The 270,941-nt window shown below is 40.9% G+C and overlaps 8 protein-coding genes across 9 annotated transcripts; 4 read left to right on the top strand and 4 right to left on the bottom strand.

The window, feature by feature from the left end:
• The first annotated feature begins 14,841 nt into the window (after positions 1 to 14,841).
• Positions 14,842 to 51,283, top strand: LOC104577099 (ATP-dependent translocase ABCB1-like). Its single transcript, XM_088533540.1, has 29 exons — positions 14,842 to 15,015; positions 15,164 to 15,370; positions 15,775 to 15,905; positions 16,572 to 16,626; positions 18,770 to 18,917; positions 20,916 to 20,979; positions 25,006 to 25,197; positions 25,863 to 26,034; positions 26,984 to 27,108; positions 27,912 to 28,083; positions 29,643 to 29,756; positions 31,050 to 31,160; positions 33,931 to 34,056; positions 34,237 to 34,440; positions 34,841 to 35,011; positions 35,596 to 35,757; positions 37,026 to 37,211; positions 38,013 to 38,159; positions 38,471 to 38,575; positions 40,241 to 40,318; positions 41,402 to 41,485; positions 41,835 to 42,038; positions 43,467 to 43,567; positions 45,356 to 45,496; positions 46,977 to 47,133; positions 47,432 to 47,629; positions 48,311 to 48,517; positions 50,122 to 50,268; positions 51,052 to 51,283. The coding sequence occupies exons 3-29, from the start codon at positions 15,814 to 15,816 to the stop codon at positions 51,256 to 51,258; spliced, it is 3,870 nt and encodes a 1,289-aa protein (XP_088389666.1). The 5' UTR covers positions 14,842 to 15,015; positions 15,164 to 15,370; positions 15,775 to 15,813; the 3' UTR covers positions 51,259 to 51,283.
• Positions 51,284 to 59,473: 8,190 nt separating this feature from the next.
• LOC104577100 (phosphatidylcholine translocator ABCB4) lies at positions 59,474 to 100,388 on the top strand. Its single transcript, XM_088533560.1, has 28 exons — positions 59,474 to 59,495; positions 59,868 to 59,965; positions 62,784 to 62,838; positions 65,464 to 65,611; positions 67,226 to 67,319; positions 69,502 to 69,693; positions 70,019 to 70,190; positions 71,463 to 71,587; positions 74,819 to 74,990; positions 75,730 to 75,843; positions 76,883 to 76,993; positions 78,976 to 79,101; positions 79,275 to 79,478; positions 79,879 to 80,049; positions 82,447 to 82,608; positions 83,780 to 83,947; positions 84,803 to 84,949; positions 86,951 to 87,055; positions 88,590 to 88,667; positions 89,476 to 89,559; positions 90,349 to 90,552; positions 93,124 to 93,224; positions 94,148 to 94,288; positions 95,632 to 95,788; positions 96,889 to 97,086; positions 97,304 to 97,510; positions 99,047 to 99,193; positions 100,023 to 100,388. The coding sequence occupies exons 1-28, from the start codon at positions 59,493 to 59,495 to the stop codon at positions 100,227 to 100,229; spliced, it is 3,891 nt and encodes a 1,296-aa protein (XP_088389686.1). The 5' UTR covers positions 59,474 to 59,492; the 3' UTR covers positions 100,230 to 100,388.
• A 731-nt stretch (positions 100,389 to 101,119) lies between these two features.
• On the bottom strand, positions 101,120 to 118,895 carry CROT (carnitine O-octanoyltransferase). Its single transcript, XM_088533574.1, has 16 exons — positions 118,776 to 118,895; positions 114,625 to 114,749; positions 113,582 to 113,763; positions 113,290 to 113,414; positions 111,099 to 111,207; positions 109,272 to 109,365; positions 109,054 to 109,179; positions 108,553 to 108,654; positions 107,937 to 108,020; positions 107,734 to 107,841; positions 107,304 to 107,434; positions 105,902 to 106,025; positions 103,901 to 103,979; positions 103,048 to 103,141; positions 102,754 to 102,873; positions 101,120 to 101,708 (listed from the first exon to the last, which is right to left on the bottom strand). Exons 1-16 carry the CDS (start codon positions 118,888 to 118,890, stop codon positions 101,588 to 101,590), a joined length of 1,839 nt encoding a protein of 612 aa, XP_088389700.1. The 5' UTR covers positions 118,891 to 118,895; the 3' UTR covers positions 101,120 to 101,587.
• Positions 118,896 to 136,383: 17,488 nt separating this feature from the next.
• Positions 136,384 to 141,269, top strand: OLAH (oleoyl-ACP hydrolase). Its single transcript, XM_010228452.2, has 6 exons — positions 136,384 to 136,513; positions 138,124 to 138,262; positions 138,872 to 138,971; positions 140,019 to 140,188; positions 140,765 to 140,850; positions 141,100 to 141,269. Exons 1-6 carry the CDS (start codon positions 136,384 to 136,386, stop codon positions 141,231 to 141,233), a joined length of 759 nt encoding a protein of 252 aa, XP_010226754.2. The 3' UTR covers positions 141,234 to 141,269.
• A 383-nt stretch (positions 141,270 to 141,652) lies between these two features.
• ACBD7 (acyl-CoA binding domain containing 7) lies at positions 141,653 to 146,967 on the bottom strand. Its single transcript, XM_088533573.1, has 5 exons — positions 146,956 to 146,967; positions 145,094 to 145,148; positions 142,161 to 142,322; positions 141,983 to 142,045; positions 141,653 to 141,891 (listed from the first exon to the last, which is right to left on the bottom strand). Exons 1-5 carry the CDS (start codon positions 146,965 to 146,967, stop codon positions 141,818 to 141,820), a joined length of 366 nt encoding a protein of 121 aa, XP_088389699.1. The 3' UTR covers positions 141,653 to 141,817.
• Positions 146,968 to 151,551: 4,584 nt separating this feature from the next.
• Positions 151,552 to 152,444, top strand: RPP38 (ribonuclease P/MRP subunit p38). Its single transcript, XM_010227042.2, has one exon. The coding sequence runs from the start codon at positions 151,579 to 151,581 to the stop codon at positions 152,431 to 152,433; it is 855 nt and encodes a 284-aa protein (XP_010225344.2). The 5' UTR covers positions 151,552 to 151,578; the 3' UTR covers positions 152,434 to 152,444.
• A 3,055-nt stretch (positions 152,445 to 155,499) lies between these two features.
• NMT2 (N-myristoyltransferase 2) lies at positions 155,500 to 181,967 on the bottom strand. 2 transcript variants are annotated; one of them, XM_088533549.1, is made up of 13 exons: positions 181,831 to 181,967; positions 174,907 to 175,042; positions 174,064 to 174,115; positions 167,302 to 167,446; positions 164,687 to 164,805; positions 164,496 to 164,587; positions 164,274 to 164,390; positions 163,451 to 163,621; positions 162,328 to 162,436; positions 159,644 to 159,814; positions 157,942 to 158,109; positions 157,217 to 157,354; positions 155,500 to 156,976 (listed from the first exon to the last, which is right to left on the bottom strand). In XM_088533549.1, the coding sequence occupies exons 1-13, from the start codon at positions 181,889 to 181,891 to the stop codon at positions 156,956 to 156,958; spliced, it is 1,500 nt and encodes a 499-aa protein (XP_088389675.1). In that variant the 5' UTR covers positions 181,892 to 181,967; the 3' UTR covers positions 155,500 to 156,955. The 2 variants fall into 2 exon arrangements, with proteins under 2 accessions (XP_088389675.1, XP_088389674.1); XM_088533548.1 differs by lacking the exon at positions 174,064 to 174,115.
• Positions 181,968 to 192,653: 10,686 nt separating this feature from the next.
• FAM171A1 (family with sequence similarity 171 member A1) lies at positions 192,654 to 270,316 on the bottom strand. The gene is made up of 8 exons (XM_088533541.1): positions 269,811 to 270,316; positions 225,016 to 225,243; positions 220,788 to 220,880; positions 215,145 to 215,303; positions 210,593 to 210,769; positions 198,455 to 198,571; positions 195,972 to 196,086; positions 192,654 to 195,357 (listed from the first exon to the last, which is right to left on the bottom strand). Exons 1-8 carry the CDS (start codon positions 269,902 to 269,904, stop codon positions 193,650 to 193,652), a joined length of 2,691 nt encoding a protein of 896 aa, XP_088389667.1. The 5' UTR covers positions 269,905 to 270,316; the 3' UTR covers positions 192,654 to 193,649.
• Between the last annotated feature and the right edge of the window lie 625 nt (positions 270,317 to 270,941).

Raw genomic sequence — 270,941 nt, 5'->3', positions numbered from 1 at the left:
GTTTATAGAAGCTGATATCCATCCAGAAAACCTAGGTCTTGTTACATACTCAAAGCAAAAGCAACCTCTGATAAATTGCTCCATATCCTCAGGTTCCTGTGCCGATGTTTCGCCTGCAGAGCTCTGGGGCACTGAGCTCAAGACTCGCAAAGCCCAGGCGGTCGCTTGCTGCCAGTTCCTGCGCTCTGGATGGTGCTGAGGGCTGGATGGGGTAGCAGCCGGCTAAATGGGAAGCAGCTTATAAGAATCTGGATGTGTCAGGGTCTGAGCTAGGGAAGTTTTACTTTTACCAAGACTTCTTTCTGTTCTTCCCATTCCTGCTAGTGACATTTCTTCACCAGCTCCACTGGTGATTTACTGATATCTGCAAATGTGAGGATAATCTCACAAAGACTTAAGTGACTCCAGAAGTGAGTGTAAGTGAACTTCTACCCTTCAGTGGTCCCAGTGTTGCTCTTCCTGACCTACTAGCATTCCTAAATATTTCAATTCAGATTATACAAACTGAGTTTTATCACAATTCACTTTCAAACCTGTGTTTTGAATAATGCTGAATTTGGCTGTATTCCTGTATTTTCACTTCAGTTTTTCTGTGTACCAGCCCATTATCCATGTTTGATATGACCCAGCGCTTTCTTGGTGGTAATTTCACTGACACTTGATACATGAGTGGCAGATGGCAAGAGCATAATGACAATCTTGAAGTATTTTATTAAAATAATTTTGCTTAGCCTTGTAGGTAAAGGCACATTCTTGCCAGCTTTTCTCTGCTAGTGGAACTGCAAATAAATCATAGCCTTAATCAATAACCAAAACCAAACAAACAAACAAAAAAAAACCCAAACATTGGTGATCTACTTAGTGCTACTAGAATTTCAGACCTTTTTAACATCGCAGACAACATGACTGCTGGCCGCCTTAATTAAGCATTAAACATCAACTGTTGCACTTTAATATGCTTTTAACGCAGAACAAAAATGAGCAGTAAAATCATAGGGTTTTTATTCTTATTATTAGGACCTTGTGTTCCAGTAAGCTGTTGGCAGCAGGTCAGTCCTTCCTCTGCTTTCTGTGGGTGTTTATATTGTTTTGGGGAAGGTGGATCTGGACCTTCAATTAATAACGCAGACTTTCTATTTTTTCTGCCTTTTAACTTTCAGGCACACTAGACTCGAGGAAATTCTCCTACCTAAGTATCTCCTGTTTCTATTTCCTCCGGATTCTTGCTAACAAAACATCAATGTCTTGCAGGAATCGCTCCACCCTGGCCTCCCGCTGCTCAGCCCCAGCTCCTCGGAGCCCACAGCAAAACCTGCAGCTCTCCCCTTGTGTTGCAGCCAGGGTGTGGTAGCCATATCCCGCGTGTACCCAAGGGAGCCTCCTGCTCCCACTTCCAAGGGGCTTTTGTGCTCCTGAGCTGAGGAGCTCTTTAACAGAACAGGCAGCAGTTTTAGCATGGGCACGTGCTATATGCACATGAAACACACTTTTTTTTTCCCCACTTTGAGTTCCATCTGGAACTCGTTTTATATTGACACAACTGTATCTATTATACATAATCGATTCTATCATGTTATATATTTTTTTTTCCCTGGCCACCCAGCACTAATGCAATCATTGTACTTGCTTATATTTGTAAGACTGTAACTACATCTGGGAGCAGCTAGGAGGCAGAACCTTCCTAGTGTTGGTAGCTGAGATGATGATGGTGCCTGTGGGTTTCATCTCTCAGATGGCATGGGCCTGTTATGTTCTGTAGTTTTTGTTCCTCCTCATCTTTCTTATTTAACTTTACTAAACAAGGCTGCAAATCTCATGTATTATCCCTTTTATTTTTTCATATATTTAACTCTCTCCCCACCCCAAATTTTGCCATGTTATTCTCCTACAGTCTCCTTGGTGTTCTCTAAATGAAGTTTTTAATTGTATTCTCCAAGGACTCTTACAGTTACTGCTATCACCTCTTTTTATACAGAAAGCCAAGTTTGCACTAAGAATTGTTTTCTGTTTATTTTCTGTTAGGCTGTGGGTGTGTATTTCTGAAAATTACAGTATGTACAAGTTTTCAGTCATCCTTGCATTTCTTCTTTCTTTCATTAATCTGCCTCTTTACTGAAGCCTGATTTGCAGTTCTTCCTGTTCTATCTTTGCAGGATTCACAGGTCCCAGAATCATTTTTGCCAGCTTAACCACCGGTTTTGGGGTTTCTACACACTCCATCAGACCCTTCCTCAGATGCCAATCCCAACAACTTTCTCCAGGCAGGGTGTGATTCTCATGTTATCCTGAGATTGCCGAATCTCCTTGCAGTGCTCTCAATTCCTCTTAGTTATCTGCCTGCTAGCTTTTTTACAGGAGGTTCTTCCTGCAATGTAGCAGACAATTATACAGTTTAGGTAAGGTGGCTAATCCACGTGGCCTACAAGCTGAAGTTCCTGAATTCAGGGACCCCAGGATTTAAGCAATTACTCTTGCTCTTCAGTCAGGCTGATTAATAACATTATAATTTTCCAAGTTTTAGGAGCAACCTGACCAGCAAGAGCAGCCAGTGCTAGGCTTTCTCTTTTTACTGCTATTTTGATTGTGTTTGGGTCAGCTGGGTGACTCGGTTCACAGGAGTCAGTTTTGCTCTCCCAGTGACCTGAGTTAACTTGTTAACTTTAGACCGCAGCTGTCAAAACTGAGGACCTGCTCTTAAACACCATTAGACTATTATTATGTATCCAGGTCCATGGAGAGAAGGGAGAGGAAATGCTGAATTGCATTTTTATTGCCGTCTAGATCAAGGTTGATACACAATGGAGAGTTTTGAGTCTTGTGGATTTTTTTTTTTTTTTTTTGGTGGGAGGAGGGTTGCTATTACTATGGGCTACATACATTTTATGGGTAGACAAGGTATTTATAAAGAAAGGGCATTTCCAAGATGATCAGTGCTATTGCTTTCCTCTGTCTCTTACCCAGCCTTAACACTAGTGTATGACTCATCCAGAACAATATCAGCCCCTTATCTGCATCCGCATGATGCAGTGGGAGGAGGTCAGTTCACCACTATTGAATTAAGCAACTGCTGCTAGTATCCTGCTAGGGATCAAAACATCCTTTGTGCTGCTATAGTTGTGGCTTGTCTAAGGAAATATGATAATAACTTCTAGCCTTTCTTGGGGCTAAAATGCCTATAGGGAATATGTTACTAGGAACTCCCAAAGAGCACTTAAATTCTGTGTTTTTTTGTCATCTTACTTGTAAAACAGAATTCTTGGTGAGTTCAGTCTGCTGGGCCTAAGAAAGTAAGGGGTAATCAATTAGGAAAAACTGGCAATTCCTTCATTTGAAGGAGCCCATCAAAACGGTATTCAGGAAGAGATATGTTTGGGATAAGATGGAGTACCTCAGTGACCATTTTAAATTAAGATTTTCATTTTTCTTCTCACATGCACATTATATTTGGATATTCAAAATACTACATGAGAATCACAAGCTCTCAGGAGAGCTGAGGTTAGAAGGGACCTCTAGGTATCTAGTCCAACTGCCCCCTGCTCAAGCAGGGTCACCTACAGCACATGGCAGAGGGTCACATCCTGCTGGATTTTAAACATCTCCAGCAAAGGAGACTCCACAACCTTTCTGGGCAGCCTGTTCAAGTGCTTTGTCACTCTCAGTGAAGATTTTTTTTTTTTTCCATATTCAGATGGAACTTCCACGTTTCAGTTTGTGCTCGTTGCCTCTTGTCCTGTTGCTGGGTGCCACAGAAAAGAGTCTGGCCCCATCCTTTTGACACCCTCATTTAAGGTATATGCATCCAATTATAAGATTCTCCTCTCAGCTTTCTGCAGACTGAACAGTTCCAGCTCCCTCAGCCTTTTGTCGTAAGAGAGATGCCACAGTCCCCTAATAATCTTCATAGCCGTGTGCTGGACTCTCCAGTAGCTCCATGGCTCTCTTATACTGGGGAGTCCAGGATTGGACACAATACTCCAGGTGTGGCCTCACCAGGGCTAAGTGGAAGGGGAGGGTCACTTCCCTCAGCTTGCTGGCAGTGCTCTTCCTAACGCAGGCCAGATCCCACTGGCCTGCTTGGCCACAAGGGCATCTTGCTGGCTCATGTTCAACTTCTAGGTCCTTCTCTGTAGAGCTGCTCTCCAGCAGGTCACCCCTGGCCTGTACTGGTGCATGGGGCTATTCCTCCCTATATTCCTCCCCTGCACTTCCCTTTCTTGAACTTCGTGAAGTTCTTCTCCGTCCATGTCTGTCCAGGTCCCTGTGAAGGGCAGCAAGACCTTCTGGTGCTCCAGTCACTCCTCCCAGTTTCATATCATCAGCAAACTTTTTGAAGTGCACTCTGTCCCTTCATCCAGGTCACTGATGAACAAGTTGAACAAGACCCCAGTTAGACCCTGCACTGCTGATCAGAACCCTAGGAACTCTGCTATTCTGCCTGTTCTCAGTCTACTTCACTCTCCACTCATCTAACCCACATTTCCTGAGTTTTCCTATGAGGATGTTAATGGGATACAGTGTTGAAAACCTTGTTGAAGTCAAAAGAAAGAACATCCACTGCTCTCCACTTATCTATGATAGAATGACTGGCTGGGTAGAAGCCTGGCAGATTGTTTAAGCATGATTTTGCCTTGGTCAGTCCATGCAGATGACTGCTGATCACCTTCTTGTCCTTCGTATGCTTGAAGATTGCATCCAGGATGAGCTGTTCCATCATGAGCTTCCAAGGATGGAGGTGGAAGCTGACTGGCCTCTAGTTTCCTGGGTCTTCCTTCTTGCCTTTTTGAAGACTGGAGTGATGTTGGCTTTTTTTCCCATTCTTCAGGTACCTCTCCTATTTTCCAAGAGCTTTCAAAGATGATGGAAAGTAGCCTAGCAATATCTGTTAGCTCCCTCAGAAGTCATGAATGCAGCAGGACCATTCTTTTGTGGGTATCAAATTTGCCTAAATGATCTCTAACCCAATCTTCCTCAACCAGGAGCATGTCTTACTTTCTCCATACTTTCTTTTTTTTTTTCTCCAGGGTCTGAGATTCCTGAGAGCTGGCCTTAGCAGTAAAGACTGAAGCACAGGAGGCATTCAGTAACTCTGCTTTCTCTGTATGCTTTGTCACCAGGGCACTGACTCTGTTCAGCAGAGGGTCCATGTTTTTGCTTGGTCTTCCTTTTGCTACTGCTGTGTTTGAAGAAGCCCTTCATGTCCTTGGCATCCTTTGCCAGATTTAATTCCAAATGAGCCTTGGCCTTCCTCTTTGCACACCTTCATACCCTAGCAACATTCCTATATTCCTCTCAAGTGACATGTCTTTTTGTTCTGCATTCCGTATGATTCCTTCTTCAGTTTTGCCAGTCGCATTTTGCTCATCCATGAAGGTCTCCTGCCCACTTTGCTTGACTTACTGCTCATAGGGATGCCCTGATGTTGAGCTTGGAAAAAGGGATGCTTGAATATTAACCAGCTCTCTAGGATCCTAGATTCCTCCAAGAAGGTCCCTGAAGAGGCCAAAATTTTCTCTCCTGAAGTCTAGAATTGCAATGTTATTTATTGACCTGCTTCTTCCTTTCAGGATCATGACTTCTACCAACTCATGGTTACCACTGCCAAGGCCTCCCCCAAGCTTTACAACTCCAACCGGTCCTTCTTTGTTTCCCAGCAGCACACCTCTCCTCGATGGCTCCACCACCACCTGTGTTAGCGTGAATGCTCTGCAGGAACGTCCGGGCTGTTTGTGCCTGCCTGTGTTGTCTTTCCAGCAGCTATCAGGGTAGTTGAAGTCCCCCATGAGAGCAAGGGCCTGCAACATGGAACCACTACCAGATTGTTCTCAGCAGTGGTTACATAAAAGGCTTTATCTGCATGGTAGTTCATGCTCAGATTCATTCTCTTACATTTCTAAGGCCAATACAGTTCTGCTTCATAGTGCTAACTCTACAAGACCCCCAGAGGATGCTCTAAATGCCCTGCAGCATTCGAGGGGAGAAAACCCTTATTTGCCTTTGGATTTCTGATCTCTCTTGGAAGAGCATTCAGCGTGTGCCAGGAGCAGACAGAGAAGACAGGGGATATAGGCCTCTTCTTACAGCAGAAGATACCTCAGACAGTCTGACACAGTGCTCAGATGGTCTGAGAATTGTTGGCTTGTGCTTTTCTACTTACTGACCAAATTATTTACTGTCTGTGAGCAGTGACAGAGAAAACAGTTGCTCTTAAAGCTTTATTCAGTAAGAAGAGCTGTTAATCATTCATTACTTCCTGATGAATATAAAGATAAGTCAGAGAATTATACTTAATGTCATGACCCTTACCCAGCAATCCTCTTTTGTCCTCCCTTGCTCTTCCAAGTGTTTATGCGCAAATGGAATGAGAACTGGGCAGAGGTGAGTGACTCAGGGCTGAGTCAGAATGCAGGAACTCTAGAGAACAGGAGGTGAAGGGACAGGAAGATGAGCAAGAGTTGCCCTTCAGGCACCTCTGATGGTGCAGGAATACTGTCCTACACCTCACGGTTCAAGGTCGCCTCTGGTCACTGACTATATATGGAGCTGTCTCCTAGCTTTTCTGGCTCTCTCCAGTAGCCTCCGTCTCCCATTCTGTCTGAGAAGCAGACAAGAAGTCAGCTTTCCATTTCACAGTCGAGACAGGAAAGGGGAAGAAAGCATTGTGGAAGATCCCAGAGGCGTTTTTTATCTAATTGATCATGTGATCGTGTTGCTGTTTAATAGGGTATTTTACTTTTATATAAAAGTTCTGCTCAGAGATGAGTAAGAAATGAAGAAAGATAAAATTAAAATTTGCAAGGCAGATACCTAATGAATCAAAGTTTTCATGGGGTTTATATGGGAAAAGAGTAGTTGGTCCTTGATATGGGTAGTATGTGAGAGTAGAGCAATAAGCCTTTTTAGGGTAGGGATACTTTTTAATGAGCTTGTGATGTGCGAGATCACAGAATCATTATGGTTGGAAAAGACCTTCAAGATCTTTGAGTCCAACCAGAAGCCCCTCAACACCCTGCCTGCTAAACCATGTCCCCAGGTGCCTCATCTACACATTTCTTGAACACTGCCAGGGTGGTGACTGCACCACTTCCCTAGGCAGCCTATTCCAACGCTTCACCACTCTTCCCATACAGGATTTTTTCCTGATATCTAACCTGAACTTCCCCTGCTGACTTCACCCTCCAGGCTTGACCTGGACATTTCACTTCACCCGGGCCCCTCTCTGTATCTTACCAGGCTGCTTGACCTGTCAATAGGTTAGTTTCCTCAGTTATGATAAATGATTTACCACTGTACGGGGCAAAATATTATTTGAAATGAATACTCAGCATTATTCTGAAAAAAAAATCATTCTCCTCTTTTGAAAATGGAAAACTGTTCATGTCAGACCAGGATGAATTCTGATCGAAAAGACAGGACAGAGAAGAATAATATTTTCAATAAATAAGCTATTATGGGAAATTAGTTCAGTTTAGAACACTGGTACAAGATTAAGTAAATTAATAATGATATTTTAGTAGAGGTATTAATCAGATTATCTTAAGCATTGTAAAATTGTACCCTAATGTGACTGGTAATATATAAACAAGTTGCAGTGAAGATCACGATTAGGAAATTTTTTTTTAGGAATTTTTCTAGAGTTGATACTCATTTTGTTTTGACATAGCAGGATTGTGAATAAGAGAGAATGTTTTAGTGATTTGGGAAGACAACTTTTCTATACTTTAAAACAGACAAACTGTATAGAATAAAGCTGATGAGCTATCAAAACCTGATATCTGAGTGGTAGGTATCAGTTTCTTCTCACCTGATAGCTGGCCCATTGCAGGATTGTGTAACTTGAGAAACTGATCTGTAAAAGAGATGAGCTATCTGCTAGTGTGAGAATAGATTTCTCATAATTCATACAGTCTAGAAACCGGGAATGAGGTGTGAGCCTTAGGGCTTTTTCATGCTCTGGTAAAGAACAAGCCACACTCTGTTCCCCATCCCCTTTTCTTTTTTGAAGATCAATCAAACAAATCATCCTAACAAAAGGAAAAATCCCTGTATGCTTAAGAGCTGTTAGCCATAACTATTAGTATATTTATTCATAGCTGATCGACAGTTTGTAAAAGCATTTCTTGTACTCAGGAACTGGAAGCAGAACATGATAATGAAAAGGATTCTTGGTAAACGGCCACTCTACAGAGACTAACAATTTTACCAAGTAAGCCTAGATAAACATCTTTTGCTTAGAATCAGTGTCACTGTACTTGCTTTTTCCTGATGTCCTTTTCTATCCTTTCTGCTGCCAGCTTCAGCTGTTGACAGAAGCTTGACTAAAGATAGCCTAGCGCTGTAAGCAAACCTGGAGCTTGTCCCTGGAAGTGTGAGGAAAGATATAAAGCTCTGTTTGGCATAAAATAGTGCTTTAGGAAATTAACTCATGTCAGTTAAGATTAATGAGCCCTTGTGGGATTAGGCAGGTAGGGAGCTAAGAGAAGATACAGATAAAATAACTGGACAGTAGAGCATCTAGTCTGTGTCAATAGAATGATTAGAAGTTAGTGATTATAGCCATAAGGTTGCTGGCCACAAGCATCTGTTCCATGTTAATGGCTCCAGATCTGCATGGCAGGATTACAGAGTTATCTCCACCAGCCTCCCTAGTTCTGTTTCCTGTGAGATGATCACATTCAGGCACACAATGAGATTGTAAAACGGGAATCTTCCTGGGAGATTTATCTGAACCATTGTCAGGGCTGTGTGGGCAAGTAAAGGAGAAAGTGCCATGTTCACTGTGCCATGAACAGTAGGTATTATGATTTTGGAAGCAGGAATATCTGTTAAGAGGAAGGATCATCCTCAGTGACGACGAGCATGGCTATTTAACAGCGTTGGAGCTTGTAAGCTAGTATGTATCTGCCCTGAATACAACTGCTTATAGAATCATGTTTACACTATATACACAATCACATGCTGTGCAGCATGTAGGAAAAAGGGGCAAAGCAATCTGAATCTGTGGCCAAAGCCCAACATACATCATGTAGTACTAGTGCCATAATAAATGACTGAATTCACTGACTATTATTAGTCTGTAGACTACAGTCACAAAAGTGAACCCACATTAAGATATATGTATGTAGCAGAAGAAAGTCAAATTAATATTAAAAATTAAAAATATTTGTCCAGGTTTGAAATAAACCACATAAAAGATTATATTTCAACATAAGCGAAGAAGGAAACTATGATGAAAGTTTGCAGAAGGGGAGTATCTATAAAAAATAACAGAATCTGATGCTTCTGATGCAGAGAATGCCTGCTTTTTATTGTCTTTTGATTAAGATTTAAATTAAGAAGACTCTGGTTTGGGGGACCTTACCCTTTAATTAAAAATGAAAAAAAAAATAAATGGCCTGCATCCAGCAATGTGAAGCATCAAGATCAAGAAAGGTTATGGAAAATATATATTTTACTCTAGGGAGGACAAGAGCGAAATTATAGTGGCAGTACTCACATATTGAGAGGTACCACAAAGTAGAATGGGTGAAATTATTCTTCATATTCTCTGCGGATAGAAGGGGGGTGTAACAGGCCTAAATAATCTCCCAGGCAATTCAGGTTAGACATCCGAGAAACATCCTAACAGGTAGGTAATGTGAAAGTCTGAACTTTTCGCTTTTAGGAACTTCCAGTTGAGTGACAGAACTAAAAATCTATCAAGATGGAATAGTTGATGTGATCTGCAAGGAGGAGGATGGACAATGTGACTTTTTAAGTTTTCTTCCAGTCTTCGTTTTTATGATTTTTGATACAATAAACTGTAGCTATAAACTAGACTTTGGGACAAGGGGAACATTGGGATTCAATATTAATATGCAGAGACTGAACAACAGTTTTTTTTTTTTAACTCTCATAATAGATTTTTCACAAATTGTATTTAATAAAATGCAAATATTTATAAAATGTCATTTTTAGTGCTTATTATTTTGGCTCATTATTTCTGGCTATTTTTTTGTGCACAGTAAATAATAACTAGTGTATACTTCTACATTGTATACATTCTGCTTACAGACTCTCTTTATGTATGGCAAAAGTGTCAAAGCAAATGATCAGTAGAGGGATGAATACAACTTCGAGAATGTTCCTTATTAAATTTCCTTCAGTAACAAAATGCAGAGGAGTACTTGTACTTTTACTGTGTTACCAGAAATAATATCGTTGCCTTGAAAAAATGTGAGGAAAAAAGTCAAATGTGTTTGTTTTATTCATCTGTAATAATATATATTTTGTCCTATTTCAATATGGAAAATATTTTCTAGCTATACTAAAAGTCATAATTAATGCTATTTTTCATCACTTTTCTATTAAAAACAGTCAGTAAATTGTGAACTCCTGAACAATTCAAAATAACAACATTATCATGCTATAATATATTTCTTTGGAAGATGTGTTTTGTTTTCTTGAATTGAAAAGGCATCTGTTTTTCCAGATATGCTGAGGATGCAAATTTGTATAATCTAGAAATGCGGAACTTTCTAATCCTGATCTAATTACTTTAAGAAATCTTTCTATGACATGTATGTAAATACAACTAAAAGTAAATGTATTTTCTATGTTATAGCAGTAGTATGAATTAAATTTTAAATGCAGCTATACTGTAAAAATGATTATGAAAAATGTTATCTTATATATTAATGCATCACTTATATTTTATAACATGAATGATAAATAAGCCAAGAAGGTTGTTTTCTATACATAGCAAATATCTAAGATACAGACTCATCTGGTCTTGCTAATGTTGATTGAGAATTAAATAGAAAAGCTTGAATTAAACATTCCAAGCTTTTAGAAGAAAGGCTGAGTTCACAGAGCTGAAAACAGACATTTCTAGTAAGAAGTTAGTGGCATTACTTTAGTTTTTATCAGTTCTCCTTGCTAGGATGAATAATTGACTCCAAATCAGAGCATAAGGCAATAAAATCAAGTTTTGGAATACCACAACAATATGCTTCGCAGAGCAGACTTTCATTTCAAACACAAATAGAAGCTTGATGAATCTTATCTGGGCTCGTGCTTCATCCAGGACAAATAATTTGCCTAGCAAATCCTATAGGAGATAAATTACTTTGAGCATATAACATTGTTCAAAGAACATGCTATTGTCATTTTCTGACCTGCTGATAAATCTCTCCATATAGGACAATTCTGGCTGATAGAATGGTGGTCAAGCGACAAATTACTGTGCAAAGTCCTGTAGCTTTTCAGTACTGATTAACGGGAGAGAGGCTGCTGAAATGGAAAAGAATTCCCTGGGAACTGGAAATTAGAGCTTGCTCTCAGTTATTCTAACCTGAGCTAGGCCTAAAAGTCAAGAGGAATCACTACAGGATTCCTAGAACTCTCTCCATTGTTTTACCTACTCTGAGCTCATTGTAAAAGACAACTTTCCATATTTAATGGAAACACAAGGAAAGATTTATTCATGTATTTTTTTTTTCTTTTATTACACTATATAAAGGCTTTTAGTTGTCTTTTTTAGTTTCCTATTTGCTAAAAATTAATTAATAACAATAATTAATAGCGAGTTGCCATACAAAGTGTGTTACTCAAGTAATAGCCAACAGTACAAAAATATGTCAGAATAATGCAAACTACAAGTTAAGTACTTTTGTAAAGAACAAGATATGTGAATGGTCTGGGAAAGCTATGACTTAATGAAGAATTCAAGGTTCATCATAGTTACAGTAGAATCTCTCGTTGCAGTGATGTACTCGAGAGCGATGGTTCAAGCCATAGATTTATATCAAATATGAGGCGGGAATTAATTGTGCCTCCCTCTACAGCATTACAATCTTGACAGAATATTTCAAGGTGTCTAAAGGTCATCTTTCAAAATTTAAAAAGTTCCTACTCAGAAAAGTCTAAAAATTCCATGAATATAGTTCAAGAGCTGTAAAACTGCCAAGCAAAGGAAATTGTCCACAATCTTACAGAAGGGGGGGTTGAGAAAGCCTTCTGAATATTTACCAGTATTTTCACATTGAATAGGTGTCTGATGCTAAAGTTCTTCAAAATAGTAATATCCAAGAGATACCTGCCTTGAAGTAAACAATTTCTATGAAGGGAAATAGAACATGGAAGCAACTAGCCTCTGGGTATGGTGAACTCCTAGAGAACTGCAATTTTTAAAGTGAGAATAGTTTTTTTTTCTGCCTTCTATGCTTTAATCTGGACAAGACTATGTTTCCAGAATCTCTATAAGCCACTTTCCACAATTTTCCTGTGATTAATACATTTACCACACAATTGAGGAGAGGTATTGCAGCAGAATTCTTGGTGAATCCAGCTGTGTGAACTTTGTCAGCCATTTTTTGCTTACTCCCTTGTACAATGAGGGATTTGAATTGTCCGAAAGTCCCCATATAAGCAGCCCCCTATTTCTTCTGATCATTCTGATCATATCAAACTCATTTAAGAACTAATTTAGAATAGTTTATGACCCTTACATATCTCAAAGACCATTGACTGGTCATCTTGCTTTCAAATCATCTTCTGCAAAATTTCTTATGACCTATAAATAGAAGGAGAAAAATGTTTTCTTTCTTCATGGACTTTCGAATGAACAGGATGTTCCACTTTTCTCTCAAGATGTTCAAAACATCTCTACTTTGCAATAAGACAATGTCTATGTGAGATTTCTTGCTTTGGGACTTCAACCTACAGGATTAAAAAGAAATATTCCTTGATGTCATCAGAGATTGATCAAAGCTGGAGGTGGGATGTTGAATTAGTGAAAGAGCACAGAAAATATTTCACAAATGTTTGGTTTAGCTATTCTACTCATATGTTAAAACAAAAATGATTGCTAGACTTTGGATGAAGAAGTGTTTCCCAACAGATTATATTGATAGGCACCTTCTCATTTTTTTTTTTTTTATGTCTTGGACTGTGAATCAGCTGCTGTGTTCCCCTAGACATTTTTTACTACTCATGTGTAGGTAATGTGGCTCAGATTCTTCTTTTGTTGGTCTGTGGTACAAACTTAATCTCTTCACGTTGAAATCATATAGTCTGACTCAAATTATGAAATTTAGTGTAGAAATATCTGAATATTTATAGCAAACTGTGCGATACAAGAAGAAAGATTCAGTGATCCTTTTCTGGACTGTGCAATTGTCCAGCTAAGTTATTGAAAGACAAAACACAGAACTTATGCAGAAACATTTAGTTCACTAAGTAGATGTAAGATACTCTACTGTCACAACTCTTTTCCTTTCTTTAATCTCATTTTAGGTGTGTTCACATTTTTGGATATAAAATGTCTCCCATTTTCATTATACTTCTTTATACAGACTTTATATTTGCACAGTAGAAACCTCTGTGCAAATGCTGTTCTGATTTATTTGTATTTCACTCTCTAATCATGACTGAGTCTTTTTGATAAGATAATGGAACATTATGATAGACATTGTTTTGTCCAATTTCCCTTTATGATTAAATAGTTGTGACTTGTTTCATTTGTTTAGATTAGTTGCCATTTCCCTAGAGTCTATCGTTTTAGCTTTACTCAGTTGCCACTGGAATAAAACGAAAGCGCAGTTAACTGACGCTCGACTGATTCTTAAGACCCAGTCCAGCAGTGCTGTTAGGCACACATGGTAAAACAGAGAAATATTCCCATTAGCTACCTTGGATAGAAGTCTATACAGATATCTAAAGATGAGTTTTCATAAAAGTGTAATAGTTATCTTTGCTAATCTGCTAATCTTTGACTAGTAAAGATAAATTATCCCCTTCTAAAGTAGATCTCAATAAGATACCACTCTGTATTCACAAACATTGTAAAAGTGTTTTGTTTTATTAATATTTTGGTGTTATGAATATACATGATTAAAGGGAACAAAAATGTTGCCTTCTCATTAATTGTCTAAGTTTTGTATGAATGATATGAGATTTGCAGAGAAATGCACGTGAATTATTTTCTAGGACAAGATTGCTTGCATTAGGAAGAGTGTGGCTAGCAGACTGAACGTGATTCTTCCCCTCTGCTCAGCACTGGGGAGCCCACACGGGATAGTGTGTCCAGTTCTAGGCTCCGCAGTCCGGGGGAGACATGGAGCCACTGGAGCAAGTCCAGCAAAGGGCCACTAAGATAATTAGGGAGAGAGCATCTCTCATATGCGGAGAGGCTGAGAGAGCTGGGACTGTTTAGCCTGGAAATGTGAAGCCTGAGGAGGGAAATTATCAATACGGATAAACACCTGAAGGGAGGATGTAAAGAGGATGAAGTCAGACTCTTTTTAGTGATGTCCAGTGAGCAGGTAGGAGGCAATGAGCACAAGCTAAAACAGGAAGTTCCACCTGAACACGAGGAAAACTTTTTTACTGTGATGGTAACTGAGCTCCTGAGGAGATAGCTTGTGCAGAGATTTAGTAAAGTCTCCATCCTTGGAGATATTCAGAAGCTGTCTGGACACAGTCCTGGACAGCCTGCTCTAGGTGGCATGATCTCCAGAAATCCCTTCCAACTTCAACCATTCTGTGTGTGTGATACTTAACTTTTCATAAATTTTGTTTATTCAACAGTGCTGAACATATGTGGTTTACTATGAACACTGAAATAATGACAGTTAAGAAGTACAATTATTTTTTTCAATTTTTAAATGTTTATTGTTTTCATTGAATATCAATAAGCACAATACATTCCACAATGAAATGAAACAAATGGTCTGTCTCAAACAGTTTAGAATCTGAACAAACATTCAAAGATCAGAAGGATACTAATTGAGAAACTTTCTACTGACCACAGCTATTCCAGAGTAGCATCTAAACTGAGTTTCTAACTCATCTTGTTGTTCTGCAGCTACTTAAATGAGAAAGGGTACTCACTATGGTAAAAGCCTTCTTTCCTTGCAGGCTACATGGGTCATGTTTTTCTGGATTAGGATTGGAAGAAGCACCTCTTTTGTGTTACATGGTTTCATTTTCACTGCACATTCAAGAATGTCTGGAGCATTCGATGCCATCTCTAATATGGTAAGGAGACATTCCTGGGTGTCTTAAGCGGCATAATTAAGCTGAGAGTAAAGGGAGGGGGGAAGAAAACCATATTTAGACCTATTTTCATGAATGACATTGACACAAGGGTTATTTAAGTCTTTTCTTTGCTGATTATTCCTTTCAGGAATGGAAAGCAGAGTCCAAAGTACATATGCTTTCCTCTCCAAAGTAGGCGAGGCAAAGTGAGTGGGAACAGAGAAGGCTGTTATCATTTCTGTTTTCCATCAAAGAGCAAAGTTCAATCATGCTGGGTGTCCCTGGTCGTATTAGTTCTGTTGATTGTTGAATAAACTTCCAGAAGGGGAGAAGCAAACGAAGAGCAATCGTCAAAGTAAGTCAATACTTTTATATTTAAATCAGAGATATTTTAGAGAATTTGCTGATAACTAAGGAAAATTACTGTATATTCTTTTAGATAGACACCTACTTTCTCATTCTTTTCCTGTATTTAGGCTGAATTACAGAAAAATATATACTCATAGCATTCAAATGAAATTAAATGAAAGAGACATTTGTACAATAGGTACAAATACAAAATGTGGATGTATGTAGGCAAATTCAAGAGATCTGGACTTGTTTCAAAATGTTTGCATTTGTCTATTAACAGGATTCACTTCCAACTTGTGACATGAAATATTTTTTTCGAGTTTAATAAGCATTGATGTTATTCCTTTCAAATAAATGGTCATTAAGATTACTGTTCTTGATTTAATACTTCTCTGTTTCTCACTCAAGTATTACTTTACAGAGAGAACTGTCTTAAATAAATTTAAAATGCATTCTGAAGATGAACAGAAGCCTACTGCAGATGGAAATAGCCATGAGACCACCGCATTCAGGGAAGAATTTGAATCAGAAGACAAATGGTAAATATTCTTAAACATTGTAAACATGTTTTATTTATGAAGCATATAGGATTAGATTTTATTTTACTTTTATAATTACCTGGAAAGCCTAGTAACAGAAGGCTTTACTTCAGCTTGTCGGGAGCACTGTTTGACAGGGCAGAGGATGGAGAGGGAAAGTACTCTTGTATCTTTTCCTTTAACTATATTTTGATGAAAAGCAAATCTAAAATCTAAGTTACAGAAATGATGTCAAAGGAGACATGTTGGTTACACTGACATTATCAGTTAACTATGTTAAATTTCTTACTATGTAGGGCACTCAAAATTTTACATATCCTGAATATCTTTGTTCTTGTTCCATTCATAGATTATGACAAAATATAATTCTGTAATTTTCTTCCTCTTTCCCATTTCAAAAGCTATATAGTGCTTTGTTTCACCACTAACCCGTGTTGGTTTGACTTTAATTTATAGCATTCAGGAACTGATGCAATTTATGTGCATGAAAGTTTCCTAAAAATAAACATTCAAAAAACGCTCAAGGAATTATCTTCGTTTTCCTCACCATTGTTTCCTGTAAAATTATTTCATAATAATATTTTATTTGATGTTAATTAATATGTTGACTATTTCTGTGAAATGTTCTCACTTTTCAAATGTACTAAAACTATGATACCTTTCAAGCAAGAAGAAAAAGAAGAAAGGAGAAAAGGCTAAGGTGGTCAGCCCTCTAGCGCTGGTAAGATGTGTGCTCTCTCTCTAATTTTCTATCCGTCCACTACCAATATGGATTGTTAGGAGTCTTGCCTTGATAAACCAGAATGCTGTACACACCTGTACTAGGAGATCTGTGTCTGTGGAAAGAAATAATTTCCATGTTCAATCACTTCTTGGAACAGAACAAAATGTGTGGCGGGAGGTTAAGATTATTATTGCCATTCAGTCATCTAAATTACCTAGGTCATGCTAGTCAGCCCCTTGCTTATTAATCAGTCACCAGAGTCAGCAGTAAAGTGAAGGGAACTAGAAAGTATTTGAAGTTCCATATAATTTTATTTTCTGTATATTTTAAAATAAAATAATCATAGAATCATAGAATGCTTAAGGTTGGAAGGGACCTCTAGAGGTCATCTAGTCCAACCCCCCTGCACATGCAGGGTCACCTAGAGCACGTGGCACAGGACTGCGTCCAAGCGAGTTCTGAAGATCTCCAGAGAAGGAGACTCCACAACCTCTCTGGGCAGCCTGTTCCAGTGCTCTGGCACCCTCACTGTTAAGAAATTTCTCCTTAAGTTCCTGTGGAACTTTTGATGCTTCAGTTTCCATCCGTTTCCTTTAGTTCTGTCAGTGGCCACCACTGAAAAGAAGCCAGCACCATCCTCCTCACTGTCTCCCTTGAGGTACTTATAGACAGTGATTAGATCCCCTCTCAGCCTTCTCTTCTCCAGGCTGAACAGGCCCAGCTCCCTCAACCTCTCCTCATAGGGCAGATGTTCCAGGCCCCTGATCATCCTTGTAGCCCTGTGCTGGACTCTCTCCAGCAGCTCCACATCCCTCTTGTACTGTGGAGCCCAGAACTGGACACAGTGCTCCAGATGTGGCCTCACCAGAGCTGAGTAGAGGGGCAGGATCACCTCCCTTGACCTGCTGGAGACGCTCTTCTTAATGCACCCTAGGATCCCACTGGCCTTCTTGGCCACGAGGGCACCCTGCTGCCTCATGGTCAGCTTGTCGTCCACCATGACACCCAGGTTTTCTCCGCAGAGCTGCTCTCCAGAAGGTCGGTTCCCAGCCTGGACTGGTGTCTGGGGTTATTCCTCCCCAGGTGCAGGACCTTGCACTTGCCCTTGTTGAATTGCATGAGGTTTTTCACCGCCCAGTTGTCCAGGTCCCTCTGGATGGCAGCGCAGCCCTCTGGGGTATTGGCTACTCCTCCCAGTTTGGTATCATCAGCAAACTTGCTGAGGGAGCACTCTGTGCCTTCATCCAGGTCATTGATGAATGAATTGAACAGGGCTGAACCGAGGACTGACCCTGGGGGACACTACTAGCTACAGGCCTCCAACTAGACTTGGCACCGCTGATCACCACCCTCTTATCTAAAATAATCCATTAATATTTAATCAAACTGAGTCATTGATATTGTTTTAGTAACACTGCAATGTTTCGTGTTATTGGCTTAGTGTGAATAATGGGCAGCAATAATGTTCTAAATAATAGTAATAAAAAAAATTGGCCAGTGATCCGAATTCTTACTTTGCTTTACTAGTGTTGCATCTGTACAGTTCCATTGCAAAAACAATGTATTTTACTCCACTAAAGCCAGTTCCTTACAGTGCAGAATCATACTAATGCTTTTGTCATAGGAAACCCTGAAGTTTACCGAAGTCAAGGGAAAGAGGCTTTTGGATTTTGATAGACTTTTATAATATATATAGTACATTTGATATGATTTTTCTAGCTGCACAATAATGAATTTACAGTAAAATTATTTTCTGTCCTAATTAGCACAATAATAATAATAAAATCTTATAATTGAAATTCAGACATCAAAATTAAAGAGGGCAAATTTTATATACCTTGTTTTTGTATGCCTTTCTTACACAGGTGTAGATATTAATGCATTAAAACAGTACAATTCTCTAGTTTGGAGACTTCACAGTATGAAATGTTTTTCACAGAATAATTGAATTCTCTACAGTTAAATTATTTCATAAATTTTATTTCTAATCAGATAAAGTTTTCTAATAAGGTGAAGTGGTTTTGTGATAATTAGCTATACAACTGATGGCTTTTTTTTTTTTTTTTACTTTGTAGCTTTTTTGATGTTGTGTTGGTGTTCTAATTCTGCAGTTAGAATGAATCTCTCTTCTCACTTGCAGTTTCGATACTCCAGTTGGACAGATAAATTACTAATGCTACTAGGCACTGTCCTGGCAATAGCCCATGGAACCAGCCTCCCTATTGTGATGATAATTTTTGGAGATATGACTGATAGTTTTGTTACTCCTGTAAACACATCTATTGCAGGTAAGAATATATCTTTTATATAGAAAACAGTCTCATATTTGGGAAATATCCAGGGAGATTAGAGCATTTTAATGTGAGATAATGATGTCAAACTCTTCAGTTTGCTACGATACCATGAACCAAAGTATTTATTGTTGTGTTTTCTCTAGTAGAGATTCCACTGTGGATTACTTTGTTTTGTCCCTAATTTTTAGTCTCTCTACTAATGCATTTTCTCAAATCATCTCCTATGGTGCAGCTACATATTCAAGCAAGCACGTTTATGGGATAAACAGAAAGTTTGTTTTTTCCCTCCTTTCCCCTCACTGTAAACCCCTGTCGCATAGCATTCAGAGAATCATAGAATCATAGAATGCTTAGGGTTGGAAGGGACCTCTAGAGATCATCTAGTCCAACCCCCCTGCACACGCAAGGTCACCTAGAGCACGTGGCACAGGACTGCGTCCAAGCGGGTTTTGAAGATCTCCAGAGAAGGAGACTCCACAACCTCTCTGGGCAGCCTGTTCCAGTGCTCTGTCACCCTCACTGTTAAGAAATTTTTCCTTAAGTTCCTATGGAATTTTTGGTGTTTCAGTTTCCGGCCATTTCCTCTAGTCCTATCAGTGGCCACCACTGAAAAGAGACCATCACCGTCCTCTGCACTCCCTCCCTTGAGGTACTTATATACACTGATTAGATCCCCTCTCAGCCTTCTCTTCTCCAGGCTGAACAGGCCCAGCTCCCTCAGCCTCTCCTGATAGGGCAGATGTTCCAGGCCCCTGATCATCCTTGTGGCCCTGCGCTGGACTCTCTCCAGCAGCTCCACATCCCTCTTGTACTGTGGAGCCCAGAACTGGACACAGTGCTCCAGATGTGGCCTCACCAGAGCTGAGTAGAGGGGCGGGATCACCTCCCTCGACCTGCTGGAGACGCTCTTCTTAATGCACCCCAGGATCCCATTGGCCTTCTTGGCCACAAGAGCACACTGCTGCCTCATGGTCAACTTATCATCCACCATGACACCCTGGTCTAGTAGACCTAACAATTCCACAGTCCACAGTGTGAACTGGATAAATAAGTGTAGCTAACAGAAGCCTCACTAACAAAAAGGAAAGTGCTTGTTTCCCCCTGGATCAGCTTGTCAATTAGATTAATCCTGCAAAATTAGAAGTGTAAAATCAAGCACAAAGGAGTGGCAGAGATGCACTGCTGAATAGGAGAGCTGATAGTGTCACTTTGGTGTCATCTCCCAGTTAGACCAGATTAGGTTGTACCTGTGATCAAATATGAGATGCTGAACTTGTGAAAAGACTTGTTGCCCTTCTTTAGAAAGTTTTTTATTAAACATTTAAAACATGTCTGTACTGATACAGAGAAATAAAAAGATTTGATTCTATCCTATCCTCTTCTCATTTATGCTCTTATTTTTCTAAGAGACAGTAAAACAAGTTACTGTCTTTATTGGAGAAAGTAATGCGTTTATTTATCATCTAATGGATTATCCATTCCCAAGCAGAATAAATCAATCAAGTGTTATAGTATAATTATGAAAGACTACTGCATAGCCTTCTCAGAACATTTGTCACTGAATGCTAGACGTGGTGGAATAAAATTTTAAAGTCAGTGCATACCTCATCGCCAGTGTTTTATTATATAGAGCTGAGTTATCCACAGTTACTGATTTGATGGTAATAACTGGACCTGTATTTTAAATAGGTTTTGGAACTAGACCTGTATTTTAAATGTACTATGTTTCTGGAAAAAAAAAAGTTTTAATTTTGAGTCATATCGATGTTATTTTGGAGTCATAATTAACTCTACATTGATAAATCTTTGGCTTTAGGGCTTAGAGTGTTGCACTCCTTCCCCTTTAAAATTAACTTGAACCAGTGGGAGGATAAGCAACTCAAAATTTGCTGAATAGCATGCAAGAAAGCAAACTTGTTAAAAACTGACATATTAAAATTACTAAAAGTACTTATTATTTTCTCTCTCTTCCTTCTCCCCTTCTTTTTTAAGAAAACGTTTCTGCAGAGAATATCACTTCAGAACTTCTTAGCAAGCTAGAAGAAGATATGACAAGGTAATTAGAAATTGATACTTGTTTTTCTTTTTATAATCTAGCCACACATTTCCAGTCAAACCATTCTTTTCCTGTTCATCTTTTTTACATACCTTAAACAATAGATAAAAATGGTTACTTGAATAATGTATGTAATCTGATTTGCATATCAGATTACTGCAGGCACTGGGAAAATTCTTGAACATCCCCAGGCATTCCCAACGATTTCTCTTTAATTTCAACTTTCACACATCCCATTCCCTTACTCTGAATGTTCTCTTTCCCCATGTCATCTGCATTTCTTTTCTTCCTCCTTCCCTTCCTATGAATTTATAAACAGTAAACGTTATGCTAAAAAATGCTAACTTCTTAAACTATGGCGATTCAGTGATAAAAAGTAGAATTAGAGTTGCCAGATACAATCTAATTCCTTGTCAAGCATCAAGTTCAGCTAGAATATCTGGACTAAAGAGTTAAATTCTGTGCAACCTTAAATCCTTGCATCCTTGAGCAGACAGTAGCAAAAGACAACAAGCAGTTTTTCTATGAAAAAGTAGTATTGCAGTGTAACAGAGAAAATGGCAAAGAAGTCAAAACATCAACAAGCAATAGACATGTTTTAAGTGCTTTGTTAGCCATCGTCCATGTACTTTTTTTTCTTGTATATTTTCCTGTGCCCCTTCCACTTTTGTTCTTCAGTTCAAAGTCTGTTCCTGATTAGGTACTGTGAAACATCTGACATCTTAGGAATATTTATATGGTTTTCAAGATTGTTGTCCTACCTAAAGAAAAACATGAGCATTTCCTGTAATACCTTTTGCTCTCACTTTTACTGAAGTGGGTACTCTTTGATGGCAGTGGACTGTAGACTTATGAATTATTTAAATCAAGTAGTTAAGTTTCAGGTAAAAAAAAAACCTGTTTATTCTGAAGGAATATCTTTGCTCTAAAAGAAATGAGCAACAGTTGGTCAGGAAAAGACTGTTACTTAGAAGTGGAGAACCTATGTGTGATAAGAAGGAACTGGCAGGGAATTCACTTTTTTTTTTTTGTAAGAGACTATGGAGCAGAGCATTTCTTGCTCCCTCTATGTTTCTTCATCTCTGACTTGAATGCAAGGAATGCATACACACCTTATGTAGAATATATACATACTCGGTCATTGAAGGCAAATGTTGGAATTGTCAGAAAAAGATGTGTTTTGTGTTTGGTGATTACTTGATGCCTAGTTGTACAGCGTTTTCACAGTCTGTTTTATGTTTCACAGAATCACAGAATGCTTAGGGTTGGAAGGGAGCTGTAGAGATCATCTAGGCCAACCCTCCTGCTCCAGCAGGGACAGTTTATTCTACAGGAACTTGGTTGCTTTTATAGAATGGTTGTTTTTGTAGAATACTTTTTTAAACTTATTAAGGTCTGACTTTGAATTGTCTTTTGACAAGCTCTGTAGCTTTGTAAATCATATAAACAGCATTTCATGTTACAATTTAGAATCAGATCCTTTTAATTTCACTGTGTTATTCCTGTAAATATTAAAACTGGGTTTGATATATTTTCTTTACTGCAGTTAATTATTCCCTGTTTATCCCTTTTACTTGTTGGTCATGTGGATGGATTGCCTTTAAAAATGTAGCACTTGTCATTATTAATCGCTCTTAATATTAAAGCTATGTGTATAACTGTTTTCATTTCCATTTGTAATGAAAGTAGTGATACATATAGCTTTAAAATTAACTTTTTTTTTTTTTTTACTCAAGCTTATTCAGCCTGTATTTCAGGACTTGCTCTCAGGATGTTCTATAATTACAGAAAATATAGCTGACACATGTAGTGTTAAAGTAGTGTGTAAATCAGTTTGTCATTTATAAAGATTTTTTTTTAGAATAATAAGCAGTCTGTGCTTTTTGATTAATGGTTTGGGAGGGTTGTTGTTGTTTACTTTGTTTTCTTTCTTACTCTGTGAGTTTGTATCATTTCCCAGGTTAAAAAAGAAAGAATCACCCCTTTTTCTCAGCAGACTGTGTTAGTAATTCAGAACTGCTTAAAGAGCAAAGAGTACAGGGAAGCAAACAGTCTGACATAAAGAAAGTGTAAATGTGAATATAAAGCATATTATCTAAATGTTGAGAACTATCTGTTCTCGTGTGTCTAGAAAAGATCTGTGTGAGGGAGATCTTATATTAGCATCACCCAAGTCATCTCAAGTTTTAGATATTAAATTTGGGAGTACAGATGTGAGTAAAAAGCAGCCTCACTTTCTCTTTGGAAACAATTTATCCTTAGCACTGAATGAGGGATGTACTGTTTATTAATGGCACAGGAATAGATTCTCTTTTCCAGCGTGTCTGGATAGAGCCTTGAGCTAATGTGTTTATCATTTTGAAGAAGCCTTAGCTATTTGTGCCCGCTCCTTGTGTCTCAGAGAACTGCTGCCAGAAGGACATGGTATTAAATATGGTAACAAAAACTATAAAGAAAAGGTTGAAGTAAATTCAAGAGCTCCAAATGTGAACTTAGCTGTGTTTGATACTCAGATAATAGTTTGCCTACACTCCAGTTGTTTCTAAAGAACAGGATAAAGAACAATTAATTTACAATGCAGTGAGCGTTTATTCTCTGTTAAGTTTCAGCAGTGAATTTATAGCATATACCTCATCAGCATGAAATCTGGCAAAGATATCCTTCACTTCTGTTGTTTTGCTCTCTCATGAAACAAAGTCCAAGCATAAAGTAATTCTTCAAAGTGGTATAACATCATAAAGTAATTGCCTGAAGTAATTTCTGCTGAGTTTTGGATCAGTGCTCAAATTAGTTTTGGTTTAGTATTTTTTTGCAGATTTTTAATGGAGCTGATCAAGATGATCAAGGTCAATATTCAGCTAATCATCAACCTTCAGTTATGCATTAACTCATTTTTAGTAATCAGTTTAGTTACAGTTCATTTTATAAAGAATATAGTTCCAAAGTCCCAGACAAAACACTACCTCATCTTAGCCATCAAGAGCTGGCATTAGTTGAAAAACAGTTCATCTGTAAAATCATTATCTCATTTTTTGAGTAGAGAATTTACATACAGATTTCCGCAACATATCCCTGCCAAGTTTCATGCTAATATTTAAAGGAACCAGTGTAGAGAATTTACTACTAGTGAAGGTGATAATTGTCTTGATTTTTTTTTCTTGTTGTTAACTTCTATATAATTACAACAGCCATACAGATACATCTAATATGCGCAGCAAACATTTGTCTATTATTTTTGATCATGTTTTGTGAAAAGGGAATCAATAATTTTAAATTTTCTGGTTTTGTTCTGGTTTAAGTTCACCTGTGACTGAAGTTATTTGATTCTTTTGAACATTTCAAAATAGTGGTCAAATTCACTTCTAGTTTGAGAATTGCAGTAGTTTACCTCCTGCTTGGTTTCAATTTGTGTCCCTGCTTGTGGCACAGAACTGAAGGCATTTAAAAGTAAAATATTGGTTATGAAAAAAATAGAGAGCAAAAAAATTTCTGATCTGATGGTATTTACTTGCAATAGATAGGCACTTGTGCCTATCACATGATATACTCAAATGCAGAAATATTTCTAACATGCATGAATTATATATATTTATATATATATACAGACAAGCATGTTGCATGATGTATGTAGATGTGTTTATAAACACATTTAACATCTGTTCATATGTATTAAAATAGAAATGTGATATTTATGGAATTACACATAAAGTGAAGAGGATATTTTATGTAAAACAGGGTTCTAAAATGATTTAGGAAAATGTATAAGATATTGATGAGAAGAAGTTGAGAAGAAAAAATAATTCTAGTCTAAGAATAGTTTAACTTATTGTATATCTAAAAGCAGAAATACTCAGAAAACTCAAAAGATTTATAGGGAAATTCATCTCTATTAGCTTAATTGGCATAGCTACAGGAAAAAGGCAGACTCTTGGGCAAATAAAGTCCAATTCAGTCTGAAAGGAAGCGGTGAGCATCAAGCTAAATAGAGATTAGGCAGAGAATATTGCAATTTTTTTTTTCTTTCAGGTATGCATATTACTATTCTGCAATAGCAGCTGCTGTTCTTCTTGCTGCTTATGTCCAGACTTCATTTTGGACCCTAGCAGCAGGCCGGCAAATAAAGAAAATTAGAAAAGAATTTTTTCATGCAATTATGAGACAGGAAATTGGATGGTTTGATGTAAATGATGTGGGAGAACTTAATACTCGTCTCATAGAGTAAGTATACTGTTATTTCCACAATGATATTTTATCTTAATGTGTATGAGCTATTTTTTTCTTTTAATTATTTCCTTGTAAATTTTATGAGGTTATCTCATTGAGAGTCTCAAGAGATAAAACTTCTAACACTTCTGATACTGGACTATCACAAAGAAAAGCATTTAGATAAGTGTCTGTGCACTCTGAGGATGGTTTAATCCCATGCTATAATGTTACCTCCAGGTAGAAAAATCGTTTTCATTTCTCTGCACACTAGGGCTCAACAAGGGGCTAACTGACCCTAAAAGTGTGAATAGTTCGAACTGCAAGACAAGCTATTCACTTCTTTTTCCCCACATGAAAGACTTGAGTTTTTCCTCCCAAAGATCCCCTGGTTTCCAAATAGGTCCATAATCTGGAATGAGAAGAGAGAACAATAGGAGCTACTGCTGTAGGCAGAATTTAGTCTTTTCAGAGGCAAACAGAAATTTATAACGTGGAATTTTCCCAAGATTTATGAAAAAATCCATGACTGCATTATATTGCTCTACTCTCAAACAAATTGTTGGCAGGCAATGAAATATGAAGTATTATCCTCTGTACAGATGCCCAAGTGGCAAAACTGAAAAGCTTGGTGTGATTTCTACATTTTCTTTCCTATCTGAATGTAATTTGTTTTTCAGTGATGTCACCAAGATTAATGAAGGAATAGGTGACAAAGTTGGATTGCTTGTTCAATCAGTCACAACATTTGTAACAGGATTTATTGTTGGTCTCACAAAAGGATGGAAATTAACTCTTGTAATACTAGCAGTCAGTCCTGTCCTGGGACTTTCAGCAGCTCTCTGGGCAAAGGTAAGTTAATCTACTTGGGTGTCATGCTTGATATCAGTGAGAGATAATGAGATAAATCTGTGTGACTGTAATTCCCAGTGTTGGAATGTATCATTCAGAATAATTACCATAGCTTTAAAGAACATTTAGGTGCATAAGATGTGTTGAATAAATTTTATGCAACTATTCTTATACAGTTTCAATATTAAAATTCCCATGCAATGGATTTGCTGTCAGTTTAACATTTTATGTGGAGAAGGGAACAAGAAATATCAGTAAAATATACACATTATTTACTGTTTAATTTCATCTACTTGTTCTGTTGACACAAATTGTACCTCTGAAAACTAAGTAAATAAGCAAGACCAAGCCTTGGTCTTAGTTGCAGAGTCTCTTCAGAGTTGTCACAGCTTTGGGAAGAAATTTTAGATAGACTTACATGAGTACTAAATTACCATGGGATAAGCGACTAGTTAATTTGCAGTTTGATAGCCTTGCAATTTTTACAGTATTTTGTTTCCAGTACATTTCAAGTGTTATATGAGGCTCTGCAATGTTGAGTGTGTTGAGGAAGAAGTAGGAGTATGTGCTGACAGTCCGCATGGACTGTGGCAGTGCACCCAAGCTGTGGAGCTCACCGAGGAGATCTGCCCCAGAACAGAGACCCTCAGCTAGCTCAGTGAGTGCTCGTGCCGCCTCCTGCACTGCGTGAAAGCAGAGCTGAAAATCCAGACTTCGCTTGTTGAGAATAGAGAATGTTGAATTATTAGACTGAATTTTGAATGTAATGAATAATTTAAATATTGAATATTCTGTCCTCTTTTGTGTAATATAATCAAATGTTTCATATTGTAAGATAATAATTGTGATAAAAGTAATTGGGAAATGCTTGTGTTCATTATGCTTTTCTTAAGTCAAAATAGTGCTCATTCTGTTTTTTTTTAAGTCAAAATATTTGATCCTTTATTAGGTTCTCTCTGCTTTTACTGACAAAGAACAAGCTGCATATGCGAAGGCAGGAGCTGTTGCAGAAGAAGTTTTGTCATCAATTCGGACTGTAATAGCTTTTGGAGGACAGGAAAAAGAGATTAAAAGGTAAGAGCATTGCTTAGGTAAAGCAATACTCACTTTCATCAGCTAATTTTAAAGTAATCACTTCAGATAGTTTGAAATTTTATTTAATCTTCAGTATGGAAGATCTGTCCAAACAAGTGAGCCTTGTGCTTATTGCATTTGTGGAAGCTGTCTATCTGTAATTCCCTTTTACAAGTTTTACTGTGTGTTAAATAACAATTATTTACTTTTCTAGAAACTCATGAAGTAAGTAGATACATTGCCTCTGCTCTAGGAAATATATAAACTACTCGAAGCATCACGCAGCATGTAAGAGCTTTGAACAAAAAAGGTCATGCCATGAGGAAAGAGGACAATATCCTTAATATGTGATTACTCAGTGCTTGTTGTGAGCGTTTCATTAAACAATGTGTCATTTCCACGGTGGAACATCATTCTTATGTTGCATTTTAACCTTTATCTAAAGCTAACAATCGTAATCTCAAAACCTGTTACGAATGGTTCACAGTCCACATTCATTAAACAGTGGGTAATTTAAGGAACTCGCATGACATTCACTCAACTGCAGTTCTGTTTGCCATTTTACCTCATGTTGACCTTTCTAGGGACTGCCTTATGTTTTCTCTGCCTGAGTACCAGCCTTATCTTAGTATCTTCTTAATCATAGATCTTCTTATATTAAGAAGATCTTAATCTAAGAATCTTAGAGATCGCATATGTCTAATAGTACCTCAACAGTGTTTTTTTTTTTTTTTATTTCATCCACAGACTTTGGATGTTTTGAGGCAAAACTGGATCATTTTGAACTTTTATCTTTCTTCCAGATACCATAAAAATTTAGAAGATGCTAAACGCATTGGAATAAGAAAGTCTATTACGGCAAATATTTCTATGGGTATTGCTTTCTTACTGATATATGCATCGTATGCATTGGCCTTCTGGTATGGAACTACCTTGATAATAGCTGACGATTATACTATTGGCAATGTTCTTACAGTAAGTATCAGTAACTGACCATTAATAAGAAAAAAATACCAATGACAAACAGTGAAGTCTATTTTGGGAACTCATTTAGATTTAACCAGAATTTTAGGCCAGAATCATCAAGCTTCCCTCCCTTCTTACCGCAAGAGTCTATGTATTATTTCTATAATATCTTAAAATCTGCCTCAAGCCAAATAAAACATCTATTATTTTCAGATGATTCTACACTTCTGACTTTAATAACATCACAACAGGCATGGAAAAAAACAGTTCAGTCAAAAACTGAACTGTCTTTCCGAATTACTCTTTGTTTGCAGATTTCTGAGTATATTTTCTTGATACAGAAGCAACAATTTTGCTCTAGCTGTTGGGAGATCTAAGTAGATCATTTTACTAATTCTTTTCTTAAATTTTGCTTCATAAGAGCCTGGAATCTCTTCTAAATATTTTTTTTAAAAGCTAGGGGAAGAAAAACTAAACTAAACTTCTAACTAGGAAATATGTCACCATAAAAATGAAAAAAATGCTCATCATAATTTCTATGAAAGTTTGAAACCCTTTTCCCAAAGCTTTAAATAGTGTATAAAGTATTTGAATCTATATTCTGTCAAAATATAGGAAATTTAGAATGTTGTAGGAAAATATTTCAGTTAAAAGATTTTTTTGAACGCGTATACTTAAATAAAAGATATATTTTTTTCATCCTGTTTGTTTAATCTGATTTCATTTCTTTGCATATAGTTAGAGTAGCAGGGAGAAATAAAACAACAGCTTGCTCTGTTCTTCTATGCTTTCCTAGGTGTATGTGTTGGACACCACTCTCAGAGAAAAGAGGGTGTGTGTGGTGAAACTTTTGTCCGATAACTTTTCGTCTGATTACCTGTCGCTTTTATTATGACCTCTGTTTGAGTAGACCCTTTTATTGCTTTTATTTTGGTACTATATGAAGGCAATGAGCTATGATTTTACTTGTTTATTTATTTGTCTTTTTCTCTTTGTCACTTTTTCTCGCACATGCTCGCTCTCTTCTGCTGCAGTTGAGGGAACCTGTGTTAGTTTTGTGTGGAGAAGATGGAATTACATACTTTATTCCTCTGTCATTTTGAAAGCAGAATTCTAGCAGTCTGCATATGCACTTTCGTGCCACTGAGGGGCACATAATGTTTTCTCAGCTTAATTCAGAAATATACCTCCTGGCCTTCAGATCATCTTTTGCCAAAGAATGAATTGAATATGAATACAATATGTCCTGAGAAATCAAGTGGAATGACACATTTCTGGGGAGAGGTTTTGGAGATTCCATTCTCAGTCACTTTTTCATTCTTAGCCATCCTGTAACATAAGCATGTGCAGTGATATTGTACAGAGACAGTTATCAGAGACTCTTAATAAGAGAGGCTCTTTTCTTCCTAATGTTATTCTTTATTTCATTTGTTCTTGAGGTCTACATTCCTTAAACTTCCATAAGAAGTGTGGAACGTCTTGATCCGAAGTTACCTATCATAAATAAATAAATGTAATTTTTTACTTAATTATGAACTAATAAATTTCATCTTAAAAATTTCTTTCAGGTTTTTTTCTCTGTGTTGATTGGAGCTTTCAGTATTGGACAGACAGCTCCAAGCATAGAAGCATTTGCTAATGCAAGGGGAGCTGCTTATGCAATATTTAATATCATAGACACTGTGAGTACCTTTGCTCTGTATCTTTTTTCAAAACTCAGAGACTCTTCTTTTTATAGCGCTGACAATATTTATGATGTGAAGTTAGCAAGAGTAATTAATGCTGAGTAAAATGAGATGTAATTCAAATTCCTATCTGATACATTTTAAAAATATCAACGTAGAAAAACATAAATGAATTTGTGCTGCCATTAATAGCAACCTCAATTTTGTATTTCCAAGGAGATCCATTTAAGGGTGAAAGGAAAACCACCATTCTTCAGATTTTATGGAACAAAGGAGGAAAATTGATCCAGTTATTGAGAATATTTCTGTTAAATTGTTAGTAATGTAAAATGATAGTTTTATTGCTATCACATTTGTAGCAATTTACTGCAATTTTTAACTTCTAATTTTATCTGATCTTGACCATGCTAAAACAATTCATTTGATTTCTTAAAGACAGATATATATTCATACAGGCAAATAAAATGTGTAATTATTCATCAACTCCTCTTGTCTCTTAGAGATACCAATTTTTGCTTCATCAAAGGTAATGGTACTAGAGCATTAGAATATTTAGTATTGGTGCTATCCTGTAAAGTTTTTCTTGCTACTGCGGTGCTGTGCTAGATAAAAATGTGATTACAGCAAAAATACTAGCATGGGTTTCAAGGATAGTAGCACCAGCAGCAGCATGAGCATCATCAAGTGTATAAAACCCAACCTGATATCCTGGATATGTACTTTAATTGCTAGGAGGTGCTGAAATCAGGGAGGCTGTGACTTAACTCACTAAAGAAACTAGCATGAATACATGAAACTGTATGAAATATAACTACACATTTTGCATTGTTGTTAAGACAGGCTTCAAGTTCTAGACCTACCCTGGATGGAAATAAGAATAGTCCTCATTAATAACTTTGATTCTGCTTCCTGGTCATTTGGTCAGCTCTTTCTCACAAAAATGGTTTCAACAAAAAGGGCAAAGTTATGAACTGAAAGACAATAACAACTCACTAGAGAAAGTACATTCAGGTTAATTATCAGGCAGTGGGATTAATCTCAAAATGCTGCTAGATGTGGGTACTGTCTTATTGTATTAAATTCACACAAAAGCTTAAATGGAAATTTATAAAAGTATTCTTTCATGTATAGTTAAGGAATGTAATAATAAAGCAGTAAAACATTGTGCAATTTGCATGTTTTAAAATCTCACTAAATGAGTTTAAAATATATTATTTCTACAGAATAATGGTGTACTCCAGGACTTCTCTGTGAAAAACATATTATCTCTGTGTATTTTATTTTGCACAGGAACCTCAAATTGACAGTTATTCAGAGGCAGGCCACAAACCAGACCATATTAAAGGAGATTTGGAGTTCCAAAATGTTCGCTTCAATTATCCAGCCAGACCAGATGTTAAGGTACTGTAAATGAAGATGATACTTACTACAGTTAAATATGTGAATCATTAAAAAAAAGCACATAAAATTGTCTTGAAAGTTTATCAATTTAAAGGTTGGTTCTCTAAATCATATAAAATACCTTGTCATCACAATGATTTTACCTAAATTTAATTTAAACACTAACTAGATAGGATAAATCATTTGAATGATTTGTCCCTTGTAATCAGTGTGGCTGTGCGGTAAAGATTTTTTATTGTTCCCATAATCTTTTGTTTTTATAGGTCTAATCCCCAGGTTTGTATACAAAAAAGAAAAATTAATGACATAGGGAATTTCAAAAGTACTGACAGGCGGCTCTGTTAACACTATATCAGTTAATAAAGCAGGTCCAGAAAGGACTTGTTATATATGGAATAGAGATTTTTGTCTGGATAGAGAAAATCTTTGCCTTGTCCAAGCACTTTCATAGAACCAGGACTTCCTAAAGTAATTGAGGTGGAAGAGACTTGCATGGTTTTAGAAAATATTTTAATGAAGAGTTTCTTCACAGTATGTAGCTATTTCCTTCCCTTCCTTGAAGGAAAATTGCTGATCTTGATAAAGAAGTGTTTCTTATTTTGATCGTCAGAAAGGAGAAAAGGAGTTTGCTTTTTAAAACATTTTAACCATTTTTAAAAACTTCATTTACCTTCTTGACAGAGGGATTAGCTGAAATGACTGTACTTGATTTTTGTCCCCATAAAAATAGAAGTAGAAATACATCTATTGATCTCAGTGAGTAATATTCTTTTCTAAATTTATACATATATGATATGAATAAAGAGATTTCTCCCCCCTGCTTTCAGAGATTATAATTTAGAAAGTAACAAAAAGATAGGAAGTATTTCATTGTAAAGATAAAAATAAGGAGAAGGTCAAATAACACATGGAATTTTATTTTTGCCCAAATTTAATCTACATGACGTTCAGATTAGCTCCTGTTTGGAACAGGATTAAGAAGTAGAGCAAAGTACATGACAGGCGTGGTGGAGACTGCATTTCCTACCTCATTACACAGGTTTATTTGCTCTAAGTTGTTAGAAACAGCTTACATGGATTTACGTTTGAATTTTGTTCATGTGGAGGAAAAAGGTTCTGATCGATAGCCCTTTGTAATCAGTGATAAGCCATAACCTTTTAGATCAACCTCTATTGCTAATTTATCTGCATTTAAGTATACTTGAGTTGCTACCTGTAAGGAATATAGACTAAATGTTTTACAGGACTGTGACACAAGGTTAAGTAAGGCTCAGTTGTTATTATTCATGTTAGGCTTTTTGTTTGAGGGAGGGAGTGCAGAGGACGGTGATGGTCTCTTTTCAGTGGTGGCCACTGATAGGACTAGAGGAAATGGCCGGAAACTGAAACATCAAAAATTCCATAGGAACTTAAGGAAAAATTTCTTAACAGTGAGGGTGACAGAGCACTGGAACAGGCTGCCCAGAGAGGTTGTGGAGTCTCCTTCTCTGGAGATCTTCAAAACCCGCTTGGACGCAGTCCTGCGCCACGTGCTTTAGGTGTCCCTGCGTATGCAGGGGGGTTGGACTAGATGATCTCTGGAGGTCCCTTCCAACCCTAAGCATTCTATGATTCTATGATTCTATGATTCTATAAATACTTTCACAAAATAAGATAAGCCTAGTTATTTGTCGGCGCCTTTAGTTCCTAAACAGTGAGATATACCTCACTAGAGAAGCACAGCAATATTAATGCTAAGGGTGGAGAGGCAATAGTAGTGCTGAGTGTAGAAACCTATGATGGAGAAGATGGTGACAAGGAGACAGTGTGGGCGATGCATTGGGAACTGCACTGGAAGTGTCTTGGCATGCGCTGCTACATTGCTGCACACTCAGCACAGAAAAGTTTAGCCCTGTTGCAGGTGTATTTGAGTCTGAGTAGTTTATTGTAGCTTAATCCTTCTGGAAGAGTGATTAGCAAAAAAAAAAAAAAAATCCATCTCAATATACGTTCTCCACTGCACTAGTTGTTCAAAGTAGTGAGTGCTATACAGTCTTGTGTTCACCTGTCACTCACATTGAGTAGAAATTCCTGTCCCTATGGTGATATATGGCAGAAAGGTGGGGATAGCTTAACATGGGGATGCTGATACTCTGTCTGTTTCCCAGCCTCATTACACAGCCAAACACAGGTTATTTTCTTGAAAACAAAAGGAATGAGGAATTGTACAGCACCAAAGACCTCTATCTTCCCTTTATAAGAGTCCTAAGGAAGGAAAAACTTCTATTTTCTATTGCTGTGAAATGCTGTATTTTACAGTTACTAGTGCCCAAAAATGTGCATTGTTCAATGCAGTTTCACAGCTGTAGAGAAGATCCACCAGCAATTTCAATCTGCAAGTGAAATATTTAGTGTTAGTATAGATTTCAAGCTTATCGAAAAGACCTCAGAACAATCTAGAGTATATTCTGACATTTCTGAGTTCTACTGCAAAATAATTCTCCTGTATTTTCTGTGGTCTGTTCCAGAAAATGGCTATTGTACAGAAATACTGCATCATAGTATAACTATAAAATTAAGGATATAGTTTTAATATGTTATTTTGTTGTATGAGCTGGTTCGCAGTATGGATAACTGTGAAATGTATTGTGTAATGTATTGCTATTAGACTAGTTCTGGTGTAAGGATGAAAAGAATTTCACTCTTCTCGTGAGAGTTTTCGTACATTTAAGCTCATATTTTTATACATCATGTTTTTTTCTAACATTCCATTCTCTAATATTCCTTGAAGGTACTGAAGGGCTTGAATCTCAAGGTTAACTGTGGCCAGACAGTAGCCCTGGTTGGTGGCAGTGGCTGTGGGAAAAGTACAACTGTTCAGCTCATCCAGAGATTTTATGACCCCAACGAAGGCACGGTAAGAGACCTCGTGTGATGACTGCTATGTTCAAACATATGCAGCAGTCATCAAATCCTCGTTTGAAGCCTAGCTCTGGTCTCATTGCCCTTGTTCAAACGAAACAAGAAAGTCTCCTGTAAAATGGTCTAGGCCGAGATGGTGTGAGCAAATGCTTGTCATCTGCATCCCTTTGTTTAGGTTATGATCGATGGGCAGGATATTAGGACCCTCAACGTCCGATATCTGCGGGAGATTATTGGCGTGGTGAATCAGGAGCCCGTGCTGTTTGCTACTACTATTGCAGAAAACATTCGTTATGGCCGTGAGAACGTCACCATGGAAGAGATTGAAAAAGCTACCAAGGAGGCAAATGCCTACGACTTCATCATGAAGCTGCCCAATGTAAGCAAGCCGGCCGTCTTGGTGAAGAGGTTTCTCTGAATAAGGCTGCTCATGCCTCAGAGTTCCTTAGCAGGGCTCTCCCTAACACAGCAGACAGATAGAGGAAGCTCTTCTTGGGGCTGTGACCACAAAGAGCTTTCTCCTCACTATTGTGAGAATAAAGTTGGTGTCAACTCTTTAAGCCATGGTTGGGTGACCATATCTGAAGACTGAGAAATACTAGAATTTGGGGACCGCAAGGAATGAGGAAGGCACATTCAAACGAGTGTTTAGCGTTTTAGAATGAGGCAAAAGTTCTGCTGGTGCTACTAATGCAGACGTGGCCTTTCTTTATGCTGCCTTTAATTGGTGAACGTATTGTGCTGCGGAGTGTCCTGAAAATGCGTGTTGTCCCTTGCAGAAGTTTGAAACCCTGGTTGGAGAGAGAGGGGCCCAGCTGAGCGGAGGCCAGAAGCAGAGAATAGCGATTGCCCGTGCTCTGGTTCGCAACCCTAAAATCCTCCTGCTTGATGAGGCCACCTCAGCTTTGGATACTGAAAGTGAATCCATTGTGCAGGCAGCGCTGGACAAGGTCAGTGTTGCTCTGGAATGAAGAAAGTGAGCAGGAGCCTTTGGTTCTCTTTTTTTCCTAATGTTCATTTAAAGAGATGCAACAAATAGAGACTCTAACAAAGCATAAAGTAAACGGAATTTGGCAAATATTTTCTGTTTGTACAGATATATGTGTTTTTCAGATCTTGGAGGTATTACAGGGAGGAATCTTTTTTCACGTTAGAATATATGTTTTCTGTGTTATTAATCTTACATCAAGTTGTTTAGCATAAATACTGTCCCCTACAATATACTCTTTTATATGTAGGTGTTCATATTCTTGTTACTCACTTAGCTGATTAACTTATGTTGCAATCTGACAGATAGGTTGCATGACTGCCATGACTACTCTCATTCATAAATGATTGTAGCAGGAGCCCGGTTCTTTATCTGCAGGAAACACTTTAAGGAAACATTTGCTTCTGTTAATATGAATATCTCTAGGTGCTCTTTTTCTTCTCAGTGTGAATTAATTCAAATCTGATTACTTTTTTTTTTTTGGGGGGGGGGAATGTATTGTTCCTCTGTAGACAATTTAATTAACATAAAGTTTGTTATTTTTAGGCAAGGGAAGGACGCACCACAATTGTCGTAGCTCATCGATTGTCAACAGTTCGAAATGCTGATCGTATAGCTGTGTTTGAAGGTGGAATTGTCACAGAACAAGGGAATCATGCTGAATTGATGGAAAGAAAGGGAATTTACTACAAATTTGTTAACATGCAGGTAGTTTTTTCTGCAAGCTGTCTGCTGATGTTCCCTATCATATTAAGTATCAGTAGTTATTGTATTCTCTCTGGTGTATTGGGAAATTCAGCAGCAAATTTTGTTACAAGTGAAAATTTTGTATTTAGAAAGGAGAAAAATAATTTGAGATAAAAGACTATGAAATTTCTTACCTATTTAACGTGGGAAAATACATTTTTAATCCTTTAGGGATTTAAATTTAGAGGATTATTTTATATTATCCAGATAATGTAGGGCAGTTAATGTAGGGCAGCTATTATGCAATGCCATGTTAGCATTGCATATTCTTAGCCTATGATAATTGCAAGATAAAATATGTTTGTTAATACTAGAAGAATAGGACAAGTATATTTACTTATTTGCTTTAAATTCTTCATGGTTTAAATTCTTCATAAGCTCTTTCTAAGAAAAAAATGTGGAGTGGAAGATTAAAAAAATCAATGCAGCTATGCTGAGTGTAAAAATATGTACATGTTTTAAGCTATGTGGCCAGAAACAGAGATTCTGTATGAGCATCAAAAGTATATTTGTATACTTTATACACTTTAGTACACCCCAGTGTCGCATGTGACAGTTTGAATTTCACTGCAGGCTTCTGTGTAATTGGTGTTTTACATCATGATCACCATGTCCGTTAAATAAATTGAAAGATATCTCAGTATGTTAGAATGAAAAGACTAAAATGAGACAATTTAAAATTTCTACATAAAATAACAGTGAGAACTGATTTAGTCACCTTCAAAGTAAACTTGTATTTGGATAAATATGATGGCTGGGGAAAAAAACAGGAAATGTAAAATAGAAAGAAAAAAAGAAAACTTTTTTTTCCTTTTTTTTTTTTTACCTGTTTCATCCTGAACTTCCTTGTTATATTTTATGTCAAAATTGTAAGAGAAATATCCCCTGAAAAGGGGAGTCATTTTTCTCAGTTCATGAGATCTCATTCCTAAAGATTTTGAGATGAGGGCAAATCATCCCTACTGAATTTATATCTCTGTAATAGTTAATTCACACAACAAAGCAGCAATTTCCATCCTGGCCCTGTAGTTTTCCTTGAGAAGATACTCCTGTATCTCAAGCAAACCTTGAAGATGTGAATCTAGACAATTCTCATTTTATAGTAACATATTCTGTTCTGCCTTTATTTCCACTGATTTGCATTTTTGGTTACTTTTATATTGATTTCCTTACAGTTTTGACCCCTCAACCTACCCATAATTTATCTTACCTGTTCTCCCCTACTTTAGACAATAGGGACTGATGTTGAATTATCAGAAAATGATGAAAATGTCCTTAGTGCCAAAAAAAGTGTCTCTGAATCAGAATTGGACGAATCCTTAATGAGAGGAGGATTGCGAAGACGATCAACTCGGAAAAGCTTCAGAAGGCCAGGAGAAAAGAATGATGATCCTGATGTGAAAGCAAAATTGCCTGTAAGTACTTTTGTGGCGTTCGTAGTGCATTTTGATACCTTTCAACAAAGTGCATTGAAATTCAATTCATGTTCCAGTTTTAAAATGTACAGGAAAAAGGAAATGTTTCGTATGTGGTAAAATTTGAAATTTTTCTGATTCTAATTGAATTGACCTTGACTTAATAATATTGATAAGTTGCTTCATCATCCTCAGCATGAACCCTCCTACAATTAAAATGGGATTTTTTTAAGCCTATAACTAGGATAAATTTATTTTAGAAAATAAGTTGTTTGTAATACTAATATACTTTATTATATTTGAATACCATACAGACATAATTTATATAAGTTAATCATTCATTTTTGAATCAGAAACAAAATTCATGGCCCAAAATAGAACTCTTGCAACAAACCTGGACTATCAGAGGGTGTGTATCCAATACTAAGCCATCTGCTGTTATTAATTGTTCAGTGAACAGTTACTTGAAATAATAACCTAGCTTTGGATTCCGCACAGCAATATCCTCAGAATGAATAGTTCAGTGACCACTAGACAATACCAAGAGTATTCATCAACCAAAATTATATGAAGTAAGCTAAAATCTCATGACAAGAATTATAGATATGTTCTAATAGAGTTTTTTTCTTGGATTAAAATTAATAAAAGAAATATGCAGTTAGGTTTTTTTATTATTATTATTAGAAAGTATATATTTGGGCTTTCCCTGAGTGGATCCTGGGAATATAAGATTGACTATTACTCTCTTTTTTCTCTATAGATTTATAATATATTTAACCTAACAAAATTCATCTTTTTTAGGACATTGAAGTACCTCCGGCTTCATTTCTGAAAATTATGAAATTGAACAAAACTGAATGGCCATATTTTGTAGCTGGCACTATATGTGCAATCATCAATGGGGCTTTACAACCTGCATTTTCAATCATATTTTCAGAAATTATTGGGGTAAGTTTGAATAAAGTATATAAAAAGGCATATAATCTCTGAAATTCTTTTACAATTAAACTGAATTTTAAACAGTTCCTGCATTAGAAAGGTGAGGAATGAACTAAATAAATCTGAAGAACTACAAGACCTACAAAAACCTTAAAAAAATCTCGTTGCAACCTGAAATTTGCTTTTTATATCTGTAATAACATACATTCTTTTTCTTTATGAATGAAAATGAGTGCCAAACATATCTATTGAGAAGTTTTGGACTACTTTTGTTTATTAGCTAATTTTAAAAAATGCATGTTTAAAATATTGTTTTGTAGATTTTTGTAGAAACTGACAAGACCGTTATAAGAGAAAAGAGCAACTTATATTCACTGCTGTTTTTAGCACTTGGGATCATTTCATTTTTCACTTTCTTTTTCCAGGTATGTTTTATTATTTTTGCTTTATTATAATTGTTTCATGTTCATGTTTTAGAAACTAGACCTCAGGTATACTAAAATTTTGCTTAATAAATGGCTCCTCAGAAAACTCAAAACCAGTATCCTCATTTATGGTGCTATGTGTGCTTCATGCTGAATTGTGATTTTTTTCTGACCTACAACTTGCACATTCCCAAGACCTTCTAACATTCTCCAGCCTCTTCACTTCTCAACTCTCCCTCTTAACCAAATACATCTCAGCACACCACACTGGAATCTCTCACTCTTCTTTCCCATTACCATCTAACCTCCAGCCGTTCCCACATGCTATACTACTCCTTCCCTTGCTTCCCATCATCCCATGTCCTCCTATGAACCTGTGAGCAAGTGCAAATTCACCAGTATCTTAGTCCTCCAATATTTTATTCCCCTATCCTAATCTGATCTTATATGAGACCCCAGAGTTTTCCAACTCTGTTTCACCAAGTGGTACCCGTCATGCTGATGTGTGGTTCTTCTGGCTTAGATGATAGATTTTGAATGCTAATATTGTGGCCCCTGCTCTCACTGATTTCTGCAGCCATCTGAACTTACCCTTTCACTCCACTACTTATTTCTAGCCAGTGAAAATAGTATTTTAACTCTTCTCTAATTGTTATATAGGTATCTAACTGCTACAACAGCATCACAGTGAAGAAAGTAGTAATTACACGGTGCAAAATAGTGTGTTGTTAAAATTTGGAATTTAAATATTTTTATGTAGTTTGATTTATAATCTCCAAACATTTTACAGCTTTATCCATCAAAAGACCTATATCATTCTAAGATGTTTGACTTATGATTATTTTTAACTCACATAGTTGTGGAAATTTATTGACAGTGTTTCAGCACAACAATGCCAGTTATTGAAGTTTACAGAAAAATATTTGTTCATTGAAATGTACCATAACAATTTTTGTTAATATCATATAGTACAGTTTCATCTGTATTCTGTATTTCAAGGGCATACAATTTCTCAAATGTACATTATCAATTATTAATGTCTGTATTCACAGAAAGATGGTAGTAAGATAAAGAAAGCTAATTCATGTTGTACCAAAAGTGTAGGAAGAATGCATCTTCTCAAAATTTTAATCAAGATACTCCTTTTTGCATATTTTAGAATTGTTTCATAAATCTAAAATATATCTTTGATTTATTATAAAACATTACTCTGTCTTGTTACTGATAGCTCTCTCAGGTTGTATTAAGATTCCAAGGAAGATATCATAATTCCATTGGAATCAACAGGAAATCTGCCTTTCACTTCAGTGAACTCAGATTTTCTCACAAAACTTTTAACCTAAAAAGCACCTGTTTAAACTTGACTTAGGCCAGCTCTGATTAAAAGTGCAGTCAAAGGCTTCATTAGTGATCCTTCTCTTGAAGCCTGCTGATAAAGTAGTGTTGGAAAATATTGTGATGTTGTATATATTTTATTCAGAAATGTAAAGATTCAGTGTCTATACTAGGAGTCTACTAGAATTTATGAATATTAAACCTGTTTTTACATTTGTTTTCTGTGATCATGATTATGATATTTTGTATTTTGACATTATAGAGATAGTACACCTAATTTACTAAATAGAAAACAACATAATGATAAGCACTATACTTCTTCTCAAATAGGGTTTTACATTTGGCAAAGCTGGAGAAATTCTCACAATGAGGCTTCGATTCATGGCATTTAAAGCAATGCTTAGACAAGTAAGTATTTTTAGAACTCTGCAAAGCAAAATATTTTTTATTTTCATTTGTTTAGGTATCATGAAATACCTGTATTCAGTGCTATTCTACAATATTATTCCTTGTTCTGTGAAGAAGACTCTTTAAATTGGTTTAGAACGCAATTTGGGGTGTTAGGTAAAGTATTTGTAGGCAGAGAGACTTAAATCAACCAAAGAGCTTTATACGTATTCTTTGCAAGACCTTAGATTTGAAACTAATTTGTCATGTTTTAACCAGCTGAACCCCAGATCAGCATCACTGAAAGCCAAAGGAAAGAGAAGTATTACAATCAAATATTGAGGTCAGCTGGTGTACCACATCACCAGTTCTTTGTATGGTGAATATCACAGAAGGGTTCCCTGCTCCAGCAGGGACACCTAGAGCATGGGGCACAGAGTCACATCCAGGTAGGTTTGGAAGATCTCCAGAGAAGGAGACTCCACAACCTCTCTGGGCAGCCTGTTCCAGGGCTCTGTCACCCTCACAGTAAAGAAGTTCTTCCTCATATTACATTACAATTTATATCGGGTATTTGGTCATATGGTGAATAAGGATGAGCTGTATAGCTGAACCCAACAAATGACTTTGATCAGGTAGAGAGCTCTTAAATATGAGACCAGATTTTTTTTTTTTTTTTTTACCTTGTCTCATAGCTTCCAAATGCATCTGTTCAATCTGAGGAAAAACAAAGCAGTAAGTCAGGAGCTTTCATCTTGAAAATGCTTTACAATTCTACTCCATACATCTTTGCAATTACAAAGCAATGTGACTGTTGTTTCCTCCAGGAGGTGCAGTGTTAACAGTACTGCAGGAGGGCAGATTTTGTCCTGCCCTCGTTTCTTCTCCGCAATGACAAGCTACACATCTGATCATCCACAGACATACACTTTCTTAACATACTGATTGTGCAATTAAGGAATTATGCTTAATTTAATGTGCACATATTAACTTTTAATGTTCAACTTAGTTGCGTTTATGTAGAGCTTGGATTTTATTTTAAAGACCTCAGCTTATATAAAATACACAGAAGATTGGTCCTAAGAAAAATGTTTCTTTTTATAGGATATGGGCTGGTTTGATGATACGAGAAATAGCACGGGAGCATTAACTGCAAGACTTGCTAATGATGCCTCGCAAGTGAAAGGAGTAAGTAACAGTTTGTGTAGGCACTTTTCATAGTTGGGTTAATATGTAAAGTTGGAAGTTGGGCTTGACTGGGCAAGCTGGGCTTGACAACTAAAATTTACAACTATTGGTGAAAGGAGAGCTAGTATAGAATGCCCTGATGGGTTGTATAACGGTGATGAAGAATATTGCCATGTAAATGCGTAATAGTCTTCCTTTAAGTTTATTATTATGTTGTTCTGAAACCTTTAATATTGAAAAAATAATCAGGAATCTGATTTTAAGACTTTGTAAATATTTTTTTGAAAAAAAAGCTTTTCTCATCTAGAATACAGTTTCTTTAGCAAAACTATCTTTTCTTCCCCCCTAGGCAACTGGTGTCAGATTGGCATTAATTGCCCAAAACATAGCTAACCTTGGGACTGGAATTATTATATCATTAGTTTATGGCTGGCAGCTGACCTTATTACTTTTAGTTGTTGTGCCAATCATTGCTATAGCAGGAATGATTGAAGTGAAGATGCTGGCTGGACATGCTAGGAAAGATAAGAAAGAGCTGGAAATTGCAGGAAAGGTGAGTCTAGAGAAGTTCATCTATTTGTGTAACATATGTGGTCATAGACACGTTACTTCCAAGTATATTTAATGCTATCTTACTTTCAAAGATAGACTCTATGTGTTTACATTACTAGGACAGCAGAACACAACAGTTCTACAATAATATTTGAAAATGTGTATTAATAACTGATATTTATTTTCAGAATTTATAAGTCCCAGAAATGTTCTTGAACAATTCTCAGCACATCTTTCTGCTTCCTGTTCTGATTGACTCTATTTTGCTTATTTTGCAGCCCTCTTCATTATCTTGTTGCTTTTTTGGCATTCTTTTAGCATGTCATCTATCTTATATATATTGCAATGCTCTTTTTTCTTTTTTTTTCTTTCATCTTACCAATGTTTGCAGGGATATATCCACTGGTTTCTGAATCTCTTTGCCATTTCTTATCTATTGAGTGGAAAAGAAAGATGAGAACTGAAAAGCAAGAAGGCTAGGCTCTTGTTTAAAGGAGAAGTTAGAGGAAAGCATTTATGTTGCTTCATTCCAAAATCCTTTTGTGACAGAACAACTGTTTCATCACTTCCCAAGTATTACCTTTTTAGAGGTAAAACTTTTCAAACTCCCTTCCCATGTCCTACTGTTAAAAGCTGTTGAGAAGGTCATGCACATAAACCATAGGATTAATCTTCAAATTAAGACACCAAAATTTAGTGTTTCAATGTATCTGTTTGCATATGCACTTGTTGTCTAATGCTCCTTTATAGTTGTCGGAGATGTTACGATATATTCTGCGTGGCCTCCATGTGCTCTTTCGGGAGCCCGTGGGTCTACTCTGTGTTCTGTGTCACATCTGCCATGTGTTACCGTAGTATTTTGAGTATCTGTATCTTAGAGGGCAGAACTACATGTGGGCAACTGAATTACACCTCTCACCATTCTAGTCAATAAATCCTGGTGAACGAAACATTAAATAGGCATATAATGGCAGGAAAGCTGAACTGCTTTCTAGGTTCTGTTGAATAGATCTCCACTGATGTTATGGCAGCATAAATACCTAAATTTGTGTGTCTTAATCTGGACCTAAATGCCCTTACTAACTCCTGATTTTTAAATTGTTTCTATTTTAATTCCTTCATGTTAAGTTTGATTTCTGATGAAAGAATTTATGGTTTAATAGTCATGGTGTTGAAGGGTTTACAGTTGGACTTAATGATCTTGAAGGTCTTTTCCAACTATAATGATTCTATGATTCTGTGTCTGTGGGCAGAGTTGCTCACAAATATTTTTTCCCTCCAAGACAACTGGAAGTTTTGCATAATCATATTTCCATGGGCTTTTTCAGATACTCCGAAAGATACATTTCCTTTCCTTTCTACTAATTATATTTTTCCTATACATTTCTTTATTATCATTTCGATTAGCGTGTTTGTGTTTCAATTACAGATTGCCACGGAAGCCATAGAAAATATTCGAACTGTTGCAAGTTTGACCCGAGAAAGAAAATTTGAGGTCATGTATGGAGAACATCTGCAGGTACCATACAGGTATGATAAAATAACTGAAGAAATAAAATCTCTGTTTTCATTTTAGAATAAATTACATACTTTTACTTGGAATGGTATACATTTGTTTTTTATTCATGTGTATTGCTTGCATTAATTATGAAGTAAGACTCATTAAAATTTTGCATATCTTTTTATTAACCAAGGAACTCACCAGGAAACACTGTAGGTTTTGTTCTTTGTTTTAATTAATTTTCTGTGGTAGTGTTAATATTTTCTATTAACATATCACTTGCTTTCAAAAAATCTTCATTTTTACCAAAGAGAGCTATCTAATCTAGTAGATTATATACTAATCCCAGCTAAAATGTTTCAGATATTTAGGTTTAATTAAAAACTGTTTCATGTAAATTAAATATTTCATTAACCCATTTTTGAAAGTGTGAGTGGGACTGAAACTTTCAAATAATTACTTACTAGTTTCTTGTTGCAAAAAACCCTGCTTAGATTAAATCAAATTCAAAAAAAAAATCTTAAAATGAAAACAAATACGTTATTGTCAAACTTGAGTTTTTTTCAGAATGAAATAATAAATTTTCAGACTTCCATTAGAAAAGGGAATGACAGCATAACTACACAGATATGATGGGAGACAAAGAAGAAGGGGTGTTGCCAATACATCCACTGCCATAATTAAGCAATTAGAGCATCCTTCAGGATATAAGAGATCTTTAATTTCTTTTTTCAGCTTACTCAGATTTGAGTGCATTCCTCACAACTTTCAGGAAAGTACCTAGCCATTTTCAGGGTTGTCACTGGAGGAATTGCACTTGGAATTTCATCTTAATGTTGTTCTGGGAGAAACATTTATTTTTCCTATAGGACAACTTGCCCTGTGGGAGAGAGGACATGTATTTTTGCCTTAATATCTCAGTGCATTTTTAATCACTGATTAGGCAAAGCATTTCTATTTTATAAAAATTAAACACAGGTCTTCTGCTATCCGGGATTAATGCACAAATTGGCTATGTAAAAGAGAAGGGCCAGCAGCCTCTTTATCAAAATGCATATTTGTGAAACTCGATCCTATTTTTTTCCCCAAAGGAACTGTGCAAGGGCAACTTAAGAATAATATCAATATAATCAAAATCTGTATCAGTATAATTAAAATCTTTTTTTTTCTTTTAAAATTCATATTATCAGAAAATTTTCTCTCTGCCCTGCTTTTAGTTATATACGTGGTTTTATCATCCAGAACCCCTTTTATGCACTGTACACGCAGGCTAAGTCTTTGAGAAGAATTTTGGTGCATGAACTTTGAAAGAAACATATGCCCAACTGCCTAATATTGAACTGCTGAACATCTTATTTGGTTAGCCTAAAAACACAAGTAAAGAAAAACTGACCAATAAAAAAAATACTGTCTATGATTGAAAGCAGTTCTGCTAACATGAAGAAACCTCTCCTGATGTAGTAATGCACTTTTGATGATATAATTTAAATCTTGAAAATTGTAATCATGGACTCAACTGTAAAGTATTATAACAGTCAAACAGTGAGGTGGTAAGACAATAGTTAGACATAGCAGTTAAGGGGACATGTTTTTCTCTCTATATATTCCAGTCTATTCTTTGAAGTAGCCAGAATTCTGGAAACAAATAAAACCCCCCTTTTTCTCTTAGATACAATTGGGTAGGATTGTGTAATTTATGTTACTTAAGAGAAGTACTTCCCATTTATCACAGCAGCATCTGAAGTGAATTAATTGCTTTTTACACAATAGGCTTAAATATGATTGCTCATCATGAAAACATACATTCTTCCTTACAGAAATTCCATAAAAAAGGCACATGTATTTGGGTTTTGTTTTGCCCTTTCACAAGCAATGATGTTCTTTACCTATGCTGCCTGTTTCCGCTTTGGTGCCTATCTAGTGGCAAATGGACACATGGAGTCTAAAAATGTATTTTTGTAAGTATCTCTTCTGCAATCTCTTCTCTTTCAATCCAAAGGGAGGTCTTCATTGCTAACAATATCACAAACCCATTGGGTAGCTATGAGAAATGAGGCAAATTCTTCCTCTGGGCTTTAACGTTATAGAAATATATTATAGCAAACCTGTTAAGTAAATATTATAGGTGATCACAGATTCTGAAATCTTCAGGTAGCCCTGATTTTAGTATATGTATTCTGCATTATTATTTTTCCAGAGGATGAACCAGTATTCTACTATGTCACTTTGTTTATTCTCGCCTTATGGTTCATGTAGCTTGAAGAGATCCTCTGTATTTTCTAAAAGAAAAGATAGTTGTACTTGTGTATCGAAGCCTAATAATATTGTAAAACATCTTTTAAGAAAAGGTTATCCATGTCTTTCTTACTTCTGTGGCAGTTTAATCCATCAAAATTTGAAATCTGCTCTGATATACACACTAAATAATTGCAGAGTAATGTTTTTTGGTTGCTGCTATGCACCATAAAGGAAAAATAACTAGATTTTTCTAGGTGATAGTGTTAAACCAATTTTGTGCAGGAAATGAATGAATAAACCATAAATGCAAGAACAATATATAAAATGCTAAACAAAGAGGATGTTTTGTTGCTAGAGGAGAGAAAGCAGGGGAATTTCCAGGGTCTCTGCTATATTGGAAAGGGATGGTCTGCACTAAACCAGGGTGGGCCCTTCCTGGCTGTTCATATGGAGAATAAAACAGATTATCTTAAATAGCTCTGAAGCTCATGTAAATTAAACTCATTTTTGCCTCAAAGCAGCCTGAGAAGTCTCATATGATCAATTAGTCAACTACTAGATTACCAGCTTCAGTGATGACTAATCCTGTGCTTTGTGGCAGTAATTAATAGCTGAAGACAGCAGGTTCTTAAGCCATTCTAATGCGGACCCTAAAGCCACATCCACATTCACCATAAAACAGTTAGTAGTATCATTTTCAACTAGGGTACTTTTTTTTTTTCCTTTGGTGTTGCAAAATTGACAGTTGACTGTTTTTTCAGTAGTGATTGAAAGCTAATTAAACCTTTATTGTCACCTTGCTACAGGGTGAGTTTTTGTTTTTATCTTCACTAATAACTTTAAAGCAATGGATCACAAACACACAGGCCATCCACCAGTATCTTCCTAGCTCCTTTTGAGATTTGTTGCAGTTAATGAGACTTAATAATAAAATATATTAGTGTCAATAAGTAATGAAAATATTGATTTTTGAGTGGAATCTTATTTATCTCACTTCATTAAAAGCAGATATAATAATTATATATTATAAGGAAGGAAATAAATAATTAAAGAAATAACATGTGGCTATACTTTACTATTACTGAATCTAGCCCTCTATTTTGTCCAAATAAAATAAAAAGTTGAATGCAGCCCTGATTCCATTGTCTTTTTCTCATTGTCTATTTACTGATTTTTGTGTGTGTGTGTGTCTTTTTATAGAGTGTTTTCAGCTGTTGTATTTGGTGCAATGGCTTTAGGACAAACCAGCTCTTTTGCTCCGGACTATGCCAAAGCCAAGATATCTGCAGCCCATATGTTCATGCTGTTTGAAACAGTGCCCTCAATAGATAGTTACAGCAAGGAAGGACTGAAGCCTGTAAGTACACACTGCTACGCTAGCATTTTATCTGTTGATAGCATGGACAAAATATTTGTTACTTTAGACTGCTGGTTTTCCCCCTCTCTCATGTTAGTTGCTTACCTCCATGTTTTCTTGGCACTATCCAAACTATAAAGAACCAAATATTCCATCATGAGCTAAAGACAAAATCAAGCAAATGCAAAACTCCATTGATTTAAATAGATACAGAATTGCGGAAGCCTCCTTTTTTGAATCATTTGTTATCTGTCTAATTGTTATAAAAACAGTTTAAATAATACTATTCCAATTACAGGAAAGATTTGAGGGAAACATAGTGATCAAAGATGTGAAGTTTAACTACCCAAACCGACCTGATGTCAAAGTTCTCCAAGGTTTGAATCTAAAAGTAGAAAAAGGACAAACTCTGGCTCTTGTCGGTAGCAGTGGCTGTGGAAAGAGCACTGTTGTTCAGTTGATTGAGAGATTTTATGATCCCCTTGATGGAGAAATGGTAAGCATTTTTTTTGTAAGGATGCATCTGCATGTTACATAAGAATGTGTTGGTTTTATTTGGTGTGATGAACTAGGATAGATATTTTTATTTGGGAATAGGGCGGCCAAAAATATTTCTTTCTAAGAAGCCTTGGTTTTCAGAGATTCTTATGTAAATATGGTAAAGTGAAACAATAAAAAAAAAGTATTGATTTCTTTTTATTCACATGGATTTGAATTGGTGCTTGGTTTAGAAGTGCATGAATGAATGAACCGAAATCTTCTTTTATTTTAATGGAATGCTAATGCCAATCTGTCTTTCAGTGGGAATATATATGTAAAAATATTTAAATAGATAAAATATTTAAATATTAAGCTTTTTAAATTCCTTCTTTTATGGAAAAAAAAGGGTAAAGTTCTTTGAAATAGCTTCTGCCGTATCCAGTCTTTCACTATCTTCAAAATCTTTATGAAATCTTGAAGCAAAGAAAAGAACTAAAGAAGTTCCTTGCATATCCTTACATAATATAGCATAATCTTTAGAATATTTTGGAAATTTGACGAGAAAGAGGGGAAGGGATTATTTGATTTTTTTTTCGGCAGATACCACTTTGAATTGTAATTATGTACCTTTTGGTGTGAATTTGTAGTAAGTCTCAAAGACAGATATGACTGAAATTTAAAATGTTTGGTTTCTCAGCTCTTTGATGACAAAAATGCAAAGATACTAAATATCCAGTGGCTGAGATCTCAGATCGGTATCGTCTCACAAGAACCAGTCCTGTTTGACTGCTCTATTGCTGAGAACATTGCTTATGGAGATAATAATCGGGAAGTGCCACATGAGGAAATTGTTAGTGCAGCAAAAAAGGCCAATATTCATTCCTTCATTGAATCTCTACCAGATGTAAGTTATATCTTTTCTTTCTTCCTCAAAACTGTGGGTCGCCTATTTTGACAGGGGAAAATTGTGCCGTTTGCATCCCTCAGACGCAATTAGACCTGAAAAAGTTAGTTTTTTAAGTCTTTCTTTTTATTGTGTCTACTATGCTTTGTTTTTATTCTGGTAGATTCCATTGGCGTGTGGAGAGCAAAACATTTATGATAAAAGACCTTATATAGTGACTGAGTTTTGGAAGTGTGTGTGTTTTGGTTTTACTCTTTTAGGAGAGTTAGAATTTTCTTTTTTGTCAGCTCCTATTTATCTCAAACATAGGTAGAAGATGTTGAGTGTTCAGCTAGATCAACAAAGTTTTTTATTGCAAATCAGATTGATCATAGTCATTTCTTCAGGATCTACTGAGTAAGAATTCAAATTTTTAGTATTTCTCTGATTCAGAAATGCCCAAGTCTTTCATATGTGTCTGAACAAAACTCCATAATGTAAGAATGAAATTCCTGAGTCAGAGCAAAGAGTTGCTTTGCCCAGAGTCTTTTCCCAGGTAGTGACCAACAGAATATATTTACAGAAAAGTATACACAAAGTTTAAAGATTAACAACTTTTCCCCTAAATTATCTTCTAACTGCATAATTTGTGTCTCAGGAACTTCCTAAGGAAAAGAATCACTTTTTATTGTGTAACAGTTTTGGACTGACTTTTCTTCTGTGAGTTTGACAAATCATTTTTAATGCATGTCAGTTTGTGATACCACAACCAACTGAAGGAAGGAGTTTGCCAGCTTGATTGCATGTTGATTATGTGCAGCGTAACTTTACGCTCTCCAGCTGCTTTTTTTGTGCTTCCTGACAAATACAGAGGTGAAGGCCCAAGTTTTTTTGCACATCTCATTTAGATCTCATTTTTAGATTTGATTAATGGCTGTTATCAGAAGATTTGCTGTGTAAAGAAATATTACGATACATAATCATGTCTCATAAAACTTGCATGCTTTCTGCAACAAAATACCTAGTAAGCCACAGACTACTGTGACCTACACATGAGTTTGTCCAGAAGCCAAACAAATCTCACTTAACTGAGGTACCTGAATTAAAACTTGATTGGTGCAAGCTCTAATTATATACATACATATGCATGCACATTCATGTATATAATATTTAGCACCATTTATTGTGTATGTGTGTGCATCTTATACATTTCCACTTTTTCTTCATGAGGAACAAATGTGGGTTACAATAATTAATTAGGGGGCTAGTTTGTAAAATTTAACATCAGAGTTCGATTCCCAGAGTTGTCATTGACTTTTACTATGCCCGAGTGTCCCAACTCCTGCTTGACAGTAGCATTGCTTTCCAACCTTACAGGAGTTGTTGCTGAAAGTTATGAAATGCTGGATCTTAGAAAGAGAGTCCCTTAGTACGAAGTAATAAAGTCTCTTAGAAAGGTTTATAGGTTTGTGACTGCTAGGAGTTCTGGACATCTGTTTTCACAGACCTATTTGCATGGAATATTTGGTTTATGGATCACTAATGGTAGAATCAATGTGTTTAAATCCACACCAGGGCTGATGTATTTGCATTCATCTTCTGAACTTAATATATTTTTTTTCTAGAAATATAATACTGGTGTAGGAGACAAGGGAACCCAGCTTTCTGGTGGTCAGAAACAACGTATTGCTATTGCTCGAGCTCTTGTACGTCAACCCCAAATTCTGCTGCTTGATGAAGCTACGTCTGCCTTGGATACAGAAAGTGAAAAGGTAACTTGCTTGCGAGTCAAGAGTCTGGGATCTAAAACCATGTTTGTTTATTTTATGCCATTTAGGTACAAGTATTTCATATCTTATTTTATTCTGTATTAACAAACACAAGGAAAAAAAAGAAAAGAAACCTGAGGTTCTCATTAATAATTTCCTGCCTAAGATAGCTTTAAGAAAGACATCATTCATGAGACTTGCTATGAAATCCATAGAGCTTGTATGCTAGTAGGTAAATAAAAACAGTTGACTAAACTCTGATATGCGATTAACTAGTCCCAGAGGGGATATACAAAGCTCTTTAATCAAACATCTTGCTCAAATGAGGGTTAACACTAGATTTGGACCAGATTGCTTAGAATTTTGTCCAGTCAAGTCCTTGAAAACCTCCAAGGAAATTCCACAATCTCTGTTGGTTTGTGTTCTAATTTCTGTTTAATTATCCTTTTATTGATTTTTTTTTCTTACACTCAGTCAGAACCTCCACTGTTTCAATTTACGGTCACTTTCTGCTGTTCTCCCACCATGCATCTCAGTTAAGAGTCTGGCTCCATCTCTTCCTCCTCTTAGCTCTCATGGCATTATCTGCCCTAACAGTTTTTGCACCTTGCCAACACAGGCTATATCTAAAACTGGAAGCCAAATCCAGAGATATTCCCGTTTTCTCATTGATATATTACAATTTACATAGAAGATGGAAGTTGAAGTATTTGGCACTACGAACTGCCAGAAATAATTCCAGGGCATTATACTTTTTACTCACCTCTTGGTTTCTTCATTGAACAGGTTGTCCAGGAGGCCCTGGATAAGGCCCGGGAAGGTCGCACCTGCATCGTGATCGCTCACCGCCTGTCCACCATCCAGAACGCCGACAAGATCGCCGTGGTCCAGAACGGCAAGATTGTAGAACAAGGGACTCATCAACAACTCCTAGCTGAGAAAGGCATCTACTATTCTCTGGTCAATGTTCAGTCTGGGTCATGCAACATGTAAATTAAAGGCAGTGCTTACCTCTGAAGTGTCACTGTAATTATTTCAATGCTGCATAGTATTTGTAGTCAGTTTTGATACTTTTGTTTTTCCTCCAAAACCAAAGGTCTTTTATAAGTCCTGTGAAAACAGGGATTACTAAGTAAATACGTACCAGTGCCTCACAGCTAGTTCATTATTCAAACCACCTTATTTGGTAGCCAAAGCAGGGGTCTGTTGCACCCATAATAGTAGAAACACGCTAAGCAGAATTTAACAGTAGCCTGCCTGAAATGCTAGCAAAAGCAGACTAGTATGGCATATCTAGGTAACAATATGTAAACATACATATTGGAAATTATTTATATGCCTTATATATGGGGCATGAGGACAAGGGCCAATACTCACTGAAGAGTGAAGTGTTTTATGAAAGGAGGAGATCTTAAACTGAGGGATGGACGAACTGGACAGATGGACTCCTTTCTAAGTTCCAGCTTCCCTCACTGAAGTGCTCTTGATCCTGATCATCTTGAAGAACCTAAAAGACTGGGACTCATTAAGGACTGTAACCACTACTGCTAACTGCATGGCATCAGCTCTGTGGTCCTGTATTATTCATTGCTAATTTAGGATATAATTGTTAAGTACTAACTGCCTTGAATATGTAGTAATAGTGATTAATAATGATTAAGAACTAACCATTAACAATATGTACTGTTGATGACCATCAATCTAGTAAAGTCTTATTTTAAAGTTTAAAACTTGCCTGATTTATCAGTTCTCCACACTTCTGTCACAGCAATTTCTGATTCCTGGAATATATGCATTTTATGTATCGGTCCACGTGCAGGGGAAAATAGATATATATTTTTATATTCAGGTACATGCATGTGCGCACACCCACACAAAGTCAGGTGCTGATAGTCATGCTGATCTCTGTTCTTGCAACACTCTCCTGAGTGCCGATCAACACATTCTGTTTGCATTTCTCTTGAATCTTACCTGTTTTCTTTTGTTCCTGACTTATATTGGAAAACCAATGTAGTATTGAACTTGTTTACTATCTATATGTTATCTAACACACAGGGCTCTTGTTTTTATTATGGTTCACACTAAGAGACTTGGTCATGAACAATTTATATGTGCAACTGTAGTATGGGAATAGATATTGCTGTAACATTATTACATTGTAACATTAACAACTGAGAAAATATTTAGGTTGATTTTGCAGCTTACTGGATTTTATTTTTTAATCTGTTTTTAAATTTTTACATATAGAATTTCTGATGATTGGGATTGTTTCCCCAAGGTGAATTGGTTTCAAAGGTGCTTGATTTACCAGACTATCTGGTAGCAATCCCTGAAAATCAGACAAGCACTGTATACCAGGCACCACCTGGAACATTGCGTGCAGTTCGGGGCTCTCCAGTACAAGAGGAAGATGGAACTTCTAGAGAGGGTCCAGTGTAGAGTGACAAAGATGATGAAGGGACAGGAGCAGCTATTGTATGAGGAAAGACTAAGCGAGCTGGGCCTGTTTAGCCTGGAGAAGATTGAGAGGGGGTCTGATCAATACGTATAAATACCTTAGGAGAGAATGTAAAGAGGATGAGACCAAACTCTTCTCGGTGGTAGCCAGTGACAGGACAAAGGGTAATGAGTACAAATTGAAATACAGGGATTTTCATATGAGGAAGACCTTCTTTACTGTGAGGGTGACAGAGCCCTGGAACAGGCTGCCCAGAGAGGTTGTGGAGTCTCCTTCTCTGGAGATCTTCAAAACCCGCCTGGATGCCACCCTGTGCCCCGTGCTCTAGGTGTCCCTGCTGGAGCAGGAGGTTGGACTAGATGATCTCGAGAGGGTCCTTCCAACCTCAACAATTCTGTGATTCTGTGATCCTATAAAGGTCTGAATACTGACATTCAAGAATCATTTTCCAACATTTTCACCCTATAGTTTAAGATCTACCTCAGAAATTAATATCAGAATATCAGAGTTTTTCAGAATGCAGCCTATTTGTTCTCTATCCTCCTCTTTCTCATTTAAAAAATATTTCCCTTTCATCAAGATTTACCTGAGACTGCGTAAGAATTACTGAACATCTCACTTTTGGTTGAAAGGGGCTGTAATGAAAGCAAGGACCAAGGATAATGGATCTTTTTCTTGAGCCCTTTCCAAGCATGTGCCATTGATTGTTGGAAAGAGAAAGTTCTTCAAGAAGCATTGAAGTTCAACAGAATGATGAAACAACACATCATCGAACTACTTTGAGTTTTAGAAGAAAAAAACTTTCTCGAGTCTAGGCTTTTCCTACTACAGATTCTTATCAGGATATTGGATATCATGGTCTAACTTCCCAGCATTCTACAGCATACTTAACCCTATAAGAGCAATTTGCCATTACTTATGCAATCAAAACTTTATGGCTAAGCCCTTCTGTTATTTCTTGTAGTAGAGCAGGAGGACAATTAATCTCTAGGATTTTCTCTTATCAATGGCAAAAGCTATGTACAATCTCAGCTTCAAAATTAGACTGTAAATAATTTTTGGATTATCTCTTCTTTAGACATGCCCTCAAAGATCTTCCACATGTCAGGAGCTTTTCAATAGCCTTCCACCCTGATGTTGACCCCAGTCAATCTAGCATTAAGGGAGTTAACTCTCCTTCCTTACAACAACCTTGAAGTTGTTGTCACCTTCTTGCTGCTATATCTGTCTTCCGAAACTGCCTTCCTAGAGGAACCTCTGCCTGGAAGAAATAGTGTTACTGAAGACTTCCAAACATTTGCCAGTGGGTATTTCTTGTAAACATTCACAATATGAACAGACATGGAGACAAGCATTTGTAGAAGATATATTTTCCATCTGTAACTGCTTTTCCTCAAGATGTATTGCTATGTGTATGGTTGTAACACTTTCTCTTGTCTCCTACAAAATCCAGTCTACCTTGTAGCCTTGGCCATTGAAAGAAAAGAGGAAGACAACTTGCAGGATTGGGGAAACAGGGTACACTACCTATGAGTACTACAAGGGCCTAGAACTTTCCAACTTGTCATTCTTGTACAGAAGTTTACAAATGGGTTTAATTAAGTCAGCTTTATGTACAGCAATGTGCATTAAAAAAAAAAGAAAAAGAGGCAGTGCAGAACTGAGAAATAACAAGCTACTGCAGATTTGAGATCTAAAACGTCTTCATTGTCCTCTATTTACTTCTGCGGTCCCCACAGACTAATTTGATGAACAACAGTTTTATGCTTTTTCCTTCTTAGGCATTCTTGGCTTTCTCCAGCTTTTTCTAACTTTCATTTGTATAGATATCACACTTCTTAACTTTTGAGTGGGGTTGATTGATCAATGTGGGGTTTTTGTTCAAACTCTTCAGTCATTCACTGACATGCATAGTCCTTAAAACTATATTCCCTAAAACTGTAAGTCACAACAATGTTGTTCAAAAACAAACAAATCAACAAAATCTGTGCACATAAGTGGAAGAGCTGACAGAAAAAAAAATGGAACTAGAGCTATGATTTTAAGTATAGAAGCTCCTAATCCAAATAAACTTTTCTCAAGAAATTTCTGTAGGTAGCTCTACAGAAGACTTATCTCCATGTCCCTGTTTACTCTTCAGTGTAAAGAGAATGAGTAATTAAAGATGACAGTTACTAACACATCTGCTACATCAGAAACAACTAAGACATTACTTTTCATACATGCTAATTTGAGAATTACAGCTCAGGACACTAATTTTCCAAGGTTTAGCTTGCCATAGGTAGGTTTGATAAAGCATACAACAATCTAGTTTTGCAGATGTATATAATTTCATATCCTGCAGTTTCCTGAAGAGTTCAATAAATCATTACAAATTATTACTCACTTGGTTCCTGTTTGAAGGCATTTGAAATCATTCCTTTGAAGACACGGTTGTAAGTCTTATTCTTTTGTTATTATCTATGATCCTTAAAATAGTTAGAAAAAAATATGAGTTTTGCATCTAAGAATCTTTCCTTGATGAAGAATTGCAAAAGATCCTCTAAAACTTCTCCAAAATTCCTCATATGAAAAATCAAAAGGTAAGAGGAATCTCTGTGTCCAAACTTTCACACCAGTTTCCTTTGTGTTCATGGTAGTGAGTGTTTATGTTCTTGGTATCACCAAAACAATTAATCAGTTGTTTTTCTCTCTGCGGTCATATCTTTAATTTGCCACATGATGGCCTCATTTCCTCAGACAATAGCTAAACTAATCTAGATATTCTCTCCGTTTTTTTTTTTTTCTTTCTTTTCTTCTTTGTAGATGTCTTAATGTATATGAGTCTTTTTTTTTCCCCATCTAACCAGAAAAGCAATATTCTTTTGACCTTTTGGTTATTCTCCAGGATCTCACTCTCTTTTCTGCCGAAAGGAACAGCATCAGTTCATAGTCCTGTCAGTTTTGCTACTATGTTTATTAACATCAGAGTTCTTAAAATCTGAGATCATTTTAAGCAAAGGCAGTAGATATTAACTGCTCTCATCAGTTTGTACTGTGTTAAGCAGTTTTACTGGAGGCAATCGATGATGGTAGGTAATGCTTATTTTATATTCACATTGAAGGCCTTTAACATCTCTTTTTTTTCTGTTTTAATCTTATTTATCATAAAATATATAAACATAAAGAAAAAAGTTAGACAAAAACCTTCCATACTTTAAAAGTATTTCTGAGGGTTACAAGAGCAAGAAGGGTTTCTTTTTGGCAAAATTATTTGTTACCTTAGGTAACAGTGTTCTGATGTAAACTTCCTTTTCAGCACGGAGTAAATCTTTTAGGCCAAGATATTAAAGGTTTGTAGACAGTTGCTGACATCGTGGAAACCTTAACAGGCTTACAGTATATAAATACCTTCAAGTACTAGGCCTTAGCCTACTACTTTCATAGACCCTTCAGTACAGAAGTTGAGCCAGAAATGCCAAATAAACCAAACATGAATCTTGGCCTCTGGTACTTTACAATACTTTCCCTAGTCTGAGTGATTTAATTGTAGATATGCTGTTTAGTGTCATTTCCTGAGCAATTTCTTTAAGAGGTATCACCACCAACACTGCTATCATTCTATATTGGCTTTCACAGGGCCTACTATTTTTAAGGAACAGAAAAAGAAATTTACAGCATAAGGTATTAAAATGCTATAGTTATGTTAAATAAAACTTTTTGCCTGCAAGACAATAGACATTTTACTGTTGAGGACAGTATTTCCTGCCAGCTGAATTTATTTTTCTTATGTGATAGAAGATAAAAGCATTATACAATAGCTTGATTTTGTCACTCAGACAATTCAATTTAATATACCACAAACATTAATATAGATATATAATACATTTTTGTGTCACTAAATATAATAAACTAAAATAATTTAATTTTGTGATTAATAAAACTTGTTGCAATGAAGATATATAGAGATGAGCTATCATTTAACAGAGAGAAGAAATCTGTGGGAAGAGACTGCTTCACAGGAAGTAATATGTAGTGAGTATATTCAAAAATATCATCAAGGAAAACCTGTTCTGGAAGTATGCTCAAGAATTTAATATAACTACACAGCTTACAACTTTCAGCTACCCATTGCAAAAGAAATTTGTATCACTTCAGGAGATAAATAATTGTTTCAGAAGCAATATCAGAGTTGGCATTTCTGAGAAGTAGAGCACTAAAGAAGCTTCCTGTGGGTGCTCCTGAAGACCCAGCTTGTCCTGTTTGCTGTGAACAGACAATCCTCATCTAATACCCTGCTACTATTTCTTTACCCATTCATGCCTATCCTGGTTTGAAAGCTTTTCTTTTATTTACTTACCTATCTCCTGTTCCTACCCCACCAAGCACCCATTGACTGCTTTATATCTTTAATTATTATCTATATATTTTATTATTTGGATTTTTTTTTCATTTTCTAATTCATATACCTGCTTCTACCATATTGACTGTTTCCCTTCCACTTCTCAGCAAAGGTAGACAGGAACAATCTGGGACCATGAAGAAATGACTTTTCTTGTTATTCTGTGCCCTGAAAGGACCACAAGTTCCCCCAGGTGCTGGGATAAATCACTGTCAGCTGCTGGAGGTGGCACACAAGCCATTTGCTAGCAGAGGGTTGGTGAGTCGCATCACACAGGATTCAATGCAGAGGGTGCTCTTGAAGACCCAGGACAGTGATGGTGCTGGGGAAGACACAGCAATTGTGCACCTACTCCAGAGAGCTTGAAGACATCTCTGAGTGGGAGTGCACCAGTGAGCCAGCAGCATGCTCAGACATTTGCACCCTGGGTCTTATGTGGGGGATCTGGAAAGGAACACGTACCCTCCAGCGCTGCTCCAGGGCCATGGACATGGATGTTGCAGAAGATCCCTGCAATGGCACATCACAGGATACTCCTTTAGGCTGTTCCTTGCCACAGTTGGGTTTGGCAGCTCCTCATTCCAGCCCAGGTAAGAAACAGTGCTGCTAAGATACATCTCTACATTTGTGTTGAGTAAGTGTGGGAGAGCATGTGATGGTGGAGCTTCTGGTGGAATTACAGTGCTTGGCCCAGCACTGAGGATATGTAATGCATATCACCAGGCTGAGGGCAAGGGTTGCTGTGCTTTAGATTAAAGCAATCCGCCTAGGGCTCAGAGCTGTGAAAAGAATCTTCTGTGTAGGAATTATAGGAATGCATCCACCCAGTCCTCGCAGAATATGAGTGTCTACCTCAGGCCTCATGAAGCAGCCATATGACATGCCAAGCTAATGTCCAACTTCTGTAACAAAGATCTGCCATGATCTTCATGAATATGATGGTGTATACGCTGATGTCCTCACATACGATAACACTGGATGTTAACAGTGCCCTACCCCTTGCCCGCCATGTCTCGAAAGGCATGAAGCTTCCCAAATAACCTCCCACAGTCAGCTTTGGGAGCAGCAGCAGGACCTCAGCACTGCTCCTGAGAGCCCTCCAGCTTCGTACTTCCTGCTGTGGAAATCCGGCACAGCGCTGAGGAGCACGTGGGGGTTCGGAGGCTCGAGGAGAGACAGAAATACTGCAGCCAGGTGTCAGGACTGCTTCCATCCCCACTTCCGGCTGGCAGCCAGGATATGTCCCTACATAGGAGCGAGAAGGCTGCTTTGCCACCTTTAGCACATGATGTGATTTCTAACAATTTTGTTTTGCCATTATACTGTGTCTTTACCCTGTGCAAGACAGGAACTGGCAAACTGTTGTGTTAGGAATTGCTGGTAGGTTCTTTTTTTGTGCAGCAGTAGAAAGCTGAACAGCGCACTGCATCTTCGAGGATGCTTGGGGTCTGCCATGGTCACTTTCCTCTCCTCTCCAGCCTCTCTTATGAGAGAGGAGACTGCAGTAGGCAGCTCCCCTCTTCCTCCCTTCTGCGAGGATGAGACCCTGAGAAGCTGGCATGCAGGTAAAACACCTTTTTTTTTTCTGATTTCCCAATAACTCTCAGATTGCCAAGCTTTATTTTGACTGTTCATATTTTTTGATTTAATGATTTTTTTATTCTCCCTCCCTTCTCAGATGTAAATGAGACCATCCCTAAAATGCTGAGATGAGCTAGCTCAAGAGATGAAGTACAACCTCGTTTAAATCCTATTATAAGACTTAAATGTGTTATCCACTGCCTCTTGCAGCATTAGAGACAGAGAATCTTTACTAATTTTCACTATGGAAAGCATACGATTTTCTGCAAGTAACTCCATCTTCTTTGCATAAGGTATCCCGAAGGGAACACACTGTCTCCCTTGTTGGTTTGATCAGAGGTCGCTGCACGAGGATAACCACCTCTTCCACAGAAGAGTTTATGACAGGTTCACTGCCCTGTGCAGTGGTCTGCTCCAGAAATGGTGCGATTTCACAGTTGTCCTGATTATTCCTGAACTTTTCCAGGAATGATTGAAACCTTAACAGAAGCAAACTTTGGGAAGAGCGAAGAGGTGGCTTTCTGATGTGCTTTCAAGAGCAACAATGATCAAAGAAGCTGTTCAACCCCCTTCCTTGCTGAGCATTCCCTGTTTGGAGGCAGGCTATGCAGATGCTCCCCCCCAGACCTGGCAGGCTCCAAGGGCACTGCAAAAGGCTGGCATGAACCGCTACTGAAACTTCCCCTCATTAGACTTTTACGTAGAATGAGCGAAGTCCAACCTCACTGCACAGCCCTATTCAAACTAGTCCTATTGATTGCTGAAAAAGTTTCCAAAACTGGTGAAAACAGATTAAGATCGGCCGTCATGGTAAGTCAGTGGATTTATTTCATCTGAGAGATTATCAATGTTTAATAGGGGAGACTAAAGAACAAAACTTGCCACTGAAACTTCATTAGACTTTAAAATGCATTTCACTTTTTATTTTGTATTGATTAGGGTAAACTGAGGAAACTAACGGGCTTTGAAATTAGATACTCCCAAGGATTATGCAGAGGCAAAGTCAAATTCTGTAGGAAAAAAATGATTTCCACTGGAAGTCCTGCTTAAAAACTGAAGATAGGCCATAACTTTGACTTCAAACAGCACATCAAGATACAAGTCTTCAGTTTACTGACTTGGTGTATTTGCAGCTAAACATTACTTGTTGTGGTTTTCTGATGTACTTCATTTCTCACACAGATTAAAATGGTCTCTGAAGATGAAATAAAGTCTTGCATAAATAGCAAAGATGACAATAATGTAGTATCATATCGGGATTATAGATCTGAAGGCAAGCAGTAAGTATCCAATTTGATTTCAAAATATTCTACTAATAGAATTCTAATACTAATAATAGAATTCTAATACTAATAGAATTTTACCTTTAAATAGGTGGGTTTAAATCTTATCTCTAAGCAATACATCAATAATCAAATGATTTTACTTTTTGGGAAAAGTCTTTGACATCTATTTTTCTCCTTCAAATATAAATTAATTGTTAACAGATAAATCCTATGGAATTAAATTAATTGTTAACAGATAAATCCTATGGAATCCATTGTATCAAGTAAGTCTGTGCAGAAAGAAGTTTTGCTGGTGCCTCGCTGCTGTGATTGAGTGAGATTTTCATCCTGGGTTACCAAAAAATTGGCTGATTTATTCACCCTTTTGCAAGAAGATAGTGGCAGCTTTATACCTGCTTTGAACCAAGGCTAATCTGAAATGCTGAAAGAATTGAATTTAGGGTAGATAACGGACAGCTAAGTCCAAGTGTTCTCTGAACACTTTAAACTATAAGAGAGGGCCAGTTTGGGTTAAATGTCCCTCACACTCTCTCCTGTTGTCCCATTTAACCATTTCAAAAATGAAATGTCTCACAGTGGAAGGTGTATTCCCTGACTTCAAGAAATACATGCTACTGTAATTCTTTGTTTCATATGTTACACATAATCCCCAAAGTACTTCAGGGATGTGGTTTTAGTACTGTCTGAGTGGAACTTACAAGCACCAGGAGATCAAGAAACTCATCTCAATTGGAATTAATAAGAGTTTATGTAATGGCTGATTGACACAGTGTTTTACATTCCCCAAAATAATATGCCAATTACAGCAGGAGAATACCTAGTATTTAACTGAACATTGGACTTTCCAGTCTCCTAAGAAAAGCCCTCTTGCAACACAGTGGAAAGAGCGTGACATTTTACCTACATCTCTAAAATATGCTGGATGGGCCTAGTTTTGTTAGAAAAGCACAGGCAGGGTTTGGAGAGGGAACTTGCTATCTATTCAGGTAAGAGTCTTCCCATGCTTCCTATTTGACCGTTTGTAGGTCAGAGTCACTTATGAGAGCTCGTCTTCCGCCTTTTTCATGCTAAAGAGGAGATACTTACATCTGATTTAGGCAAAAAGTTACTAAAAAAAACCCCAACAACTAAAAACCTTCTTTCCCTCTGAAAATGAAGTAACTTTTAACAGCAGCTTGGCATACTTCAGGAGGCAGCAAATGAATGAAAAATCCAAAGAAATTCTGATGCATTACTTGAACAAGATGCCTTTTGAAGATTACCCTGCCCATTTGACAGAGCATGTTGCCTCCAGGTAGTTTCTGGGAGTGCCTAAATTAGAGTGATACAGTTTAATCCCAAATTGCCAACTGTGAGCATAACAATTTTTGCCTAGGCAAAACCTGATCACTCTTGCTTTTGGATGCAAAGTTGATATCATTTATTGGCATTTAAGTTTACTACCAAAATAGAAACAAAACAAACAAACAAACAAAAAAATCCCCGAAGTTTTTCTATAGTAGACTTAGCTAAAGATTACTGCTTCAGTTAACCTTTTTCCAAGCAGAAAACTTCAGCTTTTTCAACTGCAAATAAAACACTTAAATCATTTTAGCCCCAGTTGGCATAGATCTCCTTCCAGACCCAGGAATCATATTATATGAGTTATACTGCCTGAGAAATAACTCAGAGGGTATCTTCACATAGTATAACTCATATATCCTTACACAGCACTGATTTAGCTCTAAGTAAGGGAGCTTAACTCCTGCAAGCAATTTTGCATGTTTACTATTTGCTTTAGATCTATCTGCCAAATCTGTGTTGTCTAAACCTACCCTGAGAGCTGTCTGTGTAGCATGCAGATGCACAAAGTATTCCCTTTGCTGCCTAATGTACTTGGTGCCTCTGCCTCTTGACCAATATGCTGGATTCTTTGCATGCTGTGAATAAAAGTAATAAACTCCTGAAAAATAAAGATACTTGTCAATAAGCTCAAAGCAATTTTGCTCTCTCTCTCTCTTTTTTTTTTTTCTGCAATATGTCTGCTGGCCATGACAAAGCATTTCATTCATTCTGCCACAACCTCCTTTTCCAGTCTGGTTTCGTTTTTCCCTTCTTTGCACTGCATTTCCTGTTTCAAAGGAAACATTTTCCTTCTGAGTTCAGTTCTACAGACTGATTCTTAAGATTAGAGACCAGTTTGCAGGACTGCAGTCTTATGATGTGAAATGACATACTTAGTCCAAAAATGGGTGATTTAGGACAGACTGCGAGAGGTAACATTTCAGTTAAACTAGCCCATCCACCTGGTTTTCAAAAGCTATTTAAAAATATTGCCAATAGGTACTATTAGGCCCTAACCTAGTCTAGAACAACTAGACTGGCAGCTTTTAATGATCAAAGTAGGCACTTCAAGAGAAAATCTGCAGTGTTTTGGAGGCCAGAGGAAATGATTGCAAGGGGGCTTTTGCTATACTATCCAACTCCAACTGTAAAGTTAGCTGCAGCCACCATTAATAATTTTTTATTTCAGCTGTGATTTTAAACATGGGCCTCACATAAGGGCTCATAATCTAGATCTATACTGTCAGAGTTCTTCCAGGAGACTTCTTGTATTTGTACAATACTGAACCTGAGGATTTCTTGAACATATTTCTGACAGTGTTCAGAGAAAATCACTGAGAGTACATTAAAAGTTCTTGTTTTATTTTCCTGTATCTCCTCCTTACCTCTGAACACAATTAAGAGAATGCAGTTGTATTAATAATGCATTAGACCTGCTTTGATGTTTTAAGTGCTCTTCCTACTTAAAAATACAATCATAATTTTTTAGCGGTGGGGACAAGAAGAAACCTGAGAAACTGAATATGGTCAGTCCGTTAACAGTGGTAAGTTCCATGCAATTTGCATATTTAGCAATCACATTGTACCATAATTTTTAAAATATATTATTTTTATATGCATATCTCTGCTCATACTGCAGAGCTATACTGGAGGCACTTCGCTGTTTGTGGTATAGAGTACTGAGAGATCTACAGTGGGAAGGGAAAATGGAGGAGAAAGGAAAGAAAGGCAGACACAGCAGACGGAGTGAAGTAGCTTAAATCCTGTCAGTGCTGGGGATTTTTACTGTAACAGCTACATCCAACAGATGCTGACATTGCTCTATTAGCAGGTGGGTGGAGAGGGAAGTGTTACATGGATCTGGAATGTAATCAGTTGGAGACATGGCCAGAAAGAAAAGGGAAATACACTGCATAAGAGTATCATATGACAGAAATTTCTTTCATCTCCCAGAATAGCGCAGCCATACTTACAAAAACACCTGGCATAGCCACTTAATGGAATATTCTTAAAAAGATATTTTCAGACACATGGAAATCTTAGTTTCCATTTTCAAGTCATTCTTTTGCAGTTGATTCTAATTAGTATTATGCTGATTGCTAACTAGTATCTTCTCAGGCATCCCGCACCCAAATCCACACTTACATACCAGGAAGCAACAGGAGACATGCACAGCAAAGTTTACAATATAGTATTTGTTTTGACAAAACGACTTGGAAGCACACAGCTTTACCTCTGTGATCTCCTCCTTTATATACAGGACATATATTTATGTGCTTTTCAGTGTTAGAACAATCCTAGAGAAATTCAGGTGGAAAGCAAGCTCAGGGGGTTGTCTGGCCCAATGTCCAGCTCACAGCCAGGCTAAGCCTTGAACTTAGAGTGGGTTTTCAGGGCCTCGCACTGGCAATGTTGAAGAGCCCCAGCAGTGGCAATTTCATAGCCTCTCTAGACACTTGTTGAGTGCTTGACCATGATCATATTTCAGTTTCAACAACTGCAAAAAGATCTAGGTTAATCCAATGTCATTATTAACTTAACTAGTAGTAGACCTAGAATTTGTTTGAGTTTAAGTCAAACCTGCACCTAACTGAGAATCTGAGGCTGCTTTAGGAGAGAAGCTTTTCTTTTGTAAGTTAAAAAATATCCCTAGTGCTCCAAACGCCTATAAAAAACAAAGACTCTCTACTTCCTGGAGCACAATTCCAGCATTTAAAGCAAAACTGTTTCTGGCAGGTGAAGCAAAAGAAAACCACTGTTGCACAAGACAGAAATGATAACAGTGAGCATCAAACTCCCTCCCTTATTTCCAGTCTTATGGCTGCATTCAGCGTAGCTCCTGTCCTCCTCCTCATTTTCTGGAAAGCTGCAGGAAGCTCATGGAATAAATGTACCAGAGCAAAAAACACACATAGGTAATTCCTACTTTCCCAAACATGAGAATGAGCACCAAATTGCTTGAACTAACCATAAAAACCAGGGCAGCTCCATTCAACTAATGGCCACAGCAAAACCAGTTCCCCTCGAAGAACAGCTACGTAAAGGGCAGCCCATTGCCCCCACCTGCGCACCAAGAAGCACAGCTTCCATAAGGGATTGTTTCACGCTTTTCGCTTTTGGGACACCACTATCAGCTGGGGAGGAAAAAACATGGATCCTCTTCTTGGTTGGGGAACCAGCTAGGAACCAGGTGAGGAACCTGAGCACCTGCCCCCGAGATGCCATGCACCAGCTGGTGCATCCTGAGCAAAGTGAGATGCCCTCCAGGATGCTGAAACCATCTCCTCCGCTAGGCACCTAGGGTCTTATGTTTTTACTCTTTATTATGCAACAAGAAATAATTTTTTGCTGCTTTGTCTCACTTCCTTCTTCCTGACCTGGCACCTGGGGTCAGAAACAAGATCCTGTAGGTTATTGGCTCTCAAGTCACCATTTATTTGTAGGCACTGTTTTTTCACAGTGTGACAGGTGATTTACCCCTCAACACAAGCAGAAAAAGGTAACTTACAGTTCTCATGCACTTACTTAGAGTCTGTTTAGAGATTGCTGTGGCAAAAGTAGCCAGCTTTGACTAAAACTCAGGGTAATTACTTCTAGTTACATACAGCCGTACAATATGAGTTACAGTGAAATATAGTGAAAACTATAGTGAAATAAGTTATAGTAGAATATAATCTTCTTTTTAACACACATTTTTAAGTTGTGTGAAAAGTGATAATAAAGTAATAAAGTACATATCCTTTTGTATAGCTTCAAATATTGACCCTGTAGTTGCTTAAAGCAGTAAAGAGCCACTAGCCCCAAGTGTGTGCATACTTAACATACTCTAATGGTGTATACACATATACATATATATGTATGTATGTACATATTAAATATTTTATTTTGTTACTTTCAGTTATAAAATTCCAATGAAGGTAGTTAAATAGAAGTCAAATTGAACTGAACATACACTTTTAGGCATTTATTAATAATAATATACTGTTACAGTCATTATTAAAACTTATTAAGATGTTCTTTTATGATTTTACCATTTTATTTTACTTTATATAATAAAATACTATTATTTTACTCTTTTACTCGTTTACTTCTTGCAGCTTGCTTCTGCATCATTAACACTGTGTTATCGCTCCATGTGTTCCCTGGGATGTTTCTTTTTTTGCTTTCAGTTTCGCTACTCTGACTGGCTGGATAAGTCCCTCATGGGGCTGGGCACAACCATGGCCATCCTCCATGGAGCAGGCCTCCCCCTCATGATGATCGTCTTTGGTGATATGACAGATAGCTTTATTGATTCCGAAAACATTACTTTTCCAGGTAAGAACTGCTGTTGGAAAAATGGCTTTTGCACAATGAACAATGATCTCTTTGGAAAAACAAAGGGTAGAATAGCAGTTTACCTGAGACTTCGATGAATAGATGAATGAGAAATGGGAAAAGAAACAATCAAGAGGCAAAATGTGCATCACTGTGCCTTGAAATCAAAATAAGTTCTTAGAGGACAATTAATACATAAACTAATAGGTATAAAGGCCTCTGTTTTAGAAAAAGTGCAATAAATATATAAACCATCTCAATACTTATTATATATTTTAAAATTTTAAAACTGTTTTGTAATTTTAGGAGGATATTAAAAATGTCCCAAAGACTATGATTAGAGGTTCATTTATTTTGCCTCCCCTGTAATAAAGCTCCTAATAGATGCCCGTTTTTCTCATTGAACAAGAGAGCTTCTCCTTTAAACTTAAGTCTTTTTTTTTCTGTAAAATAGAGAAAGTTGTTCTAATGAGTGTAATTCATTTCTTTATGTGGCTCAAATGTGAAAATCTGATCCTGATAAAACTGTGATCCTTCATCTTTTTGTCTAAACTAGCCAGTGCTTATTTGAATGTGGAATTTCCTAAATTTCTCCAAAGACCTCCATGCTGCTTTTAACAATTTCTCCAAGATTTTTTCCTTTAACAAAGAAATAGGTAAAGCACGGGTGGCAAAGAACAGTATATTTTTCAAAGTTGCAAGGTTCAGACAAATGCTCTTCATTAAAAAGCATGATCTTGTTTTTTAATAGCCTAACTCCCCCATCAAGTGTTGATTTCGGGGGGAGTTAAGCGCTCCCTATGAATAGTTGGACAAGAGTCACTGTTGCTGGTGCACAGAAGTATAACAACATTACTCCCTATCTCAAAAGTAGATAAACTGCTAAGTGTGGCCACTCTTGTCCTCTCATTTGATTCCAACTAAAACTATTTTCACTTGAAAATTAGTCTAGATTAGTCTAAATATATTAGACTAAATATAATGGGCAGAATCTAAATCTGAAAAGTTGTTGTGGTCACATATCGCATAAGTGAGCTAAACCACAACCAGGCATCTTAATCTGAAATTCAAGTGCCAGAATTGCTCATTACTTGTTGTCTTTAGTTGCAGACAAACCGTTAGACAATTACAGCTTAAGCCTTCGGCAACAAATAGTACTTAAATAAACACATGTCCCCTGGACAGTTGGAAGGATGTGACTCATACCATATTCACTAATTTTCTGAATCTTACTTATGAACTTATGTTCATAAAGTACATAGAAACACTATTAAATAAGGTGAGTTTTATGGCTGCAGGATATTGCTTTTTATAAATATTCATTAAATCCATATGCATTCAAGAGAAAAGGTTGTATTTAAAATTTGGAATCCAAACTGGTAACTGTACAGTAGCTCAATATAACTATTTTCTTTTCTCCTTTCTTCTGGCTTTATAAAATGCTTTTGCAGTGTGATTCATACTTTCAACTCCTTAACACACAGTCAGGTATGAGGTAACTTGTGCCTCTTAACCTTCATTCAGTATTGTTGGAGTATGAGCTTAAAGAATGAAAATATCAATCTATGCTTTAATAAATATAATTAACATGTTTTTCTCTATTTTTTCCTTTAGTGAACTTTTCTTTACCAAACAATACATCACTGAATTTTTCTATAAAAAATGTTTATTACAATCTGATGGGGAAGTTGGAGGAACAAATGACCAGGTAATAGGCAAGTTTTCATTCTCTTCATGGTTTCCCTTCTCTTCTTGAAGTAGTTTCTTAAAGCTAATTTTAATATTTAGCCCAAGATTAATCTCCTCATTTTCATGCAACTGAGGGTATTCAGTTTTATATTTTTAGGTTAAAGTCACTGTATGTCAGGAGGAAACTGGAGAGGATAGTGAAGTCAAACACAGTGGAGTTTTCATTCAATTTCCATGTTTTCAATTTTCATTTGGTCTTTAACAACTACTACCACAAACACAGAGGAATATCCACTCAAGTCACTCAAGTAATAACAGTGGATGCCACTGGAGAGGTAAATCAAACACTTTCAAAGGGTACTTCAGTACCCTTTTCTGCTTAAGGGCAAAGAACGGCCAACAAAATTAAGTGACAAAAAAGCTAAAACTGGTAAAAGCACTTATTATACAATGTCCAAAAACTCCAGAGTCTTTAGCTAGGAATATAAATTAGGCAAAGAATATATGCTCATGTATGACTGGATAAAATTGAAGCAGGGAGTGCAGTACAACGAGTAATTGTAACTTCCTATTGACATCCTTTTTTGTTTGTTTGTCTTCCAAGGTGGTAAGCACCAGTTATTTTCAGAGAGAGGCTGTGGGAACACATGGTATCATATTTTAAGCAATTTCCAGGTTTAGGGTGGGAGGGGCGTTGCTGCCTTCTCTCTGACTATTCCTTCCTTCCTTCCTCGCTCTCTCCCTCCCTTCCTCTCTCCCTTCCTCCCTTCCTCTCTCCCTTCCTCTCTCCCTTTCTCCCTTCCTCTCTCTCTTCCTCTCTCTCTTCCTCTCTCCCTTCCTCTCTCCCTTCCTCTTCCTTCCTCTCTTCCTTCCTCTCTTCCTCTCTCCCTTCCTCTCTCCCTTCCTCTCTCTCTTTCTTCACGACCCTTTCTGTACAGCGAAATAAAATATAACCTTTTTTCCACTTAAGGGAAGCAGATACTTTCAAAAAAAAATAGGCCACACTGTGCGTGTCCTTGAAGGGACAGACTGTAAATGCTGCTCTTGCTGCAAACTCCTTCCTTTTTAGTATTAGAATTAGGAACTATTAATAAAAAAAAAAGTGACTAAATTCTGGAACTCAAATCTAAACACAAATATTGGATATACTCATCATTCAGATAAGCTGGAAGAATCATAGCTATAACTTTGCCAACAATTGTCATTGAACAAATAATTCTTACTATATTTTAAAATAACCATATTTAATATGGAATTTTACAGACTGAAATTCATTCCATTCTGGTTTGACATAAGAGAATTTTTGAAACAAATATTGTATTAATACAAGAATTCTGTTCTTTTTTTCCCAATCTTGCTGCCATTTCAGCCTAGCTTTTCTACTAGGCTGACCATGACTAATGTCTTCATTCAATTATTCATTTGATTTTAAACTATTAGTATTTTTCAGTTTAAATATTATATATTTTGTTAACTTCTAGACAAAGTACTTTGCCCTTTATTTATAATGGAAGTACATAGAAGAGCTTTGTTTTTTTTTTTAAATCTTTCTTGTATCTGTAGAGACTGATTTAATTGCATCAGCTGAACATAGACATTAGTTTGGTTATTTCTCCTTAGGAATGCACACATATTTTAAAAGCAAGCTCAAATTTCTCAAAGAAGCCTAAACAAAACAAATGATGATGGTGTACAGACATTTAAAGTCTTTTTGACATCTTTTGACATCTTTTTCTTTCCTTCATTAAAGGAACATGCATTTCCCCCAGTCTATAGTGCTCTTGGTTTCTCATCACTTTAACATTTTTTAAAATCCTGTTTTCAGATGTTATTCCGTGTTTGAAGCATTTCTAAGATTCCATGAGTGGGTCTAAGATTCTTTTTTTTATTTTGTCCACATCTTCATTTTTTACTGACAAAATGTCCATGCCATGCATTTTAAAACAAAACATTGTGGTAATTTGTGGAAGTTGTGTAATAAGTGAACATGATATAACAAGTGAATTTGATTCTGAAAGAATTTTTAAAATATATTCAAAAAAAATATATTCATTATACTGAACAAAGGGAGAAGGCAGATAGCCCAAGGAGTCTTCCATGTTGGTTTAATTGTCCATCTGAATTGAAACCTATTGCTAGGAGTACAGCTGGAGTAGGATTAATTCAATTTTAAATCCTTTCTCCTATATGTTTCCTTTCAGATATGCATACTATTATTCTGGAATAGGAGCTGGTGTTCTTTTTGCTGCCTACATTCAAGTTTCATTTTGGACACTAGCCGCTGGCCGGCAAATAAAGAAAATCAGACAAGAATTTTTCCATGCTGTAATGAGGCAGGAAATTGGATGGTTTGATGTAAATGATGTGGGGGAGCTCAACACTAGACTTGTAGAGTAAGTATTAATTTCAGTTTGTTAATCACATTAGTAATTACATGATAATAATTATGACTGTTAAACATTGTCATAATATGTGCCTCAGAGCAATGATCCTTTTTCTCATTAAACTCATCTTTAAGCTATACTGTCATTTAAAATGAGTCTTGAGAAACAGATGTTGGAAAATGCTGCTGCATGCTCTGTTTTGCCACAATTTGTAATTGTGTTGAATTACAGCTGTTAGAAATATGATAAAATATACTAAGTATGCTGTATCAAAAAATGACTTTCTATGCTTTTCACACATTTTATTTGTTTGGATATCATTTGCTTTTTTTAGTGACATATCCAAGATTAATGAAGGAATAGGGGAAAAAGTTGCAATGTTCTTTCAGGCAGTAGCTACCTTTTTCACTGGATTTATAGTTGGTTTTACAAAAGGGTGGAAATTAACGCTTGTGATCCTGGCAATCAGTCCTGTTCTGGGATTATCATCAGCCCTCTGGGCAAAGGTAGGAAAAAATGTGATTCTTTTTCAATGATCTGTTAAACTGTATCTTAGATAATCCTTTTTTCTTAAAGACTTAAAATACATTATTGCTCTTAGTGAAGTTAGAGGAGTTGGTTACAAATTTCTAGCTTCGACCTTGCCTACATTCCGAAAATTGTGAACAAGCATGATGACCCCATATAGCTGATGTATAGTACTTCCATGGTGGACACAGTTGGACTGCTGTAGGGAAGTTTGCTTAACATACCCTTACATGAAGACAAAAAAAAAGCAATGTTTTTGCCTCCTTCCTGAGTCTCAACAGCTGCACCAAAATAGCTAAGTACTATCAGTAAGATAAATAAATAAATGAGATAAAATACACAGTTAAGGTCATCACAGGTAGCTGCCAGAAATTTCTGGTATGTGCCTGCAGAAAATCAGGTCCCTCACGATAACCCTTGCCTGTTGGCTCAACCTTGCAGTGACAAGAGCATCACACCCACGTCTAGAACATGGGCACAGAGAGGCACCACCATGGAGCAGCCAATGTACCACGAGCTGTGCTCTGACTTGTTTCTACGTCATGTGCTCAGCTCCCAATTAATTAAAATCACATACCAAAAGTGATGTAGACTATCCTGAGAAGAGAAGAAAAAACCAACAGTCTTTATCTGTAAAAATGTAATCGGTTTTGAATAGGAATTTCAATTTTTAAAAGGGTATTTTATACTAATTGACCATTAGTATTTAAGTGACACTGGAGAGTGTGCCTTTTCAACTAGGATGAAAATCCCAGCCCTATTTGAAATGTGAATTCTCTAATACTTCATAGGATTTGAGGACTCTGCTATAGTTTGATCTGCAAGCTACTGCATATCAATAGCATGAAATGTTCTTTCTCTCTATGCTTTTCTGGCAATTAATTGTCCTGAGATAAACCGCAGCAGCTTGGTGACTACTCTGTCCTATCCTCATACTAGTGATACAAATCTTTCTGAGTGCAAGGAACCTTAATAATTTCACAAGAGATCCTTTGACTCATGAAAGTGCAGTAAAACTGAAATTCAACCTCAATTCAATCTCCTCTTCTGTGAGCAGATAACATGCATTTTCTAGTTAAGACTTTAAATGCAATAGAAGCCTTGTCATGATATGTTTCATGGAATTGTTGCCTTACAATTCACATTATGACTATAATAAAGTAGACAGGAAACTATTCAATAAATTAAGAATTCATAGACATCAGAGCAACATTTGAGCAGGAGAGCTAAATTATTTTGCTTCTCCACAGATCATTTCTGCATTCGCCAACAAAGAACTAACTGCATATGCAAAGGCAGGAGCTGTTGCAGAGGAAGTTCTGGCAGCAATTCGAACTGTGGTGGCATTTGGGGGACAGAAGAAAGAAATTGAAAGGTTAGAATGTTTTCCCTCATTGACTGTTTTAAAAATAGTGATTAAAAGATTTTGAATCTTTTAATATTTTTACTATTGAATTTTATTTTCTAACTGTTTCAAAAAGCATCACAAAGCATGAAGCTATATAGTCATATATCTAGTGAGAGTCATAAGCAAAAAAGGATAAACATATGGTAAGAAAATAAAACCATAACAAGGTCACAGAGTGATGCCAGGCACATGTGTTTATTTTTATTGTACTATGGAACATATTCTTGCTCTCTGTTTGTCTTTTATCTAAAGATAACCACCCCTCACAAAAACTGGCAATAGTTTTTCAGACTCAAAGTTCAGTAACACTTGTGTCATCTACAGAAAACATGTGTCATTGCTTGACCTAGTTTTCCCTTCATGCTCCAGCTGCCAGTGCTCCCTGATCCAGGCAGCTAAAGGAAGTCCTTAAGGTACCTGTGTCTTGCTTCTCTGTTCACTCCAGCATCTCTGAGGTTCTTTATCAGCCTCATACCTCAGGACATCTCATCAGGTTTTTTTTCCCACTTATCTCTAAAGCACTGTTTGACAGGCTTTCTCCTGATATATATCTCTCTGTTTCCATCAATGTAACAGAAGACCGGAGGCTATGCCGATGAAAGGTTCAGTGACTGAAAATATTCAGCCAATATGACAGCAATATCGATTTTTAAAATTACAGTTCTAATCAAATACTGCTCTGTTGTATTTGAGATTCTGCATTTCCTAAACACTTCTTATCCTTGAGCTGATGGCCACTAAAGCAGACAGGACATCAATAAAAAAAAAGGGGGGAGTAAGAAAAAATAATGTGTTGGTGGTGGTCAGTGTCAGTGTCCTCGCTTAGAACTTTTATAGGACTTTTGAGAGGGAAGACAGAAGGTCTCTGCATGTCCTGGAAATCCCAGCATAATGTACCAAAAACTGAAAAATAAAAAAGACTGATATCTAGTAACAAAGATATTTGGCATAAACTTCAGAAATACTGAGGTGCACTGCATGAGAAGTATATCTTTCCTTGTGATCCAGAGATGGGAAGGACCTGATAGGGTCATGCTATTGCAGTAAACAAATACAGCAAATATTTCCCCCTAACAAGCATAAAAGCCCCATCCTAAAATCCTAAAAATTAGTTTTGTAGGTCTGCTGCTGTGGAGAGGCTATTCTAGTAGTTGAGCATTTGAAAGTTGGACATACTTTTCTTGCAAAAAACTTCCTATATATCCATTTGTTCCCATGCCAGAATTAACTTTGTATTTATTAGGTCCCTGAAAGTTTTACTTCCCTGTAACATTTAGAGAAATATCCATATAGGTGATAGCTTTTCTCAGATTGATTTTTTAAGCCAACCAAATTACAGTATAGTTTTTCCATTTCATTTATCAACATTATTTGTTAAATGTATGATTTTTTATTTTAGGGAATTGTCATTCTTCTAGTTCTGTAACTTTATCCTCCAATATTATGTATCTAGTTCTGTAAGATATTCTGAACCTCCTTTGTACTGAGAAGCCCTTTCAACTTTATACCAGCAGGAAATTTCATCATCCTAACTCTTCATGTTCAAGTCATTAAAAACAGTAAAAAAGGATAAACCTCAAGACTGAAGAGGAATTCCTCATGTTATCGCCCTTGGGCATTTCCTGTCAAACGCTGCTATCTCTCTTCAAACACTTGCTTATTGTATCGTTCTTTTGTTACTTTACTACTATTACTTCATTAATAACTTAGCTTATGTCTTTAGAATCAGTTGGCATTAGATGATTAAATGAAGCCCAGATGGATTAGTTTTACTGTTTCCCTCCACCAGAAAACACAATATTAAAGTAATTGGGTTAATCTTTCCATTTCATAACCCACTATACATTTTATTTTATTTTTCATTTATTTCTGTTTTTATTATATTCTCCAAGATCAGTTTATGAACTTTATGTACTCTTCTTGTCAAGCTACAAGCTTGTAATTTCCCAGATCACCTGTTTCTTAAAATTCTTCAGACCTGTGGCTCTATTCACAATTTGAAAATAATAACTAGAAGTTATTTCTATTAAATGATGGTTACATTTGCTGGTTTATTCAGAACTCTAGGATGAGGAGTTCCTGATCACCCAGAAAGGCACATTTCTTTCTTTCAGCTTCTCTTTCAGGTCAGACGTGGTAATTAGAACACTCAAATTCACATTTGTTGTCCTTCCTTTGTCACCATGCACAGATTTTTATTTTACTGAAAACTGAGGCAGAACTACTTAGGTCTGTGACTACAATATCTCTGGTGTGATTTAAATCTCAAGCCTATTTTCTAAATGTCAGGTTCTTGACATAGAAAACCTTTGTTACTCTCATGTGTTCACCTCATGTGTTCACCCTTAATTAGTTTAACTGAACACACTGTAAAAAAAACTCTCTTTTTTTAGCGTTTCAAGAAAAAAACTTCTCAGAGCACACAGGGCATGCAGCCATTGTTAGCATTTGATTCTTGGGTCTGACATACTTACTCCCTTTTCCATTTTCAAATTCAGTCTAGAATATCAGATACCTAGCACCTTCCTAATACACTATTTTACATTTGTTCTCTAAAGAGCTTTTAACATATATTGATCTTGTCATATTTCTTTTTTCCTTTACATTATACTGAGACATTTATGCAATGGTTACCCCATCCTCATTACCTTTATTTCTGGTCAAACAGAATATGAATATATGAATATTTGTTTTCTCCTGTTATTGATCCTTCTGCAGCTTTGATATTGCTGTACAGGAAGATTGCATTTTAGAGCTGAGATCAGCTTTTCCACTTTCTTACTCCAGAAAGTCTATCCTCAATCCTAAGTGTCTCATATAAGTTACTTAAATGGAATCTGCCCTTTAGGAAGAGACCTCTTGCAGTCAATCCTTTCCAATGGCTGAGCTTACCTTTCTTCATAGCATTTGTCATTAATATTTGCTGCCACCTGTGAGGTTCTGCTGAAAAACACAAGTTTACAGTTGTTTAACAGTTTGCCACCATTGAATTCACTCATCTAGGACTCGTACCAGACAAAACAGATCAGCAAAATTTGTTCTAATATAAAGGATGGTCAATACATTTTCCTCTATTCTCAGCAAGATTATCTCAGGATTTGATTATTGATTGCTATGCTATTTTATTTATCTGAGAATTTATGTCTTATGTACAATGAAAGAAAGAATAGCAATTTCCTTTATGTCTGCTTCTTTCAGATATCAAAGCAATTTAGAAGATGCCAAACGCATTGGAATAAAAAAAGCTATTTCAGCCAATATTTCTATGGGTATCTCTTTCTTTTTGATATATGCATCATATGCATTGGCCTTCTGGTATGGAACCACTTTGATGCTATCTGATGAATATACACTGGGAAGAGTCTTTACAGTAAGTATTCACCAGTTTTTGTTAACAACATTAACAAAAAAATAGTGAACTGATCCTGTGTAACCTTACTGGAATATGTGACTTGAATTGTGAGTCAGGTTGAAGTCAACTTTCCAAACTGCGTTTTTCACTCCTGATAACTGAAATAAAGCATAGCTTTGCTTGTCATGGATATTTCCATAAGTTGGCTGGCAGCATAAAAACTGTTCACCTTGAAATCATTGGTTAAATTTCAGCTTGGAACAGCAATAATTAAAAGTTATTAATTCTGTACTCAGTTACATTGGATCTTCAATAAAGAACAGATAAAGCTTCTAGGAACCCTGATCCAAGCAAGATCATTGCATTCAGCAGAAAAAGGTGTCAGGTAGCATGCTCTTTGTAACACATTATTGAGTATGTTAAGCACCATTCACTCACTGTATCTATTCATGGAAGGCCTGCAGTATAAATGTGGTTTAATTTTTGATCCTAAACAAAGCATGCCTGCTAATAAGCCAATACTGCATCTTGAAAGAAGAAAACTTTAGACTGATCTTAAAGATTCTTTTTTTTCCTATCTGTGTTTATCTTTTGTGTAAATGACTGCCATTTGTTTTCTTATTGCTTCCTCCCATTGTATAGCATGCATGAAACTGCTTAAAGCAATGATAACTAATATTCTCAGATAACTGAAACTGTCTAACTAGAGTTAAGAATTCCTAGATGTGTATTATGTTTGTCATTTTTTTTCCCTTAGGTCTTTTTTTCTCTATTAGTTGGAGCTTTTAGTGTTGGACAAACTGCTCCAAGTATGGAGGCATTTGCTAATGCAAGGGGAGCTGCCTATGCGATCTTTAGTATCATAGACAATGTGAGTATCTTGGCCATGAATGTCATCTGAAGATGCTGAACATCTGACTTTACATTCTGAGTATGAACTTAGCAAGCCCCAAGCACTTCTCTGTACAATGCAATAACATTGACAAATTCTGTCTAACACAGTTTTGAATATTGGACAAATGTCTCAATGCTGTGATAAACCCATAAATGAAGCAGCTGCAAATTTTGTCTGTCATTATTTACACACAGAAACACACACACATGTAATATAACTAAACACACACTTAGGGCTGTGTTTCTGCATAACAGTAATGAAGCAATGCGGAGGTGTCTACTGGTATCTTTACCTCTGAGTTCACATCTGCTTTGCAGCTTGGGGGTATACGTGCAGCTGTTGTAAATAGATTCATACCAACTCATGTAACTATATGAGCTGCCAGAAATGACACCACCATGACTGAGGAGGATCATTTGGGCTATAACCCTTGCTCACCAGGATGCTGGCAGATGCTTGGGTCCTAGTAGGGACTGAAGCTTGGTGCTATAGCATCATAGTGACTACAATACAATTTTAAAACTAACCTTCTTTTATTTTTAAATGAAAATTATGTCTTTGACTTTTTGTGCCAACCTACTTCTGATTCTAGAGTGTTCTGGGTGGGAATGGAAATCCATTAAAATCTAACTCCCTATGTGGTAACTGCCACAGTTGCAATTTCTGGCAGTATATTGAAAGCCACAGTGTAATCATGAACACAAAAGACTGTTAGCTGGCATGCTAATATGTAGGTTCCTCCTTCTTGTCAGTTATATTTTAGATTATTTCCACTATTGCCTAATTTACACCAACAAGGATTCTCTTTGCCTTGAGTGCTGGCCTTGGTTATGCACCTCTGAGACCAGATTTGCTGGTAATCTGGGTTGGAAGTTTCATACATTGCTGAAACGAGTGTCTCCATCCAAGCTGCTTTTCAATTAGATTTTGCACAAGATTTCATAGCCCTATATCAAGATAAAGTGTCAGTTGGAATCTAAACTTATTTTCCTCTTTTGCATGTTATTCTGCATAGGAACCTCAAATTGACAGTTCTTCAGATGCTGGCTATAAACCGGACCATGTCAAAGGGAATTTGGAGTTCTGCAATGTTTACTTCAATTATCCAGCTAGGCCAGATATTAAGGTATTATACATGGACGTGATACAGATTCCATTTAAAATAACTTGTTTTAGAGAAAGAGAACAGTTGCTATGATAAAAATCTAAAGCTAATGGAAACTTTTGTTTTTAAATAGAACCAACAACTTTATCCAGAACTGGTTAGATAACTTAGTCAAGAGCATCTTTTTAAATAAAATACAGCTGTACAAAATTTTCATGAGAATCTAAACGTTTGTAGGCCTTTATAAATCAAAAATATAATTAAAAAACCTAATTCTAATAATTGTTCCAGAACTCTCACAAAAGTGTGTCTTGATGCAACTAAGTGGGGATGAAAGACGTCAGAATGATTTCTGAGAGTGTATTTATTAAGACTATAATGAAAAAATATCTTCTTTTCCAGTGAAGGTAGTTCACTAACTTATAACTTAGTAGTTCACTAACTTATATTTTGTTTAGGTAGAGTATGAAGACAGAAGAGCAGGGCTTTCTTAGCCAACTTAGCCAGAGGGAGACTAAGAAAATATTCCATCTTGCCTGATTCTCAAGATACCAAGGGAACTCAGCTGATAATTATATCAACAGTCATTAGAACCAACATGAAGACTTATTTTTCTCATCTGCATAAGGTTTCTAAAATCTGCTTCAGATTATCTACTATTAGAAAAGGGTTTTGTTCTTCCACTTCTCTATCGACTAGCGTAGTCACCTCTTTAGCACTTCATCCTCATGAGAAAGGGTGAAGGATGCTTCACAGCAAATTTGAAATGAGAATGATGAGCAAACCAGAGCACACAAGGAAACATACAGTGTTAATGAGAACATCACTGCACAAGCCTGTTTCACCTTTACCCATCAGCAACAGTAACGTCTAAGAGGGTTGTACATAGCAGAAGACCTCATTCTGCATTCCTTACACCTTTTACAGATAGATATGATAATGGTCTAGTCAGTTTAGATGGTTGGCAATTTATCCCACCTGGTAACTGCAGGGACACTTCCCCAGCAAGGGCTGCAAAACCTGCATAAGACCCCAAGTGGATGCTTGTGTGCAATGTCTTTGCCAGGCATGGTATTGTCACAGCTGTATTTTAGCAGACTTTGAGCTACCACCTTGTGGCTTCTTCTCTAATATTAGACTGTAGTGCGATGAAGGAAAAATCTACCCGATCCCCTCAGATAATTCCATTCTAACTTTCATCCCTTCTAATCTTGCATGCTTATATGTAAAAAAATACTGTCAGAAGACAGTATTCCCACTTCATACCCAGACTTCAGGGTTTGACCCAAAGCTGACTGAAGTCAGCCAGATCTTTCCACCCACATCTTCAGGTTATGGATTTAATAATTTATTTTATATCTAGTGCTATTTTCCATATAAATATATAACTCTGTGTGTAATAAATATATTTCCAAATAAAAACATGGTTGACAAAGTTCTTCAATTGAGTTATAAGGTGATTCAAGGGCTTAAACTAGGTTAAATTAGATTGTTCTAGTTCATACCCGCTCATTTTCACATCACCTGAACTGTGGTCTCACAACTCAAAGTATTCTTGATAAAAATGGCAGCATTTCAGAAGTCTCTGAATATAAAAGACTTCTGAATACAGAAGTCTACTGATACAAAAGACTGCTTGCTTTACTCTTTGCCTTCACAATTCTTCACATAACACTTTTTTAACTAATTTGAACACTGTTGTATAGAGAATTGCTATTAAACTAATATTAATGTAAATATGAACAATAATTTTACTGTACTTTCTATGATCCATTCTAGAAAATGGTGGATGTACAGAAATACTGTACAGAAATTATAAAATTAAGAATATGGTTTTAATATTATGTTATTTTGTCATATCAACAAGTTCACAATATGGGTAACTGTGAAATGTATTGTGTGATGTATTGCTATTAGACCCCTTCTGGTGTAACTCATTGGAGTTTTCCTACAATTAAGCTCATATTTTTATACATCATGATTTTTCTAACATATTTCTTGAGGTACTGAAGGGCTTGAATCTCAAGGTTAACTGTGGCCAGACAGTAGCCCTGGTTGGCGGCAGTGGCTGTGGGAAAAGTACAACTGTTCAGCTCATCCAGAGATTTTATGACCCCAACGAAGGCACGGTAAGAGAGCTCAAGAGACATGACTGCTATGTTCAAACATACGCAGCAGGCTCGTTTGAAGCCTAGCTCTGGTCTCTTTGCCCTTGTTCAAACGAAACAAGAAAGTCTCCTGTAAAATGGCCTAGGCCGAGATGGTGTGAGCAAATGCTTGTCGTCTGCATCCCTTTGTTTAGGTTACGATCGATGGGCAGGATATTAGGACCCTCAACGTCCGATATCTGCGGGAGATTATTGGCGTGGTGAATCAGGAGCCCGTGCTGTTTGCTACTACTATTGCAGAAAACATTCGTTATGGCCGTGAGAACGTCACCATGGAAGAGATTGAAAAAGCTACCAAGGAAGCAAATGCCTACGACTTCATCATGAAGCTGCCCAATGTAAGCAAGCCGGCCGTCTTGGTGAAGAGGTTTCTCTGAATAAGGCTGCTCATGCCTCAGAGTTCCTTAGCAGGGCTCTCCCTAACACAGCAGACAGATAGAGGAAGCTCTTCTTGGGGCTGTGACCACAAAGAGCTTTCTCCTCACTATTGTGAGAATAAAGTTGGTGTCAACTCTTTAAGCCATGGTTGGGTGACCATATCTGAAGACCGAGAAATACTAGAATTTGGGGACCGCAAGGAATGAGGAAGGCACATTCAAACGAGTGTTTAGCGTTTTAGAATGAGGCAAAAGTTCTGCTGGTGCTACTAATGCAGATGTGGCCTTTCTTTGTGCTGCCTTTAATTGGTGAACGTATTGTGCTGCGGAGTGTCCTGAAAATGCGTGTTGTCCCTTGCAGAAGTTTGAAACCCTGGTTGGAGAGAGAGGGGCCCAGCTGAGCGGAGGCCAGAAGCAGAGAATAGCGATTGCCCGTGCTCTGGTTCGCAGCCCTAAAATCCTCCTGCTTGATGAGGCCACCTCAGCTTTGGATACTGAAAGTGAATCCATTGTGCAGGCAGCGCTGGACAAGGTCAGTGTTGCTCTGGAATGAAGAAAGTGAGCAGGAGCCTTTGGTTCCCTTTTTTTCCTAATGTTCATTTAAAGAGCTGCAAGAACTAGAGACCCCTAAAAGGTCTAAGGTAAATCTGTGTTTGGTAAATGTTCTCTGTTGATACAAAGACAAGGTACTCTAAATGTCTATGAAGAGAAGAATGCCTAAGAATAAGCATGAAATTCCTGTACTGAAGTTCACCAGCTCTATATCAGGTTAGGCAGACTGCCCTGTGGTGAAGTGTCTTGTAAGCGCCTGTGGAATTCAGTTAATGTTACAACAAGTAGGACAGAATTGCCCCAAACTTTCCAAAACAATCTTTAGCCTTTGCAGTATTGGGCAGCACAACACTGGCTAAGATATGAGTATTCCGAAGCAGCCTTGCATCTCGTTATGGGCCAAGTTCTTTCTAATACCAGGCAAAGTAATTCAAAATCAACTTGGCTGATTTTGCAGATGTATCTACTGCTACATTTTGGCTGCAGTCTAGACGTAGCTAGACACCTAGACAACTGAAACAATATTCTATCCTGTATTTCTTGTTGGCTGTGTTTAGCGAGTGCATGAAGTGTTTATAAAACAGCCCTGCCTATTCCGCAGGGTGAATCATATTCCTTGTCTTTTTTTTTTAAATCTCCTCCTATTTGTCTCTGTCTTTATGTGTCTGCATGATCCTCTGGGTGAATATGAATTACCAGCATTGCATAAATGTTTTTAGTAGTGATGACAGAGTTTATCTACGGACAATATCTTTAAAAAGCATTTTGCTTCTATGTGATTTTCTGCCTCAGGACATGCACCTTGCTTTAACCACTGTGTGGGGCTGTGTCTGAGAGAATCAGAGCACAGCAGCCACATTCGTTGCTTCAAAGATTGTTTAATCCCTAATTCTTTCTTGGGCAGTTAACTCTCATTAATTTCAGTGATAGTTAGGCTCTCTGTGCAGTAGTCCTAATTCCTGAGAATTCCCCGTACCTTGTGAAACTAGCTGAGTAGGCATGTTCACACATCTCTCTTCAAACCCTTTGCCTGTAAGGTGAATTCCCGAGCACAGGAGGCCAGAGAACTGCTGAGAGAGGCATTCGATGGGATCCCAACTTTACTGCTGCAGTACGAAATGTACACATCCAGTTTAAACAAGTTACCTAGCCTCTCACCTCTCCCACATATCTTTAAAACATGTGGTATGGTGAGATGATCTCCCTGTGAGCGTGTCTGGCAGAGCGTGCCAGCTGGGCTTGCTCAGACTAGACGAGCTCTGGGGCTGCTGATGTTAAGCAAGATGAAACACGGCCATAGCGCCCCGATATTCCTTTGTCCTGCTCTTGCCTTCTTGTTTTTCCCCTTGCAATGATGAGTACCCAGCTGTACAGAAAGTTTACATCAGATCTAGAGAACACTTTTCTCTACTGGCTTCATCAAAATTCTCAATTTCTTGTGGAGGAGGCTCAGACATAGTGAGGCTTTTAGACTACCAATAAACTATGGATTTTTTTCTTATGGAATAATTTGAATCAGTGTACTTTCAAGTTCTTAAAAACATGAAAAAATAATTAAGATGTTCACTTTAGCTGGCAATTCTCTCAGGAATATTTCACACACAACACTTTTCATTCTCATCATAGAACACATACTAAACAGTCAATCTACCAGTTCAAAGTATTAAGTGAAGATTTGAAAATGAATTGTATACAGCTTGGATTAACTTGTTGGATCACTATATACTAAAACCAATTTATTTAAAAGCATAATGTCAAGATGTGCCTATAAAAACTTTGTCATGTCAGAATAGATATGGGATTTCTTTTATTATTGGTGAGTAATTAAAAAGATATAATAATGACATGGTAAGTGAAGTATGATTTTAAGTACAATTTTAGATAAATTTATTTTCAGCTAAGTCACTGAGTAATTTAGAGTAAGTAAATTTACAGTGTAAATTATTAATTTTTAAGATTTGTGAGACATTCTTATGTAGAACTATCACTGACACTTAATGACAGACATTTTTTGTCTCAGTAAAATTGGATACATAAACCTGTAACACACTGAACAGGCACTTTTGGAAAAAAAACTTTTGATACCTATTTTAAGAAAGTAATAGTCTGACATGCAAAACCAGATTATCTTCATTTTTCTAAATCAAAAATGTTTTGCAGTATTTGATGCAAATTCTGTTTTTGCTTTTTCTTTCTCAGAATGAAAAATACTGGGTAATTAATTTCTCTACTGGCCATTTTGATGTTTACTGGAACATCATTTCCAATAAAATGGTTCGATTGAAATATTTTGTTCAGGGGAAAAATTACTTGTAGAGGGGAAATGCTGTAAGTACCTGAATATGCTAATGTGGAGCTGCTTTTGTGCTACTTCCAGGTCAGGAAAGGACGCACCACACTTGTTATTGCTCATCGTTTGTCAACAGTTCGAAATGCGGATCTTATAGCTGCATTCGAAAATGGTGTCATCACGGAGCAAGGAACACATAATGAATTAATAGAACAGAAAGGAGTTTATTACAAACTGGTTAATATGCAGGTAGCTAATGAACTTTTTTCATATTTTCTTTCTTCATATTGTGTGTTATGGGCTTGCCTGGATTTTTTTCAAATGTGTCTCTAGCTTCACAGTGTTTCTCAGTAGAGAAACCCTAGAGAAAAAAAACTTTCTATGAAGATTACTAATCTTCATAACAACAAAAAAGAAGCAAAAGTAAAATGTGTAAGTTTAATTTAAAGATGTGGAAAAGAGGGAAATCTGAGCATAAAAAAGAAAAGTTTAAATTAAAATATGGAATTAAAACCAAAGTACAGAAGATAAAAATGAAAACTAATAAAAATGAAATTCTGTAGCTGATTAATTCTCAGTTTCCTTTACCAAATCACAGAATCATAAAATAAGTCAAGTTGGAAGGGATCTCTGGAGTTCATCTAGGTCAGCAACCCACTCAGTGCAGGGATGGCTCTGCGGTCAGGGCATGTTGCTCAGGACTGTGTCCCATCAGGTTTGGAATATTTCCATGGATGGACTCCACACCCTCTCTGAGCAGCTTGCTCCACTGCCTCACCACCCGCATTGTGAAAATGCAGACTCTTTTACGCAAGTATTTATTTTAACCCACCAAATTGTCAGTGAGTCAGGCTCCTGAAGCTTTGTCACTTAGGCATGGCCTATTTTCAATATTTTCATTTTCTCTCCAGCTGTCTCCTGAACCCCTCATATAGTGTCTCCCAGGCCTTATCTTTGAAGCAGCTAGAAGTCTTGCTTCTGTTCCTCAAGTCTCCCTGTCCTCATGTTGACTGTCATGTTGCCCTGTTTTCTTTCATATTTCATACCATTACCTTTCATATCATTTTTGCATTTTAAGGGGATTTCTCCTGGGTTTACTCAAGCCGATTCTCCTGTATGTAGTCAGAACAATTTAACATGAAAAACAAACAAACAAACAAACAAACAAATAAAACCTTTATAACTACAACTTTTCTTCTAAGTGTGAGGTTTTTTGGCAAATTTTGTACCGAGTATAGAGAGGACTGCAGGAAAATTTAATGCTTGATTATTGCTTTGCAAAATTGTTCAGTTCTTATCCATCTTCCATTTACTTAACATATTTTTGTTTGGGTTTTTAGTTAGAATTTAAATTCATTTTAAAGTACAGGATGATATGGCTTTAAATGATTTTTAGCATCATGTTGTTTTTTCATTTCAGACATCAGGAATTGACAAGCAGTTAGAGGAAGAAGAAAATACACTAGGAATCTCAGAAATGGCACTGAAAGGATCAGTACTGGCTAGACAGAAAAGACAGTCGACTCGGAAAAGCATGAAGAGGTTCCGAATACAGAATGATGAACTTGATGTAGAAACTGTCCAGCTTGTGAGTGTCTCTGTATTTTTATCTGCATAGCTAATAGGATAAAAAAGAAAGATGATCCTCCTTAGAGTAACTTAATAATAAAAAATGCAAGGATAGTCTGTAGGTCTGGTTAAATGTCATAAAATGACAAGATGACACAAAAAAGGTCTTTCAAAACGTTTTTTCTTCCTGAAGCTAAAATGAATTTTGCTGTGATATTTGAAAAAGTTTAATTGAGTAATATTATGAAACAAAATTAGTGGATTATGGAAATAGTCTAAGTAGGCTAAATAAATCATTCAATTTTAGAGCAAAGCCAAATCTGGTTACCGCTATATAGCTAAAATAACACACTCTGAATAGAGAATAATTACTATTTTTTCTAGAAACTTTTCCTTTTCATCTGAAATGCATTTCTTTTGGCAAATAAATCACTGAAAATTATGCTGCAATTATTAATCTGATTGAAATTCTAAATATGCTAGAGGTCATATTCAGCAATGACTGAAGAGCAATTCATTCAGCATTTAATACAAATTTCCAACTTCCTCCACAACCCCGGCAAATGATAACTGGGATTTGTAACTAATCCTTTTTAAGAAAGGCTCAAAATGTTATTGGTGGAAGAAATGAGAGGTTATCTAACATTCATTGATTCTTTTCTTTCTCTTTTTTTATGATATTAATATTAGGTACTAGGCAATAGTCACAATATTTCTGAAAATAATGGACGGGATTTTTAAAGGTCTGATGGTTTGGGGTTTTCCCACATGGAAGAAGGGAGAAAGGAAGAAAATATACAGATTACATATGTCCTCTATTTTTTCAGTGAATAAATATAGTCATATTTATCATGATGGAATCCTTTTATTCTAGGATGATGATGTGCTTCCAGCTTCCTTTCTTAAAATCATGGAGTTGAATAAAACTGAATGGCCTTACTTTGTTCTTGGAACTTTATGTGCAATTATCAATGGGGCCTTACAACCTATATTTTCAGTCATAATATCAGACGTTATAGGGGTAAGTATAAAACAAAGAAGTGAAAACCTTCAATACAGGCTTTAATCTTTGTCACAGTTTCCCACTTACCTTGAGTTAGTTTATAATAAACTGGTATGTTTTTTCAATATCTGCTTTTAACTACACACACAAAAAAAACCACTGCATGCTGAACAGTGTCGTGCATTGCAAAGGTGAGGAATAGCTGAAGATCCTTGCAATGGAATTGCAGAATTTCTACTTGAAGGTGCACAGAGGAGTGATACAAAAGGCACATCTCTGTTTTCAAGCAAACCAGCTTATTGACCCCTGAACTGAGGAGAGGTTCTGCTCTGAGTTCCTCTAAGCCAGCTCACCTCCATCCCCTCTGTAACTGGCACCATCAGGATGAGCAGCACAGGTGTAGAAGATGCTCCTTGTGATGTCTTCCCCTCCTGTGCTCCACCGTAACCTTTCTGAGAGAAATGATGTGCATCAAGGCAAAGCAAAAGTCACTGAGCCTTGTTTTCTTATGTTTTTCTCAGGTTCACTACATAGCAAGAAAAAAAAAAAAGAGGAGAAAAGGAAAAAGTTACAGTAGCTGCACTTACTGGAAGATTTTTCACAGGCAGGCTAGCTATAGTCTATAAAATAAAAGATACTGAAATGACCTATCTTAAATTATTCTTCTACTTGTATGTGAGATGCTGCCTACTAAGAAACTGCTTGGGAAAAGAGCATTGTGGCAGTGTTACATATACTTCAGCTTTTAATGCAAACACCAACAACAAATATCCTTGAGGGGTGAGAAATATTCTGTGCAGTTGCAGTCTTTAGATGGCTGTTCCCAATCTGGTCCAATATGGAAAATAATCTCTTGAAGGGCAGAAGATACATATTGGAAAAAGAATTTTTAAAACTTACTTAAGAGGTGCCTCAGTCTTGTGCAGGTGTAAATTCCAATAATAATTCACTGATGTACGTTCATTTGTTTACATGCCATTCAGAGAGACCTAGACAGGATGGAAAGTTGGGCAGAGAGGAACCTCATGAGGTTCAACAAGAACAAGTGCAGGGTCCTGAACCTGAGGAGGAACAACCCCAGACACCAGTACAGATTAGGGGTTGACCTGCTGGAAAGCAGCTCCGCAGAGAGGGATTTGGGAGTCCTGGTTGACAACAATTTAACCATGAGTCAGCAGTGTGCCCTCGTGGCCAAGAAGGCCAACAGGATCCTGGCCTGCATCAGGAGGAGCGTTGCCAGCAGGTGGAGGGAGGTGATCCTGCCCCTCTACTCAGCCCTGGTGAGGCCGCATCTGGAGTATTCTGTGCAGTTCTGGGCTCCACAGTACGAGAAGGGCATTGAGCTTCCAGAGAGGGTGCAGCGTAGAGCCACGAAGATGATTAAGGGACTGGAGCATCTGTCTTATGAGGAAAGACTAAGCGAGTTGGGCCTGTTTAGTCTGGAGAAGAGAAAGCTGAGAGGAGACTTGATCAACATGTTCAAGTATCTGAGGGGTGATTGTAGGGAGCATGGGGCCAGGCTCTTCTTGGTGTTGGCTGGTGACAGGACGAGGGGTGACGGGTGTGAATTGAAACGCAGGAAGTTCCATCTCCACGTGAGGAAGAACTTCTTTACTGTGAAGGTGACAGAGCCCTGGAACAGGCTGCCCAGAGAGGCTGTGGAGTCTCCTTCTCGGGAGATCTTCCAAACCCACCTGGATAACGCCCTGTGCCCCGTGCTCTAGGTGTCCCTGCTGGAGCAGGGGATTGGACTAGATGATCCCTAGAGGTCCCTTCCAACCTCAACCGTTCTGTGATTCTGTGATTTTATCTTCCCAGAATACAAATGAAGTCTTCAGTCATAGAAACCTGTAAAATGAGCTCTGTAAACTTCAAAGAAAAAAAAAATGACCCAGCAAAAAAATGCACTTGTTATCACTTTAAATACATGTAATGCACATACCATGTCTGTGAAAGATAACAGGGGAAATTACTGCAATGTGAGTTAATAAAATTGACTTTCAGAATTTTCTCTTATAGATGTTTGTCGAAGAAGGAGAAATTGCTATCAGGAGGACAAATAACATGTATTCACTGCTGTTTTTAGGTTTTGGAATTATTTCTTTTTTCACTTTTTTTCTTCAGGTAAGTTTTTGTTACTGTAATTATTTATGGATTTTGAGATGTTCTATGTCAACTGTGTTAACTTCTCAGTGCCTTAGCACTACAGAAGGAAAGCAATACAGAAGGAAAAAGGTGGGTTCAAAGTGTAGTAAGAGGTTTCAGGCATGCACTGTGGTCCTAGCCCCCCAGCAAAGGAAAGTTTGGCTTTCAAGTCTACCTTAGATCACAGGCTATGGAAGAAAAGCCAAAAGAAAAGTAGACTCAGTACTAATAATATTATAATGATAATGATAATTATCATAATGATAATAATGATGATACTATAGTAACCTTGATAGCACAGGCTTTAGTGGCTCTTCTATCTTGAATAAATTGTTGCTTCCCCACCTACTCTGAGCTCCATGTGATAGTGCTGCCAGCATCTGACCCAGCTACACTGAAACTATCCCACATGCAGCTACAAGAGCTGCACTCAGTCCCTTGAGTTTCTAAATACCAAAAAATACCTGGACAAGACTACCTCATATGCTTAAGTTAAAATTAGTCACAGTTCCATATTGTGAAGGTTAAGTGCCATTCCGAATGAGCTCTTTTCGCTATGGTATTCCTCCTTCACTTTATACTACCTCAAATACTTTGGTGCATATTATCTAGAACAGACTCTAAATTCACAGTTACATTCAAGGGTTTGTGCAAGCAGGCATGTTTGCCAGTGCATGGAACTGTGTATATTGTGGGGAAACGGCCTTGTTCATACATACATCAATTCATTTTATATGTGAATTGATGTGTATCTTGTTTGCATGTGCAAATCTGTTTAGTCATTGCACAGCTACTTGTATCAGCCTTGCTCACCCTTCAGCACCACCTTCTATCTTCTTCCCTGATGTCATTAACACGATGCGGTGCCTTTTCTGAAATGCCCTGCAGCCCTTGCTCCCTTTTTAGGCAGAACCAGCTTCACACTTCTTATGATGCTCTTGGAAAAGAAACGTTTTGATAGCATAGCTGTGTCTGCCTGGAATACTCCTGTACGTATTTCTTCCCTCTCCCATTCTTGTGTAGTCTGATTTTGCATGGCCGTGGCCCAAGGGTGAGGAGACACCAGAAAATTTCCAGTACACATAAAGCTGCGTTGTAGTCAGTAAGGCTTCCCCTAGTAAATAACTAGTAGTGCTACAGGGTTTTGACTGTAAGCTCTTAAAGAGAGGGAAATCTCTGGTAGTTGTGCAGTGCCCGAAGCAAATACAGGGCCTGACCTGTGTACTGTGAAGTGACAACTTGGAGTTTGAGATCAGGTATGATAAAAAAATCCTTCAAATAAAGGAGTATTTGGTGAGTCTTGAAGTCTGTTGGTGAAACATGGTATGTTCTTTCTTCTTAAAAAGCAATGGCTCAGTTACAGCTAAAATATTTTTTACTCTGTGTAAACTCATTTTGCTTAATTTGCTTATATATTTTTAATATATACATGTAGTGACATAACTGTTTATCAGATAAAGACAAAACCTATAGTAAACCAATTAAATTGTGTGGATTTTTTTTCCTCAAACAGGGTTTCACATTTGATAAAGCTGGAGAAATTCTTACAATGAGGCTTCGCTCCATGGCATTTAGAGCAATTCTTAGGCAGGTAAAGGTGTTACACATATTTAGCTTTCTAGAACCTTAGAAATGTTTGTATGTATAGATACCATAAATTATCTTAGCAGAACTTGCACTTCCTAGGTTAGCACTTCTACACCTAGCACTTGTAGACTCAGATGTTTTTTACTCTCTTAGCACTCTTACCAGTTGCTTTTCCTAATGAGTATTTTTTTAACTTACCAAGTGCTTTAAGGAGATGTTAATATTCAGTTTCTCATAATTATTCTGCAGCATAAATCCAAACTTTCCTTGGATTTATATTAAATTTTATTCCCAAGTAAAATGTGTTCAAGTACCAGACACTAGCCTGTAGGACCTGGGAATGTTTTGCCTATTATTAGCACCAATGCAGGTGGTATATGCCCCATCCTGTGAAATGCCAAAGCAGCCCTCTGGCTGTATGGACTCTACCACCACAACAAAACTGTTCATTTTTCTATATTTTTTTCTTAATGTATTACATAAATGCCCCCCTCCCCCCTCAACAGAAACAACAAAAAATCCAAGCAATTAGTAAAAATAAACTAAGCTGATAAGTAAAAGTATCTTCTAAAGTTACATTTAATATATTTAATAATGTGATGGTGTTTGTGTTAATGCAAAAAGGTCATATGGATGTTTAACACAATTTGGTTTGAATTTTGTGTTCCCATATTTTTATTGCATCTATAACTCTTTTGAATTATGGTTACTTCTAAAGAAGTAAATCACTTCTTTTGTAATTTACTTGTAACTCAAAGTGATTATGCAAACTACAGTTTTTAAGATCATCATAACTATATTCCATGTTGTAGGAAATCAGCTGGTTTGATGATCCTAAAAATAGCACTGGAGCATTAGTTACAAGACTTGCTAATGATGCCTCACAAGTGAAAGGAGTAAGTAACACGCATTGGCAATTTGCATATATGTTTTAGATAGGATGTAGACTGGATTTGATAGGTAGACACCCTGCAAATGCTGTCCACTGGAAACTATTGTTATGGATTAAAAAGTGATGGATGTGCTTGATACCACACAAAAGTTTAGTATGATAATAGGACGTAAAACATATATGTTGTAGTACAGCTTTTAGTCTACGCTAGCTTACTAGGGTTCAGTACTGTACTAGTATAAATGAGTCATTCAGGGAACCTGACTTGGTAAAGCCAGCCTGCTTAGATGACTAGATAGCCTTGCGTTTCTGTGCTAAATATTCCAGCTCAACAAAATACTTAAACATATGCCTCAAAATGAGGATTATTCTCATTGCATCACTGCGTCCATTCATGTGCTAAATGTAAAGTAGTCAGAGAGAAAAAATGGTCATCTCAGACTCCAAATTTGATAAGTTCATATTTCAAGAGATCTGGCACATTTGAAAACACAGTTCTGAGTATAAAAATATGAGATTTCTAAAATCCCATATTTTCAGGAGCAAAGTGCTTTATGTCTGAGTGAACAGATGGAAACAGCAGGGCACATACTTGAGAGAATGATCTGTACAGTAGAACGGTTTTTTCAAAGATAGAATTAAGCTTTCAATTCTGAATGATACATTTACTAAATTGAGAATTTTCATAAATCCTCTGGAGAATAAATTCCTCTTCTCTGGTGGCAAGTAATTTCTATCTAGTTTTCATATTTTCACTCTACTAAAAATTTACCATTTATAATTTTTTTTCCAGGCTACGGGTTCAAGATTGGCATTAGTTGCCCAAAATGTAGCTAACCTTGGAACTGGAATAGTTTTGTCTTTGATCTATGGCTGGCAGCTGACTCTCCTGCTTTTAGCTGTTGGGCCAATTATTGCAGTAACTGGAATGATCCAAATGAAGATGCTTGCTGGACATGCAAAAAAAGATAAGAGGGAACTGGAAATTGCTGGAAAGGTGGGTTCAGTGACATTTTATCTATTTTGATTTCTACTTATTGCAGCTTAATAGGGACACTGGCAGTGGGTCAAGAAATCAAGAACTTCTAAAAGAAATCGAACTCTTCGTTTTTGTATTGTTCTGATCAAATGGTGACATATTAGATATGAAGCTGAAAATTGGAAGCATGTATTATTAATTTACGTACTAGCATCCAGAGTGTACTAAGCATTTTTAAAAGTCATGGATGCTCATGCCAGTTCCAAGCCTGTGTGTTCCTTCTTCTTACCCAACACTTTGCCTTTTATCCTTTCCTTTATTTTTGCCTAGGCTTGTTTCCTGTTTTCAAGAGCCCTCTGTCTTCTACCTGTCATATACTTCTCATTCTCTCCTCTCCCTGTTGTCTGCAGACTCAGTAGAGAAGGCTCAAGATATAGAGGAGCAGCAACATGGATGCCTGGGGATCCCGCCGGGCAGTATAGGTGGCCATGCATTGTACCTGCAATCCCTTGTGTTTATTTTCATTCCTTCCTCTCTGATGCGAAGTGAAGCAAGAGTCTGGGAACCTGTTTCAAAGGACACTGAGTGTGGGGGCTGTTTCCTCATCGCTCAAGGCCGCTGTCTTAGAGCAGACTGCACTTTATGAGGACTCTCTTTTGACACATGTCGATCAACAGTCATGCAGGGAAGATGTTTTTACCTAAGGATTCCAGGCACAGCAAATCTCAGGCACAACTTCTCTTCCCATGGCTTGTATTAGGAAAGTTTCTCAGAGGCATTTCTGTCTCCCTGTGCTTTAGAAGATATTCATGTGTCTTCTCACAGCCTTTTTTGCACTAAAATTAAAAAAGAAAAGAGAGAGAAAATCATCTTGTTTTTGCCTGTCACTACACCTTAGTATAAATTTTTATATGACATTGTAATCACAATGTACTATAAGATTCCTTGTAAGGTCAAACCATCAGAGAGCTGTAGAATATTGTCCCTTGACATGTGTAAATGAGCCATGAAAATGTGAAAATGGGGCAAATAGTCGAGGGAATGCAGGGAAATTAACAGATCTTTTATTTATAGCAAATTCCACAACAACTTTGAGTCAACAAGGGGATTTAAATGTAAGAAACCAGGTCTCACAACACTCCTTTGGAATAAGTACACAGAATAGGCATTGCAATCGTTAATTAATTAGCTATATATTCCTATTCTCTAACATGTCTCTTCTTCACAATGTGATTATATCCACAGCTAATAAAGCAGCCAGTTAATTGCTTTGTACCTTAAGTATTATCAAAAGAATTATTCCAAAAGGATCTTTTAGAAGAATCTTGATTTCAGGGCTATATAAATATATATTTGAATTAAACCTATGTCACAAATTGCCATGAAGAAATGGCTCTTTCATACAGTGGAGTTGGAAATAAACTGCAGACATAATATAGCAGCAGCAGAATTATTCATTTACTTAAATAGTGGAGCCGGCTCCATTTGTACAGAAAAGAGCCCACTGTGCAGTGGGACTAGTGCTATCGAGGGCTTCTACACAGGTGATGGGATTCCATCATATAAATATCTTAAATATTGGTGGCAACACACGAGGAAGAATTGATCATGAGTCCTAGGTTATAGGTGACTTCCAAGACAATGGAAATTAATGGAGGTTTTTTTTTTTTTTTTTTTTTTGGCGAAACAAATTTTGAACTACGTTTTGAGCTAGAACAGAGTGCTCCATAAATATACTTACAAAATCACTTTCTAGAGTGGCTCTACATTTTGAATTTGGTTTGCCAGATTCTAGACAAAGACTAAATCAGTTGTTGCTATTAAAAGAATTGTTTACAATATTAGCTAACTATAAGTAAATCCCTTTATTGTTTGGGCTCTGCATGGGATTTCAGGAGCATTAAGAGAATTAAGCCACGAACTTCCACTTGTTTACAATCAAGATTTGCTGCCTAGAGTCATATTGGAAAACTGACTGTACTATCTACTGTAGGAAAAGATTCCCCAAGTTATAAAATTATTAGGACATAGATTCCAAGTTGCCATCTAGGCCAGAAAAGTGATTCTCAACATCTTTAGGAGTGGCTGGTAGTTTTAAGTTTCTCCATGAGGAGTTTGAAGGACTCTTGATTTTCAGAAAATGTTGAAAATCCATCATGGGAAAAATAAGTCCTTTAAGGGTAAGCTCAAAATCACTAGTTGCTCTTGAAAATGCGTGCGTATGTTTGCAATGTGGTCATAAATACCTTTGCAGGTTATGTAGGCTTTTTCATCCAGCCTGACTGGGTGTCAGTAGCAAAGCAAACTGGATGGCATAATCTTTATGACAGGCTATACAAGTCCCCTGGAACAGTCACTGCTAGCCTCTGCTAAAATGAATGCTGTCTCAACTGTACTGCTATAATCCACGATAATTGGATTATATTTAACAGCAGCATATCTACGCATATTGCAACTGCTCTTTCAACAGTATTGTCAACATATTCTATCATTTCTGTCAAAATTTTCTAAGTTCTGCTTATCAGGTTGTGTTTAAAAGTTGCCACAGATCTTGCTTTTCTATTAATGAATGTCATCTTTTTGATGCAGATTGCTTCTGAAGCCATAGAAAATATTCGAACTGTTGTTACTTTGACTCAAGAAAGAAAATTTGAGTTTATGTATGGACAAAATTTGCAGGCACCATACAGGTAATAAAATGCATCTTTTTAAAAAAAGGCTATTAAAATCTTTGTTTTAAAGGATTATAAATTTACACCAACAGGCTGAAAGAAAATTTATCTTTTATTAGCGTAGCACAAAATCTCCTATTTCAAACTCAGTTTTAACATAGAAGTGTAAACTATCCCTTTAAGCAAAACAGCTAATGTTTTTTGATTAAATTACATTCTTCTTTCAGTGCTTCCATGATGCTGGTATTAGCTGCTGCAATTCTGGCAGTGGAAGCCTTTGTTAATTCTTATAATCAGGATCCGTTTTTCCTTCCGAGGCAATATACTGTTTAACAAACCAAAAGACATTTTTTTTATATATATATAAACATATATATGTTTACGAGTCATAATAAAATAAATGGCATTTTCCCAGGCAAGGCACTGAAGTGTAGGCCCTCATAGCAATTCAGTATTTGTTCACTCTCCTATTGTATCAAAGCAGTATTACAGGTGACATATAGCTGATTGCAAGACTTGCTTTGGCTCACTGTAAAATAAAGAACAAAGATTTCTTCTGTTGAAGAAATTTCTGCTCTGCAGATACTTTGAAGTTCTTAATGATTCTACTTGTGTGCCAGTTGGTTGAAACTTTACTTGAGCTTGCAACGGCAATATAAATTTTAAAACAATTATTTCAGTGAGTGTATGAAGACAGTATAAATTGAACGTGCCTAATGAATTTAGAATTAGAGCAGTTTCTTCATCTCATCAGCTTCCCAAATGTCCTGTCAGCTTTTGCTGAAAGGAAAACAACATATACAAGAACGATAACGTCTAAAATGTTCTAAAATACTGAGGAGTTGTAAATTCCTTTGAAATTATAGGATATTCTTCACATCCTTGACTGCTACAACTGAAAGTTAAGTAAGATTGTGATCATATTTCTTTCTGTGTTACAGAAATTCTGTAAAGAAGGCACATATCTTTGGATTTACTTTTGCCTTTACACAAGCTATAATGTATTTTACTTATGCTGGATGTTTTCGGTTTGGTGCCTACCTAGTGAGGAATGGGCATATGCATTTTAAAGATGTGCTTTTGTAAGTATCCCTTTGTTAGTTTGATTTTGGCAACATGGGAGAATATTCTTGATTTTGCTAGAGATATCATGGAGTATTACTCATGGATATCATGAGTAGTTCTCTCATGGAGTAGAGAACTAAAAAAGTGACTAAATGCCACTTCTTTCTGCCATACTTCACCCTTCCATTCTTTTTCCTTCCTTACATTATTACAAATTCAAAATAGCTGATACTGACTGTGTTTAGGTACATATATACAAATCTTAAGCAGAGTGCCTGTGGTGCGAAGGAAAGCAAAACGAAGACAGTCAAAGCCATATTGTTAATTGTTTTCATGGCCAGCAGTCTCTTTAACAGAATCACATGGGTTAGCTGTGGCAAGTGTAGTTGGACAAGATTAAAATGTAAGTGGAGCAAGTAATGAGTGAAACTAAAGTGAAGAAATTACGAACCCTGTGCTGAGAGAGGTGGAGAACAGGAGAAAGTTGCAGCAAGCTCTGGAAAAACCTCTCCAAATGTTTACAGAGAATTGTTGCCATTGTTCCCATCAGTTGGCACCTTTGCAACATTTGCTTTCTTCCCTCCCTACCTCCTACCTCCTTTGCTTGTCTCATTGCAACTGAAATCCCATGTTCTGGTTTCCCATGCGCATCCCAGTCTTGGTTTTAGGACTTGCCACACTTGTTCCTGACAAAAACGCTGCTGAAGCTGTAGCTTCTTCTTACTCTGATTGCATCAGCCTCTCCTGGAATTTCCACATTGGCTCTCCTTCCCTTGGGCATTCAAGTGGATCCCTTCTCCTATTTTTCCTCTCTTTTCTTACTGCCCTTAGCTCATCTCAGACTTCATCTCTACCCCTTTGATTCCCCTGTCTTATCTCCAACTTTGCCTTTGGTTACTGAAGTCAAGGATTGCATTTCTGTGACACCAGTGGTGTACCTGGAAGCCTTGGCCATTCAAAAGAAAACCTTGAATTATGCGTTTTTCCGTAGACCTCAGACAACTCCACAGGTAATGGCATCAGTTTTATAGATGAAGAAAGTAAGTTGCCAGGAGCTACATCTCTTAGCTCTTCTCATACATTAAGGGTAGAAATAGGAATGAACATATCCATGTCCAATAAACCAAGTGGGCAAAGAACAGGGGCTTAGAGTGTTACTCTCCCCCTCACTCTCACCCTAACGTTTTACATTTGTTCACTCAGTAAGGAAGAAAGTCACAGACTTTGCAATAGGCACTTTTTATCCTACCTCAGCCTTTAATCATTAAAGTTATTTATTCTAAACCCCAAATCTACATACAAAAGCTGTCAGTACTCATACTTTATCATCAATATATTTTTCTCCTTTATATTTTCACAGAGTTTTTTCCGCTATTGTGTTTGGTGCAATGGCACTAGGCCAGAGCACTTCTTTCACTCCAGACTATGCCAAAGCCAGAATGTCGGCAGCCCGCTTGTTTGTGCTCTTTGAAAGAACACCCTCCATAGACAGCTACAGCGAGCAAGGAGAAAAGCCTGTAAGTGAGCATGGTGTTACATACAGCATAGCACACTTTCCTAATTTATTTCAAGGCTGTTTCTGCTCTTTTTTTGCCCTTCCACCCACATCATAGCTGCTCAAAGAAGCACTATGTGAGCCCATTCATATTTGAGTCATCAAACCAAAGTGGGGTCTGCTGTTGCTCCGTGTCTCCTCCTGTCACCCACTAGGTCCCACCTGTCTCTTAGCAAACATCTTTAAGAGCCAGATAAAATAGGATTAATGCAGCAGAGTTTTGTACTCCTTTCCTGCATGCACGTGTCTTTTACATATTTCAAGGCCTGAATTTTTTGAAGATTTAACTTGTGCGTGAATTGTCAATAATAAATTGTCATGTGCATGAGCAACCAGCAAAATATATAAGCATATCAACACACGTAGCCTTTCATACAACAAATAGGGCAGAACTTTGTTCCAGACAACCATCACATTACATATAACTTATGTTTGTATATAGGAAAGGAAATTAACTATCAATCAATCTTATGGAGGCTCATAAATTTGACATATTATGTTGACTGTTGATCTGCCTGTTTTTATATTTTTGTTTTATACACTGAGTCCTCTGAAGTATATATCGTTACGTAGACATATGCATATTACATATATCTGTTTTCTATCAAATCAATTAGAAAAAAAAATCATAAAGCAGATGGATTGATTTGTGTGCAGATCAAAAATAGAAGATTATTTTCCATAACCCTAAGGAGGAAAATGAAAGAAATCAGCAACAAACATGTAAAGAATCAGAATCAGGTCCCGATGAGGCAAACAGAAATCAGATACCCAGAACTACTTTCACTTTTGAAAATGTGATTTTATTTAACAGATGGTGTAAAATAAAGTTGTCAGAATTTGTGTCTGCAGAATAGAATTCTAATTAAAATATGTTTGAAGAATATTCAGGATAGAGTTTGTGTTTTCACAATAGCTTTTTACTGCATATTGATTTCTGAAATTAAAGAAAAAAAGAATCAGATCCTTTGGTAAAATCCCACTGATCTCTTTTACAAATGGTATATGCTATATGTTATCCTAAAAAAAAAAAAAAAAACCTAATTCTACCATTTCTATTAGAAAATATTTGGTGGAAACATAACATTCAAAGATGTGGCATTTAACTACCCAACCCGACCGGAAGTCAAAGTGCTCCAAGGTTTGAATATTAAAGTAGAAAAAGGACAAACCCTGGCTCTTGTTGGCAGCAGTGGCTGTGGAAAGAGCACTGTTATTCAGCTGCTTGAGAGATTTTATGATCCACTCAGCGGAGAAATGGTAAGTTGTTCCACATAAAAGTTTTACCCACAGTTATATGATACACGTGCAATCTACTTTATTAATACAGTTGTTTTCCTTTTTTTCTTCTAAGTAATTTCATTAAGTGTTTGTTTATATAAGTACTTGCTTTTTTGTCAATGTTTGTGAGAATCAAGGGTAGGAACACAAGTGTTATAAAGTATTATGATTAAATATATTATTTTTGACTTTTTAGCTCCTAGATGGTCAAAATGCAAAGACACTGAATATCCAGTGGCTGAGATCACAAATCGGTATCGTCTCTCAAGAACCAGTCCTATTTGACTGCTCTATTGCTGAAAATATTGCCTATGGTGATAACAGCCGGGAGGTGCCACAGGAGGAAATTGTTAATGCAGCAAAAGAAGCCAATATTCATTCCTTCATTGAATCACTACCAAAGGTAATTAGGCTCTCACTGCCAACTTGAAGCTGAAAAAAAGAAAAAAAAAAAAAGCCACCAACAACATAATGCCAACTCATGGTTTTCTAAGTAGATGGGTAGCAAAAGTGTTTAATTTTTTTCCCCCAACTTACTGAATTTTTTTTAATTATTATTACTTTTTTCCTAGAAGACAAGGGCAAGTGGAAAACTAGGAGGTCATAGTGACTGTAGGTGCTTACTCATTTCCACGGCTGCACAAATCTGAGTGAGAAGGGCTCTCTTTGTAGAGCCAGTATCTGCAAAAAATAACCTAGTGGTGCTCAGAGAAGGCAGTTGGGAAATGCTTCATGGAAGAGCAACAGACATGCAGAAAATCCTCAAAAGAAACAGGTCATTTCTTTCGGTTAGGGGAGAATGTGCCGATGGCCTCATTCACATGCCTTGACAGAGCTCTCAGCTCTGTCCTCACTCCCTTTTTCTCTACACTGCAATCACTCACACACATAAGGTCACACATGCAGTGCCGCTTGCAGAACAGGCAGAAGTGCTTGTGCTTGTTGCCCCTTCCTCCTCTCACTGGCCCTGTTAGAACTATCATATTAGACCCATGAATTGAATCACCAACACAGGGGTTGTTTTTTGCCATAAACTAAATAGCACCTCAGAATGAAAAACAGCTTCATGCTTTAAACAACAGTTGGGAAAAAAATAGGATAGGGGATTAAAAAAAAAAAAGTTATCTGTTCTGTACTGTTCCTGTTGAACTCGCACGTGAAGGCAGGCACAAGATCTTCCTAACTGCTTTGAACTGACTGGCTGAAGCTATCAGCCACTTGCCAGCTTACTCTGGTGGAAAATATGGGCTGAGATAAATACTTTTGAGATTTGATAAATTCTCATAGTATAGGAGACTGTGTGACAGGTGGTTTTTAACCTGCAAAGTCTTCTCTCTTTGATGAAAGAGGTACATTTGGTTACATAGCAGGTAATTAGGAAGTGTAACAAGGAACACGGAGTATGTTTCTCCAGCACATTTTATGGTAGCTTTAAGATGTGTTCCAAGACAGATGTGATTTTGAATGTGACTGTTTAGAATTTATCATAAATCACTCATGGTGCTTCTCACTGGGCTGAGTGTCCTTCTCACAGTGACTTGGGGAGGGAAGAGCCAAAGCCTCTGCCTGGGCTGTTGGAAGCTAAGCCAAGGCCGCTTGGGTTCATTCCCAACAGCATCGCAGCCTGGTCCTGCCAGCTGGCTTCTCTGTGCCTTGGGCTCTCACCTGAAAACAAATATCAGCTCTTCTTCTCAATGTGAGAGGTTGCTCTGCACATCAATACACTGGACATTTTGATTTTCAGCTCAGATACTACCCTACGTGGTAACCCAATTGCATGTACCATCAGTACGAAGGGGGTCCTTCTGAAGGACAGTGCCATAGAGCATCTTTCTGCTGGAAGTGAAGCTGCAATGTCCTGTTCAATGTGATAAGGTCCAAGTCCTGGTTTTTATTATATTCTACTTATCTGTTTACTTATACACCTTTCTGTATGCAGAAATATAATACCCGTGTGGGAGACAAGGGAATGCAGCTCTCTGGTGGTCAGAAACAGCGTATTGCCATTGCCCGAGCTCTTGTTCGGCGGCCCCGAATTCTGCTCTTGGATGAAGCTACTTCCGCACTGGATACAGAAAGTGAAAAGGTATCTGGGCTTTGCAATTGGCAACTGGGATTTACAGCTTGGCTGCTCATGCTGTAGCTCATGCACTCACCCGTGTTAAAACCCACATTAAAAAAAAAACACAACCGCCCATCCTAAACACAATCCAGTATTATCAACTTCCTATATAATTTTCCTGCAGTTTGGCATCTTTGTTATGGGCCTTTAAATCCCAGAAATTCAAGTGACTTTAAGAATTTCTAACCTTCAGAGCTTAACAAACAAAAAAAATCTGCAACATATGAGGGTGGCCCAGTATACCACTCAGTGCTCAAAAAATGGAAGACAAAATTATCCAGCATATAGTCTGATTTTATCATGATTTGACAGTGGAGCAATTTAGGGGATTAAGTCATAATTATTTAATGAGTAGAACTGGAATTTGGAGTACAATTGCTAGGGCATTTTCCACATTGCCGAAAGTGAGCAAGAACAGCTTGTGAAAGGAGCCAGCCCAATTTGTTCAGAACAGCTTCTACCAGTGACTAAGAGCTGCTGTAGGAGTAAGGAGAGCTCAGGCTGTGATAAAGCCTGTTTGGCATCAGTGCAGGCTTAAGTGAAAATAAGAATGCAGCCACCCAGAACTGCATTCTGCCCACCCCAAAGATGTACAAGCAGGGAACCAAGCTGTCACCAGCGATGACAGGTTTTCACCGTAGGCTAAACTTAAGATCCGGATACTCCGAAGTTTTTCAGTTACTACTGCTGAGGCCCTAGAAACTTCATTGCCATATTACATGTCACATGGAAGGTGACAGATTCTGGGCAGCTCTTTTGCTTTGTATCAACTTTTGGGTTGTTCACTGGCCAGGTTGTCCAGGAGGCCCTGGATAGAGCCCGGGAAGGTCGCACCTGCATCGTGATCGCTCACCGCCTGTCCACCATCCAGAACGCCGACAAGATCGCCGTGGTCCAGAACGGCAAGATTGTAGAACAAGGGACTCATCAACAACTCTTAGCTGAGAAAGGCATCTACTATTTTCTGGTCAATGTTCAATCGGGGACATACAGTGTATGATTAACAGGCACTGCCTGTTGCTGAAATGCAGCTGTACACTTGGCTCAATCCTTTGAATGAGACACTATTAAGGATGTTTCAGTATTTCTGGTTTTGGTAAAATTCTGTAAATAGTTTCCTTAGATCTTGTAACTAATAAAGGAAATGCACCTCAGTTATTTAAGAACTTCGCCCTCATTTTGAATATTCTTTCACCAGCAGAAATATTTGCTGTTGCTCAAGTTAAAAATGCACATCCTGGCCTGTTACACAGGGAAGCGCCAAGCTTCGAGGAAGGGAATGAAATGGGAGGCTCTGTCCTTGTGACTGCAGAAGAGTGTGTTACAGAATTCTGAAGGGCAAGGAGACTGGTTCCATGAGCATGCAGGTGTTAGTGTGAAACAATCCCCAGCTATCCCCAAACTCCTGTTTAAGAAGAGAGAAAGCAGTGAGGTAGAAGCTCTGTTTCAGATTGGGCATTCGTCCCCAAGATCAGCTCTTTCATAAAGTTTAGTTGCTAGGATCGGTCTATGAATCAGTCAACCAAGACAAAAATGATCTTCGGAAGAGCTTTATTAAGAGTGGAAAATTACAAAGTTGCTCAAATGGGGAAATCAAAGAGTCTTAAAATCCTGAGAATCTTATCAATCTGCATTCAGTGCTTACTTTTATTGTGTATTATTAGTGTAAAGCAGCAGAGAAATTCACAGTTCACTAGAAGATGTAAACTCTGTAAAACTTGCAATTAATATCCTGCTTTCTGTTTTTATTTTGAAAAAGGCATTCTCAATAATATTTCAGACTGTAGTGCTCTTATACAGCAAGTGTGGTGGAATCATCCCCATTCAAGGATAGAACATGTTTGATACAATCCCAATAGCAAAGGGGCAACAGATTCATCCGATAACATCCAGCCCAATGAAGACAGCCCTTCTATGTCATAAATCACTGTGAGTAGGAAGCTCAATCACCTATGACAACAGTGTGGTTATTCTGAAGCACAGTTAGGTGCTCCACTGAAGTAAACAGTATCATTAGGTCACAATTCTACATGTTACTACTATGATCATAAATACAAGATTCCATAAATTCTCCATTTCCAATACCACTTTTCTCAAATACATTTGCATTGTTGAGGCATATTTTAATATTGCATAGTTCTACCCATATAAGGTACTACTGCTTGCATTGTTGTTGCAAATGGCTACATCACTATTGAATGGGTACTGCCACCAGTAAATCCCATAAAAATAGGTAGACTTCATAAAGATCATTAAATGTCTTAACTTGAATATAAGAGTTTTCTTGCCTAGCATTCATTTCAGGGTACTACGTATAACTTGGGAGCTTGCAAAGACTCTTTTATATCATTATGAACTTCACAGCTGAGATGTAACTGTCAACTGCATCATGTCCTGGAAGCTCTGGAACACGGTTCTGCACAGCACCTCTGCATCAGTCTCTGGACACGACTTCCAGGCAGAGCAGGTGACAACAATCCTATCAATATAGACAAGACAGTTACCGCTCTTGAAGTGGTGGTTTAGAACAAGACATACTTTCTGAAACAAAAGTTGGCATGTAAACAGCCCCTCAACAGTCAAAGCAGTTAGGCAACCAGACCCTCAGCACCTTCAGTAAGCGGTAATGCTGACATCCTGAAACTTGTAACTTCTTTGACTTACATACCTACTTCTGTACATATTTAGTCATGTAACTTTTCTGCTTTGAAAATACTAGGAATTGCATTTCTTCTCTGCAACTAGTATAAGGTTTAAAGTACTTTTTTTAAAAAAATTTACCTAATGAAGGTAAATCTTTTTCTAGATCTACTCAGCAATACAGCAATAGATCAAAGTATGAATGATTTGTACTCTCAGTACAATCTGCAAAAAAATTTATTTAGTTTTAGAAACAAGTAACACAAATTACACCTAACTCACTAAAGAGTAAGTTATCTCAATATATTATAATCAGCTTATTATGTTTGATGAACTACTAAGAATTACGGCCCGTAAGACTAAAAAAGCTAAAATCACTTGTTTTCAAATTCTACTATTTCATTAAAAAAAAAAAAAAAAAAAAAAAAAAAAAAGTGAATCCAGATATTTCAGTTTCTCCTTACTCAAACAGGTCTACTTGGAGTCAAGAGATTTGTGCTTCACTGCCAAGAGATGGACAGGGGGGATGCACTCCCCTACGCTCCCTGGCTAGCTGGTCTATCTCTGTCAACTACTCCCCTTAAAAATATGGTCTCTAAAAATAAAGCTTATTCTAAAATAAGCTAACTTTTTTTTCTCCCTCGTCCTTCACCTTCCCTGCTCTTTGTCAGTGCCTCAGTACTGATCTCACCTGTTTGTCCTTCCTCCTTCCCACACTTTCCCAGAATATTAGCACCTCTATTCTCACTTCTCATCCATCTCACTTTGCAACCCTTTTCTGAGGCTTCAGGCTTGTTTTTTTCTGTCCTTTCCTTCCCTCATTAAGCCGCCCTTCTCCTTGAGACACTGACAGAGCCATGCTCAAAATGAAATTGTATTTTTACCTGTCATCTCTGATTGAATAAAAAAAGCCATAGCCATGAGGTACCATAGGAAGTGCAGATCCATTAAACTTAGTGTAGCCAGCCAGACTGGTTGAAAGAACAAAATTCCCACCTCCTCCACTGCAAAATAGCACAGAGAAAAAGCAGTGCTTTTATGATTACCCTAAAAGAAAGCGACCTTTACCAAAAGAAAAGATTATTCTGTTCTACAGATCACGGAGCAGCAAGATCAAGGGCAATGCAACAAAGCTCTCAGTATCAGGGAATTTCTCACAGGACAAAACTACCAATTACCTAGTTGTGAAGGCAGGATCCACAAAAAGTTCTGGCACTGGAAGTCCTTGTTCCTGTGCTATAAGTAGGAGACCTAGAAGGTGACGGTCAAATCCTGCAAAGAAATGCAAATCCTGCATCATTAAGAGTAGCATTTCCTGATTTTCCTGATCTGAACAACAGACTCGCAGAGCAGCTCCAGAAATGACAGATGAGTGGGCTGTGGTGTGGAAAAAAAAAAATCAGGCTGTAGAACATACAAACGGTTCGGCTTAAGACTTCAGTTTGCAACACTTAGCTCAAATGCACATGAACTGTAACGAAATCCAGGCAGCTGCTGTGGAAAACAAAATATCAGAAATCTTCCATTTCAGACAAAGAGGCACACAGCGAAACTGGCACTGTCAGCACTTACCCTGCAAGGATGAACAGGAAGCTCTCAAGGCCACAACCATCTAAACAACTAACCAAAAAGGGTGGAGAGAGTACAAAGGCTTCTCAGCTGATTGTTTCTGTTACCTCTCCTCATTTGTTGAGCAACTCAGCACACACATATGGGTGGGAGGGAATCCCACCCAATTCTCTCCTCCACCTCGGGAAACTGGACTGGAAAGTGGGAAACGATGTCTCCTACCTGGCCAGAAGGTATTCTGGAATAATGTATAGTAAGGCAGAAAAGCTGAGTATACTCAAAATGAGTATGTCTTCCGGGCACACTGAAGGATGCAAAGACTAGATTCTAGTTCCTCTCCTCCAAATTCCTTAAATACAAGCTGCTGAGGGGTAGTTTTTACTCAGGCTAACAGCAAGGAGACAAAGAATATATCTGTGTACAGCAATATTCACCCACAAGGAAAGAAAAACTCGAAAATACCTTTTCCAGTCTCACACTCTTTCCTCAATTTATTGTGCTTTGCAAATGCTCTAAGCATCAGCTGTTGTCGTTGATAAGTCTGTGTAATAAAAGACAGGTAAAAATAAAAAACAAGATTTAGGTGACTATCACATCAGGAAACACATCCCTAAGTTTTGCCCTTTTGCTAGTTCTAGTGATTCCAGAAAGAAGAAAATGTAGGAATTTGAAAAGGCTGCATTATAACCTTTGATTCACCCATTTTCTTAAATTTCTCCAACTCTATCTCCCAAATTCTTTTCCATGAGAACTTGCTCATTTGTTTCCTGTACCTGTGTTCATTTATTCAGGCCAATTTGGACAAAATAGTACCTTTAACTTCATGTGCTTTCCCAAACAAGTTGAAACAAGAAAGTGGCCACTCTCAACTACAGCAATCAAGCCCAACAACTTAACTGCAAGACCACTTAGCTAGAAACACATGAGTTTTTAGCAGGTGCAGCTGCGTGGAAATGGTCATAATTTTTCATGCAGGAAAAAGAAAAAACTGTAAAGGGATTGCACTTCTTGTTGTGCTTAATCTTCTTTACTCTAGAACACACAGAGATGCCAGCTGCATTCCCAACTTTTCTCTACTAATTGAAGCATTATTTCCATGCCCACAGTTCTTGCCACCATAATGTTTTTTTCAATTTTAAATTGAAATTTAAATATTAAAAACAGAGAAAATAAAAAAATAAACACAGGTTTTAATAATGAGGGTTTTGGGAAATATCTCTACACAACTAAGACCTTCAACTTCTAAGACCTTAGCAGCTCTTTAACTTCTCAGGAAGAACTATTTATTCATTATGTAAGAGACTGCAGCAGAGAAATGTGAAGCTTGGCCTGTTAAGTGCCAGATCTGGATAAAAATCAAGATAATGGGCTCTGTAGGAGAAAAAAAGAAGATGGGAGACAAAAAGATTTTTTTTTTTTTGCAAAGTACCAGTGCCAGGCTTTTCAACATCTTAGTTTCAATACCACTGAACTGACTGAATGTTTTTCAAAGCCCCACAAGAATTTATCATAGTAAAACAGAATTAGAAATATGTTTGGAATGGTATTTAAAATGAGATAGAGAAGGAGAAATAGGCTACAAACAGTTATTGTTCAAAATAACAAACCTCAGTATATAACTACCCATAAAAGCCTCCTTGTTGTTTAGGAGTTATCTGAAGAGCAGGCAAGTAACAGGAACCAAGCTTTGCAATAGGGAAGCAGGTCTGAGTAACAGCATGAAAGGAGTTTTAGAGGTGCAGCACATGTGACAAGAGGCCAGTGAAATGCAGCTTTATAATTATTATAAAGGACTATTTATCAACCACTAATTATCAACCACAGCCATTTTCCAGTATGTTTCTCAAGTGCGTTAACAATACAGCAGCTTTGAGTTCCCTTAGAGGTACACAGTCTTCCCTTGCAAAATCTGCTCCTTGCTTAAATTCTGAGATGGGCACTGTGGACAACAGGAGAAGCTTTTGTGCAGTCTTCACCTGGCAGGACAGGCATGGGAGCCTTTGCCAGCCCAAGAGCTGGAGGGTGGCAGCAGGGAGGAGAAAAGGTCACTGGTTCAGTTGCTGTGAGACATTCACATCCCTATTGCCACCACGCCACAAGCTTCAGCCCTGCTCTCAGACTCAACAATTGGATTAGCATCTCCCCACTCTACTTAAAATACAAACCACGAACAACCCTGCAGCAGGATATATTGATTTTCACACCTCAGAAAGTAGCTGGGTGGGAACCGATGCAAATACAGCTTAACACAGACTTGGACCAAAAGGCAAATACAAAACAGGAGATAAAGCTGGCTGACACATTACAGCTCAGCTCAATCACAGCGAGAGGCAGCCTTCAGGCAAACGAGCACTTGAAATTTGTGATGTTGGCAAGTGGGTAATAGGCCCGCTCCCATTAATGAAATAATAGTAAAATGAACTGCCAGCAGATCTGAATACGTTATGGTTAAAGCATCTTTACAGTGGCAGAAGGATCCAGCATGGATCTGCACCACTCCACCGCTTCCATAGTACAGGATCTCATGGTCTCCGTGCGGCCGTGGTAGAAACGCCTGGTCATGGCGGTTTCGTAGCAGCAGCCCGGCCTAAGAGGAAAAATCAGCAAGAGCATCTCATTAACTCTACAAAACTGCCTGCGTTCTCTAAAGGAAAAACCTCTGTGAAGCTTCCTGCACATCAAACCAAATTAGCCCTATCAGCAAGCCACTAATTTTCTTAAAATTGTGTGTCTAAAAAGGAGCCTTGAGGAGCTACAAACTTTTATGAGACAGATAACTGAAAATGTGCCAGTATTGTAACTGCCCTGGAAAGGCCGCACTGTCATGGCTGCTTGCTGCAGATTACAAATTCACTTGCTTCTAGTGCAAATAAGCAAAAATAAGGTGAACTTCAACTTCAATATGTGTTCCCACCAACAACAAAAATTCTACATCACTCAAAAACTCAAAATTATGAGACACACTTGTAATATGCAGTATTTCCCAACGCTTTTGTGTCAAAAGATTTAGATCCTTATCTGTTGCATAATGCAGCCCAGCTAGGTGCTCTGGAGGACCTCTAGCCTTACGAGATCCTACCACTTAATGGGTACTTCACATGTCACATAAAGGAGATGATAAAAACAGGCTTAGCAGGCTATTTTGATTGGACAATTAATTTATTCCAGCATTCTGCAAACTGCGAGAGCTGGTGACCTTTCTTGTGATGAGAAAAGCATCTTCAGTCACCAAGCATCCTTCCACAATGAAATCTTTCTTTCTGAAGCAAGCGATACCCACCAGGTCAGTCATGACTCACACCAGCCATGCTCGCTGCTAGCTAGGGAAAGAGAAACTTGGAACGCAATAGGAGGAAGAATGCTCTCTTTTCTTGGGAACACAAGCCAATATGACGTGCCCCAAACAGAGCCAGGCATCTACATGGTCACTATCTGCATCTCTATTATTCTGTCCCTGTTTTGCTGATGGCTGTCACTTGCTACATGCTATTACTTCTCACCTGAGCTTCTCTTTGGCATTAAGGAATCAATTGCAGGTTAGGCATTTGCTCAATTATTTACATTCTACTATTCAATATGTGTTTTCACAGCTTGTGTTCTGCCTTCCCATTCACAACATGTGCATGCATATTGCCCATGGGCAGAAGGACACACTTCTGAATCCAAAAGCACTAGTCCCATGGATTTCAGTCATGCAAGGTGAGGCCTTACTTAATTTTTCCAGTAAAGAAACCTTACTTCTCGCTTATATAACCTCAGCAAACTCCACAGTGACATTGCAGAGCCTTCTGTATCTCCAGATCCATCCCATTTGCCAACAACATATTTTTTTTAATACCTCATCTGAAAAATGCACTTTTCTTACCGCCCATGACATCTGTAATAAGCCAACTGGAGAGCAAGCTGCACAAATGTGTCAGGATGAAATTTCTTCTTCCTAATCAGTGCTTTTCCAAATGATGTGAAGGCATAATTCACCAGCTGCAGGTCAGACACCTGTCAAACCACAGTAGGAATAACTTCAAATGAAGTCAAGAACTGCAAAAATCACAACTCTATCCCCCTTTAAATAAATAAAACACACACAGCTTAAAATTAGACCATCACCCCTGCCAAAACAAACAAACAAACCAAAACAGTGCAACAAATTTAGCACTGGTGTAAGACCTCTGGTTCAAATCAAAAAATCACTAGTATGCAGTGCTCCCTGTTCTCTGGCATGCAGAAAGGCCACAAAGATATGCAAAGAGAACGAAAATTTCAGTGACGATTAAGAAAGTAGCTAGAAAGTCCACCTTCTGGTAATATGATTCTTTAGCGTGTTCAATTCCATTCATTATTTTCTGGTCCACCGTGAACACAAGTTCCTCTGGCCATGGAATATCCCTTACTTTATCTGAGCCCTGGGCAGAAGAAGGAGACAGAAATAAAACAGAAAATGTTATCCATAAGAAAAGACACATTAACTATTATATTTGAAAGCTTAGAGAGCACATACCTTCCACTTGCCCTCATTTTCACTAATCTTCCCTTCGGCATGAGATAGCATGACAATTAAAGCCATGGCATCAAAAGGAGAATGCTGGAATCACACAAGACAAGATGTCACATTGTTTGCATAAATGAGAAAAAATCAAGTTGCTTTTTCCTCCTACCCTTCCCTTTCTCCTACAGCTTTATTGCATTCTGTTAGACTTGTTTTTCTAGTTCTTCTGCAATACATGTAGAACTACCGTAAGTCCACCTGCTGCTTTGCCTGCTCTGCAGTCAGACAGAGAAACACAAAATAGCACTGCAATGGAGAAGGAGATTTCAGTCAAGAGTTAATTTTAAGCTGCCTTGTGCAATGTATTTCTTCTCTTTGGAACTCCCTTATTATTGTGATTATGATTTCACAACTCACGTTCTTAATTCAGCTATGGTGTAATACCAAACACTATAAAAGGAAGACTGTTGTGGGACGTTTGCCAGACACAGTGCCTGGTAAACAAGAATGCACTAAAAAGAAATGCATTAAACATATTGAAAATATTGTTCTGAAAGGAAAAGTTAGTAAAGAAATACTTGAAAGGTTTGTAAGTTAAAAGAAAAAAAAAAAAAAAAAGCTAACTTACATCACAGAATGCACTACAAGTTCCATTGGAAAAGAAGATGCTATTGTAGGATTTATCTCCCCAGCGGACAGTGAGATCGCCTGTTAGCCCCAGTCTTGTAATCTGAAGCAAAAGTTACACAGTGGGTGTTTAAACTAAAATGGCGAGGGCTGTCAGAGAGAGAACACATTTGCAACCAGCTGAAGACAAAATATGTCATATTTTAATCTATAAGAGTAGTAAAAAGTTGGTAACTACATTTCTGCAGACACTGGAGCATGGTGGGCTAGCAGATTATACAAGAAGATTTCAGCCATCTTCACGTCAGTATTCTAACAGTTAGAAGTGCTTGAATATGCCTGAGGATCAACAAGAAACCTTATCTGCACATTTATTTGCCTCATTTGCTCTGTTCTAGAGCAGTGTAACAGGCTAGCTTACCAAAGGAAGAATATGCACATTTAAATAAGAAATTTGTATATAAAAAACACCAAACAAGAGGTATCAAAAATCCTTAGCTACCTCACTGTAGTCTTCAGGAGTTGCGTGGGGACTCGCATCATCCAGGCAGACCACAAACACACTTTGCTGAATTTTTTCCAGAAGAGTTAAGTTTTTTGGATCAAGATCAATTAAATACTCACGCATCTATATGGTATAAAGAGAGAAAGCTAAGTGAAATGCCTGCTTCCAGCAATCATAAGGCTTTTCTGCAAAATGAGTTGATGAATTATTCCAACCTCTGCCCATTTTGTCCTTTCCTCGCTCGTTAAGGCCGCGAGTCCTGGTCCATCTGGTTCACTATAACATCTTTTCTGGATATATGTAAGTTGCCTTTAGGTTAAAAAAAAATATATGAAGAGATGAGATCGTATTCATCTTTTTTGAAAAGTTGAAAATTTTGTTCAGCATTCAGAGGTTAATGTGGAATTTCAGGAAGCGTCCTGAAGGATGGGAGGGCAGATGAAGATCTGCTCCATCTTCAATCTAATAACTAGTTCAAATTGCAGCTATCAGCCCAGTACAGACTTACACATAAAGAACCACAATCCTGAAATATTCTGTACAGGCTTAACCCAGTTTCAAATGGGGCTGAAGATTTCAGCAGTGCAGCTCAAACTTCCTTGGTAGCAGACGCTCCCAGTACTGCAGCTTTTCTAACAACTAACTTAAAATAAGGGCAAAACTTCAACTCAAGAAAAACCCTAAAGTTTATAGCATGAGTCTTGCTTGGCCTGTGTTATGGCACTCTTACCCATTAAACTTAAAGCCTGATCATTTCTTAAACAGTTGTCAAAAATACAAGATACTCATGATGAAGTTACCAAAGACAACTGCCTTTCCATAGGCAACAGAAGCTTTACATTAGAGGTATTACTGAGCTAACACATTTTCTATTGGTTCATTTCTTTATTACTTGCTTAATCTAACATGCACTGCCACAAACATCAGGAATATAGATGTTGAAGTATGTTTTGCAAGTGTTAACATACCAGACTTCCCAGAAAAGTTGGTTGAGCTGCCCTAACTACACATTTTCCTTGCCTAAGGAATTTGGCCACACATCTTTTATTAATTTTAATAGACATCTTTTTTTGTTGTTGTTTTGTTAGTTACAGAAGAAAAACCCCTATGCTGCACTCCAAAAGCAACACTTGAACAAACTCAGTAAATTTTTCCTAGACGACAAAATGTGCAACCCCTCTGCAGGAAGTAGATGCACATGGGTTCCAAATTGATCTGGACTTATGCTGGACCTACCTCTATATAAGTGACATTAGACTACAGTCTGTAGCACAGAAAAGGTGGTGACAGCAATGGCATTGTCCATTTGAAAAGCTGGCACCTCTGCCTGTGGTTGTGATTTACTTGAAGACAGGAAAGCAGTCATGGAAAAGTGATACACATCACAAGTTGCACTAGCAGGACTGGAAATTACCATTTTAAGAGCCAAATTCTTTCTGTCTGCTCTTTGGCAGCATTTTAAGGTATGAAAGAGCACAAACAAGCCTGCTTATCCCTGGTATGGTACAAACACAGGAAATGCAAGTGAAATGCTGCTGCACTGCTCTTATGCTAGTGGAAAGTACGGTCAGTCCCTCTATACCAGGATTTTTGTCTCTGCTGCAAACACCAATAACAAACACAGCCCTCTAACCCTGTCAAAAGTGACCACAGGTGAATAAAGTTTAAAGTGGACTCAAAAGGACAGTGGTGCTTTATCTTTACTAACAATGAAGTAGCAATGAGCCAATTATCCACACGGATTGATCCTGTTACTTATAACCCTGAGAGGTCCATGCCAAAAACCTTCACACACAAATGAGATCCCCCGTTGAAACATTTACAGCTTCTGCATGAAGCTCTAGGGTGTATCACAAAAGTACCAGATCCTCATGTTTCACAACAAGAATATGCCATGCCATGCACTGACCCAATTTACTGAAATTGGAACCTTCGGCTGCAGAGGATATAATCTGGGGGGTGAGAGGCATGGAGAAAAAGAGATTGCCTTTGATATATAGCTCAAATACAACAGCTCAGTTGAAAGAAGATAGTCTGAAAACCTGTAAATCTCTGGAGGGGTCAGCATATTGCCTTCATGTAGAGCATCAAAGGTGAACACTCGGCCTCGACACAGAACCACTAAGTGAGAAGGACATTCACCTTCAGTCTCTGAAACAAAGGAAAACAACAGAAAACAAACACATAAGAATCCAACACTAAAGTAAAATGAAAAAGTTCTCACCAAAAAAAAACCCACAGATGTTAAACCCCCAAGAAATATAGTTACGTTCCTCTCAAACCAAGCTCCTGCATTACTTTTACTCTAGACCAGAACTCTGCCTCTGGAAAAAGAAGAAATGATGTCTGTTTTTCCCACAAGCATGCCAGACACATCTAGCAATGGACATCCAAAACACTTTAATCTTAGACACAAGGTATTTATATCTTTTACATCTTTCTTTATAGCCTTGCTTTCCAAATTTCATAATACAATTCTATACTATCTAATCTAAACACACAGGAGAAATCTATTAATTCATAACCTATTAATCTACTCAAAAAGATAAAAGTTCTAATGTAGAAAAAAAAAATCATAAGGGATGATGACAAATTAGCATACACTAGATAGCACCTTTCTAGCCTCCGCTGTTTAAAGCAAGGAGCAATTAAGCATGGAAATGATGCTACCTACAATTAAGTGCCCAACCTACTCAATACCCTCTATGAAATCCAGGGAGCTCTTCATTTGCCAGCTGTTCCCAGTAGTGCTGGGGGCACTGATTAGGCCCTCTTGGTTTCAGATTAGTGGGATCTTCAAGACCCAGTGTTAAATTTTAGTGGTCCTGCTCTGCAAGTTTGAATCCTACTTTAAGTGCTCAGACTGAGCTAATTCCCTCTATAGCCAAACAGGGGGCAATTCCTTTCACCTGTTTTAGACACCTGAATAAGATGACCTCATTCACATGAGTAGCTCATTCTCTGAGCTACTCATTTCTCTCTACCAGCCACAGAGAGATCCAAGGCAACTAAATGAACTAAATATTTAATCTGGAGGTAGACAATCTACAGGGAAATAAATTTTACCTGCTGCATGAGAAATGTGAAATTGCTAAAGCAAGATCCTTTAGTGAATATCTTAAAGCAGAAAAGGATATGCATGACATATCTCCACAGGATCATAGCTGCTTTACGGAATCACAGAATAGTTAAGGTTGCAAGGGACCTCTAGAGATCATGGAGTCCAACCCCCCTGCTCAAGCAGGGACACCTAGAGCATGTATTTACTTATTGCATGCAGTCGTAACAGGACATTCTGAGTTTCAACCACCTGGATGTTTATTCTATGCATTGATATGTAAACTGACTCTTGAAGTGTAACCCTAATTAAAAAAAGGAATTTGCATGTAACCCTGTATCTTCTCAATGTGTTCTGTTGTATGGAAGTTTCTTTAAAAAAACTTTAACGAACCAAAGCAATCCCTTTTTCCACTTCAATTCCTGAGTTCTGCAGTAATTCACATCTCCCTGATCCACCAGAAGAATGATCCTAAAGCCCTCTGAATGAATCAGACAGTGGGGATGAATTCAGGCACCCGATTACTAATATCACATGATTTGCTAGCAGAGGATCAATAATCATTACTCTTTCTCCAGCTTTTGATCTTATACCCCTGAAAGTCATTAGAGATAAAAAAAGGTTTTGAGAATCACTGGAATGCTTTCAAAACTCAAAAGAGAAAGTTTCAACCAAGCCACAAAATGTCTTAATTATAAAAAATAAGAAGCATCCCATCTAACTATATGGGAGCATACTCAAGAAAAATCACTATGAGAAAAGAGACACAATAACAAATGATGCTGAAATGCTGTTCATTCCATAAATGGAATTCATCCATATCTATAACACATTGAATTTGTCTTTTTCCAATTCTAAATGCTAGCACAGTTGCTAGACATCAGGCTGGTAACATACATTTTGGAGAAAAGTCTTCTTTTAATATTAACTACATACTACAGTATTAACTAAAGTAATTAACTACATTATATATTATATTATAATTAACTATATATTATACCTATACCAAAATTAGTGGATTAGATTTCTTCTTTGATTCCCTACATAATCATTCAACAACCAGTATCTGACCCGGTGCTTCAGAAATCAAATATTTTATGATTGACATGACCAGTCCATTAGTTTTCTAATGACAAATCATTTGCTTGTATTAATCACAATTTGCATTTGTTTACCAGTTTTAAAATAATTGCAGATTGAATCTCTGGTAACTCCAGGAATCTTGCAAGTGCAGAAGAGCTTTCGGTATTGGCTCATGTCCAAAACAGCATTCCCAGATCTGTCTATTGCCACTTTCTCTCTGCAGTAAACAAAATACACAAAAATAAAGCAAGCACAAAGGCTGCAAGACAAGCCCATCTTCTATTGCAAAGAATTTTAGTCAATGAACACAAACACGTTTTCATGACTCAAGTCATACACACATCATTAACAAGAAATAATTAATTCTAAATTTTTAAGTCTTACGTTCTTAATAGATCCCAGTATCTCAGGGTGTGCCATATGCTAACAGATGCTCTCTCTATCTGAGTGCCTTCTTTGGGTGGCCAGTACGTTTCAATATAGGGGCCAGCGCCTCCTATGTTATAGTATATTTGCGTTGATATGCGAAGATCAAGATAAGCCACATTCTGCCACCACTCCTCCAGCTGAAAATGAACAATGTTTACCATCAGAGTATGTTTTAGACATAATTCTTTAATAATCGCTCAAATCACAGTTCAACTTTCTAATCTCCTTTCTTAAATAAATAAATAAAAATTGAGTAGTTAGCTCCTCTAACAGAAGGCAAAGCCCCCTGCTGAGAGTAATGACATATCTAGCTCTTCTCATGCCACTGAAATAAAACTCAATGCTGTTTAAGGCTATTAGACAATAAATTTCTACGAAGAGTTCCTCCCTGATACTCTGCTGCTTAAGCACCTGCTGTGAGTACCAGAGGGATCATCCCACAAAAAGTGGAAAGAGCAGATCTGTCTGAAAGAGAAACTGGGACAAGGAGTTGGTAATATATATTTTCTATTCTGATTTGAAAATCTCTGTTGTGTGCCATGTTAAGATTTACAGGGCTCTCAAAAATCACATTTGATAAGAGAAAGAGATATCAGGGGGACTGTTTTGAAAGACAATTTTAAAATGCTATCATGAAAATTCTTCATAAAATGGAAGAGATCGAACTCTAAATTGGTTTTTTTTTTTTTTTTCCCCCAGAGGCAGAAGTGTTGAGAAGGAGACTAGGAGAGAAAATGTTTCAAAAGCCACCCAGTTAGCCACTTGACTTTGAAACAGCACTTATATAAGCAGGCACAGTCACGTTTGTAGCTGAGTGGCAAACATAACGAGGATCCTAAGACTGAAGATTACATTCAAGTGCCTCAAAGTTAGATCCTGAACCACCAGCTTTCCACTTGTTCTCCGTAGAGATGCTATTACCTTCTATTCTAGTGAAGTAGATGCAGCAACATATATAGAGGAATAAGTTACAATTTCTCAAGTATGTAAATACATACCCAATTCCTTCTTGATTTAGCTCTTTCCAGTAATTTCTGATGCAACTCTTTTCCAATCCCATTTTCAAAATTTTTAACTATATGCTCAGTTCTTTGATACTCTTCTTGATTAAGAAAGGGCTTCACTGTAAAGGAAACGTTTTTAAAGACAACGGCATACTGAGATTCATTCCAAAATTCACTTTTCCACAGGCAAAGATTTCTTTTTTTTTTTTAAACAAATACTTAAGGAGGGAAAAGAGAAAAACTTTAAAAGCTGCAAATAAATCACAGAACTTTAATAACAAATTCTAATAAACATGTCAGTAAATGAAAGCCCTGAAATGTAATAGATAATTAATTCCAATATATTCAGAATTGTGGAGATGCTGCTATAGAATTCACTAATTTACCAATTTAACGTGAACTTTCTTTGGAAGTTAATGTGTTGAGCCATGTATTTTTATGCCTTACCACGGGCTACTTGCTTACACTTTTGAGGCCCTTCATGGTCTACTCATGACAGTTACCAGCACCCAATTTTTCTATTTTAAAATACCTTTGTATTTCTCTCTGATCATCTGCCACATGGGCTACAGTTCTTTCTAAACATTCTATGTAAACAGCTCTAAAACTACTCATTAGTTTAATCTAAACCTCTCCTTAAGACCTTTGCACAGACCATATATAGTCAGTAATAGTAAGAGGTACTGAAGATGGTTTGCACAGAGGCACATCCAATTGTTTTCTTTTACTTACTTCACATATAATGTGTTATCTTTATACTTGCGTTACAAAGTCTTTTGGATAAGGTGCTCTTCTGCTCATTCAACACCTTCACAAAAGAAAAGGCTGATTCTCGTTTGAGGCTGCTGGACACTATGAGCAGTAGGAGATCTCCCAGATCTGCTGGCAGTGCCCTTCCTACCGCAGCCCATGATACCACTGGCCTATTTGGCCACAGGGCATGTTGCTGACTCACAGCCAGCTCACTGGGACCCCAGTGCCTTTTCTGCACAGTTGCTTTCCAGCCAGCTGGGCCCCAGCCTGCGCCGGGTCATGTTCTTATTCCCGTGGTGCAGGACCTGGCACTTGCTCTGCTGAACTTCATAAGGCTCCTCTCTACGCATTTCTCCAGCCTGCTGAGGTCCTTCTGAATGGCAGAACAACCCCCTGGGATATCAACCCCTCCTCCCTGTTTTATGTCATCTGCAAACCTGCAATGGGTGCACTCTGCTCCATTATTTGGGTCATTAATGAATGTTAAACAGCAGTGACCTTAGCACTGACCCTTGGGGGACACCACTAGTTACTGGTCTCCAGCTGGACTTTGTGCCACTAATCAAAACCCTCAAGCTTGTCCCATCAGCCAGTTTTCAAGCTCCTTCACTGATCATTTATCTAGACCACACCTCATCTGTTTGCCTGTGTGATGCTATGGGAGACTGTGTCGAAAGCCTGGTTAAAGTCAAGACAACATCCAGTGCACCTGGAAGGACTGCCCATCAGGCCAGTCCTTCTCAACACAGAAGGCTTTTGGGTTGGTCAAACACAGCTGGTCTCCCCTTTGTAAACCCGACCACTCCCAGTCACTGCCTTGTTCTTATTATGTTTGCAAATGGCTTCCAGGATAGCTTTCCCCATCTCCTTCAGGTTAGACTGAACAGCTTGTAGTTCCCTGGATCTTTCTTCTTGCCCTCTTGAACACAGCAATAATATTTGCTTCTAGCCCTCAGGAACCTCCTTCAATTGCCACGACCTTGCAAGAGCTGTCGTGTGATGAGCCAGCTCCCCCGTGGGGCATCCCATCACACCTGTTATTCAGGCCTGTTATTCAGGTTACAGTCACTACACAACTATTTGCGCACAGCTGCCCTAAAAGTTAAAAAATAAAATAAAAATACTGGATTCTGGTCCCTGTTCAAGGGGTCTTGATGGACTGTTAGGGGTCTGGGGCTCAAGATAGTGAGAAGTGGCTGAGAATTGAGCTTGGCTGGTTGAAGAAGAGACTACACAGAGAATATCTTGCTGCAGCCTGTAACTACCACATGGAATCGCAAAGAAAAGACAAAGCTTAAGACAGGAGATTCTGACAAGGTCTAAGGAATAAAGGAAAGAAGGGGCGCACCTAGGTCGCTTTCTCATTAGACTTCAGAGTAGCTTCTGTCCTGCCACTCTTTCTGGGCTTCCTTTCTGCACAAGAACTCAGCATGATCCATGAACAAGGAGCATCCTGTGCAAGACAGCCCTAGCCCTTCTGAAAGCAGGCCTTGGGGTTTTCACCCTCGCAGGCTAAGGGGTTCAACATTCCCAGTTGCAGACCTTGAGGAGAGCTGAAACGCTACATACTGCAGCTACATCTATCTCCTCTTCTCAAGGCCTCCCTTCAAAATAAGGTTAGGAATTTTGACTCTAGAACAGAGGTAGCTGCTGTGAAGCGCTATATATGGCACATTTTGAAACCCACACTGTCCAGCTTATCTAGTTGACTGGTTTTAAACAAACGAGTTTATCCTTTATCCTTACACCTTTATCAGCAAGCAAACTGACTCACATCAAGTATCTCCTCTGACCAACATAGGACTGGCAAAGTGATTCAGAGCATTTATGTGGGGTCATTTGGAGGCTCTGAGTCACGCTTCAGAATCACATCCCTTGCTTTACCCACCTACCTGGCATGGACAGAAGGATGAAGAGCTTAAGCTTTCAGAATGACCTACCCAGTACCTAGAGTTGTGCGTGCAGAACATGGCTTTAAGTGAAGTGTTGTTTTACCACAGGCTTTCCTTGAGAAAGTATTGGAATAACTTTCCCCCAACTCCTACTGAGACTTGAGAGGGCCACAAGGATGACTGAAGTTTTGGCTTATGCCCAAGAAATAGTAAAGAGGAAGTAACTTCAGCATTAGAAGAAAAACGCAAGAAGAAAACTGGGGAGAGAGGTGATAGGTATCCGTGAAAACACAGATCAGACAAGAGCAAGCAAACTCTAACAGTTTCCACTACTCCAGGAAAGGACTATTTATTAGCTTGTAGAGTCCAGATGGATTCACAAAACTGAGCTCTAAAGAGCAATTCTGCCATTGTCCGCTTTCCACTACAGCGCATGTAATTCCAGTTATCTGCATTACAACAAAATGAAAAAAAAAATTTGCTAATGCACACACCTGGGACATAACAGGTCACCCTTCAGCCACCATTTGATTCAGAAGAATCAAACAAGGAGGAATCTCCTATTACCACTACCATCCATTAGGCTATTTCTACTACACTTGGTTAGAACAGAAGGGAACTTGAAGTGAAATGAGGGATTTGTTTTTTGGCAAAGGGAATATTGGTGTAATGCTGGTTTTTGCTAAAGACAGAACACCAAGTTTTATTCTGTTGCCACTTCTGTTTTATGGTAAGTTAGTAAGTCAAAGCAGACATTTGACAGAAAAGCTCAGTGTCTCTGAGTTCTGAAAAATGATTAAAGAAGCATTAAAAAAAAAAAAGGAAAATACTGGGCAACTTTGCTTTGTCATTCCTGGTTTATCAAAGTCTGATATGATAACACGGAACCAACAAACCAGCTCTGCTCTATAACCAAAGCGACACACGTTTGCACTGATGATGTTTTTAAAACTTTTCCCTTACTCTATCTTGCTTAGGCAAGAAGCACTTCAAAGCAGAAACCTTGCCAAGTTAGATTATCAAAAAAGTCTGCTACTGCCTCTCCTTACTGCTGTGTAATTAATAATTTAGGAAAAAAATATGAAAAAATGACCTTGAAATTCTCTTTTTACACAAAGTCAAGAACAAAGAAGTCATTATGCAAAACAATGTTTGTCAGGCAGTATCTTTTCCCAGAAAAGCTGATATAGCTGCAAAAAGATAAGCCCTTGGCGGCGGTGGGAAGACCCCAAGCCAACAACCTTCACTCCTACATGGCTGCTTTTATGCCAAAGGGGAGCAAGTAAGGGTAAGATGGGAACCTGTACTCACAGTTGCTCCGCCACTTTAATTATCCTCTTCTGGATCTAAAGAAAGCGGTTGTGTGCCCTAAACTTGCTTGGATTTGCCTTAAAAAACATGCGGCAGTTGGTACAGCCTGTCCCTACAAACCTGCCTGTGCAAGCACGCTCAGCCCAGCCTGGACAGCAGCACATGGCTACCACAAGCGCAAGCCATTACCTGCGTCCAGGTACTTCTTGAGCGACTCCTCGAGCGCAGGCACGGGCAGCGGAGGCAGCGAGTCCTGGTACTGGAACGTGCGCTCCGCGGCCGCCTCGAGCACCTGCTTGTCCATGGTGGGCACCTGCAGCACAGCGTCAACAACACAAGTCCATTAGGAAGCCCCGCGCAGACACTGGTGTAGCGACTCCCCTTGCAGGTCTTCTCTTTCCCCTGCTATTTACACGGTGAAAGCCCCACGTATCACGAAGTGCCCTCCGGAGCCCGCCCGGACGGGCGGATCTCCGAGCAGAGCTGCCCAGCCGCGGCGCGACCCGCCATCCCGGGAGGGGACGACCCGCGGCCGCCGGCGCTGCCTGCGCACGCCGCCATGGAGCGGCTGAAGCGCCGTCTCCGCCTCGAGGCAGCCCCGGGCGCGGCGGCCGCCATCACGGAGCCGCGGAGCCTGCGCCGCGCCGAGGCCCCGAGGCAGCTCTGCGGGTGCCCCCGCTCCCCCTCCGTCCCCGCCGCCGCTCAGGGCGGCTCGGGGCCCGCGCGGGGAGCGGCGCCGCGGAGGCCCCGCTGCTCGGCCGCGGCCGAGCGAGGAGGGACGGGGCGCCTCTCACCTCGCCCCGGCCGGGGCCCGCGCTCGGCCTCGCTGCCTGCCGCGCTCCGCTCGCCGCCGGCCCGGCCTCACGTCTGACCCGCTTCGGGCCCGGAAGGCGGGCGGGGCAGGGCGGCGCGGCCCGCGCAGGCGGCGGCGCGGAGCGGGGCCGGGAGCGGGGCACGAGGCGACGTGATTGCGGGAGGCAGTCCCGTGGGAGAGGCCGAGCGCCGTGGGAGAGGCCGAGCCGCTGCCGCCAGGGTCCCCGCCGGGACGTGGGGGGCGCAGGGAGAGCCCTGCCGGCGGGGCCAGTGCAGGGAGAGGGGAGAACACAGAGCAGAGCCCCGGCGCAGCTTGTGCCTTGGGTGGGCACTCGGGGTGCCCTGCGCCTGTCTTCTCCCGGCGCCACAAGCCCGAGGAGGCCATGGGTGCTTGTTTCACTGGTGTTGCAGCCCCATCTCGCTGTGAGATCAGCCGTAAGTCCCGACTGGCACTGAAGGGCTCTGTGCCCTCCCCAGAGGGCTTCCCGAGGGCAAGTGGTCCCACTGCTTGGCAAGTGGGCAAGGGTTGGGAATTGCCCAAGCAATCCAGGCAGCCTCAACACAAATAGGGAGCCCATCAACCTTGGCAAGTGGACCCCAGGCTGCTCGGTCACCACGGGGAGCGCTTGACCGTTCACATAACGTTGCCTGCGTGAGTGTGTGCCTGCGTGAGCGGGTGATGCACAAGAGGCAGCTGTGGCTCAGCCCCAAGGTTTCACCTTGTCTCTCCTGCTGAGGGCATCTGGCTGCGCTGAAGGTCTTTCAAGCCCTGTGGAGTCCCTGGTGAAAGACTGGGGGCTCAGAAATAATGAAGAGCTTCCTGGACACATCCAGGCCATGAGAGGCAGCGGAGGAAGGTGCGTTTCAAGCCGTCTGCCTCAGCCAGGCAGGTCTGCAGGGCTAGAGATGGCAGGTGTGGACCAGGCTGTGGAGGAAGACCTGCCACCAGCCCAACGCCTTTGACAGTGGCAGCACTGCTCAAGCTGTCTGCAGAAACCCATTATAACTGGTCAGGCTCCATTCCTCTCATCCCTTTGAGGCTCCAGACATCTTTGCTACTTCAGGCCACACGAGAGCGAAATTCTTATGGCTGTTTGTTCCCTTGTGGGGACTGTAGACTTCAAAGCCCTGTGGCCCTCCCTTTCAAAGCCACTTGTGGCACGTTATCTTTTAACACTGCGTTTGCTTGAGCCTTCTCTTTTCGCTGACCTCCAGGTAGGTCTAAGAGCAGATCAGAGAGTAAAAGCACCTCTTCAGTCAAGCATCTAATAAATAACCTGTGCAAGAGAACAAAGATACAGCACAGTTCTTCAAATTAAATGCAGTTTAAGAAAGGATTTGTCATATGTAGTAGAGGCTATTTCTGAGCATATGTAGGATCTAGTTCAGGTTTCAATTCATAGCTTTAAAGCTAACATTGAATAGGTAGAAAAAAAAAAGAATGTGATAGAAAATTATTTCTGCAGCCCCAGATAATTGTGCTATTGCTTGATTGTTCTTACCACTGAAGTGTTGCTAACTGGGAAATGAGAAAGACCTTTAGTCATAGTCTGCATTATAAGTAGCAAAATTTTGAACTTTGCTTTAAGGTCTTCAGTTGTTGCTATGGGAATTGCTATTACCTTATCTGAGTTGGGCTCCAGTCAAAAATTTTCCTTCCACACCTTTTAGATAACACCAATACCCAGTTTGGCTTATGGAGATAGAAATATGAAGATACGTTACCTTTTTTTTTTTTTTGCCCCCCAGGTGCTGCACCTCAGTGTTGTGTTTGTGGAGGAGCACACATAGCATATGTACTATGAAAGCAAGATAGATGAACCATCTCTTTTCTGCTAAATACGGTGTAATTCTACCCTTTTCTGCCCTTAAAAAACAAAGATTGTGTCAATCACTACATCATTTAGAGCAGTAATAGTAAGGGCAGAGGACAGTGTAATAGAAGTCATACTGAACACCTCATCTCCAATCTTGGCTTTCTTCGTGGCTTTGGCATCAGCTGGAAAGTAATTTCTGCCACTGAAACCAGAGGGAGATTTCAGCGTTGCCATTCTGCATGGTCGCTCGCAGCTTATCTGAACAGGCCCTTGCTCTCTGACTTCCTTCCTTCTACCAACTTTTGTTTGCAGTAGTGGGACCTTCTAATTGCTTCCCTGTTGGTAAATGCTTTTGCCTATAAAATGGATTTCCATTACCTATCTCACTACTCTTCCCTCTCTGAGTCACCTTCTCTCTTCCAGTCACCTTTTTCTGTGTGCAGTTATATGCAACGCAATTACTTGTTGGTTAACATACACACAAAGGATAGCTAGGATTAGTGATCTTCTAAATTAAGTACCTTAGTAACATTAGTATGTTAACTGTCCCTAATAAGTCATTTGCTAGAGTCTTTGCTAACGAGATGGAAACAAGTCAGCTTTCATTGCTCTTTGTGGCAGATCCTTGATATTGCAGTTTTTTGCCCTTGCTTTTCCCTTGAGATTTTGTCTTCCCATTTTGCTGTTTTCCCTGTTGAATCCTTGAGCTGCTATCTGCCCTGTCTCAATAGTCTTACTTTTGTCTACAATTTTACCTTTCTTACGTTGCATGGTTGTATCTTAGGGGCCTCCTCACAGTTCTTTCTTTCAATTTAACAATTTCCTCCAGAATCAGAGCAAAGTTTATGCAGCTCTGCCATGTGGGCAGAGCCTTGGATTGTGGAGGGCTGAAATCCTCGTGATAGAGGGCAGGTCGACTTTCTTTGCCTTTGCCCTTTCAGCATCCTGGAAGGAAGGTCCAGGTAGCAATACTGCATGCTCTTTGACTTTAGTATTTATTGCAGTATTTTTTCATTAGTTATACTGTGAACACATCAGTTGCAAGCCTTTCACAACTAAGTTTCTCAACATAAATTTCCTACATTTTTCGAGTCTCAGTTAAGTGACGGGTATATAGTTTCTTGGAGAATAGAATTTCAGTTGGTAGGAAGGTTCTTTTTTTGTCATCAACTTTTAGGTATTAGCAGCCTTTATGCGGAACATAATCCTTTAAAAATATAACTCTGAATGATACTTTTCTGGAAAAAGAGTATGATTGAGAGAGCGAAAAGTCGAGCATATTGCAACTTTTTTTTTGCCATTAATTCAGAGCCATTATGTGTAATGACGAAGCATTACCCTCATTATCTTTTAAGAAGTGAACACCAGTAGTTTCCTGAGCTCAGGAGCTAGTGAGACATATTTTCCCACAGTTTTGTTCTGTGTTTTATTCATTTTGTTATTTCCTAAATGCAAGATCATACCACTGCTTTTGCCTAAAAAGGAGAACTTATAGATATATGAGCCCGTAGTCCTAAAAACCCTGCTAGGGACATTACACTGTGTGTTCACTTTCTTATTCGTGTGCTTTCTCCCTAACTGAGTGCCTCTTTTTGTGAGACCATTATTTTCTAAAAAAATACGAGCAAATACTCTGGAAAAGATGAGTATTTTGCTTTACTTAAAAATGATGTGAATGGTGGAGGTGAACAAGCATGTGTCTGATCTCGAATGTGTCACCATAGTGTTGTGATAACACCTGCAGCAATAGGAAACCACAGCTTGTTCACAGTGCTTAGGACATGCTGGGAGCTCTAAGTGGCTAAAAGTGCCGGTGTATTCAGAAGAGCAGGTCAGTAGAGAAGCACATTGCCTAACTGACCTGCAACCTGGCTGCTGGCTTACTGCACATCTGCAGATCACAAGTTGTCCATGCCCTGACTTGCTGAGGTTCCCATGTTCCCAGCCAGGTGTCTTTATCAGATGCCTGTATGTCTAAAATCCTGCTGCTTCGACAGCAGACTCCCTGCCTCCCTCCCTCCCAATCCACTCCTGTGTTTATTGGGGGGCTGGAGAGTGGAGGACTATCCTGTGCCTAACTGCAGTGAGAGGTCTGCTTGGGGTTACTGGCTTGGGGTTACTTGGGGTTACTGGCTTTCTGGCTTGCAGAACAGGTAGGCAACCAGTTTAACCCAGGGGTGCATGAATGAGATGTCTGGTATTGTAAGATTTACAAGTGCCTCAACATCCGAGAATGCTCTTTGCTCCTGGACTGCCCAGCTGGAAAGTTGCATGTTCCTGAAATTGTGCTATAACAAATATTTCATTTGTGGAATACCTAAACAGTCCTGTGGTGGGAACATTCAGTTTTTCTTTACCTTAGGCTTTATGTTGTCCAAAGGTTGGAGCTATTGCGGCTATTTCTAGATTTGCCCTAATGGCCAATGCAAAAGCGGCTTTTTTATAGTTTGTGTTTTCTATTGTACTTCTCAGGATTTGTCTTCCTACCACAAGGTAACAACGTATAAGACAAATGTAAAATCTCATCATGACCTGAAAATATGTGCCTCAAAAGTGTGAATAAGAAACACTCTGGAATTCCTTTGATGTACTGCGAGGCCACATTTTGGAGTATTGAATCTGTTTAGGACTCCCTAGTACAAGGTAGGTACTGGCATATTGGAATGAGTCTGGTAGAGGTGCCCATGATTGTGTGATGTACAAGGAGAGGCTGAGGGAGCTGTTTGTCTAAAGATAAGTTAAGATGATCTCTTCAGCTTTTTTTTTTTTTTAAAGACTGATATCTTCAACTACCTAAAGGAAAGGTATGAAGAAGACCGAGGCAGGCAACTAAAGGACAAGAGACAGCAGACGCAAGCTGCAACAATGGATTAAATAGAGCAGCAGATATCTTCATCATCACTGCACATCATGCACTGGAACAGATTATCTAGGAAGGATATCCCTTAGCAACCTGATCTAACTTGAAAGCTGGAACAAACCTCAGGAGTGGCCCTGATTTGACCAGGTTGTTGGACTATGTGACTTATGGATTATCCTGTGACTTAACTGTTTGCTCTTTTAAATGTTATACAGATCTGTATAGGCCTAGGTGGGGTGTTTTTTTTTTTTTTTTTTTGTAGTTTATTCTAACTACAAAGAGGCTAAAAGAGCATGCACTCCCCCAGGGAATATTTTCTTAAAACAAAATTCTTGTAATTACTTTCACATTGAGTCATTTTTTGCCAATCTGCTCAACAAAGAAGCATTCTCTTTGGCCATCAACACTCTCAAACGGATTTCTTCTGTTACTAATTTACAGTATCACATGTCTACCTTAAAATTTATAGACAGTAAAACTCTGTTTCTCATGAAGGCTTAAAGAGAAAAACTTTAATTTGTCAGAAGAATCCCTACATACATTTCCTTTACTCTGCTAAGTTTAAATGAGATCTTAGCTAAGATAGATAAAGTTCATAAATATGCTATTATTTTTTATAATTGCTGTCTTGCAAAGAAGAAATTTCCCAAACCAGATATGCTTAGATTTCACAGAAGTTCATGTTCAGCTCAATGTATGCTAAAGATTGTTTATTCATGCAATAATTCTTTCTTGTGAGTGGCTTATATTTTCTTCTGAGTTATAATGGAAACAGCTGAATATGTCCTGGTAACCAGTAAGACAGACTCTGCCAGTTTTTTGTTTCAGCAGGAGTTATAAAATAATTCTTCAGGGCAGATTACTCCATTAACTCAGATGTATCTTTTACATCCCAACCCTGGGAGTGTGTATGTAATCTCAGGGTGTATCTTTCCAGCTGGTTTATGTAGATCAAAGCTTGCAAAAAGGTCGTAAATTCTTGTCTTTTCCATATATCAACGGGAGGACGGTGTGACTGTATAGGATCAGTTGTCTGTTTTAGCTGAAAACTAATCTACAAAGCATTTGTTTTGAGCTTGATAAACAGTTCACTCTTACTTGTGGCGACCTAGTTGCTAGTGGTGAGGAAAAGGTTGGGTCAGAAATTTCTTGCCTGAGAAGTTGGGGGAAGAGCAGGATGACCTCTCAGCAGCGCAACATCAGACAGGCTGATGAAGAACCTGCCTCTCAGTTACAGTCTTTACTTTAGGGTCCTCGCTGAACCTAGAGGTTTCTTTGTTTTCCATCCCTTCTTTATCTGCAGATTTTGCAGCAGATTCTGCTGCAGCAGAAGCTGCCTCCCTACTTCTGACAGCTTCAGACATCAAACACGTTGTCGCTCAGACATCAAACACGTCGCAATCACTGCGATTTGATGAGAGCTGCCCCTGGACTCACTGTGCTGGGCCTCATTGTCTTCAGTTCTTTATCATGTAGATTCTCCTCTATTCAGCAAAACAAGGTTCTATCTGAATCTCCAGCCCTGTAGAAGAAGGAAACACAGCATTCTTTGCCTTTCTTCTTGCAAAAATACACGAAACATTTTAATGAGGACTTTGCAGCAAAGACAATTTCCTCTTTGAATACACTTAGGGAAGTATTGACATCAAACACTACTGAGGGTCATCCCATGACTAATAAATCTGGCCCTATTACTCATTTTTGACAGAAATCTTGTATTTGTTTCCATTCCTTATTAGGATATTTCTGCTCATGTGAGTGATAGTGTTGGCCATAGCTTGAGGCCTGCTTTGGTAAGTGCTTGAGCAAAGGGTCCCTGTGAACAGTTTATGGACAACCAGTACAGTATGGACAATCAGTGAGGTTTTTGATTGTTTTATTTTTGTCTTTTTACAGAAAGGGTGTCTACTATCATCCAAAAAAGTACAAAGATATGGGCCAAAGATAACACGAAGGATCAGGTATTGGTTTGTGGCCATCCTGTTACTTCTGTCATCTGTGCACTTGTGTGTACAGGCTGCTCATTAGATTGTGCAAATAGTTTTTTTTTTTTTTTTTAAATCCAAGTCACCTTTGTCCCATATGTAGCATCTAGGAACACCAGAGCTGAAACACAAGTGAGAAGATGTGTCCTATTTGTTGTGCTGCAAAGGCAGTAGGTGGTGGCAGAGCAGTAAATATTAACAGCAGCTGTAATGGCAGCGACCTCTGAATGGATTCAATCCTTTTATGAAAGAAAGGAGGACCCTGGTACTAACCTGTGTGCCTATGGAATTAGCCCTCCAGCCCATGGGCAGTAATATACCTACCATTTCTTTCACTTTTCCACCATGGCTGCTCCTCTCTACAGAAGCAGAACCTTTGCTTCTTGTTTCATCAAAGCACATCCAGATGGCAAAGTGGTGACCTTGCTCGCTCTGTATACTAGTCACTTAGTGGAGGGCAGCGGCTTCGTCTGCTTCCTGGAAAGAGCTAGAAATAAAATTAAATGTCCTACTTAACATCACTGCATATAAAAAAAAAAAACGTATTTTCTCCTCCAATATTGTCTATACTTACACACATGCTTGTTAGTTAATATGCTATAGATTTGGAGTCTAATTAGAAAGTAAAACAGCACCTTCAATTACAGGCTGTTTTTTCCGTTCCACTTTTTCTGGATCCCCCTTATTTTCATACATGAACCCTGGCACCTCTCCAGAACCACATTTGCGTTCTGTTCTCCTGTATTAGTGGCCTTTTGAAACTAAAGCACCCAAAAAAGCCCCTTCCTCAACCCCTTCCTCAAGCTCTGCTTCAGCAGGTTGGTGTACTCCTGTATCCAGGTGAAAAAAAAAAAAGAAAAAAAGAAAAGCTACAGCAAGGTGGTAACAGAATATCTCTTTTTAATTTTTGGTTTTGGGTCAAGCCAACTCAGCCTGTCTTTGTGAGATTTGTTCCTATCATTGAGGTGAGATAATAAAAGGCTTTTTTTTCGATTTGGTTTGCTATTTTTGTTTGCTTGTTTTTTTGTAAGGTGAACCTAAGGTGAATATTCATATTCATTTTAGCTTTTGCATCTGATTTGTTGGGTCATGTGTTTCTTTGCAGCAACTCACTACTCACAGAGGTATCAGAAGTATGTGCTGAGGCTCCTAACATCTCCAGTATAGGCAGGTAGTTTTTTTTTTTCTTGAAATAATGTAGTCTGGTTACCTGAATTGAACATCCCCTTTATGCTGTGGTTTGCGGATGTTCAGAAGAAAGTTGTTCCAGAAATATTCTTGCCTCCAGGTCAAACATTGCACCAGATCATGAAATTTAGCGCCCCTTATCATCCTCATCCACGTGAGACCTTTTACACAAAACGTGTATTTCTGCTTGTACTTTGTCCAGGTGACAACGGGGGCTCTCCTATCTGCCCCGCTGCCCCACACGGGTCGCTGCGAGGGTCTCTAGCGGGGCGAATCGTGGAGACCACCTTGCAGCTGGTGCAGCTGTGCTGGGGGATCCCTCCTGCCACCCCACCTTCCTGATCTGCCCTTTGGGGGAACACAGCACTGGGGTCCTTGCTGCTGACACAGCCCCAGCAGGCGAGCTGGGCCTGGTGAGATGGAGTCATCCTTTGGACACTGCACGACCAGCAGCGAGTTCAAAACCTGCACACCGGGAGGGACACCGGGGGGGCCTCGGCAGCACGAGTAGGTACGGCCGCTCCGGTGTTGCCACACGCAGACCTGTCCCTGGGGGAGCTGACAGCAACCCCAGGCTCCTGTCACCTGCAGCGCTTGCTGCTCCCTCCCCGTGAGGGAGGAGGGACACGCGGTCGGTCGTGCGACCGTCCTGCCGTCCTGGGGAGGGACACGGCGGGGTGGAGCGCAGCGCCGGGCAGCACTGCCATCCACTGCGTCCAGCGGCTCCGTCGTTGGCTCCCTGGGGCTTTCACCTTATCAGGGCTGCGCAGGGGGGCTACGTCGGGATAAACACGGGATCTGCTGTACAAACAACGAGCAACAGCACGGGGTGGACGAAGGGCAGAGGTGCAGTTAGTACTGCTGCCAGCCAGCTGCAGGTGGGAACTGCTGCTCTGCCTGGTCATTTCTTCCTTTAGTTTCTTGGGTGATCATCCATGCACCATTTGCTGACTGTCATTAGGAGAAAATCAGTCTGGCTTTAAAACCATTCGGGTTTTTAAGTAAATGATTTGCTATCAGTGCAGCTGGTGTTCAACCATGGGCACACAAGACTGTGGAAACTTTTCACTTCTAAGTTATATTTCTTTTTCCAATTTCCAAGTTAATTGCTATATTTCTCCTTTTCTTTATCTACTGTGCAACTTTTTGCTGAATTACCAAACAAGAGATTAGGAATGATAAGGCTGAACTAATATTGTAGCTCTAGTATTAGATCTGGTCTTCAAACACATTTTGTTTTTTTCTTTTCCTGCTCTCCATGCTTGTTCTCATGTTGTTTCTGCCTTCACTCTGTGGCTGGCACTCTGTCTAGGCATGGTGCTTTCCTTGCCAAAAGCACACAGAGTGTCCTAATTGTACTCTGCCTGCTCATTTCTTCCTTTAGTTTCTTGGGTGATCATTCATGCACCTTGGTGCTACTTATATAGCTCTTGTCTACCTTATAAACAGTTAACATGCAACAGCAATTAGCTATCTATCATTCGTCCTTGAGAGTCCATGTTCTGCACATCTATCCTAACCTGTGACAAATACAAAGCATTGTGACTTGATGTAAATTTCTCTTAGTGCCAGCTCTCTTACTTTTCTGTCCAGCTCGTATAGTTGCTGCAGTTGGCTACTGGGTGATGACTTGTGGCCCTGCAGAATTTGTGCTCTAGCTCGGGCCCTCCAGATGCTCCAGCTTCCCGAGGCTGGAGCTGTAACATGCTGTGGCAGGGTGGCTGCTCTATGGGAAGTGAATATATAGCGAGTGACTGGTTGGCCAGGCACAGGGCTCTTATTTTTGTTGGCAGTTCATGTGCTCTGATGACCTCCGTGCTCCCAGATGGGCCCCTGTTCCTGGCCGGTTGATCCATTCTTTGCTTCACCTATTCCCCTAAGCCTGAAGCAGCTATTGCTGCTTCATCCCCTCTGAACAAAATTCTGTTTTTGCAAGCAGATTTTCTCTTACTTCTCAGGAGGGTGAAACAGACTTGACATGGGACCCTCCTTGGCAGTTTCACTGCTCTCGCACTACAGACTGCGGTGGCTCTCTTGGAGCCTCCACGAGCAGATGGGAATGTCTTGCTGTGTTTGTAGTTTATCTCCTGTTACACACGGCCAGTTTTGTGGCGCTGTGGAAGGCTTGTGGCCTGCACGTGTACAGCTGCAAAAGATAAGGGTAGGGGCCTGCTCAGTGCACCAGCATCTGCGAATTCTTACCCTCCTACAGAAACATTCCCATGTTAGTAACATGCCTGAGAGCATTTAGCAGAAGTTTTCTCATGTCATTTCCTAATGACTCGTCATCATATTGCATTTATGCTGCATGTGCTGATCGAATTACTACCTCCTGGGTAGCACAGACACTTCATTTTCTCTCTGAGCTCACCTTTTGATGTCTGGAGGGGCTATTTTAGCAGAGGCTTTGTATGATGCTACTCCTGGGCATCTTTTGCAAGCCTTTGTCTTTAACTTTAGTTGCTTCATATGTTTATTGTGCTTTAAACCTGGTGCCTTGCTTGTTTTTTTATGCATCCAGATCAAGTTTACCTTCTCTCTCACTTTGGTATCTCCAGTATTCCCTGTACCTCATTCCTATGCTCTAGTCTGGGCATTTCTGTAACGGTCCTCCGGATTTCAGGATCCAGCTGTAATCACTTGGAGCTCGACAGATGCCTGACACAGGTGACTGTAGATTTCTTCTGCCTCAGCTCCTTTTCCACCTTCATGTTTTGTTGGTGACACTTTTTTGAGTTTCTGGATTGCTGTATCCATGGTTAGGAATTACCTTTTTCTTGCAACTCCTTCTGCTGCTGTTAGCTTCAATTTTAAGCCTGGAAGTCTTAGTGAAGTATGATTCAGTTTACTGAGGAACATCTCTACAGCCAAACTGATATCCTTATGATTCAAACTCAGTGATAACTGCTAAGAGATTTGACAATGATTGTTTCAGGAGTGTCTCGGGCTGAACCTAAAGGACGTTCAAGGAGTATGTTTATGTTTGACTTCAGGCTGGTGTCTGCTTCTTGAAATATATCCTCATATTCTCTAACCTGCTGTACAGATGCCACAGGGTCCTATTTGCCTCTTTCATGCTAAAGATATTTGTGGTGTTTGCTGGACTGAAAACAAACCTATGATTTTCTTTTATGTAAAGAGGTAAAGTTCTTAAGGACCAATTAATTCATTTTCTTCATACTCAGTAGGAGCCTTATTGACCGTTTTCATTTATTGCACTGGCTTGTTGTACAGCACCTGATAACTTTTACCTCATCTGTCATTGCTATTTGGAAGTGTTGCAGTCAGTTTTGCCTCTTACTTTGTGGTAATCGGTACTGACATTTGGATCCCTTCTTTGAACACTTCCACTGTCTTTGCTGTCGAAAGTGTTTCTGCAGGGTGAGCCTTGTCCCAAACCTCTTCATGAGTCTCCAGAGTTCGAGATCGAAATTGGTTTTTGAAGCTTTGCAATGTTTCCGAGATGATAGAACATTGCTTTCTGGGTCGTAGTCTATTCTCTAGCCTATGTTGGCATGTTTCTTGGGAGGGTTTGGCTGGCCAGCAGTCACTCTGCTGAGGCTCCTGCAGTCCAGATCGGATGAACTTCTCTGGAGGGAGGTGAGATGGTGCCTTGGGTGGGAGCATCCGGGCACCTTTGGGTGGAAATTTCATGAGTGCAATGTGGGCCAGGAGACCGTGACAGCCTTGATGCTTTATTGGAAGGTTCATTGTTCTAATTTATGCGCTGATAGAGGTTGACTTTTGAAGCTCAGACCTGTTTTTGTGGCTTTTCATGAGTTTTCATGGGTGCTCATTGCAAGCAGGAGGGGCAGGCCCATCTCCCCCAGGGCCTGGGATCCTGCCACGTTACTGCTCTGACCACAGCTGAGCAGAGAGCAGGCACAGGGGGAGATCTGCACTCAGGAGGTTTCATCCTTTCTCAGAAGCTTTTTTGGGTTGCACCAGTGAAGCACGTCCAAATGGTGCCGTGTCACTGCACGTTCATCTCCTCCAGCGACAATAAAAAAAAAACTATTTCATTTTATCAAGTGGACACAAACTATATATTAAGTACAGTATATAAAGTACAGTAATAAAAAAGACATGTATTTGTTAAACTTAATTGGTGCTCTGTTATCATAACTCTTCTTAAAGCATTGCAGTTTGCTGGCTTTTCTCACACCTGTGCAGACCGCCACTACAGAAGCAGCCCGTGGTGCTAAAAGGCATCACCAGGGCCAAGATTTGATACGTGTGATATAACTATTGTGATGGGTGATATTTTGATTCATTTAAGGCTGTCTCTGTCTGCGTTTTAGAGAGAAGGCTTGCTACTGCTCTCCTTCGGATGGAATTAAAACTGCATAACTTCGTGTCTCCCCATGCACAATTAACAGCTGCTAATATGGCATAAACTCATGTTTTTAAAAGGAGAAAAAAATAAATATATGCCTTTTTTATCCTGTGAAGCAGAGTTGCCAGGAACCGTTGTGTAGTTTCAATAGAAGATGTTCAAATGATACAGACTTGTTAAATAATGAGTGATAATAGAGAAGAAAGACTGACAAAGGACAAAGCAAACGAAATACTTGCAGTGCATCTAATCTAATGTATTTCACAACTGGCAGTATGAAAAGCTAACCAATGTTAAGTAACATACATGCCTTTGTTCTTTAAATTATACATGTCCAGCTGGGAAACACATGCTTCGTTATTGCTTTACCTCAGGAGTCTTTATGTGCTTGTTTTAGTTCCCAAAATGAGTCACACTTAATTATGTTTAGTGCACTGCAAATGCCCCTGTAAAATTGCTCTACTTGCTCAAGAATTGCACTGATTTTTTGCAGTGTTATAATTATTCTTGGACTATTTCATTATCATTTCTGAAAGATCATATGTAAGGATCATTTCCTAAGTTTCACCCACTTTTAACCTTGATACCTGCTACAGTTTAGCAGTTATTGCTATGGTCTGAGGCATGTACACTCTTTATATGACTTAGGAGGTAATAAACCATTAATAGATAGTAAGTATGTTTCAGGTTTTAGAGAATGAGGACACGTTCTGACCCACCATTAGCCCCAGTTTTATTACTATTAAAGTCTTAAAAAGACTGAAAATTGACATAAAGCAACAGCTAAGAAAACTTGAACAATGAGGGACTTCAGGACTGATACTCTGTTGGCAAGTTTAGTCCTGTAAAGCTCTCTTTTACCTACGCTCCTGGAAACAGGAAAAAAAAAAAGTGGTTGAGAGTGGCAAGATCCACCAGTCTCCTGCAACTGTTTAATTTTGTGAAAATGCTGATTTTCATTTGAAGGTAAATATATTTCTAGTCTTTTGATGCTGCAGAAAAAGAAAAAAAAAAAACACCTTGAGGATATTCCATTAGGGGTACCCCCAAAGACTCAAGTTACAAGGCAAACAAACCCCATCTATATGTATACATATGTACATAGATATATATGTCTGTGTTATATATATGTATATATCTGTTTTATATTTATATCTGTATATTATATAAATGTATTGTAACTTCATTATTTTTTAATTATTTTTTAATTATTTTGCTATTTGATTCAGGTTAAACTTTGAAAGTCTTACTCTTAAAATATTTTATTTTCAGCCTTTGTTAGAAGATAATTGTTTCTGATAGTATTTTATTATTTTTAGAAACATTGGTAGATCTGATATCTGCAACAGCTGGCTGTAATAGCATTTACATTATGTGTCATATTTTATAATTTTAGGTGGGAAGAAATAAACCATTTTAGGATCTCTCTAATAAGTCACACGATATGAGCAGATGCATCTGATAGCAGGTAGATTCATTTGGATCGGGCATAACATTGCAGGTCAGGACTATTTAGGCAATATAAGCTTCTTTAAACTGTGCACTTGCCAAACACAGGTGTGCCTCCTCTTATTTTGTAATAATTACAACATAAAAGTACTATGAAAGAACACTGGGAAACTTTGCATTTTTACATTTGTCATTTGAAACTATCAGGTGCAGAGCTCTTGAGCAGGATTCGTTGCTGAGGTTTGAGCTTACCTGCTCCTCTTACCAGGGAGACTGCGGCAATTCTTTCAAGCAAATCACTTAAATTTGATTTTTCTTTGTCTTGTTGCATTAGGGCTCCCCAGGAAAGCAGAAATGGGCAGTGAACAGGAGACTGCAGACACCGCCCGGGGAGGTCAGCACGGCTCCCTCGATGACCAGCAGCCATGGTTTTCTCACGACAAGGCAGATTTTTCAGTTTCCCAGAATAGCAAAGAGGAATGTAGAAAAATGAGTAACGGGAGAACTATAAAGCAGTCTAGGCTCTGTGTCTGAAGTTAAGTGTCAGAACCCATTTTGGCACTCGGGTTTGTCTGTTTGGCCCCTGATTTAGAGGATTCTTACACTTACATTATTAATATTGTTACTGATATTTTGCGGGTGTAACCCCAAAAAAATAAAAAAGAGATAGAAGGCAATGAGGAGGCAATATTCCTAGTACTAGAATTGCGGTTACGAGATACCATCAGCAACCTGACAAATACAGTGTATCTGGCCACCAGCTGCAGAACGTACTGGAAAGTAAGAGATTACCATAAGCAAGCACACTGTATTGTACTGCCTGTGCCAACTTGCCAAAATCCTGACTGGCCAACTGAACAAATGCAGTGGTTAATGGTCTTATACGTGATTCTTTTTCCCATTTTCAGACCCATACAAGCCCCATGCAGGTGTGAGTGCTAAGTGCTGCTGAATGTAGCTCTTGTGAATAGCTGACTTTTCCTAGTAACGTTGTGGAGGCTTTTTTTTTTTTCCCCCCCCAATCAGGTCATAGACTTCCAGCATTAAAATGTCTTTGACTCCTATATCTCACACAATAACCTGTCCTTCGTAGATTGGCTGGGTCGGATGCCGAGCACCTTCCCAGTGCTGCTGCTGCGTTCTGCGTGTCTCACGTAAGCATCACATCCCTGTCTCCCTTTTGGGATGTTGGGCACTTTAGTCCCTGCCTTTTTTCCCTTGTGTGTGGGCTCCTCCCCTGAAGCCTGGAAAGGCTTAAAGAGAGCAGCTCGGCCACCTGGATGCACATCCCTGCTCTGCACGGAGAGGCCTGCACCCCGTGCCGGCTGCTCCGTGGGAAGTCTGGCTCCTGCTTCTTGCTATGCAGCACTGAGAAAGGACTCCACCTTGGGGATCTCATTCCCTGGATTTGTGGTCTTCCGGTCTTCCCGCTTATTCAGGTATTTTGCGTCTAAAGTAAACTTCGTGGTGATGGCATAAACCTGCAAGAGCAGAAGCTGTGGAAGATCCCCAGCAGTTGGTAGCATATCCTTAAGGACTGTGGCTTGGATGTTTTCCATCTTCTTTTGGAATCAGTTTGAGAACAGTTTTTTTCTCTTCTTACTTGTCTGTGAGGTTAAACCATCAGCCTTGGGAGCATTTAGGCTAGAGTGTCTTTTTGTGAAAGAAGTGCCTGTGTAAGTGGGGCTGGTGGTCGCGGTGCAAGCGGAACATGTCCAAGGAGCTGTTTGTTCTCAGCTGCTTGTTCCACTCTCTGCCAGCTACTTTATCTGCCCATGGAGTTTTTGGCTTCCTCTTTCTGTGTCTTTGAAGTGATTTTTAACAAACATTGATAAACTTTCCAGTTTAAAAGCATATGAAAAACAAGAAAATTCTGGGTAGGTTTTCTCTTGTCTTGCTTGCATTAAAGGAGTTTAATATGGGCACGAATTGCTGCTTATTCTGATCTGGCTGCATTCTCATATGCATCGTCAAGACACTGCATGTAGAATCAACCCTTGCTTCTACTGAGCTATATTCACAGCAGTAAATAATATCCATAGTAACTTTCAGCTTTATTTTTTTTTCTCATTATCTTCCAAGTTTTTTTATTTTTTTAAGGTGAGCAACTGTTGCAAGTTTATTCTAATGACTGTAGAAAACAAAATTTCTATTCTGTATCAGTTTGGCTTCTAGTTCATTCATCTTTACCAAGTATTTCTGTCATACATGGTATTCTTGGATTTTTTTCAATATTAGTGGAAGCAATTAATTAAATCTATATAGGCACAGCCTGATACACTATAAATAGTAGGTTGTCACCCTCAGTGCTCATGTACACAAATCTAATCAGCAAAAATGAGGAAAAATCAGGAAAGAAGAATAAAAATAGATGAGAACAGGTCTTTGCTTCCTATAGTAAACACAAAATCCAATGCTAAAGATGGTGCATTAGGATCTTCAATGCATTTTTTCCTCCTCACAAAGGAGGAAGGAGTGGTTATAAATCTTGTTTTGTCTGTTACTTCTGTCAGTCATTAATTCAAAATACTAAAGCTCCAATAAACACTCTGAATGTAGTTCTGCTTTCTCTACCATCTCAAAAGGGATATAACAAATCCAGAGAAGGGCAGTGACTGTGGTCATAAGTAGGAAGCACTGCCCCATAGAGACTCTCTAAGCAACCTAGGCTTTTTCATGCAGGAAAAAAAGACCTGAGTGGGGCCAGAGAGACTATGAAGAAGTCTCAAAAATGCTGAGTGCCAAATCTTGAGGGACTTCCCAACCACTTCCTTTACTAGGCAACTCTGTGGGCATCAAACGCAATTTTAGAATTCAGGTTCAAAACAAAAAAGGGAGAGGCAGCAGAAAGTAGATCTGTGCAGCTCCGTGCCAAAGAATGTTGTGAATGCTAAAGGTTTATAAGGGTGTATGAAGGATGAATACATCAAAGAGAAACTGATGGTGGTTCCTAAATATAAAGAAACTGCATCCAGCTGTTCTGTAGACATCCATTTTTGCCTCTATTGTAGAGAGAATCCTAACCTAGGTGGTCCTTAGTTATTTCAGGTCTTCAGATAAACCTTATATTTTGGGGTATGTTCCTTGTCAAATCTCATATTCGTTTTCTTTACAGCCAGTGACAGAGGAGAAAGGTGTTGCCCAATACTACTCCTTGTCATTTATAAGAGCAGAACTGATTCCAACAGTTGTGTGAAGCTTACCTCGTACAGCAGGCTGTTGTCACAGCACAAGCAGTTCTGATAAAACATTAATCCATTGTTTAAAGTATATTTAATTCACTGTAATTTTCTGGAGCCTGAAGAGTCTTGCTCTAGCACAATGTGACGTCCTCTCTTTTTCCTTAGGGATGGAGAAGGTGGTTGCTTGTCCATACAAAAGGCCAAACGCTCTTTGTCGGCTCATTTGCTTTCCCTGGGCTGGAGGTGGAACGGCCCAGCTTGCTCAGTGGGGCAGGCTCTTCAGCAGCTCCATAGAAGGTCAGTCATTTGTGTCAATAAAGAAGGCACAAGGTGATTGAGATGGGCAGTCTGAAATGCTCAGTAGTCATTTTTTTTAAGAGAATGTAATGTTCTTGAGAGTGCTGCAATCTTTTTTTCCAGTTGTATATTTACCATAGGCCTTATCCAAAAAGTCATTACATTTAGAATACTGAGTTTACTCAATTTCAGCGCCACTCTGAAACAACCGATGTGTCTCTAGATTATGTAACCACTGCAGGATGTGTGACTGTTTCAGAAACTGTTGGTATGATTAAGAAACAGCAATACAGTGACATATTGTTGATATGTTAAATCAACAAGTGAGCAATGAAGATATAAAAACTAATTTTTACCATTGAGAGGCTGCAAGGAGTGTGTTTCAGTTATCCAGAGTGTCTGCAAGGTTCTGCACTCCTTGTGTCAAAACTGAAGTTTAAGCAATGGTTTTGTAACTGTGAATTGTATTTAGTTACACAGTAATTTCCATGGCTATCAAATTTTATGAGCGCTAAAAAAGATCCACTGCTGAACTGTTTTACGAGGAACCCAGGTCATTTTCCAGACTTTCCACAAAGAAGGTGGAAAACATCAATACTGCAGTTATTCCAGTCTCGTAAATGTTTGCATGCCTCCTATAGACTGCTGCACAAGGCACATCCAGTTTTTCTTGAAATTAAAACAAGCAAACAAACAAAAGGTCTTCTGTTCTGAGGGGAATAAAAGTTACTAAGGAGATGACCTAGGAACAACTGCAAACTCGGATGAACCAAACCAGGCAGCAGCATGCTCCTTCAAAAGTATTTTAATTGTTCTCAGAGAAAGTATAGAAGACACGGACATTTTTCTATGACCATCTGTGGTATTAAGTAGTAGCTTATTCTGACTGTAGTAAAATACTTTGTGTGTCTGAACCCTTGCTTCAATATGGCAGATATGTCTAATGTCAGGGATATTGTAGAAAATTGACATTTTTACTGCTGAATTAATTCCTTATTTTCTCTAAAAAAGGAAAGAAAAATAAAGAATGTTGAAAGTAATATAAGAATAAAATGTTTCTTTTTGTGTAAATATAAAATACTATTAATTTATACTATGATTCCAGGTTTTACTGTGCACAATGTTGGAGGAGCCTGCAAGGAGAAAAACTGGGACTGTAGGATGCTAATATATTTTGTTACCTTTCTGATGTTGGCCTTAAGAAGATATTCTTTACACAATTCTGAGACTTACTGTTATTGAAATTAATGAATTTGTCATTATTAGTAATAATAGTAATAAAGCTGCTTTGAAACTTCAGCTGAGATCAGGACCTTGTATCATTATAAGACAGAATTCCTCATTTAGAGCATTTAGAGCATAAGATCGGTTGGGAAGGCAACAGTTGTGAATAGAAAGAGTGACAGAAACCTAAACCCTCTTTAATCATAGGATTAATAGATAGCAGTAGCAAAAGCACAATGATGTCAGCTGTAAAAAGGATTCATTTAAATAATCCGTATATTCTGTGGAAGAGAATTAAAGGATTTTCTGTAACTTAAACTGATTTTAGTGTTTGTCTTCAAAATGTCAGTAATTCTTTTCCTTCCCTTCTTCCATCTCTTTTCCAGTGTACTCTGTAAGGCTTCCTGGGAGAGAAACTCGTTTTAAGGAGCCTTTTGCAAACGACATGACTACTGTGGTTAATGAAATTGCAAGTGTTTTATTAGAAGATCTGCAAGAAAAACCATTTGCTTTTTTTGGTCACAGGTAAAAATATATGTATTTCTAGATACCTCAGTGAAGAAACTTTATACTCTAGGAGTAGATGAGTACTTATCTTTATCTGCAAAAACTATAGAAAAATACACTTCTGCAAAGGTTTTTCAAGTCAAAAATGGATCTCTAAGACTGAGATTACTTATCACTTCAGGTCCAATGTATTCTAAAAATGGCAGTGTTGTGATCAATTTTTAGTTTACACTGATAAATTATTATTTTGTTTCTTCTTGATATCTGTGTCAGTGGTTATGCTGGAATGAATGCAGCAGGGACCTAACCTTAAACCAAATAGATTTTGAAGATCACACAGTCCCATGTACTCAAAATAATAGTAAGAAACCATTAAAAGAAATACAAGAGAAAGTCAGATTTGTAAATCTAGTCCCATATGAATATACTTTTACAAGTAAATCAGCTAATATCACTATAATTTAAATGTAAACAAAAATGTTAATACAGAACTATAGAGCTCTGTATTTATAGTTTCAATAAATGTCCAAGATGGCCAGCCAGCCCTGAAATTCAGATTATGCTCACATTTTCCAGTTTTTGCCCATGTCTGTGACTACACTGCTTCACTTTCGCTTTTCATTGCAGTTTTGGATCATACATTAGTTTTGCAGTTGCTCTACACTTGAAAGAAAAACATGGACTAGAGCCAATCCACCTTTTCATATCAGGGGCACATGCCCCACATGTAAGTTATGAATCCTTAACAGTGTGAAACAAAACGGCCCTTTAGCTGTTGTAATTAAAACTTTGCGGTGTCTGTATGATGTGCACAGTGAGTTTATGATACCCAGAGTACCAAACAACTATTACTTCTGAATGCACACAGCAAAATGTGCAGAAAAATGAACAGAAAAATGTTCTGTTATCTGCGGGGAAATTAAATTCTGTGTGGCTGGAGAATTTTATGTTATAGAATATTCACAGAGGCTAACTGTAGCCTAAGGAGAATGGGCTCCTTAAGCTAATGTTAGTCTATTTGACTACTCTATGATTTATGATGGTCTTTGGCCTAATACTCAAAGGCAATCCAAACAAAATATGAAGTGCTGTGCCCTGCTCTGTGGCATGCAGTGTAGCTCTCCTAACACCCCTGCGTAAACCTCACTTGCTCGTTTCTGAGCACATTTGCCCTCTTCTGCTTTTCCTCCCCAATCTTTGCTGGCTTTTTTTATGCATTCTCAGTTCCTTCTGCTTCCGTGTTTCTGGTGCTTCTGCTAGTCTTTCTCAGGAAAATAATGAGGATTTGGCTTTTTTTCCCCAGCTCTCCTGTCTTCTGTCATCCTTTGCTATTTCCATCCCTTTGTTTCTGGGGCTCCTTAGCAATATCACATGAGCTCTAGCTCTCTGCTTCATGGAAGCACTTCCTGCAAATTTCCTTAATGCAGGGGCTCTCTCTAGCCCCGCACTACTTGTGTACACCACACGGCTTTGTTTTCCCTTACACAGATTAGTCTTTTAGTTTTATTTCAAAAGTGACAGTTAAACTTGGAAAACAAATCTTGGTTATGTATCTGTGGAAGATACAGACCTTGAGGGTAATCGTGTCTTGCTCAATCTCTATTTTCAGCAAACAGAGCCTATTAATTCAAAAATATTCCATGTAAATGTTAAGCTGGCTGGCCATTGTATTTTGGAACTAGGGAATCCCTGTAGTTTTTTACTAAAATAACTGTTAGTGCAATTACTATTTGAAGTATACTGTATAAAACATGTGCCTCCCCTATGCTGGCAGTCTGAAGCATTTCTTCCCATCAAAAGACTACGTGATATAGAAGATGAAGACATTGTTGCACACCTAAAAATTTTAGGAGGAACTCCTTCTGAGCTGCTGCAAAATGAAGACATCAGTAAACATGTCATTCTTACCTTCAGGGAAGATCTGAGAGTTCTTCAAACATTTTCGTAAGTTTAATACAACTTTATATTATATTTATACCTGTATTTTACATGTATATATTATAGTTTAACTTCTGTGCAATCATGTCAGGTTCTCTTTTCTCTTTTTTAGTAATTTGTTCTAGTTTCTGTTATAGAAAGATTATGAAACAGTAAATAAAGTTTTCTCCGTTGAGTGCTTTTCCATGTATTTTCTGTATTTATGCCAGGTTTATGCCACAGAGCTCACCCTAACAGCCACTGCTACTATTGTAGTAGTGAATATGTCCTGGTAGAACTAGAGTTCTGTGTAGGATCCAAAGTTAACAGCACCTAAAAGGAAGATCTGAACGTCTTTTATTGTTTTCTGAGGCCAATAGGCTCAACTAATTGCGCTTCATGATCACTGCATTCAGCCTCCCCATCCACTGTCCCTGCCTGCGCTAACCCCACTGCACAGACCCGGCATCCATCATCCCTGTGCTGCGAGTAATGCAGGAGTTATGCACGGGAGGAGAAGAAAAACCATTTCATATGTGGAGGCAAAACCTAATATAAGTATCTTATGGAAATGTTTATTACTACAACCTTTTGTATTCACAGTTTTGAGAAGGCAGACAGGAATATTCCCCTCTCCTGTGACATTACCTGCTTTGATGGGTTTGAAGATATAGAACATGATTTAGAAGGTACTTTGCTCAAGTGGTTTTCTTTTTACGCTTAGCTGTCTTTCTGTTGTATCAAATCAGTTAATGAACAGAGTTCCCTAGAATCTTTTTTTTCTCCTTTTAAAATTAAATGGAAATTCATAGAGCAGTCTCAGTACAAACAGTCTCAACCAAATGAATTCATACAGGATTTTAAATTATAATAACCTGGAAATGACTATGTAAAACAATATTTAACATTTCTCTAACACTTTAAATATCTTTTTTCAGCCTGGGATGATATAACAAGTGGTGATATTTCCATTTACAAGCTTCCTGGAGGTCACTTTTATCTGCTGGAACCTTCTAATGAAATTTTTTTGACGAAACACATAACAAGATGCATAGAAAATGCTGATCTATGAGTATTTCTCTCTATTTTTATGACAGATGGCGTAATATTAGTGTTCAGCTCTTAATAAATTACTCTCCATTGCATGCAGTTTCCTCAAAGTTGTTGTGTTCCTACAGAATCTTTACTATATTTCTTGAAAAGGGGACAACTTTTCTCATTCTTAAGAATAAACATTAAGTTTGGATCTTGTTTCTTAAAAATAAAAAATTCCTCCATTTTCCCTCTTCTGATCTTGCACAAGCGCAAATACTTTATTCCATAATCATATTTGGGGGAAAAATAACAATTATATTGTTTTACTTTTTGAGCTTCTTTGTGTGCTAATAGGAAAATGCTAAATATAACTTAATACTGTCAGAAATCCACAATTCTTACAGAAAGATTAAATGAATAGGTACAAATTTATTTAGAATAAGTACAGTTATAGTCTAAAATACAGCATGCATGTAAATGCCCGTTAGGGCCAAACAGCTCATGCTTCAAAGATTTTTAGTGTCAGGCTACACAATATAGAGTTAGTATTGCACTTTCCTAGAAAAGTTAGTTCATTAGCTACTGAAAAGTTAGTTATTAGAGGGAATTATTTTGAGTATTTTAGATCCCATATTTCTCTACCATTGCTTTTGCTTGAGAAATATAGGCATTCATGGCATCCTCCTTTGATAAACCTGCAAAGGAAAGTATGAGTCATTATCTTTCATTATTTATTTGTTCATCTATAGCAGTGATTACATGATGTAAAGTTAATTACTGTAGCACCTTTTTTCAGGTTCCATGCTTCCCATTTGGCTTTGCCTTTCAAATCTAGCATTCCTGGACATTCTGCCAAAATAAATGAATACCTTTATTGATTATCATAAAGATTTACTAGATAATATTTGCTAGATTTCATTAAGATATGGGGGACTAAGCGATGTATTTATAGTAAGAGAAGTACCAATATTAATGTCTCCAACAGTAGCCTGTTTGTAGAATCCATACAGCTCCTTCAGTTCATCATCAGTCGGCCTTGTTTTTAATTTTCTTACATCTTCTGCAGCACTATCAAAGTCAGCCTGGTAAAAGGAAAAAAAAAAAAAAAAAAGAGGTCTTAAATTCCCTCCCAAGTGGCAAAGTCCTCAAATAACCACTTGGGCAAGTGATAACTCTAGATTATTTGGGGTTATTTTTCTGTGAAATAAGTTTAACAAAACTGTAGGTTATTAGAGGGATCCATTTAAGATGTAAATAATCTGTTCATCTTCATGCACCTCACACTTGCCCCAGCCCAGGGCTAGGTGATATTCCCTATCTACTAGGTCTCAGGAGTCTGTAGTTTGTAGTCTTGTGCCCAGGCTCCAAAGTTACCTGTATGATAACACACAGCAACCACATAGTCAACAGTTTTTTGTAATACAGTAATGCAAAAACAGATGGGTACCTAAATATGCTTTGCTAATTAGTTACACTAATTTTTTTAGCTTTTGAATTTGATCTGCATTTCCAAAAGCACAGCGTATCACAGAAGGGTTAGGGCTGGAAGGGACCTCTAGAGATCATCTAGTCCAACCCCCTGCTCCAGCAGGGACACCTAGAGCACGTGGCACAGGGCGGCATCCAGGCGGGTTTTGAAGATCTCCAGAGAAGGAGACTCCACAGCCTCTCTGGGCAGCCTGTTCCAGGGCTCTGTCACCCTCAGAGTAAAAAAGTTCTTCCTCACATGGAGGTGAAACTTCCCATGTTTCAATTTGTGCCCATTATCCCTTGCCTTATTGCCGGCCACTACCAAAAGAAGGAAAATTGAAAAGAGTTTAACTAAAGACTGATGTCCAGGCATCTTTCTTCAAAGAAAGGCCCCTTCAAGGACCCTCAAAGCAGCACGTTCATTGACTTAATGGTAGCTCAGGTGCCGGCTGCCTCAGGGCAGCAGCGCCACGTGCCAGAGGCCCAGCGAGGAGTGCGCCGAGGCCTGGCTGCTCTCCCACCACTCCCTCACCGCTGCCTCCTGAAGGGGAATTGTTTGTGTCTTTCTGTCTGGCAATTTAGTTTGGCTAGTTGGTAACTGCCCAGATATCTAGTTCTGAGCCAGGGAGCCTGCTGAGAATTCCTGCTTTTTGTGCAGCTTTCAATTGCCTTTTTCAAGCAACAAAGGGAGACTGGAACCATCCAGGAAGACAAGCCTGTGAATTTATATCTTCAGGGCTGTGTAGATCCGGGCTGTGCCAAACTGCCCTCTTCCTTCCTTTGGCAAAGCAGCAGGCTCCTACATTTAAAAGAAACACAAGAACACCCGGGGGAAGCACACTAGTTGCCTTTGGAAGGCCTTGGCACAACACAGCTGCTTTTTCTCATCGCAAGACTGTAGCAGTGACTCTGTCACCATTTTTAAGACCAGCACTTTAAGTTGACTGGAACAACTGGTACGTTTGTATCACTTAGACATTAGAGATGAGGTGCTGAATCCAACAGGCTGCCCTGGTAGTTAGGATTTTGAACATGGTCTATTCGTTTCAAGTTTGAAAATTTATGCTGTTGAGTGTAGATATTTTAAATATAATGATGGACTCCCTTCTTTACTCAGAACAACACTGAGAATCAGCAAGACTGCAAATATCACTCGTCTGCCTGAAACACATAAATCTGCTCATCTGGCAGAGTTACTCCGTTAAATTCTAAATCAAAGGATGAACAGATAGTATTCTTAAAGCTAAAACCTCATAGTCTGAAAACATACACTTAGGCATGTGCCGTTTGCTTCTGCTTAATAACAAGAATTATAAGCATTAATAAAATGCAACTCTATCAGAGAATCATAGCAAAATACGAAGTTTGAAGGGTTGGACAGAAAGTCCATCTTTTTGCCCAGATTTCTTTTGCTAACAACTAAACACTGTGAGTCTTTTCTAAGCCAAGCAAATAGGAGGGAGCGCTGAACAACAAATAAAGGATTTTCCTGGAAAAACGAAACACCCAAAATATGTTGCACCTAATTTAGAGAACTCCAAATTACGTCTCCTGATGCAACTACATCAGGCTGTATATAAAAGCTGAATCAATAATGTTGTTATGACCTTACAGCATCTCTTCTCTGAGCATTTTTGGATTCCATCTTCTCTATTGTTTAGTGAAAAAATCAGCACTGTAGCAGGAATTAAACTGATTATGAGAACTATTTTAATTGAAATGACTGGATTTAATTAGCTTGGCTCAGAAATAAAAATGGATTCTGCAGACAACAAAGGCTCTTTATATTCTTTTGACTCCTTGTTCTGTATGAAGGAAATGTAAATACTTCTTCTTCAAAGTTTAATATCAAAAATATAAGAAATGATTATTTGTCTTACTGAGAGTTTGGAGAGCTGTGCGAGATTTCTCAGACCTCAGTTGAACGAGTGGCTTGTTAAACACTTTCTAAAGTATCTCCCAATTTGTCAGAGCTTAAGTAACACCTGAGGGGCCTGACTGGCTTTGTTTTAAACACCAATTACTGGTAGTAGTTTGTGCATCAACACACTCGATGTTTTGTTCGAGAAAATGAATGGACCTCACCACCCTGGAGATTTCTTGCATAGATAAAACTCTATTAAATGACTATTTCATTCTTAATCCAAACATCAGCAGATGTAACACATTTGTTTATGTATACAAGGTACCACAGGAAAACTGTTGTGATGTCTTTATAGCTATCTCTTACACCACAGATCTCCTAATATTATCCATCCACATAGCAGTAAAACAGCATTCACGCTCGGTTGACAGTAAGATTTAAACGTTGCATCAGTAATAAAACAGAGCTAAATTGACTGATTGATTACAGATAAAATATGCTCCTATGTTCATTTTTGCACTGTGGCCAGTACAGTATTTGAGTCTCTGTCCAAACTGGGATACAAAGACTATTCAAGTTGTTGGAAATCTTCCCATTGCCCTGAATTGTTGACTGAACCTTCACAATAAGAATGAACCAGAACGGTTGTTAGACTTACACAAAGGACCACTCAAAAAAACAAAAATCGAGAAAGGAGACCATTAACTTCTTATCTTATGCTTAATATACTTTTATTTGATTCATATGCAAATATAGACACTGTTTTAAAATATATGCAGGGACATATCTTCTGCCCCAAAAAAGAGTCAGAAATGAAATTTTAATACTCAAAATTTCTTTCCTTAAGCACCCTTACCCAAGGGAAGATGTTGTTTAGGATTTGCCTGCTTACACAACATGCTTAGTGGCATTTGAAAAAACGTAATTTCCTTTTAATCATGTGCTGGTAAAATTCCCTTTAACTCTCTGGATTAAAAGCAGAAGTATTTTTTGTAGAGACGTATTTATGGACACACAAATGCATAAAAATATACACAGACATTAAAAATAAATGCACAAAATACTCTCAGACTATTACCACGTAATAATAACGTAGTGGGGGAAAAAAAAAAAAACAAACCTCGAATGAATTCCTCATTTCCAGCACAGTGTTTTAGCAGTTTGCAAAACTAATCCTAGAGATACTGCACAGTCTCCTTGGTGAAAACAGTATTTTATCCATTTGTCCTTAAATTCCCCTAGAGCTTGATTTAAAGACGTTTTATGGGTACGGATGGTAGCTGTCAACCAAAATGATAATGGATAAGAAACCTCTGCAATATTTAAATGCAGAACGTGTAGAATCCTGTATTTCAACCATGGATTTTCCTAGGGAGGTATAACCATATGTAATAATAGCATCCTACTGTACTCAGCTCTTTCTAATAGTGATTTATTGTTCATTTTTAAAGTATCAGAAACTTGTTTTCTACAGCGAACAAAAGATAAGCCGAAATGTGATTTCAATGACTGTTAATTAAACAAAAGTGTTGTTACGTTTGGGGCCCAGGAGTCCTGACCCACCAATAAAGGTCCAAGCCTCGAGCTGCGGAGCACCCCAAGGCCGCTCGCCCGCGGTCGCCGCGCAGAAGAAACCGCTGGGCTCCTGCGCCGTGCCCAAGCACCCGGGTCAGGCGTAGCTCACACGTGTAGCGAGGCTGGGATAAACGGGCTTGCAGCGCTTAACGCGAGAGGGACAGCAGAGAACTGCGGAATTCTGCTGGGCATGGGCAATGTAAGGGAAATACTCGCGCTCTGCTCCAAAGGTAGGAGGCTACCTGCCAGCAGAGAGGATTACTCCTCGGGAACTGCTCAAATCTCGTAAGGCTGAAGGTTATGGCTAAACGGTGCTCCTGGTGGTCTCGTTGTCTTATGAAACACACATATCCTTCAAAATGCAACCTCTCAAAAAACGCACATAACCTAAAAAAGTCCACCACTCCCTTAAAAATTACTCATGTTTCCCCAAAGGACATACACCATTGATTCTCAGTTAGAAGTTTCCCTTTGTGTTTTTAGCTCTAAATAACAATATCTTTAAAAAACTTCAAGTTTGCAAAAGCAAACTCAGGCCGACACATGAACAGTTGTTGCACACTCTCAGCACGTAAGTCTCCCCTCTCAACATAACTACATGACCCATGTTCACCTCATATTTTGAACATGATATATTTTTACCAAACCCAATGCACTATTCAACCTCCCAAGGCTCATGGAAATCTCCCACGCTGCAGGATAACCTCGATTTTGCATTAGTAATCCTCGTGCCATAGAAGTGCCGCTGCCTCGCACGCAGCATTACGCTGCGGAGGCTGCGGCACATCCCTCCCTCCCTCCCTTCCCCGCTGCATCCAGCTCTGTCTCTCCCACACGCCGAAGCGCCTACCTGGAGCGCCATGATGCTGCGCCGGGGCGCGGGCCGCGGCCGCCCTCCTCGCCCCGTGCGGCGCTGCCGATGTGGCCCAGGCGCCGCGCTCGCTGGCAGCCCTGCGGCGGGGGCCGAGCTTCGCCGCGCGCCTCGGAGCGGGCACGAAGCGGCCTCCCCTCGGCGGCCGCTCTGCGCAGCGCAGCGCAGCGCAGCCCGCCGGGCCTCGCACCGGGCAGGGGGGTCGCGGGCGCCTCGGGAGCGCTGCTGCGCGCCCTGGCTCTGCCCTCCACCCACCCCGAGCCTGGCGGTGCCTTTTTCTAGGTATTCACACATCACACAGCATCACAGCATGGTGAGGTTGGAAGGGGCCTCTCGAGATCATCTAGTCCAACCCCCTGCTCCAGCAGGGACACCTAGAGCACGTGGCACAGGGTGGCATCCAGGCGGGTTTGGGAGATCTCCAGAGAAGGAGACTCCACAGCCTCTCTGGGCAGCCCGTTCCAGGGCTCTGTCACCCTCACAGTAAAGAAGTTCTTCCTCACATGGAGATGGAACTTCCTGCGTTTTAATTTGCACCCATTGCCCCTTGTCCTGTCACTGGCCACCGACACCGAGACTTTGGCCCCAACCTCTATACATTCTCCCCTCAGATATTTGTACATATTAATATTCTTTTTGTTCCTTCAGAAAAACTGAGCTTGGGCCACATTTCTGCAGCTCTCGAGTAAGGCCTAAGCAAAGGAACACAGCCAAGTTTCCAAGTCATTTGCTTGAAAAAAGAGTCTCTTTGGAGAGACCTACTGTGAATCTGATGTGAATTGCAATCAGCCTCATTATTGTCACTGTTCCTCCTGCCGCTGCCCCTGTCCCTTTGCCTGCCTTGTCTGGGGATGTGGCGCGTTGCCCAACCGGGACTGCCCCAGCACCAAAGCGAAAAAGCCAGAGATCATTCGGGCCCTGCCGGATGCACACAGTTACACAAACAAAATACCCCAAGAATGTAGATGCCATTTTCTTCATTTTATTAAAGACAGAATAAAAGAGTGTCAAAAGAATTCACAAACTAGCCTAAAATTGGACATGTTAAAGGAAAAAAAAATCACTGCTTATCTGTTATATCAGTTCATAAATCCTTTTATTGCTTCAGTATATTTATACTCATCATTCCTTAAGCGTGGTTTAACCATAACACTTTTTAAGTCCGTTGACTTCCATAAACCCATTTAAAAACACTGTTTTCTTCCAGCTCAGTGCGAGGTCAAATTAAACTGAGGTTTAAAGAGAAAGCAAAGCCAGTGAACTCTGTAAACATAAACTGAGTTCAATAACCTTTGAAATGAACTCAGGCAACTCCTGGCTCTAAAACAACAGCAAGTCCCATGCAGGTACACGAAGCCACGTGCAGTATTACGTGCTAAGGTAAATACAGAAATGGAAGGTATTTTTAAACATGTGTTAACACTTCATAGCAGAGGCTGAGACGCACCTGGCACAATCAGTTCTCACCTGTCACCTGCCATGCACTACAGGTAACGTGTGACACTGCGTCATGCACGCAGCTCTGAAACACAGCGAGAGACCAGGAGAGTCTCTCACTGCAGTAATGTCAACACAAAACTCCTACTGGTTTCCATTTGCCATGATTTCACTACTTACATAACAAAATGTATGTATTATTAATACTATTAAAAACTTGTTGAGAGTAACTTATGAGAGAAACACCCAATAATCAGGAGACGCCAGCGCTAAACCTGCCACAAAACCCAGGGCCTAGCGTGGCCTGGGCCGCCCCCCAACGCCGCGTGGCTCCCGGCGCAGGGAAGGCGAGTGGGGCCGCAGCTGTCGCTCCAAAGGGATCGGGACAGCGCTGCGCGGATCGGGCGGTGCTGCGCGGATCGGGCGGTGCTGCCCGGACTGGGGCGGTGCTGCCCGGACCGGGCCGGAGCGGTCCGGATCGGGGTGGTGCTGCCGGGATCGGGGTGGTGCTGCCCGGATCGGGGCGGTGCTGCGCGGACCGGGGCGGTGCTGCCCGGATCGGGGCGGTGCTGCGCGGATCGGGGCGGTGCTGCGCGGACCGGGGCGGTGCTGCCCGGATCGGGGCGGTGCTGCGCGGACCGGGGCGGTGCTGCCCGGATCGGGGCGGTGCTGCACGGATCGGGGCGGTGCTGCGCGGACCGGGGCGGTGCTGCCCGGATCGGGGCGGTGCTGCGCGGACCGGGGCGGTGCTGCCGGGATCGGGGTGGTGCTGCCCGGATCGGGCGGTGCTGCGCGGACCGGGGCGGTGCTGCGCGGATCGGGGCGGTGCTGCCCGGACCGGGGCGGTGCTGCCCGGATCGGGGCGGTGCTGCCGGGATCGGGGCGGTGCTGCCCGGACCGGGGCGGTGCTGCGCGGATCGGGGCGGTGCTGCCGGGATCGGGGCGGTGCTGCCCGGACCGGGGCGGTGCTGCCGGGATCGGGGCGGTGCTGCCCGGACCGGGGCGGTGCTGCCCGGATCGGGGCGGTGCTGCGCGGATCGGGGCGGTGCTGCGCGGATCGGGGCGGTGCTGCCGGGATCGGGGCGGTGCTGCGCGGACCGGGGCGGTGCTGCCCGGATCGGGGCGGTGCTGCCGGGATCGGGGCGGTGCTGTGCGGACCGGGGCGGTGCTGCCGGGATCGGGGCGGTGCTGCCCGGACCGGGGCGGTGCTGCCGGGATCGGGGCGGTGCTGCCCGGACCGGGGCGGTGCTGCCGGGATCGGGGCGGTGCTGCGCGGATCGGGGCGGTGCTGCCGGGACCGGGGCGGTGCTGCCGGGACCGGGGCGGTGCTGCCCGGACCGGGGCGGTGCTGCCCGGACCGGGGTGGTGCTGCGCGGACCGGGGCGGTGCTGCGCGGATCGGGCGGTGCTGCCGGGACCGGGGCGGTGCTGCCCGGACCGGGGCGGTGCTGCCCGGATCGGGGCGGTGCTGCCCGGATCGGGGCGGTGCTGCCCGGACCGGGGCGGTGCTGCCGGGACCGAGGCGGTGCTGCCCGGACCGGGGCGGTGCTGCCCGGACCGGGGCGGTGCTGCCCGGATCGGGGCGGTGCTGCCCGGATCGGGGCGGTGCTGCCCGGATCGGGGCGGTGCTGTGCGGACCGGGGCGGTGCTGCCGGGATCAGGGCGGTGCTGCGCGGGCCGGGGCGGTGCTGCCGGGATCGGGGCGGTGCTGCGCGGACCGGGGCGGTGCTGCCGGGATCGGGGCGGTGCTGCCCGGACCGGGGCGGTGCTGCCGGGACCGGGGCGGTGCTGCGCGGATCGGGGCGGTGCTGCCCGGACCGGGGCGGTGCTGCACGGATCGGGGCGGTGCTGCGCGGATCGGGGCGGTGCTGCCCGGATCGGGGCGGTGCTGCCGGGATCGGGGCGGAGCGGCCCCGTGCGCCAGCGTGGGCGGGCCCGGAGCTGCCGCGCTGCCGGGGCCGGCCTCGCTGCGGAGGCGCGGGCGGAGGCCGCGCGGGCGGGCAGGGCCCCCTGGCGGTCGGCGGGGCCTGTTGCGCGGCCCGGGAGCTGCCCCGGGGGCTTTCGGGAAGCGCCGGGAAGGCCGGTTTGGACCGGGCGGTGGAGGTGAGTGTGGAAGGGAGCCGGGCTGATCCTCGCGGCGGGGCCTCACAGGGCCGCTTGTTTATTATTATTTTATCTCCCTACTTCATTTCCGGAGGAGAAGGTGCCTCGGGAGAGGCGGAGGCCGCTGCCACGCGCTCGCGCGCGCCTTCCCGCTCGTGCCCGGGGCTGCGGCGGCCTCGCGGCTCTGCAGGCGCTGCCTGGTAGGAGAAACCCCGGCCGGGAGGCCCGGTCTGGTGCCGGGCGCCCTCCCGCGGAGCCCTCCTCCTCCTCCTCCTCCCCAGCGGGAGGTGCGGGCGGTTGCGGCCTCGCTTCGCTCCTTCCCAGCGCGAGGGCAGGAGGGAGGCCCTGGGCAGCGCGGCCCGGGCCACTGAAAGGTCTTTGCCGGGGAAGCCGTGCGGAGGCCGGCGCGGAATGGCCTTTCTTCATTGAAAACACGGGAGCTTATTAGAGTCTGCAGCGTAAAAGGAATTAAGACACGGAGTGAAGAGTGACAAGGCAAATCAAGTAATTTTTAAAGTTATAGTCAGGAATTCCGAGTTTGTATTTTGATTCAGCATTTTTTTCCATATAGGGGGCATAGGAAAATAATTCTAAAATGCAAATAGGCAATCGTGAAAACTAAGCAGTTCCTTTGTCCTTTTTTTTCTTTTTTCTTTTTTTTTTCCATCTTTATTTTTACCCGTAAAACCTCTTTTTTGTTTGTTTGAGTTTTTTGTTTGTTTTGTTTTCCTTCAGCTTCAGAAGGATCTCTGCATCAGGGATGCCTTGCTCTTGAGTCTATTCCGTTAATTAAAATTAGTAAATAAAATGGCAATATGTAGCTTTCGTAGGTTGCTACTCTGTGCATTCTGCAAGATTTCTTGTCAAGGATAAGCACTGAGCTCATGCAAAGAGGAAGCTAATGATAGTTGCCAGCATCACTTTGAGATTTGGGGTTTCTCTGCTGGGCCCCGAGGAGAAAGTTTGGGTAATGATGTCCACAGCGAACATTAGAGTATTTGAACTACAGTTTGCTGCCTTCTTCTCTTCACAGCTAAGTGGCAAAACATAAAAGAACATCAGGATGCCTGTGATTCAGCGTGGGACTGCATCGCTGCGCAAGGCAAAGAAAATCAATGTGAAAATAAGTTTAGATGACCCCTACGTTATTCAGTGGAAAGCCATAGAGGGCGATGATATGCATTTTATACTACAGACTTTAGAAGAAAGGATTAAACATATTGGACTTAAAAAGATTGAGGCTCCAAGGAAGAAAAGACGTTCCGCTACAAAAAAGCAAATGGCAAGAGAGGGTGATATTGCCAGCAGTGAACTCCCTAAAGAGGAGGAGACAGAAGGCAGTCGCCCAGAACCAGGATGGTCTGATCTAAATATCAGAAGGCAGCTGGCCATTGGAATTAATGAAGTTACAAAAGCTTTGGAAAAAAATGAACTTATTCTCATGCTGGTGTGTAAATCTGCAAAACCTGACATGATCACATCGCATCTCATTCCTCTGAGTGCAAGTCGAGCAACCCCAGCAGGTCAGGTTCCCCGTCTCAGTGAAACCATCGCGCCGCTTCTTGGCCTAAGCTCCGTTCTAGCGCTAGGCTTTAAAAGGCAGTCTGATAAATTCACTGAGGTGGTGGAAGCAATAATTCCAAAGATACCTGCCTTGGAAGTGCCGTGGATTATTCAGTACGGAGCTGAACAGTCTGTGGCAGATGCACATTCGGATTCTTCAGAAACTCAAGATCCGGAGCAGCTTGCGGAACCACCGGGGGAAGAGCCTGCAAGCCAGAAGCGGAAGCGTGCGGAAAGCAATCAGCCTGGCTTTTCAAAGGTAGTTCTGCAGCCTTTGAAAATCAAGAAGCTTCTTCCAAATCCCAATAAGATAAAGAAACCTCCTCGCAAGAAGAGAAAAGCTCTCTCAATGTAACTGATTTTAGTCCAGCTCTGGTGATTTCATTTTTCAGTCACTATCAAACACTGAATGATGTTATAAGACTTTACAGTGTGAAGCACTGTTCAGTGTAAGCTGAAGTCAGCTCTGCTGCTTTCAGTTGAGGGTCCTTCTGCTTTTGTATTAAAGAGTATGGCTGAAATGTCTCTGTGTGTGTGTATGTAGGGCTATTAAATACTTAACTTGCATTTTGAGATCGGGAATTAAAATCAAGTGCATGAACATCTTGAGGTCCTATCAGATATATCCATGAAATTAGTCTAAAGCATTAACCAAACTTTGCATTTTTATATAGATGAAACACACTGAACAGGAACCACTCTAATTGAAGTGTAATTGCTCAAACTAGTAGATACCAAAATTGGAAGTTTATTTAAACAATGTCTGTGCTGGTAAAACTTTTTAGAAACTGGTTCAATGCCTGTTTCATGTAAACAGCTGATAGTGCAGGCAAACTTCCCTTTTGGACTTTGATACTTTGCTCTGCTGGACACTGAGCTTGTTTTGGTCAAGGACACGTATAGACTTGGATTTCAACCGTGTTTTGTGTCTGATATGCTAAAGAACAAAACTTTGCTTTCCATATACAGAACAAGACCAAATTACTGCTTTGCTGCATTCTGAAAAAGAACCCTATGCAAATTACATTTTTTTCCCCACAGGATCTGTGCATTAGACTATTGTAGATTAATTTTTAAAGGGAGTCTAAAATTATTTCCCAGTAAGTCCATATAACCTAGGTACTGGTGTTGGTTATGTTGCTAACACTGGGTACATTTTCAGTGGCTTGCAGTGGTTTTACAGCCATCAACTTTTGAGTTTCCTTTAATATTAGTGAGGACTACAAACAGTTCCCTAGGAAAACAGTTGTTCTGTAGGAAGGAAGGGTAATGGTGCTGCCACTCACATGCCATCAAAGTCAACAACATGGGAATTTAGATGCAGCTCAGTGTTCTAACAAGTCACTATTGTGATACAACAGAGGAAAGATCAAAATATCTTGTGGGAGTTTACTTTGTTGTTTCTTTAAGGTGGCGTTTTCAGAGATTTTATCCTTTTCAGTGCCATCAGCTAGCTAACCTGTATTTTGGGTTTGTTTAGAGGCAACTTAAATTCATGTTGTCAACTAAAAAGGGAGGCAATAGCAATAATCATGAGGCTCCCTGAAGATTAAACAAAATAAATAGAGATATTTATTTAGTGCAATTTTTTTGGCCCTCCTTTGCCGGAGGTGGCAAAGAAGAGTTGCTTTTGCTTTAGGTTTATAGATGCATAAAACTATAAGGGCACGCTAGAACTGGTGCTTTTAATTCCCAGGCTAGCTTACTCTAACAGCACATTTAAAACCGAGTGTCCAAGTGTGACCATTCCCTTTAGTGAAGCACATACATGTTGCAGCAGTTATCTTTTACGCACCTTGCTGCCTGCGCAGGACTGTAGCTCCCTTCAGGTATTTGGGGAGTTACTCTGGGGAAGGAATTTCCGGAGAGATTTCAGCAGACTGGCCGGAAGGGCTGGGGGGAGAACTGTGCAGTTGGCCCTGCTGTGTTCTCAGGAACCCATCTCCTCGTTCTTGGTGGCAAGTCCAGGGCACAGACAGGTTCCGTTTCTGGCGCGGCTCCCTCGGAGAACCCACACCGGGAATACCCTGCAGCTCAGCCTCTGCTCCGGCAGCTCCTGCACTTTCTACTTCCCAGCGACCATCTCCTGGTGGGGCAGGCTCAAGATCCATGTCCTCTGGAAGCCTGTGATGCTCCAGTGAATTACTTGAGGTAAAGCAAAGGGCTATTCAAAGCACTCAGCAGGGGCACAAGAGACTCTTTCGGATGAAGCAGCTATGAAATGGCAGTTCCATGAGCAGGGCTCTCCAGGAGCTTCCCCGTGCCTGTGCTCGGACTCCCTCGTGCCACCTCCCTGTGGCCTGGCAGGCCCGTGCTCTCAGCTGCACTGCACAGCCTGAGCCGCAGCACGAGCGCCCTTCCCCTCCCTCGACACAAAACGGCACAAACTGGAAAATGAGACAGATTTGTACCCCTTGGATTTGGAAGAAAACGATACTTTCTTTCCCCAGAAGACAGCACAAGCGAGAGCGGCTAAATCCTTCCCTCATATGCAGCCACTTCCACAGCAGCCCCGGTCTGGCCTACCTTCTCCCTTGGGCACGCCTGACCCTCTCGTGGTCTAGCAGCCTTGCCAGGAACCGGGGAGATTTGCCTTCAGAGTTCAGAAAACAGGAGGAAATAAATTGTCTTCCTTTCCTTCCGCTTGTCTCTGGGAGCAGGGAGCGTGAAGGCAGAGGAAACGTGTGCATCATTCGCTTGCCATTCAGGACCAGCACCCAGATTAGGGACACGTGGATTCGGATCATTTCTTAGCAGAGAAGGATCTCAGGCACAAGGTCAGGGCCACGCACAGTTGTCAAAGCCAGACAAAACGCACTGAAGTGCCATAGTAAACCCCTTCCTTAACCCAGCACGCCTTGGTGTGAATGCCTAGCAGGGAAAGCAACTTGTTGCCTTTTGGGAGTCAAGAATCTAAGTCTTTGGTGGAGTTGGGATTAAGCTCCTCTTGTTCAGACAGCGAAAGCTCTCCCTCTGCCCAGCCCCGGCGATCGTGTCTCGAGGCCCCTTGTTCTGCCCAGGCCTCACACTGAGGCAGAGGCGGCCGCACAGGTATCAACAGGTACCAGAGCAGCCCAAACTGTAACGCCCAACTCCAGCACGTGAAGATCTCCTTTAGAGCCCTTCTCAGGAGGCCTCTAGCTGTGCGTACGTGGGGGCAGACAGCCTAAGTTCAGTCCCTTCCTTTGCTTGAAGGAAGTTGAGGGCTTTTGACACGGAGGTATAATGTAGTAAGTAGAAGTATCTGTCTCCTGGGCAGAGACAGGGAGAGATCGTCTCACAATTCACCCAAGGAGAAAAAAGGAGCAACAAAAGTGAGAAACCAAACTCCAAATTATCACACACATTCAAAACGAAAAAGGAGAAATAAAGTGAAATTTAAAAAAAAAAAGTGCTATAAGGAGGTGGATAGGGCCAGCAGTTAGTAAGAACAGACAAATTTATCTTCATCTAAATTGATGCTTTAAGTTCCAGAATTCGACTTGCAGCAAAACTTGCTGTCAAAATTACAGGCATGTTTAAAAGGAAAGCTTAGACATTTGCATTTCATGAGACAGTCAAGTCACATTCAAAATATGCTCACAGCACAGAGGCTTCACTACCACAATTTGGCACTTTCAGCTCGAACAGTTTCTCACTGCAGATCTTGGTGCTTGTATTACTGCAGCATACGTAAAATCGAAAGAACTGCTACCATACCTAACTGGGACACTGCGCTGGAACGTGTATAAAGTGCTCCAGAAGCCATTCTGGTTACTGAGCATTCACGAGGGAATTAAAACAACTCTCCCTCAACAGCAAAACATCAGCCCTCTTGCATTCCAGGAAGAGCAGAACACAGACTTCCAAGGACTGAGGATTGCTTGTCAGCCACATATATAGCCAACTTCTTGTTCCAAAGTCAGGATGAAAACACTACCAGGAACAATTTATGAATACTTATTTACACAAGATACTTTTCATTGGAATTACAGACTTCATAAGAAATCAAAGTAGACAAAGGAATATGTGCAATTTTGCAGAAGCATTGAAAACATTCAAACTATAAATATCCTGATAGCACTACTAAAATTCTTAGTTTTACACACAGGCTGATGTTAATCTACTGAGGAAAAACTAAGTTTTTGTGCCACAACTGTAAATTAAGTACAGTAATGTATAATCATTCCGGCAACATAGATAACACCTGCACTGAACAGTGCGATACTGTTAAATCAATCCACTGATCTATTGAAGATCAAAGTACAAATCTGTATTTTTATTGATTTGGCAGCATTGCTTATGGAGAAATAAATGCACTAGTTAAACCAGTACATCGTCATACTGCTCCGGTTACAAAAACATCCAGGACTTTCATAGAGCTAAAAACGTCTCATACTTCATGATTTTCCCCCAAATGATGATATCCACGTGAAGTAAATAAGCAAAGATACTCGAGTTTGTATCCTTCATTCTGTTACACTGACGAACATACACCATCACTTAATAAATAGAAATGCAGCAGTTCATCCACATAATAGCAAATATTTTTGTACCCTACTCCGCCACTGAAGTTCAGTTTGTACAAAACAGTCTTTTCTACAGAGTGGAAAAAATACCTTCTTCTCATCAAGGTGCAAGCTAAGCTTTGAAACTTAAATGAATGTGCTTTTATTCTTTTCATGGACAATAAAAGAGTTTCATGGACCTTCTGATCTATCTGAAAATGCATAAATTTGGTCGCATATGGATTTCTTCATTGTTCAGGTTTTAATGGACTATCTCAGGATCTCTGACGTTGTGCTTTTACTCCTCTTGAACAACACCATTCCAAGAGATGCTATGGAGATCAAATTAACTCAAACGATGACCTCAGAGTTCTAGGAACACAAATGTCCTCATTGTAATACAAGACCAACCTAAAGAAGAACAAAAACATAGTAATTTAATTATGGCAATATTAGTAGTTTATGTATCTGAATTATGGATCTCAAATGTATCCAATTAAAAAAAACATATATATGCATAGTAAAATATTAGCAATACATTACAACAGCAAAACATTATTTATATACATGTACAAACTTCTGTCCCCTTTGGCCAGAGCAGATGAGCGTATTATTACATCTAACGGGGTTCGGAAGCTCTTTTTCTCTTACCTTTTCAGATTCCATGCCAGGACACCTCCAGTTGTACAAATAATACTGCAAATTGCCATCTCCAATCCCAAACTTGAGTTTTTCCAGGAATGTTTTATTTTCCATCAAGTCTAGTGCATTGAATACATCAAATCCTTTCTGGCAATAGCAAAACATTATTTACATTTTACTTTTAAAATTCTAAATGATACAGATGGAGTTCTACCAGCACCAGGGGAGCGCATTAGAAGGTCCATTTAACCAAGTCATGTATCAGTGCAAGTCTGTGCATGTAAAGTGTGCTAAAAAGTTCCAACACGATCGACAAAACTTCTAAGCTTTAAGGAGTAACAAGATTAAATGATAAAACTTTGAGCACAAATAACCTTTTCTATACAGCAGAAAAAAAACTTTAAAAAACATGGTAGAACTTATTAACTTAATCTAGAGGAACTATTTTAGTGATATTTTCCATCTTCTGCTACTGAGTGAATACAGTCACCAATATGACATTGGTTCTTTACACGGTTCAAGCAATTGCATGCACTTCAGACATCTGTCAAGCCCTAGCATCAACCAAAGCCAAAATGAGAAAACACATAATACACAGATCTCGTCAAAAGTAAGCATAGCTGCAACAGTAAAAGAAAATAGAATACAATGCATAAATTGCCATCAATTCTCATTCCCTCCTCCTTTCCTAAGAATATTTTTGTGAAAGATGCAGAAGAGGAAAAAATACTTACTGATTTAGCTATAATGAGCGCATCATTCATTAAGTCCAAGAGGGGAGTCTCTGTATGAATATTGTAGAAGGAATAGGCAGCTTTGAGGCTTTTATGAACAGGATGGTGCATCACCGTTGAAGGTAATGTGTAGAAACTCAGGAAGTCTGTTAAAACACCATTTGAGCCCTAAAAAAAAAGGTCACCCACTAAATTCAGCAAGGGTGTTAAGGATGTAAATATTTTTAAAAATACGCTAAATGTTTTAAGATGATGTGTGTAATTAATATTTTAAACATTCACCAGAACAATTATTTAGTACATCGCAGAGGTGACAAAAACTGCACACTAATTTCTCCAGGTCACCTCAGTCTGTAAAGGATTTTAAATACTAACAAATGTAAATTTATTGTAAGGAAATTCTAGCCCAATAGCCATTATAAAACAAGTAAGTGAAGATGATGGTGTTCATTTAAAATGGCACTGTCAAATCATCCTGTCCCTCATGCCAGTTCTGGTACTAGTAGATTCTTCTGTGAGCTTCTGGGTTCAAGTCATCAAGGCAGGCAAAACTCAAGCAGGAGAGAGCATGGAGGAAGAGTCTCCTGGAAGAGCCCAGTGAGGACCAAACCCATCGCACTGCAGAACATGTGGAAAAGGAAGGACAGATGAGCTGAACCTCTCATCTTCAGCGGCAGTAAGTTTCTAAATTCAAGTGGGACTCTCAGACAAATCCAGGCTGCAGTGTGGGAACACTGAGCTTCATAACCTGCAGCTTCTGTGAGGAGCTCGTTCATTTAATGATTTTAGGTGTCGATCATTTTTAAATGATCTTGCCACTTAAAACACAAAGCACCGCACTATCGACACACCATCTGAACTAAGATGTTTTAGTGTGGGCTTAAAGGAAAGATCTACCTTCCTCTACTACTTCTGTCACAGCTACCCCTGACCTCACTTTGAAGATTTCTAATGCAACTGCTGACCTATTCCTCTGGTGCTTATACTGCAAGAAGGATCATGACAATAACTCCGAAGGTAGGAAGGAGCAGAGGAAGAAACAGATGGTTTCGCCATCTTGTTAGTGGGCAAAGTTTGTCACTGAGGAACCACAGAGAATTAGCTCCTAGCTAACACCAATCCACAGTAATATGAAGGGGTGTTGATTTTTACTTATAAACGTATTTTTCATATATGTTTGTATATGCGTGTAAACACATTTGTGTCTATATATAATATATGTGAATACACACACACACACTCTTATTGGATGGGGGGAAGTATATTTTACTGAAGCAGCCGATGACAAACCATAACTCCTCATATTAGCAGATAAAACTGCTTTTAAAAAGGTTAAGAAAAAGGAGCTTATTTGACACCTGAGGGAACAAAACTAAATTCTAACTGAATCCTCTTCCCAGTCATTGTATCCTTTTTCCTTTATTTCTCCTTAGGAAAGCAGATTTGAAGACCAAGGGAAGAATACAGGAATTCTTCCAGGATGACAATAATTTGAGATCTCTACATTCTTCTTTGAAGTATCCTATTGCAGTTTACATTTTCTTGTGAACACAGCATTAAGACATGTAATACAAAGAACAAAGCTTGAAATCATGATACCAAATTCCACAGCACATCTTTCTTATTATCTGCATTTCAAAAACTTGATCTTGATGTGACCCTTCACAAAAAGCATCTTTGAGGTATTTCAGGAATGTTTTACCTCTACTACAAAGGTGTCAATAATGTGATCCCGAGGCAGGAACCAGTGGGCTACCTCTTCTTCATCCATTACAGGAGCAAGATGAAATTGCTTCAAGTAAGCGTTGATTAGTTCTTGCACTGCTTTAGTATCTTTTTGCTCCATTGGTCTCAAACCTGAGGTCTTTGTGGCCTTATTGTAACAAAAGAAAAACAAGTATTAAGATTTTGAAAGACAATCTAAATACACTGCAAAGGCTGGAAGTAGGTTGCAGAGTACTTGCTCTCCACTTGGTTTATTGCATTCCTGGTTGGCCTACTTTATCCCGGCCACCTAATTCATTATGCTATTTCACAACTGCTTTCAATCAGAATTCACTCTCTTCTAATTACTGAGACAGTCTGGGGCACTTCAATCTTCCTATTCCATTACTGGAACTATTTTATTTCTCCAGGGGAAGAGATGCCATTGCCAACACCCTAGGCTTCACACATTTTGTATTCCTTCCTTTTTTTCTTTTTTTAAACGCTTAAAATGCTACACAAGTAAAATGCTTAAACAAGTAAAACATTATTCAAGATTTTCCTCCCATTTCCGATTACTTTCCTAAATATTTCCTTTTGGAGAGGGCAAAGCCTTGTGCTCTTTCAGAGCTCACGGGTCCTGTTTTGTTTGTCTATGCCACATGCTTGGGCAAGCAACACGTTCATCACGGCAAACTCAATTCCAGCGAGTATCCACGTAGTGAATGGATTGCTGGAAATCCAAAATTATGATAGCTGGTTATGTCCTGCTCAAGAGGAATTCTCTGGGGGGTGGCGATGGAATTTATTCACAAGCACTGGGAGTCGGTCTCCGAACGGGAAAAAAAAGGAAAAAAAAAAAAAAAAAAAAGCTTTTTTTGCAGAGTCCTCTACTGTGTCCTGTCCCTGCAGCAGCCACTTTGGAGCCTGCAGCTGTTCCCAACAGCGGAGAGGCTTTGAAGTGCCTTGAACCCATAAGGGTTCTTACCTGATATGTCGGCATGACACTTCCTATACGGTGTTCAGTTCCTAACCTCCTTTGAACTACACTATGAAAGGTCAGTTTTTGCTTCCTCCAAACCTCCCTGCTTCTCCAGCCATACACTGGAGCACAGCAGGAGAAAAGGCAGCTCAGCTGATACATCTTCATCCCCCAACGACCCTCAGAATGGCCACAGGCAGTCCCAGAAGTCAGGAAAAGTGGAATGATCTGATAGAAAAGTTGTTTCCCCACTCCCCACATCAAACTGCACTAAGTCCCTTGTCCTTATTCTAAACACAGCCCAACTGTATTGTATTCCTTTTCAAAAAAAAAAAAAAAAGTATCTGTATACATGTACACAAACAGAGCCTTCCATGAAATCTCAGTGAGGGTGATATTTTATTACTTAATGACAGTATTTTCTTTACTATTTCTGAAAACCTTTGTAGTTCAAACTGTGTATGTGATAAAGAATGATTAGTTCTAGAAGGGAGATGAGCTCCCAGTGGCAAAGATATTCCAAGGACTTTAAGGAGGTTAGAGTGCAGGAAGCAGTGTTTAGGTGCTGAGGGACACTAAGGTGGTGGTTTGGAAAGAAAAGCTTTTGTTTTAGGACAGTTTTAGGCCAAAAGAAGTATTTTTAGCACAAAGACGAAACTGTCTATTGTCCATGGGAGGTAAGTCTCAAATCACGATCTAAAAAACAAACAAACAAACAACTGATGCATACAGACCCTCAAGTCACCTGGATGCTTTTGAAAATTCAACTTTAAAACTATCTTCTATGTGTGTAGAGTATGTTTTCTCTAGCTAATTTTTCTTTATTATATATGATGTATTATTTATGTTCCATAATTTCTTTTTGGTTGAAATCCAAGTTTTATGACTTAGGAAGATGATCAGGATACAACTGTTGTGGTTTCTAATGATTTCCTGTCGTCACCCACTTCAAACTATGATCAGAATAAGGTACACAAGGGGAACTATTCCTTTCCTGTATTGTTTCCATGAGAAACAGTGCTACATTTGCCACCAGAACCTCTACTTGGAATTGTCTACGGGCCTTTTCAGACTAACAGAAATGGCTTCAGATTTGACGAAAGCTATATTTAGCTCTCCAAAATTAAAAACTCATTAATGTCACTGTTAATTCCTGAGCTCGGCAAGCTGCAGCCCTCCTCGCGGGGCAGCAGGCAGCGCAGCCCGAGCCCGGCGCGTTGCTCGCAGTAACCAGAGCCCACAGCAGCTCAGTATAGAGGCTCAGTACAGCCAACAGCAGGGAAAGGGGGAAGAGAGAACATACATTTTTCTCTAGAGTAAAAGGAGGGCTTGTTTACATGAGAGCTTTACGAATAAGGCTAAGGAAAAAAGAGAGGCTGCAATCCTTCCAAACAGGAAAGCAGCTTTTAGGAGCAAAGAGTTTGTTTTTGGAGGTACTCTATTCAAAATATTTATAGAGTCAATGTTTAACTTTTTTTTAAAGTTAACATTTTGTATTTTTTCGAGATACAAATCTATACTCCAGCAAGAGTCTTCTCTGTTTAGTATAGCTCTATGGTCTTTTTTTTCCATCCAGAAATATTTTTCTATGTCCTGCAAGCACTGCCTTTCCACAGAAGAGCTTGTCCTGTCAGAGACAGATGGGCAGTTATTTTGGGCCTCAGTAACTGTGGGGATTCTCTGGGAGACACGCTGCTTACATCAGGAAGTCTGTAGAGCTTCATTGTTCTTTGCAGAGTCATATTTCTACTCAAATGTGAAAATTTCACTTCCACCAGTTTTCTGGGGTTCAGTGATCGATGCCAATACCTGGAAATAAGTAATGAGATTAAGAAGTACTCTAAGTTTCAGTTCTATATGCATCCATTTCCCTGCTTTCTCACACTGCTATTCCCCGTCCCCTAAAACTGATTTCTAAGCCAGCCTGCATTCATGTCTACAAGAGGCTTGAGTAATAAAAGTAGGAGCAAACACCCAAGTAGCACCTTTTAAACACGCTTGCAATTACAGCATCTTGGTTCTAAACAAATGCTTTAATTACTGAAAGGAGCAATCTCAGGCCTAGGCATTCTAATGCTTGCCATAGCCCTGACAATCTCATCCTACTGACATCTTACAAGGTAATACTATTTGTGTTGCACAGGACTCTATGCTTATCTCTAAGAAGTTTGTTGTAGGGTCCCTCTCCTAGGAAATCACTGTGCAACAGAACACCCCTGTTTACTCTAAGACAGGATATTTTTTTTTGTACCTTCTTCTCTACAGAAGGGAAGAAGCTTACAGGATCTCTGATGTTGATGGGTATATAAAAAAACAAGAAAAACAAATAAACGAACTACACACACACAAAAAAAAAACAATTTCAGATCAAATCAAGTCCTCTTTTCTCCAGGAAAAATGAAGGTGTTTCTAGAAAGCCAACAGTCCAACTCCCAGAAATGCTCTGCCATTTTTGGCAATTAGGTCAACAGGAAGTGTCCCAGTAGGAAAAGTGCTTGCTTGAAAAATTCAGGTGTGCAATGCTGTCCTTGCTACCACAGCCTCTATTAGAAGCTCAACAGAGGCATCTATTAATCCATTTGAGTACCATAAATACACCAAAAACTAGACTCATGTCTGAAAAGATGTTTTGTCCCTTTTTGGTATTAACAAAAATAAAAACGAAATGGACATGACACGCACACACAGACTTCTGGGTTACAGTCAGCTCCAGAACATTCAGTTTGAGTTTTTTGCTCTTCCTGTTTATGACCAATGACACAGAGGGCTCTTTAATATGCCTGCTGTCAGAGCCAGTATTAATATGACCATCATGTAGGTTACCTGCAGGTGGCCACAGGCTTGGGGAGCACCACTCCAGCAGTGTAGACAGCCTGAAAGATTCCTTCCAGGTTCACTCTTCTGGTTATTTCCCGAATCAATACAGGTGCTACCCGTTTAGATCTCAATTTCTTATGGACACACAGAAAATTGATTTCTACCATTTTCTTCACGCTGAAAGGAAGTGAAGAACAGTGAAACAGTGAAAGAGTTTAAAAAAAAACACAAAAAAAAAGATCCCCAAAAAAACAGTGCACATTGCATATTTTCCCTCTCATTGCTTTAGTTTTCCCAAGGCGTGATGAAAAATCCTAGGTAAAAATAAATTTGTGGCGAGGTACATCTGCACCAAAAAACTAATACTCTATGATACTGAGACCAAAATAGGAAAAGAGTGCAATAAGCAAGCTGGGTCTAAAGCTTTTGTACTGCTCCTTTTTCAGAGCTCTCCCAAGACTTTATCTGCTCTCTTTAAGATCCAGGAAGGTAACCAAGCACATGCTAAGAGGTATCGTAATACTTCACTATTTCTGGTCACTTTAAAACTGTGTATGAAGCCCTGGCTGAGAAAGACCAGTCCACAAACTAACCTTCAAATACTTTTCAGCTGGATCAGAAAATGCAGTGTTACTTGTTCTTCACAGTAAAGAGGTCATGCACAGGGTATGTGGGGAAACCTCTCTGCTATTTACAGAGGTTCCTCCAAATGCTTCACAGTGAGGGAGCCTATTTTAATTTGTAAATTCCTCGTGGCAATGGGTACCAGTTTAAGATTTACTTCATGCAGTTTTTCTCGTACAAATACAAAAGCAATGGGGCACTTTACCTGTCATATATACGAATGTTTGCAGGGATGGCACTTATAAATCCTACTAGCTTTTTGTTTGAAGACACTCTAACCCCGCAATGCCACTGGGGTAACCAACCTGGAGGACGTAGTGCCCTAGAATTGATGACAGAAATCATTACAGATTACTGCCTAAGAAGATGTAATAAAAAACCCTTCTTTTCACTCCAGCCAGAGCAGAATGTGGAACTTGCTACTCACCACAGAAGAAATTCAGGTGAATAATCAAACCTAAACATATTATCATCATCTTCTACGTAATTCTCATTTAACAGAGTGTATAATTCCTTCAGCTGAAAACACACATGAAAAAACCCAAAGATTTATCCACACAGGTCAATCAGAATATACTTCAAATGATCTGGGGCACACATAAAAATTGTTTTACTTACAACTTCAGCATTGCTAAGATCCAATGTGTCCCACATAAAACCCTGGGGCAAAGAATATGGCTCTAGGCGGACGTTGTCCTTATCTGGTTCAATTGCACCATGTGAAGTAATAACTTCATCTTTCAAGTGAGGAGGAGGAGAAAGAAGTGGTGGAAAAAAAAGAAGAAAATGAAGTTACAAAACCAGCTTTCTTGACAGTTCTCAAACCATTTTTAAAGCTTTAACTTGCATCATGCGTTTTCTAATAATTATGAAATAAGAAGATGAAGCTTTTAAAAATCAGTAATGCTACTTTATAGTACTACTCATTCATACTGCTCACATTCAAAGTAAGCATTAGCTCAGAGTATCTGTAGTCCAGACACAGAACTACTCTACCCCAGCTGATAAATGGTAGTTCAGAACATAGAGCACAAAATATCATCACATGCACAGCACTTAGCCAGCCACCAAGCCTGTGGTCTCATCAGGAGGAAAATGATATACTCATAGAGCACAAGCTATGGACCAGATCCAACTTCCAATGGATTTGAAGAGACCTCAACTCAACAGGATTACTTGGGAGCAGTAGCATGACAAAGCCAGGGCATTTAAAAGCTGCAGGTGAAATATGAAATTTGTTTTGAAAATTTGACAAGGAAATATGCTTTCTTCTCCTTCCAACTTTACAACCCAAGTCCCTCAGTACATAGCAACCAAATAAAGAGAAACCCTTCTTATGTGGGAATATTTGGCAGCTGCCAAACCTCAGTAGTACTAACTTTTAATCAGTAGTACAAACTTCAGCCAAACAACAGCCGATGCCGACAAATAAGCATGACCATCCAGACTGGAGGGCAGGCCACCATTACCAGCATCTCTACACAAACTCTGGAGGTACCAACAACCTAAAAGCTACTGCCACTATATGGCAGGGCTTGGCCTAATATTATAAATTAAAGGATTTACTGCTAACAGCCTTTAATTAGAAGGCAGATGGGTAGTGAAGCAAGTTTAATGCTGATCCCTACAGCTATTTCTAGAATTAACAGATTCTTTTCTTTTTTCCTCTACCTGAACATACACAGTATATCAAAAAGTGAAGACTCTCCGGTATGTTCATTCAGCAGGTCAGGAATATTAAATAAATTCATTATTCAAATTAAATAAATAAAGATTAAATAAATTCAAAAACAGGATCAAGAAGCGACTCAGAAATACTGAACAGAAACTCCATCACTCAAATTCAACAAAGCCTATTTCCACTGAAGAGCCCTAACCAATAATTTTTAGAACTGATCTCTTGGCCCTTTCAGGCTGGCTAGTGACAGACTCATCTCTGTAGAGCTGCTTTAGGATGTATTGACCACCCTGAATTCAGTTGCTGGAACTGCAGTGCAGACATCTACCTCTGAACTAGTTCTGAAAAAAAGCTTCCTTATGGCCAGAGCACTTTTTGATCTGCACATCAATGTTTTTGTCTAAGCTCCTCCTCCACCTAGGCACAATTATTGCCATTAGCTCACAAAGCTGTCTGGAGGGCTTTCGTATGGAAAAGACCCTGGTCTGCTCAGTTCGATCCATGAAAAAGGATCACATCAGGGACTCTGCTCTGGGCTTCTCCATGCAAGGAAGTCAGGGGAAACGGAATTTCCCCTATGTATTAAGCTACAGAAATGGACTAATGTAGAATGCTGAAGACAGAGAAAGTGCTCCCATCATTTAGTCTCTACTTTATTTCTGCTTAATCTATATCAATATCTGTCATGGAGACAAACCTTCAGAACAGAATGTCAGTCTCTGTACTGAGACCACTCTATTTGCAGGGTCCTCACATTTCTTGGCATGGAAGAACTAGAACAATGAACTTGCAGGCATGAAGGGGAAGAAAAAGACGGAGAGGACAAAGCTAGAAGTGCAAGAGAGTCCGCAGCTGTCTTCTCCAGCAGAGACTGACTGAGAAACCACCAACTGTGTGCACAGCTAGATCAGATCAGCATAAAAGGCATCTGTCAAGTTTCTTACAAAATTAAAGGCAAGGAGAGGTCCCACTGCCAATCTCAGCTGGTACCAAAACCAGGGAAGGGACTCAGAAAAACTATATCTTCAGGTACTGTATATTGTGGAAAAAGCAAGTGAACAAAGAGCAATAAAGGTGTTCATGTCTAAGAAGTGCTATTATTCACTTAATACTGCACGAAAAACAGTGCAACCTACATCAGGAGAGTCATTATTTCTGTAACAGCAGATCCATCTATGGGGGGAAAGGAGACAGGAGTGGAGAGTTGCCTCTTGTGAGTGTTTAATAGAATTCTTATTTTCCATGAAGTGGAAAAGAACTCTAGGTCCTATTTTTCAAGAGCTAAAATATAGAGCAAAATGCTATCAATAACCTATTTCAGAACAGAACATCAGAGTGAGATTCATTAACACTGTGTTTTGTTACACACCATTCTGGGGAGCAAGCCCTTCCCTAATGAATCCCATATAAATAACATAAAAGATTATGGAACTTTAGGAACTCTACTAAATCCAGTCCAACTTTATATCCATTTTTTAGAATGTGCCACACATCTGAAATGCATTTTTTAGCAGTCACTAAGACAGACCTTATGCCTAGGCCCAGTTAAACTTACTGAGTTTAGGTACGGGCTGTGTATCCCAAAACTGGTATTTACGTTTGGTAGCCTCATCAATGTTCTTTGCTGGGCCTTGGCAAGCAGAGAGCAGCTCCATGGCTCTCTGGATGTCCTGAAGCTTCTGCATTGGAATGGCTGGATTCTGCACACAGAGACAAAGAGAAGAAGAGACTTACTTGCTATGTTTACCTCGAACAAGCAGTACAAGTGTGTTTCTTTACTACACTGTGACATATTATTCCATACACCTTCCTCTTCACAGGTAATTAGGCATAATCTTTTTGGAGCACGAAGGTAGAAGGCAGGTGGGCAACAGCCAGCCACTTTCACAGAAGGTGTAATAGTTTGGGGAAGCATTTGCATTTAACCATGGATCTTTGGTGTTTGCAATACAAATATCGTAGTATTAAGGCAGTATCATAATGCAAAGCTTATTAACCAATAAGCAGCAAAAAGATCAGCTTAGATACCTTACAATCTAAATATACTATTGTGTATGCACTCAGAGACATGTGAAGTTGTACTTTGCACATACACTATAAATATAATTTAAATTCATCATGGTTCAGTATTTCAACACTGTATTGCTACAAACATCCACTTCTTAGCCTCAGTTATACTGTAGGGGGTTTCTATTGAGCTTTCAAGTATTATATGAGTTGCCTTGGATCACTATGCCACCTCACCCCTGCTGCCAGCGTACCAACGCTCACAAGTAAAGATAACTAACTGATGGAAGCAGATGTGAAATAAACCAACCTCCCACTTGAAATTAGAAAAATCTTCACACAGAAGTGAAGATGGCTCAGCACTCTTAAATCAACACTTTTGAGCATTCTGACTAGGTGCAACTGGAATGAGAACTTTACCTGCTTATGAAATTACGAAGGATTAGGAACAGACTTCTAAACCTAAAAGGATTTTTCTGCGTTTCTTTTTTTTCCTTCCTCTCCAACATAAGTCCTGTTCTGAAGCATACTAGTGGCAGCAATATGTGTTCAGATTTTCTCAGATTTTTAAATACAATAAATCCATTTGATGGAATACTCTCAAATGGATTGGAAAATTGAAGTATTCCTGGATAGAGAATTCAAGTCAACTGCTTTTTTGTTGCATATCAATGGATCGCTGTTTCAGTATTTCATTTTCTTTCAGAGAGTCGTATGTGAAAAAAACCACATCATAAACTATGTGTAAAATGATATAAAATTTCATTTGGACAGGCAATCACTTTCAGTCTCCTTAGTCACAAATCAAATAACACCCCATGCAGTTTAACCTGGCCATCACTTCCTATTTAGGATAAATACTTGTACTCTCTAAACTTTATGTAATATCAGTATTGCAAGTTTTCACTTTTAACTATGCCTTAATCACCTGTCATCTGAGCTGTTGTGAATTAACATATTTGCACACTTTCAGTAAGCAGTGCAACAAATCAGGTCAACACTGTTGTGGGATAAAAGAAAATCCTTACCTTATTTCTGGATTCCAGTCACAGATACAGGTTACTTTTCTCAACAACAGTCGTCTAGTACCTACTAGCCTGGTATAAACACTTCTACTGCCACAAGATAAATTCTGAATTCTTATGAATGGTTCAAGAAACCATATAAAGATACTGATATATTGGGTTTTGTAGTTTGTACTTTAAAAAAAGGTCTCTGATATTGCTTCTATTTTAATAAAAATAAAAATCTCTCCTATCTTAACTAGTATTTGTGAAATAAAAAGTTCATCCTTTGATACTAAACATGACTTAGCTAAGGACATCAGCAGGCTTTTCCTCTTTTTTCAGAAAGTTGGGAGATTAGCTTTGCTGTTCTTTTAAGAGATTTACTTTGAAACCCTTTTAGTCTCCTTCCTACCTGTGAGGGAAATGCCTACATAGAACTTCACATGAGTTAGAAAGAAGAGCAACAAGGCTAAGGTACTGGATGCTCTTTTGGCTCCAGTCTTTGCTAGCAGGACCTGAGCAGGGATCTCCTGTGTCTCTGAGCCCTCTAGCAGGGTCTGAGAAACTACTGCTACCCAAGCAGAAATGAGAAGTTTATGAGAGGCCAACTCAGCAATTAACCTTGCACAAGTCCCTGAGAGACTAGACAAAACGCCTGGGTGCTGAGGGAGCTGTCTGATGTCCTTGCGAGGTCACTCACTATTAAATTTGAAAGGTTGCAGGAATTGGTAGAGGTTCCCTATGACTGTAAAAAGGGAAATATCACGTGTATCTTCAAGAAGACAAGGAGGAAGATCTCAGGAATCACAGACTAGCTGGACATCCTTGGGATGCTTATGAAGAAAGCCTGCTGGAAGCCATTTCCAGCCCTGGGAACAGCCAGTATGGGTTTATCATGGGAAAATGTATCCGACCAACATCACTGTCTTCTAGTTGACTAGTTCTGTTGAGACAAGGGGAGAAGAGTGGATGTTACTTACACTGACTTCAGCAAGGCCCTTCTCAGAGTCTCCTGTAATATCCTTATCCAGTTCATATCTCATCAATTTGGCCATAAACAAATGATATGGCTGATAAAAATTCAGCTGGAGCATCAGGCTCAAGGGAGCTGTCACCAGTGGTACAAGGTACACCTGATGGTCTGCGAATGGCAGAATCCCTCAGGAGTCAATATGATAGAGTGCTTTTTCCTTGGCAACTTCACAGATGATACTCACTTGGGAAGAGTGGCTGGTTCACTGAACTGCAGAGCTGCTACTCAAAGGGATCTTGAAAGGCTGCAGAAAACCTCATCAAGTTCAACAAGGACAAACGCAAAGTTCTGCACCTAGGGCAGAAAACTTCCATGAACAGCTCAGGCCCACACTGCCTAGCTAGGAATCAGCTTTGGAGAAAAGGACTGAGATTCTGGTGGGCAGTGATTTGAACATGAACATGAGCCAGCAGCACACTCTTGAAACAAAGAAGGCCAAAGGTATAGTTGGCTATAGCAGCAAGACTGCAGCCAGCAGATCTGCCTCTCTGTCTGGCACCGTGGAGATCACCTCCTGCAGCTCTGGGCTCCTCAGAACACGAAAGACATTGACATAGTGGAGCAACTCCGGTGGTGAGCACCAAGATGACTGGGGGCAGAAGCACATAATGTACAGGGAGAAACTGAGGCATCAGGCTTTATCTTAAGAAAAGACAGGTAAGAATGGGGGAAATCTTACTGCTGTCAAAAACTACCTAACGGGAAGATGCAGAGAGGATGGAGACACATTCTTTTCAGAGGCACAAATATAGGAAAAGAAAGAATGGACACAATTTGCAAAACAGGAAATCCCACTTAGATATCAGGGAAAAAAATTCACCACCAAGGTAGGTGATCAAATACCAGAACAGACTGCTCAGACATGCTGCGACACACCTAAAATTTGAACGAACAACTTGACCTAGACCTGAGCAATGCGATGTAGCTGGACCTGCTCTGAGCAGAAGGGTGGCCTACAGACTTCCAGAAGCCACTTCCAAAAGAATTTATTTTGCAACTCTATGCTTGTGCAGGTCATTGGTGACTACAATGATTCATAATATCACAGATCTTACAAGTTTATTTTGTCCCGATGTGAAAAATCTACATCCTTGGGATATATAATTGGTAGAGGACAAAAAAAGCACAGTCACAGAAGGGTGAGCTGTACCCTTACAGAACTGGCTGTCACAGAGTGTGCCTATATTTTTGAGTGGAGGACAAGACACCTGTCCAATTTTCTTAGCCTTCATACAGGGAGACTCGAAAGGTCAAAACAGACACAGCCCAAACAGACTAGGGTGTGAATGGGGTCTCCCTGCAAGGTACAGGTATTTCTTCCTCAAAAGGCAGAAGAAAAAATAATCATAGTGTGGAAAATCACTAATATGCAATGTATACATTGTGCACCTATGTGTATTAGTATCTGGCCTCCCTAGTCCTTAGGTTTTGCTTACAAAATATTTTATTTGGGGCTCTACTGACTAACAATAAAAACACTTCCCCCCTTCATTTCATATCTCTGCTCTCCGATATTTCCTCCAAGTGCTTGTTTTTCACTTGCACCCATGAGAGCAGAAAAGATGCCAAAAAGAATCCCAGACTATATTCCAGCTATATTTCATACTGAAAGGCACAAGAGAGGATCTCAGCAAGTAAGATGATCTCTAAGGATTGTGATACAGATGCCCATATCACGTAAGCAGAGAACTCAAGTATTTGCTCCGCAACAATTCCCAGATGTATCTCTCTTTTTTGATGGCAAAGGAGAGGTTTTGAAGATTGTGATTCATGTAAAACTGTTCTTTCCCCAGCAGAAATTTAAATGGTTACCAGATAACTTCTCTATCACATAAATATTTACAAGGCGAGTTCTCCTTAAAAACGAGAGACAAGAGCATTTACAAGTTCTGTAAATACAGTCCTCAAAGTTCACAGTGTTTGCTGAGCTTTATTAGTCAAGCTAAGAAGCTACTTCTCCATAGCATGCTAAGGCTGAATTAAAAAGCCCAATAAAAAGCATGTTAGAGACCAATTAGCAGCTAGCAGACCAGAGAGGGGTTGCAAATCTGTCCTAACATTTCATCAGGAGAGATGGGAATTGGAATTACATGAACTAGTAAAGGCTCCCAAGTCTGAATCTGACCTGTGCAGACCAAGGATCTCATACTACGAACACTGTCTTCTGTGAGGCTCCTGTCACATATGCACATGGACTTGCACAGAGCCAGAAGCTCCTGCTTTCTGCCTCAACAAAGAAGAATTCAAAACTGGAATCCTATCCTCCAACACTGCCGCAGCTGGACCACCTGGTGCACTCAAGGATTACACACATGCTCCTGCTCAGTATACAACTGCTGAATGCATTTACTGCAGCCACAGAGCAGTTTGGCTTAGGCCAGTGAAACCACGGGTGCTACAAAGGTACATCAGAAGTAGGGAGGTGGGGGGCCACAGCCCAGGGACTGCACGCTGCTGGCATCGACACAGGGCAGAGCATGAGGCAACCGCAGTCAAACTCTCCTGCCTGTGCAACACTGAGGAGGGATGGGGTAACACATCCCTTCTGGGCAGGCACCCAAGTGATGTTTAGACACTGAAAGCAATATTCACTTCTGCCTCATGACACACAGGTATATTTCAAATGTAGTTTTTTGCTGTGCCACTTTTTATTTTTTTTAATATAATATTGTCAACATTCAACATAAACATACAGAACTTCATCTGACTGGAAGGAGGAATCCAGTTTCTACAACAAAGTCCTATGAGACAGGCAGTGAATTGTTCCAAGGGTCACTGGAAGCACATGATGCAGATCCTTAGCAAGCACTTATTACTGTACTTACTGTTACACTCACACTAGTGTTCAAAAAGTCCAGTACCACAAATGGTAACGGGGGATGCCAAGGAGACTCACTGTTCTGTTTTTCTAATCTCCTGTTATACTTGTTTATATCCTCAATCTACCAAAACACTCATTTTTCAAAACCATCTTTTTGAGTTCAGAAGCTTCACTAAATACTACCTGACAATCCTGCATATGTTATCTGAGATGCAATGTATATTATGATCCTTTTCACTAAAACACTTTGTAAAATTCCTTCCTCCCAAGAGCAAGCAAACAATAAATGTCAGTTTTCTTTAATGCATTTCAAGTATCACAAGAAATATGTAATTAAAATATCCCCCTAGCTGCAGAGAAAATACACTTCTCCATGCTGACCCAGCTCAACTTCCTAAGACAGTTTTGCAAAATCTAAGTCCGAATAGCTTTCTACAGCAGAAAAACTCATCTACTTGTCAGGGTGTATACCTGAGAGCTCAGCAAACCAACAATGTCACAGTTGTAACTAGAGAAAAAGTAAAAACTGCATAAAAACACTACAACAGTTTAACTGCCTAGAGCTTCAGAGAAAGACTTATGACCTTGGCTTGCATGCCTATTAAACAGAAAACTTTGTAACAATTCTGACAAATTGGCCAAACTTTTCATGCCAGTAAAATAAGCTCCAAGAACATCACTCTAAGTAAATTGTTTAGGACAAGAGTAAGATTCTCAATTCCAATGGGGAAGGTGGGAACACAAGTGGGCCACAGTGTAGGCCAGAAGGATGGTGTAAAAAACTGCAAGGCCTCTAGACTCAAACATTGTACGTAAAAGCACTACCCCCCTACCTGCCCCTCAAAAAAAAAAAGAAAGAAAAGTGAAGCAGCTTCTTTCCAATGCAATTAGATACAGCACATGGATGACCTCTAGAGGTCCCTTCCAATCTTAACCATTCTATGATTCTATGGAACAATAAATTTGGTCAGCAAAAAGTAAAAGAACTCCCAAGATGTAATAGTAATGAGACATATCTTTATGTTAGTATCAAAACTGACATTATTTCAACTGTAAATGAATTCAAGGTTACCTGGTTATTGCTTGCAAACAAAACTCTTGCATTAGGAGCTGATGCCATATGCTTTATAGAAAAAAAAATACAAAATACAGTGATATTAAAGACTACCTAAGATCTCTCTATATATTTTAAAACAACCTTGCAGCCAAATTTGCCCATTCAAAGCAATGGGGTTGACAGAGAAGAGATTTAATATGGACAACACAAAACCTATCAGACTGTTAACAAAGCAGCACAAAATTTCCTAAAATTAGCTGATAATTTATTGTAGCTGACATATCTTACAGGATTAAGCGCACTACTGATATAACAGAGCAAGCTCTCCACATTAGTCTGATAAAGCAAACATAACCACTTCAAAATGCTCAGTGGTCCATCAACTTTCTTGCCATCATGTTAGAAACTTCAGTTCTCAGGCTAAGATTGCTCTTGAAATAAAAGCTGATGTTAAAAAACCACCAAGCCATCTTATTCACTATTTAGAAGAGGTAGCCAAAAGTACATAGTCAAATGCTATTCTATCACAAAGCCCACAAAGGCTGCATGTCCTCTCAAGAAATTCTGCATTCTCACTTACAACAGAGGCCTTTCAGGTGACAAAAATCTCTACCTCCATGTTAGAGATGGCTGCATTTTATGGTAGGCAACATGCCCAAATGAGCCTCCAGTTAGCAAAGCAGGTGCACTGCAGATAAGTTTCCCTGAAGACTGGTCTGCGGGTTTGGTGTTTTTATTTTACTGGTGTGGAAAATGCTATGAGCATAAACATACTCATCCTTCCCTTCGACTGGTGGAGCTTGTTGTGAGATAGTGTTATGCTGTACAAACAACTGAATCCACACTAAGCTGCATTAGAACATGGCTAAACTAAAGGCAATTTGTCATACAAAAGATATTTGAAAAACATTACCACTGCAGATTAAAGCTCTTTGCTACAAAGCATCCACTGGGCTGAATCTAACTGATGGGGAAAAAAGAAAAAAGAAAAGAAAAAGAAAAAAAAAGACAAAACACCACCTCCTCTGCTTTTCTCACAGTAACCACCTTGGTGGTTGCAATGACTCTCCAGCTAGTTCCACGCAGGCTGCAAACACCAGAACTTACCAGGGCTTCTGTCTCTATTCAGGACAGTCATCTTGGCTGCATGTGCCCAATTCAGACATGTGATAAGGCAGTACTACCAACTCACTTTCAAAAAAGCAAGGCAAATTAAAATAGAACAAGGCTCTCACTTTTGAAGGCTGTTGAATTTTAATCTCCTGGGAATCAGAAGCAGAATCTGATTTGGTGCCTCCAGAATTTGGTTTCTCCTTTTTTCTCTTCTGTTTCTTTTTCTTCTTCTTTGCTCCCAAATCCCCTCCAGGACTTCTGCCAGAAATTCAGAGAATGTGCAATAAGAAAAATCAATGCCATCGAACTTAAAACTCAAAAACTTAAACACGGAAAAAAGCAGCAATTTTATATACTAAAAATCTAACAGGAGCTTAAATGTGAGGAAAACATGGGGAGAAACGATGGAGGGTGGAAAGAGGGAGCGTTTTGATGAAAACCTTCCTACAATTAAGCACTTACTAATTTGTTTCATACCCAGACTCCTGCAGAACAAATCTTTTTGACACAACAGTGTCAAACTGCGACATAACACAACAGTTCAGGCGATTACTCCTCACAAACAGGAAGAGGTCCTTCTCATATATATGGGCAAGCACTGTTTTGCTGAGAAAATGGAACCAAAGACCTCAAGTAAGGAACATGGATGTTGCAGGGAACAATTTCTGTTACACTTCTAAAAGGGTTTGTTTATCTTTTTGTGTGCTGAGGTAGATCCATGGATAGGAAACCCCACATCTCCTAAGCACAGACTAACTGACCTGCTCCACTACGATCAGTTTGGAGAGAACCCTACTGGAGAGCTTTATGGATTCAAAAGTACAAACTCCACTGAGATTTGAAAGCATCCTCTCAGAAATTTAATAACCATTAATGGCTCAGTGTTTATTTCCCTGCATGCGCAACCACCAGGGACATGTGAATTTAAGAAGAATCCAATTAAAAACATTCTGCTTTTAGGGAATTTTGTTTCTAATTTAAGCAGCGATTAAAGTCTTGCTCAAACCTCAGTAAGAAAAGCATGAAGACTATCCAAAAAAAATGATTTTTGGATCAATCCAATGAAAAAACGTTGAGTACATAATACTTGCAGATTTTGACATATTTTGGCTATTGATAATGCAGCTCTTTTCTTCGCTAAGGAGATAAAATTGTACAAAATAATCAAGATACAGGAACAATTTGCAAAGCGTGGGCGGCATTGGCCACTCTCACACAGAAGGCAAATAGCGAGGCAGTGAGTCAGCTAACACTGATGCTCTTTGGAAGGTTGAGCTCCTGACAAAAGCGCACGCCCGCCAGCAACGGAGCTCAATACAGGCATTAGGGTTCAGAGATCTTGGCTTCTTTTGCTACAAGAAAAACAGGAGAAGGCGAGTCGTAAACATGGGGAATTTTCAGGTCCAAGTAGTCACCCAACCGGTAACAGTGTCACAGGACCAACAATCACATAAGGGAAAAAGGAGCATTTGAAATATTTGCTCAAACTCTGCAAAAGCCAAAGATGGAGTTGCAGAAGCAAGCCAGGCAGAGGGTTTTCTGTTGCAGATCCAAGACGCTACCTAATCACCTAGCTGGCTCTGCTAACAACTGCTTCTATACTTCCAATTTCAAAGAAGCAAATTTAAATCCATTTGAGGGCCTGTGCAGCAAGAGGACAGAGTATATATAGTCTCAATAAAGGACAAGCCCAGGGCTTTTAAAATGAAGCAGCGGGGGATAAAAAAGCCCATCCACCCCAGGAAGACCTAACTTTTCTAGAACTTCCCCGCTTCTGCCAAAATCGAAACAGAAATACTACAGAAAGCGATTTCACTTTTGTTAGGATTCATTTAAAAAATGCATTGCTTTGCTTGCTTTGCCCTGTGTGTAACTTTACCTTTTTCCCTCTAACACCTCACAGAGGGCAAAAAAAAAAAAAGCGCTGCCAACGCATCCCTAACGCCGGCGCCGAGGGCTCTGCTGCCGGCCAGGGCTCCTGGGCGAGCGCCGCGGCCGCCATGGCGCGCTGAGGTAACCGGCGCCGCCGCCGCAGCGGGGCCGCCCGCGGCGCTCACCAACCTGCCTCCCGGGCAGCGCCTCAACTGCTTCCCTGAAACAGCGAATGGCGGTGGCGCTTCTCCCCTCCACACACACTCCCAGGCCCCCCAAAAGTTTGGCAGCTACGGAGAAAAAGCAGCTTGGCCAAGCTTTACTAATGTGATCCCCACCTAAACTGCGCTCTTACCACAGATCTAGCAACCTTAAGAGAGTTTCAAATGTGCTTGAATAGCTTTCCCCTCTTCCTGCTCCAGTCTTTTCTAGGCAACATATCTTCCCAAACCAGTTTTGGTTGATGACCTTCACTTGCAGAACTTTCACACTGCCTGTTGCAAATAAGTGTTTGCATCTTTTCTCTGACAGGCTGTCTAGAGCAGATATTTATACATCATCTGCTACTTATGTCAGCCTTTCATTACTATTACAGTCCACAGAGAATAGAAAGACGATGTAAAGAGAACTCAGTTTGCCCTTCAACGCTCGAGGCCCGTCTGCAGCCCGGAGACTTGGCAGCAGCAGCAGGCAGGAACCTCTGCTGAATAAACAGGCCTCTCTAGCACCGTTTAAAAACAGAGATATTGGGCAAATGAAGACAAAAGCAAAAACAAAACAAATCTCACTATTCCTCATCCTTCTCATATTCAGCCTTGAAAAGAGAAAGAGACACTTTAAAACTGATGGAAAGGCTGGGAGGGGAGGAATGTTCTTGCTCAGTACATAGCTATTACACTGGACACAGCAGCACAAAGATATGCAAAGGTAACAAGATTAATTGTTGAGCAGATTCCTATTAGAAACTTAAGAAAAAAAAAAGTGTGCTGTCTAAACGTCTGACTTCTCCTTTGTCTGTTCAAATACACTTATATGATACTAAAAATAAAATAAAAATAAATATATCTTTTATATTTGTCTTAGAACTTTGAATAAAAAACCCCACAAAACCCAAAGCCCTAACTTTGACCCTTTTACAAAGGATGACCTTCAAAGCACACACTGGGACAAAGGTACACCTCGCTGTCAGGAAACGCACGTGTTTGTGCCCCAGCTCACGCTGGCCGTGGCGAGGAGCCGGCTCTGCCCTGCGCGAGGGCAACCCCGAGCACCAGAGCGTCCCGCTGCAACGCGCGCTCTTGCGCTTCTCGCTGCATCTGCCCAGGTGGTGTCAGCAATCTGATGAATAAAAAAAGGGAGGACAGCACCAAAGCTGAGGCAAAAGAAGAGCCAAGAGCCCTCGCTCAGCACCAGATTCATGCCTAGCTCTGAAGCAGGCGGTGGGCATGACTTTGCAGAAGTTATTCAGGCCCACGTTTTTATGCTTTTGCCTGCGAGTCACACATGTAAGCCCATGATCCCACCCACATACCTTTCCACTTATGTACACACATCTGGTGTTTTGCATAAATGTGAAAAAGTCTGCTTCTCCTAGCGTCCCATTTTTTTATTCCAATAAGGAAGGAGAAAAAAAAAAAAAAGGAATATCTGCTGCATTTTGGGAGGAATGTGGCAAATGCTGAGAAACTTCTGATGGTGCTCTGAACAAAATTCTGAAAAGCTCAGACGCCTGCAGAAGCCTGGGCAGGGTTGCAGTTACTGCTCTCAGGTGGCCACACTGCTCTGGCTCCCACTTTTTTGATTTGAGAGCAGTTTTCTCAGGGAGTTTTCTTCAGGGTTTTTCTAAAGGTTTTTTTTAGACACTAAATGTTGCTTTAGCAGAAACAGCTTTTTGTAACACAACATCTGTTTTGAATTATGTAGAGTGGCAATTTTAAGTTAGAAATTTCTCAATTTTAAATCCAAACAAGCATTTCAGATGTTTATCTTTAAACTGCAAAAGCCTGTGCAAAGGGCTTTCCCACTCCTGTATGAGAGGACCACCACTTCAAGAGAAGAAGTATCCTGACCCAAAAGTCCTACTATTACGTCCTTGAAATCTCACTGACAAAAATACTATCAGTAATAACCATCCTGGACTAAGGCTTCATTTTCTTAATTTCAGTATTTGGAAATACACAGGGTTTTTTTGAGCATGAAAACCTGCCAGTCTGCCCTAAACCCTGATGTGAATGATATCCCCCAAAGCTTAGCGTGTTTTGTCTGCCCCTGCTTCAAGGATATGCTCCCAGATTTAAACCCCACCTGGCAAAACAGAACTTCTCCTCCAGTGCCTTAAAATCATACTAAAAAAACAGTAGTACTGTTTATAAAGCTGTTATTGAATGATAATCAAAAGGGGTAGGCTAGCAAACATGCAAAGTAAATAATTTCTGAGGGTTTTGGGGAAGGACTATTTTTGTTGTTTAAAGGCCATCTTTCCTCATTTATTTACAAAATTCTCTGTTCTAAACCTTTCTGTCATACAGTATAGGGAGCTCTTTAGAATGAATTGGAAGACCTCACAAAACTAGGCTCGGCACTGTGGATTCAGGTGCATTAAATACATTTTTTACCCACATACACACTGAAAAAAAAATCTATTTGGTAAGCAGCACTTTATTATGAAATGGAACAAGTACATCGCAATGCACCTAGCAGGAACAAACTGCAGAGACAGAACAGCAGAAGAACAATATGACTCACACAACATCCGTAATCTTGTGTCTAGATCTCGCACCTAGAAAACAGCACCAGGTACGGACGACAAAGACACTTGCACAGCTGAGAGCTAAAAACTGTTATGTTCTGCTGCAGCTGTTCAGCGCTCAAGCACATAAAAAATGCTAAACAAAAAAGCAGGTTATGTATATGTGTGTGTGTGCATCTATATATATATATTCACATGGTATCTATTTGGTCAGTAGTCAGTACTATAAAGACACAATTTAAATAATCAAGAAACAGTTTCCAAGCAACTTCATTTATGTTACAACCTTCCTAGACACCAACACACAGAACATGCCGTTTACCTCCTTCTAAGGAAGCTAAGACAGCATGAGATTAAATATTCATCAGCAGCCATGCAGACCACTCAGAATTTAACAAGTCATCGACACAGACCGTTTAAGTGATACCACCACATATGAATTACTTAAACATATAAAAATTAAGCTGAAAAAATCAAGGCAAATTTTAAAGTTACTGCAAAAATGAGTATGTTATAGTAGGGAACACAGGCTCCTAATACCATGAGTGAATTTAGAGATTAGATGTTAAAATATTGTTGATTTGCTCAAATTTAAGCTTTTTCCTTTCATTTGATGAAATTTGTTCAAACACTGTAGCCTGTAGATAAATATAGTAAGAAACAGGATTTTCAAAAATTATGAAAAACAAAACAGTAACTCAAAAATTAATACATCAGAATGTAACTCCATGCATCAGAAGCATGGTATAAAATTGCTGTCTAATATTTAGAGGTTTCTTTTCTACTGAAATGTCCTACCAGTTATTTCATTAGACTTCGCATTACTTGGAAACACCCAGCTCCTTATTCGGCGGTGAATAATCTGTTTTAATGAGCATTCCCAAGAAGCCGCATTTAGATCCTCAGCAGAAAGGAGCAGTGGGGAGAGCGGTGGCGGTCCCGGGCTCCGGCCCGGGGGTGCAGAGCCACAATTCTTTGTTCGGCGCCTGCCGCTCCCGCGGCCGCGCTCCCCGACGGGCAGCCCCAGCGCAGAGCTGCGGCACCAGACACGCAGCACGGGGCGAGCACGGCTCCATCGCGGCAGCAAGCAGGAGAAACCAGCGCAGGGAAAGCACGGGGATGGGTGCGAGACACCCATTACCAAGCTCTCAACCATCCAGCCAGGCCGGCTCTGTGAAGGGCAATAAATCACGCTCTGTTCCCAGTGGGGAATCTTACGAATCTGAGAATCAAGCAGGGCCACATTTAGGCAACCAAAGACAACAAGAGCCCCAAAATGATTAAACATTAGCTTGTCCCTTTTATCAATAGCCTATCCTTATGTCACAATTTTTTTCCGACATGATTATTTTAACATTTGTGCCACAAACATGCTGAGAGTGACAACTTCTTTGGTTTTCCCCCTTCAAGCCTTTTAGACCGGTCAGCCCTTCAGAGTCCTTCTCTCGCCACACTGAAGGGGCAGAGTTGCTTGTTGCCAAGGAAATCCAAGGGGCCGGAGACGACTCGCGCTCCGCATCCTCCAGCATCAACCGCCTTCAGAAACACTCTCAACCAAACAAACCAGAAATTCATGGGGAAGCCGCGTGCGTAGAGATTTATACATTAACCTGCTCTGTTTCAGGCTACTCCAACCACTCCTACCTGTGACAATGAAGCACTGCCTCTTTGACAACAGATTTTGCTAATTCAAAGAGCAAGAAAAAAACGAATACCTTTAAAAGAAGACAGTTTTTAAAACAGGCTCTCCCTGGAATTGGTTTCGCTGTGGGGGAAGCGCCTCGCGCCCGGACGGGGCCAGGCTGCGGTGTCAGGGGGTGCGAGGCCCCGTTCCTCCTGCCCAAGCGCCGGCGGAGCCAGCGCGGGACGATGCCCGATGCCTTGTGCGCGGCGCGGGGACCAAACACAACCACAGCAGGGACTGCCACAAAACCACCGCTATCTCCGCGGTCAATGTCCGGACCAAGGGCGCGCTGGGCTCCCCGGCAGCGAGGGACGAGGCAGCGGGGGCCGGCGGCGCCGCCCGAGGAGGCCCCGGCCGGGCGGCCCGGTGGGCGCAGGGCCTGGAGCAGCGCGCGGGGCGGGCACGGCGCCGGGACCGGGACCGCGGCCGCGCGCTCCCAAAAACAGACGAGAGGAAAACAAAAAAGCCCCAATGCAGGCAGACAAAAAGCCGCGGCTCAGCCCTCCCGGGCGGCGCGGCGCTCAGCCCTCCCGGCCTCCAGGAGGCCGGCGGCGGCGGGGCCCCTGCGCGGCAGCGGCGCAGAGGCGGCGGGGAAGCCGCCATGGAGGCGCCGGGCCCCGCGCCGCGCCGCGCCTCGCCCCGCACAATGGCCGCGCCGGCCCCGCGCCGCCGCCGAGCGCGCTCCGCCGCCGCGGGGGAGGCAGCGCCGCGGCCGTGCGGGGGCCCCGCGCCCCGCCGTACCCCTTGGCGTGCTCGGCCTCCTCCTCATTGTCGCCGTCGATGCCGCAGGTGTCCTGGTCATCGAGCTCCAGGCTCTGCTGGCTGGCCGCAGACTCGCTGTCCTCCGCCATCACGGGGGAAGGAGGCAGGGCGGGAGGCGGCGCCGCGGCGCAGCCGGGGGACGGGCCGCGCGGGCCGGCGCAGCTCCCTCTAGCGGCCGCCCTGCCGCGGGCTCCCGCGGGCGGCCCCGGCCCCGGCCCCGGCCCCGCCGCGCTGCGCCCTCAGGCCGGGACGGGCCCCGCTCCGCCCGCCCGCGCCCCGCTGAGGCGGCGCCCGAGGGCCTTGCGCCTTCTTCGTGCTTTTTATTATTATTATTATTATTTTCTTTTTTTTTTCTGTGCTTTGGTTTTGTGCTGTGTTTTGCCACCAAAATCGCTGACGACAAGTGCTGCCGCTGCCCTCGTGGCCTCTCCCTTGTGCGGCCCTGGCGGCAGCTCCTGCCCAGAAAAAAACAGAGTTGGGATCTTAACAACTAGAGGCCAAGAAAACAAGGAGAAATAAAGCCCTGTGTTAATGATTTGAACTGTTGGGATTTGCAGGGTTGTATCAAGACCGCTGGGTGAAATTCAGGATTTTTGAGTGCATGGGTCTGGCAGTGTTGCCAAGCATTGCATTAAACCATAAAAGTAATCTGCATATGCTGTAACTTCTTCCTCTCCCTGCCTCCCTCGTGAAAATCATTTCACGAGAGGAAGATGCTGCTTTGTTCTTCCTGTTCATCGAGCCAGGTTGTGCCGTGTTTCACACTGCCACATGTCGCGGGTGTAATGTCACGTAACTCCCTTCTGTGTCGTCCCAGGTCCCACTGCACCTTAAAACACGCAGTTTGCCCCAGGAACTTGTATTTCAGATGCATACACTATGCAAAGAGTCAAGGACAACTGAGGTGGTCGGGAAAGATCGAAGGCCTGGGTCATGTAGGAAACTGCCTTTTGTCTGTAATGATCCTCCTAAGCCTTATCCTATAGTAAAGTGTGGCAGAAAGTACCCACCTCGTACCGTCAAATAAAGACTTAATATTTGTTTCCTGCCACAGGAGGGCTTGTGTGGGCTCCTCTTGCTTCTAGTGAAAAGACAGTGAGGTCAGTGAGGAGCATCAGCCGTTCTGATGAAACTGAGCAGTAGCAACGGCTTCTCACTGCCTGACTTTGCCCACAGTTTTCTCTGGCAATTCCTCCTCTTCCTGGCAACTTTCCTCTTCTCCTCTGTGCTTTTCCAATGGTGTCCTGGGCTCTCTTACCCCTTTGCTGTGTTGCTGGAAAAAACATGATGATGGGAGTACACTGATGGTTGCCTACACCTTCTATCTGCATTTTGGAAATCACTGTATGATTTAAAACTCAAAAATAATGAGGTGAGGAAGACTTATGATGTCATAAAAACAGATGGAATTTGTCTTCTTTTCATAATATGAATGCACAAAAAGGCACAAAACCTGCACTGCTGGGATTCTAACCAGTGGCTATAGCTTTGTCCAGGATGATTTGAGGACAAGGAGAAGCAATTAAGTGAGAAGTTAAGCAATTTTCCTGGTCATGGTATTTCCAACTATATGAAGGAAACATTTGTTTTCAAGTTATCTGCATATGTAGTGGAATATGGTTTTAGAAAATGCCTGAGCTGTCATGTTAAACTCTGATTTACAATTATTCTCCTTTCATGAGCGTATTCACATTTTCTGTGGCCACAGCCTCCGTTGAACTTCTGACAGGTATTTTCTTTCTCATCAGTTTTCAAGTCCTAGCTGTGGTAACTGAAAGTTTTAAATTAACCAGACTGGAAAAGCGTAATCCAGATATAAATGAACTGGCGGAGCACACCTATCTTTAGAAGCAGGTGAAACTCAATTCACTTCTGGAATGTGGCCCAGTTGCGAAGGTGGTATTAATCTCCCATAAATGAGCAAAGGGAGAAAGAAAATAATTGCAGGATAAGCCATCTATCATCATCTATTGAAAAGCTGATGGAGGGTGTAATGAACACTTGGCCGTGTGCGACCTCACGGCGTGAAGCCGTCCCTGCAGCTCGGAGGAGAGCGGTGCTGGCCCCGCTGCGGCAGCACCGAGTGCCCTCGCACCTAAAACTGTCAACTCCAGTCACTTGTCCTGTGTGTGAGGGACGGGAACTCTCAGAACAAAGACACAAATTCTTTTAAATAACAAAGAACAGTTGTGGTGAACGGCTGCCCCATAACGTGCATTAGTAATAGTTTTGGTTTGTACTTTTTTTCTAATAGTGTGTAGGAGAAAGTGAGGAACAGTGCGTCAATGACTAAAGAGCTGTACTGAGTCATCCTCTTAGAGAAACTGTGGGTTTATCCATCTTCTTCCCTTTTTTTTTTTTTTTCTCCTCCACAATTTTCATCAATGCACTGTGGAAATGGGAAGCCTGGGAGTTACAGAAAAAAAAATGTAGGGGATATTGGAGCTTGTTGGAAAGCCCCTGTTCTGATTCTCCCTGCGGCACCCAGGGGCAATAAGAGAGACCCTGCGAATTGCTGTTGCTGTCCGAAGGCCCCGCTGGGAGTGCGAGCAGGACGGGCAGAGCCTCCCGATGCGGCTCGGAGCCCTCACAGCACCCGAGGGGCTCCTCTAGCAGCCCCACCAGGGCAACCTCAGCTCATTCCTAAGAGGCACCACAGGGAATATCCTCGAGATTTGACTTTTAAAAGGCCAAGGGACAGCCCTGAATTATCTTTTGAGTTTCATGGACCTGTGGTTTCTGCTTATACCACGAACCGAGAAGATCATTGGAAGCAGAGGCTTGCACCTCTCTGGCCCGGAGGATTTCTTGGATGTTTCCTCTGTTTTGGGGCTTACCAGGCAGATCCCCACAAGGTGTAAATTCGTTCCATAACCCAAGGACACCCTTCAGTAGTGGTGCTCCTGATTGATAGATTTTGGCTATCTTGCTATTCCCGTCTTGGGGGCTTCCAAGACAGCTTTGTACCGGCATTGCAGACATAACCCAAACGCTTGTTCCAGACTAAGCAGATCACCAAAAACTATCAATCATCAATCAGCACTGTTTCATTTTAAACTTAAAAAGTAAACAAGCCTGGGCTTGTTAGGGTATGAATCACTTACAGTTTTTTTTTTTTTTAACTGATAAACAGCCCTCTTCTTAGATGCATCAGGAAGATGAAAAGCTTTCATTTTTATGAAAATTAGAAAAGAAGCACAGTCGTTTTACAAGAAAGCTAAAACATGTATAGACAGAAGAGAATAGAATTCCTAATCAGCAGATACATTTCTTTTTAATACTAAACAGCATACAATAAAAAATCAATTAAATAATTGCAGCATTTGATGGATTAATGCTGGTTGGCTGTTTTCAGCAAAGTCCTTAGAGTTTTAGTGCTGGCTCTAAGTTTACTTCTAAATGGAGCCACAATATCTAGTTGCTTATAGCAACAAAATTGTTGGGAAAGAGGAGAGAAAGGTCAATACCCAGACTGCAGTCGCAGTTTTGCCTAGCGGCTCACGCCACAGTCAGCCGCGACATAGCAGACCAGTGCATAGGAGACCCTGCACTGCCACAGATTCCAGTTTCGAGGATTTGAGTGACAGGACAAGGGGCAATGGGTACAAATTAAAACACAGGAAGTTCCATCTCCACATGAGGAGGAACTTCTTTACTGTGAGAGTGACAGAGCCCTGGAACAGGCTGCCCAGAGAGGTTGTGGAGTCTCCTTCTCTGGAGATCTTCCAAACCCGCCTGGATGCCACCCTGTGCCCCAGGCTCTAGGTGTCCCTGCTGGAACAGGGGGTTGGACTAGATGATCTCTAGAGGTCCCTTCCAACCTCAACCATTCTGTGATTCTGTGATTTTTCTCCATCCAAGCCCTCTTGCCAGGTTCTATTTCCTCCACTTTCTATGACAGATGCCGTCCTGTGCTTTACTTGGGTGCAGAAAATTAACCTTTGCCTACATTTCTGAGAGGCTTTGAGCCATCTTGGATAGGAATATAGGCTCAAAACCACACATGGTCTTTTGTTTTGCAATATTTAGTTTTTTTTTTTCATAATTGGCTTGCATAGTGAAATCCAGAAGTCAAAATAGGACTTTACATACCCTCAAAATTCAGTGCTCGAGGCGAGTTTGAAATCAATCCAGGCTACCAAGTGGGGAGCCGCTTAAATCAGCAACACTGGCAGTAGGGATGGCTTAATCCCTTTGCCTCTACAGGGTTTTTTTTTTCCAGATCTTGCCTATTAGATCAACTGAGAGCCTGTCTGGTGTGTGGCTGATAGATCTTAGTTTAAGCAGTGCAAAGCACACGCTACCTCCCGAAGCACTTTGCTGGATGTCGTCTTCTCCTGCTTTTAAGTTTTTCAATGTTCCCTTAAAAACATGAACGTAAGAACTACAGGTAACATCGTGTTACTAGTGTCACTAATGGGGAAAAAAGTCTCTTTCCTCAGCATTCTGCTGTTCTTAAGGCAAGTGCTGGATATTTTTACTGCAGTTATAACACAGGAACCTCAGGGTCAGTAGTTTCACACACCAAGTGACTGACTCAAATGGGAGAGATGGACAAGAAGCTCCCAAACTGGCTGCTCAGAAGTAGCCTCCAGGAGATGAGCTGAGCTCCAAGATAGGCAGTGTTTCAAGGTGTGCCTCGGCAGTGCCAGGAAAGGGATTTGGGGATCAGGAATCCTTCACTTCTGTTAGAATTTTCCAGCTTGTTAATGAAGCAGGTCTCCTTGGGCATCTGGCAAGAACACTGGGGCACTCACCGTGCATTAAGGCAGAATTAGATGAGTTTGACAGGGAACCCCTGCGACTAATTAGCTTTCACAAAGCACAGCACCACTTATCTGAGCTTAAAGCCGTATGAAGAAGGCACCTTAACAACACTCTGTATCAGTGCTTTCCAGCCCTTCCTCGCCTATGGGTAACACTTGGTGAGAAGTAATGAGTTGTGGGCAAATTTACACTTACTTTCTGTCTGTGTAGTCTGTACTGATAAGAGCACCCTGTGGCTATCATGTCAGAAGATCTCGTGGACAACACATTGCTCAAAAGTCATGTGTTCTGATGGCTACTGCCCTTTGAATATACAAAATTTGCCATGTATTACCCACCCACCACCCGTGCTGGATACCAGACTTGTCCACGCCGTGGCTTGCAGTTGTTCCCGAAGAGCTCCGGGCCGGAGTCGGTGTGTCCCAGCGCCGTGCCCTGCTCGCCCTTGTTCTCCTGTGATTTAATTAGGCCAGGCGGCCACAGATGCAGCCCTGAAGCAGCTAGGCATAATCCGGGCTTGTTTACCTGCCCAGGGGTACGCACCAATTACATGTGTTACATACGTTACATTTAGAGTAGCGACATCATCCCATTAGTCTACATGTGCTGAGTACTAAACATTCCAGAACAATCGTGTCTCAAGTGTTCATGCTCTTACCTTTACATACCAACATGTTTTTGAAGTATTCATTACTTTAAAAGCTGAAATGGATTCAATATTCTAAGTAATTATGATTAAAAAATGTGCTGTAAGCTTCTTGTAAATTAGGCACAAAGGCAATCCAAATTGAAAATTAATTTAGTTTAAAAAGTGCTTTTTTATTTTCCTAATATATATTAACAAAAATAGGTTATGGAGCAAATAAATATGTTTATACTTTGCTCTGCACAAGTAACTGTTAGAACGACTTCACAACTTTTTTTTTTTTTGATGCTCTTTCTCTCTTTCTGCCGAGGATTTGAGCATTGTCTTCCTCAATCCTGAATGAGATGCAGGGGTAAGAGAAGAGAAGCACGCCAAAGTACTCGTAAAAGTGAACATCAGAACAGGTAGAAAGGGTTAAGGAGTGAAACGAGCTTGTGGTCCCTGTGTTGCGCACTTGCTTGGAGATGAGATGATGTCTCTGACCGTCACACTCCGTCCCGCCGCCCCACATCCCTTTAGCCTGTCCCGCATCGGGCAGCTCCCCCAAACCCGGCCTCTCCTCCTCCTCCTCCTGCCGCGGACGCTCCGCGGGGTTTGCGGTGCAGAACTTCTCCCTGCTGGTGCCTGCATTAGTGCGAGCCCAGGGCTATCCAGAGTTATAAAACATTATTTACATGCGTAGTGGAAGCACTCAGTAGTAGTAAAAATACGTAAGATAAGCCTTCATGCTTCAAGGTATGAGTAATAAGGGCAGGAAGATGTTTGCTATCACTGCTAGGATTTCTTCCCTTGTGTTTTGAAGCATCTGTTTCTGATGATGGTTGGAAGCAGCATACCAGGCTTGGGTCAAACACAGATTTAGACTGGTTCCTGCACCTCAGTTGCTCTGATCCTAGAACTTTCTAACCGCAAAGATTAAAAAAAAATCATGATTTACAGACAAAAATAATTAAAAAAATTAGCTCTTAAATAATGATTATTACAAAAATATATATTTCTTGCATTTTTGTCTTTTTTTTTTTAAACTTTCAGATACTTCTCAGACTAGGCATCTGAATGCAAATTAGTGCTGACAAATGTATTGATAGAGATGGTGCTGCGAGAGCTCCAGCCTGTGCTCAGCAAATCATTCTGCACAGGTTGTCTCCAAATCAACCCAATTTACTCCCATCAGCTCCTAAGTGAGCTCTTTTGTCAGCTTTTTGCAGTTCTCCCATTTCCATGCAGTTTTCTCATCGATGCTTCTCGTGCAGGGAGGTTGCTGGTGCAGCCACGATTCTTCCCGATTCCAGACTGAGGGGATGATAGATGAATTATTCTTCATCCCATAACCATTGCAGGAGGAATTCTCCAAAACGAAAATTTCCTTCTCCTCTCCCCCTATTTCTTACAGTTCTTTGTCCCAAAGCAGAAATGGACTCTCCCATATGCAGGATCTTGATTTCTTTCCTTTGCAGTGAGGACTCTGGGCCTGATTTACAGCTTTTAGAGTAATTGTAAAAGACTAGAACTATCAGAGTCCGACATTTGCAACCCCTACTTTGCACCGGGATATTGAGCAGTTTGTGACAGCTTAAAATGCAGAGTCAGGAAAACATGAGAAAATTGCTTAGAGTTGTGTTCAAAGTCTATACTTTCAGCTCCACAGAAGGAAACGTGAAAGTTCTGCTATCCAAAAGAGCCCGTCTATCGCTCCCAGTATTCCGCACTTACCTATTTCCATTAGTATAACTCCACAGATGTGCCTCGTTTACGTGGAAGGTGGCATTCCTGCCTTGGGAGAGACAAGCAGACCTTGCATGAAAGAAGGTCCTCACAAACAGAATGCACCTCTTAGGAACAACTTGTCCTCAGGGACAATATTGTTATTTCTGGGTAAACACTGGATTTCCAACATTTCCATGCTAGCTTACAGAAAGTCTTTTCCAATATTCTTTTGACTGTTGAAACTAGAAATATGCCTGTAACTTTCAGATCAGGTAATTGCTAATGCTAGTTAAGGTTCTTAGGACCTTCTGGGTGGCCAGAAGCAGATTAACTGTGTTGTTCAGGAAGTTCACATCTACTGCTTGGAGAATTCCATTTTAATTCTGCTATTGCAGAATGAATGTCTCATGGATACAATGTCTTTTTGATGAAGAAGGCAAGATATCAGACTTTCTATTCTGGCTCTTCATTTCTATGCAAAATTCATGGAGATTTTACAGTAAGATCTTTACCTTTCACAATTTCATAATCTTCTGCAAAAGAAAACCTCTATCAAGGGTTCTAACAATTACACAATAAATTACTTAAAATAGACATGTTCTTAATAAAATTAAATGTATAAAGAAAATTTAGACATCAGGTCTAGGTTAGAAGGCAAATAGGAGTAACTTAAGAGCAGCACAGTAATGATACTCTACCCATGGAGGGGAAAAGCGCCAGGACTAATATTTGTAGGATTTTGCTTGAGGAAAATCGTTAGGGAGGGCTGGGGAGAAGACAGCCCTGATGCAATGACATTTCTTGAATCCCTACAAACATCTGAATGGCCAGAACCCTTTCAAAGCAGCGATTACCAAAGGAGCTCTTTGGAAGTTGCTTCTTCCAGCGGCGATGCTCACAAGGCCTTGCAGCAGACCCAGGCGTTCCTTTGGAAGCAGGATTTCTCATCCCAAAGCAGAACTTCAGGCACCATTTCTTACCTTTTTAACTGTAATACTGGCAGAATCTTTCCCCCGTTAGGCTTACTCAGCAGCTTGTATCACCCGTGGTGAGCACGAAGTTCTTCCCTCCACGACTGCAAACAAAACCTGATAAACAGGTATTCATTTATACCTCCCTGTTGCTATCACATTTCCCTCCCCTAAGTCTGCACATTTCCAAGGCAGAAGACATACCTAACAATTAAATACACCGCCACTATTTATTCCTAGAAGGAAAGCACCACCAAGAAATTCAGAAGCATTTTTTGTTGTCTGGGGGTCAGGGCAGCACCAAGCCCAGCAGTATCAGTGTTGTACATTTGTGATATACAAAGCTGCAGATGCTCTGAGGCAAGAACCATTTTTTGCTCTATTTATACAGGGTTTAGCATGTTGGAACCCTGATGAAGTTGTCATTCAAACAATAGAAGGTCATTGTCACCATAAGTCAAGGGGCTTTTTAGACAGTTTAATAAGGCCTGAGAAGCGAGTATTTCAGCAGTAACAAGGGGGAACATCACGGACCATGGACTCTTAATGAGTACAGGAAACTTTATGACTGTTGGGAGCTAACAGGTCTCAAGACACATCCTACCACCCAAAGTACACTTGTAAGATCCAGGAATTATCTTCATTGTTTCACTGTCTGTTTTTGAAAATCCAGACAAATCTTACATTCCCGTTCTTAGTATTTTTTGCAGTCTAACATTTTATTTCTTTTGTTAGCTTTGACATTATAATCTTTTGAATTTCCCCCATTAATATTTGCTAATGAAAAAAAAAAAACCATCTAGACATTTCTAGTCTGCTTGGCTATGATCACTTGGAACTGTTGATTCCAATGCATATTTGAACTATATTTTGCTCCAGCTGTTTTAAAGCTTTATTGATATTTGCTTCATTGTGCAACTGCAAAATACAAGCAAACAATTTGTCATATGCTACAAAAGACGCGTTTTAGTATGTTTTTGAGAATTAGAAAAGAGAACCTGTGTCATTGGTCGTTCAGATTAGTCAGAAAACCAAGTTTGTACCATGGGTACACCCTGGTTTCAACCCGTAATCTGATTTGTGTTATTCTGCTCCAGCTTCCGTCGCTCAGATGTGTTGGATATATCGAGAATAACATTTCAAAACATTTCAGAACTTTGTATTCTGTAACATCAAATACTATATGGGGAATAAGATATATCACATGAGTAAATATGTTATTTTTAAGAAGGTTTTTAAAATACCAGCATCGTGTTTGTTCAAATGTATTTGCCATATTGGAATTATCGAACCATCAAATTATTATTTTTTTAAATAAAAACAACACAACTAAAAGAAACAATTTGCTGCAATTTAATAGTAACAATCTCACTTTACAGTATAATAATGGTGAAAACTTTGCAAAGGAATTTGAAAAAGAATGTAATTAAAAACGACAGATTTAAGACGACAAAAATTGAAAATTAAATAGCACAACAATTCTAGGAGGATCAAATTTTAACCAGAATGTTTATTTGATGCCGCGTTCTGATTAATAAGTGACACTATGTTACCAGCACTTGCTGAGATCGGATAAACACCACTTCTTTAAAGCACAATTGTTCTGTTCAGAGACCAAGCACAGACCGACAACAAGAAATCGGACCCCAGACCCACTTCCCACGTGGGCAGTAGCAAAGTTCCTAAGTGGAAGAGGAAGGACCCTGAGTGGCCCCTGCAGCCGAACGGACCGGCCATGTCGTGATTTCCGCTCTCGGGGAACTCTGCAAATATTATTTTAGGTTTTTCTAGGACACACCCCACTGCCAAATACAAAATCAAAGCAAGACAGAGGCGGGTGAAGCGGCTCTGCGGCCGGCGAGCACTGGACCGGGATCTGGGAAACCTGGATTCACTTCCCGGACCCTCAGGTGAGACATCCCGTTCAATGGAAATTACAACACTGGCCTTCCATGAGAACCTTGGAAATCTCCAGGAAAAAGAAATGCTTCTGAGGCAGGGGTTGTTATTTAAAATTAACATTCTCCAATCACCTTGGAGATCACATAAAAATTGAAGTGTTATGGCTGCTAATGCTGTGTAAACATAATTGAATGAAATATGATAAAATAAATGTGTACGAAGGATTCCATAAAAGGATAAGTGATGTCCACTCCACTTTTCGGGAAGTCATTCTTTCTCCTTTGAACTTAACTCCTGAAGTGGTCAGAAGTGTCCAGTAAATGCAGGTACCCATGAAACTGGAATGAAAACTGGTGCCATTGGAAGCAAAACTCCATAGCAAAGTTCAGCGATACCAGAATTCCATTTCCAAAATACTCAATGACACCTACGTAAATTGTTGAGTATTTTTAAAGATAGGGAGGATGCTTTCCTGAAAAGGGTTCTTCTACCTTTCAGTAGAAGTTTATGAAAACTGCCTAAGAAAGAGTCATTGTTGGTAACCCACACAAACATAAATATGGACAGCAAAAGAGAAACCAAAGCAGTTTTGCTTATTTAATAATATAAAATAACGTGATGAGAGGAAAAAAAAAACACAAAGTTTTTTTTTGCTGTTTATTGTTAATTATAGTTTTTGGATAACCAAGCAGCTCTGTATGGAGAAAGCACAGAAGAGCAATTCTGGCACTTTTGGATAATACATTAAAAAAAAAACTTTTTTAGACACATTCAGTCCACTTGCTCGGTCCACAGTCCGTTTTACATGAGCAAGATGAGCTCATATGCTTCCAGAGAAAACTAACAATATATACAGTCCATGAAACTATCTTCTTGGCTACCCTGGGGCCTTTAAAATGTCCTCTAAGTCTACCCTGGCTAAACAGAATCCACAATATACATGATAGTTACAGAATACGCTGTACTGAAATGAGAAATGCTCAGCACAAAACGGGACTCTTGGCATGCAGCTTAAAGTAAAAGGTAAAAGTCCAGAAGTTTATAAAATCCCAAACGGGGTCAATTAAAAGGAGTTAGCAAAAGAAGGGACTGTTCATTGTTACTGTAAAAAAGGCACTTTGAGTAAGTGGGACCAGAATTAGAGGAGTCTTAGTTGACACAAAGTTCAGTTTGGTTTCAGAAAAAGGCTTCAATGCTAAGGGATGCTACTCAAGTTTCCTGCAGTTTTACATTAAAAAAATTGCTGAGTAGTTTATAATAAAGGACATAAAATGTTTACAACCAACTTGTAAAATTAAGAAAAGCATAGTAGAAGCAAAATATTACTAAAAGCAGCAATGCATAGCCTTTCATTGAGATAATGCACAATTTTGGACACCACGTGTCAAACTAGGGTTTTTAAGATACTCTTTCAGTAGCATTATCAACATAAAATGGGCCTATCTAACAACAGTTTTACCAGCTCCCATTCATAAGGAGATTGAGGTCATAAACCAACCCAAACAATCTGTCAGCATTTTTAACATCCTGGATGACCAATATCAAGTATATGGAATAACAATCACACTCTTTGTTCAGCTATCTCACTGGAGGCAGCCGTTAAATCAGAGGAATGATTTTAAATCTTTTCTAACATTTACACAGTAATGCATTATAAGTTCTTTCAAAAGTTGCTCACCACAGTTTTTCTCTTTTTTTTTTTCTCCACAACAAAAAAAAAAAAAAAGAAAAAAAAATCAAGCACTTCCACAGAAAGAATATTTGGCAATTTTATACTCCACGGAACGGTGGATTTTCACAACAGCTCACTTTAGATTGAATGTCATTAGTGGTCTTTCCTCTCGTTTCTGCCAAGGACTCTTCTTATCCTCACCCTGGTCATCCTCCTCGTCCTCGTCCTCGTCGCGAAGGGCCGCTCCGCGCGCGGGGCTCGTTGAGGGCTCCGGCCTGGGCTCCGCAGTCCTGCTCTCCTCCTGCAGGCTGGGCAGCTGCGCGCCGCTCCTCTTGCCGGGGCCGTCCAGCAGGCAGCGCAGGGCGCTGTCCTCGGGGCTGCACACGGCCGTGCCGCACTCGCTGCCGCTCTGGTCCATGTCCTCCAGGTACACGAGCTGCGTGTAGGCCGTGCCGTCCCCGACCCTGCGCTCGCGCTGCTGCTGCTGCTGCTGCTGCTCCGGCGCCGCGGGGTGGCTCGGCGCCGCCGACGGGTGCTCTCCTCCTCTTCCCTTGCGGGCAGATTTGGGTTCGTTCATGTCAACGCCGGAGTCCAAGCTGGCGTCGTTGCTCCCGTTCCTACCGGCTCTTTGGAGGTCAATGTACGAATGTCTAACGTGAGCGTTGGAACGCCCATCTAGAGAAACAAACCATGCCCGAGGATGAGGCAAGGGTTTCCCCCCTCCCAGTTCCATCAGAGCCTTTTCTGTAAGGAGCTGCACTTCGCTGTTCATTTGCGCCAGGGATGCATCGTTCAGCGAGGCAGGAATGGAGATAGATTCGGACATGGAAGCGTTTTGTTGGCTCCACTCAGCTGCACCTGCGTCCTGCAAATGCTGCTGAGATACTGCCTGCGAGGCCAACTGCTGCGGCTGCAGCTGCTGCGGCGGGTGCGGAAAAAGCCGCACGTGGGGGTTCGGGAGCTCCGCCTGGAGTCTTTCTATGTCAATCTGCTGGTCAGCTGGAACCACCAGCGGCTGGCTAACGTAAGGGTGTTCGCCCGGTAATTTCATGTAGTGACCTGGAATGACCAACGCGGGCAAAACTTTTCTGTAAACACTGTCGTTAACTTGGTCAACAGAATTGCAGCAAATTAACTGACCTGGTCGAGGGAAAGATGTAGGTCGTTCAAGGTGATCCACTGAACGAGACATCATACATTCAGTAGGTCTGCAGTCCAACAGTTCTTTTTCAGGGGCTGGAGGTGTGGGGTATATTTGTTCCTGAATATTGTATTTACTTCCAGTAGCTATATGATTCATAGATACTTGGATTTCTCTCTCTTGCTTTTCAAACAGAGGCTGAGACAGCATAGCGTTGTAGCTTCTCCTGTACTCATCTTTGATGGGGGACTCATAGCCCTCAACAGTTTCTGTAGATTTTCTTGTCTTTAAAGGAAAACTATCAGCTGATTTGTGGTAGTCTTTTCTCAGGGACCCGCTGGGAGTCAGGTCATCCAAGGAAATTCTGCTCTTGTCTTTCTCCTTGTCAGAAAGCAGCTCCTCCCGGGAGCTAAACTCCTGGGAAGTGGTGAACGAGTGTTTGAGCATAGGTGTGTGCAGATCTGCTTCTCCGCTGGCGGACACCATCTCCATGCGGACAGCGCTGATTAATTCCTTGGCTCCCGAGGTTTCGCCGTGTCCATTGCTAGCAACAGAGAGCCCGCCTGGAAACTCTGACTCACGCCGGGAAAATATTAAATTTATATGTGACATAGAGGTTGCTTGATCCTTCTTGGAAGTGTCCAGTGCTGTGGGAAGCTGCAGCTTCTTATGGTGCTGACGTGGTTTTAAACATTTTCTTCTGTAAAAGCCGGTAACAAAAGAAATAACATAAATATGACTATTGTACAGAAAGAAGATCAACAAGTGTGTCCTAAGGAAAGATTTTTAAGCACTGATTAAAACAGCAAAGACGAAATCAACGACAAACTACTGGCGAACAGGAAATATCTCAAGCACCAATTATAATCTGCAGCAAACGTCTAGAAAAGACAAATATAAAATAACTTATTAGTATACATTTGCTGTTCAAGACTTAATGTAAATTTGTAGTTAGGTTTGATGAGAACAGATGAATTGCAGGTGCAGAACAGGAATGATTTCAGAGATCCTCAGTCTCAAGCCTATATTTGATAGGAGGTTTTAAAACATTTCATAAGGAACACACAGCTGTAAATCATAAGGTGCTGAGATTTTTTCAATTACCAACCTACCAAAGGTATGGATTATGCAGTATGCAACCAGCAACACATGAAATTTATCTCCCTGTATGCTTCTATTTCAAGGGCTTTCTTCCTCTTCTTTTTGTAAAAAATGTTAAAAAAAAAAAGTTTGCGTATAGAACCTTTAATTTTATGGGCACAGAAAATCTTACATTTCCAACATGAACTAAGTACCTAGAATGGTGGATCTTACCTGCAATAATACAAAAGGAGACACAGCAAGACAAGAAGGATGACAGCCATCCCTCCTAAGATTGCCAGAAGAAACATCGTATGATAGCTGGTAATGTCGTGTGTGACAACAGGACCTGGAAGGCCAGAAAAGAGCAGTTAGACGTGTGACAATCTGCAAATAAAAGGAGGATGAACACTTTAAGCAAAGAGAGGGATGGCCTCCCTTGCACGAGGGTGCTAAGTGAAGAGCACTGCCACTCAGCCCTGGTGCCTGCTGAGCTGAGCTGAGCTGAGCCTCTCCGGCGCGGAGCGGGCAGTGGGGGAAGCACGAGCGGCTTTTCGTGACTGCAGCTCCAAAGAAACGGATCATTCTGTGGAAAAGCAGTTAGCTTCAAAGGGAGCATGCAAAAGTGAATGCTGCCTTCCAAATCCTGATGCTGATACCCTCATCTCTTATCACTGGAGAAAAAGCCATCACAGCATCTTCCAGCATCGTGGTAAAAGATTTCTCTCTATAAATACACTTGTGTAGCTTTGCATTAAGTAGTACATACAGTGCAGTAAAGGATACTGTGGAAGAAGTGCTGGTGCTCATAATTCTAGGCCAAGCCAAGCGGATCTTCAGTAGCTTTAAAACCAGGCCACTGGTGAGTGTTGTAACTCCAGGTTTCAATAGTGCTTCAGAAATTTTTCAACATACCAACACACGCATGTGGACAGTATCTGTTCACAGCTATGCATGTGTAGCCCCATTAGTTTGTAATACCCTTAACATCAATTTGAAATACAGTCCCAGATTTTCATCCGTAAGTAAGGAAGGAGGTACAGCACCAGCTAACCAAGTAACATGCAGGTAGGACAGCAAATGTTGACCTGTATACTTGGGCAACATTAAGGTTGCAGATCATGAGGTTTCGAGAAAATCATCTGTGTGTCTTTGGTGGTCTGTAGAGCCACTGCTAGGAACACAACGTTCATTTTGCCCATTTTTGGAGATAAGAAATGAGAAGATGAAATAAGCAGACAGACAGTAATTTGCTTAAAATAACATCAGGAAAATATAAAAATATATACATTCTACTCTGGCACTACTTTTATATAATGGATACTGTTGCTATAGGACATTAAGTAAGTAGGGGAAGAGATAAACCATGTAAGTTTTTCATTAAGATGTGGTTCCCTTTGTAACACAACTCTAGCAGTGCTGATCTAGCCCTCAGGAAGAAGGGAGGATAGGACACAAACAGATGCTCTGCCCTACAAGTAAAACTGTAAGGGCAAATGTAAGCACATCCAGGACAGCTTTAGAGTTACGGGGTCAAAATTCATGATTATAGCTGCCTTACCATCTGGAGCAGAGCTGCACTTGGAAACATTTGGCTCCTGGCAGTTTTTTTTTTTTTTTTTAGAGGTACAGTAATTTTTTTAAGATTCCATTAAATTTAGTGATAGTTTACACTGATTTGCACCTGCACCTAAGCTCTGTTCAGCAACGAATCAGGTGAATATTCCAGTTTTACCTAGTATCATCTTAAATAAAAAGCTTGCATAAGGTAGCACAGCAGAAACTCCAAGTGTTTTCTGTATCACAAAGGAACTTAGTGGAATATGCAAGTGGAGTTTGAAAATGATCCTCATATTAGAGTGTGTTTTGCTGGTTAGATGTAGTTTATGTATTTTGCACAGCCAAGGAAAGAATGTTTCCATTCCTACTATATTTGGTTTTCATTCAAAAAAAAAAAGCCCCTAATAAAATCTCTAAGAGGAGAAATTTTTGGTTGGTTGCCTGGTTTATGTAGAGGTATCTGTAATTACTGGTGACTGGAAAACTACTACTAAGAAACGTGAGCCAGCCACAGAGAGAAAAAAAATGAAGACTTGGCTACAACATTAATAATTGCAGCGGGCACAGAAGTACACAAATACCAAAATCAAAGTGATTTCAAAAGTTGCCTAAGAATCTTGCAAATGGCAACCAAGAAGCTCATCTGCCTCCTGAAACCTGAAGTTATTCACAGTGTAAGTTACTGAGTCACAAAGATATATAAAGCCTGAATCATGGCAAAATGCAGTGTAGGCATTAAAAAAACAACCAATCAGCTAAACCATCCAGGGCACTGCTGACCTTTGGTAAATTCTCTAAGTTTCTGCACTGAAACGGCACAGTGGATATTTTTCTATCCACTGAAATATCAATATATTGATATTACAACTCCCTACATTTTCTAGTAATGGCTCTACTTAAGCATGCGTCAAAGCAAAAACCACTTTCATTAAAAAGTTTCCTACTTTGATATTTGGAGATTAACACGCTCAAAAAAATTTGGAACACCATCTTCCCCAAAGATTTTAGCCCTTTACTTTCAGATTTCCGTTTTATAACACTCCATTATTGGTCAAGCTGTGGCATCTCAAATGAGGTCATTCTGCAAAATATAAACATTATATATGAACAAATAATTACTCAGTTGGTCCTATCAATAAAATTCAGTTCCATCTTACCTGGGATAGCAGGCGACATAGCTGCAACCCAGTAGCCCAGCTGAGGTGCAATGTAAGTCCAAGTCAATTGATTTCCTTCTTGCTGTACAAGGCCAAAACTACTCTTCAGCCATGTCCCTGTAAATATAAGGATGTAGAAGGCATTACAGACACAGAACCTCTCTCTGGAACAACTGCAGACAGCTGGAAATGCAAACTGTAACCAAGTCTATCTGTGCACTAAGCACTGCTGTACAATGCTGTAGGTGCATGATAAGGTCATGCCTCCGTCAGCGGCATTTGAGGGCTCCCACAAGCACTCATCTCTGTGGCCAACTCAAAGCTGATGTACATAAAAGAAGCTGTTTAAAATCAAATGGAGCTTTGAAAAAGGATTAAAGAAAATAATCACTGTTATTTTAGATTTTCTTTTTTTGAACAAGGATATTTCTAAAGCTGATTATACGTAGACATCAAACCTCTAAAAAGACAGAAGCTTGCACGCACGCAGCAGTCCCCTACGCCACACATTCGTCTCCTGCATTGGCTGACAAATTCTGCAACAGTAAAGAAAATGCTTCCCCCAGGAGTTAGTTTCCCATACAGAGACAGGCTCATGAAGGCTATTCCCAAGACACGTAAAGTCTCTGTCCTTCGGCAGTGACAAGTCATTCAGATTGTGTACGGGTTCAGGAATACTGCTCGTCTGGTAATGGATGACAATTTTTTTAGAATACGTTTTTCAGAGGAAATATCAGACTTTTTTAGAATTATCAAATGGTAATTTCAGAACAAATAAGATCAACAACCTTAGAACCATGTGTTTAAGTAGTCAAAACTCTTCAGCAGTCCAGCAGACAATCTGTACTACTTGAGAGCTGTTCTATTTTCACAAGGTAAGTTATATGGCAAAACCGGGCTACAGAATAACCTTTAAAAACTGAAACAGCTGCTTACATTTTTAATATGTGACTCTAAGACTGAAGGAAAAAAGATCACTATAGTTTCCTATACACTGATCAGCCCATATGGATTGTATACAGCTCTCACTTTTATTCTCTTTGAAATAAACACAGGATTGCTATTCCATAGACAGCTGGAAATTAAATGACGAGAACAGCCTATTTTTTCTAAACAAGAATTCACCTGAAAGCATGTAATGGTATCTACATATGGGCACATGCGAAAGAACAAATGCCTTTAGGAAAAAGTAATTGCACCGTGTGCCTTTTGGGCTTGAACATTTTATTGACATTCTAATAAGCAGCAACAAACATATCTGAAACACCAGCTACATCCCTTCCCTGCTGACGCTTCCTCCCTGTGGCCCTCACGTGGGCCCTCCCGTCATGTCGTGGCTTCGGCTCTGGAGCCACAAAACAAACCTAAGCGTGCAGCAGCGTGGTTTAAAACTCCCCTTTCTGGCATTCCGGGTGGCTTGTAGCCCAGCCGGGCTCCCCGCGGGTCCCGGGGCTGCGTGAGGGCGCAGGAAGGCGCGAGGGCCGCCCAGCAGGCCGGCGCGCGGGGAGCGGGGCCTGGCAGCCTGCGCCTCCATGCCGGGGGCACCTCCGCGAGCAGCCCTGCTCCGTGGGGGCCCTCAGCCAGTGTGTGTCGCAGCAGGCCAGGAACGAGGGAAGCTCGAGAAGGAGGTTCCTCCTCACGCCCCTCAGTCCCACCGGCAGCACAGCTGAGGCCTGCAGAGAGCCGCCATAAACCCTCCGCGTCGCCGTGCGGCAGCTCTGTGCTTCTGGCACAAGGAGAGGAAATGCTGCATTTACCTTACCCTGCTTCAAACGCTCCCTTCAAAGAAAACTTGTGCCTTGTACTTGTAATTCTTCCTTTAAACAGGCGCCTATGCATAATTTCTGAAAACTTACTTTTTTTTTTCCAGACATTGCTAAATACTCTGTGATTGCTTGGCAGAGTACAGCACACACTCAAGAGATTATGTATTTTTAATACCTCTGAGATACTGATGATTTCTTCAGCGTTTCTTAAATTATCCATCTGTGCAAATCTAGTATAGATGAGAATGCCTTTTCTGACTACTTATTTCTTCTTTACTATTGATTTTTTCCTTTACCCTTGAAGTCCACTATTTGGTTATTAATAATTCCACATGAATATAGTGACAGGTTGTTACAAAAACATACATGAATGAGAATTTCTACATACAGGTAAATATTGAAAATTTGTGATGTATTTGAGGCTAAGATGAACTTGTGTGCAGTACATTTATGTGTGCAGTTTTGGGAAAAATTAGGAAAAGCAGATTCACTCTCTTCTCCAAAGAGCAACTTTTCAGATTTTCTCCAATGCACTTCTGAGGAATGTGTCATTCCAAGAGCCCTGAATCACAAGCTGAAAAATTACTTCACAGTGTCAAAAACTGCTTCTGTTCTGTGTTGTGCCTAAAATGCCATTTGATGAGAAACTCTGTTAAACCTAAACATCACAATTTGCTTCTGCAAAATCTGTGGAGCAAGTAATTGACACCCAGATGCTAGGCCTGAGAAAACAGCTGCTTCAGAAAAGGAAGATTATCCACCAACCACTTAAATATGCAGCTGCGTGAAACACAACATTAAGACTGGCAGAGATAAAAAAACATGCTAAGAAAAAAAAAAAAAGAATGGAAGGGCCTGGGTGATGAATTCACCCTGCCTTCCTTCATAGCCTCTTAAGCCCTTAAATTCATGTTCATATGCACGCACACACACAGAACATATAAGTAGGTAATGCAGCAAAGTTCATTATCTGTATAGTCTATTTTTCCAGTTATCTCTTTGAGCAGAAGTTATTATTGATTTCTTCACTAGGGGGAACTTGTGTCCAGCTTGCTTTGGTCACTAACCACTGCGTCCTAACGAGCAGAATCCTTGCAATGCCTCTTTAAAAGCCCTTTGCTCAACAGCACCGCGCTTGCATAACGCAGCGACCGAGACGCTGACAGCGGCCGCGCTCTTATCGCGGCGAGCAGAGCTCGGCTGCCATCCTGCCAAACAAGCAGCAGCACCGATTGCTCATATTCTACCCACAAAAGCAATCCCTGTACTTGCAGGGTAAGCAATGACAGTGACTACTGCACAAGGTCAGGCAGGCTCTGGGCTCGTCTTCCGCTCGTTGAGGACACCCGTCGTTGCTAACCACTGGATGTGCTCCAGAAAAATTATGGGTGGGTGTAACAATAGGAAAAAATGGTATTCCCCCTCTCTAACAGACAGTTAAGAGATTTTAAAACATACCAGATAATGAATCTGGTACTGGACATCATCAGACAAGACTTACAATGCTCCTCTGTTAAGTATGAGAAAGTCCATACCCCGCACATTAGAATGTGGTGACAGCTACAAAGGAACTGCCGTTTAAATAGCCCTGTGTTCACAGAGAACAAGCTGCTTCCCAGGACGAAGCCAAGCGTGGGCTCCTGGGAACTGCGGGGAAACCATCTCACCCAGTACCTTTTGTGAGCCCTTGTTGGTCAGAATTTGCTGAAAATTCTCATTTTCTCTCATTTATGCCATCTCTTAAAGTTCATTGACAAAACGGATAGTGGGAAAAAGCAGAGCCCCCATCCTCTGCAACAGCAGCACATCGGCTTTGAGTGGAAATGGCCAAAGCACAAAGTCCTGTGTTGTTTCACACAGCCAAAACCCAACATGGCATCGTGGGGAACCGAGGTGCCATCAGTACCTGCAAGTCCATCAGTGCAGTTCCAGCTCTCTCGCTTCACCCTTTCTATGTTCTAGTATCACATTTAACTGCCACTGAAGAATGAGTAGGGTTGTTATAGCTTCCTATGGGCAACACCTTGCCGTAAATAACTAATGCCAGACCTCATATCAAGGCAAAATCATTCCCAGCTATGCTCTTAAGCTTTTCAAACCACCTTGACTAAGAACTGTATAGCTGCGCAGCCTTGTGGATGGATTTCCGATGCCATCCCAGATTCTTCCTAGCAAAAGCAACCTTTTCTGAAGGTGCAGCTCACTACCCTTTATGTCCCCACGTATCTGCTCTTGTGCACAAGGACGGAGGCTGAGGGGCAGTGAGTAAAAATCTCCTTCCATTTCCTGCCCTCTCCCACTCACTAGGTGGCAAATGGCATAAGGACAACGGTCCAGGTTCTTCTGCGCAGGCAGCATCGCAATTGCAGGAGAACCAAGCAGAAAGTCTCAGAAGGGAAAGGGGGGGTCTTACCCTGCTGCATGGCTCAGTATTATGACAGGAATTTGTTGTTACCCAAACCTTCTTATCCATGTCCTTTCTCCCTTAAGCCTGCACAACCACGTGGTTTCACTGCTTCCTAAGTTGTACATGGTGTGCAACAACTGTTAAGTAATAAAAAATAAACATGAGTATTAAACAGAAAGCAGGACAAGTGACTGGATGCAATGGAACTGCTCACTTCTGTCCTAGATGGGTTCTGCAGCTCCAGAGAAATGATGCCAAAGCATCTCTGGAGCAGAAACTGCACGTTCAGAATGGTTTGTCAGCACCATATGATTTGGGCCAATTTGTCATCAATTCATAAAGAGCGTCTGGTGCTTCATGGAAAAAATCTATATATAGAGACAGTCTTGCTTATAGATCATTTTTACATTTCTCTTCCTCTTTTTCCTCTATTACTGCTCAGTGGGGCCAACATGCTGATCCAGGATTCAAGTCAGGGGAGATGTCTCTTGGCTCAAACTAATGGTAGTGGGAAAACCTAGGAGTTTAACTCTTTCCTCAGCAAAATATAGTTAGTGGTACTGTTTTTTATTATTATTATTTAATAAATGGTGTCATTTAACAAATATCTTCTTGACAAGTATTTAGGACAGCAGCGCAGCCTTCCATTATGCACCTGACTTAAAGGCAGGATAAAAGAACTGTCATTATTAACTCCACAAAGCATACCGAAATCAGAGTACTTTAATAGAAATACTAATCAAAAAGTAATCAGATGGAGGAAGCCGAGCTTCAACTGACTGAAAAACACCCAAACACCAGAAACAAGTTGAAGACTGTGGCAAAGCATTAGCTCTGTTAGAGAAATTAGCTCTGCTAGAGAGAAGTATCTTGTAACTTTGCTGTAACTTTGCTTCTGATGAGAATGCTTATCTATTTCAGGCAGCTTTTAGGACTTACCAATGGGAGATGAGCAAGCTTGAGCAGCAAAGCTCTCAGTTTCAGCACACAGGACAAGTGCTACAATCTAAACAACACAAGCATTTAAATTTGTGATAGCTATGTTTATTTTCTCCTAAATTACTTTTGCATGCGAGCTTTCAGAAGGAAACGTCTCTACTGATAAAATATCATTTGCTTTCTATTCTGCTTTCTATTTTCGCTTCTTTTGAACAACTGGCGATGGGCTCATCCAATCACACCGAAAGCCACCGAGCAGGGAAACAAAACTGTGCTACTTACAGCACAAATGATCTGGTTCCAATAGATTTGACAAATAAGAGGATCCAATTAGTCTGAGAGCAAATTAAGCATAATCCCATTATATGAATTTATTTTTATTCACAAGATTATCTTTCCTGAACAGGAGACTTGTGGAAAGAAACAAAAGATACTTTTATCACTATTTGATAGCGTAAATGTTTAAATAAACATTTCTTAATGAGAAGTGGCTTTCCTTCAGCAGAGATCTCTTCCATGATGTGTATGATGCCTTGGATTGCCTGCTTAAGCAAAGATTCACAGCTAAGTGGAGATGTATGTGTCAAAAGGAATGAGGTAGGTTATTATCAGACAGAGTGTGGGACAGCAAAGGATACTCAGAATTCACTAACAGTGTTTCTAGCAGTAATTGATTTAGACAATTCAATGGCAATGTTCTTACGGCATTAATGAAGGACAAGTTTGTGAAAATATCTTCAAGTATGTTCCAGCATACATAAATTGTACCGTGTCATTCTGCCTACTGAAAACTGCTTATAAGATTTTTTTTTCCAAGTAGAAAATCACCTCTATCTGCATCAGTGCCCACGTTTTGCTCCAGAAGGATGGATTTTTGGTTTTACTTGTGTTTATTTTCTAAAAAGGTAAAAGTCATGGAAATAGGAAGTTGAAAAATTCCTTCCTGACCATTAGTAGACATTATTTTCCTCTTTCTTCCACCCCCTAAATACACAGGGGTTTAAAAATTCTTAGCATTTAAGTTAATATTACAATTTTGTTTTTGGAGTTGCTAAGCAACATCAAAAAAATAAATGTCCCCGCTCTGAGCTCATGCCTTCATTATTCTTCCACTCGCACAGAATTTGTTATACAAGCCTTCCATGCCTAAAACCTACTGATTTAGCAGTACCATCATTATTTGGTGTGCTGTATGGAAAACGCACACTTTTAACATGATACCTGAAAGATTTTTGCAAGGAAGAAATCTAATGGTTCATTTTATTACTCGTGTTTGAGAAGCTTGGTAGATTTTGTCACCTCTACTCAGTTTTTCCCTTAAATCACATGACAGATATTAATGGAAGAACATGTTGATTTTCATTATTTAATAATTTCAGCAATGCCTCACTGTGGAGAGAATCTCTTGTGTTGTTGTTTTGGTCCCCTCAGCATTTCCTTCCTGAATGCCAGAACAGAAGAGACTTATTAAAGAAAATGACTTCCATACATAAACCAGTAATTGTATTTCAAATGGGAAAGCCTAGCTTTGCTTGCTGCTCCACTATTCCTGGTCATTGACGTACTTGACGGATATCACATTATTTATTACATTATTAATCACATTGTCACTTACTGACAAAATTACTAGAGCGAGTAATAAAACCTTGAAAGAATTCAGAATACTCTATGGCCTTTACTTCAGGCAGCCTTCCATCACAATCACGTTCGGTTCCTGTTTTTCAAGCTGGAAAACGTGACTGGATCCATCTCCCCAGGGCTGCCCCACATCCTCCTCAGCTGCCCCCAGCCCCAGCTGGACACCTCACCCTGGACCCTCTTTCTTCTGCACTGAGCTGCGGCGATGCAGCCCCCTGCTCCCACTCCCACCACCACCAGCTCCAGCAGGCCTCAGGAACACGAAACCTTGCCCCGTTTCCTGATTTCTAGTGTCCCTCTTTTCCTTTCTTCTACTGTATGGCTTTTGCGGGTGGAGCTATAATGCCAGCCACAAGACACAATGTACAGCCCGTTACTAAAGTCAGTGTCCCCAGGCATGAAGTGTTTTGTTTCAAATTTTACTTCCTTGACACAAAAGAGCAGATTATTTGTGCACTGTCATCCCATTTTGGCACCGACTCGATCCCTTCTGTGTCCTATTAATCTCCACATAACGCCATGCCACATATTAGCTCATCTGCTGTGCCATAAATTCCTACGGACACCGTTCACGCGGCTCTGATGGTCCAGGGGGAGAAGGCAGGGAGTGGGCCCAAGGCTCCGCTGACATCACTCACATGTTTGAAAACCACCACATCTGCTTCAAAAAACAGCGTACATCCTGATAAACAAACAACAAGCACCTCCTGTGACCCACTCCAGTGCGTGAGGAACGGATCCACCTCTCCAAAGGAATCGTGTTAGCGAGAACGTACCTCAGGGAGCTACACTGAGGAGCATCCGAGGAAGAGCTGCCTCTCCTTCCCAAGCGGAGCTCGGTCTACGAGGCTGCAATTATATCTGCACCTATTACAGAGGCATCGTGCATGATAAAAAGCTGGGTTTGGTGGCTGCTATTTCTATGGCAACTCACAAAATACAGAATTCTTTGAAAGAGTTAGTTAAGGGTCTGTGTTCCTCAGTGTCATTCAATCCTTTACAAATAATTTAATCTTGACAGTTGAGGTAAAAAGGAAGTTAAAATCAAGTTGCCAAAGAGCTTGTACACTACAGAAACTGTGTAACTGTGAACTTGTGGAGGTTTTGGCCTTCTCCTGGCAATCTGAAAATAAATCTTTACATTACCAGCAAATCTGTTCTAGAACCAAATGTTCTGGATCTGATTGTAACACTTGTATGAAATTCAGAGTTTCAGGGGCAGGGGATGTGTTTTCTTGCACATATGCTCTGCTCCTCATACAGCAAAGCTTCCTTTGCTGGGGCTTAGGACAATATGAAGGCCAAGTAAAGCACAAGTTCTGTATCTTTTTCACACTTAACACACACAGTTAGTACCAATACAGTCTACAACATGTAAATATATATCTTCATGGCTTCTTTTGAAGACCAAACATATAATCTTCACTTTGCTGAAGAAGAAACAAGTAGGAAACCCTGACTGTATACACACACACACGGAAACCTGGAAATTTTACAACAAAGGGCAGGCAATCACCCAGGAAAGAAAAAAAAAGCACCATATTTTCAAATGTATTTGGACATCTATTACGGCATCAATTACAGATAGAAAGCACTGACCAAGGATGAGGACATAAAGTGCTCTTCTTTATAAGCTATATTAAAGTTCCCCGAGATGCCCTTCTCTCTATTCTGCCATTGCTTTACATTAATACATGGCCACACTGCTTTACCTTAATACATGGCCACACTGCTTTACCTTAATACATTAAAATCTACATACAGCTCTAGATCTGTACCTACAACTCCAGAAGCCACATTATGCTTCTATAGTGTGCAGCATGAAACTGCAAGCCTAATGAAGAATGCTGGTCTTACAGTTTTGCTCACTGAATCATATGAAAAATAGGCACCTTAACATAAAGTATAGAGAATGCAAATTGAGGTTGAGGAAAAAAAAGCAGAGCGAGTGCTGTGTTACTCAGTCCAGCTGCTGGGAGATGGAAATTATGCAGAAGGTACAAAGTTTCTGCTGGGATCTGTAATATTCATTTCCAGCACTTTTGACAGAGGAAGACAAAGCTAGAAATAAGTCTTGGCCAGAAATTTGGTGTTCAAGAATAGAAAAATTAATTATATTGCTGTAAATCCTACTGACATCAAGGCAAGTATACAGGAAGTCATGATCCCAACCATCTGCTTATGGGTAAAGGAAAAAAAAAAAGTTTTTTAATCTCTTCAGAATCTGAGGGAAATGAGATAAAGCTTAGCAGAAAAAGAAAACACAAAATTGTTAACAATCCTGATTACAACATTATAATCCAAAACATCTCTTATGTTCAAAACTATAAGTGTTTCATAATACATACAAAAAAGCTCTTCCAGGGTTATTTGAGATTTGAGGGTCAGATACAGGCACAACAGCAGTGCAGAATGGTGAAACTGCATTTTAGTGTACATAACTCTGTAATGACAGTGCATCTGTGCTTATCAACACCCACTCAAGGAGCTGCAGCAGAGAGGGGCACTGAAATGCATCTCAAGCACCAGAATAAGCTTCAGTGCAGTCAGTTACCCTAAAACTTCTCCAGGGCATAGTTAGTTGCTGTTCATTTTATTAATTATTCAAAAAGGTATTACTGCTTTAATTTCTTGCTGTGCACACAAAGCAGTAAGTTTGTTTTGCAATGAAACATCTTATTGGGATCAGTATATAACAGATGAAGCAGAGTGTCTTACTTGGATGTCAGCCTGCGTCTCCTGCCTGTTTCATCTGCACCAACAAAGTCACCCACAGACTTAGACCAACTATGCTGTTTCTCCCCCTTCTCTCTCTGTCCTCCCTCCAGGACAGAAACTGTGGTAATGAAAATACAGATTGTTTATGGTAAACACCCTAACACCACTGATTATTTTTGGCTGCTGTAATGTGCAAATATGTCCAATTTCTGTAGAAACTATGAAAATCTCTGCATTTCCAGCCAGATGCTGCTGTTACATTAGCCAATCATGTGCTTAGAATCGTGTATGAGATTCTACGGATTAAAAGGTATTTCTAATATTTCCGTCCCTCCTCTGCTCCCTCCCCTAGAAGTAAAATATGTTTCTGCCTTTTAAAGCACCTTATACTTCACAGGGTAACGATGAAAACCACGTGTATTCCGAGCAAGAGCATCCTCTGCACGAACAAGCGCCCGCGGCACCGCGCACACGATCGGGACGCTCGCCAGGGCAGCTGTGCAGGGCATCCCTACCTCTCCATTCACTTTCAGATACAAGTGTGAAAATTGAAGCCACTAAATGTCTATTAAGGGAAGACCACAGCATAACTAGCACTGAAAAGAACAGCTCCTGAAATGCCACAGCAAGATATGGCTGGTTTGACAGCCCTTAGGATGCGAGTGTAGCCTGTACAAGATAAGAGTAGCTGCTCTATTTATTACGCTGGGCTGCTCTGACTTGAACTGGTTGGGATGTGGCCAAAACTCTCCTAGAACTGGCATGCTGCAGCCAGGCCTTAAATGCATCTTTGTTGAACATCTTGAGCTGAAGCAAACATCTTCCCTGTAACTGAAGTGCGAGCTGGAAGCCTGAGCAACATCGTCAATACCTTCCTTCTCTAGGGCTTTGCGAAGTTAAGTGGCCTGACAAAACCCTTATTTGTGCAGCAGTTTTTCTGCTGTTCCCTTCTAACATCACAAGTGCTCCAGCAGTTTCTCATGAGGCAAAATGCAGCACTGATTAATTAACGTATTGATCTGTACTAATACATCCTACACCCACAACGGGGTAACTAACTCATTAGATGCAGCACTGAAAATCACACAGCATGGTTAGAGGGAGCTTTTGTGCCTTGCTGCAGGGGCACAGAAGTTTGGCCATAAGCAAGAAAGCACCATAATCAAAATCAGAAGCATTTTGCTAGCAGTGAGGCACTGAGGAGCCTGCAAGGAGGCAGGCAACGGGCGGCTGACAGGACGGGTTAGTGCTGGGTGCTCCCTGCAGGGCAAGCTCATGCGAGCTGGTCTTCCAAGGCTTTCTTTGAACCAGTGAAAACAAAACAGTTCTAGAGACACGAAACAAAATCCATTTCAGGAAGAATATAAGGGAAACTTACTGCTAGGGCACCACTAGAAAAGGGCCATTTCTGCAGTTAAGGTAAACTCTAAATCCTTTCAACATACTCCTTCTCTACAATTCAATCTTGGACTACACTGAAAATATTTTATGCTAAATCCTACGTTTTTGCCCTCTAATATATTCAGTTGCATCTTGTATCAGGAATACTACTGGAGAAAAACATCATCTTTTTCAGCAGAGGCAGGAAGGAAGCCAAAAGGTCATTTCCCTCTTCACCTTCCCTGCTCCCCTCTCCCCTCCACCATATATAGTGGTTTCCCTTCCGTTCTTCTGATGTAATCAGAAACTGCCTCAAAAATTTGCTTTGCAGAACAAAACCCCGTTAGACTGACCAACATGTCTGGATCCTAATTCTTCTCGCTTCCACAGAGCCTCTGCCCTTCTCCCCTTCCACTCTCCTGTCTCCTTTTTTCCAACAACCACCTGGTATTTACTTCCAGGGCACAGTGGGACGGGTAGAGGGAAATCACCCCCCTTCAGAAGGGCTGCCCAGTGTCCAGGGCTAGGACAATATTCTCCTTCATCCTTTCACATCGAAGGTCTCAGGCAGATCAGCATGGTATAGCAACAAGCAACCAAAAAAAAGCAGGGAGCCAAAAATCACAGATTTCTGGAGGGATTTCCGTGTTTCTGCTGACAACAGCAAAGTTCATCCTGCTGTTTTAGAAAAAAATGAGTCTATTTAATAGACTATGTTGATAAAATCTTTCATCCTTTCTAATGGTTCATGGATTTTGCTTTCCCCCGCCACATTTTTTTTTTAATAATCTGCATGTACTTTCCTTCCTGATAGCATTAGTCAAGCTCAAAGTCAGTCACAAAATAGAAAGATATCGTTAACGTTTCCTAATGGGAACCAAGAAATTGAGCCACAGAAACGTGAGCTGGACTGAAGGTCAGAGAGCTGCCTGCTAGCAAGGACCAGAGCAGCTCCCATTTCTCCAGACCTCAGTACAATGCCATTGCTGATAGGCCTCACTCTTTCTCAGTCTCTGGGTGAAATCAAATGTTCTCAAACTAGATTTAACAACATATTTAATATTTGCAAAATGTCATATTTACAGTATTTTTTGATACAGCAGTGGAACAAAATGCTAATCAGATACATAGCTGCTTTGCTTAATACAACTCATTGTCTTCTCTGATTTTGGACAGAAAAACAGATTTGTATACACTCTAGCAAGGGCATTAACAAGGCACAATAAATGCAGCAAGGCATTAATTTCAGACAAACGCAGCCACGTAGGGGATCACAATTACGTTACCTACCGAATTTTTGGTCAAACCTCCACGCTGGGACGTGTGCATTGTGCTTGAGGTTGCTGTTGGGGGGCAGAGGCACTGTCACGTAGATGGGGCCGTTCACGGGGACCGGGGTCCCATCGCTGCTCAGCAGGTGAACGCTGACTGCCGTGACGGGGGTGAGGTCGTACCTAGTGCTGTTACCTGCCACGAGAAGGAAGGATGTGATGGCTACGTATTTTCCCCAGCATTTAAGACATGCCCAAAAGGTTCAACACCACGGTACTGGATGGGTCTGTTTCTCAAAGGAGGGTGATATTTGGGAGGGGTAGGAGAAGCTTTAGGTACAGTTTATAATCAAGAGGACCTGGAGCACAAAGCAATAGGTATCGAATTCTGCCTGGAACAGGCATCAACTGCCTGTAAAGCACCTTCCCATCCCAGACTGGTAAATTTTAAGCTACTACAGCATTTGTGAGAGGTGCCAAAGGGAAGACACTGGGAACAAGGGATGTTAACTCTGTATAATTCTACAGGCTCGGCTCTGAGCCAGGCTTGAGCGCCGCTTTACGGAAGGCGGCAGCCGAGGAGGGATGAACGGGCCGACCCCGGCACAAACCCTCTGCTTTGATCCGCTCTAAGCTGCGGGGCAGCAGCAGAGCTTCCAGGGGGATGAAAGTGCTCAGAAAAGAGGCACTCTGAAGATGGCCATATCAAAAAGCCACGGAGGTGACAGGAAAGAAAATAAGAAGAATCAGAAAAATAAGGTTTGGGAATTCAGCTAGGGAGGAGGGGAAGGCTGCCAGGATACCCAGGCATTTATATTACCAGCTCCAACGGTGCAAGATATCATCCCCTCACAGCCTCAGGATACAAAGCAGAGAGAAAGGAGCGAGTTGAGGAGTGGGGGAAAGGCTGTTCCTTTATTCGCTGTATATTTATATATACAGTATATATCTGTAATTGCTGTGAGATTGACTCTTGGTCCTAAATTCATTTCACATCAACCATCATGCAAGTCTACAGCAGATCTGGCCTCCAATCTCCACGGATCTGAACTATATTAAAACTTGCAACTATCACAATAAGGCCAAATGTGCCATTATTAATCTCCCAAACCATCTATTCTGCACATGAAACTAAATTCAGTGATGACAGGTATCACAGCACTGCAAGAACTCTGTCAAGTTCCTTCAACATGGAAGTGAGAGAGTTGATTATGTTTTATATTGGGGGGAAGGTGCTTTATTTAGAGTGAGGTTACTCTGAATGGTGATTATGTTTATGATAAGTCAAATAAACAGCATTTAATTTAAAATGACAATATATACCACTGATATCAGCACAGAATGAAATACCAAACAACCTTCCCTGAGGCTGATGTCAGAGAAATAAATTCCTGTTGCTAAATTATAGCATAACCTGGTCAGGTCTTGGAATGCACAAATTCAAACGTATAACATAAATGTTTCTGGAATCTAAAATTAATATCTCAAAATAAATTATGTTTTATATTTCAGTTAATTTTTTTTAGAGATTTATTGCTGTCTTTAGTGTCTTGATAAGACATATCTGCCTTGTATCTGCAAATATGTATTTTCAGATGACAAAAAATGCCCCATTGGTGATTTTTTTTAATTTTATTTTTTACTTAAGGAGTACTGAAATTACAGTCAGTAGTGAGCTAAGTTATATTAGAATATAAAGAAGTTTCTGAAATCTACTGACCTGTGGCAAGAAAAATCTTTTAGGGTGCTACCTGTACAGTAGATAAATGCTCATTAGAGATAACTTTTCTCCTTTCTGTTGTGAAGGTAAATAAAAAAAAAAAAGATGCTTATGAAACACTCAGATGCTATAAAAATGGTAACCACATGCACAGATTAAATGGGAGTTGACTTCAATAAATGTCAGCTTTCATTTATCACTTGCCATTTTTGACATCTGGTGACCTGTAAAAAGCTGGGGAAGTCAGGAAAAAATCTATTGTGACTTCGACTTGACTCTTTTGCAAAGAAGCCACCGAACCACCACGGGTAATGATTATTCGTGAGCTCAGGCCATCGCTGCAGATTGTGGAAGCTCTGCTTAGGTTGGGAAAGGGGTGGGATTCTGTGCACCCACCGCAGTGCTCAGTGCAATGAGGGCTCCAGCGCTGTGCAAACCGCAGCGGGCTGCCACTGTGCAGCCTCATCCCTATTCCTACTACCTGCCTGGAATGTTTATGCTGGGTACAGGCTCATTCCGGCACCGAATTTCCACTGTTCCATATTACCACTTCAACACCCAGTTGGAATTGTGAGAAAACTTTTTTTTTCCCCCTTTTTTCCTCTCAACTCAAAGTGAAGAGATTTTAGTTAAAACAACTATAAAGACACGCTAGAAAAACAGTAGCCACAAAATTGAGCATGTTTAAAAAATGGGGGGACCTGCTCCAAATGTCTACAGAATTGTAAATGAAGAGTAGCATCCACAAACAGCCTATATTTTCCTAGGCAAGTTGATGCTAGGTTATTTAAAAATTTTAGAATTTGGACGTGCTATTTTCCTTTTTTTCTTGAGAATGGGAATATTTAAATATCCCCAGCAGGTGGTGACCTCCTTTTTTTCCTCCCTTCACAAGGTTTTTCAGGTGTAATCTTTGCCAAGTCACTTAGAGATGGAGAAGATGGGAAAGTCTATCCGAGTTTAGGAATGCAATGTTTCCACACCAGGACTAATTCCTACAAAAAACAGGACATTGCATCTATATCACAGTTCGCGTATGAATACACTGTATTCACAGGCTATATTGTACTGTGCTGAATACTACAGTATTCAGAAAACAAGGCTCGCTCTCAGGCTCTTAAGCCCCGTTTCCTTCCAGGTTGTTTTGGTCTTCTATGTCGATAAATGTCCGATCCAGCCCGGCTCCGCTCGAGCTCCCAGCCCAGCCTGCGCACAGCGAAGACCGGGAGATCTGGGGGCTCCTCTACTTGGGAGGAGCCAGGGAGGCCAAGTAGCAGGAGATGAAGGGCCAGTTGTGCAACTCACGGGAGAGGCAACCGCTTAAAAGTGAGGATCTTTTTGGCTAACTAAGTGCAAGGGAGCAAGGAATCCCCCTGTCATGTTCAGCAGGTTTGGACATGAAGGGAAGGAGCAGATGGAGAGAGGAGTGAGATCAAGTATGGTCCCGTTTTTATCATAGAATCATAGAATGCTTAAGGTTGGAAGGGACCTCTAGAGGTCATGTAGTCCAACCCCCTGCACACGCAGGGTCACCTAGAGCACGTGGCACAGGACTGCGTCCAAGCGGGTTTTGAAGATCTCCAGAGAAGGAGACTCCACAACCTCTCTGGGCAGCCTGTTCCAGTGCTCTGTCACCCTTATAAAAGTTAAGAGACTGTCCATCGTGTTCGAGTACAAGCAGTCAGAGAAAAGCTGAGGATGCGCATGGAGAAATGGCAGATGAAGAGATGGGACGAGATGCGCTCGCTGAAGCGGGCAGGAGTAAGGCAGGGAGACGCACTTCCCATTGCCACCGAAAAGAAGATGCTCAGGTTTGTAGAAAGAAAAGGGCAAGTTTATTTGCTAGCTTTAGCTGAGGAAAAGCTTCCCAGCTCACTCATGCTCTTTACACGTGCCCTACAGCATCACCAGATCAGCCCATGAGAAGCCAACGCAGCCCACGAGGCGGCAGAGAGAGCCTCAGAGGAGCCTTCAGGCCGGCTCAGCTCTGCCACACCAGCCCGGCAGGCACCGTCCAGCTCAGGCCAGCAGCCCCAAGCACGTGGTTCTGGAGCTGAAAGCAGCCTCAGCAGCAGAAAGGTTTTGCTCATCACTCTTCTGAATTCCCCTGTAAAACCATTGCTGCCTTCTTGCCCCAGTGTGAACACAGAAAACACATTATTCTCCTTTCTGCGGCAGCATTTTAAGCACTTGAAGATGGTTATGCCCAATTCTTCCTTTTTCCTTAGCCCACACAACACCAATTATTAAATGAGAAGTAACAGGCAGTGGCAGTCATAAAAATGTATTGAAGCTCTAAGTTCAATATTTCTTGTGTTTCTATTACGAATTTCCATTTCCCCCTCATCGGTGCTAAATGAATTTGTGCATCTTTGACTGAAGCCAGATCCAAAAGTACAACGCATTTAACAAAGCCATTGAAACAACTCTGCTTAAACAGCAGAACAGGGTACTAAATCCTTAATATATGGGCATTTTATTTACTTCTAGGGAAAAAAAAAAACAAACAATTTCATGGTTTTCTGAAGTTAAAACTCTGCTTTCACATGAATCCCTGCTTTTAATGAAACATAGAGAAAGAAAAAGGCGACACATTTGGAGATTTAGCTCTAAACTGCAGGTGGAACAAACTTTTCTATTCTCCCAAGGCCAAGGAGTCTGCAACTTTTTCTATTCAATGGCTGCATTTAAGGGATGGAGGACCTTGCTACCTGTACTGACTTAAACAGTGATTTCTATAATCAGCAAAAGAACCAGATGAAGGATGCTAATACCACAAAAAAATGTTCAGTCAAGAGGTGGATGCCCAGACCAATATCAAATCAAAACCAAAACAAAAATAAACAGTTACCTGTTCCATTTCCATCTAATCCCTGCAAATGGGGAAAACTGTCCACTTCCCAGGGTGAACTGGCTGCTGTCAGATAGGCTGTCAAATCACTGTAGCTCGTGTTCTCTGGTAATTTCACAGATCTTCTCTGAAAGTGAACTTGTGGCTGAGTCCGCGCCCCTAAAAAAATTAAAGGCGACTTTATATCCAGGGAAGATAGAATATTTAGGAGTGCATTTGTAGTTTTTTTTTCCATTATAAATTAAAATAGCTTGAGATGGACAGAGACATCAGAAAGTTACAACAAAAGTGGAGGTAATGCATTTTTTAAGATGTATTTTGCATCTGCTATTATTTTTCCACAAGCATCACAGAGTAAGAGTTTTAAAGCATCTAATGTCATAAGTTTTCTGACTATGCTATTCCCAAGATCACTTCAAAATTCCTGAAATCTTCTTTTAATGAATATCACTGAAAGCAGAAATGAATTCAGAGGTAATTTATGTAAAAAGTTTAACATTATTGCTAAAATTTCGCTTCCTTTGGAATAACTATATGAATATAGTTTAAACTCTTTAAAATGCCATGCCTTAAGAGACTACTATCTGTAGTCTAAATTAACTCGTGTAATTTCCCACTTTATTTTTTACAAAGCTCTGGCCGCGTTGCTATCTCTAGCACTGAGATAACACTCACTAAAAACACCGTATAAAGAGATTCCCTTCTCAGAGGTTGGATGAAAACAGTTTCCATATTTTCGCCCACACCGAACACATCTTCTAAGTAGAACCAGATTACTTGGCCTGCAAGATTTCTCCGTTTTTCTCTGTCTTGTGTAGTTTTAGCATTTTTTCAAGATCACTAGGTATTAATTGAAGCTGCAACATGATTTAGGACTGTTCCATGTCCTGCTTCATTTCATGTCCCATTCAGATTGTGGGTTTATAAAGTCAATAGTCCTTTTCACTGGCTCCTCACCCTTAGCAGAGTTTAGCAACACCCAGCAAGGCTCCATCTGCAAGTTTGTGTGTGCAACATGCAAATTACGTCTTAAACCAAAAGCTATTGTGTTCTCCAGAGCTCATTTGGAATCCCCCCAGAACGCTCCCCACGCAGCACAAAATGAAGAGTTTTTTGTTGTGAGCTCCTACTTGACTACGTGCTTCAAAGATGTCAGCTCAGAACAACTTTGCTTCTTTCCCTCTATTAGTCTGACGCAGGAGCTTTATGTTATGTGCAGCTTGGCTGACAAAAAGATTAAAGAGCCTGACTCACAACTGCTAAATGCTACAACTGCCTATGTCACTAACCAGGAGAGAGGAATCTTTTGAATTACCTTCTAGCAAGAGCTCTAATTATGGGAAAATGTGAAATTCCATACACACGCAAAAAAAATATATATCAGCCAAAAAGACTTGCTATGCAGGCAAACGAGAACTTCTAAAGGGCTGACCACTAATTGCTTAGCTGCCATTTCTTTAGTAACTTTGCAAGGAAAGGCAGTAATACCTTTTCCTAGCAGCATCCCTAACGCTAAAGATAGTCATTAAATAATACATGTCAGAAATGGGAAGAAATCTCTTAGCCAATTTCTAGGCTTAAACAGAAAACAACATAAAAGACTAAATAAATTGACTGCAGTGAACTCAGGGGAAGACTTATCTCCCTAGTGCTTCGCAGCATCATAATGGTTTGTGGTACCTCTGGGACAGATCTGCTCAAACGTTCAGGGGCTGCTGCCTGTACTGCTGCGTGGGTTATCCGTATGGATCAGCATCCACAGCAACAAAAACAGCAACAAAAGGCAGTATTAGGATTATCACTAACAGTTCAATGCAAAATCAGAGGATTTTCCACTGTCAAGAACTCTGATTAAGATGAATTATTCAAGTTGCCAAGAACTGGCATATATTTCTGAAGATCCAAGTAATTAAGAATTAAAAACAAAATAACTGTTGCTGAGCCTGTTAGAGTCATTTATTGGGAGCTTCTGGGGTTTCTTTTCAGAAAAGATAATTATTTTGTAGTATCTGGGAGAGCTATGAGCTGCTAAATGATAAATTCTTAGGCAGTCTGAAAGCAAACCTCCATGTCTGGGACGCTACGGACACCAAATGCTCTTAGGGCTAAGCTTGGAGCTGAGAGGGGCCCAGCACTGCAACAGGCTGCAATGCTCATTTTAAGGCACTACCCATTGAGAAACAACTCCCTGCGTAAAAAGGAAGTTTACAATCACTGGCTGTAACCAAACAGCAACTCTGTGCATATATTAAGTCCTCCCATACAATAACTTAGTCTGCAGAGTAACTAGTTAGTTTGCATGCCGGATAACCAAACTCCTTCACACAGAAACATCCCACCCAAAGAATCCAGCTTCTTTGTTGGTGGCCCTGGACCCCAAGGAAGCCACTTAACCTCTCTCCCTAAACCAGAAATAGAAATATTTGCCTCTCATTGCCTGGCAGACGCTTAATTCATCAGCATGGGTTTGTAAACCTGGGCAGCGAGTGAAGACTGTACGAGGGAACCTGTCTTTACCCCAGTAAGGCTGGATTTCCTGCCACATGCTGCCCCTTCCTTCCCACTATGGATATCCACACAGATTAACACAGGCTCTGCAAGGAAATGCCCCTTTCCTCCCCTCCTTGTTGCGTTGCTGGTGGCCAGAAAACTCAGCAGTGAGTTACCCAAAATCTGCCATTCGCTGCGGCTCTCGGCTCCTCTGCTGGAGCTCCCCAAACCCTGCAACGACTCGAAGGGCAGCAGATAGAAAGCCATTAGTGAGAGGGGTGGGAGACAGGCTGCCCAGAGAGGCTGTGGAGTCTCCTTTATGGGGATCTTCAAAACCCGCCTGGATGCCACCTGGATGCACTGTGCCCCGTGCTCTGGGTGTCCCTGCTGGAGCAGGGGGGTTGGCCTAGATGATCTCTAGAGGTCCCTTCCAACCTCAACCCTTCTGTGATTCTGTGAGACCACCGACACTCACCACCTTGCTAGAAGACCACCAAGGCATGAGGTGCTCTGACAGCAGAGGTCACAGAGCATTTGGTGCCTGTGTTTGGCAGCAGCCTTGCTGTGGGAATCGCAAGTAGTAAAATAGAAAGATTTGCGCTGACCAGAGTCTTACAAGACAGGATTTTTCAACAAGTCAACACTTACCTTACGGGGAGGAAACTATTATTATTGCTTTTAATACTCAAGATAGCAACTTTGACTTACAAAAGCAAAACGAATCTCCAGTACATTCAAGTTTAAAAGTGCCATGCGAGTCCTGTCTCCACTTGGCAGGAGGCACGAGGAGAAGGACTTCTGGGCACTGATGATATCGTCTTTAAGCAACTTGCCGCCAATAAACCATCAGCTGCTGCCTTTTCCAGCTTGCTGGTGCACACCTGGAGATGCAACCATCTCAAAAGTGCCTCCGAGCAGACGCTGGAGGGGTGCCCCGGGGAGCCACGCTGCTGTCTGAGCCTCAATCCACGCTAAGGAACATCCCAATTATCATCAGCCCCTGCTCTGATTGCTCCTGTGTAAGACAGGTAGAGCCTATCCACGCAGCTCCCCTCCTGCGGACGCCGGCGCTGGGCTCGTCGCCGCGCTGGGGTTACATAACCTGAACGGCTCTGCGCCTGGCAAGCTCCTTCCCTTGCAATTACTGTCAGAACACAGCAAGCGCGTTGTAATCCCACCACAAAAATGAAGCTGGCTCCATCAATTCAGGCAAATCTCTCAATTGTATAATAAGTTGCTTGCCTGATTAGTTATTCAAAGGGAACTGGTAACTTACTGTACAAGACAGGTCTTTCTTTTTCTTTGACTGGTGCTTTAAACACCAGTGTTCCCAGTCTGTTCCTAGCATAATGAGTTCTGTTCTGTTCTCATTTTTGCTCTGTGGTAACTCCTGATCATCTCTTCTGAAGCAGCTCAAAGTTACTGGGAAATAAATTAGAAGAGCAATGGAGAGAAAAACTAGGTCACAAGGATTCTGGATCAGGAATTAGTGAGGTCCCATTCAAACACAGCACAACGTCCAGGCTGTCTTTCATTTAGGTTTCATCATAACAGAATTCCCAGGAAAAGGAGTGTGGGTTGGTCCCATAAAGTAGTTTTTACTATACAAGAATGAGAGTTCAAATAAATTCCAACTCTTAGAATACTTTGGGTAACATTTTCTTCATTTTTTTCCTTCTCTGGTATACCAGCGTGGAGGAAAAATCCATTACATTATTATAATTTAAAAATATTGGGAACATCCTGAAGAAACTCACTGAAGGGAGCAAGACACTAAAATATCTATGAGTGCATGTAACTGTTAAATATTCCTCTAGTCCTTTAATGTGCCCTGAATTTTGAAGAAAGGAAGTTATAAAAATGAAAAGATTTTTCTTTTTCAGGCATAATATGAGCACATTTGAGTAAGATTATTTAATACGGCATGATAGCAGAACACTGTTGGTAAACAATGTTTCATGTTTTGCTGACTGGAACCCCTTGTGGATTAACATACTCCATAGTCCATCTAATTTGTCCCATTAGATAATGTCAGCTCTCATACTGCACAATATACATACCCCAGCTGTGTTGTTATGCAGCTCCTTCTGAGTGTTCCAGCAGCTACATAATTTGTTTAGTGCTTTCAGCTTTAGTCATATCTAGTGCTCTCATTAATGAAAAGCCTATTGTGTCTAGATGGATTCTAACCATAATAAAGGATGCTATTATATTCCCTCAGATAAAACAAGGTTACCTTAAAGCATTATTGAAAGTAGTAGTCTCCTGTTTATTAGATCTCTGCTAGAGTTCAGAATGAAGGTATTGATACTGCATGTGAAAAGTTAATACACAGTTTATGAGTAATAAGAATGCTAGGGGGAAGGAAGGCCCCTTGTTTGGGGTTATCAAGGTATCTTTAAGACCTTCTGTTCTTTTGTTAAGAGACTTACCTCAGCGTATCGCATCAATTGGGCTAAATAGCACTCAGATGCCTAGATGAACTTCTAATCTTCTGCTGTGCGATCGAGGAAACACTCACAGTTCATCTGTCTGATACTGACATTGCTTTTGCTTCTGTGTTTGGCTTTATGAAAAGGGGCTCTAAATTTTATTCTTTTCATACAGTGGGTTTCATAATATGTGGGTTTGCAGGTGATTTGCTAAGAGCTCCACAAGAAGCAATTACATAAAGCCCATTTACATATGTTATCCAGCAATGCATATATGAGAAATTTTCAAAGCACCTATGCTTTTTTAAGACATTCACAGTAGGAAGCAAGAAACAACTTAAAATTGAAGTCTTACAGTATAACAACATCAGCAAATGTTTCCTGGAAGGATGGTTAGATCAGGCTAGATGAAGAAGCATCTAACAGATAATGAAAGAAAATTAATCTCTTGCTCTCAACTGCCACACTGAAGTTCAAACTGGTTTATTACTAAGCAACTAAACTTCCCTAGTCAGAGATGTTATGGAAGCATTTTGCTGTTAATCAATTCAGTAAAACCATCCCACAGAGGAGAGGTCTAGCCTTATATCCCTCAGTGAACTCACAGGAATTTCACTGGAAAACCTGGCCTCCTCCACTGGTAGAGTGCAGAAAGGACTAGATTGTCAGATATTACAAGTGTCATTTAAATTTCAATTCCGACTTCCATAAATCAGCATACCTTGAAATCCTGAGACTATCTGGACTACATCATCATAGACCATTAAAGTAGCTGAGCGTTCAGGAAGAAGGCCAAGACTCAGTGAGGAGAACACTGTAGAAGAAAAGTGGTTTAAGTGCGATATATTTGAATTCTTACAAAATAACCCAGCAACAACAGAACTTATTTTCTTCCATTATTCTTTCAGCAACAGACAACTCAAACTATTAAGATTGTATTGTACACAGGAGAGAAACAAAGTGCATTTTCTAAACTAAATGATTTAATTACCAGAATAATTTTTATTGATCTAAACAATGTATTTCACACTTCGAGACCTGACAAAGTCATGCATTTGAATTTAAAGTACAGAAGAGTGCAGTGGAAAGTAAGAGTTTTGGGTTATGACTCCATACTCCACAAATGCCCTGCCATCACATAAAGATGAGTGAGACATTAACCCAGTTTGATTTTTTTTTTTGGGGGGGGGGGTGGGGGGAGAGATGGGGGGGGCAGGTGAAAAAAGAAATTCTTACCTCAGGAATATTTTAAGAAAAGTTAAAAACTTTTAAAAACTCACATGCTTACATAAAAAGTCATATAAAAATGCAAAGTATGATGAATAAGTCTGAATAATTCGCTTTAAAATACAGCATGTCTTTCCCACCTACACTACAGAACACAGCAGAACTAGACCATCCATCCCACCACTGGTAAAAGGGGAGAGACCACGAGTATTTGCTGCAAGGAATGTGTGCCCGAGGTCCTCCCCTGCCCGGGGACACAGACCCTCCGCAGAGGGCGGCTGAGGGAGGGTGTTTGCACACACATGTTTGGAGAGGGAAAAACACAACGCATTTCCATGCCAAGCATTCTACACCCTGGAGACCAGAAACAGCCACAGAAGTAGCCGCTGAGCACAACTGGCTGTGCACACATGGAAACTCTGAGCTCTGCCTCCCCTCCCTGCAGCTTTCAGGGATAGGAGGAGAGAAATTCCAATATATTATTTGAATAAAATATATTTGAATTAAAATACATTATTTGATCCAAGAGACCATAAAGATGATAAAAAACAAATTGGGAGACTGTTCATTATTGTTGCTATAAGAAATTTATTCACTTTTTAAAGAAACATAGGAGAAAAAAGGAAGATAGAAGCAATATACTGATAAGCATCACAATTTAAAATACTGTTCTAAAACTATAAGAACAGTGCAATAACATTTATTTGATTTTTAAAATTATATCTAATTACTTTTTTTTTTCTTTTTATCCAATAATTTAATTTGTATAAAGAAAGCTAGTACAATGTAGATACCCTGGGGGGCCCAGCACAATAAACCATACCAACTTCTGCATGTGCCAGGCTGTAATGCACAGATAACCTCTAAACTTCCCCTGGGCTGCTCTGTACAATCACTTCTCAGCATGACAAAGACAGAAAGTCAGTTTTTAAGGCCAGAGGGATCACTGTGATGATCTTAGGCAGAACAAAGCCTTCCCTGAATTAATTACTACTTCAGATCCAGTAATTGTGCTTAAACTGGAAATCATGCTGGAAAAGAGAATCTGCTTTTAAAGGTGTCCAGTGGTAAAGAATAAAACACAACATTTGAGTGTTCTAATTACAAAGGCAGTTAAATTGTGTGCCTTTTTACTCATCAAAATTTACTCATCAAAATTTATTGACATTTGATCTTTTTTATCCACTTAAGTCTACTAGACAGAGCCACTTTCTCCTACCCATTTCCTGCTTGCTTTGCAGGTACCAATGGACTCATGACTTTCCATCTGATGAACAAATAAACGAGGCACTTCCAATGCTTCTCGGCAAGTCGCATTCTCCGAACTTCTAATCACTTTTGAAATACCCTCTGAAGCCCCTGCAGTTTTAAACATTCTTCACAAACTGAGAATCCAGAATATGACACAGCTTTCCAAAAGTGGCTGCACCAATGCCAGGTGCTGAGATACTATACTCTTTTTCAGAATTCCTTTATTTTTTTCTTATTTTACAGCTAAGGAGGAGATGGACCCTCCTTGCTGCAGGGCTGGTTTCACCCACCATGAGTCAGGTGTCTTGTGCAGAGCCGCTGCTTCCCACGTGAGCTCTCCTCTGCCAGAGGAGCGGTCTCTGCTCCCAGAACTGTATTTCACCAGTGTGAAAGCCTCAGCTTTGCTGCCTCATGACCTCTCTTCATTGCTCAGCAGTTTTCCAAGTGTCCTCCTAGCTATGGACTAACACCTCTAATTTTGTTTTCTTCTGAATTATTGGCAAAAAAAAAAAAAAAAGAAACCTTCTATGCGTAGCCAGAAATGATAACATGCATGTTTTCCAGGCCAAGATTTCAACAACTCAAGTGATGTTAAATTAATGACCTGTTAATAACTGAAATCAGGGTTCTCTGAAAAATAGTTCAATGTGAGAAAAAGATCTCTATCTTTTCCTCCTGTCGTTCATCATTAAGTAAATAATAATCCTCCTGCTTAAGTGGAAAAGAGTAGGGAATAATTCAAAGAACAGACCTCTTAAATCTACATGGGGTGTATCAAGTTGTAACTTGTTGTTTCTTTAATCAAGAAGCACTGGGTTCAAGGTACAGAAATCAAAAGACAGGATTTTACTCTCAGTGAAATCAATGGCAAATTGTCTGGCAATTTCAATGGAGGAAGACTGATGGTGAAAGGAATCTTTATTTTCTGAATTAAGCTCATGTTTCAGCTGTACAAAAAAAAAAGGTTTTATGGAAACTATGTACACAACTGAATCTCTTTAAACTTCAGTGACTAACCAAAACAGTAATGTCATGTTTGATTCCCTTCCCTCAAGATCAATATTTAAGAAAAAGCCAAACAATAACAGCCAACCAAACAAACCCCAGGTCCACACGAGAGTATGCTGCATTCAAAACACCTCGGGCATAACTAGGGAAGATATGAGACACAAGGCAAGGAAAGGCTATTGCATGCTTTAATTGTAGGTCTTAAGGAAGGGCATTAAGCATGCTAACGACGCCAGCCCTACAGCGTATTTAAAGAGGAAAATCGTCAAGGAAATTTCTAAATAGAATTGCAAAATAGGGTTGGAAAGGATCTCTGTAGGTCACCTGGCCCAACCTCAGCTCAAGGCATGGGCTTGTTCAGCTCATTTTTGATAGCCGTATCCCTGTTTTTGTCTGGGATTCTCCTCGCTCTGACGTGTTTCAATTGCTACTCGTTCCTTGTCTCTACGCTCCTTAATCCTGTCTCCATCTATAGCCCTGTTAGGTAGCTGAATATTATGGCAGGGAAAATAAGGAAAAAGTGTTCTTATCTGAAGCAAATGATTGCAGGTAAGCAAACAGCACACTGAAATACCTCAGGCACAATTCTAGGTTTGGATTTATTAGTATGTTTAAAACCTGGCATGGCCCGGCCTGTGCTAATTAGCAAATGTGAGGCGATGCCTACGTGAGATGTGGGGATAACACAGGCCTGGGACCATTCCTGAACTGCTGGGTCAGGATGACTCTAACTGTGGCTGGGGGTTAGAAGGGACACAGATGCAGCGGCTGAATATGAGCATCATCTTGTTTTAAGGTCTCAAAGAGCCACTCTCATCATTTAGAGCTACCCTCATGTCTTCATGCTTCAGTTTGCCCTCCTCCATAACAGGTATAATGTAATAACTCCTGTTTTTCACCAGATTTTGAGGCATTCAGGTAAGAGAATGCATGGAAATAATTTTATATTTGTTATATCTAATCTGCTGTTAAATAAACAAACCATGCTAATTATGTTAGAGAAAATTTTTACATAACTGCAGATTCCAGGTAGCCTGTGGGACATGGCCAAGAACTGAAAACCCAGGACTTTTTGGTGCTTGCTCCAGCACACAACACAGTGGGCACTTGGGAGAGAAACGAGTTAGAACATCAGAGCTGCTGAGAGAGCACACTGGAAAAGAGAGTCCCCCAAAAGAACAAGATCTGGAGCTGATTTGTGTGTCCTGTGGAGCTGTAGGAACACCAACAACTCTCTGGTAAGTGACATAGGTCTGCGTCAAGGACAGCCAGGAGCAGCACAAAGCTCTGCACGGCCCCGATGCCACAGCTGAACTGAGGAAGAAACCCCACATTTCTGTATCGCACAGATGCTCTTCCTCCCACCCAGGATTGCAACCAAGCAGCAAAATACATCATACAAAATTGTGTAGCTTCCTTTAGACGCAAAATCTTACCTCAGAACAAAAATAAAGATCTCTTACCAGGCAATCTTACTGGTTTCCATGGTGCAGAATTTGGCACATAGGCATGTTTACTAGCAGTCACTATCAGCTGATTGCCCAGCTTATACTGAAACTTGAGGAAGGCAGTGCCATCTGCTCCCGAGGTGCCAGATGCAATGGAAATCTGGTTGGTAAAAATCTCAATGAAGGCTTCAGTTAGCGGCTGATGTGTGCTGGCATCGCTCACGTGGACCTTCAGCGTCACTTCTGCAATGACAAACAACCACGGTGAGTACTGTCAGAGACACCTGGCCCCAGGCAGCACCGAGCACGGGCCAGCACCCCCGAGCCAAGGGCACAGGGCTTGGTGACATCTCCTGCCACGCCGGTGCCAGCAGCAGAGAGGAGAGGGAAACAGGCTGGGAGCAGGCTGTGCTCTCTGCCCCTTCCCGGAAACGTTTCTCTGGGCACAAAGGACCAGAGGAGCTCTGCTCTGGTGAGGGGTGAGCGGGTCCTGGGAAGGAAGTGGGTGGAGGAGTGGGCTCTACTGAAGCAAGAGATTTGCAGCCGCGGATTTCCCCAGCTGGGCCAGGCCAGCTCCTGTGAGGGCTCTCCTAGGCAGTGAAATCCCAGGAACAGGATCCAAGGAATCCAGGATCCTTGTCCTCCATGCACGGGAGGACCAAGCAGAACACAGAGTGCCAGCAGTGCAGATAAACTGAGAGAGAAAAACACTCCCCTCAGTTTCCACTGATCTCTTTTCCAAAAGGAGCAGAATTATGATGACACCTAGGAATATCTGGCTATTCCTATTGAAATGAGAGTCAAATAGATCACCCATCCCCATTTGCAGCTCCTGGTGAGCGCACCAGGAACACAACAGTTACCATCAGGAGAACGATGCATATTGCAAACAGGCAGCGAGAAGGACACAATGGACTACGTTTTACTCAAGAAATCTGCCCTTTTTCCAGAAACTAATTACTTGCTTAAAATGCTTCCAGATGTGCAATATTTGCTCACTTCAAGGCACTCCTATGACTAAACCATGTATTGTGTCAGAAACTTTTGCTCCATGCAGCACAGAGGCATGTGCGAGACCATCCCTCTGAAGGGCAATCTCTGTGTCTACGATGGATGCTCTGCCCCCACCACTGTCCTCCTGCCTCTCGCTCCAACGCCGCAGCCGCGTCTCTCTCCAACAGCCGCCACCTCCACGCAAAGCTCTGCTCAAAGAGCCAGCAACACTCCGGGGACTTGACCAAACCACTCCGCAGTATTTTTTCCAGTCTCCTCCTCCTAAGTGGACACCTAACAGCCTCCTCTCACACTCACCCTTTCCTGCTGTTGTTGCCCTCACCTCAGGACACGTCGCTGCTCTCGTGCGGAGCCCCCATCGCAGCTCACTCCCTTCCCCAAGGTAGCGAGAGGGTATCCTGCAAATCCTCCACTTGGCAGCAAAGGAATGCAGCCACTACCAAGCAAGGTGCTCACAAACCACAGGCATCTCATTGCTTCATGGGCTGCCCAGAAAAGAGAGTGTGACCTCACTTTCATATATATGTAAAAAAGGATATATCAGTTTCTGCAGAACAGTATTGGGGATTAGTCCTGTTCTATTACTACTGAGTATTAGGATTGTAAGAAGTGATTTTGGTATATGCAGGCATTGAACCAGCAAGACATAATATCAGGCAGAACAAGAACTTAATAAAATCTGTTGTGAATTTTAATAGTGAAATGACACAACTGAGTATTCCGAGAAACACAGCATAACAATATAGAATTTTAAAAGGATGTCATGCTCTAATGCAACCCTTCAAAACATCAACACCTCTTTCTTAAGGGCATTTCGGCCAGGAAAATATAGGGCCATTTCATAAGCACAGACCTTCTGTCTGAATTCTAGAGTACAGAAAATATAAATATCAGACAGTCCTGAACAAAAATTCCATTAGAGAAATACATCATCATCCTAACCCTCACTTTAGAACTTGGCAATGAAGAATGCCAATTTAGAAAGGATTAGCATTAAATACATTTTAGCCATTAAAGATCCTGGACTTTTTCCCAGTTTTACATTTAGTAGTCAAAGAAAATAATGTAACTGGAAAACAGTGCACATACACAAACTCTGGTGCATATATATATATATACACACATATATACATAAATATATATATATAGGTGGCCTCCTTAGAAACCTTGCCTTGCTCACCAAGCAGCTTCTGAAATCTTGTGCACATGGAAGGCAGCCACATTAATCACAGGGAGAATGCATATGTATTCATGTATTTACAAACTGTACATGTACTTAAACTGTATTTACAAATACATATGTATTCATGTATTTACAAACTGTACATGTACTTAAAACTGTATTTACAAATACATATGTATTCATGTATTTACAAACTGTACATGTACATTACAAACTGTACACGTACTTAAAACATTATGCCAAAAAGCAATACAAACCTTGTATTTTTCTGTAACAGTATTGGGTCATGCATTTAAAGGAAAGCAAGGAAAGAGGACAAGCTCAACATTGTGGTGACAATTTCAGCAACATGAAAATAGAGCCTGTTCTGAAACAGCCACACATAAAAAGGTCCCAAAGAGCTCTACAATACTGCATGCTAATAAAAGGATTAGAAATTAAGCATAAATAGCCGATTTATTTAATTTATGAACATTTGAAATTCTAGAATGGAGACTACTACTAAAACTGATGAAATATTGAAGATTGATTTAAAGAAAACACACAAATTAATCTGTTCATTTAAAGGCTTTGCTCTCTCAGGAAAGAGAGGTTGCCAGCAGGACCCTCGATTTGTACTTCCTTCTCCCTACAGCTCCTTATGCAAAGGCTTCTCTGGGCATCCTTCTCTACGCCTGGTACGGAAGGACAAGGTCTCCAAAACCGTGTTTCCAAACAGGCACACTGAAAGCCATCACTCAGGATGGACCACTGGCAACTGCTGCTCCAAGCAGGGTGTTCCAGACCACAATCCAGGATCTTTTCTCCTCTTTTTTTAGACTCTCCTTCCCATAAAATACAGAAAATCCTAACAGCTTGAACAGCCCTAATTCCTTCCCATGTGTTATCTTCACTGACATATGCGTGAACTGTACACAACTTGCTTAACCCAGGGTTTTCTCCCACACACAGCCTCTTTTTTTCTCTTCTCATCTAATGCAGCCGTGAAGCCATGAAAACAGAGCCCACACTATCACAGTAATTCCCACAGCAACAAAATGATTACAAGCTTTGAACTGGAAAAAAAATGTTGAAGCAAACTACCTCTAAACAGTGAGAGCGGTAAGAACACTATAAAAAGAGAAGCAACCATGAAAATATAAACTCTACAGTAAGTTTCAAAAATGGGATGAGACATCTGGTCCCCTTTACTTAAAGAACCGGAGGAAAAAGAGGGTGAAAAGGTAGTAGTGTAAGAACAGGATCAGTCAGTCTGACCTCAAATTAGTAAGCAGGTTTTAGACTGAAATATTAGATATGCTATAAGAAGTATTAATTAGAAAAAGCTGCTTAGAAGACTCGCTATGAGTTAGGGAGTAAAGTCTTTAGCCTAGCTGGCAAACTTTTCCCTTGGTATTCCCAACCAAGCAGCAAGGACACAGCCCTCGAGTTATTCTTGAGTTTTACCAGAATACCACAGCAAGGAGCCCTGTCAGAATTAAACCCACATGGGCTTTGCTTCATTCTTCCACAGAATTAATGGTGTTGTGCTTTGTTATTTCCAAAAGTCAGTATATAACAGATGCTTTGCTCTTCGGAAAGGGAAGCTCTGGAGGGGGAAGGGGGAATTAAGGCACACAGTGTATGGATTTCTTCACCATACACCGGAGCAGAGATGCCCGAGCCAGCAGGCCCCAGGCCGAGGGACTTGCTCCGGGCAGCTGTGCCTCATCCCACACCTGGAAAGGGGCCGGCCACGTCCACAGGAGGCTGCTCCTCGCTGCCGGCTCCCCCAGCTCCATCTGCCACGTGCGGCTCCTGGCTAGGACGGTGCGGACTCGTAGGGGGCTGTTTCAAGCCACGTGGCAACCCCTGCAACTCCAGCTTCAACTCTCCCAAAGGAAGAAGCAGGTAAATACAAGGTTAACTCCCATGAAGGGCACAAGGTTGCTGTAAGCGGGTGCCCAAGCAGGTAACTTGAGACTAAATCTTGTAATTTTATTCCTTTATCTTCCTTCAGCAATCACATCCTATTTGTATTTCAAGTGAGAGCAATCCAAAAGTACTAGTTACAGTGAAAACAGCTGCTTATGTGTAACTTCTAGTTTTTAGTACCACATTTATTGTCAGCTATATAAAGAAAACCAGCATCTCCAAAGCCATCATTTGGGAAAGCGAAATAAAAAAGACAACCACCTCCCTGCCCAAAAAAATGCCAACAAAAGCTACATGTTAGCATTCCAAACCAGAATCCCATCTGTCTTTTTAATCTGATTTTTGAGATTTTACTAAGTCTAAACTTTCTCAGAGCAATCCTTCCTGTGCCATCTGCTTTATGAACTACATTAACTCCTCTGCAATACAAGCAACTTTAAAACAACCACTTACTGCAATCACAACCCCGCTGCTTTGGTTCCTAATCCCTCTTCACATTGCTGCGAGCTCCCACTTTGGAAGGAGCTTTCTTAAGAACTGATGTCCTCCATGCTGTCTCCTATAGCCAAACTCCTCAGAAGTGGAAAGTGCTGCTTTTCTTTCCTTTTTTCTTCTTTTCTCTCTCTTAAATAATCCAATAATGGTACACAGAAAGCAAACTCCCGAGCGATGAGTGATGGCACACTGCCAGATCTCTAATACTGCAATAAACAGAAATAAATTACAAAACAGATTCAAGGTCAAGGAGAACTGTCCTACCCAGGACCCAATCCTGTGCCTGGATGTGAATCCATGTGTCCTCCCTGCCTCGGCGGGCTCCGTCCGACGTTCCCGGAGCAGAGGATCTCCCGGGAGCAGCCTCACATAGGCAGCGGTTATCACATATCTTTCCTTTCACAAGCCTCTTCCTCTGGCGGCCCCGTATGCACGGACAATGTCAGGATATTACCCAAGACAGAGATATTTAAATGCCAAAGTCCTGATTAGAGAAAGACCGCTTCCTGCTCATGGAAAAAAAATGCCCCTATGAGCATTATTTAAAATGCTGTCCTGCACTCAGTTCGAGCTTACTGGCAACATGGTTGTTTTTGAAGCCTGCATGCTAAGTGGATAAATCGCCCTTCCTCCCCTTAACCTTTTACTCATGTGCCGGGTCAACCCCTCAGCTGAACAATGGGATTTTTATTTATCTAAGGGAAAACATTTTCCTAGAAAAAGAGTGTTCCACATTGCCTAGCCCCAGATGCCAACTCAAGCAGTTAAATATCACCATCTCTTTCTAATGCACTGTATCAAAATGGCTTTGCTGACAACCAAGGCTCCAAAGTAATAGTACTGTAAGGTCCTATGAAAAAAAGAAACGCGGGTATAAAAAACCCTTCTAGAAATACACAGGCTCTGGACTCAGTTCATGCGATCACCTAAAAGGTTTACAGGTACTACCTGGAACAGCAAGGCAAGCACTCCAGGACGACACTCTAAGGGCAACAACGGCATTTATTTAATGATCTTGCAATGAAGTTATTGCAAAGGTACTGGTGCTCCAGAGCCTTCTCCTTCAGTACGAGTGACACAACGTTCAGCATGGAAAAGGCTCCACCACTGATCACTACTGAAGCAGGTCAAACAGAGCAGGACACGAGAGGCCTGCTCCTACTCTCCGGTAGGGAATGTGCGTGCTTCATGTTCCCTACACAGCAGTTCTCAGCAGCTAAAAATTCACAGGATGAAGAGCTAGATGTAAAAACATAGTCACATCAGAAACCTGCCCTTTACTGCCAAAACGGAACTGGGTGGGTAAGGGGGAAACAAAACAGCAGAACTTCCAAAAAACAGAAAATGAGGTAATAAAATTGTGGAGTAAAAGGTTAAGTGGAACAGCATCTTCCTCCTCCTATGAAGCAAAAGTCATGCAAAAATACACACCTGCTGTCGAGGACCACTGTAAATTAGGCTTTTATATCTAGAAAAAGATCCCTCTCAGACACTGTACCTGAACTTTTCTCCTTTTACTGGGCCTAGATGAAGCCAGCTTTGGAGGTAAAACTCAATCCTCTAGAGTTCACCTGCAAGGACCCTCCATCTGGAAATGGCTTCACCGAGTTCCGACCCACCCATGCCCACAAGCAGCGCTGGGCCACCTGCCAGCTTGTACGTAGGACATGGTGAAAAGCCCTCTTGCTAATTCTCCCGCATACAAATGTAAATTATAACTTAGTCTTGGTGTGAAAAAATGGATTTAAAGATGCCCTTTTAAAAACTGTGCGTATGCCGCCTACCAGCAGTATGCCCATAACCTGGCATCTGCTGGGCTTAACACTTCCGAATCAACACACCCAGACCCCTTCCCCTCGGGAGCTCCTGAAGAGCTATCTCGGGAGCTCTGAGAACCACCAAAGTTTGCTTTTAACAGGTCTTAAATAGCTCCACAAATTCCCAACGATCCGAACGGTTCCAATAGCTAAAAGTGGTTAAACTGAAGGTCCAAGCAATGATGGAGCACAGCTAGTTTGGCACTGATCCCAGCTAAAACAAGGCAGCAAAATGCAAAGTTGCATACAAGGCGGCCCACGCTTCAGAAAGGAGGTAGAAATTGGAAGAGTCAGATAAAGAGCCACATAAAAAATGCAGGGGACAAAAAAGCTGCATTGGGAATCTGGAGAACTTGACCTTTTCGGTTATTACGAAAACACTGGATCATGGTGCGTGAGAGGGACACTGTGGAGAACGACAGTTGTGAACTTTGTAGCCTTGTCAGTGGAGATGCAGGACGCCCCAGCAGCCACACACTGAATTCAAGGAAACTCAGGTGCAATTTCCTAGTAGGAGGTAACTTAACAAGGGATGGCTTATTCGGAGAGATTCACTGATTCACCAGTGCTGAGAAACTATGAGAAGATTTTGTCTTTCTTTTCCTGTGAAGAACACCTTTCATTTAAGATGTTAACCAAAGTTAAATCAATGTTTAATTCCAGAACTCCTCAGCCTTAGGCTCACCCTCGGCAGGCAAGCAGGAGCTGGGGCCGTGGAGGAGCCTGCTCTCAACTCACACGCGCTGCTTCCCCCTTCTTGGCAGCCCAGAGCTTAACTGCATTTCTCCTCCACCACCCCCCTGCTGCTGTGGTGGCCTCAGGCACTGCTGGCACTGTCACTGTTCCTCCTGTGCACAAGAATTTAATTTCCAAAGGACTGAACTGGCTTAGCTTAACTGAAAGGACTCAATATTCAACATCCAAATAAAACAGAAGTGTGTCATATGAAGGTCAGGCAGGTGCTCTACTAGTCTCTTCAGGTTTAAAATCTATTAAACGAAACATTCAGAAATTAAAATTATAAATACATTATTTTATTCCCTAATACATTATCTACTAGTGATAATGCACATAAATTTTAATAAAATACCACAAAAGAAAACACACTACAAGAATTAGGCCTCTTTACACCATCTCCAGTGACAACCAGGCTACTGCATAACCATGTACTCAAAAGGCAGGGAGGGGCAGTTGAAGGATAATAAAATAGAGACATTTATCACACAACTGTCCAGCATTTAAAAGAGGATTTGCATATCCTGACCCACTAGAGCCTAGAGTATTACCACCAAAATTAATTTCTTCAGGGATAAAAAAGGTAGGAATTTGCTTTAATTAAAAAAAGCGAGAGCTATAAGCATAATGCCCAGATGAGACTGTGATACCCTATTGTTAAATGATTAAACAAGCATTTATAATTAACTTGCAACTCACATGCCTAGGAAACTCATGAATAGCAATAGTCACATTACCCGGTCTGCCTTTGATCCCTACAGGAACTGTGCATGACACAAAGTAATTTCATTTCAAAATCCTGTATTCTAGGCCCAGCATTACAGAAGGGCACTGTCATGGAGCGCAGATGGAAGCTGGGTTCGAAAGCTTTAGCTTGCTGCACGCAAAAAGCGCATTCTTTACAAGACATGAAAAAGTAATCTCGGCTCAAAAACCTCCTTCCTAATAGAGCTCTTTGAAACCCTGTTTGGAGATCAATATGAATGAAAAGTTAATGCTCTGATATTCTGCAGTTGCTGAGCATTACAATTCTCAGATAAGACTGCAGCTGATTTTGCAGCGTCAACCAACATGTTTCCAGGGCACCACCACGTTGAGTTCAACCGCTGCACGACTCACAGGGCTTTTAAGACACCTTGGTACCTACTGCATCATGAGCCCAGTTTTGTGGAGGGCAAAAAGGCAAGGCTAGTATTTAGCTATGAATGCATGTGCTGTATTTTCTTGGAACAACTTTTTCCCAACTCTGCAATTAACAGTGTGCACCTGATGAAAACAGCCCAAGGCAGCTGTATGCTGTGTTTAATTGAAGCTGTGTACACACAATCAGACTGAGAGGATACAAGTACTTTTTTTTTTTTTTTTTTTTTTTTCCCCCTGAGTAGCTCTAATGTTAGGTTTCATCTCTAGTTGCTTCCAACCCTAGTTGTGAAAGCAAACCTAAATGTCACTTTGGGATGCGGATATTTTTAGTTGAGTTTTTTTAACAAACCACTGTAACAATTCAAACAAACCCAACTAAAGTGACTATATGCAAAATTGGTAAGCTGAGCTCCACTTTCATATGAAAATCTCTGCTGACTTCAACAAATAAAGGGTTCAGAAGCAAATTTCTATGTTAAAATTTATCCAGGCACTTATGTGATTTTTTTTTCTTTTTTAAACAATGGAACAACTACCTCATATTCACTTCATTCCTCCCGAAGGTTATCCCCAGCAGGCGGGCAAGGAAAGGAAGCCCAGGAAGCAGAGGCGAAGTTTTCCATGGAAGCAACCTCGCTCCTGTGCCCTGCACAGCAGCCCTGCTGCTCGGCTAGGCCAGCCGAACAGGGGTAAAGCAGCCGGAGCTACAAGCGCCAAAATCAACAGGGACAGGGAAGTCTTGGGGCTAGTTGTAGGATTAGAGGGAAGGAAAAAAAGCCAAGACCACGGCTGCACATGGTGGCTGCAGCGCAGCTGAGGAGCTCGCCTGAGTCCTGAGGCAGGACCGGCGCCACCTCCGCGGCCCCTTGGAGATGGTGCCTGGCGCAGCCCTCGCTTGGACAAGCTGTAGGTCAACGTTTGACACGAATTGTGTACCTTTATTCTTGGCTAATCCCAAATAACTGAGGTTTGTCCCTTGCACGCTATGTACCCGCACCCCCCAGCGATAGAACCTGCTCCACAGAGAAGATGCTGAGCTGCTTCCAACAGTGACAAGGAGGGTGCAAAAGGCAGCAGTGAGGAAGGAAAGGCCTTTGCAAGGGCACCAAGCAGGACTTACAACGTTGCTTGGCCACCGCAAGACCCCCCAGCCACAGTTGGTGAGTTTTGTTGTACGTTTTTGCTGTTGATTCTCCCTGGCTCCGAGGAGTTTTCACTAACCTGTCAACATGCCAGTTGCCACGACTTCATTCTGCTTTCTCCTCGCTACAGCACTAAGATTAATCCCCATGACACCAACTTGTCTATATTGAAATTTCCTTTTTCTTTTTTTCTCAAGCTTTTGAAAATTTTCAGTCCTAAACAATAATAAATAAATAAATAAAACACGGTTTGGGATGTCCTCTAGATGATTAATGCAGGCTTTAAATAAAACGGGAGCCGCTATAGTTCCCTTCCTCCTGACACCGCACCGCATCCCCGGCTTGACACACAGCCATTTGTCACTGCCCTTTGTTTACTCCTTCACCCACTCTCAGTCACAGAGGAGCCTCCTCATCCAAGTCAATTAATTTTTCAATTAATGTTTTCAAACGAGGCTGCTCTACTGGGTGTGTCTTCATGAGTGCAAAAATACACACAGGAGAGCAACTGACTCAGCAAGCACAACTTGCTTCAGTTTGCATTACTGTAGCAGTCATGGTGATCTTAATTCTTGGAAGAGGATCAATTCTGAGACTGTTAATAGTTTGGGAGAAAATTTTCTAATCAGGCAAAAATTGTAAATTAAAATACATATATATATTTCTATTCCTCCCTTTCAACTTGAAGGCCATTACGCAAAACAGAATGTATTGTTTCTCCAATAAATTCAGTCTTAACTGAAAAGTACAGTTACATTTGCAACATCTGTCCACCTTGCGAGCTAATTTTCCATTAAGAACATAGAGCAAGCCCAGCTGGGGCTTTGCTCTGCCTCTCATCCACATCACGATGTTTTCCCCGAGCGGGAAGAGCATGGAGCACTCCTGAGTAACGCCCGGCAGCCCCTGTCATGCTTCCTGGTGGTGCTCCCCCAGCTCCATCCACAGCTTTTCCACTGGAGATGCCTGCGCTGGCCCTGGGGCCCTGCCAAAGGGACCGGGAGAGGCAAGGGCCAGCACGGGATGGCCACATCCTTGGCATGCACCAAGCAAAATGCTGAAAACCAAGGGCCAGCCACACAGCTGTGAATCGTATGTTCTCCTTACCAGATAAATCTCAATGTAAACTGCTCATGCTATTTACTGGCCTGCTATTCATTTGACAGCAGAAAGTGGTTACTGCTTACACAGCGACAGAAACCCATTTTAGATATTTATAGCCGTAAACACCACTCTGGCTAAGCTCTCCCGCCGCCCAGAACCCCCCAGACACTTTCATGCCCTCCGCTTCTTAAGCTCCTGTTGCAAAACACAGCCCTGTTCAGCAGTTACGCTATCAGGGAGGGCTGTTCTTGTAGCTTGACAAATACCTCTGCTTTCCCACGAGCGAACAGAGACGCACAACTGCAAACGTCCCCGTGCCGCGCTCGGCTTCCGCAGCGGAGACAGCGGCACCGACACCTTGTAGGCCACTTAGTGCATGCATTAAAATGCAACCCAGCATTTTAAAGTATTATGATGGTTAAACAAATAGCTGTATGTTTGGAAAGTATTCTAGTGCACACAAGCAGTATTTAGAGGGGAAGTGGGAGGAAGCAATTTCTAAATAAGCAAATCTGCTGAACCTACAAACAGAAGCTGTCTTAAGAGAACGCACCGGAGGAATGAATAAGCAAATGGAAGAGTATGAATGCAAGATCAGTAATAAATCCTAAAGGAACAGTCCATACTCATGCTGAAAATGAATATAAGATTAGTAAATGAATGATTTGCATCTTATGTGCATATGTACATCTGTACGTGTGCTAAATTAAATTGGAAGTACAAGCTACCACTAATCACAATAAAAAGGACAGCATTTACTTAGAAGTTCCCTTGACACTATCAGTTCACATCACTGCCCTGAAATCCATTCTAAATTAAGTTTAAGTATCTTTAAATATTTTCTTAAAGTTAAGAAAATATGTAACTCTCTAAGGTATATAATCTGTATTTTTTTTGTTTGTGGTTAATACTTTCTCATACTTACCACGGAACTGCTAAGAAAAATAACCGAATGCAACTGTTAGCCTACATTTTAAAGGAATTAACCCAATAAACTTAAAATGTAACCTACCACCTTTTCATCGTATAGGCAGTTTAAGTTTGCAAATATGCAAAATGCCCTCATCTTCCATTGTTAAAATTAACTGCTTTGGGAAATCTAAAAATATCTTATTTTAGCAATACTAGTTGGCATTCAGTGTCATTTCATATTGAATGCTGTTTTATTTGACATCTGCCTATCTGAACTATTTTAAAGTTCAGATAATTTCTACGTGCTCTCAATTTGTGAAATTACCTCTGCGCAATGTAAAAATGAGGTGTTTTTTCTGCTTTGGTGAACATTTGTTCTACATCAAAATTATTCCTCACTTTTCTCCTTCTTTACATTAAGCTCTGGTGAAAAGAAAGAGCTACAAATCCCAAAATAGTGCATCTACACACACTTACAACCTAGAACCAGCAGTTTTACAGGAATCCGAACATATTTGTTTCAACCACTGGTTTAATAACCTAAATGGTCAGTTATTCACTTGAGGTTACAAAATTCCTTAAGAAAACAGTAAAATGACCAGTGACTGCTGTCAAGCCAGCCGGGGCTCCCAGGCAGCTCCGTGCAATCGCACGGGCAGAACGGAGCCTTCCAGCCACCGGCTGCCTGCCAGAGCACAGGATGCAGCAGCGCAGGGAAAAATCCAAACTGCCTTTCGTGACAGTGAAAAACAGCATTATCTGCAGACCCATATTTTTTCCAGAAGTGGCTGAGTTAGGTTAATGCTGAGACGCTCGATGCGGGCACAGATTTTAATGTGAGCATTGGACCACTCAGTCATAGATTCTCCCATCTGAGCATAGAGAAATAAGTAGAAAGTAATTAAATGAAAAAAGGTAGTAACAGCCATTAATAGCTAATAGCAATGAAACACACTTTAATACTTGAACCTTAAGTTCCTCTTCTAGCTGAATATTATATTAATATTAAAATTGGGCTGACATAATTTTGCAATGGACCAAAAAATTCTTGGGATCACAAGCAATTCCTACTATGCAAGATGATCCCTCAGCTAAGTAGACACTCTTGCTCTACTCATTTAAAACATGTGGCAGTTTCTTACATGACCTGCGATACTGAAGCCATGCAAAATACATTTTGTATTCTTTTAAATGGGTATGCTGCTGTCTGCTTTGTAGGCTGCTTCTGAGCTTCATTTTGTTACTGTCATGTTAAACTGCATTTAGGTGGGTGGAATTTTTTAATCTCTTTTCAACTAGACATCTCAGTTAACACATTTTCTGGAGTCACTGCTCCAGTTTTCTTAGAAGAAAGGATTTTTGCAAGATGAAATAGGTACCTGTAAAGCACAGCGAGTGGCATTTCTTGATTCATTTCTAAGGGATGCCATGCAGGACGTGCAGTCTGAGCAGGACAGGAGCTACTTTCGTGTCCTGCCTACCCTCTTCTGCAAATCACAGGGGTTTCCTGACAAAACGCAAACAAGGTGGGGGACTCTCTGCCCCACCAGCCATAACAAGGCCGGGATGCTGGAACTGTGGCCTTGGCCTCAACAGCTCTCATCCTGGCTGGCTAGGGAATGGTCTGCGAGAAGCAGAGGGGCTCCCAGCGGCAACACCCTCCCTCGGGTCAGAGCCTCTCTCCAAGATTCCCACCCAGGAATACTGGTTTGGGTTATTTTTCATCCTTGTACTAAGCTTTCATTTGGCTTGCAAACTGCCTCTTTAGCTTGATGAGCAACTGCTGAAATAACCTAGACAAGATACATTTAGTACCTCAGCTATAAACATTCAGAGAGCTGTCTGCCAAACACCTTGCTTCATATTTAGGTACCTTTGCCCTGCCATCCTCCCACACTCCAACTCCATCCTATACTAACACATTTTATTTAAAGTGGAAAAGAAGGGAAAGCTCAGATGGAAATAAATTCAATCAAGAGATTATATTTAAAAACCTAAAGTAACTGCATTTATAATAAGCCTTGAGAGCAGGGCAATATGCCTTGTTTAAACCTCCATTACAGCAAATTACAGCAAACATGTTTAAATAGCAGCCCTGCCAGTTGCCACAATTCATTTAAAAAAAAAAAAAAAAAGATGTTTCATTTTTGTCTCTTTTTGCAAAAGTCTAAGACAACCCATCTCACATGTCACATGAGGCTGCAGCAGTCTGCAGAGAAAAATACATCTTCTTTGGAAGTTCATCTTACAAACTGCATAGAAATCTGAAATGTTTTTTGAGATTAAGATTGCTGGGTTTTTTTCGAAGGATTAATCGCATTCGCTGCTACATGAGCTCCTAAAAGAAACTTAAAACTTTTGCTAAACACCAAAGGAAGTTTGTTAAGGTAGCATCAGTGGGTTTGCTTCTTGGTTTGGGGGTTCTTAAGAAGCAGATACTAAAAACTCTGTATGGGAGAATGAGTCTAGGAAAAAGAAAAGTCAGGCAGTAACAGAAGATGAAAATATAACAAAGATAGGGCAGGATCAAGCTTTTATTGGATTTTAAAAGATAAATTAAAACCGATTAAAAAGTTTATTCGTTAACTTGCATAGGAAGTACACCATGTTTAGCATCCTCTAGGACTTTCAACTCCTATTAAATAAAAAAAAAAAAAAACAAGAGTGAATGCATTCACTCTGCCTTTGGGCAGAATTGGTGAGGAAAACACACTGTAACAACAAAGGCAGTGACAACGAACACAGCCGGGAGCCGGCCCAGTCACCTGCCATGTCTGTCAACTTGAGTAAGATGGGACAGGACAGGAAGACACGAAAGGTGAGCGTTCTCCATCCACGACTACAGAAATGACAGTGAGGAGAGGTGCTTATTATAAGTTACTATGTCTGCAGATGCTGGAATATTAAAAAATACTCAGAGGTCTTCTTTCTAAAATTTTTTATCAGCTACACACTTCATGGACCTCATTGAAGGCTTGCTCCTCTTCCAGACATCCGGCCACACATCGCGCCAGCCCCTTGGGCCACCACACCTCGGCCTTCTGACTCCCATTTCCCCTCTCTCTTCAAGACCATTTGCTCCATTTTATCCACCACAGCACCTGGCTGTGATCTGTGTGCACATATGTGGTTTTTACATGGAAAATATCATCTACCTCTGGATATGGGAGCGTCAGTATAAAAACAGTTAAGTATTTCAGGCTGTTATTTCTGATTTGTACGGGACTAAGTTTCTGAGCCCCGGGACACAGAAGTCCAGGGGCCGTATCCCGCTGTGTTGTCGCCAACACAAGTAAAGAATGGGCATCTTAGCTGCGTGCCCAGTAATTAACGCTGTTGTAGTACTGCTCGCTGCTCTGGTCTCCTACCTCCCTTGGGAGTGGTAGTTAGGCAGCAAGGAACTGGGAGGAAAAAAGAAAGAAACAAAAAAGAAAAAAAAAAAAAGCAAGGTTCTGCCTCTCTGCTCGTACCAGTGAGGACAGGCTGGAGTGGACACGCTGACGCGTCCATATCCCCGCGGTGCGAGGTGATGGCGCCCAGGGAGAGAGGGGACCTTACGGCCCTCGCTGCTGCCTCAGGAGCGACTGAGCGCGCCTCGCGCGAGCATCGAAACCGCAGCCGGGGCCGGGCCCAGGGGGCTGCGTGTGTGTGAGGGAAGGCGAACAACGTGCCCCGAGAGCCCCTGAGGCGTGGAGACACCAGCTCCACACAGCTTCTGCTGTGCGACCTAGGAAAATCTCCTGGCTCTCAGGGCGACACTCCGACAGATCCCAGTCCTGCACAGGGAGGAGACCTCGGAGCGTGCCGTCCCCTCCGGCTCCAGGAATGTGCTTTCCGCACGAGGAGATTTGGGAATAGCTGCAGCCTATGTGGGTCCTGCCTCAGTCAGGCCTGCAAAATACGTGCCGCACTCCTCCTCGGCCTCTGAGGCTCTGGCACGGCTCAGACAGCGCTCAGCATCGAGGAAACCTGCGGCAGTTCTTAAGAGCAAACTGCAGTGAGAAAGACATCCAATGCTCCAAAACTGCTCTTGCAAATGTTTAAGCAAGCCGTAGGTTGAGTATCTAAGCAAGTGCTAGATAGTGATCTGCGCATCACTTCATAGAAGAAACAAATTGAATGATTTCCCACTTGCACTGAAGAATGTGGGGTGGGACATCTATAAATCTTCAAAGCATTTGAGACCTTATAAAAATACCATGCTTAAATACAAAATGTGCATCTTAGCTGTTTTTTCTGTCCTTAACTCTAAAGAACTTCATTTTGATATAGGGATATAGATGAGTTTTTATAATCTTAAAAATAAATATGATGATTGTTACTAGTTTAATTATGTTCCTCATGGCCACCAAAACATTCACTAGCTTTTACACAGGGATTTTCTACTAAGAAGTTATATTCAAAATGTTTACTGCTTCTGCAAGGGATAACTCTAAGACTGTATCAATTTCAGGTTAAGCTGCCTCTGAAATAGGAATCTTTTCCGAGTCAAGAAAATGGAAATTTTCAGAGTAATCCTCATACTCCTCCATGAATTTCAAGGCTGAAGGGGTTCATGCTCTTCTGTCACCAGTGCACTTTTGGGAAAAAGCCAAGCAACATTTGGAGTCTAAGATTAGGTTCCTATTTTTGAATGCTTTGGCCTGTGTACATCTAATAAGCTAGTTCTGAGTTGTTTAAATATCTAGTACATGGAAATATAACTAATTAATAACACGAATGCAATTTCACTTTGAAGTGCCAAAGATTATATGTCATTTAAAAAATGTTTACTAAAAAGTTCTTCAGTTCTAAATCCCACTTGTGTCCACTTGCCAAATTACTGTAAACAAGAACTCAAAGAGTATTCTTTTAAATATAAGCAAATGAACAACAACATCAAGGTCAAGTACACTAGCAGTGTGACAAAAATTGCCTATTATGTCTAAATCTTACAAACTCACAGTCTTAATTTTCAGTATTTTGGCTTTTGCCTTACTGGGATTTGTGAGACTCAAAAGCACCACTCAGGATGCCTTCTAATAAACAGAGACCTAATTCAAACCTTATGCTTACAAAATCTTGAAGATTTAATTAACCCATGCTTTTAAATAGAGCACATATGATAAACTCAGTTTACCAGAGAACTTCAAGGGAAAAAACTCCACAAGATAGGGGATTTAAAATTGGTCTTACTTATATTAATTCGAAAGATCTTAACATTCATACTTGCAATTCAGGTGTAGTAAAAACAGGAGTCATTTCTTTGCAGAAGGTACTCTAAATAAATGAATAACTTTCCCTGCAAATAACCTGATGTGTAAGGACCTTAATTCTGGGAGTACAGCTTTAATCGCAGTTTTAGTGCAGGAAAAACTGCTCTGAAGTTCAGCAGGTCCCCAGACCCGTTCAGTTTGCGGCCTGGCTCCTGGCCAGGCTCGCAGGGAGTCTGGCAGGACGGGAGCTGTCGGCGGCGCAAGGCGGAAAGCGCGACACGAGCCCCTGGTGTTCTGTGGGACGGAGTCCACGCACCGCAGCACAGGCTTCTTGCTCCTCAACACGGCCCGTGTCAAGACGTCTGCACGTATTATACACCCACCCAGCACCCGCTTCCCCACACTGCTTCTCCAGGGAAGTATTCCAGGTGCCAGGGTATCACACACGGGACCAAGCGACAACCAAGGGACTGCAGAGGAATGGGAGTTTCCCTCGAGCATCTACCTCCACTTTTTACATATACGGAGATGGGGGAGAGAGGGAGATATTGATAAGCATCTGATATTTTGTGGTGACCACAAAGACACAGAAAGTTTTCATTTTGGCATTAAAAACAACTGAGCGCAAAGTTGGTCTCATTGCTGCCCATTGCACGGGCAGACTGTGTGGAACAAAGACTGTACAGGAAAAGGATAATTCTATGAACTTGGACAGCCCCTACCTTGACAGCCAGTGAAAGCGTTAACAGGTTGCTGGCGTTTTGCAATGCTCCAAATTCAGTGGTGTCCCAAAAGGAGAAGTTTCCCCTGGAGCAGGGGGTTGCTACGGATCCCTTGGGAATAGGGAGGAGACGGATCAATCCATTCTGGCTTGCCCACGGTTCCTGGGCAAGACAGGCAATGTTTAAGAGAAGCCATGTATTAAAAATACAACAGAAATAAATGAGAACTTTATAATTTCTATGGCCAAGACATCCTTAAGAGAGGTTTTGGCTCAGAGGTGTAAAGGACAGTGAGGACGATCTTCCCTGCAGTCAAGTAAAGTAACCACAGCTTCTACTTCGCATGTGCTTTGTTTCAGGGTTAAAGCACTAGATCATATGGCATTAATACAGAGCTGAGAAACCCAATCTGAAATGCCTTAATCAGATTATGATTTTAGATAAATTTTAGTTCAGCACCAGTCCGTCTGGTAACTATAAATGGCAAGCAAAATCTCTTTAGAGCTGACATCTTGGGAGGCTGGAAGGCTCTCAATATTGCAGCTCAACACCAAGAATATGCAGCTTGACTTCCTTACTCCCTTTCTTTGCAAATCGTTGTTCTTGCAAATATGAAATACAATTCTAAAAGTGCAAAAATGTTGTACTGCAGATTGCTGGAGACATAATGAGGTGTTTATACATCACCCATTTTAGGCTGCCAGGAACATTTAAATCCGGTACTTCCAGCAAAGGTCATCGTTTTTCTTCCACTAAAAATGTAAAGGAAAAAGCATCCCTATTTTGGTCATCTGATTTGCAAATTACTGCCCATAATAGGTTAAAATATATAAGGAACCACATTCCATATATCTACATGAAGATATTTTCAGCAAAATAATATTGCAATTGAGAAAAAAATAAAAATAAGAATTTTAAAAAAGTACTCGCACTGGAACAGTCTCTCTGTCTCTCTAAAAAGTACTTGGTAAGGAAAGGGAAAAGGAGACTGATTAACAGAGCAGAATTCCCTTCAGCTGATTTGAATTCAGCTGCATTCATTTATTTAACAGATGTCAAAGACAGCAAACCATTATTTGTCAGTTTACAGCAATTTCACGTAGCAGTCTTTAACCCCTGGCGGTGTTATCTCCCTTCGCTTTCTGACCACTACAAAGCTGCCAAAAATGTAGGGAATCAGCCTGTTACCAATTCTGATACCACTACGAGGGTGAGAGCCGTGCATAAAAACCACGTAGTTTTCCTAGAAAGCTACTTCATACCTAACAGAATACTTGGAGGCACTAAAATTAAGTGATATTCTAATTTTCAGATGCTGCAATTGCACTTTAAGATGTACTAAATTGCACTAAAGATGCAGTTGCATCTTTAAGTCAATCTACAAGTATAAACACAGATAAGTTTATCTATAAAATTAAGATTCTTGCATTTTATACATTGTCCTCTCCTTTTACTTACACCCCCAAAAATAAACTGCATTAAAATTTTGCTATCGAGATCTAAACAGTTCCATATCTTGCAGCCATATGTTTTTTGCTGCTGTCCGCTGCATTTAAAAGAGAAGGAAAAGTGGGTGCTGAATGATTTTATATAGAAAGAAACACTCTTCAAATTGTGCTGCAATAAATTATCCCTTTCTATACCATCTTGAAAGAGTGATCTTGCTGAAAGATGTCCTTTGAGAAAACACAGTGAAAGAGCAGTATGGAAAAAAAAGTAACATTAAAGCAGCCTGGAAACTGGCTTAAGAAACAATCTATTTTACTTCCATGCTTAACAGAATATTATCATCATCAAACCAGTTTTTAACATCACTTGGCTCCTATTTCTCCTTAAAAGTGCTTTCATTCCTGGTGCCTCTTGAAGTTTTTTTCAATAATGACTGCATTTGCACCTCAATTTCAGTTGACATTTGAGTTAACATATGCATTAAATGTTAGTTCAAGGTAAAACGGTCTTACTTAACAGTCCATACATATGAATATAAGGGATGTAGCCCCTTAATCACAGCTAGTCTGCCCTTTTCCCCTCCAAAAAAACAACCAAACAGCAGCAGCCAACCATGAGCAGCAGCCAGAGCCGTAACACTGCATTAGTTTACCATAGCCTCAGAGACAAAGGATAGTAGTGGGCAAGCTTTCAAAACACAAATTCTTCTACTGTGAGAGTCCTCCTGCTTTCAATCTGTTACAGCTAGATGTGCGTTCCCATTAAAACCATGTTTTGCACAAACACAGCTTAGAGAGCAATGAAACGTTCACTTTCAAGCAAAGTTAATATGGTTGCTTACAAGTCAACATGATACAGCCCAGCTAAAGGGTAATATGGTGACAAAAGGAACACCAGTTACCTGCCAAGAATAACACTAATCAAACCAACATTACTTGATCACATTTTTCCAAATGCTGCGTATGATCTTTCACCTTTAGCCAACGTGAAGTGGTTTAGATCACTACTTTGAATTCTTTCTTTCTTTTTTTTTTTTTTTTTTTTTTAAGGCTGTTAGTCAATTTAGGCATCTGGGTAAATGACCAAAACATTCACAGTTTTGATAAATAAATTTAAAAATCAGTGGATGGATGCCTGCGTTTAGGCTTTCTTGATCAACTTCGAAAAGGCTTACTAACCACATTAGCCTGGGCTTATAAGCTATACAGGGTTGATGCGACTTCAGACAAGCGGAAAAAATGCTGCATGAATAAAGGAAAGGCAAAATTAATCCTTCTTCTTCAAAAAAAAAAGCCATTTTGGTTGATATCAACATTTTACTGAATGGACTTTTTCCAAGGAAAAAGCCCCACACTAAAGCACTCTAACTTCCAAACCCTTTCTCCTCCAGCTGTCTGTGCATTGGGAAGGGGAAAAGGTCAGAGGGAAGGACACACAGAGTTTCCTTCTCAGAGCAGGAATCTCCTTTTGGCATGCACTCCTGGAATACAGCACAGATGCAGCTAATCACATGGCATCGCGTACAAAAGTTGGAGGTCTAATTCCTTTGCTTTCCCATTCTTTTGTTTACCCATTTTTGAAGTGGTTACATTTTTCTCCATAAGGTATCTCTAAGGGTAAATAAAAACCCAGTTAGCATTTTAAAGCAAACTAAGTGGTAATGTACACTGGGAGTCCTGCGTTCAGGCGGTTCCGGAGCCCTTCCTGTTTCTCCTACAGCGGTGTGCAGACATGAGCCAATGGGTCCCTGGAGCAGGCACCAGACAATATAAATAGGATTGGCATCAAAGCACCAACCATTAACGCAGCATTTTTCTCTAAATTTGCTAAAAAACATCTAGAGGACCACCAAGCTCTAGGGCCATCAGTTCAGCACTGGTCTTGCTATTTGCTGTCCTGCTTGGATGGGAGAAGAAAAACCTCTGCTAGGGACATTAATCTTCCCGGGGATTCAGGACCGTGAGGCTCCTTGCAGCAGCCTCATGATCCTATTAAGCGATTCTCCAACCTTACAGGATGTATGTAATGTTATGAGGAGAGCATACATCTCGGATTCAGGAATGCCGATTATTACTTTTTCCAAGCCCTGTCTTGCTACTAACGGGGCGGGGGAAGAATGTAAAGGGAAAGAGGATGAAAATTTACTATGAATGCAGGCTCATGATGACCTTCTTAAGGTCCAGCTGACTAAGTTTAAACTTTCTTCTCTTTTCAGAAGAGGAAAAGAAAGGTTATTTCCTCTCTCTTCTGCATTCCAAATATAAGTCTTAGCAATGTCCTTTAGATTAAAAAAAGGAGCAAAGACTCAAGCTCTTCCTGGATTTAAATCAAACTGCCGTCTATCCAGCTTGAATGCTGAAAGAAAGTCAAATTTTGGTACTCTTAAGCACATGTATTACAAAAGAGGTAAGATAGTATCTGTAGCCTACCCAACACAGCTATAAAGGGGCTGAAACAGACAGCCAAGAGCAGACAGTGAACAGTCAACTAAGACTTCAGTCACTTTCAGCTCACATGTTTTTTTTTATGGTTATCAAACAAAAAAGTATCTGAGAAGGTATCTGATGAAATTAACTTTTATTTAATTATACCGATAAACATGTGTCAATAGCTCTCATGTCTACTGTGTAGGTTCATATCCCTGTTGAGTCATGAGAATCTTTTCAATTACTTGGAATATCAGCTTTTCCATATACCACACGTGCCCTAATTAACACGCCAGTGAACATGTATGTTCAACAGGTCAGAGAGAGACACAGACCCCAGAGAAGCTAGCTGCACTCATGGAACCGGTGCAGGGTCACAGCTCCTTCAGCCATGAAACGTCTGAAAAAGGCTTTTTCTCAAGGAAAGCAACTACCCTCTGTGCAGGGGTGTCTGAGGTGGCATGAGCCATTGCTAAGCGTGGCTAAACCTGAGAGCAAAAGCCACATCTAAAATAGAGCGTGATTTAGCATCAATCAATAAACCACTTTACAACAGACCTCCTCTTAACTGACCAATTTATAATTGTAAATACATTAACAAAACATAGTGTAAAATAAATAACTTAATAAACTTAGTGATTTTTTCAAAAACAGGACTGCAGGGTCCTCAGCAAAACAAACGTTAGCCAGTTCCTGTGTCCTGCTGCAATACCGGGCGCCGTGTCCTTTGGCAGACAACAGCCAGCCACAGAATTGACTAATGCATTGATTTCTGCTTGGGTGTTTGAGATGGGTTTTAGTCACACAAATCTCGGGTTATTCAGAGCCCGAGGGCAGGTACAGTCCACCTGATAGATGCTCCATGACAGAATTCAGTCACTGCTTTGACTAAAGACAAGCAAAGCCAGGGCATGATACTGAAGAACGTGCCTTCTGGCAGGGGCTTTTTAATGGCAACTCCAAATACTACTTTGCAGTTCATAGACTATTGAATGATGGATACAGAATAAACTTGAATCAGTGATCCTATAAACGGCATTACCTTTTGTTGGGTCTTCACATACTATAATTTGCTAGTGTGGCTCCTGAAATAATTAAACCTGCTCACCTGATTAAGCCATTATATAGACACTTCCTAAGTGCCCCTTTATGCTCTTAGACAGAGCTGAATCTGTGCTCAGTCCCAAAACACACAATTGTTACCAAGTAATTAACAGTATTTCACTGGGACTTCTAGTTAAATAAATGAGACTTTCTGTGAACAGATGCGTTCTTACCAAACATTCAGACAAGAATGGAAATACGATTTGCCACACTGGATCAGACCACTAATGCATCTAACACGGAATTTGCCTTTGGCATTGGCTTGATTTTGCAGATTTGCAAGAAAGTGACAAAGAAGGTCTAATTAAAGAAAAAAGAAAGTAATTAGATGACATACATGTATAAAAGCAGAGAGAGAAAAGGCAAGGGAAATAGCAATTTCTTACTATTCTATTTTCATATAATAAATTATGCCCTTTATCAAGGTTTAATTCATTGTTCAAGGGTATAATTCCGCAACCTATCCAAAGAAGAAACAAAAACAATGCCAAAGTATTCTCATAAGGACCACAAATGAGAACAAACTTAGCAATTCCACAGCTAACGGTATCTTGACAGATGGAGCTCCATCTGCCAAGCACTCACATTAGATAAAGGAATTCTAAAGAACTGATGGAAAGGAGGGCTTCAGCAGGTCCAAGGAGAGACCTTCCTCCAAGGTGGCTTCCTAAGGTGCAGTTCCTTATGTTTCCTACGGGAGAACTTGGGACACCTGTATTCCCTCCTCTGCAGTTATCTAAACTAAGTTCAACTAAGCTGCTTTGGAAGAAGAGTTCATAACGCAGAGCAGGGGCAGTGGGTGGCAGTGGGGCTGGTGGTGGAGCAGGAAAGGGGCAGCAAAGACACACTGGAGCCACTGGATTGGGGTCATCAGCAGTGGAGTTGGACCCAGACTTTCTTTCCTTTCCCTGCGCCCCCCCGCCCCCAATTTAGGACTACATTTTGGAAGATGAGAATTGCTGCTCACAACGTACATACTTAAAGATGTTTTGTGGTTAACAAGAACTAGCTTTTATATATTTATATTTATGCATGTGTGTATTTATCTAAAAGTAAGTAAAACTAATCTAGAGGTAGATAATGTGATAAAGCACAGATTTCCCTCCTTGTGCTTCTTGATAGCTGTGAGATGGCCAGTACTGATTAGCCTGATGTAAACTGGTGGAGTTACTAAAACCATCAGGAAATATTCCTCTATTTCATTATGACTAAACCCTTCCCAAGCAACAGACGGCTCGGTCTAGATTCATCTAGGTTAAATATTTACCTTTCTCACAGATAAAGACAACAGTCACGGGATGTTATGGTCTTGGGGAAACTGCTCGAGAGAAACTAACCTTTTCTATCTAAGAAAATATCAACTTGAAGGAAATTGCCATTCGCTGCGTGCACCACAGAGGTGCATGAAGCAAGACACTAGACCAGGACACAGAGCAGACAGAGAACACATTTCTTTCTGTCTTCAGCACAATCTCCCTTGGGCTCAAAACTGAACAACCAGTTTCATCAAACCAAACCTAGAAGGAAAGAATATTTTTTGGCTGCGAGATAATTAAAATATTGAATATTATTGAAAATACTTATTTGCAATAAGACTTGGCCAGAGTATTCAACTATGTTGGGCAGCACCTGAAGAACAGTATTCTATAAATCAGTGCTTTCTTGCAAAACAACAATCCTCTGCCCTCACATACACATAGAAGTGGTAGGTAATCTTAAAAATCCCCTGATTCTTACAGACACACAAGCAAATGTGACTATGTTTACTCTCCAAAAGCAACAGTACAATCTCCACCAAAAATGTGGAGAAATACAATTAAATTTTAAATGTGGCTGCAAAATAAAGGCAAAGGAGCATGCCAAGTTGCCAGAATGTCCCGTGAAATGCCAGAAGGTTACGTGAGCTATTTCTGAGGTTAGGCTTTGCTGGAGATGGAAACTAGAGACCCGGGGAGCTTCACTGTGAACTTTCCAGTACCGAGTTCCACGTGCAACCCCTCTCCCCAGGGTCCCAGGGTGCCACTGTGCACGGCCAATGGCGCAGGACGACAGGAGCTTCTTGAACCAAGCCAGATGCTTCCTCTCAGAAACAGTTTGAGCTTGAATGATAAAAGCATTATACATTTTGCATCAAAAAAGTCTTAACATCTCTAAAGTACTTAGTTATCCCAGATGCTTGTCATGAGATTAATTCGCAGCTAAATACTGCCTAAGTTGCCTCTATACTAACTACAGCTCTTTGCTCTTGTGCTAGAGTTGAGAACATTTGGGCAGTCTATTTTAAGCTCCAACTTTTGTCACTTTATCATCCAAGTCTTTGTGGCTACAGTAGACAGCTGCTGTTCAAAAAGCAGGTTTTGAAGAACAAGACCACCATGAACGCAAAGCTCCAGCTCATTAAGACAACATCTGCAGCAGTCTCACCTTTGTGTAGGTAATGCCATTTATTAATAGTCATTTAATTTTCAAAAAAAATAAACCACTGTCTTTACAAGTTTGATCTGTTTTCCATAGTGCTTTTGGTAGTCAGTGGTGGTTTTGTACTAGTGACTAACCTTCAAATAAATAAATAAATGCAACCTCACTCTGATCAGCAGAGCAATACAGTTACAGTATTGTTCTTTTTACTCCCTCATCTACATTAATGATTTTCCATGTGTACTGGGAATAAATCTATACTTGTACTCATCACAGCAAGAATTCCCTTTCAGTAAAAAGGGATAAAAATGACTTCTGTTTAAAAGCAAGAGGAATCTGTACAGAAATCGGCAGAAATACTAACACACAAGCCTTAATACACTGGAATAAAAATACAAAAGGAAGTGTAATCCTCCAGACATCAGAAGTCCTTTTTCAGCTTTGTGCATTGATACTGTCTTTTATTTAAATAGTGGAAAAACAAGGGCCATTTTTTTGACTTTTTTTTCCCTCTCATTTTAAAAAGTATCCTACTTAACAGAAACCAAAGAAAGAACATATTTTAGCTGGACCTTCCCTGTCCTGGTGTATTTTCATGTTTCTATTTTTTCTATTTATTTTTAGCAAAGATATTTTAAGTTAGTTCAATGGGATATAAAAGAATCTTTGGGGTTGTCCATTCCAGGTCTGTGCCACCACAGGAAAAGTGCAAAACTAAAAACAGTCCAACTGTTCAAATCCTGTCTTTAAGATAATTACATATCATCTGTCACTGCCCGTTAGCGTGCTGGGCCAGAACGCACCCTCAGTGGCTGCCTCGTGGCCGCTTTGCTTAGGGTTATGTTTTCCTCAAGTAGGCCTTTTCTTTCCCTGTATGTGCAAAAGCAATCACTTCCCAACCTTCATTTTGCCAAGATAAATAAGTTCCTGGCTACTTTTGTTCTCTGCTGGTTGCGATAAACTCTCCTTTGCCTTATCAACTCAGCAACTCTTTTCAAAGGTATGAACTAATCCTTCCCAAAGCGGGCCAGGAACCAGGCCAGCACGGCCTGGTGCCAGCGAAGGCGCTTTCTGCCGAGGGCATCCCGTCCGACACGCCGCGGGTCCCGCCCGCGGGTCCCTCCGAGCTGGATCTCCCGCCCGACACGCTGCGGGTCCCACCGAGCTGGATCTCCCGCCCGACACGCCGCGGGTCCCACCCGCGGGTCCCTCCGCGCTGGATCTCCCTCCCGACACGCCGCGGGTCCCGCCCGCGAGCCCCTCCGCGCTGGATCTCCCGCCCGACGCCGCGGGTCCCACCTGCGAGTCCCTCCGAGCTGGATCTCCCGCCCGACACGCCGCGGGTCCTGCCCGTGGGTCCCTCCGAGCTGGATCTCCCTCCCGACACGCCGCGGGTCCCACCCGCGAGCCCCTCCGCGCTGGATCTCCCTCCCGACACGCTGCGGGTCCCACCGAGCTGGATCTCCCTCCCGACACGCCGCGGGTCCTGCCCGCGAGTCCCTCCGAGCTGGATCTCCCGCCCGACGCCGCGGGTCCCGCCCGCGAGTCCCTCCGAGCTGGATCTCCCTCCCGACACGCCGCGGGTCCCACCCGCGGGTCCCTCCGCGCTGGATCTCCCTCCCGACACGCCGCGGGTCCCACCTGCGAGTCCCTCCGAGCTGGATCTCTGCGGCACCAACTCATGCTTGACCGACATGGCCGGTCCTTTCTCGCCCTCTCTCACTAACAACTCGTGAGCTTCCAACTGAGAAACTCTTCTTACTAAGAAGAGACTCCTAAATACAAAAATGTATACTCTTTTTAACGCGTGTTGGAGAGAATGTTGTAAAATTAAAGCTTTAGAAATGTTATTTGTAGAAGTGTGAATAAACATCTCCTTGAAAAAGTACTCAGTATCTACTCACAGGCCACAGTGTGCTAAATCACACAGGAATGTTTTGGCAATGCCAAACGTGAAGCTAAATCCTTAGGAAACATTACTAACAGCCTCACAGTTATAGGTAAAGAGAGATTTGGTGTTTATAAGTTTTAGAGGAGAAATCAGTTCTGGAATTCTATAGACAAGTGTAACTTGAAGACTTGAAGACACCAAAGACTTCCTTCCTTCATAAAGCTAAAAGGAAAGAGCTAAATGATCACGGGTAAAAATCTGAACAGACAAATTCTGCTAGTGATCCCGATAAATAAGGTGCTTTTTCATACTACTGGGTTATTGCACCATGAAAACAATTATTTCAAGATCATTAACAGAATTAATAAGTGAATGATATAGATCTAACTAGATTCATTTATGTCATTAAGAGTGTTAGGTCCGTTTTACACCTGCCACTAACAAAGTGACAGCAGAAAATAGGCACATGCCCTTCTAGTTATCAGCTTTGATAAGATCATTCCAACTCTAACACAAAAGCAGAGCAGTTTGTAAAATCAGTTAAAACCACAGAATAGCAAGAACAGTTAAGGTAAGCAGAAGAATACAAAGATCTTGGGATAAGAAAGTTTACAAAGGCTTTATGAGAACTACCTTCCTATTTGTGAAAACAGAAAGCACAGAGTTACAGCAATAAAAGCCGTAAAGAAACTGAACTGTGAGTTGCCCTGAATAGCTGCCTTAGGGTTTTACAACCAGTAACAAAGTGAAAAAAATAAAATGTGTCCTGAATAAGTGAGTCTAATGCCAAGAGACACCCCTGCCCCAGGCCTTGCAGAGGCCCGAGCAGCCTCTGCAGAAGCCCCTGCTCTGTGCAGAGCTCCTTGTGCACCAGGGACAGGGAGTTTTCAGCTCTACGTGAGCCTGGACTCCGCTCAAGCACTTGCTACGACCCAAAACCTTCCCCATGTGCTCTGAGGAAAGGCAGAGGGCCCAACGGAAGCAACCTGTGGGTGGCAAGGTCTGGCCTACAGGAAACTGTAGCAAATGGAACCGTACCAACATCAAAACAAAACACAAAACCGCTTTTTTGTTTGGAGGGATAAAGAACTAAAAGTTTGGGCAATACCGAGACGTAGCACTGAGTCCCAAAAAGCTGAAGGTCAAAAAAGAAGTCAATTATATACTCTGACATGCTGATACTGCCTATCAGATAAAAATGATTAATGTGAGCAGGCTGTATCGGAGGAAAACTAAGTTAAATGTGACATGAGGGGGGAAAAAAAGGCAGGCACTAAGGAAGCAAGTTCATATGTAGTTCAAAAGCTAGCTAACAAGAAACATTATAGAAACAAGAAGTTTAATAATTCTGTTATCTGCACTCATCACACGCTTATGTTTAGATGTTTATTCAAGGCCTGAAGCGCCTGTTTCCTCTTTTCTGGGAAAGGAGAAAGACTGCCATGGCCCTGTGCCTGCACCAGCACCACACAGGAACCCACGGAAGGGAGAGCGGTGCCGCACGGCCCGGAGACACGGGGCGCTTGGGCGGCCACGGGACTGGGCGCTGGCGCCACGGCCTCTAGCCCTGGGCACCGAGCACAGGTGTAACCACCAGCCCCGAGTGACGCTCTCCTACTCAAGGTACCTGCTGCCATTGCTCTTCTGAGTATTATCACCCTGCACGTAAAGCTTGTGAGGCTCTACCTGAGCACACCCGATCCGTGCAACACCAGCCCCATGCTGACTCAGTGCAGTCCCACTGACAGATTCCTGGTGAAAAATCACTCACTACGGAATCATCCTAAGCTGATTCTTCCAAGCATGGGAGAATATTATAAAACTGCTTAAAACATTCACTCTTTCTTTGCATGAAGGTGTTTATACAACTGTTTGTCTCCACGATTCAACCAGTGGGTTCATGCTGTTGGGTCACTCAAGCTTTGAAAATTACTTTTGTTTGCAGATAAGTGTATTGAAGCGCTTGCCCTCACCTGCACAATGTCACAAATAAAAACTGAAATGCTCTGGAAATCTGACACACAAAAGGTGTGATCAAGCAGAACTCGGTTTCAAGATAAGGTCAATCAGATTTGGAAGAAAAAAAAAAAAAAAAAAAAAAAAAAAAAAGGTACGGTGCCCGCAATATGGATGACAGCCTGGCCTGGTGCAGTCAGTCCCTTGCTCCTACAGTTCAGTCATGATCCACATTTGCAACTACAGGTACAGAACCCGAACCACGTTTACGTTAAGAAAAGAACGCAACACACTGCTGTGCTGCATTACCTGTCACTGCGCTACGGGGAGTAGCGGTGACACGCTGACCACCACCTCCCGTGTGTGCTGTGCTGCATTACCTGTCACTGCACTACAGAGAGTAGCGGTGACACGCTGACCACCACCTCCCGTGTGTGCTGTGCTCCATTACCTGTCACTGCGCTACAGGGAGTAGCGGTGACACGCTGACCACCACCTCCTGTGTGTGCTGTGCTGCATTACCTGTCACTGCGCTACGGGGAGTAGCGGTGACACGCTGACCACCACCTCCCGTGTGCGCCGTGCTGCATTACCTGTCACTGCACTATAGGGAGTAGCGGTGACACGCTGACCACCACCTCCCGTGTGCGCCGTGCTGCATTACCTGTCACTGTGCTACGGGGAGTAGCGGTGACACGCTGACCACCACCTCCCGTGTGCGCCGTGCTGCATTACCTGTCACTGCGCTACGGGGAGTAGCGGTGACACGCTGACCACCACCTCCCGTGTGCGCTGTGCTGCATTACCTGTCACTGCACTATAGGGAGTAGCGGTGACACGCTGACCACCACCTCCCGTGTGCGCCGTGCTGCATTACCTGTCACTGCGCTACAGGGAGTAGCGGTGACACGCTGACCACCACCTCCGATTGCTGCCGTGACATTCCCAGCTCTCGTTGCAGGAGAAGCACAAACTGACACAAAAAAGGGTTTTGTCCTGTTCCCACTTCTGTTTCACATATAAGTGTCCTCTGCAACCCCACTGACCAAGCTACCTGTTCTGAGAATAATGTGCAACCATTTTACATGCCAGAATGGAGAAGGAAGAGAGTGTCCCTTTACACATAGCTAGCAAATATTTGCTTTCCATATTCTGCAGTTAACAGCCATGATGGTTCCAGGTCCGAGCCAAAAGAGGAAAGGTAGCCTGTGCTAGTAAACCAAAAAAGAGAAAAAAACCCACAGTAATCCAAAAATCAAATGCAGACTATTGCTGGTGCCTGCAATAGCTTTCAGAAAGCCAAATAAACACAGATTACCAGCAAGGAAATCTGAAGTTTATGTAATACACAAAATCTTGAGACTATTACTGAATGTTACAAAGTGCTCCAAAAACTACAAATGGCCCCCAAGGAAATAATTCTAAAATAATAATAATAAAAATTAACCAGAAATCACAAATTGCATTTGTTCTGGCATATGACCTGTATATTTCTTGGAATTAAATATCTGTCTTTTTATTAAAAACATCCTTGCATGTACATGCTGGGTTTAAAACATGAACAGAAGACATCTGCTAGATTAACACCCTTGCTATCATGTTTTAACTCTTTAGAGAGCCACACAATAAAAGTCAGCATCTGATTCTCATTAGTTCATGAGGCAGTCCTAAATTTTTGATAAAAATATTAACTTTATTCTTCACTCATAATACAAAAGAAAACAGAAGGTGCAGAGTTAGAGCTGTTTGGCAGCTGTTGCTTTAGGCTCTTTGGGGTTTTGCAGTTTGCAGTGCACTTGAGGTCCTACCCCCTGGAACTTCTGGCTAAAGCACCCAAGCAGAGCAATGACTACAGCAGTCAGCAGTAAGACACAGCAGGGAATGTCCTTCTCTGAATCTTTCAGTAGTAATAAACTATGGTATGGCCAGGAGCTGACTGTGACCAAAACAGAGAAATCACAGTTAAAAGAGTAGGAAGAATTGGACAAGACCTACATGAGTAAGGTTGAACAGAGCAGCAAGATTTCCTAGAGGGAAAAAAATACACGGGACGAGGGAGAAGGACAGAGCCCAAAAGACACCCCCAAGCGCAAGGGACAGGCAGAGCAGAAAACGAGGAGTGTGCCTGTGGAAGAGGAGCAGCCAGAGAGCCCAGCACAGGACACACCAGTTTCTTGTTAAGGTGCTCAGGAAGCAAAGAACAAGCGAGGGCCCCGAAACGCAGCCGCGATGGCCGCAGAGCGCAGAGACGGCGCCTCAGCAGCAGGGCAGCACGACCGGCGCCGATGGGCAAGCGCCACACGAGAGAGGCCGCTGTAAACGTGTCGAGAACAGGAGCGTGGCAGCAATCAGAGGTTGCTTTTGAAGAAAGCAGCACAGCAGAATCTTCCACAAAACCTTTTTCTATATGTATTTTTATATATAAAGAAATTATATAGAGACATATTATATATGCTATATTTATGTATATAAAACTGGATAGAAGCTGTTTATAATTACCCAAAGGAATGCCACTTTTCCCTTAAGATCCTCTTTACTGCATCTAGGAAGAAAAGCTGTTTCATCACTACCCCACTGTACATCACTACATAAAGCTGAACACCCTGCATCAACTCCCTTCATCAGTCACTTCCAAGCCCCTGAAGGCCTGAGAGCCCCAGTTCCCACAGAGAAGTAAATATTCAACAGCAGCTATAGTGCCCTAACTGTACATTCAATGTACTAGCTCCAAAAGCATCCACGTAGGTCAGCTCCAAGCTGTCTGCAAGAACGAATGAGCAGTAACTGTCAGCCGGCTCCTGCTCCAGCTCTTTCTCTAGAGCCCTCCTAAGCACTGTGTCCCTTTGGCAAATACGGATGGGCACTTTCTCCTCTTTCTGGTTTACAAGAACCCTAAGCCTGTAAGATGCATATAGGTGGCTGTCACCCATCATCATCTTTTTTGTTTACCTCTTCCAACTTCTCGCATTTTCCATATGACCTTTCTTTCCCCCTCCATTTTTACCTTACTTGCTTTTCAACAGTGCACAGCCCACAGCATTACACAAACTAACAAAGTAGAGCTTCTATTTAGCTCCACAGGCACTGGAAAAAAGCAAAATTGCAAGATTCTTTGCTGAAGAAAGCTAAGGGATTTTGCTACTAATTCAGAAAACAGAATGATCTGACAGTATACCGCTCAGCGAAACGCTGGTCATAAACTGCAGCCTCGATGCACTGCTGTTATACACAGATATATTATTACCAAGCGAGAAGTTAAAGCGCCGGTGAGCGGTGCAAGCCCTGCATCTGCCCAGAGCAAGTATCGAAACCAGAACAATGAGACACTTGTTCCAAACTCCCACAGCAAGGCAGAAACCACCACAGCAACCACTGTTTTTCTGAACGGAAAGCAACGCAAGGAGTTTTTAAAATATCCCTCACTGAGTTCATAGAGCACCATAAGGATTATTCCTCTCATCGTTGCATAGATCCACATAATCTGGACACAGAGACACTTGAAGAAAAAAATAACGAGGTTGTAAGACACGTGAGGAAACAGAAGCACAGCCTGCTCACCATAGGATGTTCAGCACCTCCCCACAGCCCATGCCTACGAGGTTGCTGTTCAGAAGTCGCACCAGCCTGTCAGAGAGCCAACACACACAGCTCCTAGGCCTGGCTGCAATATGTCAAAAAGCACAAAGGACTGGCTAAAACCACAACAGTTAGTAGCCATAAACTACTTTCGTGGCTTTCAAGCTATCCAAACTTTCCTTAAATAATCCTTAATCTCCATACTTCTGGGAGAAGAACGAAAAGCATGAGCAAGTGTTTCAGAAGCTGAAATGCCTCTGCAATTAAAGCAGTGAGCATACAAGCTGAAAACTATCAAGCCATGGACAACTTACTAAGTTGGTACCTAAGTAAAATAAAATTCTATGAAATATGAAGTTACATGCAATTTGAATTGCTGCCTGGAGGTGAGTGGATCTGACAAACCATAAAACGCCTCCAGATTTCACCTCCAGGAGGGAGATCCTCCAGAAAGTCGACCCGGGAACGACAGACTAAGTCTTAGCACGTATCCCATACAAACAGACACCTTCGTCCTTCAGCCCCACCGTGCTCCTTGCTCAAAGGGAGCCGCCGGGAGATGCCAAGGAGGATGCGTGGTTGTCTCCCCCGAAGGTCAAGGTGGACGTGACCGTGTGATGCAGTTACGGCCGCTCCAGCAAGGCCACAGCCCCTGCACGTGGGAACACACTGTCCAGGTGACACTGGCGGCTCAAGGTTCAGCTGTGCCGGAAACATTTACAAGGGAGGAGTCAGGGCTTTTACAAAGGGATCAATGTAGAAGGCACATCCCCTTACTTAAATATGCATAATAGGCTTTGATAGCTTATGTTTCTGATAAAGCAAATCAATCAGGTAAAAAAAAAAATACACTTAAAGCCCACCATGAGTTAGAAACTAAAGACTTACTGTCACTGTCACAGAGCAGAACTTATTGGCAAAGACAAGACAATACAAAATAGGTCACTTTTTGTTACTGTTAATTGCATTTTTACCTTTAAAAGCAGTTTTTTACAGTATCGAAGGTACTAAGCCTGAATTTTGTCGAGCAACTTGAATTGAGTGAAATAAACATACATCACTTAGAAAAAAATCTATATAAAAGATTTAAAAGTCTATTATTAAAATCCACTGTTCCTGAGAAAGGTGGAAATTTGTAAGAACTCCCCCTCATAACAGTATGCAAATACAGTGAAAGCCACAGAAATAAGAGACGAGAAGACAGTGATGCTTAATTAGAGGCCCCAACAGATTGTTTAAAAAACTTGAACAAGGAAGTGCACATACTTGTACACTCAATTAATTCACATGCCTTGTATCTGCTACAAGGCATGATTTATTTCAAAGCCACTGCCACGAATGAGGAAGAAAAACCACATCTGTATATGTTCCCAAGCCAAAGCTGCTTTGAACGAAGCCAATTAGCAGAAAAGTACAGAGAAGGCAACTCCTGGTGTTATTAAAATAGCCACAGCAATGCAAGGCCAAAACCCACGCCACGTACCCTGGATATCACATTAATCCGTAGAACAAGGACCAGTCACAAAGACACCCACGAAGTTGTTCGAAGCACAGTATACCATATATGAGCACACCCCTGAAAATGGTGGAAAACACATCACATTTTTAGTACTGCGAGGTAAAGTTTGATTCATACCATATGGCTCTGCGAGATGGGGCCGCGCGCTCGCCTGCGTGTGCGCAAACACCGAGGGCTCCAGCGGGCAACCCGCGACCGCGGCCACGAGCAGCAGCAGTGGGAGGCACGAAGCCTTTGGCGAACGTGGAATTCTGACTCCTTCGGGTGCACTCAGGAAAGCTAGTGACAATGCATCGCTAATCTGTTTTTAACACAAGCTGAGTTAAATTAAAGCAAGATAATACTTCTTCTCTATTCTGCAAGGTTTTAAAAACCTAAAATGCAGTAATAATGTGATTAATTCAGGACAAGGAAATGAATCTTGTCTTTTCCTCCCATCTGTTTAGCATGGTATAACACATACAATATTTTATTTCTCCCTTGGGCAAAGAGGCCCAGTAAACGCAATATGTGACTACCTCAAAGTCATATGTGAAGCCACCAGTCTGGCTTAACAACAAAGCCTAAACCCAGCATTATACTAGGAGCACAATAACATTGTTTGCAAGTTCAATTAGTTACAAGCAGACTTCTCCAAAATCTGCCTTTACCTGTACTGTGCCTCACATCCTGCTGCATTAAAAAAATTGCTTCTTATGGTCTTTTCTGCATTGTAATGACAGACAAATGCGTGCTTCTAACAGCAGCTTGCATATAATTGTTTGAAGTAGCTTAATCTTCCTGCTGCTTAAAAATGGAAAATGAGATTCTGGTGTTACCAGCAATATCAAGTTTGAAAGTATGTTTGAAATACAGATTTGTCTACATCACTACTCTTGAAAATACAGGTTCTCTTCTAACTGATTAAGATAAGTTAAAAATTACACCCAACTCAAAAGGGAGAGGATGATGAAGGAAAGACGGAGAGGAAAAGGAGGAAGCTTCTTAGTACTGAGTTCTTTGGAACTCATCCAAATTTCATTTCCTCCATAAAAAAATTTACATATCAGCCTACCATCTTTATGCTGACTAATTTCTCTTATGCTCATTGTATCATACATATATTCTGAAACCAAGCTTGTCATCCACTTTGGGGACAAAGTGACTGTCTATTTACACAAAAAACGACCTCAAGTTCTTTGAACATCAGCATTAACAGAAAACAGTCATTAAGGTGGCAGTTGGCTGCTGGAACAACCTTCTACCCTGCAAATTCAGGCTTCAGTCCCACCTCTGGCCTCGGCCCCTCCACAGGCCAGGCAAAGAAAAGCAGCTTGCAAAGGGCATAGCAAGAAAGCGATTACTAAATCTGAAAACCATTTCAAGAGGGTCCTGAAGTAGTCATGACCAGGGATCAGTAAATTTCATTAAAAGACTCCTAATGGTTAAAGATGGCAGGGATTAAAACCCCAGACCCTGGTCCAGGTTTATTCCCAGCTGCAACCTAGACAGTGACCTAGACAGGGATCTTGGTCCTCCACACATTCCCGATGTGCCCGAGATGTTCATGTGCCACATGCAAGTACGGAAGTTTTTGTTTGTTCGTTTGAGCACAGAAGACATGGCCAACTTCTATTATACATTCAAGATGCTATAAGCACAACTTATTGATGCAACTCAGGCAACTCTGCAAGAGAAAGTATGATTCCCTTTAGCAAATGCAATGCATCTCCTTCTTAACTCTGGAGTGTTAAAAGCTCTGCTGAATTTTAACTAGACTTTGAGTAACAAAGGCTGCAATTTAACATCTCCAAAAGGCACACCAGAAGGTAAGCAATGATCAGCCCTGCAAAATGATACTGCCATAAAATATTTACTTAGAGCGAGCCCCCAGGTCTGCAAGGGCTCTTTCACCAGGGACTTTTCAGAGTCCCTAGCTCAGCACAGCAATAGGCAGAATGCCACGAGGTAACATGGGGTGGAAAGGCATGGAAACTGTACCAGGGTCAAGGAGCACCGCTCTGCATTCCCTTCTCACCCCAATGCAATACAGGCCTTTTAGGAAAAGCTACAGTCACCACAACTTTGCAAGCGCAGGCATCCCGATTAAATAATACGTGGATTGAAGAAACGCCTGGGAGAGCCTGGCATGGTTCTAGCTCTATGAACGTGAGCGTTAATATTTTCCACCACGCTGTAAGACTAGGGGAAATGGAAGATGATACTTGATCATTCTGGCTAGGTAATTGAGCCATGATTCCTAGCACCTGACTGCATCAGGATTACTTTTTTTTTTTGCCAGGAATCGGATTCCCACAGTGAGCAGATTCTCTACAGCTCCCGTACAGCCTCCAGGGCCATTATTGTTTGTAAGAGCTTGCTCTAGAGTACGCACATATACAGTTTTTTTTGCTTTTGTCACAGAATTTTTGAAAATCTGGACGATTCACTTAAAATCATGCATTAATTTCCACGTAAGAATAACTATTACCTTTCTACAGACAGTGCTACAGAAATGGCTCTTCTTGTTATCCAACCCTCTGCTCCTCCAAAGCCCAAGAAACTTTTCTGTGCAGAAAAGTGAGTGACGTGACACCACCTCGGTCCCCTTTCCAAGGGACTCAGGCCTCTCTCTGAAATGACAGTAAACCATGCTGATACCAAATAAAAACAAGACAAAAGCAGAGCATTAACATGAGACTAACTAGCTACACATAGGTAAAGTATAATTAAAGCAAGATCTCCAGCAAGATTGTGCACATAGCTAAGGAGTGCCAAGCAGCTCTCAGTGAAGCAGCGCTTCATGGAGCAGCTGGCTGCTCATATCTGATTTAAAGAAGGAAGTCCTTATCTAATCAAATGTCTGAAAAAGCTAATAGTTTTCAGCATGAGTTTTAGTACATCATATTCTCTTCCTTCAACAACTGATTTTAAAGCACTTTTAATAGTTTCGTATTCCAAAGCCTGTTGCACTTATAACTCGATAGCTTGCAGCAATATGCAAACTTGAAATTCATCCCATTAGAAGCTCTTGCTGCTAATGGCTTCAGGCTTCTTAAAGCAAGTGTATTTTTAATTTCTCCTCTCATGTAGATTGCTAACAACAACATTTACATCAAGTAAGCACGATGCTGTAGCTTCCTCTAGAAAGTATTAACTAACAGTAGCCTATGAAAAGAAGAAGCTATCCTGTCTTACAAAGCACTGGGTGAGAAGAAAGGAAATTTTAATTTTTGAGGAAAATGAGCTTCTTTCATATTAAAGTTTTAATAGTTGGAAAAAAGTAACACTTGCCCCTCCCACTCTGCAAAACAATGAAAACACAGCTCTCATTTAAACCATCTGTGTTGCTGGCTCCTGTAAATCATACATCATGAATCCAGAGCCTGCCTCACACTTAAGCTATTTGCCAGGACCTCGACTGCAGCCTCGCAGCTGGGAGAAGCCAAGCTGCAAGAATACTCAGGGTACTAACAGCCAAACACTTTGCTGTGCCTCACAGTGTCTGTCGACATTATTACCGCAAGTAGCTTTCTAAACTCCTGCAATGTTTGCCCAGGTCAGCATGCTACTCAGCAGGTTTCCAAGCTCGCCAGGAGCACGCCGAGAGCGAGGCCGGGGGAGCGCGAGGCCGGGGGAGCGCGAGGCCGGGGGAGCGCGAGGCCGGGGGAGCGCGAGGCCGGGGGAGCGCGAGGCGCTCGCGCCGGGAGCCCGCGCGGCCCATCCTGCCCGCAGCACCGGGACGAGCTCACGCTCCCGAGCAGGACGCACGTCCCGGCCAGAGCTCCTGCTGCAGGAGGAAAGGGCCAAAGGAAGGAGGCGGAAACAAGAAATAAAAACTTCCTATCTTTCAGCAGACTCTCTTATCTAGCAGACATCAAGGCAGAAGCGCAATATTTAAGGAAAAGGCAGGGAAAAGACAGCCAAGGCACTAACCCTTAGGTGACCCTATGGCTGGTAGAAAACCTGCTAAGGGCTACATGTTGCACGCGTAGCATAAACTGTGGACAAAGCTGCCTTTAAATGAACAAGCAGGGTGTGAACCGGAGCAGTTTTCTTGTCCAATATAAGCAAATTGGTGTTTAAGAGAATCTTTATAGTTTTCCTTTGAGCAATGGGGCATAACCCCTTTTCAGACAACAGCCCATGTGCTGGATGATCTGCCCCAAGCCTCACGGTGTAGCTCTACAGTCGCTGGGATCCTGCATCCGTGGGCAGCGCTGCCCTAAAGGGGGGCCCCCGCTTCCCTTCATCGCACAATTCCCGCTGAGGGCAGGCGGGAGCCGAGGGCAGAGCTGGTGCACACCGCAGTTTTCCGTGGGATCACCTCCTTGATCTGATTTACCACCCAGCAACACAAATATCTGCAACTGGAAACGGACAGAGGTGAGAGCAACAGGGCAGCTTAACCCAGAATAAATCAAGTCTTGGGAATACAGCGTTAATTAAAAATGTTTGAGAGCCACACAGACAAGCCCCAACAACTCTGCACACTTCCCTTCCTCCTTTCTGCACTTTTCTTGCTTATTTACTCTTAGGAGGGAAATACTCAGACTCATAACCATAACAGTACAAAGACAAATGGTTTAGACATGTAAACATTACCATAGACAATAACTCCTGTTTGAGTCCTGAGAAAGGCATCAGCAAGCCAGGTAGCCCAGTGTGTGCTTGCCTTTGGTCTGAGCTACGCAGTGCTCCTATTCAGGAGTGCTCCGGCAGTGCCAGAGATCAAGGGGCCCACGGAGCTCTCGGCGGCGATGTCCGAGGTCTGCCCGCTGTGGGAGGGCACGAGGGCGAGGGAAAGCGCTGGACAGAGCTGAGGGGACATTTAGCTCCTTCCAACAACAGCCCAAACACAACGTTTACCTTCATTTGCTGTTGCTGTCTTATGAAGAAACGCTCACATCATATGAGAAACAGCTGCTGTGTTCCTATATGCCCTTGCTTATAAATGATGAAGGAAGACACTGTCTGTTCACTAATGAGAAAAAAAAACGGTGAAATGAACCAAGGAGGAGCTGCCACCACGGCTGCAAGAAGGTCTGCGGGAAGGCCTCCTATTTTTACCCAAGCAGGAATACCTTACAGCTCTTGCTTCCCTCAACATTTGCTTACTGTCAAGGTAAGCAGCCTTGTATCATTAAACACCGCTATTATATTATTCACATCTACCACATGGTACAGTGGTTCTCAACACTTTTTCTGCCTGGACTTCCTTGAGAAAGCTGGAAATCCACCTTCCTGGATGCCTCCATGCCCGAGGGCGGCTGCCGCCTCCTCCCTCCCTGCTCCCGCCTGTGCAGAGGCTGATTCCACCCAAAATGTACTTAACATTGACACGGTTTAAATATATCCAACCCCCACAGAGTTAAAAAGGGAACCAAAATTACAGACAATACCATAAGAAATATTTCTTCAGATCATCTCAAAATGAGATGCTCTTCAAAAAAGTGAAATGGTTGCATCTGAAACGGAGCATTTCACATTATTCGAACCAGAACAGTGGCATGTTACATGGACTGAAAAAAGTGTAGCTTTATTTTGAAATATATTTGAATGGTATTTTTAATGGCTCAAACATGTCATTATGTCAAACGTAATTCTGTCTTTATATTTTAAAGTGGAAAATTCAATGCCTTTAACAAAAGCAAGAAATATTACAGTATATTCATATTCCTATGGCTCTGTATTAAGAAATGTATACATTTTTCCAGTTTCCAATAAAACTAATGTTCCTAAAAAGCATTTATATAATCCATATTACCCATTCATATACAGCCAGATATTACATAACCAAAACCCTAATGTAAGCCAGCTTACAGGAGATTGTATCTGGATTTTTTGAAGAAAAAAAGCACTCAATTTTCTTTGGCCTTTCCTAAAACAAAATGTTTTAGTGTGTATGACAGGTTCTTACAAAGTGTAGCTACATTTTTTTTTTACTTGACAGAATAGACTCAGAATTTCAGTAAATCAAAAGAAGAAAAGGGAAACTCATTTTCAGTGACAGGAAGCTCATGGTACTCATTTGTTTTCAAATATTTTACTATTACTAAGGTCATTTGTTCTGGTAAACACAACCCACTTTACATGGGTCTCCCATCTCCCTTATTTGTGCTCCCTGAGAGATGTATAGTAAGATTACTGTAGGAAGACAGGATTATAACAATATACAAAAGCTGGTTTTCTTTGTATCTAAAGGCAGAACTGATTAATACTGAAGCAAATGGAAATTAATCTTACAAAAATTGCAGCTCGCATAAGATAATTGCCATTAGAACCAGCCACTAAATAAATACTGAAAATACAAGCTTTGAATGCAAGCTGCAGGTATTTTTAAGAGACTATTTAATTTGCCTTTGGTTGATCCACAGGAAGAACCACCATCTTCCTAAATTACGGACGCAGGGTATAACACAACTATTGATCAAGGGCCCGTATTTAGGAGAGTGAATTCCCTCCAGTTCTCCTGTGGGATCCAAGAGCCGCTAATGGCTGCTGCTAAAACGAAGCACAGGGTTTGCTCTGTGATCAAATTTACTTCTGCCTTTAAGAAATCTCTAATGGTTCTTCCCATCACACACATCACGTCCTACACGTTGCAGTCGAGCACTGGGACAGGTTGCCCAGTGAAGAACCCGTCCCTGGCAGTGTTCAAGGCACTTGGGGACACGGCTTAGCAGGGATGGTGGTGATGGATACGCTTGGACTCGATGATCGTGAAAGTCTTTTCCAACCATAATGATTCTATGATTCTGTGTCCTCTTTTGCTAGTACCTTTCAGTCAATATAATTTGTAAGAGAATGTTGCCATATACAGCTTATATTCAAGAAAATGACCAGGCTCAGGACAAGCAGTGACAGTCATTGAATGTGCGGACTATGCACCATGTTTCCTTGCTGTGCACCTTGTTCTCCCTCTCTTTTCCGCCAAAAACGGACAAGAGTAAAAACTAGTTTAAAGTTACTTTAAAGTTGGCCTACTACTAGTAGACAGAGTGACATTTCTGCTTTTTAAAGCCTTAAGACCATTGAAGACTTTATAAGCTTTCCAACAAGTCTAGAAGCAAAATCTTTTCTCCTTTCTGATAAACATCTACAAATACCCACATTTGTAGACTGACAAGCATACGGTAAAGCATCAGCATTTCCCTGGTAATAGAAACTTTGCATATATAGACAGCACTGCTTCCCTTGGCTAGAAGTTGACACAGAAAGCAGCTATCCTAAAAATTTCTAGAACGAAGGCTCTAGTCGCACTCCTCAAGAGGTGTCAATATGAGGTGAGTAAAAATAATAACAGAATGGGCCAAGGTGTGGGGGGGGATGTTTTAACCTACGTGTTAGCTAACACACGGCAATTTACACTTTCTTAAGGCACAAGTAGACAAAAACCACGGGAAATCTGAATTTGCTATCCCTTAATAAACGTGTATACACAGGCTCTTAACTGTACATGCCAGGTCACTTTGTGCAGGTATTACAAGCCAAAAGACTGAATATAAACATAAACTAGGAAAAAAAAAAAAAAAAGATGACATGCTGCAATTTTACACCCTTAGGTATCTTATTTGTGCATTACCTACTATTCATTCTTACTAAGTATCTTACTTATTCATTTGGCCATAGTCTTAACTGAGAGAAACCGTTGCTAGACAGCTGCAAGAATTAGTAGTTTAAGACAAACATGAAAAAAAGCTGTTGTGTTTATCTTGATATGATAACCCATAAAACAAACAAATGTATTGTCCTCATTAAGATTTTACGATACTATATAGTACTAAGTAAACAACCTCCTTCCCACTCAAATAAAACAACAACTTTTGTACTGCTCTAGAATAATTTAGTTTCTGTTCCGATGAGCCCATTTGTGGCCTCGGTGAAATAAATGTTTGCATTTGAAGGTCATTAGTAACTTGCAGCTGAATGAAAAGAGATGGCGCAGCAGTGCATGCTGACATCTGCATTGCAAAATTGAAGCCTCTTTCCATCACCTAAACTGTATTTATGAAGGCTAAAGTTGCACGCTTGGGATAACTACCTTTAAAAAAACCAAAGACCCTGAAGGTCACCCAACTACTATTACTATATGGCCTAGAAAAGAAGTCTTCATAAAATATCCAGGTGAAACAGTTGTGAAGTTAGTTTTCACTATGCTAAGCAATGTAAAGGCTGTCGCAGTCAGGCAGGCAAAAACAAGTAACAGTACTCGAGGATCCAGCCTCATCTGCCATGCAGGCAGAACAACACGACACCGGGGAGTCTGGCTAAGAAATGACAGCTAAACTTTTTACTCACTGTTAGGAGAGAAAAAAAAAAAAAAAAAAAAAAAAAAGAGTGTCTGATTTGATCCTGTGATTATGAAAGGATATGCTATCCTGAGCATATATATTCATAGGCAAAACTGTCCTTGATTTGCATGCCACCTAAGAAGTTTTTAAAAATGGGTAAGACAGGAAGACTAATGAAAACATGAACTAAACACTCATTGCATCAGACCAAAGTCATACTTTACTGTTGCATTACAACACAGTATTCTAGCATTTCCCTTAAAAGAGTTTTCCCCCAGTTTCTCAGAAACGATCATCTTCATCTTTCACTGTGAAACATCAAGCTTAAAAATAACAAAGAAATTTAATCCCTTCACAAATTAGGCAGGTTTTGCTTACATTCTCCCTGGGTTCATGTTGCTTCTTCATATAGTTCTTAAATTCCTTCCTCAACAAAGCTCCCACAGTTTAAAAGGCTCTGTTCATATGATCAATCTCATACAGTCTGTACCTATCAGATACATCACCAATAGAAATGCAGCTTAAGTCTTTTTCATTTCAGGATATTATGTCAGCATTCTTTCAAATCAATTCTGGAATACCTGATAAAACAACATCTAGAAACAAAACACAGAATTTAGTTCTCATTCAAAAGCACTGTCAGGTTGTACTCGAGTGAAAAGATGCATGTTTTTTTCCATTCCTAAACATACTTTTAACAGCTTCATCACCAGGGCACTCAACATCCACATTCACAAAAATTAGGAAAATTACCTGTGTGGAGGATTTACCATATTAAAACAAAACAAAACCCCACACCTCTCCCAGTCCCTTACAGTTCAGCAGGACACCTTCAGAGGCCACAATACATCTGCATAATGAATCAAATAGGGGAAGAGTGTGCCAAACTCATCCACTTTTCTAAAGAGGGTGCTAAACACGGGGATTAATTACGAGTACTTTGCATATTCATGGATTGTATAATTGCCCTGGCTGAGCAGAAGTGAAGTTGAAGCCATGTGAACATAAGACTGAGAGCAGCTAAAAAGAAATACACTAGAAGCAAAGAACCCCTCATCACCCCTTCCTTCTCCCTTGTACCAACTACATCTCCCAGGCTCAAACAGCCCAAAGTCCAGACCATATTTAACCCTGGTCTGCTAATACAGGCACTCAAAATCTTAATCAAGTCTCATTTAATCTGTCCCATCATGAGAAAGGCTCTCTACCACAGTTTCTTATAATCTACCCAATAATAAATACTGTCTGTGCACCCCAAGATGTGCATACCTCATGATTAGGAACTTGAAAGCTACAATCTTGTACCGCATGAACTTGCAAGAAAAGACTCCTGCTAAATAGTCAGTAACAGCCATCTGGGCTGAACAGAAAGCACTTTAATACCAGACTAGCTTTACATATCCATTTACCAATGTACACATCCAAAGGGTAAAGCCTGGGCTAGTACGGAAAATGGTGCTAGCTATGAGAGCTCTCAGATGTTCATACGCTGAGGATAAAATTAGACCATTCTATTTCAATCTAAATGTTCTCTACTTTCTGACTTAACTGCTATTACTTAAACCATCAACTATCAAGGTTTGATGAGGATGTAGCAGCTACAGAGACAAGTCAGTCCTTCCAGCCACAAGGAATTCAGCTTGACAGTACAGATGAGATAGGGCAGTCAGAAGGCACTAATTGTGCTGATACCTCCCATTTTAACCACATATACAAAGAGAATTTTCCACACAATTACAGAAATGACAACACAATTTGATACCATCTTGGTACCTGAAGCACCAGCTTCAAGGCAAGAACCCAACTCCGTTGTTTTTTTCTGTTGTTACCTGTTGACAGCTCCGCACGTTTAAGGGTCCCCAAGCTACAGCTCAGCACTTCCTATTCCCTAAACGCTATCGCTATCTGTAGAGACTGTCACAGAGGATAAACCGGACACGGGATTAGCGGCACAGCTGGCTTTGCTGCAACGCACCGGTACTTCCGAGCACCCAACACGAGGACACAGGCCACGGACCACAGCTCGTGACAGGCAACGGTGAAAGAAACAGCCCCTCGACACGCTGCGTGGGGCAGCGGGACCTCGCTGAGCCCCGCGGCAAGGGGGGCCCCGCACGGAGGCTGCGCTCGCCCCGCGCGCGCTGCCCGCCGCGGGCCAGCCGGGCTGCCCCGGGCTGCCCGGGGTCGCGGGCAGGTGGCAGCCGCCCGCCGAGGCCGCGGCCACCGCGAGGGCCTCGCCGAGGAGACGGCGGGGGAGCAGCCCCGCGGGGCGCCCGTGCCCCCCGCGGCGAGGCCTGCGGGCTCCGTGACAGGCCCCCGGCGCGGCGGCCCCCGGCGCCGAACAAAAGGCCCGGCCGAGGGCCGCAAACTTCCCGCGGGGGCGCCGCGCCGCCCGCCCGGGGAGCCGCTCCCCCCCACCACAGCCCCGGCCCCGCAGCCCGCCCCTCACCGCAGCTCCGGGCCCTGCGGCGGGCGCGGCGGGGGAGCGGGGCTGCCGGGCGCGCATGCGAGAGCTGCGGCCGCTCGGAGGCAGCGCAGGAGGGAAGGGGCAGCACAATGCGGCCCGCCGCGGCCCCTGCCCCTTCCCTTAACAAAAGCTGCACCCGCCGTGGGGCAGCCCTTACTGGGGAGCGGGGGCAGCCGCGGGCGCCGCCCCCTCCGCGGTGCCGGCTGCGCCGCGGCGGCAGCGGCGGCAGCGCAGGGGGGTAGCGGGGGGAACCTCGCATCGCCCCCCAACTTTGCCCCCTCCTCCGGGAGCAGGAGAGCAGCCCCCGGGGCCGCCGCACAAAGCCCGCCGCTCCCGCCGTCCTTCCCGCACCGACCTTGAGCCGCCTCGGGCGCCCCTAAGGTCTTGGTCACCGCCTTCCACACGTTGCAGCCCAGCAGGCAGAGGAGAAGCGCCGCCGACCTGCTCATTTCCACCCGCCGCCGCCAGCCGCCACCAGGGAGGGAAGCGCCGCCGGAGCCGCTGCCCGGAGGAGGAGGAGGAGGAGAAAGCGCCGCATCAGGGGCTGGCCCGCTCCGCGCCTCCCTCCATGTTGCCTTTCACTGCCCCTCCTGCTTTCTCCGCCCGCCGCATTGTGGTCCCGCTGCTGCGCCCCGGCCCCCGCGTCCCGCGGGGCTCCCGCGGCCGGGAGCGCCGGAGGGGAAGGGCCCCGCCATCCCAGCTCCCGCTGTTTTTTTTTTTTTTTTTTTTTAATTATTTTTTTTCCTCCTCCTTTTTGGCAGCCTCCCCGAAAGGGCAACGAGACTCCGCCGCCCGCTCATGTTTAACCCTTTGCGGCTCCGCGGTGCCCCGCGCGGCGCCGCCGCCACGACAGCGCCGCCTGCCGGCCGCGCCGCGCCCCGCCCGCCCGCCGCGCCCTGCCCCGCCCGGCCCGGGGCCGCGGCGAGACCCCCGGCCGCCCCGGGGCCGCGCCGGGCCAGGCCGCGCTCACCTGGCGCCGCCGCTGCAAGATGGCTTCCCCGCACGGCAGCGCTTCACCGGAGCCGGCCGCGCTCAGGGGGCTCTCGCGTGGCACAGCGGAAGCCCGCTGCTAGGTCTGCCTGTTAAAGAGCACACATTCAAAACATTAAAAACGGTAATAATCAAATCAAACAGCAGCAGCCCCCCAAATCCCCAACCTAGCGTTTTTCCGTGTGGAGACGCGCCATCCCCTGGGTCGGGGGGCCTGGCCGTGGCCTCCCGCCGCATGCGGAGGGCACAGAGGGGCACGGTGGCTGCTGGTGCTCGTCTTGGCGCGTGTTGCCTCTCAGAGTGCCACTTCCTCCAGGCCCGCGGGGCCAGGACATGCGGCCACCCCACCAGCTTCTTCCTTTCCCTGCTCCTCTTCAGCCTCCTGCTCATACCCACTGCTTTTGGAAAGCAGTGGAGTTTACTCCATCACTTCTGGGCTTAGCAGCAAGCTACAGGTGGTTGCTCTTCTGAATTGTGTGTGATTCCCGAGTCCCAG

The sequence above is a fragment of the Tinamus guttatus genome, unplaced genomic scaffold (assembly GCF_059628265.1).
Source record: "Tinamus guttatus ecotype Peru unplaced genomic scaffold, ASM5962826v1 Tinamus_guttatus_pri_ptg000509l, whole genome shotgun sequence".
Lineage (NCBI taxonomy): Eukaryota > Metazoa > Chordata > Aves > Tinamiformes > Tinamidae > Tinamus > Tinamus guttatus.
This window is presented reverse-complemented; position numbering and strand designations above follow the sequence as displayed.

What these genes read in the sequence shown, in the direction of transcription:
- CROT (XM_088533574.1), bottom strand. Translation starts at nt 118,890, where the DNA reads ATGGACAAGCAGGTGCTCGAGGCGGCCGCGGAGCGCACGTTCCAGTAC. An exon ending in TACTGGGATCTATTAAGAAC is followed by an intron (nt 113,415 to 113,581) that starts GTAAGACTTAAA and finishes TGTTTACTGCAG; the next exon opens with AGAGAAAGTGGCAATAGACA. An exon ending in CTTGTAGTGCATTCTGTGAT is followed by an intron (nt 108,021 to 108,552) that starts GTAAGTTAGCTT and finishes GTGTGATTCCAG; the next exon opens with CATTCTCCTTTTGATGCCAT.
- LOC104577100 (XM_088533560.1), top strand. An exon ending in CATCAGCCCTCTGGGCAAAG is followed by an intron (nt 70,191 to 71,462) that starts GTAGGAAAAAAT and finishes GCTTCTCCACAG; the next exon opens with ATCATTTCTGCATTCGCCAA. An exon ending in TTTTCACTTTTTTTCTTCAG is followed by an intron (nt 87,056 to 88,589) that starts GTAAGTTTTTGT and finishes TTCCTCAAACAG; the next exon opens with GGTTTCACATTTGATAAAGC.
- RPP38 (XM_010227042.2), top strand. Translation starts at nt 151,579, where the DNA reads ATGCCTGTGATTCAGCGTGGGACTGCATCGCTGCGCAAGGCAAAGAAA.
- NMT2 (XM_088533549.1), bottom strand. Translation starts at nt 181,891, where the DNA reads ATGACCAGGACACCTGCGGCATCGACGGCGACAATGAGGAGGAGGCCG. An exon ending in AAGCCTGTGGCCACCTGCAG is followed by an intron (nt 162,437 to 163,450) that starts GTAACCTACATG and finishes ACTTATTTCCAG; the next exon opens with GTATTGGCATCGATCACTGA. An exon ending in CTGGCATGGAATCTGAAAAG is followed by an intron (nt 156,977 to 157,216) that starts GTAAGAGAAAAA and finishes GTTCTTCTTTAG; the next exon opens with GTTGGTCTTGTATTACAATG.
- ACBD7 (XM_088533573.1), bottom strand. An exon ending in CAACAACTTGAATAGTCTTT is followed by an intron (nt 142,323 to 145,093) that starts GTATCCCAGTTT and finishes GCCACTTGGGAG; the next exon opens with GGAATTTAAGACCTCTTTTT. An exon ending in TGTTGGAGACATTAATATTG is followed by an intron (nt 142,046 to 142,160) that starts GTACTTCTCTTA and finishes TTATTTTGGCAG; the next exon opens with AATGTCCAGGAATGCTAGAT.
- FAM171A1 (XM_088533541.1), bottom strand. Translation starts at nt 269,904, where the DNA reads ATGAGCAGGTCGGCGGCGCTTCTCCTCTGCCTGCTGGGCTGCAACGTG. An exon ending in GGCGCCCGAGGCGGCTCAAG is followed by an intron (nt 225,244 to 269,810) that starts GTCGGTGCGGGA and finishes TTGTCATTGCAG; the next exon opens with AAGTGACGCTGAAGGTCCAC. An exon ending in ATTAGATGGAAATGGAACAG is followed by an intron (nt 210,770 to 215,144) that starts GTAACTGTTTAT and finishes TTCTCGTGGCAG; the next exon opens with GTAACAGCACTAGGTACGAC.
- LOC104577099 (XM_088533540.1), top strand. Translation starts at nt 15,814, where the DNA reads ATGCATTCTGAAGATGAACAGAAGCCTACTGCAGATGGAAATAGCCAT. An exon ending in CTTAATACTCGTCTCATAGA is followed by an intron (nt 25,198 to 25,862) that starts GTAAGTATACTG and finishes TTTGTTTTTCAG; the next exon opens with TGATGTCACCAAGATTAATG. An exon ending in TTAAAGCAATGCTTAGACAA is followed by an intron (nt 40,319 to 41,401) that starts GTAAGTATTTTT and finishes TTCTTTTTATAG; the next exon opens with GATATGGGCTGGTTTGATGA.
- OLAH (XM_010228452.2), top strand. Translation starts at nt 136,384, where the DNA reads ATGGAGAAGGTGGTTGCTTGTCCATACAAAAGGCCAAACGCTCTTTGT. An exon ending in AGAGTTCTTCAAACATTTTC is followed by an intron (nt 140,189 to 140,764) that starts GTAAGTTTAATA and finishes TTGTATTCACAG; the next exon opens with TTTTGAGAAGGCAGACAGGA. An exon ending in TATAGAACATGATTTAGAAG is followed by an intron (nt 140,851 to 141,099) that starts GTACTTTGCTCA and finishes ATCTTTTTTCAG; the next exon opens with CCTGGGATGATATAACAAGT.